The sequence below is a fragment of the Geotrypetes seraphini genome, chromosome 2, assembly GCF_902459505.1.
Source record: "Geotrypetes seraphini chromosome 2, aGeoSer1.1, whole genome shotgun sequence".
Lineage (NCBI taxonomy): Eukaryota > Metazoa > Chordata > Amphibia > Gymnophiona > Dermophiidae > Geotrypetes > Geotrypetes seraphini.
Window position 1 is genome coordinate 447,895,950 of NC_047085.1, and position 288,358 is coordinate 448,184,307.

The 288,358-nt window shown below is 43.7% G+C and overlaps 1 protein-coding gene across 6 annotated transcripts; it reads right to left on the reverse strand.

The window, feature by feature from the left end:
- Positions 1-1,893: 1,893 nt before the first annotated feature.
- Positions 1,894-242,831, reverse strand: ARHGAP12 (Rho GTPase activating protein 12). Of its 6 annotated transcripts, XM_033931485.1 has the most exons (19): positions 242,542-242,831; positions 241,180-241,930; positions 177,808-178,071; positions 145,640-145,780; positions 123,561-123,641; positions 118,170-118,292; positions 105,414-105,482; positions 97,493-97,551; positions 81,691-81,772; positions 70,724-70,846; positions 64,264-64,368; positions 53,682-53,780; positions 49,507-49,606; positions 41,078-41,197; positions 36,921-37,019; positions 34,979-35,056; positions 29,551-29,685; positions 16,293-16,395; positions 1,894-3,908 (listed from the first exon to the last, which is right to left on the reverse strand). In XM_033931485.1, exons 2-19 carry the CDS (start codon positions 241,846-241,848, stop codon positions 3,737-3,739), a joined length of 2,622 nt encoding a protein of 873 aa, XP_033787376.1. In that variant the 5' UTR covers positions 241,849-241,930; positions 242,542-242,831; the 3' UTR covers positions 1,894-3,736. The 6 variants fall into 6 exon arrangements, with proteins under 6 accessions (XP_033787376.1, XP_033787379.1, XP_033787378.1 ...); XM_033931488.1 differs by lacking the exon at positions 145,640-145,780 and having other exon boundaries at positions 242,542-242,830; XM_033931487.1 differs by lacking the exon at positions 70,724-70,846 and having other exon boundaries at positions 64,264-64,365; positions 242,542-242,830.
- Positions 242,832-288,358: the final 45,527 nt, after the last annotated feature.

Consider the following 288,358-nt stretch of genomic DNA (forward strand, 5'->3'; position numbering starts at 1 on the left):
GGGCACAGTTAATGTCCCGATGTTCAGGACCTAGGCACTGTATAAACCAGTTATGTGGATTAGAGCCTTTAACGGTCCTATTACATCGAGATCATTTTTTTGCTTAACCACCAACATTTTTTGCCCAAATGCAAAGCTAAGGTATTTTCTTTCTAAGGAAACTCTTTACTCTGTTTTTTCCAGCCTAGCAGGGAGCTCCATCTCTAAAGTTTTCTCCTTCAAAGTTTACAAGGAAATAAATCTTGTTCTCCAAACAGAATTTTAATTGACCTCATCTGACTTTACTAGAGTTACATTGCCCTGCAGGCTGCTGCTTCAGAGAGAAAATGTTATCCTTGTCCTGCATGCTCCTTTGACTACCAAATATTAAATATGTAAACTAGAAAAAAATGGCAGTCAACTCCTTTATCATTTCTATGTATTGTATAGTGGAAATGGTATCTGATATTTTTATGGTGCATTTTTATAATCCGAGTCTGCTTATTCCACATAGTATTTTATTATGCAGAGATGTAGTTTTTAATGTATATACTTTTCTAGCATAAAAACCAAACAAGAATTCAAATGGTTTATTAAATTTGACTATACAAGTTAGTAAATGAAAATCATTTCCATCTGTTACATGCTTTTCTATAATAATAAATCCAGTATGGAATTTAAATATAAATATGGCTGAGATATTTTTAACAGTAGTTTCCATGAACTGTGTATAGCATTTTAAGCATGAAGGCACCATACCTACAACATACCAGTCCCATGGAGGGTTTGAAAATACTTGTACTGTTGACAGCAGTAGCTAAAATTTTGGGTTAAATCAATCTTCCAACTACTTTTATGCTCATTGTGCCATCCACATTTTCATTTTGGAATTCTCTACCTTGAACAAAATTTTCTAATTCTTGATTTAAGAACATAAGAATAGCTTTACTTGGTCAGACCAATGGTCCATCAAGCCCAGTAGCCCATTCTCACGGTGGCTTATCCAGGTCCCTAATACCTGGCCAAAACCCAAGGAAAGCAACATTCCATGCTACCGATCCAGGACAAGCAGTAGCTTCCCCCATGTCTTTCTCAATAACAGACTATGGACTTTTCCTCCAGGAAATTGTCAAAACCTTTCTGAAAACCAACTATGCTATCTGTTCTTACCACAACCTCTGGCAACGCGTTCCAGAACTTAACTATTCTCTGAGTGAAAAAATATTTCCTCCTCCAAGACGCAGCAAGACCTGCAAACCTGCAACAAGCACAATGTCATCTGCGGAAACCCTGAGATCACAGCCTTTCAAGCAGTGACACGCTCTACCATACACCGCAGTTCACCTACTTGGCAATCTTGTTGCGTATAAAGTTTTTTCACCACCATCTTATGGACCCCTGATGATGTTTTGTTCGAAACACCTCTTTAAGGTGGTTTATTTGTGCACAACATTGCCTGCATCTTGTACTGTTTTCTGCAGTTTTTTCTGTTTTGGTTTCACTGTTCCTTTTCTGCAGACCTGTTTGATTTTATTTTTTTGTCCGATTAACAATGTATGTCCAGCTATCCCTGTTGTATAGTGGCTAATAAATCCACTAATCATTTCTATAGTGCTATTAGATGTACACAGCGCTGTACACATTATATGCAAATGCTTTTTCTGTCCCTAGTAGGTTCACAATCTTAGGCCCTCTTTTATCAAGATGTGTTAGGGTTTATTGCAAGTCGCTGTGGTAAAAGCTCCGATACTCATCTGGATTCTATGAGCATTACAGCTTGATAAAAGGGGGCTTAAGTTTTTCTACCTGGGACAATAGAGGAATAAAGTGAATTGCCCAGTGGGAATTGAACCCAGGTCCCCATCACAGTTCACTGCACTAACCATTAGGCTAAACATAGAACGAAGCAAACCCTGAATATCAGTTCTTTTTATTCAGATTAGACATGAAAAATGTGTCATAATACAGCAGTTAGTCAAGCAAAATACATTTACAAAAGTCTTCAACAAATAATGCTCCCTGTAACAAAATCTTCCAAAACTATTTTATTGTACAGTTTACATTATTAATGTAAAAAGAAATACTTAAATTCTGAATTGTTTTTCCTAGAAATTATCAGCCAGTTTATACAAGGTTTATCAATCACCAATACTGTAATTGTTAGAATTTGTTATGCAGCCTTGGTATCTATTTTACCTAATTTTTTAAAGAAACAGAAAGGCTCCTAATGTTGTACATAAAGCATTTTAAACACACACCTTTCAGTATTTTCTAGTACCACACTCCTCATCTGCAAATGAAAACTCTAAAAGTGCACACAGTTAGTTCTCCCAAATAAAAACCTGTTTATCTAGGAAATCCACTATCAATGAAAAGGCTGTCTGTAGCTGATCTGTCCATGATTAGAAATGTGTGACTATAAAGATACTAGACTATACAACTATTTATTAAACTATTTACAGTACATATGCAAAATGTTACCATCACAAGATCATACAAAAAAAATTATACAAAATTAGAGAAGGTCAGGACAGGATTCAGACTGTATTGACTATATTTTGGCTTAGCAAAGGCTGATAATTCAAGAAATTATCTGCATAACTGAGATGTATTGTTTGATAAATATTCCAGTATACCAAATATCTTAAGATACTCCTGTCAGTTCACTGTTAGAAAGAATACTTACATGCAGTTCTGATAAAGCAGCAGGTTCACATATTTAAAGATTTATCATCATCAGAGTAAATCATCATCTACTCTGGCTAAGTGATCCAGAAATTTTTTATATTCCCATGTTTCCCAGAATTAAAGAAATACTACAATTTTTTGGGCAATGCATTTACATACAAAAAACAGTGCACTTTTTCAATTATTCCAGTTTCCAGCCACACCTCTCTCCACCTTATGGAATGTTACTTCCTATTGGCTAAATAGCAAGAAAGAGGTGAACAGGTCTATGGCAATTACAAAGCTATTGGAAAGAAAACAGAATAGACAACATGACAGATTCAGACTTTTGCAGGACTGATAAAGTAATAAAAATAAAAATTTGAAAAAATAAAAAGATTCTTCTGGGGTGTTGAAGAAAAGGCATCCAACTTTAGATTCATCTCTAGAAGATACTGTTGCTTTAAGAAATAAAAGAAACCCAAAACAACAATGTGCAATAAAAATAAAACATTAATCCTCAACCGAGGAACTAGTTTTTGATTGCTGTAAACCAAACTGACCACTCTCGAAACTGTCACTACATGCAGAAACCCTGCACAATTTACATAAGATCAGACCTGTGTCAAGAAACAAGAACAGGACACAAAATCTTTAAATTTCACATAAAATGTCCCCAAACTAAGAATACTTGACGAAATCCATTCCCTCAAATAAGCAAATTTCAAGAGATAAAAGCTATTATTCACAGCATCAGATTATTAGTTAGCTTTATTTATTTTTTTACGCCAAGGAATCCAGTGTTTCTACTAGACTTGCAGTTCTGTGGCATAAGTTAGTCCAAACTGAATTTGAAATAATCAAAAATTGCAATAAAACAAAAATTGTGAAGAAACCATATCAATAATTGCTACTAAAGCAACAAGTTCAACACTTTCTCTTCCAAAAATCCCAAAAAGTGCAAAATTATCTTTGCTGATGCTTGGTCCACAAATGTCAGTTGCACATTTTCAGTTGTGTAGGGAAATAATTGCCTTCTTTAGGAATAAAGTGGCCAAATCCTTAACATAGGCATTTTCTTTCAAAAACTTTAAGATCCAAAAATGGCAGAAAATTCTAATAGAATTAATTCCACAATCTGATTCTGGTACACTGTGTGAACTATGTTACCAGTCTCTTTTTCTGGTCTCAACAGAGTGGGGCCAAAAACTATTGCTAAACTTTGAACATTCATTCTGTTCTTTTCTCCAATTTCCACAACCCTGGGGAGGAGAAAGAAAGGAATAATTAACTGTAAATAAAATTAACATATTTGCTTACATTACGGGCTCCTTTTACTAAGCTCCGCTAGTGGTTTTAGCGCATGCTGCATTGCCGCACGCGTTAAATGCTAATGCCACCATTGAGCTGGTGTTAGTTCTTGGTGCGTAGCGCGGGATAAGTGCGCGCTAAAAACGCTACCGCAGCTTAGTAAAAGGAGCCCCTTGTTTAGAAAACAGAATAAAAATGTTGTGTGAATTTTTATAATTATAAAACATGTTGAAATTGAACATCATGATTAGAAAGAAGAGATTACATGATCATAGTAAAACTCGGCTTGCTGCACAGCCAAGATCTAAACTAAACTAAACCTTAAGCTTATATACCGCATCCTCTCTATAAAGATAAAGTTCAGCATGGTTTACATGAACATTAAAATAAGGAAAAATACATAATAAGAATAAGTGAATATGAAGAGAGCAGCGAATTTACATTTTTGAGAATGGCCAAGTTTTCAGATGTTTTCGGAATAATTGGAAGGAGCCAGATTCCACAGATGGCTAGGAAGGTTATTCCAAAGCTCAGTGATTTTGAAGAAAAGAGATCTTTGTATCTATAATAATAAAATGCTATGTGCGCATGCGCACTCTTACCGCATGTTCCCTGATCTGTAGGTCAGTGGTCGGCAGGACTCCTCCTCCTGAGCCCCAGACACGCTAACCACCTTCAGTCCCGCAGGCCTTTCAAGCAGCGGCGGTGGTAGGGATAGCGGCTATGTTACCGAGGCGGCTGTCGGCGCCTGCAGGCCGTGACGGCTTGAGGCGGCTGTGGCGGAGGGCAGACGCGAACGGAGGTAAGGGGTGCTGCTGGACAGGGGAAGAGGTGCTGATGGACGGGGGGGAGAAGAAAAAGGAAGGGAGGCCTACTGCTGGATAGGGGGAGCAGGAAAGAGGTGCTGATGGACAGAGGGGAGAAGAAAAAGGAAGGGAGGCCTACTGTTGGATAGGGGGAGCAGGAAAGAGGTGCTGCTGGACGGGGGAGGGGAGGTAAAACAAAGGGAGAAGGGCTGCTGTTGGATAAGGGGAGCAGTGAAGGGGTGGTGGTGGACACAGGGGAGGTAAAAGGAAGGGAGAATGGACAGTGGGAGCAGGCAAGGGGTAGTGGTGGACAGCCGAGGAAAAAGAAAGAAAGACAGACAGAAATACAGAAAGGGCCTGATTCTCTAAGAGTGCGTCCCGATTTTAGGCAGCTGTAGGCGTCCTACAGCTGTCTAATCAGCCAATCGGGATGCACGTTTTAAAAAAAAAAATGCTCCCCAGGCAGGCCGCCTATATTGAAGGTGAGGCCCGCAAGACACTTAGGCCCTGATTCTGTATAGGACGCCCGGGAGAGGCGTCCTATTCAGAATCGGCCTAAACTAAACCCCGATTCTGTAACCGGCGTCCATGTTACAGACGCGGGTTAGAGAATCGGGTTAGATTAGACACGGCCCGCTACACTTATCGCGGCAAGGGATCTCTCTGCTGCTATAAGTATAGCGGGCCGTGGCCCCCTGACCGATCGCTGGCAGGAGGGTGCCCAAACCCTCCTGCCCGAAGATGCACCCCCCCTCCCCGACACTACCGACCGCCCCCCCCGACACTACCGACCGCCCCCCCCCCCGACATTACCAATCTCCCCCCCCCCCCGACAATATCGATCGCTGGCAGGAGGGTGCCCAATCCCTCCTGCCTGAAGACGCACCCTCCCGACACTACCGACCGCCCCACCCCCGACACTACCGACCGCCCCCCCCCCCCCGACATTACCGATCTCCCCCCCGACAATATCGGTCACTGGCAGGAGGGTGCCCAATCCCTCCTACCCGAAGACGCACCCCCCCCGGCGCTAACAACCCCCACTCCACCAAACCTGTTCTTACAGATGGGTCTTGCACGTCGAGCAAGCAGGCACGCCTCGTCGAAATGAGGCGGGCCCGCCCCTTCCTGGCCCATCCCGCCGAAGCCTAAGGCCTGATTGGCCCAGGCTCTAGAAGCCTGGACCAATCAGGCCTTAGGCATAGCGGGTCCGCCCATCCCTACTAAGTCTAAGGTCTGATTGGCCAATTCAGATACTTAGCTCTGGTGTAAATTCTTAACCCGGCCAGCTGAAGACAAAACAGAACGACAAAAGATCTCCGTTTCGCTCTCAATAATCATGGAAGAGCTTCATCAGGAACAGTGCAGAGCTCTTCCATGATTATTAAGAGTGAAACGGAGATCTTCCGTCATTCTGTTTTGTCTTCAGCTGGACGGGTTAAGAATCTACACCCGAGCTAAGTATCTGAATAACTATAAATACAATAGTAGTATAAATATTACAAATTGCACAATAAGATTAAAATAATTGAAATAAAATAACACAAGGAGTTAAAGGACCGATGATAGCTCACAAGTTAGTTATCTGCCTAGACTTGGTCAGTTGGCATATAACTGTGAGCACTTGAGATCCTAATAACCTTCTATTTCAACCTTTGGATGTTGTGTAGGACTCACTTTAAGCTTACACTAAGAAAATTAGAGTAAACTAAGCTTAAATGTTAAATGTCAATATTAAATGTTAAAAAGCCCATAGGTATAAAATGTGCATCTTAGCTAATTCTGTTAGTGCATACTAAGTTTTAGAACAAGGCCCCCATAGTTTTCATGTATTTCCTTGACCTGCTATATCAATTACATCTAAACTCACCTTGGATGTTTTTCGAAAAACTTCTAAAAATTGAATACAAAACATAACGATTCTTGAAAAAGAAAAATGTCCCATTTATTGGTTTAAAAAATGGCCATTTCCTAGATGTTTTTGGCTTCAGTATGTTTTTCTTTAGTTACCATTTTTGAACAAGAAATGTTCAAGGGAAAAACACACTAAAACAAGTCATTGGGGTGTCTGGGTGTCAGCAGTTTTAATGGACTGGCCACACAGACATCCCAGCAGAACAGCAAGCAGCCTAGAGGGCATTGCTGTGGACTTCACATCAAAAGTGCCAGGTTATTTTGTACTGTAAAGCATCTAGGATTACCCAAAACCCTACTGTACACCACTACAATAGCCCTCAAGCTTGCAGGTGTCTCCTACATATATACAAGGGCTGTTCAAAAAGTATCAGACCTTTATTCATAAAAAATACTCGTATTCAGATACAACAATCTTGTACTAATCTCCTTCAAAGTAGTCCCCTTGGGCTGCCACACACTTCTTCCAATGGTTCTGCCACTGTTGGAAGCAGCGCTGGAACGCCTCTTTTGAGATTGCTCGCAACTGGTCCATTGCATTCTGCATGATGTTTTTTCTTGACTGAAATCTGGTCCCTTTCAGGGGCATTTTCAGCTTGGGGAAAAGCCAGAAGTCACATGGAGCCATGGAGAGTAGGGAGCCTGAGGAACCACAGGTGTGCTGTGTTTGGCCAGGAAACTCCATATCAAATGGTTGTGCCGTGTGGTGCATACTCGTGATGAATCATGCCACTGGAGTCAAAGAAGACGGTCAGCATGACTGACTTTGCTGCAGACCTGCCTTGCTTTTTTTGGCCTCAGGGATGTTTAATGCTTCCATTGTGATGACATTAACTTGGTTTCTGGGTCGTACCCATAAACCCGTGACTCATCACCAGTGATCATTGTGCTGAGGAAGTTGGGATCACTGTTCACAGTCTCCAGCATATCCTGTGCAATATTCAAATGGAGTTCCTTCTGCTCGATTGTTAGCAGCTTTGGCATGAACTTTATTGAAATTCTCCTAAAGCCCAAATCCTCAGTTAAAATGGAATGAACAGAACCAACGCTGTTGTTTTCCTTGTCTGCACGTTCTCTGATCATGATTCGATAATCCTGCATCATCAGGGTCCTCACTTGGTCAACAACGATCTCATTTCTGGATGTTGAGGGCCTACCAGAACGTACTTCACTCTCCACTGATGTGTGGCCATCTCTGAAGCGGTTGTACCACTCCTTTATCTGTGTGGTGCCCATTGCTTCGTCCCCAAAGGTCTGTTGAATCTTGTGGATCGTTTCCACTTGGGAATCGCCAAGCTTTACACAAAATTTAATGCAGTAGCGTTGTTCAACTTTTTCTGTCATTTAGTCCCCCAAGAAAGCTAGGGTGAGCTTGCTGCGCAGGCTCTTAAGACCGAGGACCCAAAAGCAGAGTCCTGTCTGGCAGCAACATCCACTCTATAGAACTTGGCAAACGTGTAAAGAGACCACTTTTCCACCCTGCAAATCTCATCAGGAGAAACAGACCTAGCTTCCGCCCACGAAGAAGATACACTCCTGGCAAAATGCGCTTTAACAGAAATAGGGGACAGTTGCCCCGCAAGAATATAAGTGGACGAAATGGCTTTACGGAACTACCTTGAGATCGTAGCCTTAGAAACAGGAGAACCTCGTATAATAAAATGAGCCAGCACAAACAGGTGGTCAGAAAGCTAAACTTGTTAGAGACCTGCCAATAATGCAGGAGCACCCCGCACATGTCCAACTTCTTTAGCAGACGATCCTGATGACTGGAATCCGTCAGCTGAACAACCAGCAAACACAATTTTGGATGAACATGGAAAGCTGAAACCACCTTCGACAAAAAGGAAGGAACTGTCCAGAGGGAAACTCCAGTCTCCAGATCTTGGAGCAAAGGCTGTTGACATGATGTCTGCCAAATGGAAACCCTACAGACCCAAGTGAGGGCAACTAGAAAACCAGTCTGAAGCAGGGGTGGGCAACGAGGGCCAGAATCCAGTCGGGTTTTTAGGATTTCTCCAATGAATAGCAAGAGATCCATTTGCATACAATGGGAGGCAGTGCATGCAAATGCGAAAAGGGCAAATAGAATGCTGGGAATGATTAAGAAGGGGATCACGAACAAATCGGAGAGGGTGGTCATGCCACTGTACCGGGCCATGGTGTGTCCTCACCTGGAGTACTGCGTCCAGCACTGATCGCCGTACATGAAGAAGGACACGGTACTACTCGAAAGGGTCCAGAGAAGAGCGACTAAAATGGTAAAGGGGCTGGAAGAGTTGCCGTACAGTGAGAGATTAGAGAAACTGGGCCTCTTCTCCCTTGAAAAGAGGAGACAGAGGGGACATGATAGAAACATTCAAGATACTGAAGGGAATTGACTTAGTAGATAAAGACAGGTTGTTCACCCTCTCCAAGGTAGGGAGAACGAGAGGGCACTCTCTAAAGTTGAAAGGGGATAGATTGCATACAAACGTAAGGAAATTTTTCTTCACACAGAGTGGTGGAAAACTGGAATGCTCTTCCGGAGACTGTTATAGGGGAAAACACCCTCCAGGGATTTAAGACAAAGTTGGACGGGTTACTGTTGAACCAGAACGTAAGCAGGTAGGGCTGGTCTCAGGGCACTCTTTGACCTGGGGGCCACTGCGGGAGCGGACTGCTGGGCACGATGGACCACTGGTCTGACCCAGCAGCGGCAAATTCTTATGTTCATGCATATTCATTGGGAAAATCCTGAGAACCTAACTGGATTCTGGCCCTCGTTGCCCACTCCTGGTCTGGAGTGTTAAATCTAGGAGTGAAGCATCCCTCAGAGGTTCAAAAGGAGTGCTGGCAAAGCCAGACAGTGCCACATTAAGGTCCCAGGCTGGGAACGGATTCTTAATGGGTGGCCTGAAGATCTTTCTGTAAAAAACGAGCAACATCTGGATGCAACACCAAAGAGAACCAACAATCCTGGGATCTAAAACCGGATAGACCAGCCACCTGGATCCGCAGAGACGCCAACCGTGAGGCCTTTATCCAGACCTGCTTGGAGAAAAGCAAGGACCCGCGACACCAGAGTCAAGAAAGGGTCCACCTGTTCCTGGTCACAAAAGTGCTGGAAGGTCTTCTACACCTTAGCATAAACTGACACTGTGGACGACTTTGTAGACCTAAGAAGCGTAGCTATAACAAGCTCTGAATAGTCTTTATATTCTAAGGCTGCGCGCTCAAGAGCTAAGCCTTAAGAGCAAAATGACCCAGATCACCCTTCATGGCAACCGGGCCTGGGTGAGATGGTCAGGAAAGACGCTCAGGCTCAGATTGCATTCCACCCGCAGCTGCATCAAATCCGCACAGCACGGCCTTCAAGGCCAATTGGGCACCACCAGAATGATGCGGCTGGGGTGAGTCGCAATCCTCCGCAGCCAATCATCAGCCAAGGTGGAAAAACATAGAAGAACTCCCGGAAGCCACAGTTGCTCTAAAGCATCGAGTCTCTTGCTTCTGGGCCAGATCTGCAACTGATGAAGCATGGTGCCTTCTTGCTTCGCGATGTGGCCATGAGGTTGAGGCGGGGCTACCCCCAGCGCCTCACAATCACCCAAAATGCCTACTGCATTAGGGTCCACTTACCCGGATCTCTAGACTGACGGCTGAGGAAGTCTGCTTGAACATTAGCTACTCTGGCCACTTGCGCCGCTGTCAGCACCAGGAGATGATGTTCTGCCCAAAGGAAAAGAAATCGAGCCTCCTGAGCCAAGGGAGAGTTCTTGGGTCCTCTCTGATGTTTAACAGAGGCCACTGCCATCATTGATTCACCACTTCTTTGGTGACAGAGTCCAACAGTCCTGAAAAGGACGATAACCACAGTGAGCCCCTCCCAGCCACGAAGGCTGGCATCCGTGGTTACTACAATCCAGGAGGCAATGCTTAACAGAACGCTCTGGCAGAGTGATAGAGGATGAAGCCACCAGGTCATACACACTCTGGCCTCCAGAGTCCATGGCAGACTTAGTTCTAAGATATCTCGGTGGGGGCGGGGGGGCCAGCGAGAGAGGAAGGCATTCTGAAGAGGATGCATAACCACATCCAGCTTGGCAACCCTGGAACTCAGAACCTGTAGGAGGTCTCACACTGAAGGGGCCACCATCTTCAATATCTCCGAAATCTGTGCCCAAAGCTTCTGTTTCCGAGCTTCAGGGAGGTCTACATGTTCTAACGCCATATCGAAAAGAACTTCCAGGAAATTCCAGTGACTGTGTGGGTGTCAGATGGCTTTTTTTTTTTTTTTTAAGTTGACAATTCAGCCCAGGTCTTCCAGTACATAGAGCACTGTCACTACAGTAGTGTGGCCCTTTTCCGAGGGCGCTCTGAGCAACCAGGCATGCCAGATAAGGAACTCCATCTTCCTTTGGTGAAGGTCCGGGGTGCTGTCGCCAGCCCAAAGAGCAGGTAAACTGATAATGCTGATCCAGCACATGAAATCGCAGAAATTTGCAGTGATCTGGAAAAATGGGAATGTGCAAATTTGCCTAAGTAATATCCAGGGAGGTAAGAAACTCCTCCGGAGCCACTGCTAAGGACCAAACACATGGTCTTCATCCAGAACCGAAGAAGCTTAAGAGCCAGATGGAAGTGTTGCAAAATCAACATCGGTATCCAATCTTTTGATTCTCTCTGAGGAATGATAAAGGTGAACAGAGTATGTGCCTGAACCCGAATGTTTGCTTGGCACCGGCTCTACTTCTTGAATATCCAGCAAGTTCTGTGTCTGGGCTCCTGACAGGAGAAGACACGAACCAGTCTGACAGAGGCTAGGAAAATTACAGCTTGTAGCCTGACTGAATAAATTCTATGACCCACTGGACTGTCATAATGCACATACAGGTAGGCTGAAACTCCGAGAGCCGACCCCCCTATCTGCAGCGGGGCCCTCGGCTCCCTGGCATCATTGGGTAGTAAAGGCAGGTCAGGCAGGACAGGTGGCGGTAGGCAGAGCGCGCCTGTGGCCTGGAACCCTGAAAAATCTCTGATGAGGAAGGAGAATCTTGCTAGTAGTCACAAAAATTTCCTTTTTTTTAAATTTCTTTATTTAGATTTCAAGTTTATTTAGATTACAAGAATCCTCCTGATACAGCAATACAGAACATTATTCATGAAGGATACATATGACTTATTAACTTATAATAATAGTTGATAAATCACAACCAATATTGAAGAAAAATAGTGAAAAAAGATCCCAAGTCATATAACATTGACAAATTATTGAAAACTCTTCCTTGGACCCCATTTATCCTAGAAAGAAACAAGAAAGTAGATAAGGAGATCTTTATAATAACAAAATTAAAGAAAAAGGCTTAATGTGATTAATTACAGGCCTTTCATTTTTACAGCTCTATTCAAACTTGCAATAATCTTTTTGCGTCCAAAAATGTTCAAAGCTGCTCTGGCATAAAGAAAACATATTTTGTCCCAGCTTATTTTATCTGACATTTGCATGGATAACTTAGCAAGAAATTTGCATCCAATTTTACTGTTTCTTCCCACATAGCAAGAAATAATTTTCTACGATCCTGAGTTACTTTTGTAACATCCGGGAATATCCTAATTTTCTGTCCCAATAAACTTTGGGGAGATCGAAAAAAAGCCTTCATAACTGAGTTCAGGTCCTGCTCAAAGACCAATGAAACAGCCAAAGTTCTCTATATTCAATTTCCTCTTTAGAATGTTCTAGTAATTCGGTTAAGTTATTCAAGTCAATTCACTGTTCTATTTCTTGTTGGTTATCTTGTGAGTTATCTCTTTTCTTAGGCAAATAATAAATTCTATTTATTGGTGGAATCATTTCAGAGGTAAATTGCAAATTTTCCGTTAGATATTTTTTAAATGATTTTGTAGGAGTAGTTAATAATAGTTTAGGGAAACTAAGTAGCAATAGATTTAACCTCCTATTGTGATTCTCCAATTGCTTAATTTTTCTGTGCAAAAGACTCTATTTCTAGCCACAGTGGCAGATATATTTTGTAAGGATGATATTTCCTTAGTCATTTGGTCGAATTTGGAGCCTGTTTCAATTTTAATATTCTGTACTGAAAGAGAAAGTTCATCCAGTTTACTCACAACTTTAGAAGTTTGAATGGCTGATTGAGTTGCTGTTGCTTCTAGTTTTTGAAGTATTCTCCAAATGTTAGGTAAAGTTGCCTGTGAGGAGTTGGTCCTCTACTCGATGTTGTCTCAACTCCATGGGTTGCGTGGGCCCCCCCCTCAGGTTATCGTCGGGCATGTCGGGTTCTCTGCATAGTCACCCTCAGCATCTCCCTGAGCCGGATTAGGCAGTAAACAAGCATCTGGGGGGAGGGACAAGGATGTTTCCAGTCCTAGTGCTCCAATGGCTCCCTCCACCGAAGCAACCGCAGAGATTGAACCCCCTCTCTGTATAGCCGGTGAGCTTGTCAGAAACCAGTCCATCGAGAACTGCCCAGCTGTAGGAAGGTCTGGCCGGACAGTCCCCTTGCGTTTAGTATGGGGCATATTGCACTCTCCCAAAAGGGAAAAGAAAATCGCTGGCAAACAAACGCTCAGCCTGAGGAATAGCAAATTAAGATGAGCTCCTGCTCCTGACTGCTATCACGCCATCTCATTGCTTCTCTCAATTAAGTCAGTAACAAAATTTCATCAGAAGCCATGCAAAGGAGCGTGCACAGCATCTTTGGACAGTGCTTTATCCGGCAAGGTCTTCGGGTGATGGTCCATTACCGAATTCATGAGGTCAACCAGACCCTTGCCAAACAACAACTGCCCCTGAAAAGGTAGCCGCGCCAGAATTGCCTTGGAGGTGGAATCACCAGCCCACTGCCAAACCCAAAGCATTTGGCGGGCCGAAATAGAATACACTGACACCTTTGCCAGCACCTTCAAAAGGTCATAGAAGCCATCCACCATGTAGTCCATCCTAGCCAACAAAAGCCAAGGAAAAGGTATTCGTAGCTGAGCTAGACAGACGCGTGCCACAAAGGACATAGTCACTGTAGCTCCAATGCCTAAATTAGCTGGTTCAAAGCTTTCTGGATAACCATATCCACCCGGCTGTCTTGCACAGCTTTCAACACAACTGTCCCGTCACTAGGGAGAGAGGTGCACCGGGTCACCTGAGCCATCAAGGAATCTCCCTTGGGCTGCCACAAAAGCTGCCGACATTCCTGTGCCCTCAGATGCAAGCTGGACATAGCCCGAGCGTTCTGTAAAGGACCCTCCTGAGAGTCCAACTGCTCCAGAACCATGAACTCGTATCCAGATGCCAGGAAAAGTCGCAGATTGTGAACAAAAGCTGCACAGCCAGGGAGAAGAAGTTAAAGATATGAAAGGAGTGGGCTAAGTATCCATGCTCAACTCCTGTAAAGATGCAGCAATTAGATCCAGTAGTGCCTCAAACTTAAACAAATGCCTGACAGTCGAATCATCTCCAGGATCCGAAGCCCCAAAGGGATCTGAGGATCCAGCACCCAAATCTGAATTCCCAAATCCGGGAAGTGCAACACTGTCCAATTAAGGATCAGGGAGGTCCGGATCAGCCACTGGAACCCCTGAAATAGTCTGGGAGGAAGGAACAGACAGCACAGGCAGAGGTGCAGAGACCCCCCCAAGGACACTCATCCGCTGAGATGCTTAGCAGGGGGAACAGAAGAGCACCTAGCAGCCGGATCCCTGGATTAAAATTCAGACCATCAAAATCTCATGAATTCTGAGAAGGTAACTGGACCCTGGGGCATAGAATCACCCTTAGATGGCTCTGACTTGCGCTTGTTAGGCTGCGGAGGGTCCGTCTTGCATCGGATAGACGAAGCCACAGAACGAAGCCCCAAAAACAAATGTAGCCACCCCAATGGGCTAGCTGAGTGTGTAATCACCTGCTTCTGTGAAGGGGAGGCTGAACCAGTACTTACCGTCCTCACCGACTGCGCCACGTGGCACAAGAAAACTCTCTAAAGGCAGTAATTTTCCACAAATTTGGATTCCATTACAGCAGTTTTCCTGGAAAAATTTTGAATTTTAAAGAAGCAGGGAAATGTTGGAAAAAAGATTGTTAAAAATTAAAGATGGCCACCGGACCCAAATTTGCGCCAAAAACGCACTAACAAACACACTTCCTGAAATTAAAAAATTACAAAAATAGCATATTTCAGGTAGGGGATCACAGAGGAACACCCTATAAGACACCTTCAAAACCCCTTCAAATTCACTTTTAAAAATCGTCGTTGGAGCCTGTCAGCTCCTCTGTACTCATAGATACCAGAGACACAGTTGCTGTACCTGCTTCCAGCCTTTTCAATGGCCAGTTTAGAACTCACTGCCACACTACTGGAAATGCATCCTCCAAGCTGATCTTCGGGCTGCAAGATTCCACTGTCTGACTATGCCTCCACCCCTGTGGACCACCAGATGTGCACCTGGATGGGCGGAGGCACAAAAACACAGCCAGCACTGTTGAGCCCCCTAAGTGTGCTACACAGTCTGTGCTTGACCCATCGATTAACAGGTAGTGAGACTAGGTCACAGACAGCCCTGAGCTCCAAGGAAGACTAAGCAGAGCAGCTAACAGGTACCCCGAAGGGATCAGTCTGTGCGCTACAGATGAGAGTCTGTGAATTATCAAGCAGGCAGAGCTTCAAATCCATTTCAAATGCAAAAATGCCCACAAAAGGGACGAAACTAAGTTGAATTAAAACAATAAAATGGGGAGAGCAGAATCCACACAGTTGCAGTCATGATTGCAGAAGAAAAGACTGTTAGAGGGCACTAAACTAGCTTGTGAAGTATACAGGAGGCAGAATGAAAAACCTGGAATGGATTTCTTCTGCAGCTCCTGCAAGAAAGGGGAAATAGCCCTATGGTCTAGAACAGGGGTGTCTAACCTTTTGGCTTCACTGGGCTGAACTGGCCGAAAAAAATGTTTCTGGGGCCGCACAAATGTGCAAACGCTGCAAGACACAGGAGGGAGCCAGTGAGACGGTAAACACCCGGGGGCAGCAGAGGAAAACACTGCATCGCTCTCGACCAGGACCGCACAAAATACTTCACGGGGCCGCAGGTTGGACACCACTGGTCTAGAATGTCTCATTTATTGCACTGGAAAATAGGCTTATGTCTACATATATACAGTAAATATGTACCTTATACATATGAATTACATACAAAATATATTTGTGTTTGGTTGTACCTGACAATAAGCATTTTGCATTCCAAAAGTGTATATTAATTGGAATTTTTACTGTATCTGTTAACACTGCAAAACCAAACTGGTGGAGGATGAAAGGATTAGGTGTGAGCTAGAAGGATATGTGAAAGATGAGGGCTGTACATATTTTATGATGGGAAGTAGTAAGGTTAAAAGCCTTGTATAGAAATCTCAAAGTATGACACAGATTTGCGCCAATCAAAACAACAAACTTATGTTCAGCCAGCCAGCTCTGAGTTCTGTGCAAAATATTCTATTGTTCTGTTCAACCACAAAATCCAAGAAAACGAAACAAAGAAAACACTGCCTTCCTGTTAACTAGATTTCAATTTTAATAACTTTTGCTTCAGAAACCTAACATTATAACCACACTATCAAAACATGCTACTTACTTCTTGAGGTGTCTGAAAAGTATCTGCATGGTTTCCTGGTTTGGCTTTGGCAACTGTTTAATTAAATCTTTGACAGCCTGAACACGCTGCCTTGGTTCTTGCTCTGAAACAAAAAATAATATACCATGAAACCAATTAGAAATTACAGAACTGCAGAAATAGTTGTGTCAAAAGTAGTCATATTCTATTTGACAATAAACAGCACCATCCTGTGGCCGAATGAGCTTGCTGCAGAAAATTTATTCAAGCAGCTAAATGGCTAGATTCTTTAAAATATAAAGCTATTTCTTAATTTTGTTAATGCTTCTTTATTATAAATACTGTATTTTATTTTTTTAATTAAAAAAAAGATATAGCTATTTATTATGGGCATACCTTGTGTTAATTTTTTCTGATGCCAATTTATATAAGTTATATTCATGTGAAACTGGCATGCAGTTTATATAAAGATCAGCACACTAGTGCTTTCATTTACTCAGATTCATAATGGTGGAAGTAGTTAAGTAGGAGAAGATTTCAGAAACAAGTGTATTTATAATGTGTTATAATGTGTGTGTATATATATATATATATATATATATATATATATATACACACACACACATTATAGCACATATATATATATATATATATATATATATATATATATATATATATATATACACACACACACATTATAGCACATATATATATATATATATATATATATATATATATATATATATATATATATATACATACATACATACATAATACAAATATATGCACACACACTGTATGTATATATATATATATATATGTATATACATACACACACACAGTACTCTCCCGAAATTTTGAAAAACCCTGAATAAGGTTAAAATACAGCTGGGGCGCCGGAAGGTGCAAAATCATTCGCAGTATGCTCCGACCATCTCTTTCTGTTACTAAAGTCAAGATACACCAATTAGGAGCTGCTTTGACACGCAGCTCCTGATTGGTGTAGCCTGAATTTCATACAGGAAGAGGCAGTCGGAGAATACCGTGAATCAGTGCATCCGCAATTCGTGAACTCGTGGGGGAACACTGTGTATATACACCCCCCCTGTATACCACCTGCCCCCCTCCCAGGCTTGTTGCAGGCTTCCGCTGCCATGCCGTTAAGACCTGATGGGCCGGGAAGAAGGAATCCCTCACGTACCTTTTTGAATCTCTGGTGGTCCAGCAGTATACTGGGCAGGAGTGAGCTTTCTGTGCTCCTGCCCCACACTGAGCCTGTCTGAATAGCTGCTGCGTGTTCTTGTGGTCCAGCGGAGTACTGGGCAGGAGTGATCTTTTTGCACTCCTGCCCGGCACTGAGCTGCTTGCTGAATGGCTGCCACCAGTTCTCGTGGCACTCATGAGAACTGGTGGCAGCCATTCAGGGAGTGGCTCAGGACTGGACAGGCGCACAAAAAGCTCGCCCCTGCCCGGTATATTGCAGGGCCGCAAGAACTCGATACAGACATTCAGTGAGGGGCTCAGCGCAGAAAGCTCGATCTAGCCCGGTAAACTGCTGGACCACCAGGGATTCAAAAAGGTACATATGAGGAGGCAGGAAGAAGATAAAAAAATTGTCAGAGTCAGCTGGGCAAGAGACGAGAGGGATCCGCCCTGTTTCTGTCAACCACTGGACCACCACTAGGTCATATGACAGGATTGGTGGAGGCCTGCAGGACATCGGGAGAGAGAAGGGACAAGGTACAAGGCAGGTTATGAGAGAGACTGGGTGCAGAGCCTGGCAGGGCATATGAATATTAACTCCTCCCCCCCCGGCTCAACATTTTTTCCACCTTTTTGGGAGGAAAAAGGGTACCTCGACTTATATTCGGATCATCTTATATTCAAGTATATATGGTATAGTGTATTTATCTCATGCCTTTTCTAGCTCTAGCCATGTCACACAGATATAGCACATATTTTCCTAACTTTGTACCTGAGACAATAAAATGAAGATTTTATTTATTTAAAAGTTTTATATACCATTTTACTGATGACAATCATATGCTAGAGAAACAGGATTTGAACCCTTGCCTCCCTGATTCTTAGCATGTTGGTCTAAGCACTAACCTACTCCATAACAGAATAAAAAAATTGAAACAAGAGGAATTAATGTTTTAACTGCAAGCTGAATGGCAAAGAAAGATTAGGTTCTTACCTCAATAATCTTTCTTATAGATGTGTCTAGTGTCCCTGAACACTAGGGTTTTGCATCTGAACCTGCAAGTTGCTTGTAGAATGCTGACAATCATCTTTTGAACTCTGCCTCCTTCCCCCTCAGTTTGTATAAAAGCAATCAAGTAGCACTAATGACATAAACGGAAGGAGAGAAATGGGGAAAAATCCCCGACACTATAATTCTGTTCTGCTCTAACAAACATATCCATTAACATTCAAGTAACTAATCAAAACAGATACCAAAACTGTGTGCAACCAGCACTAATCTTACATAGAGCTCATAGCTACTCCCATGTCCTGCTATCAGAGACTTAAGCCAGGTTTTACGTTCTTGAGCGTTTTCCTTTTTCTTATCCTCTCAGTTCATATGAGAGACAGAGAATTCTCCAAATTTGGACTGATATTAAGGCGGGTGAAGCCCACTGCCAAGGTAAGGCTTTGTGATCACTAGACACACCTACAAGAAAGATTATCAAGGTAAGAGCTTAATCCTTCTTCTAGTGCAATGTGTCTGGTACATCCCTAGTGTTCAGGACCACTAAAGTAGCCCCCAAAGACTAGGGCGGGCTCACTGAGCCTGCCTTCAAAAGGAGGACCCAAGTGGCATCCTTCCTGGCTACTACCTTCACCCTATAGAACCTGGTAAAGGTATGAGGGGTAGACCAAGTAACTGTTCTACAGATTTCCTCTGCCGAAACCGCCTGAATCTCTGCCCAGGGGGTAGCGACTCCTCTCATGGAGAGCACTTTCAATGTGATTGGTGGCTGCTTACCGCAGCCCACATAAGCAGAGGAAATGTCCATTTTAATCCATCTGGAAATCAAGGCTTTAGACACCGGTATCCCTTTCTTGGCATGATTGGCCAGAGCAAAAAGGTAAAATGATATGCAAAATCATTGGTAACTTCGAGGTACTGGAGGGGCACTTGCTTGACATCCAGCAAATGCAACACTTTATCCTTTTTCTTAGACCCCAAAGGGTGAAAAGTGGGCAAACAGACTTCCTGATTGATGTGGAAGGCTAAGATTATTTTCAGTAAGAAGGACAAACTGTGCATAAGGAGATCCCTGCTTCTGTAAACTTAAGGAATGGTTCCCTGCAGGACAGATCTTGTAACTCAGAAGCTCGTCTCACCGCCATAATTGCCACTCTCTTGATTGTAAGATCCAGAAGGGAAGCTTCCCTTGAGGGCTTGTATTTCCTTAAGGACTTCCCTTAAGGGCTATTGAGACCTTGTAATATGGTTTTAAGATTCCAGAAAGGGAAAGGGAGACGCACTGGAGGGCGCAACTGAAGAGCCCCTTTAATGAACTGGGAGACAAAAACTCCTCCCGAGCTTGGAAACAGGACAGGCCTATCTGCACCCTCAGCAATCCAACAGAAAAAACTCTTCTGAAGTCCCTCTTGCAAAAAGTCTAGGACTACTGAAATCTGCGCTTCCAGGACTTCCAAGCTGCTACCATTGACATCTTCTTAGCTCCAAGCAGAGTTGAAATGATCACGTCTGAGTAACCCTTACTCATCAGGGCTGCCTGCTCAAGAACCATGCTGTAAGCTCTAAGTGTTCCAGATTCTTGATAGGGACCAGTTCCTGAGTGAGAAGATCCACTTGGACCTTCACCCCTCTGGAGGTAAACAAGTCACCACAAAGACAACCAACTCTGGATGACTCACCCTAGCATAGGCCACAGCGAAAACATGTACAAGAGCCCTTTCTCTGCCCACTCGCTTCACTGGCTCCCAGTCTGTCTCCGAGTATGATTCAAACTCCTCTTATTGACTTTCAAGTGTACTCCCTCTGAAGCTCCTCCTCAGTATCTCTCCTCTCATTACTCCCTATACTCCCCTCCGGGAGCTCCTCCTAATCAAACAAGTCCCTCTTCTCTGTACCCTTCTCCTCTACCACCAACTCCCGGAAGGTGTGGCTCACTGGTAGTGCTGTTGCCTCTGCACCCAGAGGTTGTGAGATCAAATCCCAGTGCTGCTCCTTGCGACCCTGGGCAAGTCACTTAATCCTCTAGCACCCATCACTATGAATGTCAGCTTTGAATGCCAAAGCCACAATAAGGTGGTATACAAGTCCCCGTTTCCTTTCCTTCTATCTTGCTGCACCATATGCTTTGAACAACCTGCCTTGCTTACTACATCAGGCTCCATCTCTGGGCTTTTAGTCTGGCTTTGAATACCACCACGTATTTGAAGCTGCGTTTAAACACTGACCCAACCAACATATCTGTCTGTCATGCCTCTTAATAGTCCCCTATCACCTTTTAGTCCCCTCTGTGTGTCTGTCATAATTAGATTGTAAGCTCTTCTGAGCAGGGACTGTGCTGCATGCGCCTGGTAGCTTTATAGAAATAATAAATTGTTGTTTATATCCATTTTATTTTTCTTTTTTAAATTCTTTATTCATTTCAAAACATACACAAAGTGCAATAAAATATACAACAGATGTTACAATAAACAGCACTTATAACTAACAAATAATAATAGAAATATCTTTCCCCCCCTCTTCTCCACCCATCCCAGATGTGTGTAAAAAAAAACCTCTACAAAAATGGAAGGCTTGTACTAGTGAATTGTTAAAGGGCTTCAAATCTCCTTAAATTTTTTACAATTACCCGTTATTTCCGAATTCATACATTCATATTGTTAGAATAAATACAGGGACTCCCACCAGAAGATGCGATTCAGTCTATTACAAGTCTTCCAATTTTTTGTGATCATCTGTATAGAAATCCCAGTCATAACAAGGAGTAATCTGTTCTTAGCTACAGAAATTGGAGATTTATGTTTTAATAAACGTGATGGAGCACTGGATGACAACCTTTAGGCTCAAACTTAATTCAGAAAAGACAACTTTCTTCGTTGATTCGCCACATCCGCTTGACACCAAATCACCACTATGTATCAATAATCTTAATTACCCTATCCAACCTACCATAAAGATACTAGGTGTAACTTTGGATCAGTGCTTAACCATGAGAGACCAGGTGGACTCCTTGATCAGAAAGGTATTTTTCACTCTCTGGAAACTCAGATCCATTAAAGCTTATTTCGATACAGCGGCACTCAGAACCCTAGTCCAATCCCTCGTACTGAGTCTACTTGACTACTGTAACATCGCCTATTTAGCAATTTCCCAAAAGAACATGCAGCGTTTACAATTGATGCAAAATGCAGCGGTCAAACTGATCTTTGGGCTGAGGAAGTTTGACCACGTGACACCCTACTACCGGCAGCTGCATTGGCTGCCAATGGAGACGCGCGTAAAGTTTAAATTTGCCTGCTTCAAAGCACTACACGGACTTGCCCCTAAATATATAACTGACCTTTTCGTCTTCTCAGCCAACAGACACAAGAGAAGCTCACATTCCAACTTTGTTTCCCCCCCAGTGAGAGGTTGTAAACTGAAAAAACACCATGAACATCTTCTCTCGCACCAAGCAGCATCATGGGGTAAAGACCTAGAACAATTTCTTTCGCCCACTACTTATGAGGAATTTAGGAAACGTCTGAAAACATACCTGTTCCTAAAGTATCTAGACAACTGATCCTCTCTTCTCTCTCCCCTCTATAGCGATTAACTTGTTCTATTGATCACTCTCTCCTCAAAAATGGATTTCCTGTCCTATTAACCCTCTTTCTTCCTCCCCTCTTAAAGTCAATCAATTTGTACCTTTGCTTAATCTTTGTAAACCGCATAGAACTTCACGGTATTGCGGTATATAAGCTGTTATTATTATTATTAATAATAAAGTTTCAAATAGAATATCATATGACATAATTGTAATCCATATCGATTTCCAAAATCTAAGAATTAAGGGGCAATAGTACAACAGGTGATCCAGTGTCCCTATTTCAAGATGACAATGCCAGCATCTATTAGACTTGGAACTATCTAATTTTTGCAAATGAACAGGGGTCCAAAAAACCCTAAATATCAGAAAAAAACAGGTTTGTCTCATAGATGCTGATGCTGTACATCTCATCCTCCAAGACCAAATCCATGGCCATTGAGCAGAAGAAATCTCCTGCTTTACCTCAATGCTACAAATATCCTTTAGGCTCATTTTTGGTTTCTTATTCAAATATTCCGAAATTAATTTATACCACTTGGCGGCCTGATGCCCTAGGAAATCAGTCAGGAAACAGGCTCAGTAAGATATGCTGATTATTTAATTTTTGCCAATCAGGGAACCCTTTCTGAATGGCCTGCTTCAACTGCAACCACTTATATGCTTGAGACTTTCTAATTCCGAATGAATGTTGCAGTTGTGAAAAATCAAGCATTTTCCCCATTTGATAACACATCATCTAACGTACGTATGCCTGCAGCCAATGTTTCCAGAGGATCTTAGACTCGCCAATTTGAATCTTGGAGTTCAACCATAAGGACTAACACGTGGGATGTTACACTGGTATAGGTATTAGATTGTTAATGAACCATAACGTTTTCCATGTGGTACAAAGAATGTTATCTTTATACACACTCAAGATCTTTATACATACTCAAGATGTGACTCAATTATACTGGTGAGATAAGCTTTCTTTCTATGATCAGCCAATCCGGAAGACGCTCCAAGACTTCAGGAAGGATCCAATACATCCCCTGACGTAGAATAAATGCTTGATGATATCTATAAAAATTTGGGAAATTTACCCCACCCACCACAATTGGTTTTTGCAAAGATACTAAAACTATTCTAGCAGTTTTACCCAGCTAAATAAATTTAGTGAGAATTCCATTCAATTTTTTGTAAAAGGACCCTTGAAAAAACCCCAGCAACATACTCATTTGGTAACAAACTATAGGCAAAATCATCATTTTTATAGTTTGGACTCTCCCCCACCAAGAAAGATGTAATGGGTTCCAATGCTCACACATTTCTTTGACTTTCAGCAATAAAGATTTTTCATTTACTGTCACTGTGTCTTCCAAAGTTTTTTGAATCATGATACCTAAGTATTTTATACCCTCTTCCTTCCAAAGGAATGGGAATGGATCAAATAGTCCTCTTACACAATGCACATTTAATGGAAGAACCTCCAATTTGCTCCAATTTATTTTGTACCCAGAACATTTTCCAAATCTATCAATCAATTCCAGTAAATGCGGAATGGTAGATTCAGGATTCTTCAAACAAAGCAAGAAATAATCTGCATAAGCAGAGATCTTATATTCCCAACCTGCATAAGGAATCCCCTGTATCTTCTTTGCCTGCTGTATAGTCAACAGCAAGGGTTCCAGAACAATATCAAAAAGCAATGGAGATAAGGACATCCTTGTCTAAGTCCTCTCCCCAGACAAAAACATTCAGAAAATGATTCATTAATATATAGCCTGGCAGAAGGGGAACTATACAAGGCTTGAATCATTTGAATAAATCCGGATCCTATACCAAACCAATTCATCGCTTGATCCATGAAAATTCATTCCACACGATCAAAGGCCATCTCTGCATCCAAAGAGACAGAGAAAGCTGGATCATTCATTTTTTTTTTTATAATAAACTTAGCATATGAAATGCCAATCTAGTATTATTTGAAGAATGTCTTTGAGCAACGAAACCAGTTTAGTACATACCGATCATATAAGGGACAGCCTTGGCTAATCTTAGAGCCAATAGCTTAGCCAGGAGTTTTCCATCCACGTTAATTAAAGAAATAGGCCTTTAATTTGAAACCAACGTGGGATCTCTATTTGGCTTCAGCAAAACAATAGTTAAAGATTCTGCCATAGTACCTGAAATACAACCTTTAGTTAGTTGAGATTGATATAAATTTAGAAGATGGGGTAAAAGTGTAATTTAAAATGATTTGAAAAACTCCACGGTGAATCCATCACTTCCCGGAGTGGATCCAGCTCTGAGGGATTTCAACGCTGCCTGGATTTCCTTCAGTGATATAGGCGCTTAAAGATTTCCTTTTATATGCTCAGGAATTTTTGGCCCTTGAATTAACTTTAAAAATTCTAATCCCTCAAATTCTTTATTTGAACAAAGCTCAGAAGAATACAAAGCTTTGTAATAATCTAAGGGCTCCTTTTACAAAGTTGTGTTAGGGTCTTAATGTGCGGAATAGCGTGCGCTAAAATGCCTTGCACGCTAGCTGCAGGCAGTAGTTTTTTGGCTAGCACGTGCTATAGCGCGCGTGTGCTAATCCGGTGCATGCGCTAAAAATGCTAGCACACCTTTGTAAAAGGAGCCCTAAGAATTGTTTTAAAATATTTCCAATTTGAGAATGTTTTACCTCTCTCATCTTTAATAGCCACAATCTTTACTTTTCTTTTTTTAGCTTTGAGATAATTAGCCAATAATCTTCCCGCTTTAATAGTTTCCATAATATAGAGCTTGTTGAGAAAACAAATCTTTCCTAGCCAATTGTGAGGAAAACTCATTATATTTAGGTTTCAAAAGAGCATGAGAGGTACATGGAGCAGATTTGCATGCATGCCACATCCATTATATGCAAATCTATGTCATGCATATTCATTAGGGCTAGCTTGAAAACCCGATTGGCCTGGTGGTCCCTCCAGGACTGGGTTAGGAACCACTTGTCTAGACCTAGTGATGTCAGTTGCTTACTAGGTTGTTTATCTAATAGAGGATCCATGACAGCATTGAAATCTCCGGCTACAATTAAATTAGATGTAGCCAATGACAGAATTATTTGTTGGAGTTTTTTAAAGAATTCGGCCTGATTTGAATTAGGAGCGTAAACATTAAAAAGTGTCAGGGCATCGTTACCTGAAGTCATATCCACATGAAGCCATCTCCCTATTGGATCAGCTTGTACATTACCAAATGCAGCAGAACATCTTTTATTGACCAGGATAGCCACGCCAGCTTTTTTTTGCCACCGCAGGAGCACAAAAACAGTATTTAACCCCCACCCCGACTAGCTTGGAGGCCTCAATGTGTGATAAGTGTGTTTCTTGTAAAAAAAACAAACATCTGCCTCCTGTTGCTTTAAAAAAATTGACAATTTTTTTTTCTTTTAATAGGATGGTTAAGCCCATTAACATTAAAGAATATAACTTTTAGGGCATTTTACTTGATTAAAACATATTGATAAATATACCTTTAAATTCCATTTAACTAGATACACATGTAATAATTTCATACACATCCATGACCCCAGTCTAAAAAAACCCATTTCTCACCCTTAAAATAATATGAAAACTTGGATGTAAGAATTGGATTAACAGCCTCCAAGTCCTCCCAAGTGTCCTAATACCCATTCCAACCCAACCTACATTTCATAATGATTACATCCCCTGACCTTCCCAAGTATAAATCATAGCATAAATAAGATTAACTAAATCAATTCTAGAGTATCATTTTATCTTAATTTTAGAACTTCCTGTTAATACATTAACTTAGTTCATTCCCATAATATCCCAGTAGAATAATAAAAGAACTATCATTTACCCATATTCCCCCACCCCAGCTATTAATACTCAATTAAGTTATAAATTCAATATATCATATATGCAATAAGTAAATTAAAGCTATGTAAATACCCCAAATCCGTTTTAAATTTATTTAAAACAAATAATGTATTCTAAGTAACCCTAAAAATATTAACCTTATTTCAATATTTGTGCAACATGAAACCCCCTTAAAATATAAATGAACACATGTCAAATCATTTAATTTATAAAATTCATTATAAATACTGCCTCCAGTTGATCACTTGAACAATCTAGAGTAATAAATAATAATTTTCTAATAACATCTTTATATCAATTATATCTATCTTTATGAATAAATAAAATCTAACATAGCGCAGTCATCAATAATATCTATCTTTATGAATAAATAAAATCTAACATAGCGCAGTCATCAATAATATCTATCTTTATGAATAAATAAAATCTAACATAGCGCAGTCATCAATAATATCTATCTTTATGAATAAATAAAATCTAACATAGCGCAGTCATCAATAATGTTTCCCCCTTGAAAATAGAATAAATAAACAGAAATCCTATCATTAAGTTAGAAAGTAAATTCAATAAACCTTTATCATTAAGCAACAATATATCTCCCAATGACCCACTTCCTTTAAAATATGAACACAATCATGTCAATTCATTCAACCCCTGAAAAACATAAAATAAAAAAATCAGTCAACTGCTTAGGCCCAGGAAAAAGTAGGGAACTTTCCAGGGGCTCCTTCCTTGACATAAGGACTGCCAGGGTCTCTTTCCATCTTAGGGAGATGGCATTTACGGGGGGCCCAAGCCACACTCTGAAGTACGTTGAGGGACTCGCAACGAGGTGCAAACAAGGACACACCTAGGCTCAGCTGCAGGTCTCTTGCACAACGAGACCCTATGTGCTTCTCCCCGGCACTAAAAGACTCTTAAGTGCACCAAAAGGACATGCAGATGTCCTGATTTCAGTGATGAATATCCGGGACCTCCATCCAGCTCCTGTTCTGCAGCTCGCATCACCCTTGCCTCCTGCGCTCTTCAAATACATTCTTTGACTAAAAGCAGAGCAGATTTTATAGGAGGATACGATTAAGTTTTCCATTTGTCCTCGTCGAGATCTGTCATCAGATCAGCGGTACGTACAGCCAATCCCAGCCCTCCACGTGTCTATTCTCATCACACCGTTTCATGCATGTGTAGCCGGTCAGGCCCCAGCCTGAAGAGAAGGAAGACCACCAAACCCCCCAAAACCCACTCCAGCCAAATGGAGAACCAGAGCTGATGAAAATCGCAACAGGGTCCTGGGAAGGCTCTAGCAATGACTTGGTAAGTTTGGGGTGTACTGGGTCAAGTGAGGTCATATATTCCAGACCAACTCTAGATGTTCCAAGCCTCATTCTGATGTTCTATTTCTTCACCCTTAACTATAAAGAATTTAATTCAAATCACATTCTAACGAAATATCCAAGGTTCCCCCCCCCCCTTTAAGGGCAAAAATTAAAACACAAAACTCAATGAATGTAAAAAACACAAATAGGAAATAGGAAACCACTCAACTTTTTCCTCAGATTCGAATTAATTCATTGTTCCTAAATGCTGATCAATATATTCCTGCAAAACTCCTGGCTCATCATAGTGTATGGTTTTGTTGTTATGGGTTACCCTCATAACAGCAGGATAAAATAATCCATATTTGGCTCCAAGTTATTTAAGTTGTTCTCTCTGTCCCAAAAAGTGCTTCCTCTTATTAGCAGTTACTTTTGAAAAATCGAGTAAAAATAAAAAAAGTTTTGATTGTTGCCATTTTATAGTTTTCATTTGCTTGGCCGCATTAAGGATTGCAAAAGCCTGTTAAAATCTGAGTAATTAAAAAATTACTGGTCTTGGCCCATCCTAAGCAGTCCCAGCTCTAGATGAAATATGGTCAGCTCTCTCTATTTCAAATGGCAACTGAAAGTTGAGGGAAAGCAACTTGGGTATATTTTCTTCCAGGAACTTAATTAAATTAGTGCCCGTTGTCTTTTCTGGCAATCCCAGTAGCTGAACATTGCACCTTCTGCTCCTATTATTCAAGTCTTCAATTTCTTTCTCCAATCTGTTAACAGTCTTGAGCATCACTTTACAGATCTTCAACTGCTCCTCAGATTCCAATACAGTACTTTCTTCTCCAACTGTTCAGATCGGGTGTTACAGATCTGCAACTGTAAGGACATATTAGTCATTTCCATCTTAACTGCCTTTAATTCAGTCCGATTTTCTTGTAACATATCCTTTATTAAACTAAGTTCTGCCATTAGCTGTTCAAAATGTTCACCGGCATCCTGAGGCAATGGAATCTTTGAAAGAGTAGTCGGATCATGTTTTGTTCTTTTTGCGGCAAATACCACTTCTAATTTTGTCTGTTTTCTAGAAGACATTCAATCAGCAAGAAATAAAAACGCGTTAACGAAAATTTGTTAGGTTTTAAATACTGAAAGTACACTATAAAGGGCACTTCATGTAGGAGCTCAGAGACTATCTTTTCCATTCTGTCCTGCAGCCACGCCACGCCCCCCTCATTGTTTATATCCATAATAATCATTGGATTTTAATAAAATTCCTGTTCTCAGGATTTCTATCTTTGATTTAAAACCTCATGCCACAAAGGGGGAGAGAGTCACGTAGCTGGACCACCTTTAATCCCGGCCAGGCCGGAAAGGAGCCAAACAATCTGCACTCAAACATAAATCAGGGATGTGAGCAGTTACGCAGGGTATGGCCCCTGAGCTCAAAAACACAAAAGCAGGCTGACTAGCTAGGTATCCCCAAGGGCTAATCCTGCCAGCAGCAGACTTCTGCAGTGCAAGTTTGCGTCTTCTCCCAAGCAGATATCTCAACAAGTGGGAATAGGGTGCAATGATTCTGTGATCAAACACACAGAAAAATATCCAAAAATAATAAAACCGCAGAGCAGAAATACTTCTGAGCAACTTGCTTGCAGAAAAAAAACTGAGGGCTCAGGAACAGCAACCTGGGAAGGAGATAGTGTTCAAAAGATGATTTGACAGCATTCTTCAAGTAACTTGTGGGTTCAGATGTAAAATCCTAGCATTTAAAATGTCTATACATAATCACAGTTTATGCACGTGTGTAAATCTGTTAGAAAATATTATAAACATAATTATACCTTGATTAAAAAGTATACAAATATAATAAACATTTTTGTACCATGAATTTATAGGTAAGTATAAAAATGTATTGTTTGGTAATTATCCAGTAAAAAGGTATCTTTAACAAACTTTCAAAAGTTATCATTTCTTCATCAGGTCAGTGGAGAAACAATGCAGTTACACTGTGTCTAATGTCACTGTTTCTCTAATGGCCTGATGGAGAGAACAACTCTCTAAAGCTTGCCAAAGATAACTTAATGTATCACCTATAACTAGGTTGTTGACCCTTATTTCCACATATCCAAGTGGACGAATATAGCGATTACAATTCTTTGGTTAATAAGGAATGAAAATTAGCCTCTAAATAAAAGTATATTATACAACAGCATCCTACCTTATTAAAAAAAAAAAATAGCATCCTATCTTATTTAAAAAACAAAACATCATTCATTGCAATGGCTCATTTACTCACTAATTGCATTGACAAAATCATTGAAGTGATTGTAAGTGAAGAGAGGCTCTGGCAGTTCTCTGAAGAACATCTTTAATGCCCCAGTAACTACATGTATATCTTCCCATTTACTATCATTCAAGTCCAGTTTTTCTTCTGAAATGAAAAGAAAACAATGGTGGCAAATAAAATATCATATTCCAGTAAATACTTCATTTTCATCTTACCTTTACTGCAGTACAAGAACACTAAAGGTCCTAGTCACATCCCTAAGTGTTAGGCTTTTAACAAGGAAAACTTGTGTTAATATAAATCCCATTTTTTTCTGAACAGGGAATAAAAATGAATATGCAATAAACTGGAGAGGGGGGTTAAAACTTCAATAACATCATTATGTGGTGGTCAAAAATCAAAATAATTTACACAGGTAAAACACAGGTTTACCCTTGAAAACTAAAAAAATTTAGACCAAAACTGCTTCATTGTATATAAACCATAATTTCAAGGTATTTTGGAAGACTACTCAGATTTAAATGGAAGTTCTTTTCTCTTTTTGAACAGTCACTCTGATTGCACAAATGCAGTGACTGAGAACCCTATCCTAAGATACATTGTTAGGAGTATTATCCAAAAGACCAAGTACAAAGCTTAGGAATATTCCTTGATGGCAACCTATCGCTTTCCAATCATATAACTCTGGGGGTATCCTCATCTTTCTACTACCTGTGACAACTCTGAAAAATAAGGATCTACTTCTCAGAATCTGACTTCACCCAGCTACTCTATGCCTTAGTACTCTCCTACATGGATTATTGCAATGCGCTACTCAACGGTCTAAAAGCAAATACGGTAATGTACATCGTCTCCAATGTGTACAAAACGCAGTAATCAAACTTCTAAAAAACCTCTGTGCCCTTGACTCTAAATTCGGCTTACTGGCTACCTATGGCCAAACACTATGTCTTCAAGTCCTGATGCTAGTGTTCGAATCCTTGCACATGGCACCGGACTACGTAACAGCCAAACTTTCTCCGTATATGCCAAACAGGTCCCTCTTCTCACAGGATGAAATTTGCTTTGAAATACCCCCTAGCCGTGTCCTACAACTGGAAACTGCCAAATAATGTGCCTACCCCCACTTCATACTGAGTCACTGGAATTGACTACTCCCGTAGATCAGATCCCTTGAAGGTCTCCTCAATTTTAGGAAAGCAATTAAAACATACCTTTTCACCTAATTCCACTGACCTAGGGATTACAAATAAATGTATATAGGTACTAGATCCCGGGTATGTGTCACATTAGGGTAAAAACTTGAATTGAAATTCTTTCATAGTAACTATGGAAACAACCTACAAACTATATATTATGAGGTACATAATCAAAATGAAAATAGGTCTAAAAACCTGCCTAAATTGGCACTTGGATGACCTAAAAGACAGGTCGTCCAAGTGCCGATAATCGCAACAGGTTTTAGACGTATCTAGAGGCATCTTAGGCATGCCAATGGTACATCAATGGTGCCAGTGATTGGTGTCGTGATATGCTCAGACTGGACCTGCACCAGAAGAGTCTGGGTCTACACCGGAAGAAGCTGTGTTGGAATCAACATTTGGAAATGCTCACCGAGCTCTTCCCTAAGCAAGGCATTAATTTCTTTGCTTAAGGGTTAGCACTGGTACGGGGGGTGTAGGTTTTTTCGCTGGTACCGAAGGCACGGTGCAGTGATGAGGAAGCAGATGTAGAGGTACTCACCGAGATCAGGACCGTGCACTTACAGGACTTCTTAAAGGTCGGCATGACTTGACTCAATGCAGCTTTGACCTGTGTCCCGGAAAGGGGAAGGCTTCTTAGCTGGTTTACCCAAAGAGATGGCATACTGCGATACCAGAGTCAACGTCGGTGGTTCTGCCAGTGTCAAAGTTTTCAGTGTCGTCTTAGTCAGTGCGGTTGGTGACGATGTTGGCTCCCCTTCCACGGCATCACTGAAAAGCTGTCACTGATTAAGACGATTTTTTCATGTTCTTTTCTGTAAAGAGCAGTGTGTGCAAGTTTCAGGATGGTGCTCGTGCCCCAATCACTGGAGACACCAACGGTGAGGGTCAGTCATAGAAATAGCCCGAGCACAGCAACGCCTCAGCCAAATTGAATGTGATGGCTGAGGTGGAGGAACAGGCCCTGCCCAACGGCGAAAAAAGGAAAACAAAGTTTTGTTTTTGTTTTTTACTATTTTTAATTAACTAAAAAAAAGAAAAGAAAAAAGCCAAAGTCATAAAACACGAGAGCGGGAAGGCAGAAAAAATTTCAACGACCGTTGAAACGTGACTTCTTAAGAACATAAGAAATGCCGCTGCTGGGTCAGACCAGTGGTCCATCATGCCCAGCAGTCCGCTCACATGGTGGCCCTTTTGGTCAAAGACCAGCGCCCTAACTGAAACTAGCCCTACCAGCATATGTCCTTGTTGAGTAGGAACTTGTCTAACTTTGTCTTGAATCCCTGGAGGATGTTTTCCCCTATGACTGCCTCCGGGAGAGCGTTCCAGTTTTCCACCATTCTCTGGGTGAAGAAGAACTTTAAAGAGTGCCCTCTCGTTCTCCCTACCTTGGAGAGGGTGAATAATCTGTCATTTTTTACTAAGTCTATCCCCTTCAGTATCTTGAATGTTTCGATCATGTCTCCTCTCAATCTCCTATGTTTGAGGGAGAAGAGGCCCAGTTTCTTTAATCTTTCGCTGTACGGCAGCTCCTCCAACCCCTTAGTCGCTCTTCTCTGGACCTTCTTCATGTACGGCGACCAGTACTGTACGCAGTACTCCAGGTGAGGGCACACCATGGCCTGGTACAACGGCATGATAACCTTCTCCGATCTGTTCATGATCCCCTTCTTTATCATTCCTAGCATTCTGTTCACCCTTATCGCCGCCGCTACACATTGCGTAGACGGCTTCATCGACTTGTTGATCTGAACTCCCAAGTCTCTTTCCTGGGAGGTCTCTCCAAGTACCGCCCCGGACATCCTGTACACGTGCTTGAGATTTTTGTTACCAACATGCATCACTTTAAACTTATCCACTTTGAACCTCATCTGCCATGTCGATGCCCATTCCACGAGCCTAATTATGTCACGTTGTAGATCTTCGCAATCCCCCTTCGTCTTCATTACTCTGAATAACTTTGTGTTGTCCGCAAATTTAATCACCTCGCTCATCGTACCTATGTCCAGATCGTTTATACAGATGTTGAAGAGTACGGGTCCAAGTACCGAGCCCTGCGGCACCCCACTGGCGATGCTCTTCCAGTCCAAGTATTGCCCATTTACCCCCACTCTGTTGCCTATGCTCCAGCCAGTTTTTAATCCACGTGAGTATTTCTCCCTCGATTCCATGGCTCGCAATTTTCCGAAGTAGTCGTTCATGTGGAACCTTGTCGAACGTCTTCTGAAAGTCCAGATATACAATGTCGACTGGGTCACCCTTGTCTATCTGCCTGTTTATTCCCTCGAAGAAGTGCAGCAAGTTTGTCAAACACGATCTGCCTTTGCTGAAACTGTGCTGGCTGGTCCTCATCAGACCGTGTCCGTCAAGGTGTTCAATGATGCAGTCCTTTATCAGTACCTCTACCATCTTTCCCGGTACCGAGGTCAGACTCACCGGTCTGTAGTTCCCCGGGGTCTCCCCTCGAACCTTTTTTGAAGATCGGTGTAACATTCGCCACCTTCCAGTCCTCCGGAATCTTTCCTGTTTTGATTGACAGATTGGCTATTAGTTGAAGCAGTTCAGCTATGGTCCCTTTCAGTTCCTTGATGACTCTTGGATGGATGCAATCCAGTCCCAGGGATTTATCGCTCTTAAGTCTATCGATCTGCCTGTATACCTCTTCTAGACCGACCGTAAACCCTGTCAGTTTCCCGTTTTTGCTTCTAGCATATAGCCTGATGGGTTCCGGTATGCTGTGTATATCCTCTTTGGTAAATACAGATGAAAAAAATGTGTTCAGTCTATTGGTGATTGCTTTGTCCTCCTTTAGCGCTCCCTTTATTCTTTGGCTATACAATGGTCCCACACTGCTTCCTTCGCGGGTCGTTTCCCTTTAATATAGCAAAAGAACAGCTTGAAGTTTTTTGCCTCCTTGGCTATTTTTTCCTCGTAGTCTCTTTTTGTCACTTTTACCACCTTATGGCACCTGCATTAATGTTGTTTGTGCTTATTACAGTTTTTATCCGTTTTTTATCTTTTCCATTCCTTAAACGAGGTTTTTTTTGTCTTTGATCGCTTCCTTAACCTCTACAGTGAGCCACACCGGTTCTTTATTCTTTTTCCTCTTTGATCCCTTGTTGATACATGGTATATATAGATTTTGCGCCTCAGTGACCGTATCCTTAAAAAGAGACCAAGCTTGCTCCAGCGTCTTTATAGTGTTTATCCTCCTCATAATTTTCTTACCCACCATGTGTCTCATCCCTTCGTAATTTTCTTTTCGAAAGTTTAGGGCTGTGGCCGTCGTTCTGGACCGAAGTTTCGTCCCTATTTCCAGGTTGAAGCGTATCATATTGTGATCGCTTTTTCCCAGCATCCCTTCTACTTCTACATCCTGTGCCAGTCCTCACAGCTCCGCAAAACTAAGAAACTGCACGCCTACATCGAGCGCGAAGGCACTCATGCATGCGCGGTGTGGGCTATTGTGAAGTTTCTCAAATCTTAAAGTGGCAATGCACTTTTAAAGTGTCCGTACCGGGGCTCTGTCAGTGATTGATGTCACCCATGTGTTAGCATATGCTGTCTGCTTGTCCTGGGATAAAGTACTGATTGAGGTTGAAACGGAATCAAGAGGGCAAAGAAGCTGGATATCATCTGTATAGATGAAGAAAGCGAAGTCAAGAGACTTAAGGAGAGCTAGCGGGACAAGAAAGACATTAAAAAGGATAGGACTGACCCTTGAGGTACCCCTAATATTAAAGGCTGTGGCAGTAAGACGTTGTCTGAGTGGTGGACAATGAAGAGTGAAACCAATGAAGTGTCAGGCTGGAAATGTTAAGGTCCTTTAGACGGAGGAGAGTGGTGTCAGATCACACCATGGCTGACATGTCAAGGAAGAATAGCATCACATCTCTACCTCCATGGATTTTCAAAAGCCATTAGACAAAGTACCTCATGAATTACTCCTGAGGAAATTATAAAGGCCTGAGATAAGAGACAGTATCCTATTGTGGATTAAGAACTGGTTAAAAAGATTTAAAAAAAAAAATAGAGTTAAATGGTCAATGCTGGGATCACTGTTTAAAAGATTTATAAATAAATGGTACCACTGATTACAAATCTTTCTTATGCATATTTATTATAGATATCCAGACAACCAGATTTGCTAAGGGATACTGCAGAACTGACAAAGAAAACTGGTTTAGACAAATATGCCAATCATGTGTATAAATATTTCTATTGAACATACATACCATGATTAACTGCAAATCTTAGCTTCTGTATCACTGCAAGGTTGCCACTTACTCTGTATAAACCATCAACTTCTAACCCTATAAAGAGATGGCAAACATTTCATATTTCAGGTTCAACTTTTTCCTCTCTTACAATTGATAATACTAAACTTTCTTCATATTGCTATTGCTAATTTTTAAATGGAGGGGCTAAAACAGACTTAAATGAATTATAAAGGCAATAAAAGCTTGCAACACATCATCCATTAAGAACACCTCCTTTGCTTTTACAAACTTCTGATTTATTTTAGCAACTGCCTTTGCAGTGTTTCAATGTCCTAGAGCAGGGGTGTCAAACTCAATCACATAAGGGGCTGAAATCTAACACATAGGCTAAGTTGCGGGCCAAATTTTTTATTAAGATACTTAGTCTTAGTAGAAGTATGGATCTTTCCTCACCCTGAGACACCATTCCAGCAATTCACCTGGTTATTTTCACCTCATAGACGTTACCATACTTAATCCCAACTTTATTCAAATAGTCATTCTAGGCATAGGCAGCGCAAAGCTTTTGTTTGGGGGAGCCCAAAAGCTCCGCCCAAGACCCTGCCCAAGCTATGCCCCAGAACCCGTCCCATAATAGTACTAATTTTTCCATTCATTTTTCATATACACACACACACACAATATAATCTTATTAAAAACATGTGGAGGGGCATAATCAAAAACAACATCTAAGTCCCCTTTTGGCCTAAGGCCCTAGGCACACAAAGTAAGCAGCAGGGTTAGGGTTTTTTTTTGAGAATGGCCTACCTCTACATTCAGCAGTTTAATCGCCCAGACCACCACTACGTGTATGCTTACAACACATTCCTGACCAAAAAATCGTCCAAGTCCCAAACACCCAAAACAAGACCTTTTAGGTGAAGGAGGGGCCAGTCCTTCAACTAAAAGCATGATTCTCTAACTGGCATCTGTCATAAACAACGCTGGTTAGAGAATCTTAGTACCTTCCCGTTCCCCCTTGCAATGATCGCAGCAGGAGAGATGCCCAGTCTCTCCTGCTGCTACCCGCTGCGACCCCCATGACACATCACGGCAGGAGATATGCCCGATCTCTCCTGCTGGAAACCCCCCATCATCGCACTCTTCACTGGCAGGAGGGATGCCCAGTCCCTCCTGCTGGACACTCCCCCACCTCCCTGCCGGACCCCCCAGCCTACCTCCTGGACCTGCAGTCAAAGCATTCGGCAGATATGCTAAAATTTTTCCTGCAGCTTATATTTCAAACAAATACTGTTTGCTACTTTTTGTACTATCTGTAGTTTTTATATGTTGTTACCTTCTGGTATTAGTATTGATTATAATTTACCAGTGTGCGCTGCACATAAAACTGCAAGGTATTGCAGAATATAAGAATGACTAATTTAATGTAACATAATAAGAATGTCAGCAAGTGATCAATTGTTTGATTAATGGAGACCAATTGAGAATCCATTTCTCTTACCAATGTACATTGTAACCTTGGATAAGTCACCATCTCTCAGCTGCCTTGTAAGGGATGTCATGCAGCCATTATATAGTCAACAGAAGAAAGATCTTGTGCAACTATGTCAAAAGGGAACACCCTGAACAGTGGGAAATAACCCCCCACCCTCCTGACCTTCCAGAGTTAACAGTCCAGTTTCAGGTATCCATTTAAACTGCAAGCTACCTGCAATAAGGACTCATTGAATTTGTTTGAAATTTGTTGTGCAATACCCTGGTACAGAGCGAGAAATGCCAAAATTGCCACCACCACAGAAACTGGGACTGCTCCTTGGTATTCCAAGCCAGCTCAAGGCTATTACCAAATTCATTTTCAACCAATGGCGAATTTCAGTGCCATCTACAGGTCCACCATGACTATTTCCATTCACGTTCATTCCAATCAGCACAGATTCATACAATTTGTTTTGCATACCATATTCTTCAACGTATTGAATACACAATTTAACAAATTTTGGCACAGATGTGTTCTCTCTTTGGCACAGGCTGGTTAAACTTGAACCAAACACTTGATCTGAAATAACAAAATAGTATTTGTTAGAGGACAATATTTGTATAAGGCATTCATCTTACATTAAGAGCTAAGCTATGTAAAAAATAAACTGTTAGGGCAATTGTAACTCGAGTCACAAATAAAAGTGGGATGGTAAATACATTTCCATGCAGTTTGCTGCATTGCAACTAACTATATCCATCTCTTTTACAGGCATATTGCATTCTTGAAAACAGTGCTTAAATTTAAACCTAAAAACCTAAAGTACATTTTCTAACAGCTATGATTTCATGTCCATAAAAAAATACTGCAATTCAAAGTATTTATACCTATTGCTGTTTACTGACTGGAGTAGAAGTACAGCATATAATGATGCAGTTTGCAGCAGAACAGTTCCTGGATATGTGACGTCAATAGTCTTGTCAGTCTTCATTAGCTGTGCATTCCAATTCACTCTTACCACTTTTGTTTTACACGTGCTGAGCCGATATAAACACCACTACAATTTTTTTCTACTGTATTGTCTAACATATGCAAAACACTTGCAAACCAAGTTACTTGCAATCCAAGGCTTTACTGTTTATTAATTCAGTGACTAGTCTTAGGCTTTGACTTTTTGAAGCATTTTGAGTTGTTTAGTATCAGTTGGGATGTTTAACTTGATATTGAGAATGGTGTTTGTTTCAATATCGCATTTTTAGTGACCCCTCCTGATGAAAAGTGTGAAACTCGAGTTAGCGTTTTGCACTTTAAGCATTAATACATGAGCACGAGCACTTTTGATGTGGCTGCCTTTCCAGCAGAGTTGTCCACCCCGGAACTTAAGATAAGTTGCTTTTACATCATTTTCTAAGCATTAAGTTCCAGAAGAAAGAGGCGGTAAGGGACAGTAAAGGCTATGATGGTCCCTAAGTCAACCACAGTTTGGTAACATACTGAACAGTAAGGTTGATGGGTCTGAGCACTATACCTTTATAGTATATTATCTATATAATCTGTGATTTATTTGGATATTCTGATATTTTTATCACAGAAGTTAATATTAACTCCCTAGAGCAGGGGTGTCAAACTCAAATTACATAAAGGGCCAAAATCTAAAACACAGGCTAAGTTGTGGGATGGATTTTTAATTAAGATACTTACCCCCTCCTTTGCTGACGCACAGCGTGGGCCCCAGCGCCGGTGGCAGCTCCGCCGCTCACAGGACTTCTGTGAGTTTTGGATCAATCGCCACCACCGGCACCGAAACTCACGCTGCGCGCCAGCAAAGGAGGGGGTTAGTCTTAGTAGAAATATAGGGATACAACCTCTCCAATCCCACGCTGGCTACAAAATAAATAAAAAAAGACTTTTCCTCTCTTTTAGGTCCTAGTTCACACTTGCTGTCTAACACCAGCTTTGGCAGGACACACATTTCAAATTTGACATATTGTAATCACAAAATAGAAAAGAAAATTATTTTTTCTACCTTTTGTTGTCTGGTCATTTTAAATCTCAGTTTCTCTTTCTGATTTTGTCTATCTTCTAATTCTCTTTCCAGTGTCTGCAGTCTATTTTTTTTCTCCTCTTCTCTCTTGCTCCAGTCCCTGTTTCCAACATATTGATTTTTCCCTTTCAACTTTTCTCCTTTTTTCTTGCTGCCTCTGTCAACTCAAATCTTGTCCTCTTTCTCATCCTTCTCAAATTTTCAGCTACCCATCAATTTTCTATCTTCTCTTATTCTGTAGCTCTTCCATTTCCCATCTCACTCCTTTCTCAGCCTCCTCTTTCCTTCTATCTCTCCTCTGAGAAGGGGAAGTTCGAGAGCATTGCCGCAGACCAGATAAAAAGTCCAGGCGGGCTGGATTCGGCCTGTGGGCTTTGTGTTTGACACACATGCCCTAGAGCAGTGGTCTCAAACTCAAACCCTTTGCAGGGCCACATTTTGAATTTGTAGGTACTTGGAGGGCCGCTGAAAAAAAATAGTTAAAGTCTTATTAAAGAAATGACAATTTTATATGACGTAAAACTCTTTAGTTTATAAATCTTCCCCCACCCCTACCCGAAGACCTGCATGTTCCCCCCTTCTTTGCAGCATCCTCCAACTTCCACCCTAGCCTCCCGATCTTAGTTTCAGCTAATTACCACAGCCTGCAGAGAGGATCGCCGGTGCTGTACTGTTCCTTGCAGGCTGCCATCAGCCACCGCAGCTTGTTCCCTCTGCCATAGTCCCGCCCCTCCTCTGACATCAGAGGTAGGATTGCGGCAGAGGGAACTTGCTGCAGAGGACGACGGCAGCCTGCAAGGAACGCTACAGCACCAGCGATCCTCTCTGCAGGCTGCGGTAATTATTTGAAGGTAAGAACGGGCGGCCAGGGGGAAGCCGGAGGACACTGCAAAGAGCGGGCAGCACTAGTACAGAATGCGGGCCGGAAAATAGTACCTGGCGGGCCGCAAGTTTGAGACCACTGCCCTAGAGTGTTATTTACTATTAATAGAAGAAAATGCATTGACATTTTCAGCCCTGTTTGCCAGTATGTTAGGGATTTTCTTTTCTAAAAAGAGATGGAGAACAAAAATGACAACGCTGTATAAGTCACCATCGTAATGCAGATTTGAGTACTCTAGGCAATTCTGGTCACCCTTTCTCAAAAAGGATATAATGGAATTAGAAAATGTGTAAAGAATGGGGACAAACTGATACAAAAGATAGAACACTTTGATTATGAAGAAAGGCTAGCAAGGTTAGGGCTCTTCAGCTTGGTCATAAAGACTAAAAAGGGATAGTTTACAAAATCTTGGCTGGGCTGGAAAGTTTAAATAGAAAATGGTTGTTTAACTTTTCAAAAAAAATAAAGACAAAAGGATACTCCATGAAATTGATGGCCAGCTGATTGAAAAGGCATGTAATTAATCTGTGGAATCTATTGATGGAGGATGAGGTCAAGATAAATAACACAGTAGGATTCAAAAGAGGTTTAGACAAGTTCATGGAAGAAAAGTTCCTAAAAGTTACTAGCCAGATAGACCTGGGAGAGCCACTGCTTAACCCTAGAAATGAGCTATGATAAATAGATCTACTTTATAGGATCCCATATTGGCCACTTTCAGAAGTAATATGTAGGGTATAATGGACCTTGGTCCGATTCAGTATGGCTTCTGTTATGTTCATATTTGTGGGACTGTCTCAGCTTGTCTATCCAAGCAGAAGGTGCTTCACAGTACTTCACTCTTCTGCCTAGGATAGAAGGTAGCCAAAATAAAACGGAAAAGGCTGAACACCTTTTTCCTGTAATTGTTACTATTCCCACTATCCAGGAAGAGAAAAAGCATAATTTTATATTAATGGTTTTTGACTCAAATGGTCACCACTACTAATAGGTAAACTCTATAATAGTAATGAGAATTCTATACAACTGAATTCCGTGAAGGTTTTCCATGGCCCTAGTTATCACTAATGTAAGTAATCCCTAGACTGATCTAACACTAATATAAGTAATCCCTAGACTGCAGTACAGTGAAAGATTGGAGAAACTGGGCCTCTTCTCCAGTGAAAAGAGGAGATAGAGGGGACATGATCGAAACATTCAAAATACTGAAGGGAATAGACTTAGCAGATAAAGACAGATTGTTCACCCTCTCCAAGGTAGGGAGAACGAGAGGGCACTCTCTAAAGTTGAAAGGGGATAGATTCCGTACAAACGTAAGGAAGTTCTTCTTCACCCAGAGTGGTAGAAAACTGGAACATTCTTCCGGGGTCTGTTATAGGGGAAAACACCCTCCAGGGATTCAAGACAAAGTTGGACAAGTTCCTGCTAAACTTGAACGTACGCAGGTGAGGCTGGACTCATTTAAAGCACTGGTCTTTGACCTGGGGGCCGCCGTGTGAGCAGACTGCTGGGCACGATGGACCACTGGTCTGACCCAGCAGCAGCAATTCTTATGTTCTTAACATGAGTGCCTTGGATAAGGAGCTTTCACTGAAGTGATCTCCTCTAAGCTAGCTATTTCTTAACTGTCTAACAAGGTCACATTTCTACCAACAGATATTTAAACGGCTTTTCAAAAAACTAGTTTATTTTGAAAGCTTTATCACTTACCCTTAATATAACCTTTTTCACGAACAGCTTGTAGCGTTGGGCGTCGAGTGAGGAACTTCTTCAACTTTGTTTTGGTTTTCTTTTGTTCTGAAGAATCTATACTATTGGAAATCTTAATTGCTTCAGAAAGAACAAAAAAGAAAGTATTCTGTATTAAAATTGTTGAGAAATTCCTCTATCTTTTTTGTTACATCAGACAAACACAGCTATCCATTTGCAAATTTTTTATTAAAATTGTTTTTTCTCTGCAACACAATCCTGTCCAATCTTGTTCTTATATATAGTGGTATGAGAATTTGGAAGCTTGCAGACTCTCTCATGCTTAATATTTTGTTTCCTAAACCAAACGAGTGTTACAAAAGTCACAAATCAGTTAACTATACAAGATGTTAAATACTAGAAATGAATTAATATACAAACAAATCTTTTTCAAAAGGGAAGCGGTGAATTGAAATTGTAAGACGGTAAACTTACAAGTAACATTAGGAAATACTGTTTCATAGAAAGGGTGGTGAAATCTTGGAATGCTCTTCTCAGTGTAAGCAGTAGGGACAAATAGTGAAAGAATTAAAAAACGTGTGGGATAAAATATGTATTGGAAGAGGATGCAACCCAAGCAAAATTTAGACAGTGTTGTTCAAAGTATTAGGTCAATGTACTTAAGTAAAAAGGAAAGATTAGATTACCCTTGCTAATCTTCTTTCTTGTAAATCCACACTCTATTCCTAGTCAAGTGGGTAGTCAACCCCATCTCACGAGATCTCTTTAGGAAGCCTCATTTACATATTTTTGATCGCCCCCCCCCCCTTACCTTAGGACTGGCCTCTAACTTCCATTGGTACAAAAGCAAACAGCCATACCTGTATAGGACACAGAAAGGGGAGGAGTATGGGGATACTACCCAAGAAACAAGTCTAATCTGCTCATAACATCAACGAACATCAGAACAGGCAATTAGAAATGTAAAATCATCGTAAACGAGCAAACAGTGAAAGTATAGAGACTCTGCCTGCACTAACAGTGTGGGGCGTTGTAATCAAGGACTCCCCAGAGCAAACTGCACAACAGTTTGCGGGTATTATGCTTGACAAAGGCTGGTCAAAGAATCAGTAGTCCAACTTACCAGTAACTTAAGGCAGACAACTGGTGAATCAGCAACTGTCAGGGCAGGTTCCAGGAATAGTGTGTGGATTTACAAGAAAGAACATTAGCAAAGGTAAGAACCTAATCTTTCCTTCTACAATCTCACTCTATTCCTGGATAAGTGGGACATAACAGAGCAGTTCCTCAAATTCATGGTGGGACCGATGAGCCTGCTGCCAGAACCAAGGTTCCAAATGCACAATCCCTCCGGCCACAACATCAATTCTGTAAAACTTCATAAAGGTATGCAAAGACAACCAAGCAGCTGCTCCACAAATATATGCTGAAGATTATGCCCACACCTCGCATGGAGAGCACCTTCACCAACACAGGAGAACACCTACAAGCACCAACGTAGGCTGATGAATTCGCCATCCGAATACATCTAGAAATGGAGGCCTTAGAAGCTTTGCTGCCCTTACGGGCTGCCCCAACCAGGCGATCCGACAAATGAACTTCGTTCACAACTTCCAAGTATTGCAATAAGATTCTGCGCATGTTCAACAATTTCAATACCCTGTCATGTGCTTTCAAACCCAAGGGCAAAATCGCTGGCAATCTCACTTCTTGGTTGATGTGAAAGTTAGATACCACTTTTGGTAAAAAGGAAGGAACCATATATAGGATAACACTAGAGTCTGTAATCTGAAGGAAAGGAATTCTGCAGGATAAAGCCTGAAGTTTGGAAACCCTATGGGCCGATGTGACGGCCACCAGAAAGACAGCCTTGATGGCAAGGTCCAAAGAATCCTGGTCCAACAGTTCATAGAGTGGGCAAGCCATCAACCTGAGAACCAAGTTCAGATTCCAAGTCAGAAATGGCTGGCGCAAAAGAGAGTGGAGCCACAACACACCCTTTAAGAACCTGACCCCATCCGTGTGAGCATCAAGAGAGCCTCCCAGGGGCTTAGATCCAAAGCAAGAAAGAACCAGCTATCTGAATTCTCCAAACCTTTCTGTAGGAAGGCAAGAACCAGTGGGATAGACACCGAGTTTGTGTCTATGCTCTTTTGAGCACACCAATTATAAAAACACTGCCAAGCCTTAGCATACACGGCAACAGTCGGATTCTTCTTGCTGTGTAAGATGGCAGATATCACTCCTGTTGAGTAGTCTCTGCACACTAAATCTGCGTGCTCAAGAGCCATGCTGTAAGACAAAAGTGTTCCGGGTCCTGCAGGACTATGGGACCCTACGTAAGATGACGAGAGTGGCAGGGAAGCTTGATACCCTGATCCAGCTGGAGACAAACCAGGTCTGCAGAGCAATCTGGTACCTTGAGAATCACTTGACCCCGGAGAGTCATGATTCTCCGCAGAGGACGGCCTATCATGGACTACGAAGGAGAGGCATAAAGAAGACCCTCCTGTGGCCATGGCAGCACCATAGCATCCAATTCTACGCTTCTGGATTCACGACAGGGGCTGAAGAAACGAGCCACCTTCTTGTTGGATACCAAGTTTTATTTAAAATTTGATTAATCGCTTAATCTTACTTCAAAGCGATGTACATTGTTAAAAACTTTACAACTTTCAGGGGGAACAAACACGCAAACAATACTCAACGAACATGATATATATTACACAAAGGGAAAAAAGGGTAAGAAATACAATAATTAATAGAAGAGAAACAAATAAGGGGTTAAACATCAGGTCAAACACTGGGCATCCCCATCTATCCACTATAGTTTGGAACGCTCTATGGGAGAGAAACCATTTCCCTGGATCCAGGGTTTGGCGGCTGAAATAATCCACTTGCATGTTGTCTATTCCTCCCCCTCCCCCCAGTGAAAGAGGAGTTGAACCTCCTGCCGCAGGGGTGTGCTTCTGATGCCCCCTTGATGACTGACATAGGCTACTACCCTGGCGTTGTCCGAGAAGACTCAAACTGCCCTGTTCTGGAATGCTCTCTTGAAATGCAGGAGAGCCAGCCAAATTGTCTGAAGCTGCAAGAGATTGATCAACTACTTCTCTGAGCGAGATCAATGTCCCTGGACTGTTCACACAAAGTGCCCCCCAGCTGTAAATACCGGAGTCTGTCATCAAGATCATCCAAGTGGAGATCCGGAGGGGAAACCCCTGGAGAGGGAGAGAAAATTCAATCACTAAGTTATGCTGTGCCGAGCTTCCACTGTCCAAAGGAGATTGAGATGCAGCGGATCCCTTTGTGGATGCCAACAGGAGATTGGCACATCCTGGAGCGGGTGCAAGTGAGCCCTTGCCCAGAGACTACATGAATGGTCACAGCCATCAACCCCAGAACCTGCAAATATTGCCCGACTGTTGGGGCGTGAGAGTCCAGAAAGATACATATCAACTGGCGAAGTTTCTGGCACAAGTCAGGAATAAACACCCTGTTCATTCTCATGACAAAATGGACTCCCATATATTCCAAGTCTTGGGTCGGCATGATTGACTCTTCTGAAAGTTGACCACCCAGGCTAGCCTCTTCAGCAACTGAATGACCTGGCGAACTGCTTGGTGACCTTTGGACTCCGACTGATCCCTGATGAGCCAATCATCCAGATATGGATGGACTTGGATCCCAAGTCTGCATAGATGAGCTGCCACAACTACCATCCACTTTGGTAAATGTCTGAGGCATTGTCACTAGCCAGAAAGACAAAGCTACAAAGTGGAAGTGCTGGTGCAAGTTGTGGAATCTCAAGTAGATGTCTGCAAGGGAACCGCGGGAATCCCATGGGGATCCCCCTAGGTCGGCGGGACTCCCATGGGGATCGCTCCCAGGCCCACGGGACTTCCACGATGACCCCTCCAAGGCTGACGGGACTCCCACGGGGATGGATCCGGGGTTCCTATCCCAAGGCCTACCCTAATTTTCAGTTCGGGTCCGGCACCCAGCTGATCTCCCGAGTCCTGATGAATCAGCAGCAACAGTCTCTGTCACTTAGGCAGTGATCTCAGCACATAGGCACACAGACTCTGTGTGCCTACGTGCTGAGCTCCATGCCTACATGAGAGACTGTTTCTGATTCATGGGGAGGTGTCACGTGCAGGCTAGAGCGGGCGGACAGAGTCCTCCTCCTCCCCCACCCCGGAACAAACCCAAATTGCGATAATTTCGCTGGTTAAGCGCAGTGTGCAGGGCCCGGTTCTGCTGCACGAGCCACGATCTGTGGCTCAGAGCTGAGCGGGGATCGGTGGATGCCGAGGGCTGCTGAGCCGAAGCTGCAAAAACCCAGCGAGGAGCTGCGACCTGGGATCTTGGACTGCAGCAAGCAAGGATGAAAACTGCTCTGCCGCTACCAAAATGATCCAGCTTTCTGAAGCCCCGTGAGCTTGGATGGTCTGCTCTGTCTACCAAAACTTGCCATTTCTTTCCCTCACTCTGGCTCTCTTATTTCACTTCTTATTTCCTAGTCTGTCACTAATTCTATCTTCTTTCTCTCCCATCATTCAACATTTCCCCCTCTCTCTCTCTCTTTCTGCTCCCCTATCCAGCATTTGTCCTTTCTCCTTCTTTTCTCTCTAGCATCTTCCCTCTCCTCCATTTCCATCCAGAATCTGCCCTATCTCTCTTTCTCCTTTCTATCCAGCATCAGCCCCTCTCTCCTGCTTCTGCCCAGCATCTGCTCCGTCTCCTCTCTTCCTCCTTTCTGTCCCAGTCACCCCATCCATCATCCACCCTTCTCTCTCCCCCTTCCATCCAGCATCTGCCTATCTTTCTCTCCCCCCCTTTCAGCCCAGCATCTGCTTCATTTCTCTTTCTCTCTCTTCTATTCAGTGTCTGCCCCATCTTTCTCTTTCCTCCCTTCCATCCACATCCTCCCCCTCTCCTCCGTTCCATTCAATGTCATCCCCCCTCTCCTTTTCTTTACATCCATCATCTGTCTTTTTCTCTCTCCAAAGGCATTCCAGCTTGTCTGTTATCTTTCCCCTTTCATCCAGTGTGTTTGATCCATCCCCCTTTCTATCTACAGTCTGTCTCCTCTCACCTCCTATATCCAGTATTTACCCCCCTCCCACCTGACACCTCAGTCGCCGCCAGACTGACACGAAGCCTTCCCTCCGACGTCAGCTCTGATATTGGGGGAAGACTTCCGGGTCAGCTACATATAATAATAATAACTTTATTTTTCTATACCGCCATAGTCAGGCGACTTCTAGGCGGTTTACATTGAAAGAAGGCTGGACATTCAGCGAATAACAAAAAGTCTTAATACAATACAATGAGTCTAAATATAATACAATACAATGAGTCTAAATACAATACAATAAGTCTAAATGGGAAACTTACGTACTAATTGGAATTCTATGGGTAAAGAATACCTGAATACATGAAAGGAGCTTCTTGAGAGAAAGAAAAGGCGTTTATAGAGGGCTGCCTCCAACCCCTGCTGTTATCTAGACTCGAATGAAGGGGTTGGAGGGAGTGCATTTTTGGACACAGAAGGCATGAACTTGGAAGAGAGGATGGAGGAAGGAAGGGAAAGAGATGCTGGCTATTCAGCAGGCAAGGAGATTCAGGGTATTCCTTATGCAGGTCGGGAATACAAAGTCTGTGCGTATGCAGATGACATTTTGCTTCATTTGAGGAATCCTGAAACTACCATTCCACATTTACTAGATCCGATTGATAGATTCGGGAAATTTTCAGGATATAAGATAAATTGGAGTAAATCAGAGGTTCTTCCGCTGAATATACATTGTCCAAAAGGATTGCTTGATTCATTTCCCTTTCTTTGGAAAGAAGAGGGGATAAAATATTTAGGTATCTGAATTCATAAAACATTGGCGGAAACTATGAAAGTAAATGAAAGATCTTTATTGCTGAAGGTTGGAGAAATGTGTGAGCAATGGAACCCATTTCATCTGTCTTGGAGGGGGAGAGTTCAAACGTTTAAGATGATGATTTTGCCTGTGGTTGCTACCAAATGGGTATGTTGCCAGTGTTTTTTCAGAGGTCTTTTTACAAAAAAATAAATAGTATACTTACCAAATTTATTTGGCTGGGTAAGCAGCTCGAATTGCTTTAGTATCTTTACAAAAATCAATTGCGGAGGGTGGGGTAAATTTCCCAAACTTTTATAGGAGAAAAGAGAGGCAAAAGTAGAATATAGGACCAGGTCTACAGCGGTCAAAATGGCAGTTAGGGAGGCAAAACTTCGAGTGGAAGAAATTCTGGCAAAAAACATTAAAAAGGGGGACAAATCCTTCTTCAGGTATATTAGTGACAGAAAAAGGAACACAGGCGGGATAGTATGCCTTAGAAGACCGGACGGAAGTTACGTGGAAGCAGATTCCGATAAAACCGAACTACTAAATGAATACTTCTGCTCAGTCTTCACCTGTGAGGCACCGGGACACGGTCCGCAGTTGAAGGCAACACAAAGCACAGAAGACCCGTTTCAGAATTTTGAGTTCACACCAGGTGAAGTTTACAGTGAACTGGCAAGACTCAAGGTGAACAAAGCCATGGGACCAGACAATTTGCACCCAAGAGTGCTCAGAGAATTGAGCGATGTCCTGGCGAAACCGTTGGCTGAGCTATTCAATCTCTCCCTAAGTAAAGGGAAAGTTCCCCTGGACTGGAAATTAGCTAATGTCGTTCCTCTGCATAAAAAGGGTTGCAGGGCAGAGGCTGCGAATTATAGACCAGTGAGTCTCACATCAATAGTGTGCAAACTCATGGAAACACTAATTAAAAGCAAATTGGACACGATCTTGAATGAAGGGAATCTTCGGGATCCCAGTCAGCATGGATTCACCAAGGGTAGGTCCTGCCAATCCAATCTCATCAGCTTCTTTGACTGGGTAACAAGAAAGTTGGACTTGGGAGAGTCTTTGGACGTCGTGTACCTGGACTTCAGTAAAGCTTTTGACAGTGTCCCACACCACAGGCTGTTAAGCAAGATGGAATCGTTCAAACTCAGGGGCGGAAAATTTCATGGCGACATCAGAAAGTATTTCTTCACAGAGAGAGTGGTTGATCATTGGAACAAGCTTCCAGTGCAGGTGATTGAGGCAGACAGCGTGCCAGACTTTAAGAATAAATGGGATACCCATGTGGGATCCCTACGAGGGTCAAGATAAGGAAATTGGGTCATTAGGGCATAGACAGGGGGTGGGTAAGCAGAGTGGGCAGACTTGATGGGCTGTAGCCCTTTTCTGCCGTCATCTTCTATGTTTCTATGTATCATCAAGACTATATAATGCGCCAGGGTATGTATTGGATCCTCCCTGAGCTAATGGAAAATCTTCCGGATTGGCTGTACTTAGAGTGGCAAATTATGTCCCCATTACGATTGTTTCCATGTGCTGCAGCTCAAATTCTCCAGCAAGGTCCTGGGCATCACCATTGACTCTTCATTGTCCTTCAATGACCACCGCAACTCCCTGGTAAAAAAATGCTTTTTCAGCCTACATATGCTGAGGAAAGTAAGATCCTGTTTCCAGCAAAAGCATTTTGCCGTTCTCGTCCAATCCATCATCCTCTCTAGACTGGATTATTGCAATTCTATCTTCATAAGCCTAACGAAGAAAAACCTTCACAGACTCCAACGGATTCAGAATGCCGCGGCTAAGCTTATCTTTGCAAAAAGCAAATTTGATCACGTCTCACCGCTCCTGTTCAAACTTCATTGGCTTCCAATAATTTCCAGAGTCCACTTCAAATGCATCTGCCTAACTTTCAAGATCCTCCACGGCATTCTTCCTCCATTTATTCCACTTTCTTGGAACTCCTCAAATCTTAATACCACCAGAACTACCCAAAAGTTGAAACTATCCTTCCCTTCATCAAAAGGCATTTCCCACCCAGGAAAGCTGGGGACTTCCCTCCCCTTCAGATTCACCGAGCTCTGGAACAACTTCGGAAACTGAGCTCTCTCCAACTTTTCCGCAAACATCTGAAAACCTGGCTTTTCTCAAAAACGTAACACTCCCCCCTCCTTTGATATCCTAGTCCTTTGATATCTTAGTCCTCCAAACCCTCTTCTTTCCTCCTATCCTCTTCCTTTCCTCGAAGTTCTTTTTTCATCTCAATTCCTGTAAACCGTGCCGAGCTCTATGACTGTGGAGATGGTGCGGTATATAAACCTAAGATTTAGTTTAGTTTAGTTTTGCGGGTGCTTTATTGTATTTTGATGTCTCTTGATCGCTATGTATTCACATTGGTTGTTGCTTCATTTTTGTACCGAGTTGAACCAGGGAAGGATAGTTGACTTAAATAAAGTTAAAAGAAAAACACTAAGAAAAAGAACAAATTTTAAAACATGAGCTAACCCTGATAGGATTAATGTAAGATTTGTTAAGAGATGTACTTACAACGAGATTTTTTTGAGTCCCTTTGATCCTTTTCTTTGTCATGCTTTTCAACTGGAGAATCTGGGACATCCTCCTCAACCGCTTCTTCTGGATCCCCAACCTATTGGTTGAAAACATGACAAAACACTAAACAATGCTATCCAAGTCAACTTTAAACACATAGGGATCGACATGTGATCAAGATAAATGAAAAACATGCAAAAAAACTTGTTCTCTCCATTTTAAAGCTGGATCATCTATTAGATTTCATTTTATTACATCTAGCAGGCACTACTACTGATACTAGTACAATTCTACAGTCAAAATGCTTTATTAAATCTTTTTTTTTCCTTCTTTTCTTTGCCTCTCGGTTGTTCATCCTGCTTCTTTTTTTCTCCCTCTCCTCTTTCCTTTTTATTCTCTTGAACACCCACCCTTCTGGTTTGTTCATTTAACCTCTCTTTTTATGATGTACAGTGCTCCTCCACAAATTTGCGGTCTGCGGTTTGTGGTCCCGGTCATTCGTGGTATTTTCCAACCGCGAAGGGGAGGCAAGAGAGAGCAGCCGGAGCGCTGATGAGTGAAGGAAATCGCTGTATGTTCCGACCACCTCTTCCTGTACTAAAGTCGGGCCTCACCAATCAGGAGCTGCTTTGACACGCAGCTCCTGATTGGTGAGGCCTGACTTTAGTACAGGAAGAAGCGGTCAGAGCATACGACGAGTGATTTCCTTCACTCGCTGGCGCTCCAGCTGCCCTCTCCTGCCACCCTCTCCTGTCTCCCCTGCCTAAAAACCATATTCGCGGTGGTTCTTGGAACGGACCCCCGCAAATATCGGGGGAGTACTGTATCAGGAATTCATATTTCCCTTTTGTAACAAGTATGTCCATTGTTTGTTTTTTTTAACAACCCTATTTGTCCCCATCCCCCCCTTTTTATTTATTTTTTTTATACAATTTGTATAGAACCGCTTAGGCTTCAATAAGAGGTTCACCAAATAAAATAAAACTTGAAACTTAAATTGGAAGTGGCTCTCTTACTAGACCACCATGTTATGGGTCTATGGGATCCTTATCATAAAGATCCTATCAAGGATCCAGACAAAGGTTTGGTAAATCCAGGAGAGCTCAAACATCTGGTTTGCACTCAGCAACCAATATGAAGTCGTCCCAATGTCATCAGGTTACCCTCCAAGCTCCCCCGCATAGGAGGGAGACTCTCAGAGTTCCGGGAGACCTGGGCATGCATTTCTTCAGACAAGTGGGACCTGGACACAATTCGAGAGAGCTACAAACTCAAATTCTTTCACCCCCCTCAGAGACCTTTTCCTGGATTCGGTCTGTATTTAACAATTGTCTCGAGTGTAGTTCCAGTGGCTTGACTCAAGGTAGCCAAAAGAGAAGATACAAAAAGTTATGTGGAAAGAGATTGAGTCCTACTGCTCACTGCACGCTACAGTTGTAGAGCTACACAAGTGTTTGTGTTGGTTGCACACAGGTAGGTAGTTTGTTGGTTCCACTTCTCAGTTTGTTCAATAAAACACATTGTTTGTATTGTTTATTTCTACTGGTTGCTATTCCTGTTTTACCTATTCCTATTGCAGAGTAGAGCAAAGCTAATGTTCTCGGCAATCCTCCAAACCCCTCCTTGTTATTATTTCCTCTCCTAGGGATTTTTGTTTGCTTTGGCATGGACTGAGAGGGCACTGCCCAGAAATACAAGGAGGCAGAGCTGAGGAAAATGATTAATGTCTTCCACAAATCAACTCGCGAGTTGGGGTTCATAACCCACTTGTAAAGAACCTAATCTTTCCTTATCTTACTGCTGGACTGCATTTTAATGCGAGTTGTTAGTTTAATGCTGAGTTGTTAGTTATTTAAAGTTGCTATGAGGGGTAGGAGTTGTTAAAGCAACTGCAAAATCCTTCCAATTTATCTGGTGTTTTATTGAGTTAGTCAATAATTACAAAGGGAATAGTATTAATCTACATATGTCAGACTTACTCCCTTAGCTAAATCCCTAATTAACTTATTTTCTTATTGGAGTACTTTACAAAGCAAAGAAAGTAGCTAGCTGGTGGGAGTTGAGGAAGGATTCACAAATTATAAAACCTATTAAGTAAACTAAGAGAAAGATCTCTAACAATCTCCCCTCCCCACATAGATCTGAAGTAAGATTTTCCCAAATATTCAGTTTATATTTATCCAGCATTCTTGGTCAAATCTACTCTATAACAACTTACAGTATCTACTGCTATAATAAAATATTTTGAGACACCTCTTTTATAATAAGAGAACTACAGGAAGCAAAACATTTTATTTTAAGTTTCTGCGAGTTCTAATAAAGCCCAGGTTGAACCGCAGACCAAGGTGCTTGGTTGGTGAATGCTCAAAACAAAACACATTTAAATTAGAACACACTTTTTACAGATTTATCTTGCACACAAAATACTAAGGCATAAATAATATCCTGAAGTTATAAATGCAACCCATCAAGACTGGTATTAGTTGTTTTAACTGAAGACTTTTTGGTTTCATTTGTCTGATTGCTATTGATACGCATCACATCATCTAATATAATAAAATGCTAGGCCGCGCATGCGCACTAAAAAAAACGTGTTCCCTGATCCGTCCTGAAAACACGAGTGCGCATGCGCGCGTTTTACGTCATCACCTACTCTCCACCTTGCGCCACCAATCACTGTCATCACCTGCTCTCTACCTCGCGCCACCGATCACTCCTCCTGCACTATGCCACGCCAGGCATGTCCGCAACCGGCCTCGAGCTCCTGGGGGCCGGCGGCGTGAGCCGCCCGGCGGTGCAGTGCTGAGGTCCCGCCTCCGCCAGACCCGGCCCTACACTGAGATCCGCGATCGGGTTGCCATGGAAACCCCGCCGCAGCCTCGCGGCTAGGTAGGGGGACAACAATCGCGCTTATGTTCAAGCCGCCGCCACGACTCCTCTCTCGAACCGCACCAGGATCGAGAGAGGAGCTGCGGCGGGGGCTTGAGCATAAGCGCCATTGTTGTCCCCCTACCTAGCAGGCGGCCTTCCTCACCCGGCCCCACCGTTCCTTCCCTTCAGTTCAGCTCCGCCTATGTTAAAAGGAGCTGCTTTGAAATTGGAGCCCTGCCGCCACCGTAACACTTTGCCGCGGTCCCATATGTCAGAGAAGGAGCGGGACCAAGGCAGAGGGGAAAGTGCTACGGCAGTGGCAGGCCTCCGATTTCGACGCGGCTCCTTTTAACATTGGTGGAGCTGCACTGCACTTGATGGAGGGAGGGAAGGAAAGGTGGTTGTGCGCTGTTGAGCCCCTCTTTGCCCTCAGACCCTCTCCTAACTGCTCCCTCCTGTCTCAGACCACTGGGGGGAGGTGCCTGTCTTCAGCTGCCGGGATGGAGGGAGGGAAGAAGAAAGAAGGGGCCCTGGCAAGCGAGTTATCAAAAGCCAACCATAGCCTGGGACCCCTACATGATATGAATAATGACCAGACAACAAAAGGTAAGAAAAATAATTTTATTTTCTGTTTTGTGATTACAATATGTCAGATTTGAAATGTGTCTTGAGGGAGGCTGCTGCCACGGCTTTGGACAGAGGGGTACCATTTTCGTGGGAGCCGGTCTTCGGAGAGGCTTGGGACGTGGGGACAGATGTGGGAGGGGCTGCCGCTGCGAAGGGCTTTGGTGGGGGAGCCAGCCAGACCGCAAGTGTGGGGACGTTGTAAGCGCGGATTGGTCAAGGAGCCGCCGCTGCTGAGGCTTTGAAATTGCTCTCCCACCGTCACTCCCTCCCACCCCGGCTCTGCCCCTGCCCCTGCCCAAGTTCAAAAGCAGGAGACATCTAGCACCCGTTAATCTAACGGGCTTAAACACTAGTATATAACTAATTACCTAACTTGGAGGACCAGCTAGCTAGTTTAAATTAAAAGGAACTGGGAGTTTGGCAGTACAGAAGTCTGATAAATATTATTTTGGGGTTTGTTTTGTTTTTGCTTTTTTTAATTATGTTCACATCTCTTCTTCTACTTCCAGCCATGTCCTCCAGAAGTTTATTTCAAAGCCTGACATGCTTATCTTTTGGTAGCAATGACAAGCATAGTCGTAAGTTGGCCAGTAGTAATAATAAATTCTGTCTGTTCTTCAACTGGCCTATATTTTCACAAAGGTGAAATCAAGAACTTCGGTTTTGTTACATACCTGATTGTTGATTGTGTAACAAAGTGCTTTATACCATTCGTTAATTAAACTGTCATTGTCAGACTGGATTAAAAGTTCCATTCCTTGACGCGTTTTCAGCTGGAAAACAAAGGATAACCATTAACATTTTTGTTTAGTATTTATTTAGCTAATTCATTAAATTCTACCATGGCTTATTATATATAATCTACCATAATCTTTATCTACATTTGACAGCAATGGAGAATAAATGAATTTCACATACCACGTGTGTGCTCCACACAGGTGAAGAAAGTACAATATACATTTATATTTAATTCAGGCATTTCTCTATTAGCTCAAGGTCAGGTTAAGTTCAGGCAAGACAATAATACAAGAAACAGATCAATCAAGATGAAGAGATTTATTAATACAGTATATCCATCTTATTTGTTGTTAGTCTCAACACACGTGTATGACTTTTTATAGAATACCCATTTTAACTTTTATGTACTCTGCTTAGAAGCTTGAATAAGAGAACAACAAATTTGAAATAAACTTGGAAACTACAGTAACCCGACATAGCCAAGTTTCGCCAAAAAGCGGCATCAGGAGCAAAACTATAGGAGATTCTTAAAATCCACAACACAGCATCTTTTCTACAGAGCAGAATGGTGGAAATACTGCTGCTCTGAGAAGGTGCCCACAAATCTTAAATTAAACCTTAAATGATTTTCTAGCGCCTCCAATTTAAATTAAACAATACCCCTGTTTTTATTTAACGTCACCTTCCAAAACTGCAAATCATACATTTGTTCAGTTTGTCCAAAACGAGCCCCCTTATGCCTCCAACTCATCCAAATACTTGGAAACTTGATTTCAAGCTCAAACATATCCAAATGATCTCAAAAGGGGTTTTCCCCCATTCTATTTAGGTCTAATATCACTTCAACAAAAGTTGATCCTCAACACCCAACCACAAACAGCTCTCTGAGCCCACTGTCCCTCTGGCACTTATATCTACAGACCTAGGTACTTCTTCACTCCTCTTCCCGTCACATGGAGGTAAAGATCCACCAAAACAAACCACAGGAGACTCAATTCCAAGTTTCAGCACAGCATTGCTAAGATTTAGACAGGAGGAGGAATCTGAGTGGCAGGGAGGAAGGCAGGCTTTGTGGAGTTGCGGCAACAGTGGCCGAGCGGCAGACCAGGGAGGAGGAATCGGTGCAGCAGGGAGGAAGGCAGGCAGGCTTCAGTGTGGGAGGAAGGACAAAGGCTGGAAGGCAGTGAGGGGGAGGGGGCAAGAACTCGGGACATAGGAAAGAAGAGAGGGAGGGAATAGAAAGAGAATTGTTGGGCCTGAGGAAGTAAGGAAGGAAATCACCAGACAACAAAGGTAGGATTTCAATTTAGTGATCAAAATCTGTTTGCTTCAGTATATTTGTCTATTTTTCTAGGGGGCTGGGTTCAGAGGAACAATTTGGTTCAGAATATTTTTTTCTTGGTTTTTCCTCCTCTAAATCTAGGGTGTGTCTTATGGAGCGAAAAATACGGTATTTCTATTCTGTGTTCACAGCTGAAGTACTGGGAGTAGGCCCACAGAAGACAAATGCATATAGAGATGGAGGAGTGGTAGACCCTGAACGATTTTCAGAGGACTTTGTTCATGAGGGAGCTACCTAAAAGTAGACAAAACAATAAGGCTAGCTGGTGTACATGTGAGGGTATTGAAGAAACTTAAGGCAGTTCTGGAGTCTTTGCTGGATGAGTTTTTCTATGCTTCTCTAGAGTCAGGAGTGGTACCAGAGGAATGGAGAAGGGTGGATGTGGTCCCTCTCCACAAAAGTGGAAGTAAGGACGACGAGGTAGGGATTTCTGTGGTAAGTTAATAGAAATGTTTTTAAAACAAAGAATAATGAAGTTTCTGGAATCCAATGGATTATAGGACCCACAGCAACAAATTCACTAGAAGCAGATCTCGTCAGACAATCATTGAATGGGTGACCAGAGAATTGGATAGAGGGAGAGTTCTTCTTCACTCAGAGGGTGGTGGACACCTGGAACGCGCTTCCAAGTGAGGTGATAGGACAGAGTACAATACTAGGGTTCAAAAAGGGACTGGATGACTTCCTGGAAGCGAAGGGGATTGCAGGGTACAGATAGAGGGTTACTTCACAGAACATTAAGCGAAAAGGGTAAGAGAGTTTTAGGTTATGAGCACTATCAGGTCATGGACCTGAGAGGCCACCGCGTGAGCGGACTGCCGGGCACGATGGACCTCTGGTCTGACCCGACAGGGGCAATACTTATGTTCTTATGTGTGCTAGATACTGCTGAAGGGCTTTCCAATATTGAATGGGTAAATGTATCATCAGTGTATACAAGGGAAATAAAATTCCTTGATTAAATCAAGGACTACTTTATGGAGCAGCTGGTTCAGGAACTGACAAGAGGCGAAATAATTCTAGACCTAGTTCTTAGTGGAGTGCATGAATAGGTATAGGAGGTAATGTGCTGGGACCACTTGATAACAGTGATCATAACATTATCAGATTTGATATAATCCCTGGAATAAGTTCACACAGGAAATCCAATACAACAGAATTTAACTTTAAAAATGGAGACTAACTACATGAGGAGAATGATAAAAAAAGAAAATTAGAACAGCAGTTGCAAAGATCAAAAATTTACATCAGGCGTGAATGTTATTCAAGAATACTACCCTGGAATCCCAGACTAGATATATTCCATGTATTAAAAAAAGGAGAAAGATTGACCAACAGCAGCCAGTGTAGTTAACAAGCAAGGTGAAGGAAGCTATTAGAGCTAAAAGAGAATCCTTCAGAAAGTGGAAGAAGGATCCGACTGAAAATAATTGTAAATAGTACAAGGGATGGCAAGTCAAATGCAAGGCACAAAGAGAGACCTTAAAAAGAAGATTGCACTGGAAGCAAAAACATATAGTAAAAAAATTTTTAGGTATATTAAAAGCAAGAAGCTAGGGAAGGCGTAACAGAGATTAAATGAATTCTTTGCTTTAGTCTTCACTGAGGAAGATGTGGGGGAGTTACCAGTGCCAGAAATGGTATTCAATGCTGATGAATCAGAGAAACAAACAAATCTCTATAATCCTGGAAGACGTAATGGTTCAATTGACTAACTAAACAGTAGCAAATTGCCTGGACTGGATGATATACGTCCCAGAGTGCTGATAGAATTGAAAAATGAACTCACAGAGCTATTGTTAGTAATATGTAATTAAAATCCAGTATAGTACTGGGTGGTCATCATGATGCTGATTTTTAACAAGGGTTCCAGAGGTGATCCGGGAAATTATAGACAAATGAGCATAACATCAGTATTAGACAAAATGGTAGAGACTATTATAAAGAACAAAATGATAAAACATACAGAATACATAAGCAAAGATTAATGAGAAAGCACAGTTACTTACTGTAACAGGTGTTATCCAAGGACAGCAGGCAGATATTCTCACATATGTGTGTGACGTCATCCACGGAGCCCCGGTATGGATAGTTTTAAAAGTGCATCGCCACTTTAAGAACTTGAGAAAGTTCACGAACTGCCCTTACCATGCATGTGTGAGTGCATTCCCGCCTGATGCTGCTCGCAGCTCCTCAGTTCAGTAAGCAAGCTAAGAAGCCAACCAGGGGAGGTGAGTGGGTTGTGAAAATATCTGCCTGCTGTCCCTGGATAACACCCGTTACTGTAAGTAACTGTGCTTTATCCCAGGACAAGCAGGCAGCATATTCTCACATGTGAGAGACTCCCTAGCTTACTATGATGGAATGGAGGGAGAGTTGGCCATTAGGAAAATAAATTTTGCAATACTGCTAGGCCGAAGTGACCATACTGTCTTGAGTAAGATTACAGACAGTAGTGTGATGTGAATGTATGAACTGAGGACCAAGTAGCAGCTTTACAGATTACATCAATAGGGGTCGAGTGAAGGAAAGCAACTGAAATTGCCATAGCTCTGACCTTGTGAGCTATGACACAACTCGCCAGTTGGAGCCCAGCCTGAGCATAACAGAAGGAGATACAAGAGGCAAACCATGTGGAAATCATCCTCTTGGACGCACCATCTCCTCCCTTTCTCCGCCCTTCCCCTTTCCTCCCCATCTTTCTTCCTACAGAGGTTAGGTATCTTCTTCCCCTTTCCTTCTCCCCCACCTTCTATAAGGTTCCAGCACTTTTTGTTTTCAGAGCTACAGTCCTGCAATCTTCAGGCCCTGGGCAGCATGAATGAAGTAAACATATTGCCTTCAGTAGCCCTAAAGCTTTCTCTCTGCTACAGCTTCTTACCATGGGGACAGGAAGCTGTAACAGAGGAAAGCTTCCAGGGCCGCCGAAGGCAGTGTGTTTATTTCATTCACGTTGTTCAGGCCCAAAGACTGCAAAACTGAAGCAATTGAAACAAAAAGTGTCAGATCCTGACAGGGGTATAATATTCTTCCAGCCACAGAGGTCTCAGTGTCCGCCATTGGCTTGCGGGCCTTGCAATGAAGACCACTGGTTTAGGGGATGAAGAACTTTTGTGCTCAAAAGAGGAGCAGGATTTTGGGTGTGATAGTATGTGATAATCTTAAGGTGGCCAAACAGTTTGAATAGTTGATGACAAAAGCTAGAATGCTTGGGTGCACATGGAGAGGAATGGACAGTAGGAAAAAGGAGGTATTGATGCCTCTGTATTAGACTCTAGTGAGACCTCATTTAGAATATTGTGTACAATTCTGGAGACTGCACTTTCAAAAAGATTATAAACAGGATAGAGTCGATCCAAAGGAAGGCTTCTAAAATGGTGGGTAGTCTTCATCATAAAGCATATGGGGACAGACTTAAAGATCTCAATCTGTATACTTTGGAGCAAAGGTAGGAGAGGGGAGATATGATAAGAGACGTTTAAATACCTATGGGGCATAAATGTGCATGAGTCGAGTCTCTTTCATTTGAAAGGAAGCTCTGGAATGAGAGGGCACAGGATGAAGTTAAGAGGTGATAGGCCCAGGAGTAATCTAAGGAAATACTTTTTTACAGAAAGGGTGGTAGATGAGCAGAAGTGTCTCCCGGAGGAAGTAGTGGAGACAGAGACTGTGTCTTAATTCAAGATAGGCACGTGAGATAGGCATCTGGGATCTCTTAGAAAGAGGAAGAGATAATGATTACTAGGGCTGGGCAGACAAGATGGGCTATTTGACCTTTATCTGCCATCCTATTTCTATGAATACTTGGAATGACCTCCAGGTGGAGGTGGTGGAGAAAAAAAAAGTGTGTTTGAATTCAAGAAAGCTCAGGACAAATATGTTGAATCTCTGTTTAGTAGATGGCATAGTTAGGCAGACAAGATAGGCCCATATTGTCTTTATCTGCCTTCATTTTTTCTATGAATTGCCTTGGAATGCACTATTCTTTATAAGTTTTCAAATCATCTAAGCAGTCAGAGCTGTAGTATCTTACACATCCCCTGTTGCCAATCTAAAGGCCTACTTTCAATTTTCTTTTTACACAACAGAGACACGTAAGAAGGTGTGAAAATTTACAGGGGTTAATTTAATTCATCAGGTAAAAAAGGGGCTTTATGAAATTACACTGGGGCTTACATGGGCATAAAGTTATCATGGAGAATTTTCAAGCCTATTTAATTGTGACCCAGTGTAGCCACGTTTGAGGAAGGAGTTTGGGTGTAACAGGCAACAGTGCAAACAATGTATGCTGTATTTTATAAAATATGATTATACATATACCTTGCATATGTAAATTTATGCCAAACAGTTGTTGATGTACATTGGTGCATTTACCCACAAGTATTGTAGGCAATCTGAGGTACCTACTTGAACTTTTTACCCATGTGTGAGTTGCTATTAAATTATCCTCATAAGGCACTGTAAGTGAAATTTGGTGTTCACATGCATGACACACTCAATTCTACAATTTGCAGCTGAAAGAAAAGTAGAAATTAGGTTCTTACCTGCTAATTTTCTTTCTTTTAGACTCTCCAGACCGGTACAGCCTCACTGATGGGTAATAGCTCACTTTGACCCAGCAGGTGGAGACTGAGCCCAAACTTTGGTTGTAGTATTAATAGCCATAGCTCCCTCTAGCAAGCCAGTCTGCCGAATAGCCAAGCAAAACTAAGAAGTGCTAATATTTAACAGTAACACCACTCCAAACAGGAGTAATAAACTAAACGTATAGGAATACTGTTGGAAAGTGCATAGAACAAGCCCCTGCAGTGAAAGGTCCCCATAGCTCGCCAGCTGACCCATAGCTACTGTTCTTTAGTCTTCCCGGCTCTAGAAAAATACTAGAACCCGCAGAAAAGACAAAATTTTCACACGAAAAAAACTTCAAGAACAGACAGACAGATAGGGTAGGATGCTGTACCAGTCTGGAGAGTCTAAAAGAAAGAAAATTAGCAAGTAATAACCTAATTTCTCCTTTATTACCTCTCCGGTACAGCCTCACTGATGGGATGCACCAAAGCAGTACCCATCACGGGTGGGATCACTGGTGGGACCCCTGGAGGGCTACCACCAGAACACACTCACCGAACACCGTGTCCCAATGTGCCTGAACATCCACACTGTAGTACCGCACAAAGGAAAGCACAAAAAACCAAACCGCGGCCTTACAGATATCCACTGGAGGCACCAGAAAAGACTCAGCCCAAGAAGCTGCCTGACCCCAAGTGGAATGAGCCTTGAGAAATCCCGGAACAGGCTTTGACTGAAGAAGATCGCAGAAGCGATAGTCTCCTTGACCCAGCGTGCAATGGTAGCCTAGGAAGCACCGTCCCCCTTATGTGGACCCGCCAAGACGACAAAAAGATGATCCTACTTCCGGTACTCCTAGATTCGCTGAACATAACAGCAAAGGACCTTAAGACATCCAACTTGCGCAACTGTCTCTGTTCTGAGGAACCCTCCTGACTACCCAAGACCAGAAGGACCACGGACTGGTTGACATGAAAAGGTGAGACCACCTTTGGCAGAAAGGAAGGAACAGGCCACAAACCCATTCCCTAGAAAAACTCCAGGAAGGGAGGCCTACAAGAGAAAGCCTGCAACTCAGAAACTCATCTCACAGAAGTAATGGCCACCAGGAACACTGCCTTGAGAGTAAGATCCTTTAACGAGAAACCCAGGGGCTCAAAAGGAGGGCGCCGCACAAGCATGGACAAGGCCAGATTGAGATCCCAGGCTGGAACCGAAGGCCGAATCAAATTGGTCGCCCCCAAAAAGCAAACTACGTCCAGGAAAGAAGTTAAATGCTTACCGTGCAGCAAACTGCGAAACGCAGACAAAGCCACCAGCTGAACCCGAAAGAAGACAAGGCCAGCCCCCTATCCAGGCCATCCTGCAAAAAACCCAAGATGTGATGCAAAGAAGCGCGAGAGGAAATCACCCACCCATGCACTACACCACTCTTCAAAAATATGCCAACATGCACATAAGGCCAAGAAATGGAAAGCCTCCAAGACCTGCAGTGGAAGAGGATCTACCACCAGAAGACGAACCAGATCTGTGTACCAAGGGAGCTACCACAATTACACGGCCGGGGTGCCGAGCAAAGCAAAGAACTCTGCCCACCATCGGCCACAGAGGAAATACATACAGGAAACCCGGCCATCCTGCATAAAATCAAAGATGTGAAGCAAAGAAGCGCAAAAGGAAATCATCCCCCGTGCATCACACCACTCTTCAAAAATACGCTAACATGCACATAAGTCTGAGAAATGGAAAGCCTCTGAGACCCCAAGAGACAGAAGATCGGGCAAGAGAGGCAGCGGAAGAGGATCTACTACCAGAAGACAAACCAAATCCGCATACCATGGGCTCCTGGACCAGTCCGGAGCCACCAGAACTACAGGGCGAAGAATAACTCTGTCCACCATTGGTCATGGAGGAAATACATACAGGAAACTTGCTCTTGGCCAGAGCTGCACATGAGCATCCAACCCCTCAGCCTGAACATCTCTGCACCAATTGAAGAAACGAGGCACTTTGGTGTTGACACTCGTGGCCATCAGGTCCTGGACTGGCTGATCCCAAGCCTATACAATTAACTCAAAGGCTGTGGGACCGAGACACCACTCTCCGGGATCTTGCACGTAATGACTGAGGAAGTTCACCTGGACATTTTGCAACCCTGCAATGTGGGAAACTGAGATATCCAGAAGATGAGACTCTGCTCACACCATGAGCAGAGCCGCCTCCTGCAAAAGACGGCTCCTGGTTCCCCGCTAATGACTGACATAAGCTACCGCCGTAGCATTGTCCGAGAGAACCCACACAGGCTTGCCTGTCAACAAAATCTGGCATGCTAGCATCACCAGCCAGATTGCCCTGGTCTCCAGAATATTTATCAACCAAGAAGCCTCCTCCTGAGACCAGCAGCCCTGAGCTGAGCGACCGAGTCACTGAGCTCCCCAACCAAGGAGACTGGTGTCCATGATAAGAACTGTCACTGGGGCTGATCCAGACTCGCCCCCTGCACCAGATTGGAAGACTGGAGCCAACAACGGAGACTTCGACAAACTAACCCATGAAGAGGAATGGGAGAGTCCAATTTGTGTACCTGGGGCAACCACCACTGAAGCAGAGCATGCCCACAGAACGACATCCAGGGAGGCCGCCATGGACCCCAAGACCTGGAAAAAACCCTGAGCCCAAGGACACGGGGATGCCATCAGAAAGCAAATCTGCGACTGGAACTTGACCATGCAGGCATCTGGCAGGAATAACTTCCCCAAGCTGGTGTCAGTGGCTAGGGGAATCCCTTTGTGGGCGAGGAAAGCCCGGACTTTACCGCTGTCAGCGTGCGAGGCACTCATGAAGAGGATCCCTGAACGCTGGAACCCGATGCCGACGAGGATTCCCCTTCGCGGTGGCCTGCACACCACATGCACAGGCTGGCTGCGGCTGCCTCACATCTGAAGCACAATGAGCACTTTTTCGCTTTAAAAAGTACTCATTGCGCAATACACGACCTAGCTGCAAGTTAACAAAGAAAAATCAATTATAAAGCACAGAAAGATCCCTTCGGACCAGCACTGCCTCAGGATTTTTTTTTTCTGTCACAACAGACTCCACTGGCTTTCTAAGGCAGGGGTGCCCAAATGGTCGATCACGATCGACCAGTATATTGTAAAGGCAACACGAGTTGATCGCGTTGCCTTTGCGATCTTTTTCTCCCTGCTGCTTCCCCAAGCCAGGCCTGGCGCGTACAAACGCCGGACGTACAAAACTTCACCTCCGACGTCAATTCTTATGTCGAAGAGGAAGTTCTGGGCCAGCCAATCACTGCCTGGCTGGCCCGGAATTTCCTCCCTGACATTAGAATTGACGTTAGAGGTGAAGTCTTATGGGCCTGACACTTGTACGTGCCAGGCCTGGCTTGGGGATGCAGCAGGGAGAAATCGCGTTGGTGGCTTGGGGTGGGGGTAGGGAAAGAATCGGGGAAGTGGAGAAATTGACACGATGGCTTGGGGGGCAGGGGGAGAGAGAAAGAAAGAGTGGGCAGGGATAGAGAGAAAGAAAGACAGAAATAAAGAGGGGGCAGGGGGAGAGAGAAAGAAAGGCAGAAATAAATAAATATTGGCTTTACAGAAGAAGTGCAACCATAGACTCATGAAATCACCAGACAAAAAGGTAGGAAAAATGATTTTATTTTCAATTTAGTGATCAAAATGTGTCCATTTTGAGAATTTATATCTGCTGCCTATATTTTGCACTATGGCCCCCTTTTACTAAACCGCAATAGCGTTTTTTAGCGCTGGGAGCCTATGAGCATCGGGAGCAGCTCAGGGCATTCAGCACAACTTCCTGCACTAAAAACTGCTATCGCGGTTTAGTAAAAGAGGAGGGGGTATATTTGTCTATTTTTGTATAGTTGTTACTGAGGTGACATTGCATATTTTAAAGTCATCTGCCTTGACCTCTGATAAAACCCCCAAATACAAATGATAATTAACATTTTCTCTGTGTACAGGGTGCTTTGTGTTTTTTTAAATTTTATTTTTGGTAGATCATTTTGACTTGGTCATTTTAAAAGTACCTCACAAGCCAAAAAAGTGTGGGCACCCCTGCTCTAAGCCGGTAATCGGTGGCAAGGCTTGCTACTGCTGATGCACCTCTACAAAAATATGGGAAGGTAGAGGGTGGGACTCAACTCATGACCCGAGTGTGACACCCTCAGGTCGGGCAGAACCCCAAACAGGGTCCCCCCCCCAAGCTCAGTTCGGCACAAGAATGAGGACAAGGAGTGCTAAACAAATTCCAACAGGCCTAATTAAGGGGAGACTAGCACAGCTCACCTTCACCTGCTGAGAGACTGAGCAAAGATTGGTTTGCTAGAGGGAGCTACTGCTATTAATACTACAAGCAAAGTTTGGTCTCAGTAAGCTATTATCCATCAGTGAGGCTGTATCAGCCTGGAGAGGTGATAAAGAAACCCCTATATATCCTTTCACTGCTGCTGACAGTGATGTTAAGAGAAATATTGATTCTTTATGTTCAACTTTCATCATTTAATAGGCCAAATTGCTATGCTAAAGAAACTTTAATAAGAAAACATAATATTCTTAAATGGATGACTTTACCTCAATGACATTCTTTTTGCTGGATTTGTCCTTTGAAGCCCATTCAATAACAGCTCCTTTGAGATCCACTGTAAACTCTGGTTTAGACTGATTGCTGCCAAACTTCTGAAAATAAGAGGTCAAAAAGATAGGGTTTTTTTGTTAACTTTTAGCTTTCTTTTGGAACTTCTTGGGAACTCACTGCTTTGCTAAATTCTACAGGTATGCACTCTGATCCTCTGATCATAGTAATTTGTTTTAAAAAGGATGACAAGGAAAGCTATTTTACAACAAAATCCTGTTTTTTTTACTGAGTAATAAGCAAAGCCGTGGAGTCTGACTACGAAACAATTTTGGGTAGAGTTGGGGTTGGTAAAAATGTACCGATTCCAATTTCAAAATAAACACTTACATTATAATGTATAACAAATTTGTTATTTTATATCTCTGACCTGGATCTAAAGTTATATTTACCAGTATAGATCCAGAACAAAAAAAATGTAAAGCCTAATCTCAATAGGAGTTGCAGCTGGAGTCGGAGATAGAAAATAGAGGTGTTCAGAATTGAAGGTTTGGTATACCTACTCCACAGCAATGGTCACAAGGTTAATGAAGTAGGAAGAAGGGTGCATGAATATGTTAAATCAGTGCAATAGATATCAATTACAAAACCATCTAATTCATCTTTCTGTGGCCATGACCTCATTCACAAGGCTACAATGTGTTTGATCCTCCCAGAGGCACAGTCCAATAAAGATTTTATGGATTGCCCACACAGGATGCAGTTTGGGATGCACTGAGCTAATCAAAACACTTATAAATGCTTAAAATGGGAAGCTACTAGGGATTAATAATTGAGTGTTTTCATAACATTTTAACACTGGCTGTTGAAACATCCATACTTAAAATATTTTTTTCCTCAAAAACATTTAAGTGTCAACATAAGAGTTCTGAATCTGTGGAAAGGTAAGCATGTTGATGTTCAAATTTGGTAACTTTACAATTCATTCTGTTATTAAGTTTTCACTACAGGCTGCTCTTATTTTCTTAATTCTCATGAGTTTAAATTAAGCTAATAGCACTAGTATGTTTAGTTCAGAATAGCAAAGAAAAAGGTTAATAGCATTCTAAAAATGACAGAAGGTTCAATGATTAGTTAAAACTTATGACGACGGATTAGAATTCCACTTTCTGTAAGAATCAATTCAGTTTCTCACCTAATCTGTCATTCTGGCACCCATACTGAGGGAACTAATTTTATTTGACACCTGTGTGGAACACTGTCAAAGGCTTTGCTAAAATCTACATATACCACATCTAGCGCTCTCCCTCTATCTAATTCTCTGGTCATCCAGTCAAAGAAATTGATCAGATTTGTCCAACAAGATCTGCCTCTAGTCTAGACCATCAGGGCCAGTGTTTACTAGGGGGTCCGGCTCATCCCAGCCCAGCCCAGGGTCCACCGGTTGGGTTGGTGGGCCTACTGGACCTCCAGGATATTTTCTTTGGAAGGGGTTTTTGGGAAGAGTTCATTGGACCACCAGAGATTATTTATAGGTTGGGGGATGGAGGCTCAGAATTGCTTCTGTATTGATTTTCTTGTCAGTAATAGAGATATTTTCAGTTGAAAGGACATCTCTCTTGCCTTTTGGTTTGTACTATTTCCACAGTAAGGCAAGATTTTTCTCTTCTTGTTTGTTTCGTGCCAACCAATGCTCAGGCACCTGACAGGAAATTTAACAAGCGACCCCATCAACGGCTTAGAGCTGTAGGCAGTTTTTAGCCATTAGGGTATGAGTTTTCCTTGCAACGTTTTTCTGAACACTGGAGGGAATTGCTAATGAGCTCATTCCAATACCAGCAAATTCATTAACATAGGACGTTTGGTCACTGCTTCCATGCCAAACGATTGTGTATATTACCTGCAAAATGGCATTTAGATAGCTAAAACCAGTCTAAATGAAATGTTGCAGGCCCAGTTTACTTTGAACACCCTCCCCTCAAAGAGGAAAGGGGCAAAGTAGCCAATGCTGCTGACAGAAGAACCAGCAATAGCAGAAGCCTAAACAAGTGCCAGTAGGCTGGCACGTTTGGTCCTTAGCCTGCAGCTGCTGCTGCCTGCTCTGCACCAGTGGTGAGAAAGGGGGCCTAGTCCCCTCCATCTTTGGCTCAGGTCCCCTCCCCAGTTGGAGCACCCTTTAACTGGCTGTCAGAACTGCCCCAAGTAGGGAAGACGTCAGCAGCCTCCCTTTCTTCCACCGAAATCAGTATTCCTCCTGCATGCTCAGTTTGCACAAGGAATAATGATGTCAGTGGAAGTATGGGAGTATGCTGACTTCTTCCCTGAGGCAGAGCTGGGTCAGTTCCAGCAGCAGATTTCATTGGCTTGCAGGCAATGAAAATCCCTGCCAGCAAAGGTAATGAATGTGGCGGGGAGGAGAGGAAATGTATTGCCCCCTCCCAATCTACCTGGGCCACCTAAAAATCCAATGTTGTCTATGCCCCTGCTCTGCACTAAAATAGTGCTGCAAATCCATCTGTCCTTCCCCTCCCTGTTTGTAACTGGAACAACTTGGACTTCTAGATAACTAGGTTAAGTATTTTCCGCTCCAATTTCTTTTTTTTCTTCTACCTTCCCTCCCCCCCCCCCCGGCCTTTCAAATCCTACATCTTCTGCCCCTCCTGTCTGGAGAAAAGTGGTGAATACCTTGCTGATTACTACAACAGCTGTTTTCCAGTGGGCCTCTGAGGAACCCAACCAGAGTCTGCTGTTAAGCCTGAAAGTTGTAAGTGATTTTTGATATAACTGATAAATGTTGGTGGACAAAGAAAGTGTATTCCATTTCAAAAACAGTCAGAAGTCCATGATAAACTAAAGAACTGGAACTGATACATATTGGTCAGTCAGCAAGGGAGACTGAATAATTCTGGGAGATCTCTGGTATTTCCCTCTCTTCCTATAGGGTACATGTGCTGATGACTGATAATTTGGATATATGAGTCTAGATGCACTGACATGGAATTTAAAGTTCAAGAAATATTGTATTTTCGAAATAACTGTCTTCTGTAAAGTGTACTGCAGGAGTTCCTGAGAGATCTGGGGTACCCAGTGTAGGACCTTGAAGGGAAGAGCCTGAAGAATTTTAGAGCAGTGCTTCCCAAACTTATTTCCATTTTGACCCGATGGTAAAACAAACCCAATTACTCAAATAAGCAGCACATTCATTGTGCTTCTTAAAGATTCAGTAATATATAAATATGTCAAACTATTTGTTAAAATTAAGTAATTATCTGATGTACAAACTTCTTCCAGAAACACGGAGACAGTAGAACTACAGGACATGAATGAAGATTTCAGGGTGGTAGACTTGGGGGGTAAATTCAGAAAATACTTTTTCACAGAGGGTTGTGGATGCCTGGAATGTCCTTCCAGGAGAGGTGGTGGAGTCAAAAACAGTGAAGTAATTCAAAAATAAGTGGGATAAGCACAACGGTTGCCTAAATAGGAGGGCTAAGACAAAACATGGCTGTTGAAGTATTCTGTTGGACAAATAGTTGGGAACCAAGGCCAATGCCATATGGACTTCTACAGTCTGTGTCCCACAAATGGCAAAAAACAAATGAAGATCAAATATATCATTTTATCATATGCTACCAGCAAGGGTGCTGTGCATGTTGAGATTAACAAGTTAAATACTGTTAGCGATACTTTTGGTTGTAAAATAATTGTCCCAAAACTGCATCTTATGCATCTGTTGATATAAGGTTGGCATGATGGCAAAATTGCCAACTAGTGTTTAAGCATGAATGACTACAACCTACGCAGAGTGGAAAGTGCAGTCTTGTCTTTTGGGGCAGAATGGATGAAACTTGAACCTTGCAGTCAAGTGTGTTTAAACTAAAGCATGAGATCTGTTTAACTGCGGAAAGAGAATTGTTCAACTCTTAGCTTTCTGTACATAAACTTCATTTGAACTCTCTGTGCCATGTATAAATAATAAAATGTAATGTATTGGGAGGTATTAATTTCATTGCAGTTTTCTTTCCACTAAGCCAGACTATTAAAAAATCATGCTCAACTACTGCATGGGTGGCATCCTGACATTCCTAATGCATTTGTTTTCAAACAGACAAGAACATTATATGATAGAAAGACAAGATAACCTCTGAAGAGTCAAAAGCTTATTTACTAGCTGTTACCAAGTGAAATTTACCAAAGGATCCAGACTCCCCTTTTCCTGCAGATGACACCTTCCCAGCCCAACCTCACCACCTATGTGCCAGGCATGTTACCCCCTCCTCAAGAATAAAGACAGTATAATTTCTCTATCCTACCTGGTATGCCCTCCACAAACAATAGCTCTCTGTGCCTTGCATCATGTTGTTTCAAGTCCTCTTAGTCTCACAGTAGGTTAGCCCTGCATACTACCTCATATGTATATATCCTTTAGGTTCCCAACAGGTATCACAAATTGCCCTGTTAGCTATAGACAGATATAGATTACTAGCAGTTGTCTACCAGCAGACTATATGAAAATTAAATCATGGTGTTTCATACGAAAATATAACATTTTACTATAGCATCTGCAATCAAATCATAGTGAAAGTAATCTTATTTTTCTGTAGACAAAAATAGCCCCTTCAATGTAACAGCACTATATATATTGCTGAAAATATCACCTTGCCTGGTTCTTGGCTATTGTTTCATTAGTCTTTATATCTAATTTCCAAATTAATCCAAACATATCCAAACATTTCTTATATTTTCATTTAGAATATATTTACAACTTGTCTAAACTTTTTCCCAACTCTCCGTCTTAAAAACATTATAACCTTCTGTTTGTGATTTTTATTTTGATACAGCTTCACTAGATATGGATATTTTTCTCTATTCTTACAGAAAGTGTTTTATTTCTCATTACTCTCTAGCTTTCTTTAGGTTAAAAAAATTAAGCTATCACTTGGCTATATTGGTTTAATTAAAATGATTCCATAAGCAGTGGTTAAAATTTTCTTGGCAGTTAAGTGATGTCATTAGCCGTGTATATAAAAATTAAAGAATTAATAGACTATGGGGCACATTTTCATAAAAGAAAATCCAAAAAGTAGCATAAAGGGATAGATGGACTTTTTTCTCGCCAAACCTTCCCAATTCACTATTTTTGAAACCTACTGTATGTTCTAGACCGGTCCTCGAGAGCCAAAGGCAGGTCAGGTTTTCAGGATATTCATGACCTGCCTTTGGCTCTCGAGGACCGGAATTGCCCACCCCTGGTCTAGAACATACAGTTCATCTGCAGTTTGTCTAAATCTCAAAGGGGCAAGTTAGAAGCATGGTGTTGACAGGACTAGGATGGGCTTATGACTAGGATGTTTCTCTGCCATAATCAAACATTTAAGAATATGTTCCGAGCATAATTTGGACTTCTGAGGCTATACCTGTTTAACAAGTAGTAAGTGCCAAAAGGTGCTCAATCTGATCACTGGAGGGATGGATGACACCCTCCCCCCAAAAATCCCTTCAGTGGTCACCTGATCCCCCTCCCCCCCCCACCCCAAAGATGTGAATGAAACAGTATATACCTGCCTGTATGACAGCTTCAGATATTATGGCCAGTCCTAGTAGAACAGAAAGCAGGTTCCTGGAGAAGCCTAGTTGACAGTGCATTGGACCATAGAGATGGGGTCTCAGGCCCATACTCCACTCTAACCACTACACTTATGGTAGAATTTGTGAGCCTTCAAAATGCCATCCTAATCTCACTGTTCCCACATACGAGTTATAGGTAACACCTGCAGGAATAAGGGCTATTAGTGTGATGTACTTTTGGGTACAGTGGGTTTTGGAGGGCTCACCATACACTATAAAGAGGTTATGGTGAGATGTATACCTGAAACTTTTTATGTGAAGTTCACTGCAGTGCCCCGCTGCTCTGCTGGGATGACTGTGTGGTCAGTCTACTAAAAATGCTGGCCCCTCTTAAATCCCAATGGTTTGTTTTGTGCACATTTTTCTACATGCTTTTTCCCCAAAAATGATTCAGAAAGATAGATGCACAGAGCACATTCATTTTCGAAAAAACAAGATAGACGTCTTGAAATTTTGAAAATGGGCCTCCTTTAGTACTGGATTTTTGTGCATGTTCCACAAAATGTCTAAACTCAGATTTAGTTGTCCTACTGAAAATGCCCCTCTATATTTTAGTATAAAAAGCAAGAAAAAATGTATAAAACATCACATGAAAGAAGCAGCAATACAAATAAGGCTCATTTTGGACATGTAAAAAAATGTTAAATGCCCAAGTCAAATATATTTATTCATGGACTAAAGGTCAAATATTCTTACATGGTTTTCTCATTTTGCCTTTATGGAAAAAATACTCAAAGTCAATCAACCAAAAACTGCTATAAGAATAATAAACAAAAAGGTTATGGTAGTAAAAATAATATGGTGGCAACCAGCATGCAAGTGTACACATACAGTGATAGCAGAAACACGATTGTAGTTTACATAGCAGATGGCAGGCCGATGGCTAACAGAATTTTTCCAGGTGGCTAACAGCGAGAAGAGCAGCTCAGGGATCGAGCACCATGTGCAAAAAGACTTGATGAAAAAAGGGAAGAAAAATGAAGGTCACAAATCAATTCACACAGCAAGAAGATGTACAAGTGAAACTAGCAAATCAAGCAACATACAAAAGTAATATACTGGAACAGAAGCAGCAAACACTACAGAGAAAAATCACAATTTGGACATTTGGATTTTCAATGCATAGATTTCAATTAATCTACCCCACACATTGAAGTATTTATGGCATTTGCACAGATAACTTGTTTTTCTAAATTCAGCCGAACATTTAGAATATAAATTTATAGTTATAATGGTTAATAACAGTTCCCTTAGGGGGTATGCGGGCCAATTGTGGCCTGGCCACTGCGGAGGATATTCCCTGCTCATCAGTAGAAGCTACTGCCACCGGGATCCCTGCCTGCCCACCTGTTCCCCCGCTGAAGCTGCTGCCAGGCATCACCCCCCCCCCCAAAGCCGATTCAGTTACTCGATAGAACCACACTCACTCCCTCCGCCCCCAGCGAACTCTGTGTAGAGACGCGACTCAGATGCTACACGTAAGCAGCTGACCCGGAAACCTCCTCTCCGATGTCAAAAGTTGACATCAGAGGGAAGGTTTGTGGGCCAGCCACGTGCAGCATGTGAATTACTGCTTGCACTGTCCATGCACAGAGTTCGCTGGGGGAGGAGGGAGTAAGTGCGGTTCCAACAATTAGCTTGATTGGCTACTATTGGAAACAGAATGCTGGGTTAGAAGGACCTTTGGTCTGACCAAGTATGGTTACTCTTAAGCTTTTGATTTTTGTATTTTCCTTTTTTACTATATTTTATTAGGATTGCAATCTCTTATTCTTTTTTTAAACTGCCTAGACACCAGTTATGACAGTATTTAAATAAACTTTTATTTATTTTGTTCTAGGATGAGCTGGTATCTACAGTTCTTTTAGGACAAGATGCTTCTCAGACTTTGCTAGTGAAGGATTTATTAAATCTGGGGGTTTCTCCTCACACATGGAAGAGTTTATAAGAATTCCCCCCAACAAGTATATGAGAAGATAAGAACTAAAAAGATTGCTTCTCAAGTAATTTGAACTGCTATTACTAAACTGCAAGTTGCTGTTATACTTAAAGTAGAGAAAAACCAAGTTACTTACCTATAGCAGCTGTTCTCCATAGGTCAGCAGGATGCAAGTTCTCAATGTAGGTGATGTCCTACAGAACCCACACCGGAAAACAATGCCCTCAAATAATATTTTAGAAGCATTTTGCAACACTTTGAGCATCACTTCCTGTACATCACCACCACGAAAAGCTTCATCAGTTATCAAATAGCTTATTTTAGAAAAAAGCATCCTGGCTTTCTCAGAGGACAAACAGCATGTGGAGTCTTCACAATTGGGACTTCCTAGCTACAGTAAACATTAACCAAAAAAGGAACGGGGAACAAAGATACTGCCAAAATGTTTGTTTGTTTTTTTCGTTTGTTACAATAAGTCTTTTTCATCTGCATTCATTTAGGTTTGTTTGTTAATGTACTTATTTTGCTCAAAGAATAGAAGTCAGTAAAATGGGCCCTGGAGGTGGATGGAGTTAGATTCCAAACCTCAAAGACTATGCAGAATAGTCTAAACAAGCCTACTGTCCTGTTTAGAATTTGTTCCCAATAATATTGATATGAAATATATGAATCAAAATCCATGTTGTAGCTTTGCACATCTTCTTCATAGAGGCTGACCTTCATGTGTGCTACTGATGAAGCTATGGCTCTGACATTAAGAGCCTTGACATGCTCCACTAGATGTGGCCTGCTCAAACGTATGTGAAGGAGATGCAATTGACCAGTTAACTGGATAAGTTGTGTTTGGCAGTGGCAGTCATAGGTGTTTTAGTTTCAAAATAACAAACAGCTTTCTAAAAAGACTTAGTCTAATACAGGTAGAAGACTTAGTCTCTTTTGCAATTCAAAGCATATCAAGTATATTCAATATTGTTGGTACCATGATTGACTGGATTAAGGTGGAAAGCTGACAGTAAGTTAGGAAGAAACTTTAGGGTAGTTTTGAACACCCATCTATTGCTGATCAACTTAAAAATATCAAAGATCAACCTGACCATTTCTGCAAATTTATTCTGAAGGAGAAAATCTGTAAGCTCTTCAATCTTATGCAAAAAGTCTTTGAGTATACTGGCTCCAGAAGAGCTGGTAACGAAATATATGGAAAGGGCATAGCATTCTGAAAAATCCAAGGTATGAGCATCTCTCCTTGGGAGATAATTTGTGGGCCTTAGTATTCCTGGCTGCCTCGTGAATTTGGAAGCCCTTTCAACTCTAGACATACATAGTAACATAGAGGGGCATAATCATAAAAATGTCTAAGTCCCCTTTTGGCCTAAGGCCTTAAACGTTGAAAGTAGAAGCAGGGAAAATGTCCATTATCAAAAAATACGTCCAAAAGGAGATTTTTTTTTATACTGGCCTGCCTCTACGTTCAGCTGTTTAAACACCCAGAACACCACTACATCTAAACTTATACTATATAATCTAAAAAAAGCCTAAGCCCCAAACGTCCAAAACAAGGGCTTTTAGGCGGAGGAGCCAGGAGAATCCACACCCCCCCCCACGACATCGGGGCAAGAGGAAGCAAAAGCCATCTTGCCCCGCGGCACCCCTGATTACATTTGGGGCAGGAGGGAGCCCAAGCCCTCCTGCCCCGCGATCCCCAAACCCTTCCCCCGCCAAGTCCAATCCGGCCAGGAGGGAGCCCAAGCCCACCTGGCCACTCAACCCCCACCCCCTACAAGATTGGGCAGGAGGGAGCCCAACCCCTCCTGCCCAGGTGGACCCCCTACCCTCCACCCCCACTAAAATAGGGGCAGAAGGGGTCCCAGGCCCTCCTGCCCTCGAGTCAACCCCCCACGACCACCCCCGAACCCCTGATCGGCACCCCCCCACTGACCCATGAGCCCCCCCCCACCCGCCGACCCCACGACCACCAATCCCCCCCCGTACCTGGACATCGTTGGCCAGACGGACGGGGGCCAAGCCCGCCTGTCCGGCAGACCAGCCAGCACAGGAATGGGGCCGGATTGGCCCAGGCGGCTCAAACCTCGCCCACAGGTAGGGCCTGAGGCGCCTGGGCTAACCAGAATAGGCCCAGGAGCCTTAGGCTCCTCCTGGGGGCGGGGCCTTAAGCACATGGGCCAGGTTGGGTCCATGTGCCTAAGGCCTCACCCACAGGAGGGGCCAAGGCTCCCGGGCCTAATCTGGTTGGCCCAGGCACCTCAGGCCCCACCTATGGGCGGGGTTTGAGCTGCCTGGGCCAATCCAGACCCATTCTTGCGCTGGCTGGCCTGCCGGACGGGTGGGCTTGGAACCCGTCTGTACAGCCAACGATGTCCAGGTACGGGGGGGTGGGATTGGGGGTGGGGGGCTCGTAGGATTGCGTGTCAGTGGGGGGCCGATCAGGGGTTCGGAGGGGCAGTCTTGGGGGGGTTGAGTTGAGGACAGGAAGGCCTGGGATCCCTCCTGCCCCTATTTTAGTGGGGGTAGGGGGTCCGCCTGGACAGGAGGGGTTGGGCTCCCTCCTGTCCGATCTTGTAGGAGGTGGGGGTTGAGTGGCCAGGAGGACTTGGGTTGTCGGGGGTGTGGGGGGGGTGATGTATCATGGCAGAAGAGATTGGCTTTCTCCCCTGCTGCGATGCGATCACGCCTCTACAGGAACTGCCACAACCCGCGGCAGGAGAGATTGGGCATTTCTCCTGCCGCGGGTCGCAGCAGTTTGGGTAGAGGGGTGATCGCATTGCGATAGGGGAGATGAGGCATCTCTCCTGCCGCGATGGTTGCGGTGGGGGTGGGTAGGTTGCCGGGCCGCTGAACTGATTGCGCCAGCCGCCATCAGCTCAGCAGCCCCTTTTTTGGCACTTATACTTGTTTTGACTTGGTCTAAGTCAAACGTATACGTGCCAACTATGCAACCTGTCAAATGTATTGGTTATACGTGTTGTAAGCCTAGGTATAGGTTGGCCCACTTCCCGCCCACCACCCGCCCTTTCCCCGCCTCTAAAAATGCCTCTTTTCTCTCCGTGCGTTTAGAGGCAGGGGAAAGGCCTAAGCTGGTTTTAGATATGTCTAAAACCAGCTTTGATTACTTGGACGATCAGGCTTTTTGATCGTCCAAGTAACCATTTAGGCCACTTTTTAGACTTTTTTTTTTATTATGAGTCCCATAGTAAATAGCAGTAGATAAAAACCAGTGTGGTCTAACTAGTCTGCCCAATAAGGCAGCTAGAGTTGTACCTTCCACATCAAGCAGGTTACACCCCTCTATGCCCTTTTTGAAATGAGAAAGTCATTTATATTTGGCTTTAAATCCATCCTCATGCTACATAGGGAACCTCTGTTTATCCTATGCCTTTTGGAATCCATTAGTTTTATCCCACCACTGAAAGGGTGTTCTAGGCATCCACCACCCTTTCTGCAAGAAAGTATTTCTTGATGTTGCTCTTAAGATTACCTACTTGTAACTTCAGTTCTATAGTTTGCCATTCTTTGAAAAAGATTTTCTTGCTCATTAATGTCTTATAATACAAATGTTTAAATAGTTGAATCTCCCCATCCCTTTTCTAAAGCATAAATATTCAAGCTTCTGCTCATATGTTTTCTGACACAAAAACTCCCCTCAACAGAACTTATGAAGCCAATGTGGGCCAACGGAAGAGGAAGCAGCACGAAGATAATATTGAGATTCTTGGACATATACCGCTCCCTGGGCTAGTTAACATGAGGAAGAGTGCAGCAATATTTCAGACTACATCATCCTTTACTGCTGGTTGGAATTAGAGGTCTGCACGGGAACGGGGATCATGGGAATCCCGCTGGTCCTGCGGGAATCCCCCTAATCCACGGGACTCCCACTGGGATCCCCCTCTAGCCAACAGGACTCCCACGGGGATGGAAGGCTTTGGAAGCAGGGTTCGTCCATATAATATAATGGACACGTCAGCCTTAGTAAAAGAGGGGGTTTATAAGTTAATTACCTGAACAGAAAACAAAAAAAGGATTCCACCAAAAAGATTCCACAAGGAAAACAGTAGCGCAAACACAAAAGAAACTGTAGAATTGATGATCCTGTCAGAAGTAATTGCTGCTTTTTATGGGGACGGGCGGGGATGGAGGTAATTCCTTGCGGGGATGGGTGGGGACGGAGAGGATCCTGACAGGGACGAGTGGGATGTCTGACCCCCGCAACTCTCTACTTGGAATCCTGGGAGTTTGAACCATGTGGAAAACCAGAGATCTTCCTTAGAAACATAGAAACATAGAAAGATGATGGCAGAAAAGGGCTATAGCCCATCAAGTCTGCCCACTCTACTGACCCACCCCAATAAGTCTGAATGCTAATGACCCAGTTCCTTAACTCGACTTCGTAGGGATCCCACGTAGATGTCCCATTTATTCTTGAAGTCAAGCACGCTGGTGGCCTCGACCACCTGCACCGGAAGCCTGTTCCAGTGATCCACCACTCTTTCCGTGAAGAAATACTTTCTGGTGTCACTACTAAATTTCCCCCCTCTAAGTTTAAGCGGATGCCCTCTTGTGGCCGAGGGTCCTTTGAGAAAAAGGATGTCATCTTCCACCTCGACACGTCCTGTGATGTATTTAAATGTCTCAATCATGTCCCCCCTCTCCCTGCGTTCCTCTAGAGTGTAGAGCCGCAATCTGTTCAGTCTCTCTTCGTACGAGAGACCCTTGAGCCCCTAGATCATCCTAGTGGCCATCCGCTGAACCGACTCGACTCTAAGCACGTCTTTACGGTAATGTGGCCTCCAGAATTGTACACAGTACTTCAGATGAGGTCTCACCATGGTCCTGTACAGTGGCATTATGACTTCTGGTTTCCGACTGACGAAACTTCTATTGATACATCCCATCATTTGTCTTGCCTTGGATGAGGCCTTTTCAACTTGTTTGGCCGCCTTCATGTCTGCACTGATGATTACTCCCAAATCTTGTTCTGCTGAGGTCTTAGCCAATGTTTCTCCATTTAAGGTGTAAGTTCTGAATGGATTTCCGCTACCGAGGTGCATGACCTTACATTTCTTAGCATTGAATCCCAGCTGCCATGTTGAGGACCAGTTTTACAACGCAAGAAGGTCCTGTGTCATATTATCCTGCAAACAGCCTTCACTTACTATGTTGCATAGTTTGGCGTCATCGGCGAATAATGTTACCTTACCCTGCAGCCCTTGTGTCAAGTCCCTTATGAATATGTTAAAAAGGAGTGGACCCAGGACTGAGCCCTGCGGCACTCCGCTGGTCACTCTCGATGTTTCAGAGAGGGTACCGTTGACCACCACCCTCTGATGTCTATCACTAAGCCAATCGTTGACCCATGCAGTTATTGTTTCGCCCAACCCCATCGATTTCATCTTGTTTAGAAGCCTGCGGTGTGGGACGCTGTCAAAAGCCTTGCTGAAATCCAAGTACACGAGCGGAGTTCCGCAGGGGTCGGTGCTGGGACCGCTCCTGTTTAATATATTTATTAATGACCTGGAGGCGGGAACAAATTGCGAAGTTATTAAATTTGCGGATGACACCAAACTCTACCGCAGGGTTGAAACCATGGAAGACTGCGAAGATCTGCAAAGGGACCTAACGACGCTAGAAGAATGGGCCAAAAAATGGCAAATGAACTTTAACGTAGGGAAATGCAAGGTCATGCATATAGGGAAAAAGAACACGATGTTCAGCTACAAAATGGGAGGATCACTGCTAGGGGTAAGTAACCTTGAAAGAGACCTGGGAGTGATGGTGGACACGTCTTTGAAGGCGTCGGCACAGTGCGCCACAGCCTCAAGAAAAGCAAACAAGATGTTGGGTATCATTAAGAAGGGTATCACGACCAGGACAAAGGAGGTCATCCTGCCACTGTATCGTGCAATGGTGCGACCGCATCTGGAGTACTGTGTCCAGCATTGGTCACCGTACCTCAAAAAGGACATGGCGGTACTTGAGGGAGTCCAGAGAAGAGCAACTAAACTGATAAGAGGTATGGAAAACCTCTCATATACTGACAGACTAAAAAAGCTGGGGCTGTTCTCCCTGGAAAAGCGGAGACTTAGAGGAGACATGATAGAAACCTTCAAGATCCTGAAGGGTATAGAAAAAGTAGACAGGGACAGATTTTTCAGATTATGGGGAACCACAAGTACAAGGGGGCACTCGGAAAAATTGAAAGGAGACAGGTTTAAAACAAATGCTAGAAAGTTCTTTTTCACCCAGAGGGTGGTGGACACATGGAACGCGCTTCCGGAGGCTGTGATAGGCCGGAGCATGTTACAAGGCTTCAAAGAAGGTTTGGATAGGTTCCTAGAGGATAAAGGAATTGAGGGGTACAGATAAGAGTAGCGGTAGGTTATAGGGATAGTCTGAGACCATTGCTCAGGCAATGGGCCTGATGGGCCACCGCGGGAGCGGACCGCTGGGCGAGATGGACCTCTGGTCTGCCTCAGCGGAGGCAACTTCTTATGTTCTTACACTATGTCCAGAGACTCTCCCGAGTCTAGCTTTCCTGTTACCCAATCAAAGAAGCTGATGAGATTGGATTGGCATGACCTACCCTCAGTGAATCCATGCTGATTAGGATCCCTTAGATTCCCTTCATCCAAGATCGTGTCTAATTTACGTTTAATTAGTGTTTCCATGATTTTACACACTATCGATGTGAGACTCATTGGTCTGTAGTTCGCAGCCTCTGCTCTGCAACCCTTTTTGTGCAGAGGGGCTTAATCGAAAGGGACATCTAAGTATGTTTTTGTCTAAGTCGCAAGTCGTCCAAAGTAAAAAACAGCCTAGGACACATTTTCAAAAAATACATCCAAAATTTTTTTTGTTTCGAAAATCGTCTAAGTATACGTCTTGCCGATCCGATCGTCCAAGTCGCTATACCACATTTTCGTCCAAGTCAAAAACACCTAGAACAAGCCCTGTTGGACGTGGGAGGGGTCTGCAAAGTGATGGACTGAACACCCAGACATGCCACCTAAATAGTGGAGTACCTTACAGGGCACTGCTGTGAACTTCATATAAAGGGTGCCATGTCTTCTCCTCACTACAGCTCCCTTATAATAATAATAATAATAACTTTATTTTTATATACAGCCAACAATCTTGCGACTTCTTGAGCCCCCCAAACCATCTCCAGAATCCCCTAGACCCACTTATCTACCACTCTAATAGCCCTTATGGCTGCAGGAGTCACTTATATGCCAGTAAAAAAGGGTTTTGGGGGTGTATAGGGGAGTGCACATATTTAAGTACCAATGCAGTGATTACAGGGGCTTATGGGCATGGGTCTTCCTCTCCATGAGTTCCTAACCCACCCTCAAGACGGCTTAAGCCGCCTCTGTGATGGACGACTAGGCTTTCCTATGTTAGGCTGCCAGGTGATGATGGTCTGGAGGCTGAATTTTAAAGGTGTGATTAATATTTTTAAGGGGGTGGGGGGGGGGGGTCGGTGATCACTGGGGTAGTATGTGGGGGTCTGTTTTATGTGTTTGAAGTGCTTATCTGGTGACTTTAGGTGGGTTTTTGTGACTTAGACCATGTTTTACATGGTCTAAGTCACAATGTCCAAGTTCCGTCGATCCTGGGCTGTATAACTTTTGGTTATACATGCTGTATGACTAAGTCTAATCTAGCTCACGTCCCACCCAACTCCCACCCTCGACACTCCTCCTGAAACGCCCCGTTTAGCTTTGGTCATTCAGCGGCACTATGAAGGCCTAGGTCGTTTAGAAATACGTTTAAAACCCATTTTTATTATCAGTACTTGGATGTATTTGAACAATGTTCGTCCAAATGCCAACTTAGGCCAGTTTTTGTACGTATTTCTCTTTCGATTATGAGCCTTTTAGTGTCTAAACTGCACAAGACACCAAAGATCTCTGGTCTTCTAAAAGCTCTATTGCTACTTCCAAGATACCTCTAGTATGTCAAGTATCTGATAAAATGAATCAAGGTATTCTCTGCTTTCCATCAGTTTCAGGCTTAAGAGTAAAATGACTTTTAGAAAGTTCATTCTGTTTCTATTGTGCTAAAACTTGGAAGTCGCTTCCTTCTGGTATCCAGCCAATACCTGAATCAGTAGCATAGAACGTTGCTACTCTTTGGGTTTTGACCAGGTACTAGTGACCTGGATTGGCCACTGTGAGAACAGGCTACTAGGCTTGATGGACCTTTGGTCTGACCCAGTAAGGCTATTCTTATGTAAAATTGAAGTATTTTTATAAATACTTAAAAAAAAAAAATATGGTATTACAATTTTTGAATTAATAATATTCCTAGTGCTATTCACTAGACTCCTCAATTGTGACTTTGCTTTGGACCTTATAGGGAAAAGGTGAGTTATAAATTTATGACATAACTAGGGCTGTATGTTAATCAATCACCTAAAATTTGGTATAGTTTGCCACTTCAATTAAGACAATTAGATTCATATTATGATTTTTGAAAAGCATTGAACACTTCTTTGATAATGCCTTTTAAATATACATACATAATAAGTAAGGGGTAATTATTCTGTGATCCACATTGACTCTTTGCTGAACTTGCAGGTCAGCAGGAAAGGCCCAGTGCAGGCTGCTTGAAGCAGACACACTAAGGCTGCCGCTGGCGTAGAAGGGAAGAAGAGTTGCCTGAATTTGAAAAAGTACACTGGGTGTGGGTATGGGATGTAGTGACCTGATTGAGAACTCTGGCTAGGTCCAGAGAGAGAGGCAACTGAGAGAGAACCATGAGCAGGGCAAGATGCTGGACTGTACACAGGGGAAAATAGGGAGCAATGGAGAGCTATGTTATACTTAGGGGGGGAAAGAGAGAGAGAGAGAGAGGAAAACAAAGAGATAAAAAGGATAATAAATCTGGGGGTAGAGGGGATGAAGGGAAAGAGCTGGACCTGAGGACAAGAGAAAGGAAGACATTTGGCCTTAAATCAGTGGCATAGCTGGGGGATGACTTTGCAGACCTGGGCCCCGGCCCCCTCCAAAGCTGCAGAACCTATTCAATGGCTATGAAGTAGCTGAAGCCCCACCAGCCAAAATAAATCTGCTGAGTCATCCCCCTTCCTCTTTGTATTGGAGCAAGGAAGTCAGCAGCATGCCTTCAGCCACTGATGTACTCCCCAAGGATGTTCAGTTCATGCATGAACTAAGCATGATTAGGGAGTGCTGGCAATAGTGGCTGGAGGCATCCTGCTGATTTCCTTGCAACTGAGGAAGTACAAAGAGGAAGGAGGCAGCATTAGCAGTGGATTTCTTTGACTGGAAGGGTTCTGGCATCCCCACCAGCAAAGGGTATGATACCTAACATGAGGTGGGGGAAGGAGGGAACGGAAATGTACGGCCTCCCAGACTACCCCTGTGCCGAACAGACTGCTGGCTATGCCCCACAATTAAAAATGTTCATTGAAATGCAGCCCTAAACATACCACAACAGGAAAGGAGAGGAAGATTAAGATAGGAGGGTAAAATATGCTAAAGCATGGCAAAGAAGTTCTGCTGGGGATAGGCATGTGTGTGAATACCATGAATATGAGGGGAGCAAGAGAGGAGAGGAGAAGAAATGGGATGGTGATGCAAGGGGACATGACTAGAGTAAGGGAAATCCCTGCTCTCTACCCCCTAATTTCATGCTCTTCTGTAGGGACCAAACAATTCCACAAGGGCCTCCTTATTGCTGGATCACAGGAAATCAAAGATTCTGCACATAACATGACACAAAAGGTCTGATGACATCTATATTGCCATCATTTTCTTGGCTTTTGTTTGTTTGTTTGTTATTGGGATTTTTTTAACAAGAAATAGATCTAGATCCTTACCCAACTTGCTCCACTTCCTTGGATTTTAGGAAAAAATAAAGATGAGCCTTGCAGTACTGCCCAAGCAGAGGTCCAGTTCTTCCTGTAATTACATTAAAACATACTTAATGAAAGTCAATAATAAACGTTGGTCATCTAATATAATAAAACGGTAAGCCGCGCATGCGCACTTCCTATGCGTGGGTCCGTTTTCTGTGAGCTGTAGCACTCATAGGAAGTGCGCATGTGCGGCTTACGGTCTGGCCTCACGCGAGGCAAGACAAGTGGCATGCGCGCTCTTCCCTGCTCTCCACCGCTGCCGGCCGCTAGCACCCCCTGCCCTCTCCAAGCCGGGACCGCAGCCAGCCAACGATCGCCTCCACAGCGCGCGAGAGGAGAAGGGAGAGGGCTCAGGGCTATCCCGCTGGCAGCATGGCCCCGATCCCCTTGCGCCGCAGCAGCGTCGACGACTCCCCCCTCCCGCACCAACCGCTGCCGCTCCTGTTTTAAGCGGCCTGATGAGGTTCACGGCCGGCTGTAGCGAACCTCGCAGGCACTCTCCACATGAAGCACGTTCCCTCTGACGCGATCGCGTCAGAAGGAACATGCTATCATATGGAGAGCGGCCTGCGAGGTTCAATACAGCCGCCCATGAACCTAAGCAGGCCGCTTTGAACAGGAACAGGAGCGGCAGCGGCGGCAGGAAACATGGATGCATGGAGGAAGGTAAGAACGGGAGGGGAAGCCAAAAAATAAGCGCCCTGGAGCAGCCAGAAAAGGGAGCTGTTTTGGTGGGAGGGTTGTGCTGAGTGCACGAAGCAGGCAGGCAGCCATTGCACAACAGGGGGAGAGGCAAAGGGGGCTGCTTTGGGGGGATGGTTGTGCTGGGGGCCGACAGCAATCATGGGGGGAACAGAAGAGGGCCACGGAGCAGGCAGGCATGGCACAACAGGGGGCCAGAGGGAGAGCGAAAGGGGGCTGCCCCGGTTTCGGGTTAGGGGTGTGCTGGGGGCAGACAGCAATCAGGGAGGGGGGAGGAATAGAAGGGGGGCCACGAAGCAGGCATGCATTGCACAACAGGGGGAGAGGCAAAGGGGGCTGCTTTGGGGGGATGGTTGTTCTGGGGGCAGAAAGCAATCATGGGGGGGGGAACAGAAGGGGGCCAAGAAGCAGGCAGGCATTGCACAAGAGGGGGAGAGGGAAAGGAGGCTGCTTTGGCAAGCAGGGGGGCCAGGGAGACAGACAGAAAGAAAGACGCACAGGCAGGGGACCAGGGAGAGACACAGACACAAAGAATGACAGACAGACAGCGTCCAGGGAGAGAGAGAGAGAGAGAGAGACAAATAAAACAAAAAAACAGACATACAGACATCTACTCTAGCACCCGTTATTGTAACGGGCTTAAACACTAGTCTTGATATATATATTTTAAGATTGTGAAAGGCACATTAGAGACAGAACAGCTCCCCCAGTGATCAGAATGAAAGATGTGAGCTTGTATAACCCTTATCTCATGCAAAGGTCTCCTCAAGTTCTTCAATTAGTTCTATAGGTCAAGAACAAGTATGACTCTTCAGGAGATGGGGAGGGTTATGTGCCTGAATAATCTTTCTGTATATGGTGAACATCCACCATAAGTAAACTGTGCTTCCTCTGTTGGCAAGTAAAATTGAATCTGGCACACATGTGGGTGACTCCCAAACTCTGGGTTCCTCCAGTTAACAGATAAGTTTCGCAGCGTTAAGGTGCAACCTAGTCAGATTGTGATCCATTCAACTCCAGCATTACAAAGACAGTCCAAAGTACGAGGTATGTTCAAAAAGTTCCAGGACAGTTTGAATTTGCGCAAATGGGAAATTCTTTTGAGAAGCACTAGGCAGCGTTGAGTTGCTTGAAACCTCATGAGTAACCTCCTTTTATCAATTTGTTGATATCTGTTTTCAATTCCGAGCTACAGCAGTTTTTGTGAAAGTGTGTTTTCGTGATCGGCTATTTTTCATCATGTGTGACCTCAATGTGCAGTGCTACAGTGTGACGTTCTGTTTTAAACTGGGTAAGACCACTACAGAAACTTATGAAATGTTAATAGTAGCTTATGCGGAACATGTCACAGAAGGTGTTTTGAATATGTCAAAATTTGTGAATTTTGTACAAAAACGTGATAACACTTCTTCCCCAGCCACCTTACTCTCCTGACTTGGCTCCTGCTGATGACTTCTTGTTTCCTAAACTTAAATCCACACTGAAAGGAAAGTGATTCGACACCATTGAGGACATAAAGCAAAATTCAAAGCAGCAACTTTGGCAATTCCTGAAGATGCTTTTAAGGACTGTTTACAGAAGTGGAAAGTGGGGAAAGTGTACAAGTAGGCAGAGGAGTACTTTGAAGGGAACCCAATGGAATAAGTTGTAAGGTTGTTTAATAAATTTTTATAAAATCAGTCTTGGAACGTTTTGAACAGACCTCATATGAAGAGTCTTCACGTGCTAATGCTTGTGAGCTTCGGGTTAAAAAGGAGGCAGTATTATCTTCAAGCTCTACAATGTTGTCTTGATGCTTCTAATACGCAGCCTACTTCCCACTGCCTACAGCTTAATCCTACCAAAACGGTAATGTTATGGGTTATAAGTCGCTTTCTATCTTTTTCACTTACCCCAACTTTTTGTCAGTCTCCCATAACACTGGTTGACTCCTTCAGGTATCTGGGTGTAGTTTGGGTTCACACCTGACTTTCAAAATCCTACATTACATCAGCAGTAAAATCATGTTTCTACTGTTGTCATATCCATCATATGAAACTTATGCTTTGGTAGCATCAAACTTGGACTATTGCAATATAGTCTATGTGGGTCTTCCTTTATCACTGTTGCAAAGACTTCAGTCAGTAGAGAATATAGCTATTTGACTTCTTAGATATATCTCACTATCACTGTTATACTCCTCTCTTAGCAAAGTATTATTGGCTTCCTACCTTCTTTCAAATCAAGCATAAGATTCTAACCTTATTATGTAAAATTGTTCTGGCTCCCCTTCTTATTTGTCTTTCCTGTTTACCCTTTTAGGTGCCCAGCTGCTTACTGAGCTCTCCTACTGGCCAATGCCAATTCATGGCTCATGTCTGGATTCTACCTATCACTCAGCTTTCTGTACTGCTTCATCCTATAAAATTCTCTTCCTTCGGCTCTAAGAGAAGGAACATTCTTATGTTAGATTTAGGCCTAGCTTAAAAGCTCATCTTTTTACTTTAGGATTCCCTGATGCTATGGGGGTGGGGGTGGGGAGGGGGGTAGGTATACTTGGAAGTGGTAGACTAAAGTCACAATTCATGGCAGCCATTCAGTTAGTGGGTCTTCTCCGAGCAGGAGCACAAGTAGAACGCTTCTGCTCGGTTCAGTACTGGACTACCAGGGAATTGAAAGGTATGCAGGGGAGGCAGGGACAGGAGGGATCCCTCCTGTCCCAGTCCACTGTGAGACCGCCAGGGAATTCAAAAGGTATGCGGGGGAGGCGGGAAGGAAGTAAAAGTTTTTAGAGTCGGTGGGGATAGGTGGGAGGGATCCCTCCTGTCCCAGTAGAGCCTGGCACAGAAGGAAGGTAAGGTGGAGTGGGGTGGGGGGCCGGGTGCAGAGCCTGGCAACACAGGGTACTTGAATATTAACCTCCCGGCTTATATTCAAGTCAGACTTTTTCCTCCTTTTTGGGGACATAAAGGGCTACCTCAGCTTATATTTGAGTATATACGGTATTTAATTTTTGCAAGAATAAGTGGAACTTCAGTAAGGGCAAAGGTAAAATTTCTTCTGCCACTGTCAACAGAATCAGAGTGGAAAACAATTGTTTGTCTACCAAAGACTCAATTTTTAAATGTCCAGTGGAATGATAGTGCACCGAGTCAGAAGGAAGAATATAGATCTCTGCACTACACTGCTTAACAGAATGGGGATGAAATGGAAGCATAGAGGTCGAGATTCTCTAAACAGCACCATTTCTTTTAAGTCCTCTTTTAAATGGTGCTTTGGATTTAACTTAGGCACTGGTAGAGCACGTACTGGTGCCTAAGTTAAGGTGCCATTCAAAAAAAATATACCCCCATACCCCCCAATGCTGTTAACTACTTCCCTACACCCAAAATTGAAGGAAAAAAAAAAAAAGCAAAAGGGATTACCACTCCCTCCTACCTCAGCCCCCTGGCCCTCCCCTCATCCCCACCCCCTCCATACCTCTTATCTGAAGACAGCAGGAGGGATGCCCAAGATCCTCCTGCCCAGTCTGCATCTCCAAAATGGAGGGCTTTACCTTCCCGGTGCATCCTGGGATGAATGGGGAGGGACCCAAGGTCCTGATTGGCTTAAATGCCCAAGGCCCCTCCCAGAGGAGGGGCTTCAGGTGTCTGAATTAATCGGGGCCATAGGCTCCTCCCTGTGTATTGCAGGATGCACTGGACAGGGTGCCTAAGGCTTTGATTGGCTCAAACACCCCCTGGGAGGAACCTTAAGCGTCTTAGCCAATCAGGGCTCTCTAAATCCACCAGGCTTCTGTAGTGGGTGGGGGGAAGCTTGCTGCTGGTAGGTACTGGGGAGGTCGAAGGGGGAACAGCCCACTAGACCACCAGGCTTGGTTGGTGGGGGGCTGTGAGGAAATAGAGCAGGGAATGGAGGTGTACTAGCAATTTTTCTTCTGAGCACAGCTCCTCCTCTCCCTTTACTGGCGATTTTCCGCACACATAGCATGTGTATAATTTGCATGCTATTGTGCTGAGAATTACCAGTAAAACAAAAAATTGCTCATACCTCGGTATTTTTTTATTTTTTTTAAACCTTGGTGTCTGAGCTTAGAGGGATAACATTCAATGTATCTGACCACATATAAAGACAAGTAGATAATTTATCTGCTTTTCTAAGTTGAATATTCCAAGTCTTCTCCATTTATGCTAGGGCTGCAATTTCTGCAGTCATCTGAATAGTGCTAAAACAGGAGCACCACCTGTGTAATGTCTTCTCCCTCTCCCCTACCTAAACACATACCCCCTTTTTTTTCCCCAAAGCCGTACTAGCAGTTGTCATGTGGCAAAAGCCCCAAAGTTTTTTAAAACCCTATGGGCTTCGGGGCAATTACTACAGCGATAGTTGCTAGCACGGCTTTGTAAAATGGGGATGATGATTTGCTAGACATCAGAAAGTGTGACCAAACATTAAGCACAACTGCCTCAGAATTTAAAAATAAGGATTTATACTGTGAATTGGAAGATTAGGTTTATACCTTTGATAATCTTCTGTTAGTCCCTGCAGAAGTCCACAACTTTTCTGAGCACATACTCCACTCCCTTAACTGGATATGTTTACTAGCTCTCAGACTAAGTCCCAAAGCCAAGCAACATACCTGAACAAATCCATGGCAAAGGGGTACAGGAGAGGATCCCCAGCAATGTAAGTAATTCATGAACTGGTTTGCTCTGCAAACTATTAACAAGTGATAAACCGGCACAAAGGCAACTCAAAAAAACATTGAGGAACAATGTAGAACTAATCTGCTGTGTGCAACGAACACCACAAGAAAAACTTTCAGTAGTGCAAATACTTACAGAAACTCCCCACAGGATCTGAACACTGGCTGGAAAATCTTCAAGCCTGTAAGGAGAGTAACCGAGTCAGAAAGAAAAAGGCTATTCTAAACAACTGAGTGTATGGAATCCTTCAAGGACTAACAGAAAGAAGATTATCGAAGATATAAACCTAATCTTCTATTCTGTTACGTCCCTTCCAGATTCCATATGCTAGGTGACATACCAAACAATAGTAGCTAAGGAGGGACAGAAGAGCCTGCACTCAAAACCGAGGTCCTGAAAACGGCATCAGAACACACCTCCACATCCACTCAGTAAAACCATGTAAAAGTATGAAGAGACGATCAAGTAGCTGCCCAGCAAATTTCATCAGGATGAAATCGAGCAAGATTCCACCCATAGCACATACGCACTTTCGTCGAGTGTGCTTTTATCGAAATTGGAGGCTGCTTGCCACGGGCAATGTAAGTTGTGGAAATGGCCATTTGAATCTATTTAGCGATCTGGGACTTGGATGCCGGCTTACCACAGCAAGACGCAGCAGTCAGAACAAAAAGGTGAACAGTCAGCCTGAACTCATTAGTCCTCTCCAAATAGTAGAGCAAGACTCCCTGGACATCCAATTTAAGATCTGATCTTTGTGCTCTGAACCTGTTGGATGAAATGCAGGCAACCTCCTGATTGACATGAAAGGCAGAGACCACTTTTGGCAAGAAGGAAGGTACAGTATGTAGGGTGCCCTGCACGAAAGAGTCTGAAGCTTCGAAATAAGCCGTGTTGAGACAATGGCGACCAGAAAGACAGTTTTGATCGTAAGATCTAGAAGAGAAGCATCCTTCACCGGTTTGAACAGGGCCTCTCCATGCAGAAATGAGGAATCCGCAAGAAGCAGTTGACCAACTTGAGATCCAGAATGGGTCTCCAGTCTTCCGAGTCTTTCTTTGGCAGGATGAAGTATCTGCCTAAGGATAAAGAGTATCTGCCTAAGCCCGATTCATGATCTGGAATGGGTTCTATCACTTTGAGGTCTAAGAGATGTTGCACGGTAGCATGGACTCTGACTCCTTTTCCGGCCGACCCGCTGGAGAGTCCAGAAACAGATTCAGAGGCAGACAAAAGAAATGTACCTCTCCCAAATGATGTCCAGCACCCATTGATCTGAGGAAACACGAGTCCACTCCTGATAAAATGGAGAAAGGTGACCTCCGATGCAAGGAAGCTCCGCCCGACTCCTGGCATCATTGGGACTTTTTAGGAGCAGCCGCTGCTCGGGAACCTGAGGCCACCTGGAATTGGAACTGTTGTAATGAGGGCAGTAGCCCAGGGAATATCTCTGAGAGGAAGATCCCACAGAGCCCTAATGAAACCTGCGGGAGGAACAAAAATTACCACAATCTCCACCTGCTGATTGACAAGACCTGTTCACAGGGAAAGACTTAGGGCGGCATTCAGCAACACTGGTCATGAGATCATCCAGGCCTTTACTAAAGAGAAGCTGACCCATGAAAGGAAGTCGACTTAGAGTGGCCTTAGAGGAGGCTCCCCAGCCTAATGATGGATTCAAAGAGTCCGGTGCGCAAACACTGCATAAGCAGAAACTTTGCTAAGAACTCAAATGAGATCATAAAGGGTGTCTGCTACATAATCCACACAATCCAGTATCAGCGGAGGACAGAGAGGAATGTCCGCAGAAGACGCACTGCGCAATCTGGAATAACAGGCTCAGGCTGTACAGGAAGCAGCCGCAGCCGCTTTTTCAACATAATGTTCACTCTTTGACCCTGAGAATCCTTAAGAATTACACCCCTCTCACTAGGGAGGGCTGTGTGCCTGATAACCTGCGCCACAGGCTGTCAAACACCTCCTGGAAATCAAGCGCCAGTGGATAAAGCCTCAACATAGCTTTAGATGGCCGAAAAGATCTCTCCAGAGAGTCCCACTATGGCTGAACCAGCCCAAGAAGTTGTGGATGGGATGGGAATAAGGAAGACAGCACATTAGAGTGATCCATGACAGAAGCCTGAATGGAAGGAGGAGGATCCAATTTAAGCTCTTTCAGAACATCAACAATGAGAAGAAACAGAATCATGCTTAAAAAGCCTGCACACCGTAGGGTCATCCTCCAAATCCAGACTCACAGGGTGGCCAAGGTGACTTGTCCTGGCAAGGGTATCAGCTGGATCCAAAAAGCACAGGTGCTATCCAGGGACAGCAGGCAGATATTTTCACTGATGGGTGATGTCACCAATGAATCCCAGGTAAGGACCACTTTAAAAGTGCATCGCCACTTTAAGACTCTAGAAAGTTAATGATAGCCCGAACCGCGCATGCATGAGTGCCTTCCCGCCCGACGTAGGGCGCACAGTCCCTCAGTTAAGATAAGCCAACTCAGGGAGATGGGTGGGTTGTGAGAATATCTGCCTGCTGTCCCTGGATAACACCTGCTATGGTAAGTAACTGTGCTTTATCCCAGGACATGCAGGCAGCATATCTCACTGATGGGTGACCTCCAAGCTAACAGAAATGGGATGGTGGGAGAGTTGGCCTTTAAGAAAGTAAATTTTGTAATACAGACTGGCCAAAGTGCCCATCTTGTCTGGAGAATGACTCCAGACAGTAGTGAAAAGTGAAGGTATGAACTGAGGACCAGGTGGCAGTTTTACAGATTTCTTCAATGGTAGTAGATCTGATAAAAGCCATAGAAGCTGCCATAGCTCTAATTTTATGGGCTGTGACACGACTGTCAGTGCCAGTCCAGTCTGAGCATAGCAGAAAGAGATGCAGGCGGCCAGCCAGTTGGAAATCATTCTCTTAGAAACAGGATGCTCCAACTTTTTTGGATCAAAAGAGATGAACAGTTGGGGGAGATGCTCGATGAGGCTTTGTCCGGTCAATATAATAGGCCAAAGCCCTTTTACAGTCCAAAGTATGTAAAGCCGTTTCTCCAGCATAAGAACGAGACTTGGGGAAAACACTGGCAGAACAATCGACTGAGATAAAATTCAGTGACAACTTTTGGAATAAACTTTGGATGTCTATGAAGAACCACCTTGTCATGATGAAAAACTGTGAAGGGTGGATCTGCTACTAATGCTTGTAACTCACTGACCCTCCTGGCAGAGGTGAGAGCAATAAGGAAGACCACTTTCCAGATAAGAAACTCGAGATGAACTGTGGCCATTGGTTCAAATGGAGGCTTCATCAAACTGGAAAGAACTACATTAAGGTCCCAGATGACAGGTGGAAGCTTGAGAGGTGATTTCACATTGAAAAGCCCCTTCATGAATATGGAGACCAAAGGATGAGCAGTCAGAGGTTTTCCCTCGACTGGCATATGAAAAGCAGTAATAGCACTGATATGGACTCTGATATATGTAGATTTTAGACCAGAGTCAGAGAGATGAAGAAGGTAATCCAACACCAACAAGAAAACTGAGTCCACTTTTGTTGATAACATTGCTGAGTGGCAGGTTTCCTGAATGCATCAAGAATTTGACAAACAGGCTGAGAAAGATGTAATAGAGATGAATTCAGCCTGAGAGAAACCAAGCTGTCAGGTGTAGCAATTGCAGGTTGGGATGAAGCAGTGATTCCTGATTCTGAGTGAGCAGAGTAGGAAATACTGGAAGAGGTATGGGCTCCCTGGAGCTGATATGAAGTAGAAGGGAGAACCAATGTTGCTTGGGCCACCGTGGAGCAATGGGAATCATGGTGGCTGCTTCTCTCTTGAGCTTGAAAAGAGTTTGCAACATGAGAGGAAGTGGAGGGAATGCATATAGAAACAGGCCTGTCTAATCCAGGCGAAAGGCATCTGCTACCAGATGGAGAGGAAAGTAAGTCTGGAGCAAAACTGGGGCATCTGGTGTTTGTGAGAAGTCGCAAACAAGTCCACTTGAGGAGTGCCCTATTGAGCAAAGATGGACTGGAGAGTTGCAGAGTTGAGGGTCCATTCGTGCGGCTGAACAATTCTGCTAAGATTGTCTGCTAGGGAATTCTTCTCCCCTTGAATGTAGACAGCCTTCAAGAATAGATTGCGAGCAGTCGCCCAAGTCCAGATTCTTTTGGGCCTCTTGACACAACAGAAGAGAGCCCGTGTCTCCTTGCTTGTTTATGTAGTACATTGCTACGAGGACTTGGGGGCAGAGAAGATGATGAAAAGCCTTGAGGGCATAAAACATGGCTCTGAGTTCCAGGAAATTGATGTGAAATTTCCGCTCCCTGGCAGACCAAAGACCCTGAGTTTGAAGATAGTCCATATGAGCCCCCTAGGCGTAAGGGGATGTATCCGTTGTGATGACCTTGTGATAAGGGAGCAAGTGAAAAAGAAGACCTCTGGAGAGATTGGAAGAGGTCATCCACCACTGAAGCGACTGCAGAAGAGATGAGGTCACAGATATATGTTGTGATAGATGATCTGTTGCTTGAGACCATTGGGAAGTAAGGGTCCACTGAGGAGTGCAAAGATGGAGCCAGAAGTGTGACATGGACAGTGGAAGCCATGTGGCCGAGAAGAACCATCATGTGCCTGGCAGAGATAGATTGAAGATGAAGCAGTTTCTGACAGAGACAGATGAGAGCTTGAAGGCGATCTGGAGGAAGAAATGCTCTCATGAGAGTGGTATCTAGAATTGCCCCGATGAACTGTAGACGTTAAGTCGGAATGAGATGCAATTTGGGGAAGTTAACTTCGAATCCTAGAGCATGAAGAAAAGAAATGGTCTGAGATGTTGCTTGGACCACTTCCTGAGAGGATACAGCCTTGATCAACCAGTCGTACAGGTAAGGAGAGACTTGAAGGTCATGTGAACAGAGAGATGCGGTCACTATAATCAGGCACTTCATGAATAATCTGGGAGAAGATGCCAGGCCGAAGGGAAGTACCTTGTATTGGTAATGACAATGATTGATCTGGAAATGAAGATACTATCTGGAAGCCAGATGGATTGGGATATGTGTATAGGCTTCCTTGAGATCCAGGGAGCATAGCCAGTCGTTCCAATTGAGGAGAGGATAAAGCAGGGCAAGGGATAGCATCCCGAATTTCTCCTTAACTAGAAATTTGTTGAGAACTCCGAGATCCAAAATGTGTCTCAATCCGTCGATCTTCTTGGGTACCAAGAAGGAAAGGGAGGAGAATCCCTGATTCCGTTGATTGAGGGAAACTTCCTAGATGGCATTCAGGAGGAGAAGGGATTGAACCTCCTGAAGAAGAAGGGAGGACTGTTCAGGCTCCAAAACAGACTCTCTTGGAAGGTGATCTGAAGGCAGGATGTGAAAATTGAGTGTGTAACCATGCTGTTTGATGGTGAGAAACCAGAGATCTGAGGTGATGAGCTCCCAGTGATCTATGAAGAACTGAAGACGGCCTCCGATGGGTTGAGGCATAAACTGTAGAATGAGGATGGTGGCTATGCTCTGAAGAAACATATCAAAAGGCTGTGTTGATTTTTGTGGAGCAGCCTGTTGTCTTTGGTGTTGATGACGTGGTTGCTGTTGTGGCCTTTGTCTCCTGGGTTGAGACTGGGTCGGAGGCAAAGGGTTTGCAGCAAAGCTTCGTTGTTAAGAAGATTGTGGTAAAGGGATCTTTTTAGGTATGACCAGAGTGTCCCACCTGGTCTCGTGGATAGACAACTAGTAAGTAGCTGTGTCCATGGAAGCGCCAAGAGTTCGTCCCCTAAACAAGGGGCATTTGCTAGCCTGCCTTGGTGATTAATGTCGATCTCAAGACAATGTAAGCCAGGCAAGGCAGTGCATAACAACTGACATTGCTGCTGCACGAGAGGTCAATTAAAGGGTGTCATATGCTGATTTGACCATGTACTTGTGGAGATGAAGCAAGTCTAATATGAAATGTTTGAAAGCCGGGAGCTTACGTTCCAGAAGATATGTTTGGAGCGTGGCCAGTTGTTTCACCAAATGCTTAAGGTAGAAGGAAAAATGTAATTATGAGACCGGTTAGCCAACATAGCATTCTGATTTAGATGTTGACTAAACTGATGTATAGCCTTGCCCTCTCTGCCAGGGAGTACAAAGGCATAGACACTGGCTCCGAAGAAGAAATTCAAGAAGGAACTGTGGTTTTATCAAAATGTGGAAAGGGAACCACCCTGTATAGTGAGTCCAAATTGTGGGGAGCCACCGGCACTGTAAGTGCTTGGGTGGCTAATCATAATCTAAGGTAGTTAAAAATTGTTTGAATGATTTAGAAAAAGGAAAAAAAGAGTAAAATTACCTCCTGAGGAATCCTTGGCGTCGGAGAACAGAGGTTCTTGTACAGACACCCCCTAGAGATCGGAATCTCTAGCAGTGCGGGGTGGGGTGGTACTGAAGGCTCCAAATGCTTTGACTTGCAAAAAGCCGTCTCTGATGACATGTGTGAAGAAGACTATCGGTGTCAGGAGGTCGATGTCTGTTCCCATACCAGAATCGGTGCCACTACTGGAGACTTCTGGGTAGGTACAACCGGAGTCGAAGGCTCAGACTAAAACGGCACCAAGCGAATCGATGTTGACATGGGAGTCGGCATAAGCAGCCAAAAATTCCTCCCATAAGTCCTCTTGCAGCAATTCTATGATTCGCTGCATTTAAAGACAGCACCAGTACCGTTAGCCTAACAGCCGGTACCTTCGGCACTGCTCAAACGCTCTAGAGATGAGAATGCTGGTATCGAGGCACTCATTGATACCGAAGCAGAGCTATAGTTGGGGCTGCTAGAGGTTGGCAGGACTTGACTCACTGCTACTATGACCAGAAGCCCAGAGGGAACAGGGAAAAGTTTGGCAGCCGGCTTACCCACTATGAGGTGCGACACCGCAGACAGCATGGGAAGATCCAGTCTTGGTGCCCATCATGGTCGGTGCGGGCTTGAGTAGTACGGCCGGTGTCGGAAATGCGGTGGGGCCGGATTCCTGATGGCGCAGAACAGGAGCTGCTGCTGAAGTGGAGTGGAAATGTGCTGCTAAAGAAAAAAGCAGAGGAAGCAAAAATCAGCAAGGTTGAGGGCCAGACACTTGAAGAAGAAGCAGTGGATGGCGGTGACCACAAGTGCCCGAGCACAGCAACTGCCCGTGTTGAGAATTATCAGCGGGAGGGACAGTAACGGTAAGATATCCATAGGAAAAAAAACGAACGCTATGGTGATCCATAAGGGCCCGCCAAACCCAAGTCTACGACAAATTCAAAATTAGATATCTTTTTGGGGTTTGTTTTTTAGTAAAACAGAAAAAGAAAAGAGAACTGACTGAAAAGTCAGAAGCTGCGAGAGTGGGAAGGCAGCAAAACAAAAAAATAGCCGTTGAAAACGCGATTTCTTAGCTCCGCAGAAACTAAGAAATTGAGGGACCACGCACCCTACTTCAGGTGGGAACGCACGCGCATATGCGCGGTTCGGGCTATCACGAACTTTCTAGAGTCTTAAAGTGGTGATGCACTTTTAAAGTGGTCCGTACTGGGGCTTCGTCGGTGATGTCATCCATCAGTGAGAATATGCTGCCTGCTTGCCTGGGATAATAGAAGCATTGTCAGGAGACAGCATGGGCATAATTTATTTATTCAATTTTCTATACCGTTCTCCCAAAGGAGCTGAGAATGGTTTACATGAATTTATTCAGGTAGGCATAATATCTGAATGGCAACTGATACAATCGAGGTCTGCCACTGTAGGATGAGAGGGCTACCGAACAAGAAGCTCCACCGCTGGTTCAACAGAATGAGACAGCTCCAACGCACCCACTGGCCCCGACGAATGAGCAGGGTCCGCAGAATATGCTTTCCAGAGAAGCCGACTAAAGTCTGGTGAGAAGCCACACCTTGCAACCATGGCAGGGAGCTGTTGAGACATACACGCTCCACCACAAGAGTCCCCAGACTCTTAACGCAGGCGTTTTGCACTAGATGCCACTGGAACCACTGGGCGATATCTTTGACCAAAGTCATGGAGCCAGGTGAGCCCTTGAGTATGCAGAGACAGCCAAATCTTAAGTTACCCCCCCCCCCCCTTCCCCTGCGTGCTATGGCACACAGTATACAGTCACTGATCTGGCACCAATCTGGTGCAATCACTACACAATATCCAGCAGATTCGGAGCTGGGAGTCCATTCCAAATGATTTTTAAGCAAATCGAGGGTTAAAGCTGAAATAAAACTTTGAAAAAAAAAATTGATAAAAATCCAAGATGGCCACCGCCAGCAAATTCACGCAAAAAACAGCAAAAATAACCAACACCCGAAAATTTAAAAAATAATGATTTAGGGTCTGGGGAGGTGGGAGACCTAAACTACTGAATGACACGAGGACACATTTTTTCCCATCCCCGCAGGAACTCAATTTCCCCGATCTGTCCCCATGGGTTTTTTCCCTGCCCTTGCCCCAGTCTTGCAAGCTCTGCCTTAATCGCACAAGTTTCAAACATTTATGATTTTAAAGTGTTCAAAGCTTGTATAGATGAGGACAGAGCTTGCAGAATGGGGCAAGGACAGGGACAGAACTCAAGGGGTGCCATTCTCTAAACTGTGAAAAATGCAATTTAAAACTCTTCACAAGCAACCCCCGGAGTTCTCATAGGAAACAGTGTCTGTGTCTATGAGACAAACTTGTTTTTTTCTGTTGCAAAGAGCTTTTTGGACCCCAGTTCGTTTACAGAAATTAGATAGCTCTAAATATAATAGATGCTGGCACTATCATCATGAAGCTGGAACTTTAGATCATTTACTATTCTATTGGCCATTGATTCTTCCTTTTTGGAAGTTAATTTGGGGGCAAATAAATAATTTGCTGGAAAATCCGGTTGCATTAACTTATGATACTGTGTTATTTGGCACATCAATGAGGGCCAAGAGCCAATTATCTTCAAATAACAAGCTATTACTCATCATGACAGGGGTTGCCATACAACAGATCATGAGAAATTGGAAAAATTGGGATCGATTAAACTATAGCTTTTGGTGGCACCCCCTATGTCATATATTTAAAATGGAAAGAGTAATTGCCATGCAGCAGGGGAATTTTAGGAAATTTCAGGATATTTGGGAACCATTAACAAAATATTGTAATGAATGAATATAATTTATTCCCCTTAAATATGCACATCCAGGGAGGGGGGGAGAAGGGTGGGGGGTATTTTGGTTTTCTTATGAGTGCAAATAATGTGGAGGGGGTTATTATATGTCATCTTATGTTTGATGAAAATAATTGTATATGGGGAGGGAGGGTTATGGGATCTGAATTAGATTTTAATAGGATATTAAGTGATGTATTTAAATATAAATTGATGTTATATGCTGTTGCACTTATTGTAAGTTTTAAAAATGAATAAAGAATACTTAAAAAAAAGGAAATAATGGAGGGTACTCAGTTCTACAGTGCCTTTGTCCATCAGTAATTTTAAAAGCAACTGAGTGGTGAAAAAGGGCTTTATGCCTCCGAAACAGCACTAAATACTCAGAGTTGAAGATAACATAAAATTTTATTTATAAACCACAATACACCATGAAGTTCAATGCAGTTAACATCAGTTAAGAAGATCTTCAGACTGCCAACCGGCAAACACTGACTACAACCTCCACCCCCACGGATCCTCTGCAATGCAGTTGGGGGTAGGAAAGGCAGCCTGCGCCTTGAAACCCGGGTGGGTTTTACTCCAGACACAAACAGCCTGTGTTTGAAACCTGTGACAAGATCAGCAGCAAGCAGACTCCCAAGAGAAGGGACCCCAAGTATTCTAAGAAGGGTGGCACACAGCAGGCTGGTTCCACCAGAGTTTCTCTGTGAAGCTGCAGTCTGGCACCTCAGGACTATGTCCTTTTCTCAGACAGGGAACCACCGGGAAAGGGCCTCAAGACACTGAAGCCACCGAGAAACAAATAAGCGAAAAAAACAAGAAAACGAAGGAGAGCAACTGCCAGAGACTTCTGTACAGATTGCTTGCAGAAATTGTAACTGGATATGTTTACTAGCTCTCAGGCTAAGGGTGTGGAGCATGTGCTCAGAAAAGTTGTGGATTTCTGCAACACTCGGATTGCAGTTTGGAATTGAACACCTAGTGCATGGAATCCGGAAGTGACGTAACAGAATCTGCAGTTAGTTTCAGAAACCCTTTTGAATACTGAACCACTCCTGATTTCTTAATACAAAGCTGCAATCATCTCAAATGAAAAATCAGCATAAATATACACCAATATTACACACTGTACAAAAACAATTTATACACTCTATAGATATGCAGGAACACTAATCCAACTATAACTGAACACCTACTCACCGAACCTTTTTCCCATTTTCTGTAATTTTTGTGACATTTAGTACACCATATTTTTCTTCCTACAATAAAGAAAAAGACGTCACCTGTCCTATACCACATATCAACTTATCAAAAAGGCCATGAATTTGTATCAAATCACAGAGCATTATAATAAAGAAAATAAATGCTGAAATAGGTGTGTATATAGGAGCAATAAAGGTTCTTTACAAATATCAAATGAATAGTACGAGCAATTTATGGAATATACATTGAAATAAAAAAGAAACATTCTTAATAGGAATTCATGAGGATAGCTTTGCATAAAATAGTAGTCTTCATTAATTTTTAAGCCTATATTTTACGTCAAGGTATGTATTGGATCCTCCCAGAACTCTTTAAGAATGCACCAGATTGGCTCTATTTAGAATGGCGTCTCTTGTTTCCCTTAAATTTGGTTCATATGCCCAGCATTAGAATACCTAAAAGATATAAGGAGAACAGAATTTTATCAGATACATGGAAAAAAAACATTGAGATATATTAGCAATTTAACACCTATTCCAATAAGTAAATCTACAAATCAATCTTTATGGATTAATTCCAAGATTCAAATTGGCGGATCTAAAATCTTATGGAAAACCTGGATCATTGCAGGCATTCGAACTCTAAATGACATTATTTCAGATGGTAAACTGCTTGAATTTTCACAGCTGCAACATAGATTCGGTCTTAATAAATCACAAAATTTTAAATGATTGCAGCTGAAGCAGGCTATTCAGGTAGGGGTTCCCTGAATGGAAAAATCTGAATAATCAATATAGTCTGGAGTTCCTTTGTTTTCAAGTGGATTTCTTGGGACATCAAGCTGCTTTGTGGTATAAATTATTATCTGGATATATGAATAAAAAACCAAAAAATGGTCTTAGAGACATTTGGAGTATTGAGATAAGGCAGCAAATTTCTGCATCTCAATGGCCATGAATTTGGTCTTGGAGAATGAGATGTACAATGTCAGCATCTATGAGGCAAACTTGGTTCTTTTTGTTGCATAGAGTTTTTTGGACCCCAGTTCGTTTGCAAAAGTTAGATAGATCTAAGTCTAATAAATGCTGGCATTGTAATCTGGAAGTAGGGACATTGGCATATTTTGGAGTTACATCCATGTTTTAATGGTAAGAAGCCTCTGATTGCACTTTCTCGTAATACCAACTTAAGAGATCAACTTGTGCCATCCGCACTTCCTGTAGAGAATACGATCCAGCATGTTCACACGGGACATCAACCATGTATGAAATGTTCAGTTTGTAAGCATTCTATGCAGGTTACTATTTTCAAACATCCACGGACTGGAAAATCATATAAGTTAAACTTCAGCAGTAACTGTAACACTGAATGTGTCATTTACATCATTAGATGTCCTTGCAATTTATTATATGTGGGCAAGACCAAGAGGAAGATTAAAACAAGGATTATAGAACATAGAAGTTGTATTTTAAGAGAAATATTAACAGCACCCTTGGCTCAACATTGGAAAGACTTTTCACACACTATTGATGAGTTACGCTTTTTGATATTCAAAACTTATAAAAAGAACTGGAGAGGTGGTGATATTGATAACGTCCTGTTACGGACAGAACAAAGGACGATTTTTGAACTTAATACAATTATACCTGCAGGTCTTAATGCAGAAATAGACTACCGTCCTTTTCTTTAATCTTCATGACTATTTGTTTTTCATACATCATTTTATTTATTTTTTTCAATAAAATAACTGTCATATGCTTTTATTGTATTCATATTTGTGATTTAAAGAACTATTTATATATATATATATATATATATATATATATATATATATATATATATAATTTTATATAATATATATGTTATTCAAAAAACCTAAAATTTAATAATTATTGCTATATGTTTTTAATTTTACTTATTTTATCCTATATAATAAAAGGCTAACTCGCGCATGCGCACTCCTATTTGCGTGTTCCGTGCGCTGTAGGTCTGTGGTCGCAGGAGTGCACATGCGTGAGTCCCCAGCCTTCTTCCCAGCACCTACCTTGGCTGTTAGCAGCGGCGCCTCATGTCCTGTGGGGACCTCATGTGTGCTGTGTCCGTCCATGGCCGCGGCTTGAGGCGTATGTGCCAGTTAGGTGCATCGGGCGACAGGAGCGGCGCTGGCGGCGGATGGCGGGAGGAGGGCTCATGGTCCTGCCGCCGCTGCCGCTCCTATTCACAGCGGCCTGCACGTCGCCGACTCCCCCCCCTTCCCGCAACAACCGCTACCGCTCCTGTTCAAAGCGGCCTGCTGAGGTTCGCGGCCGGCTGTAACGAACCTCGCAGGCCGCTCTCCACATGGTAGCACGTTCCCTCTGACGCGATCGCGTCAGAGGGAACATGCTACCGAGTTGGAGAGCGGCCTGCGAGGTTCGTTACAGCCGGCCGCGAACCTCAGCAGGCCGCTTTGAACAGGAGGATCAGCCGCCACGGGGATCGTGAGAAGAGCCGCCGAAAAAAAACCTTCAGCCGCAGCAGAGAACCTTCAGCACGCAAGGGAAGGGGAGGGGCCGAACGGAGCAGGGCAGCTCACGGTAAGAGAAGGGAATGGGGGTGGGGGAAAATGCTTCTATTGCTTCAGCAGGGACCTGGAGGGGAAGGGAAATATCACTGCTGCTTCTGCAAAGGAAAGTGGTGGGGGGAAGAGAAGGGAATGGGGGTGGGGGGGAAATGCTGCTACTATTTCACAGGGATCTGGAGGGGAAGGGAAATATCACTGCTGCTTCTGCAAAGGAAAGTGGGGGGGGGGAGGGGAGAGAAGGGAATGGGGGGTGGGAGAGACAGAAAGAAAGACAGACAGACAGACAAAGGGTGCCAGGGAGAGAGAGAGAAAAATTGCAGGAGGGAGAGAGACAGAAAGAAAGGAAGAAAGAGACAGGAGCAGGGAGAGAGACATAAATAAAGACAGACAGCCATAAATTCTAGCACCCGTTAATGTAACGGGCTTAAACACTAGTATTATATATTTCATGACTTTATTGTTTTATTAAGTTGTTTAGATATCATCTATAAAAAATATATATTGTTTAGTTTTTCCTTTTCTTTTTCTTATTTTATTATTTATTAAATAAAATGTTGTCTTTATATGATTATTTCTTCTATATTTTCCATAATATCCACTTTCCATATTTTTCTATTCCTTCATCTTTTATCGTTCTATAAAACAATAATTAATCCATAAATTTCTTAACTTCCTAATCATCTAGACATCTGACATAATCGCTGCTTCATACATTCTTTTAATCTGAGTCCCTTTCCTATCCCTTATGTCTTACAAACTTGTGGATTGACACGCCTACAATCAAGATGATTGGCTAGTTCCACTCTGCCTATTTACCCTTTATTATTTACATTACTTACAATCCTCTACACACACAGACATAATTTTTACAATCATACCGTTTCCCTGTTTCAGTATGTTTGTTTTTTTAGTTTTAAGTATGTTTTATTTCTTCACGATCGATCCGGCGTTTTACTTCAATTTTTCGGCAATTTTGCGATCGCACTTTACGGCCTCTTTCCGTTTATAGCTTTACTGGAACCACACTTAAATACTTCACTTGGGCGGTTTTTTCAGTGTGTTACCCATCGGTAAGTCTCTCCATTTTTATCTCTACTTTATCTTGCGACTCTTACTTCTCTTCTTTCCTTTGTATATGCCTGCTCTTTTCAAAAGTTCTGCTGTTCATTTTTTTCAAACGTTCTGCTGTCAATTTTGCTTCAATTTTCTGCTGTTCATTTTTTTCAAACGTTCTGCTGTCAATTTTGCTTCACATTTATTATTTTGCAGTATCTGTTTTTAAAGCACACAATCTGTGATATCTGTTCTGAATTCTTCTTTCCCTCTTTAGCCAAAAAAGTATTCTCATATGGTGTTTCTCTTGTTACAACTTAAAGTAATATGATATAATATTCGTTTGGGGTGCCTCTGTAAATGAGTAAATATATAGTGTTTAACGGTTGTTTTGGTATATACACATATATATTTCTTTATTGATTTCATAATCACTGCAGGTTTAAGTAGGTTTTTTATATAAAAAATGATGATTATCTGGGTTGTCTCTTTTTATATTCAATAGCATATGCTCAGTAACAACCTAATGGTTGTATTGTCTCTACTTGCTTCCAACTGTTGTTAATTGCCTTTCTTTTATATTCAATAGCATATGATCAGTAACTACCTAATGGTTATATTGTCTCTAATTGCTTTCAAATGTTGTTTATTGCCTTAATTTGTATTATTATTGTTGTTTCATTGTTGTATATCATAGTGATTTATGACATTTATTTGCCTACTGTTATACTTTATTCCATATTATATTATTTATCTCATTTAATTTTAATTTTGACTAAGATATATGTCTATGATTATTTCTATTGTTATGTTGATATGCCTTTCTCTATGTCTCTTGATAGCTATTTACCCAAGGCTTTTTTCTTTTGATAATTTTCTCCTTTATCCAAATTGGTATGTATTATATATTTACATTATTTAATATATATTTTTATTTTCTTGGTTCCTCTTTCCTTTCTCCTTTTTTGATTCCCTTTGTATATTTTAAGAGTTTCTCATCAGATATATATAGTTTAATCAAAAACAAAATTATCTATTATATCATCTATTTATTTTATAAAGTATTTTTCCTTCTTTCTTTTCTTTCTATTTTCTTAAAAAATCTTTCTTTAAAAGAATCTATCTTTTAAAATTCTTTTAAAATTCTTTTTAATGGAATAAATTAGACCATTATTGTAATTAATATATTGATATATATTTTTAAAAAATTTTTTTTTTAATATTTAATATATTGTATTTTTAAATATGTTTGTTTTAAATATTGTATTTGTACTTATTAGGACCCCTGACGAAGGTTAGTCCGAAACACGGACCGTGTTGGGTCCCTTACCTGGTAAAAGGTTTTTTAATCAAAGATTTACTTGTCATAATAAAGCCAGCCTGCATCGTGTACAAGGTCTGCAGTTTTTTGTTTTGTTTGAGTAGGGACATTGGATCATTTACTTTTTTACTGTCCCTGTATTAAATTATTTTGGAATTCAATTTGGACGCAGGTTAACCGTTTACTTGAAAATCATGTTGCTTTGTCTTTTTTTTTTTGTTTTGTTTATTATTTTAACAATTTAAACAAGAAAATAAACTTCTTGTACAGAAAATGAATAAGATATGGATTCCAATATCACAACAAAAAATTTTTTTTAAGTAAAATTATCAACTTAATCAATCTTTAAAGTCCCATAATAAAGCGATCCAAAATTCAAATGAGTGAATCAATATAAAAAGAAAGGTTGCTTTGTCTTATGATACTATTCTGTTTGGCATAGCTATGAGGAAAAAAAGTCAAATTTCATCTTATAATAATAAACTTCTATTAATAATGACAGGGGTGGCAATTCAGCACATTACGGCTAATTGGAAAAATTATACAAATCTTAATTATTCTTTTTGGTGGAATTCACTTTGTCACATTTTTAAAATGGAAAGAGCAATTGCTGTACAGAAAGGTAATTATAACAACTTTATAAAGATCTGGGGGCCATTAGAGAATTACTGTAATGAATGAACATCGTTTTCCTTTCTGATGGATATATGTATTTTATTGGGGGGAGGGGGGAAATTGGATGATTAATATTTTTATTTAATAATTGGATTTCTGTTGAAGAATTGTTGGGTGGGGGGAAAGGGTTATAATTTCTACTTTAATGGATTATATGTATAAGAATGTCCAATATAATGTAATGTTTTAATATTAATCACTTGTTTGTCAGTTTTAAAATGAATAAAGAATTTAAAAAATAAAAATTTTTTAAGTTGGCGTCCCTTTGGATTCTAATGAGCCAAAGGAGAGCCACCAAATATCTTCTCACGTGGGGCCAACTACACTGCTGACCAATGTGTGTCAATGACATCTATCCCCACTAGTGCTGCCTGATTTAGGAGAAAAATGTTTGATTTGATTTGGCCCATCGAGTTGATTTTTCGATTTGAATCAATTTTACCACCCAATTGGGCATTTTTTTTCAAAAGTCTTGGTGGATTTATTTTGTAACCTCTTCACCCACCCCACCCCTTTGCCCTCTCCAATCCCACGCTGACGCTGTGGTGTAAACAAAATAAACAAAGACTTTTCCTCTCTCTGTTAGGTCCTTGCTCACGCTTGCTGTCTAACACCAGCTTTGGCAGGATACACATTTCAAATCTGACATATTGTAATCACAAAATAAAAAATACAATTATTTTTTCTGCCTTCTGTTGTCTGTTCATTTTATTATTCAGATCGTTGGTCCCAAGCTCTTGTTTCTGTTTGTCTTCTGTTAACTTATTCACCAGGGTCTCCTGCCCATTTGACATTTTCTTCTCTCTCTGTGCTCACCATCCATCTTCCATCTCTGTACTGTCCCTTCCACTGTCATATCCAACATTTCGGGGGGGAGAGGGGGTTCCACTGTCTACCATCTCTCCCTCTCTCTTCCTGCCTTGTGCCATGGGTCAATCCTCTCTATTCCCCTCCATGCAGCATCTCTCCCTTCCTCCTCCTCCATTATCATGTGCAACATTTCTTTCTCTCTCCCCCATGCACTATCTCTCCCTCCCCTCCACACTATGGTCCAACATTTCTCCCTATTTCTTCTCCATGTAAGTCTCCCTCCCCTCCACTACATGCAGAATTCCCCCCTCTCACCCCTTTTTACCTCTTTTGCATCTCTCCCTTCCTCTCCTCTACCCCATGTCCAACAATTATTCTCCTCTCCTCTCTTTCTCCCCATGTGCAGCAGCTTTCATCCCTCCTATCCCCCTGTGTAGCTTTTCATCCATCCCTCCATTCCACCTGTGCAGCAGCTTTCCTCCCTCCTATAGCCCTGTGCAGCACCAACCAACCAACTATCCGACCCCCCACTCTGGGCCTCCCAAAGCAGCAGCAGTGGTGACTGTGGCTGACGGGAAAAGGCAGCGCTCCAAACCAGCAGTTTCTGGTCTGCTCCACTAGGGTTTCCCTCTGCCACATCATCAGTGACACGGAAGAGGGAAGCCCTAGAGGGGCAGACCAGAAGCTGCCTGTCTAAAATTTTCAGAGTGATTTTGTTCCCCAACAGACAGGACAGATATTCACATCTCCTTATATTTAATTTCTTCCCAAAGTCTGTTGGTTTGGAAAGTAGAAAAAAAAAAGTTTAGGGTTAAGTTCTGGTAGGAAATGTCCATAATTATATAGTATAAGTACAATTGGGAAAGGCATGGCTTATCGCTAGTTGTAAGCAACAAGAAATAGATCTACTTTTTGGATCCTATTGGATATTTGTGATCTGTTCAAGTTTCAAATTTATTATTTTTCTTAATTAATCGCTTAATCAAATTCAAAGCGATGTACATATTAAAAAGATAGTCAATAAGAAACAAACAGTACAAACTATAAATAATTACGTTGGGTAATACATATTTCCATTACATAGGGAAAGAAGGGTTTTGAAATACATTTATTTAGTAAAAGCAAAACAAAGGAAAAACACAGTAGGGAAGACATTTAAGCACTAAGGTATAAACTATTAAAATTACTGACTTTAAGAAATTCCTTGTAAGAAATTCCTTGTAATCTTCTGGAAATGACCAGAATCTCTTCCTTTTGTAATCTGCCTAGAACTGCAAGGTATTGGCGGAATAAAATAAACTAATTTAATGTAATGATCAACCACCTAAGAACACTTAATGTATAATTTTGTTTCTTTTAGAACAGTTTTTTTTCAAATATCTTTCACTAATGCACAGTACATGGAATTAAGATTTTTAATTAAGACAAAAGAACTGAAAATTCATTTTCAGACTCAGTTTATGAAATGTATGCAAAGAAGCAAGTTTTATACTAACTGTGTTTTGATTCTTAGGTGAGGAGGGAGAAGACTCAGAGAAGTAGGGCTTTGAAGCATTCGAAGAATCCTGTAAAACATATAAAGCAAAAACTATAAGTTCAATCTTATGTCAGCTTAATTTCATCTCAAATTACATAAAATATAATACTACAATTAGCTAAGAAGAATGCCAAGTCTCATACACACAAACACACACAATGCTCACAGAAAAATTCCAAAATTTATTTTATAAACCATGGCAGGTTCTCAGTTCCCAGTGCAGGTATCTTCCGAGTAAACTTATGCTTTTTTCTCACAGTTACACAGTAAATGACAGCAAATAAAGAACCGCATGATTCATCCAGTCTGCCAAACAAGGTAGCCAGAACTGTGCTCGCAACTCTATGCAAGCCCCAGCCACCCATGTTTAAACACTGGTTATCAAGTCTCCATCATGCCAACCAAACATAAGGCAAGTCTTGGTTTTATATACTGTATATACACACACATACATAGAAGTCCTAGGCCTACTGTCCGGGAACAACTTTGGAAGGTGGTCCTGGATGCTAGCCATGAGGTCATCCAACCCCTGGCCAAGAAGCATGTTGCCCCTGAAAGGAAGCCTGCTGAGTGTAGCTTTGGATGTGGAATCCCCAGCCCAATTTCTGGTCCACAAGATTCTGCGAGCAGACAGAATAAGCGAGAGCTTTTTCACTATGCTCAGCAGATCATAGAAGGCATCAGTTGCAGAGTCCACTCCCACCAGCAATAGCTGGGAAGGAGGATCAGAAGGTGCACTGAGTGGGGTCATAATCTAGAGTGGTATGCTCAAGCCACAAAGGAAGCTGCTGCTGCAGCAGCTCTCATCGCCAGAGACAAGGCCTCAAACTGCCTCTTGAGCAACATGTCAGCTTGCGATCCTATTAATCCTTAAGCACAACGCCCCCCCCTCACTGGGAAGGGATGTGCGCTTGGTCACCTAAACCACCACTTTAGGCATAGCAAAGATTTGTTGGAACTCCTGATCCACAGGATATAGCTTGTACATTGCTTTTGCCACCTTAAGAGAGCCCTCCAAATTTCTCCCAGTACTCAGAAATCAGGTCTTTCATATCCAGGTGCCACGGAAAGGCAGTAGGCTGAAAGCGAACTCCGCTCAACAGGAAACAGTGGGAAGTAGACTGAGGAGGATCAATTTTGAGCTCCTTCAGAGACTTAATGAGCAGATCTGTCAGAGCAGTAGACCTAACCACCTGTGAACTTAGGGGTCCTTGCCCTGATCCGCAGCAGCACTCAGACCCTGATCCACTTCGCCCAGTGTCGCATCATCTCTGATCAAGGCATCTCCTGGGAGAGAGAATACGCATTCAGATCATCCTCCTCAGGAGCCCCTTCTGACCAGCTGTCGGTGTCCGGGGGAGACACAGGCCTCTGTGGAGAAGCAGATGCTGGAATACGGGAAGGCTGCGCAGGTGGTCAATCTCTAGCTGACCTAGAAGGCGCCGCCGACATAGGCTTGCCAGAGCAAATTCACAAAGAAAGGCATAAAGGACAGAGAAGTTAGAGAACCCCCTTCAAGAGGAGAGTTATAGGGCTTTCTTTTTGTTTTGGGGCCTTCAGAACCTTTATCAAGCACTGGCGCCATATCACGGGAAAATGGCCATTTTCCCGCGGAAGATTTTTTGAAGCAGTTGCTCTCTTTCTAAAGATATTCCCCTGACGCAGCCCTTGGCGAAACAGGGCCTGTCGGGAATACTGAGTTCATTCTTTGAAAAGTGTGTCTGGTTCCGTATTGGAGCAACAGATATTTATTTCCACTGCTTGTGGGAGATGAATGGAAGATAAGTGCAAGTTTTTACAGTTTTTTGCTGTTTTTTTGCAGTTTAACTTGTGTATTTTAAACTGTATCTTTATGAATCTTTTCCATGGAGTTTTTTGACCTGGGATGTGTTTTGTATGGCAGTTTATAACTGAACATATAGTTTCTTGGTTGTTTCCTTGAAACACTGAGGTCTTTTTCTCCATGTTAGTTACTTGCCTTTCAGCCTGTTTCCTTCCACTATTAGCAGCTTTATTCTGAATATTTGTTGGTTATTTTTTTGATTTTTTTGGATATTCAGCTTGTATACTTTTTGATAAAGTATTAATAGGTGCCCATCCAGCACAAACTTGGCATGAATTCATGTTATTGGAGCACAAGGAGTCCAATCCTCGTGATTAGAAGCAAAAACGAGGGTTTTTGATGAAGTCTGAAAACTTAGAATTTAAATTGGAAAAAATCCAAGATGGCCATCACCAGGATTTCCCACTGAAAAAGAGCTGCAATTCCACCAGAAAACCTCAAAAATCAGTGATTTTAGGATTTCTGGGGTGGTGGAACAAGGCTACAACAAGATATAAGCTCAAAAACCACAATTTCAGACATTTCCTCCCCCACCCCAACTGCCCTATGGGCTATGATAGCCCTACTCACAGACCAGACACTGGAAAGATGTGCTACAGCCTGCCATAGCTCCTCTCAGGGAAACTGGAATAAGGAGAGGACCTCTACTACCAAGAGCTAACAGTCATGCCACAGCCGGACATCCTCACCCCTAGGATGCTGCAAAGAAGGGGAGGAAAGTGCAGCCGACACCATATGCACTCCAAAGAAACGCAATTGGTGTCCATACTGCCTGTGCTGATCAAGTCAAGGATTGAGCAAACAGCAGGGGAAATCCTTGAGGTCCACAGTTCCAGCAGGTTAGTGGAGCAGGTCCCTGCAGGATCTACCTGTTATATGCAGACCAAAGTCTGCTCCTTTCACACAGGCTAGACAGTCACTGAAGCTGAACAGAAACAAAGTCCCATAAAAACACGCAAAAAATACATAAACAAAAAAGGCCGAGCAGACCAAAGTTGCTCCTGCAGGTTCGCTTGCATAAGAAATAACTGACTTGAGGCAGCAGAGAGCAGGGAGGAGGAGGTACTGAAAACAGTGATCAGTATCTCTTGAAAATCAGACTTGCAGGAGAAGATGCAAGACCCTTGATACAGCATACCACTCCTATTGCATGGAAATGGAAGCTAGGTTGATCATTTGCAAGGACCATATGGAGAGCTTGCACTCCTCTTATGAGTCGCAGGGCACTGATTTTAAAGCTCTATGGGACAGAGTGGAAGATATTGAAAATTGATCTAGGAGATGCAATATTAGAATCCGTGGGGTCCCAGAGGATTCTTTATATAAAGACTGTTTCTGTAGTACAGGATATAGCCCAATATTTGCTTTTTGAAGTGGAGCAGCCGACAAGCTCAGTGAGAGATATTAAGATTGACAGGGCACACCATTCACTGTAAACACAGAGAGCTAACCAATCTAGAGATATAATTGCGTGCTTTCACGACTATGCTTTGAAAGAGCAGGTTCTTGCAGCTGCTAGAGCCCTAAACCCATTACAATGGAAAACAATAAAATTGGAGATCTTTCAGGATTTGATGGCACAGACTCTTCAATGTCAACAAGAATTCAAAGGGATAAGTTAAATAGCATTGGATTCCTGCTGCACACAACCATTTACTCTCCTCCTTTGAGAAAAATGGCTATTTAACCCTACCCTCTGTTTTTGGTCCGTTAACCAATTCCTAATCTACAACTGCCATCTTTCTTATGACTCTAAAATTTCCTCAGGAGCCTCTCATGAGGAACTGTCAAAAGCTTTCTGAAAATCTAGAAACACTATTATCAACCGCCTCACCTTTATCCACAACCTTATTCACACTTTCATAGAAGTCAAACAAACTTGTGAGGCAAGATCTCCCTCAGCTGAACATGCTGACTCAGTCTCATTAAATCATGTTTGTCTTCATGTTCCACAATTTTATTTTTCTTTATAATTGTTTCCACTATTTTGCTCGGCTTACTGGTTTAATTTCTCAGATCTTCCCTGGAATCCTTTTTAAAAATCAGCATAACATTGGCCACCCTCCAATCTTCAGGTACTACAGATAATTTTAGCAACAGGCTACAACAGATCACTAAAAGCAGGTCAGCAATTTCATGTTTGAGTTCTTTTAGTACCCTGGGGATGTATACCATCCACTCCAGGTGATTTATCACTTTTTAACTTGTCAATTTGGCTTAGTACATCTTCCAGATTTACTGCTCATATTTCATTTATGGAGGAGTTTTCTTTCCTATATGAGACCTACAGTAGCTGGATTTCTAGATTAGCGCTATTAGAGGTTCTATTTGATAATCCTGTTGATTTTCCTAGGGTGGGAATTCAATATTGGACTAATAAGAGCATTTTTGACTTAGATAAATTCTCATGGCATACTCAAAACTTCTCATATGCAGGAGGAATTTAATCTACCCTCTATGGAGCCAACAGTCTGAGTGCTGCCTTTAAGAGGGTTCAGAATTTTTAGTACTCACAATTGGAGGAACTTTGGTTGAAAGCTATGGAATCTAAGGGGTTGCTATCTTTGCTATATAAAATTATTACTGGTTTTCACTTTAAAAATTACAATATATGCAGCAATGGGAAACTGATTTGAATCTGACTTTCGATGATACTACTAGATGGGGAGACATCATTTGACTAGGTATAATATATAAGCACGATGAAGAGAATGTAACTTTAAAGTGTTATCCTGATGATATTTGACTCTGGCGCATTTGGTCAAATTTAAAAAGGCCAAATCTGATCAATGGTGGAGGGGTGAGTGCAGAGCAGGACACCTGTCTCCATATGTGGTGGGCCTTAAAGTATATACAACATTTTGGACCTTGGTGCTCACTATCATCAATTCTATGATACCTGTTTCGGTGGGAGCCACTACAGAACTGTTTAATCTCTGTTGGTTTACTTGGTAGTATTTTGGATCATCACAGAATTGTTGCCAATTGTCTGATGGCAGCTCGAGGTGTAATTTCACGATTGTGGAAATCCACTGAACCTTCTACATTGGACATGTGGCATAAGCACCTGAGATATGCACTTTTAATGGATAAGTTAACTACCCTTAAACACTGTACAGAAGATAAGTTTTTTTGATCTTGGGACGCTCTTCGGTGTTACCTGGCTATGCTCTAAGACTGCTGACATCCCGCTTAGTTGCTAGTGAACTTTTGGGCTGGGGTTGGGGACGATTCTTACTGCAACATATTGAAAATGATGAACATAAGAATAGCCTTACTGGGTCAGACCAATGGTCCATCAAGCCCAGTAGTTCGTTCTCACAGTGGCCAATCCAGGTCACTGGTATCTGGCCAAAACCCAGGGAGTAGCAATATTCCATACTACCAATCCAGGGCAAGAAGTGGCTTCCCCCATGTCTTTCTCAACAACAAACTATGGACTTTTCCTCCAGGAACTTGTCCAAACCTTTCTTAAAACCAGCTACGCTATCCGCTCTTACCACATCCTCTGGCAACGCGTTCCAGAGCTTACCTATTCTCTCAGTAAAAAAAAATTTCCTCACAACTTCATCGAATGTCCCCTAGTCTTTGTAATTTTTGACAGAGTGAAAAATCGATCCACTTGTACAAGTTCTACTCCACTCAGTATTTTGTAGAATTCAATTATATCTCCTCTTAGCCGTCTCTTTTCCAAGTTGAAGAGCCTTAACTGTTTTAGTCTTTCCTCATATGAGAAGAGTTCCATCCCCTTTACCATCTTGTTTTCTCTTCTTTGAACCTTTTCTAGCACTACTATATCTTTCTTGAGATAAGGAGACCAGAACTGAATGCAATACTCCAGATGAGGTCGCACCATGGAACAATACAGGGGCAGACTAACATTCTTAGTCTTGTTAACCATCCCTTTTTAAATAATTCTTAGCATCCTGTTTGATTTTTTGGCCGCCGCTACACATTGAGCAGAATGTTTCATTGTATTGTCTACGATAATGCCCAGATCCTTTTTTTGGGCACTAATCCCCAAGGTGGACCCTAGCATCCGGTAACTGTGATCCAGATTATTCTTCCCAATGTGTAACACTTTGTATTTGTCTACATTAAATGTCATCTGCCATTTGAACGCCCAGTCTTCCAATTTCCTAAGATCCACCTGCAATTTTTCACAATCTGCATGCGTTTTAACAACTTTGAACAGTTTAGTATCATCTGCAAATTTAATCACCTAACTCATCATTCCAATTTCCAGATCATTTATAAATAAGTTAAATAGCACTGGTCCTAGTACAGACCCCTGTGGCACTACATTGTTTACTCTCCTCCATTGAGAAAAATGACCATCTAACCCTACCCTCTGTTTTCTATCCGATAACCAATTCCTAATCCACAACTGAACTTTGCCACCTATCCAATGACACTAATTTTCTCAGGTTTTTCAGGATCTGGGAGTCCATTATACCATTTATGCAGGCGACATTCTCTTTTTCTTTCCTATTGATGGTGATATCGAGATAAGATTGAATGACTGTATGATCAAAGTTTGTGAATTGATGTCACAACAAGGCTTGAAGTTAAATGTGAACAAAACTGAACTTATGATAGTAGAGAGGATGGATGAAGCCAATGGGAGAGAGTGTTCATATTTTAGGAGAAGAGATAAAAGGTGAAAAATCACATTACAGTTTTGGGTGTTTGCTTAGTCTCTGCTTTGACTATGGGGAAGCAAATTGGGTGTATTATTCAGAAAGGCTATGCTCAACTTCATATGTTTTATAGGCTAAAACCATTTCTGAATAAATATGACTTTTGAACTGTGGCCCAATCTTTGCTTTTGACATGATTGGACAACTGTAATTCCTCGTTCTTGGGTCTGCCAAAAACAAAACTGAAGGTTTTGTAGGTGTATATGAATTCTGTAACTAGGGTCATCAGTAGGGTAAAGAGGATAGCCCATATAACCCCAATATTGAAAAATCTGCACTGGCTACCGATTGAGCAAAGAATCCAATTTAAAGTGTTATTACTGGTACAACAAATAGTATATCATACTGTACCCACTTTGGTTTCAATCTCTTTGGGAGATTTATAAACCTCCGAGGGCATTGCGCTCTGAGGGGAAAATGAAATTGGTAGCACTAACAGCTGATAATGTAAGATATGTGGCAACTCAACTTCAAATGTTTTCCATTGCTGGAATGTCGTATTGAAACAAGCTTACCGGGCAATTACCAGGATATTACCGCTAGCCTTGACAATATTCTAAAACCTAACGATCATTTTCCCATGTTTCTCATCCATGTAGGCACAAACGACACTGCTAGGAACGACACAGAGAACATCCCCAGAGATTTTGGAGCGCTGGGAAAGAAGCTGAAGCAGATAGGAGCGCAGGTGGTCTTCTCGTCAATCCTTCCAGTGAGAAACAGAGGCAGAGCTAGAGATGAGCGTATTCAACGGACTAACGAATGGCTCCGCGAATGGTGCATAGAAATGAACTTCGGATTCCTGAACCACGGCGAGACGCTCCAGGGACTGCAGGGACCAGACGGACTCCACCTGACCAGAAGAGGTAGAAACGTATTTGGACATCGATTAGCCCGCCTACTCCATAGGGCTTTAAACTAGGTAAGTTGGGGGAGGGTACATACTTATATCCCAGAGCAGTAAGGAACCACCCTGAGGAGGCAAGTGGCAATCACACTACAAAGTCTAAGGTAAGTACCAAGGATACCCACAACATTTCAGGGAGAAAGATAACTGATAATTTAGGAGCCACACTAACTCACAAGGGAATCTCTTCACAGATATGGAGGGCTATGTATGTTAATGCACACAGCTTGGGAAATAAAATTCTAGAATTAGAGACTGAGATAACAAATGCCGATCTTGACGTGATAGCAATATCCGAAACCTGGTTCACGGAATCGCATGGGTGGGATATGGTTATACCAGGGTACAACCTACTTCGTTGCGACCGAGTGAGTAAATTGGGAGGAGGAGTAGCGCTATACACTAAGGAAAGCATCAAAACCACCAGAATCACAGATATTAGATACACCGGGGAAGCCCTCTGGGTGAACCTGGCCAGAGGGAAAGAAAAATGCCTATACCTTGGTGTGATATATAGACCTCCCAGGCAACAGGAGGACAAAGACATGGAATTAATTGAGGACATAGAGAACATCACGCTGCGCGGGGACTTAGTAATACTAGGAGACTTCAACATGCCAGATGCAGATTGGAACACACTCTCCGCGACTACGGGTAGCAGCAAAAGAATATTAAACTCCATAAAGGGGGCACGTCTCAAGCAAATGGTGTTGGAGCCCACCAGGGATCAGGCAATACTAGACCTGGTCCTCACCAACGGAGATAGCGTCACGGAAGTCTCAGTAGGAGACACACTGGCCTCCAGCGACCATAATATGGTATGGCTCAACCTTAAGAAAGGTTTCCCTAAGACAAACACAGCAACAAGGGTTCTCAACTTTAGAGGTACAGACTTCAGCAGCATGGGAGATTTTGTCCATCGGGAGCTATATAAACAAGCAAAATCTGACAATGTGGAGGGTATGTGGTCGTCTCTGAAATCCATACTACACGAAGCAACAGACCGATACATAAAGACAGTAAGTAAACGCAGGAGAAACAAAAAACCCCAATGGTTCAGTAAAGAAATTTCAGACCTAGTTAAACAGAAAAAAGACGCATTTATCACCTACAAACATCTAGGCAGAGAGGGGGCAAAAGAGTACTATCTAGACAGATCTAAAGCTGTCAAAACGGCAGTCAGAGAGTCCAAACTCCAAATGGAGGAAGAGTTAGCACGGAAAATTAAGAAAGGGGATAAATCTTTCTTCAGCTATATTAGTGACAGGAAAAGAAACAAAGATGGGATAGTACGCCTGAAGCAATCGGACGGTAACTTTGCGGAATCAGATTCTGAGAAGGCAGAACTACTAAACCAATACTTCTGTTCAGTATTCACCCGAGAAGCGCCGGGAGTTGGTCCACAGCTGCAGACGGGAGATAACCAGAAAGACCCGTTTCAAGATTTTGAATTTACGCCCAGTAGCGTCTACGACGAACTATCAAGACTCAAAGTAAAAAAAGCCATGGGACCAGATAACCTACATCCCAGAATGCTAAGGGAGTTAAGGGAAGTCCTGGCAGAACCATTATCTGTTCTTTTCAATCTTTCCCTAAGCACAGGAAGGGTCCCCTTGGACTGGAAAACCGCCAACGTAATCCCACTCCACAAAAAGGGCTGCAGGACAGAGACAGCAAACTACAGACCAGTGAGTCTCACGTCTATAGTGTGTAAACTCATGGAAACACTGATCAAGCAGAAAATTGACACAATCCTAGACGAAGAAAAACTACGTGATCCACACCAACACGGGTTCACCCGGGGTAGATCCTGCCAATCTAATCTGATTAGCTTTTTTGACTGGGTTACTAGACAACTGGATGCTGGAGAGTCACTGGACGTAGTGTATTTGGACTTCAGTAAAGCATTTGATAGCGTCCCTCATCGAAGATTACTGAACAAGCTAAAATCGATAGGATTAGGAGACACTCTAACTACATGGGTTGGGGATTGGCTGAGCGGCAGACATCAAAGGGTAGTGGTGAACGGTACCACATCTGAAGCATCGGACGTGATAAGTGGAGTGCCGCAGGGCTCGGTCCTGGGTCCGATTCTATTCAACTTATTCATAAGAGATATGACGCAAGGACTTAGGGGAAAGGTATCGCTGTTCGCAGACGACGCCAAACTTTGCAACATAGTAGGCAAAAGCTTATTACCTGATAATATGACACACGATCTACTGCTGCTGGAACAATGGTCAACTACTTGGCAGCTTGGCTTCAATGCTAAAAAATGCAAGGTAATGCACCTGGGAAAGAGAAACCCGCGTAGAACTTATGTACTAAATGGTGAAACCTTGGTTAGGACCACAGCGGAACGCGATCTAGGAGTGATCATTAGCGAGGACATGAAGGTTGCCAATCAAGTGGAGAAGGCTTCCTCCAGAGCAAGACAAATGATGGGGTGTATCCGCAGAGGTTTCGTCAGCAGGAGACCTGAAGTTATGATGCCGTTGTACAGAGCCATGGTGAGGCCTCACTTAGAGTACTGCGTTCAGTTTTGGAGACCTCACTACCGAAAGGACGTGCTGAGAGTCGAGTCGGTGCAGCGAACAGCCACCAGGATGGTCTTGGGGCTCAAGGATCTCACGTATGAAGAAAGACTAGAGAAATTGCGGATGTACTCACTTGAGGAAAGAAGGGAACGGGGAGATATGATTGAAACGTATAAATATATCACGGGGCACATCGAGTCAGAAGATGATATCTTCCGGCTCATGGGACCCTCGACCACCAGAGGGCATCCGCTAAAAATCAAGGGAGGGAAGTTTCATGGCGACTTCAGGAAGTATTTCTTCACCGAGAGAGTTGTGGATCATTGGAACAGACTCCCACTCCAGGTGATAAAAGCCAGCAGCGTGACGGATTTTAAGAGAAAATGGGATACTCACGTGGGATCTTTAAGGGAGTAAACTCAGGGGGGGAGGATACTTGGAATGGGCAGACTTGGTGGGCTATAGCCCTTTTCTGCCGCTTTTTTCTATGTTTCTATGTTTCTATGTTTCTACAGCTTTAAGAAATTGTTGAAAACCAAGTTATTTGTAGACGCATATTTTTGATCCGTCTTTCCTAACTTTGTTTGGACATTTTTGTAACATTTTAATACGTTATTGAAGAATTTGTAGGTTTTGTTTTCATTATGTGTTGATATTATTTTGAAGAATGATTTGTATTGTTTTTGATCTATGTATGTTTATTTGGAAACCGCTGTGACTCCAGGTGGTATATTAAGTTTTTAAATAAATCTAAGTTCAAACACCCTAACACCAGCTCTGAGCTGATTAGGTTTTCGGCAGTAAGGGCAAAAACTGGATTGTGTATTGTTTGAGTATTAGGAAGGAATATCTACTGTAAGGCCTCGTTTGTATTGCATCTGCATGCTATTTGCACTGATCCAGTACTGTTCCCTGTGAACAGCCCTTTGAACATCCCAATAACACTAATGTCAGCACCAATCAACTCTAGCACCAATGTTAGGTTCTGAGCATCGGCCTGTCAGAGGCAGATGGAAGCAGAATCTTAGCCTGGGAACAAGATTATTAGTAAAATAGTCAACAGACCACAAAAAAGTAAGAAAAATAGTATTTACAGTTTAGAGATTAGAATGTGTCAGAAGGAAATGCATTTAACTTTTTCTGGTGTTGCATTACATGCAGATTCAGAACATTAGGCAATAACACTGCTTTAAAAGTTTTGCAGTAGCTGTAAAATAACAGCAGTTATACCGGGTCAATCTTAGCCCAGTATTCTGTTTCCACAGTGACCAATCCAGGTCACAAGTATCTGGCAGAAACATACCATGCTTGGAATCTTTTCAAGTGGCTTCTGAAAACCTATGTCTAGCAAGTGTGTTACAAGTATGTAGACTATATTAGTTTTTTAGCCCATTACATTAACGGGTGCTAGAATACATGTGCAGATTTAGGAATGTCTTTCTTTCTCTTTCTTTCGGTATGTCTGTCTTTCTGTCTCTCTCCCTGGCCCCTGTCTGTCTTTCTTTCTTTCTATCTCTTCCTCCTGTCCAACAGCACCCCTTCCCTGCTCCCCCTGCCCAGCAGTAGCCCTTCTCCCTTCCTTTTACACCCCTGTCTAGCAGCACCTCTTTCCTGCTCCCCCTGTCCAGCAGTAGTCTTTCTCCCTTCCTTTGACCTCCCCCCTGTCCAGCAGCACCCCTTCTCTGCTCCCTGTCCAGCAGCAGCCCTTCTCCTTTCCTTTTACCTCCCCCCTGTCCAGCAGCACCCCTTCCCTGCTCCCCCTGTCCAGCAGTAGCCCTTCTCCCTTCCTTTGACCTACCCCCTGTCCAGCACCACCCCTTCCCTGCTCCCCCTGTCCAGCAGTAGTCTCTCCCTTCCTTTGACCTACCCCCTGTCCAGCAACCCTGCTTCCCCTGTCCAGCATCCGCTAGCCCAGTCAGCCTTGGGGCTTTTGCTAGGTCGGCCCACTTCGCATTATTGAAGTGGGCTGGCCTAGCAAATGCCCCATGGCTGCTTGATGAAACTGCAACTGCTACCGCTACTGGTCCGGGGATGAGTAGACGAGGCATCCCGGCAGCAGAAGCGTAGTCAGAAGGCAGGAAGTCAGCCAGTGTCAGAGATCGGGGCAGAAGGCAGGAAATCAGATGAGGCAGGCACTGCACATGCACGGCACGGCACCATGGATCACAGAGGCACGGAGATTGAAGTGCGCATGCGCTGTGTTTATTACAGCGGATATATATATATATTTAGCAGTATTTACTGTGATAACAGAGCTACCACTATATAGTTTTAACACATATCCTTTACATCTGAAGTCGGCCACCTTGTGTTTAACAGAATGATATACACACAAAAAGTATTGATTGCCATTTGAGCACTATGCAGCTTTTTTAGACACATTTATAGTAAGGTATATATTACACTCTAATCATTAAAATCACATGAGAACAGGAAAAAAAGTTTTATTCCTTGTACTCTGAAGAAGTTTAGCTTGCCAAAACTAATGGATCCATAGCAATGTAAATGTTTTCTGTAAATTTATCTATCAGCTCTAATAAATCTATTTAAGTAAATTTCATGCAAGTACTGACTTACTTCAAAGACTGCAGACAGGTCTTAACATATTTCAGCAAGACTAACATTCCAATGAAGCTAATATGTTATGAAGAGAGGTGCTTTTGCTTAATCAAATGAACTACAAAGAAAACACAATTCCTCACTATACAAATTATTCCACACATCCTACCTTGTCATTTATGTCCAACATACATGTACTGTGCCTCCATTTTGTCAGAACTATTGGGTCTTGCCTTCTGTCCAGACTTCTACTTTTAATAATTTCTTTTTGAGGCTGTAATGAGACTTTATACTAAAAACAAGAAAAGCAAATAAGTTGACATATCTAATAAAATCAAGATATATTACTTTTCATATATATATATATATATATATATATCTAACAGAAATACTCAGTCTATCATAGTAGTCAAAATGATGTTTAGAACACAATTTTAAACCCACAATGATGTTAGAACACAATTTTAAACCCACCGTACTGAAATTTTATTAACTTTTTTTTTTTTTTTTTTTTTTTTGGAAAGTCCTTAAAAATAAAGTACATTCATACAGCTAAAAGACATTTTATAAAAATGAAACAAAGTTTCTTGCACGTTAGTGATCAGCAATTACTGAAAATCTTTTTTTTTTTTTTTTTTTAACTTACATTCATTGTTCACAAGAAAAGATGATTATTTTTAATGTTATACTTAGTTCTTTCTGAATATTGGAAATCTAAGGAGACTTCTGGGGAAAAAATAAGTGCAAGTACTCTGACAATAAAAAATTGTCTCATATTAGTTTTGGCCCCAAAAAACGCACTAGGTCTTTTTTGGGGTAAATCTTATTTTTTTCATGTACAATGATCATCTCTCCCTTCCTCTCCTCCATCCCAATTCTTCCAATTTCATTTTTCTCCCCCACATGTGCAGCATCTTTCCTCCCCTCTAACCTATTCCCTTGTGCAGTATCTTTTAATCTATCCCTCCCATCCCTTGTGCAGCAGAACTCTTGTAGCTTCTATCCCTCTCTTCCTCCCCCCCAACCCTTCCATCTCTCCCTCCCGCAAGACTGATATACTTTGTTCCAAACAGCAGCAATCTAGACAGGCTGCTTCGCGGCCATCTCCCGCCAGGGCGTTCTGTTTGCCGCATTGCTGATGTGGCAGAAAAATGTCATAAGAACATAAGAATTGCCGCTGCTGGGTCAGACCAAAGGTCCATCGTGCCCAGAAGTCCGCTCCCACGGCGACCCTTAAGTCAAAGACCAGTGCCCTAACTGAGTCTAGCCTTACCTGCGTACGTTCTGATTCAACAGGAACTTGTCTAACTTTTTCTTGAATCCCTGGAGGGTGTTTTCCCCTATAACAGCCTCCGGAAGAGCGTTCCAGTTTTCCACCACTCTCTGGGTGAAAAACTTCCTTACATTTGTACGGAATCTATCCCCTTTCAACTTTAGAGAGTGCCCTCTCATTCTCCCTACCTTGGAAAGGGTGAACAACCTGTTTTTATCTACTAAGTCTATCCCCTTCATTATCTTGAATGTTTCGATCATGTCCCCTCTGTCTCCTCTTTTCAAGGGAGAAGAGGCCCAGTTTCTCTAACCTCTCACTGTACGGCAACTCCTCCAACCCTTTAACCATTTTAGTCGCTCTTCTCTGGACCCTTTCGAGTAGAACCTTGTCCTTCTTCAAATACGGTGACCAGTGCTGGAACAGTATTCCAAGTGGGGCCATACTATGGCCTGGTACAGCAGCGTGACAACCTTCTCCGTTCTGTTTGTGATCCCTTTCTTAATCATTCCTAGCATTCTGTTCGCCCTTTTTGCTGCCGCTGCACATTGCACGGACAGCTTCATTGACTTGTTGACCAGTACTCCCAAGTCTCTTTCCTGGGGGGTCTCTCCGAGTACTGCACAGGACATCCTGTATTCGTGTATAAGATTTTTGCTACCGACATGCATCACCTTACACTTATCCAAGTTGAACCTCATTTGACATGTTGCGGCCCATTTCTCGAGCGTGTTTATATCACATTGCAGGTCTTCGCAATCCTTCTGCATCTTCACTGCTCTGAATAACTTCGTATCATCCGCAAATTTTATCACCTCACTTGTCGCATCAATTTCCAGGTCGTTTATAAATATGTTGAAGAGCACGGGTCCAAGCACCGAACCCTGCGGCACTCCATTCGTGATGCTTTTCCAATCTGAGTATTGTCCATTTACCCCCACTCTCTGTTTCCTATCTACCAACCAGTTTTTAATCCACGAGTATTTCACCTTCGATTCCATGACTCGCAATTTTTTGAAGTAGTCATTCATGCGGGACCTTGTCGAATGCCTTCTGAAAATCCTGATATACAATGTCTTTCTGCTTGTTTACTCCCTTGAAGAAATGCAGCAAGTTCGTTAAGAAAGATTTTCCCTTGCTGAAGCCGTGTTCCAGGAGAGAAGGCCACGAAGCAGTCTGGTGCCATAGCAAAGTTTCAAGTTTATTCGAAATTTGATGAATTGCTTATACATAAAATACTAAGCGAATTACATTAAAATCCAAATTTGAACATACATTAAAATACAAAATAATAATAACAAATAAAATATTAAGCGAATTACAATAAAATCCAAATTTGAACATACATTAAGACACAAGGTAATAAAAATAATAACAAATCAAAGAAAAAGGGGGTTGGACTTACAGACCAACAGAATCAACTGGATGGAAAGGGAAGAGGGAATCAGGTTACAATATTAATCATTATAAAAAGAGAGAAACACGAAAGGAGAAAAACATTAGGAAGGGTTTTTTTTGTTGTTTTTTTTTTTTTTTTATAAAAAACTGCTGTACTGTGATTATTCCAGATAGGAGGTAAACGCATCTTTAAACAGAAGGATTTTTAAATTAATTTTGAAATGGCTAATATCTTTTTCGTCTCTAATATATTGGGGAGAGAATTCCAGGTTTGAGGGGCCACTACTGAAAATATATCGTATCGTCTTGTGCCGATCACTTTCAAAGAAAGGACTACCAAAAGACCTTGGGTTGATGAGCGAAGGGAGCGAGAAGAGTTGTATGGAATAAGTACCCTGTTTATGAATTGCGGTTCGTTTGTGGATAAAGTTTTAAATATCAAAAGTAGAATTTTGAAGATGATGCGATGATTGATGGGAAGCCAATGTGAAGCAACCAGAAAGGGGGATACATGGTCATATTTTTTCCCGTTGTGAATTAATTTAACGGCAAGATTTTGAATAATCTGTAGCCGTTTCTTTTCTTTTTGAGTAATGTTTAGTAGTAATGAGTTACAATAGTCTAACTTAGAGATAAGTGTTCTCTCCCATTTCGTTTTTAAAGGATAAGAAATGACAAGTCTATTATCCATTAATGATCGGAGTCCGAGATGGAGAATAAGGAATAATCAGATTTGCCAAATAATCTGGAACACCTGAATGCAATGTCTTGTAAGTCAGAGTAAGAATTTTAAATTGTATACGAAAAGTACACTGGTAGCCAATGTAATTGTTTCAACAAAGGCATTACATGATCGAATTTTCTTGCATTTCTTAAAATTCTAACTGCAGTATTTTGGAAGTGTCTGAAGATGTTTTAATTGCAATTTTGGCAAACCTGTAATCTAATTTTGAATTTATAAAAGCAAAAAAGGAGGAGTTTAAGATTCTTTAGTAACAAGATTTCGAACTGATCTAAGGCCCTCTTTTACTAAGGTGCGCTAATCGATTTAGCGCGCGCTAAACACTAACGCATGCATGTTAGTCTATGGATGCGTTAGCGCACACTAATCGGTTAGCGCACCTTAAAGAGGGGGTAAGTTTTCAAAGGCGTAAAAACCTGATTTTATTACAGCGGAAATCTTTTTAGTAAAAGTTAGTGCTGAATCAATAATTACTCCCAAATAACGAAACAAATCAACTGTCTGAATTTGTTTATTAAAGAGATTAATTAGGAATCAAGAGAAGGAATGGAATTCGTACCCATTATCCAACAACTAATAGTTTTATCTGAATTAACCATATAGTGTTCTTACAACCAAAGTGATATCTTAGATAAACAAGCCTGCAATGAAGCAAGATCTGGTCTTATCTTTTTAGCATCTACCATTCTGCAAACAGCACTGATGGGCCCATGCTCAAAAGATTTGTGGTAGAGTTTCCTTTTGAGCATGGTAACTGTAAGGTCATGTTGGGCAACAATTACAGCACAGTACTCGGCAGGGCCTAACTATTAATAAGGGCACAGCCTGAATCGTGCAATCTGTGTGCAGAAAACAATGACTGATTATTTCAGTAGAATGTTGGTTTAAAAAAAGGTTTGCAGCATATTACATTAGATGGAACAGGTTTCTATAACTGAACCGTGTTAAATTGTATTCGGTGTCTTTTTTTGCTGAATAAAAGTTTTATTGCATTTAACTACAGCTTAGTGTGATTTTTCATGACTATAAATTGGTACTCCGATTAAGCGCACACTCCATTTAAGCGAACATCGCGGTCCGGTCCAGAGGCCTTGCACTTAAGCAGTCGACTGTACTAACAAAAGAATACTTTAAATAGCTCAATTACTATAAACTTGAAGAACTGTTAGTTTTATTACAAATCATTTTCCTTATACAATAGAGGTGTTAAATTCCACTCAGGAGATCTAAACCAGTCAATGTTTCAGAATATCCTTAATGAACATGAATAACTATGTGCATACTTTTCTTAAATGTATGAAAATCTCTTTCAAGACCCTACTTCAAACCCTAATTCAACTGTTAGTTTGACATCAGCTTTCGTACTTTAAGCTCTTAATTTCAGCAGTGTCAAATCTGGAATGTATGAGGGTGTAGAACATACCATGAGCATTACAAGGGTAATTTTAAAGTAATTTTTATGCATTTGCCTCCTCTTATATAATACTAACAGTGTATGTACTTTGACATGATAATGTGTACTTTGTCAGCAGGCATATAGAGCAGCATGCATGTAAATTTATACATGTACTTAAAAATTATAGGTGTGAACATTTATATCTGCTCCAGAGCAGGTGTAAACATCTGCAATGCAATTTCTTCCACTTAGTATTCTGTAAACAGATAAAGGTATCTACTTGTCTTTATAAAATTGAACTATTAGGAAACACTTCTACACTAGGCACTCCTGTATACAAAATTACCTTCTATGTGTACTAAGGCAGTGGTTCCCAACCCTGTCCTGGAGGACCAGCAGGCCAATCGGGTTTTCAGGATAGTCCTAATAAATATGCACGAGAGAGATTTGCATATAATGGAAGCAACAGGCATGCATACCTGCTCCATGCATATTCATTAGGGCTATCCTGAAAGGTTCACTCAGTAGAAGACACTCCACTGTATGTCTTAACTTTGCTAGTCCCCTGTTGAGCAGGCTAGGGAGTAATATACTGTTGGATGCCATTTTTCAGATAAAATATTAAACCAAGCTTCCCTACTCTAGCAGAGCTATAGAGATAAGTAGTATTGTATTCTTCTCTGCATTTCTGATCACAAAACTGCCTCAAGATCTTTATTTTCAGTGTTTAATGACAAGTTCTCTTATTTCTCACCTTTGGCAATTCCCATTCTGATCGTGATCCATCTGAATTATAGTAATATTGTCTACCTTGATCATCTACATGTTTTATCCACTGTGAAAATATAAAATAAGATTTAATGGTTAATAGACAGTTAAAATTCAGTACTGTATATACCTTTAGAAAAAAGTGAACTTTTGTGTAAAAAACCAAAATATCACACTGTACAATCAGACTCTCAAAATGCAGTAATGTATTCAAGAAAAATAAAAAGGAGAATACATATTTTGGTGTGACTTTAAACAGTATCTAAGCATTTTATTCTGCTGTGTCAAAAGCATAGGAAGTTATTAAGATTGTTGTTTGATAGAATAATGTATTCTAATTAAGAAAATATCGCTAGAATGCACAGCAAGGAAGGCCCACCTCTTTACCATTAAAACTTTTCCAGCAGGTCTGGAGCTGTCGGTGACTTCGCTGGTAGAACAGTTTAGTTTGGTAGGAACAGTTTACTTTGAGGACTTAGCATGTCTGATGTGCATGTGGGTGTCCCATGCCTAACAGCTGCATCTAAAACTGACTTGTAACTCAAAAAGTAAAAAAAGAGATGGTTCAGCTGCAGCTGAAGGGTTTTTATTTTTTGCCATTATTGCTGCTTACCAGAGCTCCACAATCACAGCCCTATACTTGGGCCTTCGCACAAGTGCTGTACCTAATGTTCAGCTCTTGTGCACGGGCACCATGCACAATTCTTCCCCCATTCACTACTGTACTCAGTGTAAATAGTATGCATATAATTTGCGATGCTTTTTGTGCTGAGCATCGCCCAGAAAATGGAGCTCGCTCCCAACCTGGTGTTTTCCACCGAGTTGTCATTCAGCCCTTAATCCTCTATATTTTTGTTGTTTTTTTAAATTCTTTATTTATATTTTGAAAATTTATACAAACACTTACAACTTGTTCAAGAAAAACAGAGAGCATTACTATTACTAATCAGGAATAAATCTCTAAGAGAAAAAAAAAAAAGAGAAAAAGAAAATCTTTACTTTTCCATAGAACACCATAAAAAGAAAAGTTAAGGGGCAAAGGACAGAAAACAAGAAGAACAAAAAGGGGAAACAAATAAGGAAAAGGCATTAAACTGATATTTATCCACCTATCATTCACAAGTCATATTTTTTTGTTGGATCAAGACCACTGGAGATTTTCTTAATATCAACGAAGGTTCTCAAATGCTCCAGATCAAAGAAAACATATTTTACATCCAGGTATTATACATTTACATGAATACGCCAACAAATATGATGCTCTTAAAGCCCGAGTTTCTTCCCTCAGCGCCGGAAACTTCTTCTATCTTGTTTAATTTTTGTCACATCGGGGTAAACCCAAATTTTTTGACCACAAAATGGAACATGAGAATTATGAAAAAATAGTCTCATCGCCGCATTAAGGTCTTGCTCAAAAACAAAAGATAACAGAAGCGTTGCTTGAATTACTTCTGATGAATCTTCCAAAATAAATGGTAAATCCTGAAAACAGCATCTCTCCTGGGTCTCTTCGACCTGGGGTTCCTCCACAGATCTGGAAAAAACTGGCACGAAGTATATCTTATTTAAAAGCTGAATTGCTGTAGAAGAAAATTTCAACACTTCTATAAGATATTCTTTAAAAAGATCCAAAGGAGATACTCCCACAGGTTTAGGGAAGTTCAGAACCTGAAGATTAAGTCTTCTATTAAAGTTCTCAATTTTTTCCATTTTCTGGTGCAAAATTATATTTTCTTAATAGACACCACATTACCCTCAAGTTCTTTAGTTTCCTTTTTTCTTAGATCAATATCTGAAGCATAGTCCTGTTTTCAAGTCTCCAGTGACTGAGAAAGATCAACTTTACTCACAAAGATGTTTCCTGGGCAGATTTTACCAACGTCTCATTTAGCTTCTGAATGGCCTTCCAGATACTATCCAGGTTCACCACCTCAGGGCTAGAGAAATCCAATATGGTTCCTTTAGCTCCTTGTTCGGCGTTCGAGTCATCAGGTCTCACTCCACTGCCTGGAGTTTCCTCCTCCATGATAAGACGCCGTCAGGAAACTACCTGCTCCACCCAAGTTAACGCAGGTAGAGGTACAACACTTGGAGGAGATAACAAGATGTTTTGCCTCAGAAACGATCCCACTCCTTCGGCATCATTCAATGTAGGGCTCTGCTTTCTGGGATCTTGAGGTGAAGCTCTAACAGCTAATCGGTCCATGGTCTGTTGCATCGGGGAGGAAGCTCAGGCGGGCAGCACCTGCGCCTTCACACTCCCCTTATGCTTTGTATGGGGCATATCTCCAAGTAAGAAAACCTCTGCAGCACTTCTCGGCAAAGGAAACACCATCAGATATTCAGTCTGCCATCTTGCCATGCCCCCTATCATTACTACTAGGTCTAGAATAATCAGCAGATCATCAGGCCCATGATAAATCGAAGGATCAGCAGGCATACATAAATTGAAAAATGAAGGAAAGTTGCATCTTTAAGGACTTGTGCCTATGGAAATATAGGCAAAACCTTAGATAGGATTTTAGATTTAAAATTACTTGCTTTTTGCACAAATCCAAGTTCAAGGAAAGTTTCAAGCAAGAGCACAAGTTATTTCTCTAAGTGGGCTTACAATGCTGAACTCTATATGACACAGATAATTTGAATTGCCCAAGGTCACAGGAGCATCAGTGGGAGAAACAGTCCCTTCTAAGCTTGCTGCTCTAACCACTATGCAATTCCTCCACTCTGATTAGCTGACAGGTAAAACCACACCACACCACACCTTAGAAGAGAATTCAGGATATAAGCAAAACACCTCCCTGTGATAAAGTCTGGCTTACGATGGATAATTCATTAGGGGTCGATGCATCATATAGAGAATCTGCAGACTGAAGTGACTACTTTCAACAAAATGATCTTTTAGTTTAGAAACCTAAGTTCAAAGAAAGTCTATAGGTTCAAAAGAATTATCATCAGCTAATCATTTTAGCAGGCTTAATAGGCTTCAACTGAAGCAATTCTTGAACAAATCTGACAATGAAATCCAACAGTTGTTTTTTTAAACAAGACAATGAAAGATGCAGAAGGAATTCTAACAGCTTTGCGTAGCTTTAAAGTAATAAGAATTCTAATGAATTCTTACTTTAAAAAAATGATTTGAGTATATTTTGGAACAAAAGCCCTCCAGAGCAGTTATATTATATTTCCTTCAACATTCCATTGAAGGCCAGAAACTGAACATTAGGATGGAGCAATGCTCCTTGATCTGTCAAAGTTTTAGACAAAGCCTAGAATAAGTAAGCTCTGAAAGTGTTGCTTTTAAAAAAGTGTTGCTTTTGAACATGTTAAAATTTTTACTCGCTTTAATAATTTTAACATATTAATCACGTTAAACTTTCACTCATGACTCAACCCCCTCACGTCACAGGACTGGCATCTGTATGCTCACTTTCCTTCCCTCAAACCCCCCCCCCCTTCACGGCGCTATAATCTTTAACTTCCCAGGAGCAATTCCTACAGGTCTACTCAGGGGACTTCCCTCTGCCTATGTCATTAAATGTGCATGTGCATATACACCATCTCCAGAGGATTGAACACAAGTCGTTCTTTCCAACTTTTGAGTTTTCAGAAAACTTCACTAACTGCACAAGCATCCATTGTGACACTACCTACCGGCTAGCTGGAGAGATAGGGTGAGTGCTCCTAGGGTAACAGAATGACTACTTCAGAAAATTGCAAACCATGGAATCGAGGGTGAAATACTCACGTGGATTAAAAACTAACTGGAGCATAGGAAACAGAGAGTGGGGATAAATGGACAATATTCGGACTGGAACAGTGTCACCAGTGGGGTGTCGCAGGGCTCGGTGCTTGGACCCGTGCTCTTCAACATCTTTATAAACGACCTGAACATTGGTACAATGAGTGAGGTGATTAAATTTGAAGACGATACAGTTATTCAGAGTAGTGAGAACGCGAGGAGATTGCAAAGATCTGCAATGTGACATAACCAAGCTCGAGAAATGGGCATCAACATGGCAAAAGAGGTTCAACATGGATAAGTGTAAAGTGATGCATGTCGGTAACAAATATCTCATGCACAAATATAGGATGTCTGGGGCAGTACCTGGAGAGACCTCCAAGTTAAGAGACTTGGGAGTTCTGATCAACAAGTCGATTAAGCTGTCCGTGCAATGTGCGGTGGCGGCGAAAAGGGCGAACAGAATGCTAGGAATGATACAGAAGGGGATCACGAACAGATCAGAGAAGGTTATCATGCCGAGCTATGGTGTGCCCTCACCTGGAGTACAGCGTCCAGCACTGGTTGCCGTACTTAAAGGAGGACACGGTACTACTCGAACAGGTGCAGAGAAGAGCGACTAAAATGGTTAAGGGGCTGGAGGAGTTGCCGTACAGCGAGAGATTGGAGAAACTGGGCCTCTTCTCCCTTGAAAAGAGGAGACAGAGGGGACATGATCGAAACGTTCAAGATACTGAAGGGAATAGACTTAGTAGATAAAGATAGATTGTTCACCCTCTCCAAGGCAGGGAAAATGAGAGGGCATTCTCTAAAGCTGAAAGGGGATAGATTCAGTACAAACGTGAGGAAGTTCTTCTTCACCCAAAGAGTGATAGACAACTGGAACGCTCTTCCAGAGTCTGTTATAAGGGGAAACACCCTCCAGGGATTCAAGACAAAGTTGGACAAGTTCCTGCTATTTTGGAACATACACAGGTGAGCTGGACTCATTTAGAAAACTGATCTTTGACCTGAGGGCCGCCACATGAGCGGACTGCTGGGCAGGATGGACCTCTGGTCTAACCCAGCAGCAGCAATTCTTATGTTCTTAAAGGAGGTGACATGGGGCAGTACTCATAACTGTTGCTAGGATAACCAAGTAAGATTGTGGTCAACAAATGAGGGAGGTAAAGAGCGCACAACTATATCTGACAAGTTTCTAATGCTGCAGAAAACAGACACGAGCAGTGAGGCTCAGCACAGCAGAGGCACTGCTGGGGGAAAAGGTAACAAGATATTCCCAATGCTCTTACAAACCATCATCTTCTTGCCAGTGATTCAGCAAAGATCTCTTTGCAACTCCAAGTTCCTTCTTCTGAGTGTTCCTTCCATGCATCAACAGAGGGAGCCTGGCTAAATCACTGCTGGGAAGACTACCTGTCTGTAAGAGCATCAGGAGGGACAGAGGTAGGCAGGTAGGGATACCAGATTCACAAAGTGGGGAGGGAAAGGAAGATGGAAAAGACAAAGAAAAATCAGCCTGAACCAAGTATGAGTAAAGGGGCAGTAGGGCTGCTTATTGTAGGATGCAGATGAAAAGGGGAGAGAGAGAGGAGAGAACCTGGGAATGGGGGAGGAGGTGACAGCTGAGGGATATAGGTGAAAAGAAGGAAAGAAAGAGAACAACCTGGACATGGGCAGTGAGAGAGACACAGCAAACAGACAGGAATATAGAGCAGTGATGTTGGATGCAAGGGAAACAAAGAGAGAAGAGAGGGGGGAAGAGGTATACATGGATGGAGGGGGGAAGAGAGAAGAAAGGGAGGAGATGTTGTTAATGAATAGATTGGAAATGTAGGTAGATTTGAGATGGAAGCAGAAAAATGGAAGAAAGATGAATATGAAAAAAAAATCTGTGCCAAAGATAGATGACGGCAAAAAGTGAAGGAGAGAAAACAAACAGCAAATAGGAAACAAAATTAAGAGCACAGAGGGAAGTGCAACCAGAGACTGGGAACAAGATGATGAGAAAAATAAAATCACCAGACAAAGTTAGGAAATTAGATATTTTCAATTTGGCAATTAAAATATGTTAGTTTAGAGAATTTATCTCTGTTGTCTTTATATTTTACTGCTTTAATTAGTCACCCATGCCAAATCTGTAAATCTCTTTATATATAAAATGACCACACAGTATAATACATGCTTAATAGTGAACGCTCAGACCCACAACTATATCCCAGTGAAATATTACGGAGAAGCTGTGTAAAGAGACCATCATTGCTTATTCACAGTCTCTCCCACCATTACATATAACATTAGATCTTAACTGCATCCACATCTCCTGAACTAGGAACAAAAACTACTTATCTTAGTAAGGTGGTACTGTGGCCTTTACAGCTACTCCGGGTACATCCTTAATCACCACAACTGCTTCTCTATTACAGTGTATGATTCAGTGCGTTTGGTGAACTTTGCTTGGTTTGGTGAGATGAGTGAGTGATAGGGTGTAATTTTGTTTTGTAGTACCCCTCCTGATGAAGCCAACTGGTGAAACCTGGGTTTGGGTGGGGGGATCGGCAGTTGTGGTGATTTTCCCCAATTCTCCCTTATGCCTAGTTATCTTAGACTGTACGCAACACAGAACAGGGAATCTTACTGTATCTATATCTGTACAGTGTTTCATAAAAACCTGTAGTGCTAAGTGTTTAATAGCAGCAGTAGTCTTTCATGAGGTCCAGTATTACTTTTTTGCCTTCTCTCAAAAGCATTTCCACAAGCACAAAGCACATCTGAGCATTTTCTGCATGTCATCACAAAAGCCTGAGGTCCATAGCCATAGGAGTCTGCGAATGTCAATAGCCACGGTAGAGGCTCTCAAGACTATTTCAACAACATTGCAGGTCATGCAGACTAGATGCTTTTCAGACTTACTTCTTTTTATTTGGATAGAGTTCTAGAGCACCTTCTAGGCCTGTAGGCAAGTATTTTTGTATTTTCCTGCAGATCTGGCAAGCTATATTTTTATTGAAAATTTCTGTACCACTTATAAAGACTAAATATTCAATTCAAAGTGGTTTACAATACACATCCATACAATTTCACATGAAATACTTTTCAAAAACGTAAGATTTCTCCTCCCCCCCAAAAAAAAAAACCAACCACAGCACAAAGGACTAGCGGCATAAAATCAGCAACAGAGTAATCTGTGAAGAACAGTGTCTTCAATTTTCTTTTAAAATTTACAAACATCCATTTCTGCTCTTAATTCCTTAGGTAAGGCATTCCACCACATTGGAGCCATCACCGAGAACATTCTCACCTTAATATGCTCATATTTTATGTCTTTGAAAGAAAGGATTTCCAGCACAAGTTGCTGTCCAGAACGTAGGGCCCATGGAAGTACATATTTGAGAAATCTGGTAACAGGTACTGTGGTTCAGTAAAATGCCAAGACCTTAAATGTTAGTAATGAAGTCTTAATTTCACCCTGCTCTCAACTGGTAGCCAATGCAACTTTTTTAAACAAAGGAGTGGCACTCGTCTGTCGTGGTTTTCCCAGCAGAAATTTTGCTGCTACATTTTGCACTGTTTGGCAATCCCAAAAGGACAGCATCACAATAATCAAACACAGAGAGAACAAATGAAACAACTAAATTGGTCATTGCCTGAAAAGAAATATACGGTTTCAGACATAAATGGCATTAGAGCACAGCACTATGATGTATGGAATCTCAGATTTTATGTACAATGGATACCAAGGAATGGGTTCAACTAACACATTCTAGAATGACATCAACTTTGTCCAATTCCTCAGCTGCCTGAACATGATACTTTATGTCAACCTTCTAATCAATAAGAAGTATGGTGTGTAGGGTTTTCTATCTATCCTGGATATTGATATGGATAGGCAATGTCAACTCTTTAAAGGTACCCAGATACTGGAGGTGGCAGACAAGAGATGCCCTGGGCTCATTCTCAAACCCATTTCACATGGGGTACAGTTCATAGTCAGTCGTGCACGAGACACCAGCGCGCCGACAATGGAGGGCAGACAATTCAGCGCAAGACACCAAAACTTAGTTTTAAAGAGCTCCGAAATGGGGTGTGAGTGGGGAACCCCCCATCCACTTTACTGCATAGTGCTCGTGCTGCTGTTGGGGAGGGTTTGGGGGTTAGAACCCTCCATTATAGAGAAAACGGAACTTTTTCCGATTTTGGGGGGGGGGAAGTTCCATTTTCTCTATAATGTGGGGGGCCCACATCTCCCCCCCCCCCCCAACGGCAGCGCGAACAGTATGCAGTGAAATAGGGAGGGTTCCCCCCCTCACACTCCCCGGAGCTCTTTAAAACTAAGTTTTCCCGCGGTGCACTTGTGTCTTGCGCCGAATTGTCAGCGCGCTGGTGTCTGGCGCGCGATTGTCCCATCACCTGGGGTACAGTCTTAGCTATCCTTTAGACAAAATCTGAGAAGAAAACATTTTCACAGAGACATTCACAATCCATGACAGTAAAAGTCCTGACAAGTAGTTGTGTCCTGAACAGTCTCTGATAAACCAATAGGGAGGGAACCAAGATCATGTAGACAGATTCCAACGGAGTGGAAGAGTAGCCTAGTTTTTAATGCAATGGCCCGAGAACCTGGGGAACTGGGTTTGATTCCCTCTGTAGCTCCTTGTGACCCTGGCTAAGTCACTTAATCCTCCATTGCCCCAGGTACAAAATAAGTGCTTGTATATAATATGTAAAGAACTTTGATTGTAACTGCGGAAAGGCAGTATATCAAGTTCCATCCTTGTCCTTTTAAAAAAATAAGGCAGCCAAATGACATGTTAACCCTGCCTGGTAGCTGGTTGTAACCCACAAAAAAAAAAAACAACCAAAAACCCCAACTTGGACCTCGTGCTACTGAGAACCAGCTGCCTGTTTGTTTCCACCTACTCTTTTATATAAGTGAGGACTACACCCTCTTTTGTCTACAAAGACTGCATTCATAAAGGTTTGGAGAAAGTTATTCTAAGTAGCAGCAAAGGAAAGACAGATAAGTTACAATTGACATTACCTGGGTGAATTTCTAGTTAAGAGAGTTTAGTACTGTCTTTAAAACTATGAAACGTTAAATACCTGTATTTTGAACCCTAATCAATTGTGCTAACAAAACTCACCCTTTACTATCCCTAGACAAATTAAAGAAATGCAATCTTCTATGAAAACAAATCCAAAATTAACTAAGAAAGTGTGACATGTAGTTTAATCCCTCCTTAAGTTAACAAGATAAAATAGGCACGCAAATGAGTGACATAATCCCACGACAACAAGAGGCACAAAACTCAGGGGTTGATGCAGAAAGCTGTGCAGTATAGTTGCGCATTAATGCCTGAGTGCACAGCTTGTACTGTGAAATTAGTGAGAAAATATTCTGTAGGGATGCAGTAAGCTAATGAGATACAAATTCAAATTGTGCACAATTTGCACACTAATCAGGGGCAGCCTGTTGGACACATGAGGACAAAAGTTCTGCATTAAGGACAGCTTCACTTTATGCATGTACAAAGAAAACAAAAGTGTCAGCACACATCTGCACGTGAACCAGAATTTTGTTCTGCACATCTAACCCTTATTCTGCCACACTTCAGAATTTCTTTTATTGTGCATGGGTTAACATTCCCTATTTACTTCTGTGATTTGAAGAATAAGTAATTGACTCATTACAATATAATGTGTGCCCAAGTATACCAAGAGTTAACGGACATGGTGAATCTTTCTCTGCATTGGGAAACCAGTAACATGTGCAGAACATTCATAACTGAATGGTTCGACCTGCAGTAGCTTTCTGCATCGGCCCCTCAAAGTACAGAAAAACTTCAGTCCCATTTCAGTTTCATAGAAAAGCTTAGTTAAGGCTTCACATTTCAGGAACATGAATGAGAATGTGTGGCCGATTTATCCTGCCATCTTTGGAAAGTCTCAATGGATGTAAGTAGCATTGCTTTTCCTTCCCAACAAGCAGGATGATATCAATCACAGAAATTATTCCCTTCCCAGCTCAGGGTTTGAGGGAAAGGGGAGAGACAGGAATGAGAAAGTAGAGAGAGATTGATGCTGGAAAGGGGGTCAGCAGAGAAATGAGAGAGGGATAAAGATGCTAGATCTGGTGTAGGAGAGATAAAAATGAAGAAAGCAGTGAAGCTGGAATGAATGATGTAAAAAGGAGAGAGGAAGCACAGGCTGGATGGAAAGGGGAGAGGGGCATAGAAAGAAGTCAGATACATATGGAAGGGGGAGAGGCCAGACAGTGGATGGAACGGGCAGATGCTGGAAGGAAGAGTGGAAAGAAGATGAAAGCAGAGACCACAAAAGGTAGAAAAAAATCATTTTATTTCTATTTTGTCATTACAATATGTCAGATTTGAAATATATATCCTGCTAGAGACATAACTGGGGACTGCAAAGCCTAATACTATTCCTGTCATGTGTTGACTGCAGTATTCTGTTAGCATGATATTTCTGTGTAGCATTCTGTAATAATTTGGCTTGTTCAGTTTTCTTGATAGTAGAGGGGATATATGTGAAGGGGAGGGGAGACAGGGGTTTTGTTGGTCCTTGCTCTGAATATTTATATTTATAAAATGACAATTGTACAGAATATTGTTTCTTTTTATACTTTAATAAAATACGTTCAATATAAAATCATAACTGAGGCTTGTGCAGATGGGATCAGATGGTTTGTGGGGACCGAGCTTGCGGAGACTGGGTGAAAATGTGTTTTTATTTCGGTCTTAGTAGTTTGCCGGTCCACAAAATAATTATTTTATTTATGCCGGTCCACGGGTGTAAAAAGGTTGAAGAACACTGGACTAGAGTATGTCCCCATGAACCTACAAATCTTAAATTCAGTTCCATAACTGGCCTGAACTTAAGCTGGCCTGATGCCTTGACAACATATTTATTTGGCTCATAACTTGCTGGCGCCCGATATTTTTAGCTCACAGTGAAAAAAGTTTGCTCACAACACCCGCCCGCTTAGAGGGAACACGCCAGGGTATTGAAACTCTGCAAGCACTTTGAAGAGACTAAAAGAATCAAAAACAAGGCTGGAAGAGGCTGAAAAAGGTTACACTACCTCAGACTGATAGAAGGATAGTGAGAATGGCTCTATAGAATTAGAAATTAACTGCCGCTAACTTCAATAAGTCACTGACTGAAATATGGGTGTTGGTCTCAGGCCGGACAATTCATCAGAGACTGGTGAAAGCAGGCTTGTAAGCAAGATTTCCCAGGAAAAAGACCTTCCTCAACACAGTTCAATGTTGTAAACATTTGAACTGGACCACAGAGCAGTGGAAGAAGGTGTTGTGGAGCGATGAGACCTGAATCTCCATATTTAGCAAGTGAAGGTATTCGATATGTTCATCGACGACTGGGTGAGAACAGCTTACCAGAGTCTACTACTGCTATTATGAAGCATCCTCTGAGTGAGATATTGTGGGGCTGCACGTCCAGAGATGTTGTGGGTTGATTGCAGGTGCTTGATGGAGCGATAACATTACCCTCATACCCAAAGACCAAATATGCAGCCTAGGCATCATTCTAGATGCCAACATCTCATTTTCAGCACAAATCTCCAAGGTAGTATCATCATTTTTCTACCACCTACGCCAACTAAAGCAGACTTTTCTCAATTGCTATACGCCTTCGTGCTTTCACGCTTGGACTACTGTAACATCTTATTCGTCAGCCTCCCTACGAAAGAAGAACATTGATTAAAGAGTCCAGAATGCCACAATTCGGCTACTGAAAAACCTTGGTTCCTTCGATCGCACTAACCGAAGCACACTGGCTACCCATAGGGAAACAGATCATCCTCAAACATTAACTATCGCCTTCAAGTGCTTCTACAACAAGACCCCCCAATATATAACCGAAAAACTCCCCATCTACCATCTGACCAGACCACTCAGATCATACCATAAACATAGACTGTGCATTCCACAAGCTCTACATGGAAACCGCCCAGAAACTTTCCTTTTCCCACACCTTGGCAAAACTATGGAACCAGCTCCCCCACAGACATCTGAAAAGCAGTAAAACCATCTTGTTCCCAAACCACGGCACTCCTGCACGGAAACCTTAAGGAATAAACCCTAACAGTATTCTAACCTAACAACACACTACCAGTAACAAGGTGCTTATCGCTACGAATGCCTTCTATCCACCTCACGTCAGCAGTCCAATTACAGACATTCCCTCTCCCTCTATAACCATTGACCTAAACTCATGGACCTGGCCTCGATGCTATTGACCAAGTACATGACATGCTTCAAACCTAATGCCACCAGCCAAGAGTGTGTGCTCATTCCAACCCTCCCCCCACAACATTTGATGTATACACCCGATGCTTTACCCTTATACTGTAAATGCCCTCTATCGTGTATATGCACGATAAACCATGTACCTCTAAAACATTATGATTATATTGTTTCTATCCTACAATATAGAATGTACCACTACTCCTGTACCCCAAACACTGTGACTCGTTCTGAGCTCCTGAGTAGGACAGGATATAAAACTGAAATAAATAAATAAAATAAATGCTGACAAATACATAAAGGAGATCCTTCAGCCCAAGATGCTGTCCTCAGCCACACTCACAGATCTTAGATGTAAACAAGGACAAAATCACCAAAATAACAAAATTCCAGTGAACTATGGATACATCCCATCACAGGGGTCTCTTATCACTCTAGAGCAGGGGTCTGCAACCTTTAAGACATAAAGAGCCACTTGGACCCGTTTTCGAAAAGAAAAAAAAAACTTGGAGCCGCAAAACCATTATAAAACAAATCTAACACTGCATATATTGTTTCTTATCTTAATGCTATATACAGGATCACTAAATTGAAAATAAAATCATTTTTCCTACCTTTGCTATTTGGTGATTTCATGAGTCTCTGGTTGCACTTTCTTCTTCTGACTGTGCATCCAATCTTTCTTCCTTTCTTCCAGCCTCCTGTATGTTTCCTCTCCTCCAGACCTCATTCTCTCCCCCAACTTTTTCTTTGTCTCCCTGTTCCCCCTTCTTTCTGTCTCCGTGCCGTCCCCCAAGCCACTCGGTTTGCTGCCACCGCAATCGGGGAACAGCCCCCAAGCCACCCCCGTCCCAAGCTTTCCCTGCAGAAGTGTTGCGCTGACCAGCATTCCGCTCCCTGACGTCAATTCTGACGTAGGAGAGGAAGTTCCGGGCCAACAAGGCATTTCTCCTCATTCCATCCAGCCTGAGCCCCATCTCTCCTTGATCCAGCATTTCCCTTCTGTGTCTGTCAGAATTACCATTCCACCTATTTTCCAGCATCACCCTTCTTTGTGTCCATCTCACCTATATCCCTATCTCATCATTTTTTCAGAATCTTCATTTGTCTCTGTCCTTGTCTTTACCCCATGTTCACCATTTGCCCTTTCAATGTCTTTATCTCCCCCCCCCCCCACTTTTTCAGCATTACTTCTATGTCTCTATTTCACCTCCTCTTCATGTCCCCTCTGTATCTCTATCCTTATTCAGTAGGTCCTGCTTACTCTTTCTCTTCTTTGTGTCACTATCTCCATTTTCAGCTTTCCCCCCTTTTCCTTTGTTACTGCACCCTGTAGCCAGAATCTTTCCACCCTCCCTCCACTCCGGCCCAGCCCAGTATGAAATATTTCATTTTGTTTCCTCCCCTCTCTCTTTCTCTCTCTCTTCTCCTCCCTCACCCACGAGTCCTGCATCTGGCCCTCTCCCTTCTACCTGCACCTGGCAACACCCCCCTGCTCCGCGGCTCTCTTCAGCAACTCGTCAGCAGCGGTGATCAAGACAAGCTGCTGACATCGAGGCCTTCCCTCTACGAGTCCCGCCTTTGTGGAAAAAGGAAGTTGAAACAAGCGGGACTCGCAGAGGGTAGGCCCCGACGTCAGAAGCTGCTGCTGAGTTGCCGAAGAGAGCCGCGGAGCAGGGGATGTGGCCGGAAGCAGGTAGAAGGGAGAGGGAGATAGGAAGGCTGTAGATCTCCGGAGCATGACACCGACCCCGGCCAGGATGATTTCTTTTTCAGGCGTCGCGGCGGGAAATAGCCATGCTGAGCAGTGAGCTCAGCACTACACAGATGAAAGCCTTGCTTGCTGATTGGTCCGGCGGCCCCGCCCCGCCCCGCCGTGCCGCCGGACCAATCAGCAAGCAAGGCTTTCATTTGTGTAGTGCTGAGCTCACTGCTCAGCATGGCTATTTCCAGCCGCGACGCTGGACTTGTAACTGCATGCATGCGTGACACACTACCGGAGCCGCAGCAAAGGTGGAAAAGAGCCGCATGCGGCTCTGGAGCCGCAGGTTGCCGACCCCCGCTCTAGAGCTTTAACAAATTGTAATTCTAGCCAGGTCATTTACTGCATTCAATGTCCATGCCCAAAACTTTATATTGGTCGTACTTTAAGATCTATAAAAGTAAGATTGACAGAACACAAATCCTGGGTTCATACCCGAAATGAAACTTCTCCATTGGTACGACATTGGAAATTGTGTGGCCATACTTTAAAAGATCTTAAGTGGAGAGTGCTGGATAGTATTACAGTAGGGTGGGAGGGAGGTAACGTTGAAAAAAATCTTAACTTAAAAGAACTTCGTTGGATGTTCATGTTGAACTCCATGGCCCCGGAGGGGTTAAATGAAACAGCTGATTGGCTAGCCCAAGTTGATCTTAGTTACTGACCTGCGGATATGACGTCAGGGGTAGTGACTATTTCAGTGAGTGGAAAAACGCCATGGCCATCTTTCAGATGCCGCTGGACTTAAGTTAGGTGCATTTAATGATACAGGTATGTGCTTGTTGATAACGTTTTTCAATATAGTAATTGAACAGTAATTTTCAAGTTTTAATGGTAGGTTTTAACAGTATGCTTTGTGCGTTTTCCCTAGAGCCCCATGCCTTGATAAAGATCGGCGAAACGCGTTGGCAGGGGAGCGTTCTATTTTGAACGCTGGAGAAAGCATATCTAAAACAACATGACCTAAATAACTAATTGAAAGAAGCTAAGTTATTTTTTACTATATAACTTATTTTGAATAGTTGAAAAAGCACAGTTACTTACCGTAACAGGTGTTATCCAGGGACAGCAGGCAGATATTCTTGACTGATGGGTGACGGCACCGACGGAGCCCCGGTACGGACACTTTTAGAGTGATTGCACTCTAAGAACTTGGAAAGTTCTGGATACCGCACCGCGCATGCGCGAGTGCCTTCCCGCCCGACCCCGGCGCGCGGTCCCTCAGTTAGTATAAGCCAGCTAAGAAGCCAACCCGGGGAGGTGGGTGGGACGCAAGAATATCTGCCTGCTGTCCCTGGATAACACCTGTTACGGTAAGTAACTGTGCTTTATCCCAGGACAAGCAGGCAGCTATTCTTGACTGATGGGTGACCTCCAAGCTAACAAAAAAGAGGGATGGTGGGAAGGTTGGCCATTAGGAAAACAAATTTTGCAAAACAGATTGGCCGAAGTGACCATCCCGTCTGGAGAATGTATCCAGACAATAATGTGATGTAAAAGTGTGAACTGAGGACCAAGTAGCAGATTTCCTCAATAGGCGTGGAACGGAGGAAAGCTACAGATGCTGCCATAGCTCTAACTCTATGGGCCGTGACAGAACCTTCCAGTGCCAGTCCGGATTGAGAATAGCAGAATGAAATGCACGCTGCGAGCCAATTAGACAGCGTACGTTTAGAAACAGGGCGTCCCAACTTATTAGGATCAAAAGATAAGAAAAGTTGGGGCGAAGATCTGTGGGGTTTAGTACGGTCTAAATAGTAAGCTAAAGCTCTCTTACAGTCCAAAGTATGAAGAGCCTGTTCACCAGAGTGAGTGTGAGGTCTCGGAAAGAAAACAGGCAGTACAATAGATTGGTTGAGATGGAATTCAGAGACAACCTTTGGGAGAAACTTTGGATGTGTACGCAGAACCACCTTATCGTGATGAAAGACTGTAAAAGGTGGGTCAGAAACCAGTGCATGGAGCTCACTGACCCTCCTGGCAGAGGTGATAGCAATGAGGAAAAGTACCTTCCAAGTGAGAAACTTGAAAGCGGCAGTAGCTAAGGGTTCAAAAGGAGGCTTCATCAAAGCAGAGAGAACCACATTAAGATCCCAGACCACAGGAGGTGCTTTAAGAGGTGGTTTTACATTAAAAAGACCTCGCATGAATCTAGAGACCAGGGGATGAGCTGAAAGGAGTTTTCCATGGATGGGCTCATGAAATGCAGCAATAGCACTGAGATGGACTCTGATGGAGGTAGTTTTGAGACCAGAGTTAGACAGAGAAAGCAGATAGTCCAATAGGGTCTCTACTGCAAGGGACGTGGGATCATGATGATGAAGAAGACACCAGGAAGAAAACCGTGTCCACTTCTGATGGTAACATTGCAGAGTGGCTGGTTTCCTGGAAGCATCCAGAATAGAACGAACGGGCTGAGACAGAAGAGAATCCTGTGAAGTCAGCCCGAGAGATACCAAGCTGTCAGGTGCAGAGACTGGAGGTTGGGATGTAGAAGGGTCTCCTGTTGTTGCGTAAGCAGAGAAGGAAACAGTGGAAGCAGAAAAGGTTCCCTGGAACTGAGTTGAAGTAGAAGGGAGAACCAATGCTGCCTGGGCCACCGTGGGGCAATCAGAATCATGGTGGCTCCTTCCCTCTTGAGCTTGAACAATGTTCGTAACATGAGAGGCAGAGGAGGAAAGGCGTACAGGAACAGATTGGACCAATCGAGGAGAAATGCATCCGCTGCCAGACGGTGAGGAGTGTATAGTCTGGAGCAGAAGAGAGGCAGCTGGTAATTTTGAGGAGCTGCGAAAAGGTCGATCTGAGGAGTGCCCCACTGAGCAAAGATGGACTGTAGAGTTAAGGGATCGAGTGTCCACTCGTGAGGCTGGAGAATTCTGCTCAGCTTGTCCGCTAAGTAATTCTGCTCTCCCTGAATGTAAATCGCTTTCAGAAAGAGATGGTGATCTATGGCCCAAGTCCAAATCTTCTGGGCTTCCTGGCACAAGAGGCGAGAGCCTGTCCCACCCTGTTTGTTGATGTAGTACATGGCCACTTGATTGTCTGTGCACAACAGAAGGACCTGAGGATAGAGAAGATGTTGGAAAGCCTTGAGGGCATAAAACATCGCTCTGAGTTCTAGGAAATTGATGTGATGTCTCATTTCCTGCACTGTCCAAAGACCTTGAGTTTGGAATTCGTTCAAATGAGCTCCCCAGGCATAAGGGGAGGCATCTGTGGTGATGATCAGTTGATGAGGAGGTAGATGGAATAGAAGACCTCTGGAGAGATTTGAGGATATCAACCACCATTGTAGAGACTGACGAAGAGATGATGTCACAGATATGTGCCGTGAGCAAGGATCCGTCGCTTGTGACCACTGGGTAGCAAGGGTCCACTGAGGAATGCGCAGGTGAAGACGTGCGAGGGGGGTGACATGGACTGTGGATGCCATGTGACCCAAGAGTATCATCATTTGTTTGGCAGAGATGGAACGTTGTGGAAGCACCTGCTGACACAGAGATTGGAGAGTTTGAAGGCGGTTGGACGGTAGGAATGCTCTCATGAGGACTGTGTCCAGCACCGCTCCAATGAATTGAAGTCGTTGAGTGGGGAGGAGATGAGATTTGGGAAAATTGATCTCGAACCCCAGAAGCTGTAAGAACAAGATGGTTTGATTGGTGGCCAGGAGAACTGTTTGAGATGAATTGGCCTTTATCAACCAATCGTCCAGGTAAGGAAACACCTGAAGGTGATGGGAGCGTAGGTAAGCAGCTACCACAATTAGACACTTGGTGAATACTCGTGGAGATGAGGCAAGACCGAAGGGGAGAACTTTGTACTGGTAATGACAGTTGTTGATCATGAAGCGGAGGTATTGCCTGGAGGCTAGATGGATTGGAATATGAGTGTATGCCTCTTTGAGGTCGAGGGAACATAGCCAGTCGTCTTGATTGAGAAGAGGGTAAAGAGTGGCCAGAGAAAGCATCTTGAATTTTTCCTTGACCAAACATTTGTTGAGATCTCGAAGATCTAAGATGGGTCTGAGATCTCCTGTCTTCTTTGGAACCAGAAAATAACGGGAGTAAAACCCCTGCCCCTTCTGGTCCAGAGGAACCTCTTCGATAGCGTTTAGAAGAAGAAGAGATTGAACCTCTTGAATAAGGAGAGAAGCCTGAGGAGTGTTCAAAGCAGACTCTCTTGGCAGACTTTGAGATGGAAGTGTTTGGAAGTTGAGAGAGTAGCCGTGGCGGATGATGTTGAGAACCCATTGATCGGATGTTATGTTCTCCCAACGGCTGAGATAATAAGTGAGACGGCCTCCAATGGGTAGGGGAAGTTGAACTGATGGTGGCATAATGGCTATGTTCTGGAGAAACACGTCAAAAGGGTTGAGTAGACTTTTGAGGTGGAGGAGGTTTCACCTGTTGTTGCTGATTTTGCCTAGGTGGTTGACGTTGTTGTTGTTGTCGCTGACGCCTAGGTTGTTGGGAATGCTGAGGTAAAGGCCGAGCAGCATATCGGCGTTGGTATGCCGATTGTTGGCGAAACGGTCTAGCAGGGGGAGTCTTCTTTTTGTTCTTTAAAAGAGTATCCCATCTGGTTTCATGAGCAGACAGTTTTTGTGTTGTTGAATCCATGGATTCTCCAAACAGCTCATCCCCCAGACAAGGAGCATTTGCTAGACGGTCTTGGTGGTTCACCTCTAGCTCTGAGACCCTGAGCCATGCCAACCTGCGCATAGCCACTGACATAGCCGTGGCTCTAGAAGTCAATTCGAAGGTGTCATAAATTGATCTGACTAGAAATTTCCTCAACTGAAGGAGAGAGGAAGCACAGGAATGAAAAGAAGGTTTTTTACGATCAGGAAGGAATTTTTCAAATGAAGACAACTGTTGGACCAAATGCTTTAAATAAAAAGAAAAATGAAAAGCATAGTTTCCTGATCTATTGGCCAACATGGCATTTTGATAAAGCCGTTTGCCAAATTTGTCCATAGATTTCCCTTCTCTGCCAGGAGGGACTGAAGCATAAACATTAGCCCCCGCTGATTTCTTTAATGTAGACTCTACCAAAAGAGATTCATGAGGGAGCTGGGGCTTGTCAAACCCAGGAATGGGGATTACCCTGTATAGAGAGTCCAGCTTACGAGGAGCTCCTGGTACAGTCAGGGGAGTTTCAAGGTTTTTATAAAACGTCTCTCGTAAAATATCATGGAGAGGAAGTTTAAGGAATTCCCTTGGAGGCTGGTCAAAATCCAGAGCATCAAGGAATGCTTTGGACTTCTTGGATTCAGCCTCCAAGGGAATTGACAGGGATTCACACATCTCCTTCAAAAAGGAGGTAAAAGAGGTGGAATCCTGTTTAGAAGAGGGGTCTGTCACCAGGTGTTCCTCCTCATCGGAAGAGCATTCTCCTTCAGATAGGAAGGGCTCTTCTGAATCTCCCCACAAATCAGGGTCTCTAACCTGAGAGCCATGGTGTCGAGACTCAGGTGTGGAGGGCTCTACGTGCCGGGTTTTATGTGTAGATTTGCCCGATCTCATAGAAACGGTACCAGGCGATGCAACCTGATGTATCGGTACCGAGGTCTGTACCGCCTGGTGCTGAGACCTAGGTTCAGGAGCCAGAACCGGCATCGATGACGATGTGGTAAGGGCCGGCACCGATAAAGTGGATGCCGATAAGAGAGGGCGTTCCTCTATCGGTACCGGAGGCTCCGACCGAACTGGAACTGGAAGGTTCGGGGTCAAGAGAGCAGGAAACAGCTTTTGAAGTTGATCCTTAAGCTGCACCTGCAGAACGGCGGCGATGCGCTCGTCCAAGGATGGCACCGGCACCGCTTTTTTCTTCTGCGGTGCCTTGGGTGCCGCTCGACACTCCGAAGAAGAGCCCGATGTCGAGGGACTAACTTCGATCGGAGCGGAGCGCTTCCGTGGGCGCCTCGAGGTCGGCAGGATTGGGCTCACTGCTGTAGAGACCGGAGGACGCTCCAACGGGGAAGGCTTCTTAGCCGGCTTACCTGTGGGATGCGATACCGGCGTCGAATCACGCGGCGTCGACGAAGTCGGAGCCGACTGGGATGGAACAGATGTCGGTGCCGGAGTTGCGGAGTCGGACATCTCGGCACCGAAAAGGATCCGCTGCTGGATTTGGCGGTTTTTGAGGGTCCTCTTTTTTAAAGTTGCACAGCGGGAGCAAGTAGATGCTCGATGGTCAGGACCAAGACACTGCAGACACCAGTTATGGGGGTCTGTCAGCGAAATTGGTCTAGCGCACCGCTGGCACTTTTTAAAACCGGGCTGAGGGGGCATGAACGGGAAAACAGCCTCTGCCAAATCGAAAGCCGAGGCTTCGATCGTGGCAACAGGCCCCGCCGGGCCGAATCGAAAAAGAGGAGAAAAAATTCTTTTTTTTTTTTTTTTTTTTTAAAGAGAATAAGAAAAGAAATAAAGAAAACTTTATTCTAAAAGGGGTTTACGCGAGCGGGAAGGCGTGAAAAAAATCTCTTCAACGGCCGTTGAAGTGAACGCGTCTTCTTAGCTCCGCGGAAACTAAGAAACTGAGGGACCGCGCGCCGGGGTCGGGCGGGAAGGCACTCGCGCATGCGCGGTGCGGTATCCAGAACTTTCCAAGTTCTTAGAGTGCAATCACTCTAAAAGTGTCCGTACCGGGGCTCCGTCGGTGCCGTCACCCATCAGTCAAGAATATCTGCCTGCTTGTCCTGGGATAAGTGCATTTAAGTATAAAAGTATATATATAAAAAAATGAACGCAAAAAAATATAAAAAATATGACTATGATAAAGATATAGGGGACGAATGAAGATTTGATAGACCTTTGAGGTGTTTTTCACTTCAAGTGGTCAATCTGACACCCCATATTCAGCATATTCCATATCACTGGAATTTTGTTATTTTGGTCCTCAGCCACAGCCATCTTTGGTGCCAGTCGACCATTCATTTTTCAGCAGGATGGTACCCCATGCCACACAGCCAAGAAATTCCTCACCTGGTTCAAAGAGAAGGTTGAGTTGCTGGACTGGCCAGGAAACAGCCCAAATCTCAATCCCATTGAGAACCTCTGGGCCAGATTAAAGAGTGTAGTAGAGGCAAAGCAACTGTCCAACAAGCAAAAGATGATAGCAATAATCAACTCCTTGTTATACATAACACCTATTGATCTTATAAGAACATAAGAACAGCATTACCTGGTCAGACCAATGGTCCATCAAGCCCAGTAGCCCGTTCTCACAGTGGCCAATCCAGGTCACTAGTACCTGGCCAAAATCCAAGGAGTAGCAATATTCCATGCTACCGATACAGGGCAAGCAGTGGCTTTCCCCATGTCTTTCTCAATAACAAACTATGGACTATCTCCAGGAACTTGTCCAAACCTTTCTTAAAACCAGTTACGCTATCCGCTCTTACCACATCCTCAGGCAACGCGAAACAAAGCTTAACTATTCTGAGTGAAAAAAAATTTCCTCCTATTGGTTTTAAAAGTATTTCCCTATAACTTCATAGAGTGACCCCCTAGTCTTTGTAATTTTTGACAGAGTGAAAAACATTGATCCACTTGTACCCATTCTACTCCACACAGGATTTTGTAGACTTCAATCATATCTTCCCTCAGCCATCTCTTTTCCAAACTGAAGAGCCCTAACCATTTTAGTCTTTCCTCATATGAGAGGAGTTCCATCCACTTTATCATCTTGGTTGCCATGATGATGTGAGGCAGTAATCTAGGCTAAGGGATATCAAACGCGCTATTACTGAGACTGATGAAGTCATCAGATAACTGGACAAAATTAACATTATCAGCTTGGGTAGTTTATGAACAGCATTCTTTTTGTGAAATGTGCCAAATATCAAGCTTGTCTTGTTAAGTGATTACAGAGTTTCTGTTATTAGTCAAAAAGTTATGCTTTAAATACAATTATGATGTTATAGCCATGTTTTTTTTAAAAAGCATAATGCCTAAAATACTAGGTGTTTCCACAATTTTAGCCACTAGTGTAGATGCACATGAAAGCTCACAGTACCAGAGACAAAAAAAGGCTATTTCCAACTGAACTGCAGACCCAAACAGGAGAAAACTGCTAAATCAAAAATATGTAGACCTATATCACTTCAAACAAAACTAGTACTAATGAACTAAATTGGGGGGGGGGGGGGGGGAAACCAACTAATTAATGTGTCTTTTTTGCACCATTTAACATACTTTACAAGCAAATTACAGAAAAAGGATTTATCAAATCAAAACAAATACTAAGGAGGAAGTAGAATGTACCTTTTCATTAGTATGTTCACTGATATATAAGGTATGCCCATGTTCATCCAACTCTTCTGACCAACCCTTTGGAGGACAGTCACACTGCCTATCTGACTGGCTGTACCAAGAGTCATGGCAGATTTCTTCTGATGAAAAATGCTATAAGTAGTCAGAAACATAGTATTGTATGAGCTTTAAAGTAGATATCACTTTTGTGGCAGGAAAAAATAATATTCAGATCTATGGCAGTGAACCAGAAAGATTAAATTTCAAAAATTTATGTACATTGGATTTGTAAAACGGTGTCACTTCAAAGTTTTTCTCGAAAACAAAAATATTTTAAAAAGCTAACATAGCTCAATTCTAATATGCTTCAAACCCATCACTGAGCATCATCGATACACAGACTGACAATGTTGGAGTGTCAGTTCTCTCTATACTGTTTTCCTGTTTCAACCAGGTTTCTGGATCTTGACCATTTCTGAAAGTGATCGCCCTAGACTGCTCTCTGATTTTGCCTCTATTTTCTCATCCCCAACTATAAGGACTAAACCAAAGTAGTATACAGTGGTTAAAACTGAATACAAAGACATATGTATGCTTGACTAGTTGCAAAATATAATATATAATGAACAAAAAACATGACTGCTTTCAAGACCTGCAAAACAATCCAAACCAGAAGTGCCATTATGCATAAAAATCAGAACCCAAAGCTCTTAATGCAAAGGAAAAATTAAGTTCTTACCTGATAATTTTCTTTCCTTTAGCCACAGCAGATAAATCCAGAGACAAGTGGGGTTGTGACCATCTACCAACAGGCAGAGATAAGGAACACCAAAGCTGAGCTCTCACATATATAAGATGGTAGGTTCACTGGTCGCGTAATGTAACTCATTTTGAATAACATTTTTCTTAAGATCAATAAAATCAATCCACTTATCAAAAATGGTCTCCATATCCGATGTATCCACTTCCGGTTCAGGAATCTCTTGTAGAAGCCTATGTAGGCAGTCTTCTGTGTAACTGAGCACATTGTCCCAAGGGGCAAGAGACATGGTAACCCCCAAACAAAAGGCAAAGAACGAAACAGGGGAAACAAAACCACAAAAAAACCACAAAATCGAAAACAAAGACAGAGCAGAATTGTCCCAATCAGAATAATGCGCACAAAGAAAGTGTCCTTCAACTGATCTGATGAATTCAAAAATATATATATATAGTACAGCCAAGAAAAAAATATATAATAAACACGAGCATACATATGGACTAACACTTGAAATTACCACATAAGTATAAACAAGATTATTTTTTAAAAACATTTAGCTACCAACCATTAATTATATAAAGACAATGATGTCAATTAATATTTAATTAATATTTAATGAATACATTAAAAATATATATTAATAAAACTTTTAAAATCACAGCAATATACATTTAAAAAGGAGTAAGATATTGCACTATATGCTGCTCAAAAGAGAACAAAATCCTATATTTGAAATATAAACGACTAAGGAGGACACTATTGTAAAAATGGGTATTCATGTAAAAACAATCGTAAAACACCTGGCATCACTTATAAGAATCATTTTTTTAAAATGTGCATACCTTATGAGTCTTCAACAGGTGTATCCAAAACCATATAACCATAAATGTAAAGATGCACAACCCACTAAACGCGGCTGCATTTCTCCTACTGTAAACCGCGTCGAGCTCTACGAACGTGGAGATGATGCGGTATACAAACCTAAGGATTAGATTAGATTAGATTAAAGATAAAACAGAAAAGTAAAGGAAAAGAAAACGATCACTGAATAATGACGTTCAAATAAGGGAGGAAACACATACTGGTAAACGTTTAAAAAGAAATGATATGAACTCCTGCTATAAAGTCATTAAATAACCAGAAGCACTTAAGAATGCAAAAGAAAACCTTGAAAAGCAAATAAATACTACAGTTCAAATGTTCATTGGGATAGACACATCCGTACGGTGAAAAAATAACTGCATTACAACCGAGAGGAACAAAATTAATATTTATAAAAAGGAGAGAATGGCTGTCCAAACTTGTTTGAACTTCATTATTCAGTGATCGTTTTCTTTTCCTTTACTTTTCTGTTTTATTTTTTATATACTGTTTGTCATCATATATTTATATATGTTTTTTAGCTTGTGATCCGATGCACTTTGTATGTTTTTAACTTATTTATATCCATGTATGTATTTGTAGGCTCCTGAGGCAGGCCAGTTAGGCCGAAACATGTACATGTCAGGTTATGAAACTTTGGATGAATAAAGGCATTTGAATTCATCAGATCAGCTGAAGGCCACTTTCTTTGTGCGTATTATTCTGATTGGGACAATTCCGCTCTATCTTTAGGTTCACTGGTCAGCCAGTATTCTTTTTAACAAAGCAGCAGGATCAACATGAAAAGGGCAGTCGGCACAAAACTCCCTCCTCACAGTCGTCATATCTAGGCTGCCCACATGACCATAATGGAATATAAAGGGCAGGACCCTGGATTCATTCATTGTGACAAAAGGAAAGAAAATGATCAGGCAAGAATATAATTTTTCCTTCCTTGTTATCAGCAGCAGAGGAATCCAGAGACAAGTGGGATGTATCAAAGCAACCTCAAAGTAAGGTGGGATATTGCTGCAAATCTAGAAAAAGGAAGATATGAACCCAAAAGTTCCAGCATTCCCCCAAGGAAGCAAAGGAAGGATCAAAGTAGAATCGAAGGAGCTCTACTCAAACAGCCTATTTGCCTTCCAAAAATCAGTAACTGTGCACCGGTCTGCCAAAGGAGGAGAGATCTGCTCTGCTCAATGGAAAGAGGTTAACTACGAGGCCAAGCCTGCCAGCGTTAAAGGGCCAGACTGGAACTCAATGTGCTTAAGCACCTGAGGAGACTTTGTAATTGAAAGGATGAATAATGCTCAAAGCCTAGGCATCCATCAGAAAAGGAAAATGCACATGCTCCCCCCCCCCCAAGGAATGGAACTGTGCCAAGGATACACAACAGCCAAAGAAAGCATCTCACTTGCTAGCTAATGAAGAATGCGCCCCCGAGAGACCACCCCTAGACCTGTGCTCAGCTGCCCAAAAAGCCAGCAATGGGTTGGCAAGCAACCCAAAGCAAAGGAGCAGCTTTAGGGCAAGTAGTAGTGACCCACTGTCAAATGGAACTGTGATGCACCACCGGCACTGGAATGACAACCTCCCAAGATGGAGCAGTGCCACAAAGGAGCTGGAATTTGGTCTACATCCAAAGATGGAGAAGTGGAAAATAGTGATTAATAGAGCTGTGGCACAGACACAGTCGGAGTTGCATGCTACATCTAGTGATGGAGTTATGGTCCATATGCAGCCATAGCTACACTCTACTTCCAGCAAGTAAGCCGCTGCATCGATGCAACTGAAGCTGTGCTCTACATCCAGTGGAGCTGAGACGAACAGACTGAAGGTGCCCTACATCCAGAGATGGAGATGCCCCAAACAGGAAGTAGGTGATATGATCAAATTCAAGAGATGGAGCTTAACCATGGAATGAGCCGGGAAAAAACATCTAAAAGCACCCCACTCTACAACCAGAAATGGATAGAGCCATTGACAGAGCCATGCTGAAATGGCAGGAAGTTCCCCCTCTAGATTCTGAGGTGGAGTGGATCCTGCGATGGTGCTCTGGCTAACATGGCAGAGAATAGTGTCCCAGGGAAGCCAGGTCTTGGCATATAAAGAAAGGCCTAGGCTAATGGGGATCATTTTACATACAGTTACATGCATGTCCACTACTTTCCATGTATATTAAATAGAAAAGTGCCCAACAGGATAGTTAGGAAAAACACCTGAATGAAGCTAAGTGGCTTATGCAAAAACTGTCCTGGGGCAATAGTAAAGAAACTTTAAGAAGGATATTATTAACAAAGGACCAGGAAGACTATAGAGAGAGAGAAAAGAATATATAATTGTGCGATTTGCTGGTTAAGCGAGATTTAGGAAAGACTAAATGCATTAAAAAATTTGCTTTGTAGAGGTAAAATTTTTAAAAACTTTTTCTTTCTTCTCTGGCTATGTGGGCTGCTTTTCCCTACCCTTTTTTTCCTGTCTTAGTACTGAACAGAAATTTTCCTGCTTTTAGCTTTCTCTTTGTTGTTCCTGCTCTAAGTTAGAGTTAAATGTGTATAATTATAATATAAAAATCTGGAGAGCATTAAGTGAAAATGGACTTGGGGTCCCAAAGGTGAATGTATAGTGTGTGTATATCGGTGATATTCTAATAAGATAATGTTCCAAAAATTACAGATACTCTTCTGGGTTTAAACTTTAGAAAATCAAGATGAACTGGAAAAACTAGGCAGTCTGGCCAATGATACTTTTGATCCTGGACCTCTCGAACTGCATTCCAATAAAACAGTGAAATGTATTGCAAGAAGCCCCTCTGAGGTTAGATTTTACTTAATATATATCAGATCCCTATATATGTAAACTGTTGAGATACAAGTCAATATTAAAGAGTAAATACTTAAGAGTAAAACGTATTTGCCCCAAGTTGTATTATGTGATTTACACAAAAAGTTGAGACTGCAGACTGCTAGAAACAAATAGTCTGACTTTTTCAAGATATTGTGATCAGAAGGGACCAGGATGAACAAGGAGGAGCTTCGCTCTACATCCCGAAATGGGACCGATACATGGAAGAAGCTAAGCCCAAACAAGTAGGAGGCTCCTCACTCTCCCTCCAAAAGGAGAGCTGGCCAACAGATTCAACTTATCCAGAGGAAAAACTGAGCCGAGCAGGTATAGGTCATGATGCACTTCAAATCAAGAGGAAGAGCTTGCAAGGCTGCCAAAAACCAAACCTAGAAATGTGCATGCCAACAGCCAGTGCACCAGAGAAGTAGGCGTGTTAGGCAGTGCTGCCTAGTAAGATGCCATAGTCAGAAAGAGCACCCAGAAATTATAAAAATAAAGTTCTATGCGGTTTACAAAAAATTACAATTAAGAGAAGAAATAATACCGCAGCCGAAGGAACCGTTCACCGTTATTAATAATAATAACAACTTTATTTTTTCTATACCGCCATAATCTTGCAACTTCTAGGCGGTTTACAGTGAAAGAAGAGCTGTACAGTCAGCGAATTACAAGGTGAGAACAGGTAGGAAGTCACTGAGTAATCAATGTTTACAGGTTACAGTATAATCTTAAACATTTTACATTAAAGGGGCTGGATGGTCAGCGAATTACAGAATACAGATGGTGAGGAAGACACTGAATAGTCAAGAGAAGAACAGAATACATTTGTGAAGAAGCACAGTATCAGCATAAAGAGAAAAGTTTTAGGATTGGGGGTGTTGTCTGGCTGGGAAATAAATATTGAATAGAGCGGTCTTGATTTATTTCCGAAAGGCGCCATAGGTCTGCCTGGCTTTGTCAATGAAGTTGCCTAGCCAGGTTTGCTGTCTGCCAGCTTGAAACTTGAAAGTTCTATCCATAAAGGTCCTGTATTTGCAACCTATGACCTTCGGGTAGGCAAAGAGGTTGCGATTTCTGGTTGTCCTTATGGGGGTGTAAAGTTCGAAGTGAGGTAATAGATAAATTGGGGCCATTCCCCACACCAGTTTATAGCAAAAGCAGGAAAACTTAAATAAAATCCGTGCCTCAATTGGCAATGGTGCCTCTGCAGGTGATTGTTTTCTGTCTGGCATGGCTTATGTGTTTTGTGAATGAGTGTTTCTTTTGCCAGCTTAACTCAAAATTGCAAATATAATGGTCTGACCATATGCATTTCTCCCAAGCTCCTATGCTGTGTGAAAAGGTGACTATATCCAATTGGTGTCCCTTTTTATGTGTTTCCTCTTTGTTTGGTATGAAGAAGCCAAGGGTAGTTAGGAACGTATCAATTTCAATTACTTCCGGTTTTCCCTCTTGTTCCAGGTGAATGTTTATGTCGCCCAGCAACATATTGTACGGTCCTCTTATGGTATTAGCCGAAAGGAATTCGAAAAATTCTTCTTTGGCACTTGGCCATTTTTTTGGGGGGATGTAGAATAGTGTTACAGTTAGTGGTTCTTCCAGTTCGGTGTAAGCGATCTTACAAGTTAGGATTTCCAATTCTTCTGTAGTTTTAAAATCTATTCTACTAAGTTTGAAGAATGTTTTAGCGATTATTGCTAGACCTCCTCCTTTTTTCCAGCTTCTGGTTAGTGGAACGATTTTGTAGTCCTGCGGTAGCATTTCCTTTATTATGACGTCTGTATCCGAGACAATCCATGTTTCAGTTAGAAATAGGAGGTCTGGATTCTTTTGTTCTATCCAGTCATGTATAACTTGTGCCTTATTTCTCATGGACCAGGTGTTCAGGTAGTATCCTTTCAGGTTTCTATATTGTGTTGATATAGAAGTTTCGATAAAAGAATAGGCTGTGGCAATTTGTGTCATACATGCAACTAGCATAGCAGATGTGAACTAGTTAAGCTATAGTCAAGACCTTCCAGTAGATCCAACCACTTAAATATGACTTTGGCCTGTGCATATACAGGAAAGCAGGCAGTCCCATGATAGAGTAGCATTGGGGATCCAAACTGCTCTCTGCTGCATGAGTGCGCTATGAGTAGCCACTGGATCTGCATTGTCCTAACCACCTAGAAGGTAATAAAGAAGTGACCCTGGAGTTGGAGAGCCAACCGAAAGGTAACAGAAAAACTTGCCAAACACCAGAAATTCCTCTAGATAGTTATGCAAAAAACCTGCCATAGGCAAGCAAACCCTAGAGTGGGGCATAGCCACATCACTGAAGAGGCAGAGTCCTCTGAATGATGATAGCAGTACAGTGGAAAGTATGAGGTTGGACCAATATCAAAAATAGGAGGCTGAATCCAAGTGCCAGAGACCCTCTTTGTGTTGCCCTGGTGGTACTCTGGAGCTGAAGATTTGCACTAGAAGGTTGTGGCCAATGACAAAAGAAAGGATACCCAGGCTAAACAGGGGTCTAGCCTTGCTTTGGCTAGAAATACTACCCGAAGGCTGCAAACCCCATAGCAGAGACCAGACTAAGACTAGCCATAAAGAGAAGGGATGGCAAGAATCACCCGAGAGATCAGCACTTCCCCTGAACACAGGAACCTCGGAGGCACCATCATATAGCCTAAGGCCATCCAGCTGACTGGAATAGCAACTGAGCTCTGGCACAGAATCAGGGAAATTGGAAACAGTTGTGCTGGGAGGCAGCAAAACTCCTGGACATCAACCTTGTCTGCCTCACTACAGCAGATAGGCAATAACCACTGAGCCCAAGACCAGCTCACTAAAGGACTGAATAATGGCCCCCAGAAAGCCAGACACTAAAGGGAGATGCTGCTCAGGAAATGAGACAGAACCCAAGAAAGAGCCACCAGTAAAGAGGCACCCAACAGAAAGGCTTGTAAAGAGTTTCTCAGACATGACTTACAATTCACAAAATCCCATACAATCAAGAGAATGGTAGAGCTGGATAATTTGAAAACCCTGAGACCAAACCAGAAAGGGCAAGAGCACACAAATATCCTGTGTCAATTTCAATATAATAATAATAATAATAATAATAGCTTTATTTATATTCCATCATACCTTTTCAGTTCAAGATGGTATACAGTAAAGTACAGAGTGGATACCGCAGGTATCGATACAAGTGTGTGGAGGTTACAGCATTGAGATTACTTGGGAGGGTGTAGATAGGCGGTGTTCGCATTGGGATTGTAGGGGAGGATGGAAGAGGTTTCGAAGGATCAGATAAACTTGTCAAATAGGTGGGTTTTCAGAGATTTTCTGAAGGTATGATGGAGAATTCAGGAGAAGGGCACTTAGGGTGTTGTTCCAGATGCCTGCATGAAAGGATAGTGTCCTATCAAGGAATTTTTTTGTATCGACATCCCTTGGGAGTGGGGAATGAGAAAAGAAGAGTTTTGCGGGAGAGACGGGGATTGTCCTGAAGAACGAGGTGGCTCATGAGGTAGGTGGGCGAAGTGCTGAATAATGTCTTGTAGAAGAGGCAGCTGAATTTGAAGATAATTCTGGCTTCGATTGGTAGCCAGTGTAATTTTTTGAAGTATGGGGAGATGTGGTCGGATTTTTTCAGGCCGAAGATCATTCTTACCGCCGTGTTTTGGATCGCTCTAAGTCTTTTGGGGGTTTTTTTGTGTGGGACCCTAGGTAAATTATATTGCAGTAGTCCATTGAGCTTAGAATTAGAGATTGAACTAGCAGTCTGAACGCAGCAAAATCAAAGTAAGGTTTTAGAGTGTGTAATTTCCATAATAGGCAGAAGCATTTGTTGATTAAGATGTCAGTGTGAGCGTCAAGGGTGAATTGGTCGCTGGTGACACCTAGGATTTTTATGGTGGGTTGATTGGGAAGTTGCTTCCATTTAGATTGATTGAAGAGAGTCGAGGGTTTTGTTTGATGGGGTTGCCATGAAGAATTTGATCTTGTCCAGGTTTAGTTAAAGTTTGAAGTTTTTGGCCATTGCGAGACCTGGATGATCACTGAAGAGATGAAGGTCTTGGTTTTGGTCGATAGGGTGGAGATGGGAATGATGATTGTGATGTTGTCAGCATATATGTAGGATTTGATGTTCAGCTTTGATAGGGTTTGACCTAGAGAGGACATGTATATGTTAAAGAGGGTGGGAGAGAGGGGGAAGCCTTGTGGGACACCACAGGGGTTGACCCAAGATTGTGAGTAGGATTGTTCACTGATCACTTGGTAGGATTGGTTTTTCAGGAAGCCCTCAAACCAATTAAACACTTTTCCCATGATGCCAATGGAAATGCCATCCAAGAACACAAATAACCGCCGAAGAATGCTGGATATTAGCAGCATTTTAACACTGGAATCCACGCAGGCATGCTCCTCTGATACGATCCAGTCCTCTCACGGTGTGCTTCCTATGGAGGTGTGGCTCCAAATAAACATGTGTTCCAGGTACCCAACTATAGTGTTAGCACCGCCATAAATCTATCTACTCCCCTTTTTTTATTTAATAAAAGAATTGGGCACTGCCAAGAAATTGCATCAGGAAGGTGCATAATCACCAAGATACGAGGCTGGAGCCTTGACCAGGAAGGAGACCAGAAACTGCAATACACCATCCCCCACCCCAAGAGAGCTCAGATAGAAAACAGGGCATGAATGAAGGCTACAAAAATACAAGGCAGTCTTGCTAAAGCTCCCATCCGCCAAGTATCAGCACCTGAGTGCAATACCCGCAACAAGGCCCTGATATCGAATAATGGACACTGTAATCTTTTCATGCCCTAAAACTTTAGCTGCCATTCCAACTCACTCAGCCTCCTAGGGATCCCTTACAGTGGAAGTTGCTGCTGCTCTCCCAACAGCACAATGAGGCACCAACGTGCAGAATGCAGCTCCATTTTAGGTTTCTTTTGCGGGGGGAGGGGGAACAGGAGTCAGGATGCTGGTGCACCCTTCACCACCCCCAAACATGAGACACAGCATGGGAAGCAACTCTGCATCAAAACGGTAGTCAAAAGAAAGAACACACTCACTGAGGTGGTCCAAAACACATACACAGCTGGTTGCTTTTTTGTTTGTAACTGCCTCCAGTCCACTGTACTCTATGTTTAATAACCTGGGGTTTTTTGTTTGTTTGTTTTTTAAACATGAGTAGTAGGAGCACAGGGTAATTATCATATGGGGCAACACGAGATGGGTAGGGAACTGCCACCACCAACTATACCCTAAAATAGGCACCCAAGAAGCCTTGCTCAACTGAGATAGCATAGCTAAAACAGGAGTTTAGCTGAGCCAGATATAGCCAACACTCACAGGCCACACTGCATAGCAGATGAAACCAGGAGCAGGAGAGAAACTATCCATCCACCTGCTGGAGTTAGAGAAGACTAGCTATCTAGCTATATATGATGGTAGGCTCACTGGATAGCTAGTCTTCTCTAACTCCAGCAGGTGGATGGATAGTTTCTCTCCTGCTCCTGATTTCATCTGCTATGCAGTGTGGCCTGTGAGTGTTGGCTAGATCTGGCTCAGCTAAACTCCTGTTTTAGCTATGCTACCTCAGTTGAGAAAGGCTTCTTGGGTGCCTATTTTAGGGTACAGCTGGTGGTGGCAGTTCCCTATCCATCTCATGTTAACCCATATGATAATTACCCTGTGCTCCTACTACTCATGTTTAAAAAAACATGCTGGTGGATAGTCACAACACACTCATCTCTGGATTCATTTGCTGCTGATGACAAGGAAGAGATAAAAATCAGATTGCTTTACAGCTAAATTACATTACAGCGTTACTTCAAGATACAGGAAACTTGAAAACTGTTCTGTGCAAGAGTCAGAACATGTGTAGCATATTCTTTATTATCCCCTGATATGGATCTAGGCTGCAGTAGAAGTTCATGATTGTTAAACATGGCATTTTTTTTATTTATAGACTAACTTAATGCTTGTCATAATAGCATGGATTTTAATCTTACTTATAGTTTTTCAGAAATTTCTTAGAATGTTACTACTCAATTGAAAAATAATGCATTTTACAGAAAGTCAAACCATTTTTTCAGTTTTTATCCAGCTCCATTAAAAAACAAACAGTCTGCCAATCTCTCAATTTCTAAGTTTACAAAGGATCTGTTTGGCAAATAAGGATTTTAAACATCAGTCATTGGATTTGAGAGATTATCCTGAAATGGTGGTCCTAGGAGCCTACAAAAGAGCTTATTTTAACAATCGTGAACTTCTGCTGCAACCTAGATCCATATCAGGGAATAATGAAGACTATGCTACACGTGTTCTGACTTTTTCACAGAACAGTTTTCAGTGTATCTTAAAGAAACATTGGCATATTCTAGAAGTGGATGGCGTTTTTTCAAGATAAAGTTTTACGGACTGCATATCAGAGAAATAAAAATGTTAAAGAATTACTGAGTCCATCGGTTTTACCAAGACTGAATTTGCCATCACCAGTATAACCAAAAGGTCATACAGCTTACGGTTCTTGCTAGATGTGTAGTGCTTTGTAATCCTATGAATATGGGTATATGAATTAAGATATGCTACAAACTGTAAAACTGACTGTGTGACTTATGGGATCACATGCCCATGCAACAAGGTCAAACTTCACATAAACTTAATGCGAGGCTGAATGAGCTTAAGAGCAATATTGGTAGAAAATGTCTGGGGGCCCTATTGTCAAACACTAGCCCATTTTCAACATAATTTTTTTTGCTTTAAGAGGGATTGTTCTCTCCTCCCCTGGGGTACTCAGTCCAGGAAGAAATTTTCAAAGATACCTTGCAAAGAGGGAGCAACGCTGGCTTTTCAAATTGCAGACCTTGGCACCATTGGGGTTAAATTCTAACATTGAATGGCAGCACTTTTACTAATTGCACAACTACTGATAATCACAAGAAGCCTGTTCACTGGCTAGATTCCTGGGATTAGCGTTCATTAAGTCTGCAGTCACCATTTTGTATGAGAATGTCAGTGGTGGATGGTTGTAAGCTTTAAGGACCCTTTTTATGAAGCCGCATTAGGCTTTTTTTTTTTTTTTTTAAATCACCGGCCACGGAGGTATTAGCTCTGACGCTCATAGAATTCCTATAAGCATCGGAGCTAATACCACCACGGACAGTGATTAAAAAAAAAAAGCCTACGGCAGCTTCTTAAAGGGAGGGGGGTAAGTGAGCAAGACTGTATGTCTGGTTTTTCTATTTCTTGAAGGGATCTTCTAAATAATATTTTGCCTTAGAGTTTATGGAGCTGTTGAATTGAAATCCCTGATGCAGCAGTAAACCTCTGCCGTGAAATGCTGGCCATGTCAGATAGTGCAGAAGCAGGTATGAAGTTGTGAAGAAATGAACTGGTGAAGCTAAATGCACTATTATGAAGAATTAAAATTTTTTCTACCAAGATTAAGTACATTTTTTAAAGAATGTCTTGCACTGCTGGTTTTCTGATTTGATTGACTGTGTGAATTTAAAGGAGTTTATATATTTATTTTGAAAATATAGATGAGTAATGCATATAAAGTATTATTAAGTCTTACTCTTTTTGAGGATATATCTTACTATAAACTGGACCTAAAATATATCTTATGAAGATTTTCATTTTTGGTGGGGGAGGTTTCACAATGATTATTTTATTTATTTATAACCCATTTAAAAAGTCTAAGCAGCTCCCAATAAAACATATAAATTAAAAAACCCAAAAAAATCATGGTAAACAGAATTAGTAAAATTATCTTACTCAGATAGCTCTAAACCAGTGGTCTCAAACGCAAACCCTTTGCAGGACCACAATTTTGATTTGTAGGTGCTTGGAGGGACTCAGAAAAAAATAGTTAATGTCTTATTAAAGAAATGACAATTTTGCATGAGGTAAACTTTATAATTTATAAATCTTTCCTTTTGGCTAAGTCTTAATAATAATATTGTAATTTATAGCTAAAGAGACATATGATCAAGAAACTGTTTTATTTTACTTTTGTGATTATGATAAACATACCACAGAGGGCCTCAAAATAGTACCTGGCGGGCCGCAAATTGAGACCACTGCTCTAAACCTATTCTCAAAAGGTCTAATTTTGTCATGGTCTAACTGTCCCAATTTTTACTTAAGGAGCTCACTTGATGTTCACCTGAAAGATGATTTGCTCCCATTCTGAGGCTTTCCCTATTCCCAAATAAGGATTTAGGTCACTGTTTTGTTTCTGGGTTGTTGGGTTTTTTGTTGTTTTTTTGGGGGGGGGTTAGGGGGGTTGCAGAATTTGGATGGTTTTTGGACCACTATATATTTTTGATTCTTTAGTCTAGAAATATAACCACATAAAAGAAAAACTAAACAAGTATAAAAAGAGGCTTTGGAACCTCTAAAAAGCAGAAGATAATGCCATTTATAAAAATGAAACAAAACTATCTTTCCATTTGGCTGTTGCCCTCTATTTTCAAGCCTAAGAAAGCTTAAATAGCTATAGAGCTCTCCCTCCGGATTCACTGTTTCCCTACTCGCAAATTCAGTTATTCGCAAATTTTTTTTCTTCTTTTTGCAGGCTGCCCGAACCTCCCAGGCTTTACCTGGTGGTCTAGCGGTGATGCTCCTGCCCTGTGCAAAGCCATCATCAAAATGGCTGCTATGAGTTCCCATTGTAGTCTCGAGCCATAAGTCCCCAAGTACAAACTATTAAAAATAACAGGCCAACAAAAATCAAAATTCTCCTGGTGTCTTGGGGTTATTTGGGATGCTGATTCAGAAAATTGCACTGGATAAACCACATCAACTCTAGTTTCTTAGATATGGTTTAATTTATTATTTTTTTTACTGCTATTTAAAAGATCTCTTCTGCAGAATCAGGATGTCAAACTTTTCATGGGAAAATTTATGTATTTAATATTACCCATTTTTTTGTGTATAATGTCCTTTGTTTCACAACTATAAAGCTAGGCCTTAAATAAAGAAGGTTCGTGCATTGAATACATAACACATATGTTACCTAGACTTACCATGGAAAAACTAAGGCAGGCATTTTTGATGGTCCACAGATCAGACAACTTATAAATGACCCACATTTCATTTGATCTTGTTATGAAAAACTTTCTTGGCAACAAGAAGGCAGACAGCTACACACAATTAGTGAAGCATATGCTCTTTCATTTCAAGTAACTTCTGAAAAGAGAATTACGAAGGGATGAGACTCATGGTGGGGAAGAAGATTAAGAAGAGGATAAGCACTGTAAAAACGCTAGAGCAAGCATGGTCCCTTTTTAAGGACAAAGTCACCAAAGCGCAAAATCTATATATACCGCGTATCAACAAGGGATCCAAGAGGAAAAAGAACAAGGAACCGGCGTGGCTCACTGTAGTGGTGAAAGAAGCGATCAGATACAAGAAGATTTTGTTTAAGGAATGGAAAAGGTCAAAAACGGATGAAAACTGGAAAAAAAACAACATCAAAGCAGGTGCCATTAGGCAGTAAGAGAGGCCAAAAGAGACTACAAGAAAAATATAGCCAAGGAAGCGAAAAACTTCAAGCCGTTCTTTTGATATATTAAAGGGAAACGACCTGCGAAGGAAGTGGTGGGGGCTGTTGGATGACCATGGAATACAGGGAGTACCAAAGGAGGACAAAGCCATCGCCGACAAACTGAACACATTTTTTGCATCTGTATTTACCAGAGGATCTACCCAACATACCAGAAGCCGACAGGCTATATGCAGGAAACGAAGATGGGAAACTAACAGGGTTGACAGTCAGTCTAGAAGAGTGATAGGCTTAAAAACGATAAGTCCCGGGACCAGACGGAATCAAGGAACTGAAAGGGGTTATAGCTGAACTGCTCCAACTAATAGCCAATCTGTTGATCAAATCAGGAAGGATTCTGGAAGGCTGGAAAGTGGCGAATGTTACGCCGATCTTCAAGAAAGGTTCAAGGGGAGAACCGGGAAACTACAGACCGGTGAGTCTGACCTCGGTACCAGGAGAGATGGTAGAAGCGCTGATAAAGGACCGCATCATTAATCACCTTGATGGGCACAATCTGATGAGGACCAGCCAGCACGGCTTCAGCAAAGGAAAATCTTGCTTGACGAACTTACTGCACTTCTTCAAGGGAGTAAACAAGCAGATAGACAAGGGCATCCCGGTTGACAATGTATATCTGCATATTCAGAAGGCTTTCAAACAAGGTCCCACATGAACAACTACTTCGAAAAATTGCGAGCCATGGGATGGAGGGTGAAATACTCACGTGGATTAAAAACAGGTTGGCGGATAGGAAACAGAGTGGGGGTAAATGGACAATACTTGGACTGGAAAAGCGTCACGAGTAGAGTGCCGCAGGGTTTGGTGCTTGGACCCGTACTCTTCAACATATTTATTAACGACCTGGAAATTGGTACGATGAGCAAAGTGATTCAATTTTCAGACGATACAAAGTTATTCAGAGTAGTGAAGACACAAAGATTGCGAAGACCTGCATCGTGATATAAACACGCTCGAGAAATGGGCCACAACATGGCAATGAGGTTTAACATAGATAAGTATAAGGTGATGCATGTCAGTAACAAAAATCTTATACACGAATACAGGATGTCCAGTGCAGTACTCGGAGATCCCCCCAGGAACGAGACTTGGGAGTACTGGTTGACAAGTCAATGAAGCCATCTGCGAAATGTGCGGCGGCAGCAAAAAGACAAACAGAATGCTAGGAATGATTAAGAAGGGAATCACAAACAGATCGGAGAAGGTTATCATGCCGCTGTACGCCCTCACCTGGAATACTGCTTCCAGCACTGGTCGCCCTACATGAAGGACATAGTACTACTCAAAAGGGTCCAGAGAAGAGCAACTAAAATGGTTAAGGGGCTGGAGGAGTTGCCATACAGTGAGAGATTACAGAAACTGGGCCTCTTCTCCATTGAAAAGAGGAAACAGAGGGGACATGATCGAAACATTCAAGATAATGAAGGGAATAGACTTAGCAGATAAAGACAGGTTGTTCACCTTCTCCAAGGTAGAGAGAACGAGAGGGCACTCTCCAAAGTTAAATGGGGATAGATTCCGTACAAATGTAAGGAAGTTCTTTTTCACCCTAGAACGCTCTTCCGGAGGCTGTTATAGGGGAAAACATCCTCCAGGGATTCAAGACAAAATTAAGACAACTTCCTGCAGAACTTACACAGGTAAGGCTAAACTCAGTTAGGGCTCTGGTCTTTGACCTAAGGGACACCGCGAGAGTAGACTACTGGGCACGATGGACCACTGGTCTGACCCAGCAGCGGCAATTCTTATGTTAACGTCCATTATCTGCACAGTCACTTAGAAACATAGAAACATGACAGCAGATAAAGGCCAGATGGCCCATCTAGTCTGCTCATCCGCAACCACCATTATCTCTATCTCTCTCCGAGAAATCCCAAGTGCCTATTCCAGGCCCTCTTGAATTCAGACACAGCCTCTGTTTCCACCACCTCTTCTGGGAGACTGTTCCACGCATCTACCACCCTTTCTGTTTAAAAAAAAAGTATTTCCTCAGATTACACCAGAGCCTATCACCTCTTAACTTCATCCTATGTCCTCGCATTGCAGTTTCCTTTAAAATGAAAAACTCGACTCATGCCCATTTATATTATGTATTTATATATTTAAACGTCTATCATATCTCCCCTCTCCTGCCTTTCCTCCAAAGTATACAGATTGGATCTTTAAGTCTGTCCTCATACGCCTTATCACGAAGACCACACACCATTTTAGTAGCCTTCCTCTGGACCAACTCCATCCTTTCTATATCTTTTTGAAGGTGCAGCCTCCAGAATTGTACACAATATTCTAAATGAGATCTCACCAGAGTCTTATACAGAGGCATCAATACCTCCTTTTTCCTACTGGCCATACCTCTCCCTATGCACTCTAGCATCCTTCCAGCTTTCGCTGTCACCTTTTCAACCTGTTTGCCACCTTAAAATCATCACATACAATCACACCCAAGTCCCGCTTTTCCCTTGTGTACATAAGTTCTTCATCCCTTAAACTGTACCGTTCCCTTAGGTTTTTGCAGACCAAATGCATGACCTTCATTTCTTAGCATTAAATTTTATCTGCCAAATTTCAGACCATTCTTCAAGCTTCGCTAGATCTTTCTTCATGTTATTCACACCATCCTATTTCACAAAGACATAAAAACAATGGAAGCCAGATACCAAGGAAGATGGAATGCACACACAATGGCAGACTATTGTTAGAATCTTAAGTGGGCTGGTTCTGGCAGATCCCACTCTCAGAAGTCTTACAAACTTGTGCTTTTGGTTTGAAATACGTAGATTTTCATATTGTATACTTCTTTTAAATTTTTTAAAAAATTTTAAAAATTTGTTACTTTTCCTTCGTGCTTAAAATATATTAATATAAGTACTACATTAAAATATCCAGATTTTTTAATGGGCGAGCAGATTGAAGAGTGGTATATGGCACATGTTCTATATCTCAAAAACTAGAGCTGATGGGAGAAAACTGGTACCATTTTTGGAATCAGCAGGTCAAATATACCCAGAAACAGGTCTAACATTTGAGGCAACAAAATGATTGTTGGCTAGTGTAATCAATACATAGCGATATCCACAAACACAAGAGAATTAAACAGCCTTTGTATAAAGGTAAACAAAGATGGTGTCAAGACAGAATGGAGAAAAAGGCATGTTTACCACAAAAAGAAACTTCTTTATCCATCTTCAAAGAGTCAACTCAGGATTTGAATGATATCAGATAGGGGCAACTATAAACTTTGTTTTCTTTTCCTTTTTATTTAATCCACAACCAAGAAACAGACAACATTCAGTACATAGTTTAACATACATAGTTTCAACATACATCTTTTTATATAAACTGTCATAACATAAGTTTATTTATATACCGCAGGACCGTGAAGTTCTATGCAGTTTACAATGATTAAAAAATGTTACAAATTGAGTAGAACTAGAACTAACAAAGTTAGAGATTGGTGATTAACAGTTAGAGATCAATTGTTGTGGGAGATTGTATGGTTCAGCTATCAAAGTACCGTATTTTCACGCATATAACGCGCGCGTTATACACGATTTTACAAACTGTGTATAACCATGCGCGTTATATTCATGAGCGCGTTATCCCCTTTTTTTTTTTACATAGTTCCCCCCCCCCCCGCAGGACCGCTCACACTCCACCCCGAAGGACCGCTCGCGCTCGAACCCGCACCCCCACCCCGAAGGATCGCTCGCACCCCCACAGCCTCCCCACCCTCCCCCCATCATGTAGAAGCTGCCTACCGTCGTCCTGCTACTTCCTCTGCCGGTGGTCCTGCCCCTTCTCTTAGCCCTGCGTCTATGCTGCTTCCTCTTCCAGCGTTCCCGCCCTTTCTCTGACTAGAGTTGATGTGGTTTATCCAGTGCAATTTTCTGAATCAGCATCCCAAATAACCCCAAGACACCAGGAGAATTTTGATTTTTGTTGGCCTGTTATTTTTAATAGTTTGTACTTGGGGACTTATGGCTCGAGACTACAATGGGAACTCATGGCAGCCATTTTGATGATGGCTTTGCACAGGGCAGGAGCAGAGGAAGCAGCAGGACGACGGTAGGAAACTTCTTCATGATGGGGGGGGAAAGCTGTGGGGGTGCGAGCGGTCCTTCGGGGTGGGGGTGCGAGTGGTCCTGCGGGGGGTGAATCGGACGTCGGGGGGGCATCAGGCTTTCAGGGTGGGGACAGGACTTCAAGGGGGAGAGGAGAGTCGGGGCGGGCTAAAGGAGAGTCGGGCAGGCGTGCGCGGTATATAAAAATTTATTTACATAAATTGCAGTTCCCCACGCGCTATTCCTGTGTGTGCGTTTTACACGGGTGCGCGGTATACGAGTGAAAATACGGTACTTCCGGAACAGATATGTTTTAGGTGTTTCCTAAATTCCCCATAGTTATTAGCATGCATAAGTAATTGTTTCAGATCTTTTCCCCATAATGCAGCTTGATAAGAGAAAAGATGTTGATGATGTTTTTTAAATTTACATCCTCTAACTGGTGGTTAAAAAAACTTCAGGTGTGAGCTTCTCTTATGTCTATTGGTTGAGAAAGAGAAAAAGTCAATTATATATTTGGGTGCTAGACTGAATAGTACCTTGAAGCAAAAACAGCCAAATTTGAACTTGGCATGTGTTTCCATCGGCAACCAATACAGGAGTCGGTAGGAAGGGGTTATGCGATTGGATTTTTTCAACTCAAAAATCAGCCCAACCGCCACATTTTGCACCAGTTGTAATCTCTGCATATTCTTCTGGGAAATTGCCATATGGGCGATATTACAGTAATCAAGATGGCTCAGTATAAGGGATTGTATCAGAATACTGAATGATGAAGCTTCGAAGTATGCTCTAATGCAGTGTTTTTCAACCGCTGTTCCGCGGCACACTAGTGTGCCGCGAGATGTTGCCTGGTGTGCCGCAGGGCCGCCGGGCCCGGAGCTTACAGGGGGCCCGAGGCAGGGGCGCCAGTAGCTCGCCAAGGCAAAGTGAGTCGATCACCCAGGACTCACTTTGTCTTGGCGATCTAATCCACAGTTCTTCAACCGCCGGTCCGCAGGAAATTTTTGCCGGTCCGCGCAGGACCGGCAAGATTGACTCATTTGAACTTCCTGCCGGTCCGCGCAGGACCGGCAAGATCAGCATCGGAAGCGTGCGCTGGGCCGGAGAGATCTTGGGGAGCCTCCGACAGTGGCTTTCTCCCCTCTCTGCAGCTCTCCTTTACTTCCCAGCGCAGCGATTCACGAAGGCAGCCTCGGGGCTTTTGCTGAGTCGCGGCTGCCTCTGATGATGCAACTTCCTCTTTCCTCAGAGGCGGCGCGACCCAATAAAGGACCCGAGGCTGCCTTCGTGAATCGCTGCGCTGGGAAGTAAGAAGAGCTGCTGGGAGGGGAGAAAACCACTATCAGTCTGGGAAGCTGCTGGGCAGGGGAAAAAAGGGACAGCTGCTACTGGAGAGGGAGAAGGAGAAAGAGAGATGCATCTGGGAGGGGAGGAGGGAAAGGAATCTGGGAAGCTGCTGGGCCAGGAAAAAAAAGGACAGCTGCTACTGGAGAGGGAGAAGAAGGAGAGATGCTTCTGGGAGGGGAGGAGGGAAAGGAATCTGGGAAGCTGCTGGGCCAGGAAAAAAAAGGGACAGCTGCTACTGGAGAGGGAGAAGGAGAAGGAGAGATGCATCTGGGAGGGGAGGAGGGAAAGGAATCTGGGAAGCTGCTGGGCCAGGAAAAAAAAGGACAGCTGCTACTGGAGAGGGAGACGGAGAGATGCTGCTGGGAGGGGAGGAAGGGAAGAGAGTTACTGCTGGACAGGAGGCTGGGAGAAAGAAAGAAAGGGGGCAGGCAGGGAAACAGAAGGAAAGAAGAGAAACAGAAAAAAAGAAAGAAAGGTCAGGGAGAGAGGAAGAAAAAGTTGGGGGAGGGAATGAGGTGTGGAGGAGAGAAAGCATACAGGCTGATAGAAGGGAAGAAAGATTGGATGCACAGTCAGAAGAAGAAAGTGCAACCAGAAATCACCAGACAAGGTAGGAAAAATGATTTTATTTTAAATTTAGCAAAGTGGAGGCAGTATTACCACAGTTTTCAAAGGAATTTGCCCAAATAACTTAATAGTTAACTGGGTAAATTCCCAGAGATGAAAACTTCCCTTCACTTACTATGCACAGTTCTGAATTTATATCTGCTGTCTATATTTTACAATATGGTCACCTTTTACTAAACCGCAATAGTGGTTTTTAGCGCAGGGAGCCTATGAGCGTCAAGAGCAGTGCTGGGCATTCAGCGCAGCTCCCTGCGCTAAAAACTGCTATTGTGGTTTAATAAAAAGGATGGAGGGTATATTTGTCTATTTTTGTATGCTATAAAAACCAAATACAGAGAGAGACTGAGAGCTGTTGACGAAGAGGTACGTGTGTGTCTTTCTTCCATTCCAGCCAGAATATCAGCTTTGTGTTCAGCCAAACAGGCCCAGGTTTCGCACTGAATAAAGTATTTTATAATTTTTATAATTTTTATTTCATAATAAAGTAATTATAAAATACTTTCTTTGTGTTTATTTGATTCCTATTCAAGAGAATTACTTTATATATAGTCAATATAGGCAGAGAGTTAAATTTTTTAACATTTTCTAATGGTGGTGTGCCTCGTGATTTTTTTCATGAAACAAGTGTGCCTTTGCCCAAAAAAGGTTGAAAAACACTGCTCTAATGGACCGAAGCTTCCAAAGAGTAAAAAAAAACCTTTCTGACCAAGGAGTCAACTTGGTCTTTCATGATTAGGCCCTGGTCCAGTATTACCCCTAGAACCTTCATTGTAGGTTGAATAGGGTAACTAAGTTTATTGATACTTAGTGATGCTTTAGTGTCAAGTTGGTGTGGCGAGGCTACAAAGAATTTTGTTTTTTCTGAGTTAAGCTTCAATCTAAATTCAGTTGTCCATTGTTCCATCAAGTTTAGTACTTCTGTTGCCATAGAGGTAGCTTCAGAGAGAGAAGTAGCGAATGGAATAATAATCGTAAAGTCATCTGCGTAACTAAATAATTTTATCCCCCGCTGGGTCAATTGTGCACCTAGTGATGACATGTAAACATTGAAAAGCAAAGGAGGATAATGGTGACCCCTGCGAAACGCCAGATGGATTGCTCCAGGTATTAGAGAAGTTGTAATTGAAACGTACTTGATAGGTGTGGGACATAAGGAAATCTCGGAACCAATCCAACACCTCTCCTCTGATACCAATAGCGTCTAAGCATTGTAGCAGTTTATCATGATCCACCAAGTCAAAGGCAGAACTCATGTCAAATTGCATGATCAGGCATTAAGGCCCCTGCTAAATAAGGAGTGTAAATTATCCAAGATGGCCACAATAACTGTCTCGGAGCTAAACAAAGGTCTAAAACCAGATTGAGTTTCATGTAGGAGAGACTCAAGGTACTCCATCAATTGAGTATGTACCAATCCTTCCATGATTTTTACAAAAATTGGAATAGATGCCACTGGTCTATAGTTAGTTACTGACGTTAAGGATTCTTTACGATTTTTTGGAAATGGGGTTATTATAATATGACCATTATTAGTTAGGAATTTTCCATTTTTTAAGTTGTCGGTCAAATAATTCAACAAAGTTAGTTTAAAGTTTGATGGAGATGCTTTCATAATAACTGGGGAACAGGAGTCCAGAATGCAGTATGATTTAGTGCACTGTTCTTCAACCGCCGGTCTGCAGAAAATTTCTGCTGGTCCACGCAGGGCCGGCGAGATCGAGTCGGCAGTTCAAGTTACTGCCGACTGTTGTTCCTGCCGACTGCTGTTCCTGCCAGCCTCGGGCGATCAAGACAGGCTGCCGACGTCAGGGCCTTCCCTCTGTGAGTCTCGCCTGTTCTGAAACAGAAGTTGAAACAAAATAGGCGGGACTCAGAGAGTAAAAGTCCCAATGTCGGCAGCCTGTCTTGATCGCCTGAGGCTGGGAGGAACCGAAGTGCCCTCAAACTATCCCATTACTGTCCCATCATCCCTAAAACTTCCCAAGCCCCCCAAACTATTCTCACCCCAAACTACTTCTTTGCAACTACCCCCTCCTACTACACCCAAAGAGCTCCACCCCTAAAACTACCAATGCAACTGCTCCACCACTCCCCAAAACTGTTCAACCCACCAAATTACTCATCCTGCACCTATCCCACTACCCCAAATTGTTCAACCTACAAAACATCCCCATCAATTTCCCCTCACTCCTATAACTAGCCCTCTAACAGCTCAAACCTCTACCCCACACCACCATCACCCCAAACTCTATCACCTCACAAATCTACTCTTTGCATTTGCTCTACCATCTGCCCCACCCCTAAACTACCCCCCCTGCAACTAAACCTAGCTCCCCAAAACACAGACACGCACACACACACATTGACAAATAGGATTTATAAATAATTCCATGTGGGATACTTTTAAATTCATTCTACAAGGGGTGCTGAAAAGTTCTCACCCCAACCAAGAAGGGAATTACAGGAATATGGTTCAATCAATGATTTGCAGGGAGAGAGCTGCAGGTACAAGAGAGATGGTCAGCGTGTGCGGGAGCAAGATCCTGGGGAGCCTTCGACGGTAGCTGTCTCCCCTCCCAGCAGCTTTCCTACTTGCCAGGGCAGTGATTCACCGGCAACCTCCTCTTTCCTCAGAGGCGGCAACGGACCCAAGGCTGCCTAAATAAATCACTGCTGCAGGCAAGTACTGAGAACTGTTGGAAGGGGAGGAAGCCACTGTAGGAGGCTGGGAAGCTGCTGGATAAAGGGAGAGCTGCTACTGGACCTGGAGGGAGGTAGAAGGAAAGGTGCTGCTCGGAGGGGAGGAGGGAAAGGGATGGGAAGAGAATTAATGTTGGATAAAGGAAGGAGGGAAGGGAGAAGGAAAAAAGGAAGTAAACAGCTGGCAGGGAGATTACAGGAGGGGAAGGGGGTCAGGGTGGAATGGAAAGATCAAATGAGGGAAAGGGGAGAGAGAGGAATGAGAAAGAGATATTGAGGCTGGAAAGGGGGTCAGCAGAGAAATGAGAGAGGGATAAAGATGCTAGATCTAGTGTAGGAGAGATAAAATGAAGAAAGCAGTGAAGCTGGAATGAATGATGTAAAAAGGAGAGAGGAGGCACAGGCTGGATGGACAGCGGACAGGGGCATAGAAAGAAGTCAGATACATATGGAAGGGGGAGCGGGCAGAGAGTGGATGGAACAGGCAGACGCTGGATTAAAGAGACAGGGCAGACGCTGGAAGGAAAAGAGTGAAAAGAAGATGAAAGCAGAAACCAGAGACAACAAAAAGTAGAAAAAAATAATTTTATTTCTATTTTGTTATTAGAATATATCAGATTTGAAATATATATCCTGCTAGAGACATAACTGGGGACTGCAGTATTCTGTTAGCATGATATTTCTGTGTAGCATTCTATAATAACTTGGCTTGTTCAGTTTTCTTGATAGTAGAGGGGATATATGTGAAAGGGAGGGGAGACAGGGGTTTTGTTGGTCCGTGCTCTGTATATTTGTATTTATAAAATCACAATTGTTCAGAATACTGTTTCTTTTTATACTTTAATAAAATATGTTCAATATAAAATCATAACTGCGGCTTATGCAGATGGGATCAGATGGTTTGCGGGGACCGAGCTCGCTGAGACGGGGCGGAAATGGATTTTTTAAATTTCAGTCTTAATAGTTTGCCGGTCCACAAAATAATTTTTTTATTTCTGCCGATCTCCCTCCTTTGCTACCGAAGGTGAAGTTTCTGTGGGGGCAGTTCTCGATAGCAGTGGAGCTGTCCTGAAGAGGTTCCTATGGCAAGATCTTATCCAGAGAAAATCCTAGTACTGTTTACTTCCATTGCATTCACTCACCACCACACAAATCTAGTGCAATGGTTAAAATGGTTAAAAAACGACTCAGGAAAAGGACAGCCGAAATCAAAACAGTCGATCAAGCATGGTCCCTACTAAAAAATACCGTCACCGAAGCGCAGAATCTTTACATTCCGCGGATATCCAAAGGAAGGAAAAATAAGTGCAAAGGAGAACCAGCTTGGTTAACTAAAGGTGTGAAGGATGCAGTAAGGGATAAGAGGAATTCGTTCAAAAAATGGAAACGTGAACAAACAGCGGACGCCTGGAACAGTCACAAGGTCGACCAAAAGAATTGTCACAAGGCGGTAAGAGACGCCAAAAAGGTCTATGAGAAAAAGTTAGCGCAAGAAGCCAATAACTTCAAACCCTTTTTTAGAAACATAAAAGGGAAAAAACCAGCTAAGGAGGCAGTGGGCCCTCTAGATGACCAAGGAAGAAGAGGGTGCATTAAGGACGATAAACAGATTGCTGATAGGCTAAATTCATTCTTCGTGTCTGTCTTTACCAAGGAGGACACTGCATTACTGCCCAAAGCAGAGAAAGTATTCAAGGGAAAAGATGAGGATAGCCTCACCACAGTGAATGTGGACTTGGATATGATATGCAATCAGATCGACAAATTAAAAAGTGACAAGTCCCCTGGACCAGATGGAATTCACCCGAGAGTCCTAAAAGAACTTAAGGTAGAAATAGGAGAGTTATTACAATCCCTTGCTAATTTGTCAATCAGAACAGGTCAAATCCCAGACGACTGGAAGATAGCAAATGTCATCCCAATCTTCAAAAAGGGATCAAAAGGTGAACCAGGCAACTATAGACCTGTGAGTCTTACGTCGGTTCCTGGGAAGATGGTAGAAGCACTAATCAAGGATAGTATAGTGCAACATTTGGATAATCATGATCTGATGAGAGCCAGTCAACACGGCTTCAGGAAGGGGAAGTCATGTCTGACGAACTTGCTACAATTTTTTGAGAAGGTGAACAAACACATCGATAGTGGAGACCCGGTGGACATAATATACTTGGACTTTCAGAAAGCATTCGACAAGGTCCCACACGTAAGGCTTATGAGAAAACTGGAATGCCATGGAATAGAGGGGGACATCCTAAGATGGATAGGTAGATGGCTGGAGAAAAGATTGCAGAGGGTAAGCATAAATGGGAAGTTCTCGGACTGGGAAAAGGTGACAAGCGGTGTGCCCCAGGGCTCGGTTCTTGGGCCCATTTTGTTCAACATCTTCATAAATGACCTGGAAGAGAAAACAACAAGTAATATAATCAAGTTTGCAGATGACACAAAACTATGCCGGACAGTTGGGTCACAAATGGACATTGAAGAACTCCAAAGAGATTTGAACCAGCTAGAGAAATGGGCGGAAAAGTGGCAGATGAAGTTTAATATAGAGAAATGCAAAGTGATGCACCTGGGAAGGAAAAACAAGGAACATGAATATAAAATGTTAGGTGTGACATTGGGCAAGAGCGAACAAGAAAGGGATCTGGGGATACTGATTGACAGGACCCTGAAGCCGTCGGCGCAGTGCACATCGGCGGCAAAGGCGGCAAACAGGATGTTGGGCATGATAAAGAAGGGAATCACGAGTAGATCGGCGGACGTCATAATGCCGCTTTACAGAGCAATGGTCAGACCACACCTGGAGTACTGTGTCCAGCACTGGTCTCCCTACCTAAAAAAGGATGTGACCCTGCTGGAGAGGGTGCAGAGGCGAGCTACGAAGCTAGTAGAAGGTATGGAAAATTTGAGCTACAAAGAACGCCTCAGAAAACTGGGCTTATTCACCCTTGAGAAGAGAAAACTGCGAGGGGATATGATAGAGATTTATAAAGTAATAAAAGGATTCGACAAAATAGAGCGAGAAGCATCGTTATTCAAGTTGTCAAATGTGAATCAGACAAGAGGCCATGGACTGAAGTTGAGAGGCGACAGGCTCAGGACAAATACCAGGAAGTTCTGTTTCACGCAGCATGTGGTGGACACTTGGAATGCTCTCCCGGAGGAGGTTGTGACAGAAACAACCATTCTGGGTTTCAAGGGCAAGTTGGATGCACACCTTCTTGCAAATCACATTGATGGATACGGATAAACAGGTCTTCATCGGGGAACACCTGGCTTGGCCTCCGCGTGTGCGGGTCACCGGACTGGATGGATCAATAGTCTGATTCGGTGAAGGCGTTTCTTATGTTCTTATGTAACACTCATCACATAACCGCTACCCCAATCACAACCTCCCCCCACACTCACACACGTATAATGTTACCTACTCAGGAGATTATTATTCATCAATGGCAAGTCTTTAAATTTCTACTACATATATTTGTCTAAATTTAGACCTTGACTATTTATATCGCAACATGGTTAGCTTTATCTTAGGTGTTTGTGTCGCATTTCAAATGAATGTAAAGTACATTCACCCTTCCATATGCTTGGGGGTTGGGGCAAAGCCAGCCCATGAATCAGAAAAATTTGCAAATAACTTTAGGGTTGACTCTGACCAAACCCCACTTCCCTACCACCTCCCAGAACCCTCCACATCTTATTTTGGGCAGATTCTGACCTACCTTTGCATGCCTCCCTCTCCACAACTTACTTTTTAAAGCCTGGTGGTTTAGCAGTGAAGTAGGGCAGGAGCAATCTTCCTATACTCCTGCCCTGAATAGAGCCACAAACAAAAATGGCTGTCGTGAGTTCCTGCTGCAGTTTCGCGAGACCATGGGAACTCACAGCAGCAAGGATCCAAAATTCAAGCAACTGTGGGCATTCTAAAAAGGAATGTATCCATGTTCCTCTCCCCCCTTTGCATTCTAAACATGTATCTCTTCCTATAAGTTCATTTGGGTCCCTCTTATTCTAGTTATGTAGCTCTGCAAATTGTTAACTTTCCTCATCTTTGCACACCCTATCAAATCCCCATCAGTAAACTCATGCAAGACTTCCCATCCATTGCCGGACTGGCTGTGCCACATTTATGTGTATCTTCCTTTCTTAATTACCCATCCCCCACAGCATGGACAATTTGTTAACTCTCTGCAAGAGAATTCAAAGCCTTCACCTCAATGAAATTTGTCCTATTCCTTCCCATCTTTCAACTGCAAGGCATTACAATAATGCCATACAGTTCTTGAAAATAATAAAACAAGTATCTACTGGCAAGTTCCACTTCTGTTTCACCTGCTTAAGTGATGGAAAAGTCCCTTGTCTCAATGTTAACAAATCCCCCTAAACATTTATATTGCTTAGTGGCCCAGTACTAATAAACAAAATGACTCAAAATCTGGGATCCCCTACCAAAACTAAGGGTTCCTTTTACGTAAGGCATACTAACAGATTTTATGTACGCCAAATGCCATGCTGCTCATTATATTGGTATGGGCTGCATTGCATTTAACGCACACTAAATCTGTTTGTGCGCCTTAGTAAAAGGACTACTTGAATACAATACAATATTTTTTCACATATTTTCTAGAATACCAACCGGTTCTTCATGGATCACAATAAACAGAGGGGCCTTAAATAATTTATCTACCTCAGCAGGAAAGAAAAGTGTTTTCAAAAAAATTTTATTTTTCAATATCTTCCCCCGATAGCTCCATACACTTCATCCACTTTTCCTGCAGTGACTTTAAACACCTTTGAAAAGGATTCTTGGCTGACCTTTGAACCAGGACGTCACAGCTTCCTTGACATCTTCATCACTTGGAAAATTGTTGTCCACTGAGAGATTTCTTCAAAACTCAGAAAAGGAAATAATCCGAGGGAGCCAGGTCAGGCCTACAGGGTGGATGGTTTGGCTGCTGAAATCCACATTCTTGGATGGCAGCTTGTGATTGTCGTGATATGTGCACCAGCGCATTGCTGTGAAGAAGCAGCACGCCTGTTGAGAGTTTTCCTCATCTTTTTTACTTGACTGACTTCCGAAAAGAAGAGCAAAGAATAACAAAAACAACCACCACATCTGAGGAATAACTGAGGGGGGTGCTGTGCTCCACTGCAGAAGGGGAGGAGTCCTCAAATTCTTAAACAGATATCCTTCTGCAGTTCGCAGGAAGGGGGAATCAACAGCTTAAATATAGACTCCAGTGTATCCAACTGCCTGATATAGAAAAAGACTTCTTATAATTTTACTCCAACAAAAGATAGAAAATAAATCAAATGGGCAGAGAATGAGGAAACAAGAACAAAGAGAATGAATAATCAGGACTAATACCTGCAAACATATAAACCCAACATGACAATTAAAAAATAATGTGCCTTGATTGGCAAACAATGAAGTCTAATAAGAGTTGGGGCATGAAAGGAACTTTTTTATTTTGAATTGTTATCTAGAAGCAAGAAGATAATACAAACCATTAAAGTAGTCTAGTTTAGAAAGTATAAGGGTCTTACTAAAATAGCAAAATATTTTCAAAGAAATACTGAAATCTAAGACAATGTAATTTATAAAAGATGATTTAACCACAAAATTTATTATGAGAATTTAAAGAAAGATACTTGATGTCTGTCTAGACACTAAGTTATCTTAGCAACTATCTACTTTCAATAAATGGCCATCAGGCAATGATAATTCCTTAGGAATATTCTGACCAGCTCTATTAAGCCAAAGGAGCTTAGTTTTATCTTTGTTCAATTGAAAATATGTACTGCACTTAGCAAATCTGTTCTTTTTAAACAGCATGAAATCTGTTGTATGACAGTTGGAATGTATCCTGGATAGTAATAAAAACATTATCAACATATGAAAAACATTTGGCTCTTAAAGCTGCAAAATTATCACAGAAAAATGACATTTATACGTTAAATAAGATTGAGGACAATGGGGAACTTGTGGGTGAAATATTTCCACAAAGAGTACAACTTGCTGAAATTTGGTTTCCCATTTTAACTTTGAAATAACATCATGCAATAAATTATTTTATCCTAAGTCAAAACATTACCTGAAATTCCAATTGAACAAAGCTTGTACAATAATACAAGGGTAAATCAAAAAGTAAAGACAAAATACGTTTAACGGCTTTAATAAAAGTAACTGTGAGCAATTGAACATATTACTTTTCCACATAGTCCCCATGCAAGACGACGCATTTGTTGTATCGTTCAACTAACTTTTGCATGCCTACAGAGAAGTTTTTCGGTTGCTCCTGAAACCAGGTGAGCACCGCTTCATTTACTTAATCATGCTTTTGCTCTCTGGGTCGTAGTGAAGCACCCATGTCTCATCGCTGGTGACAATTAGGCAGTGTAGAAATTTTTAAAATAAAATAAAATTAAAATAAAATAATTCTCACCAAAATACTCGGATCGTCTTCATACCGTCTCAGAAACTGGGTCGCAACCTCCACATGCTGTTGCTTGTACAGATCAGTAAGCTGTTTGGGAACCCATCATGCACAAACTTTCCTGCATCCCAAGTCATCATGCAAATACAGATCCTTAGCTCACATCCTAATTTGCAGCCAATTGAGACACTGTTTTCCATTGGTCTTCTCTAACCAAGGCATCCGCCCTGTCAATCTGCTCATATGCGTGATGTTGATGGGTAACTAGAACAACCTTCGTCGGTTACACCTGTTCTTCCCGCTTTAAACCTTTTTATCCACTCTACTACTACTATTCATCATCACTTATATAGCGTTGAAAGGCGTACACAGTGCCATTTTGAGATTTATAGACAGTCCCTACTTGGAAGAGCTTACAATCTAACTGAGACAGACACAACATATAGGGTTCGGGATTGAGAACCCAAGGTGAAAGGAGTTAGGAGTTGAAAGTACTTTCATTGATTCATGGTGCTATGTCCATATTGAATCAATATCCAAAAGTGAATTTCCACAGGTTTCACTCCCTCTGCCCAAAGAAAGCGTACTACTGCACGTTCTTCAATGGTGCAATCTTGTAATAGAATGCCCATGTTCCTGACCTCTTGGCTGCCACAAGACTAAAGGCTGAGCACTGCACTGTACATGGAAGAACTATGCAACAGGCAACATACAAGTACATATGTTGCATTTCACTAGCTCTGTTCTGGTTATCGCCTTTCATTTTTTTATTCGCCCTCGTATAAATTGAGTAATGAGCCAATTAGCACTAATAATTGGCCATACTAACAAGTATTGGTGCTATCTGGCAAGAATTTGAAATTACACACTATTCTATAAAGATGAATGCATGGTCATGGGAGAGGACTGAGCAGGTCAGGGGTGCTAACATAAGATTATGCAGTGTTACAGAACAGGGGAGATATGTACCTAATTTAGGCAGGAGAATTTACACCAGGATTCAAGTGGTGTAAATCCTTACCCCCAAAATCAGATGCCGATCTATAAAACGGCGCCCAACTTGGAGCATCGTTTCTGGAATAGCACTCGGCACTCAATTTTTGGCACCCAAATTTGAGCGCCATATACAGAATCCAACCTTGTGTGTATAGCACCACTTACATTGCCCCAGGTACAGAACTTAGATAGTGGGACCACTAGAGAAAAAGTGCTTGTTTATGTAAAACGCTTTGATTGCACCCACAAAGGCGGTATATCAAATCCCATTACCCTTTACTGCCTCCCTTTACATATTTAAAATACAGCATTTTGCAAATTAATAACCGGCATTTCAAAATAATTTTTTTGCATTCTCAAGTGGCTTTGAATACCAGAAAAAGAATAATTCCCTTTTCATTCACTCTCCAAACTCCAAGGCCAAATGAGCAGTTATATGTGATAATGCCAGACACAGGAGAGGCATAAATACCAATGGTGAATTTTTAATATACATAGTGTCATAAAAAATACTGAATACACATATGCTTAAGGTCCTCCAAAACCAGCCCCTTAAAATCTGTGTGTGCGCCATACAAAACACATACAAGTAGTGCCTTTTCTACAACAGTGGCTTACATATGTATGCCAATTTACAAATACTTTGCACTAAACCCTTCTAAAATCATCTTCCAATCTTAATAGCACAAAATTTATTCCACAATGTCTATGTAGACAGACAAAATTTTTTCAAGATGCTGACTCTTCAAGGCTTTAGAGGTTAAAGAGCCACCTAGGTATAAGCAGCAGGAATGCACATAAATGATGGCATTCTAGTCATTTAACTGATGTATTAAAATAGCCCAATGCTGTTTATGACGTTGTCTATGTAATATATACCATCAAGCCACACAGTAAACTTCAAAGTGCCTAATTTCTAAGCAATCTTCTTTTCAGATAATGCATTTCTAAGTACCTCTATGGTCTTCAGTTCTAGCCAACCACCAGCCAAATTATTTGAAGACTTGTTTCTCTTTCTGGCTTTTATTCATCATCAGACCTTAGTTTTTTTTAAAGTGCTTGTGCTCTATACTCTATATTTTGTGCAAATCATAAACTTTTCTTTTAAAGACTCTGGTGTCATGATATTCTACAGAATAGCTGGCATTTATGTACAAAACTCAAAAAGCCAGACACTGCTGTAAAAAAAAATAAAATAAAATACAACTTCACAAAAAAAACAAAAAAACCAGATTTAATTCTAAAGATGTGTCATGAAGAAAAATTTGTTTTGGTAAGCTCACAAAATCATGGCACGATATTTAGCAATACAGTACTACTGATGTTTATTGTTGTTTTTTCGGGGAGGGGGAGATTTTTTATTTTTTTATTAATAATGAAAACTTGTTTATTTTATTAGAATCAGTTACCTACTCTAATGGTCTTCAAGTCTGTGGGGAAGTAACGATTTTGAAGGGTTGTTTTGGGGTTCTACTGTATATTTTGTGTTATGTTGATCGTTTTGTTATTTAACTATGTTTCTATATGGGTTGGTAAGATAGTGTAAAGAATTTTAAATGAATGGCAATTGCTAAGAGCATCTTAAATGTTCATATTTTGCTCCGAGTATTGATATTTTTTTATTTTTCCTAATTATTAATACCAGCAGATAATTATGTCCTGATGACACTTATAAGCATAAATGGCAATGATAGCAAGAGGGGCTCAGCAGCATATTGACACTGCCACAGCACAATCTATCAGTGCTTCTATTGAAATAGCAAATGTTATGAGAATCTCATTTGGATCCTTTGCAATGTAGACAGTATGCGTGCAGAAGAAATGGAATATATGCTATGCTAATGGTTCCTCTACACTCATCTAACAAGTTTTTTCTTGCAGATTATATTTTTAGCATGTTTCTAGTTTATTTGTATGTCTCGGGACTCTCAAAAATCACTTCTTTCCTTATTTAAGTACAGTACCTCATTATCAGCATGGTTTGGTGGATCCCCTTTACTTCCACTTGTATCTCGAGTACAGCGTGGTGGTTTCCAGGTTCTTTCCTGTGTTGCTCTGTTGTAATAGTATGAACGCCCCGTGCTATCTGTATGCGTTTCCCATTCTCCGTTAACTTGGACCGGAGAACTATTTGGAAAAGGTGGAAGCACAGATTGAGATATTTTCAGTTCTTGAAGGTTGGCATACACTGGCGACTCAGACCTTGCTAAGGCAGGTGGAGTAGTTGGCTAGTAGGATTAAAAAAAAAAAAAAAAGTTAATAAAAACCTAAAAGCACAAATGAATTAAAATTGGCATTGGCATATCTATTTCAATATAATCAGTAATTTGAAAACATGCAAATAGTGCATGACAAACTCGTTTCCACAAATGCATGTATAAATAAACTTAAACACTATGTACAGTGGAACCTTGGTTTATGAGCATGATTCGTTCCAGAAGCATGCTCATAAACCAAAATACTCGTCTATCAAAGCGAGTTTCCCCATAGGAAATAATGGAAACTTGCTTTGATATGTCCCGTCCCCCCCCGTAAAGGCCCCCCCGTGTGAACTGGCACCCCCCCTCCGCCCGAACAACTTGAACTTACCCCGCCGTCTGGCACCGGATGTGCCGGTGCCGCTAGAAGATCTTCCTGCCTCTGCCGGGCCTTGAGCATGCATCTGCACATGCTCAAGGCCTTCTAATTCTCCCTCTCACCGAGATTCTCGGAGATGCATGCTCAAAGCTGGCAGAGGCAGGAAGATCTTCTAGCGGCACCGGTACATCCTGTGGGCTGCGTGCCGGTGCCAGACGGGGGGGAGGGGGGGTAAGTTCAAGTTGTTCAGGTGGGGGGTGCCAGTTTGAGCGGGGGGGGGGTGCTCGCAAATCGAATCAACACTCGGTTTGCGAGACAAGTTTTGCGAGAATGTTTTGCTCATCTTGCAAAACACTCGCAAACCCACAAACCAAGGTTTGACTGTACTTTATTCATTCATTCATTTTTCTATACCGTTCTCTCACGAGAGCTCAGAACGGTTTGCATGAATTTATTCAGGTATTCAAGCATTTTCCCCTGTTTGTCCCAGTGGGCTCACAATCTATCTAATATACCTGGGGCATTGGGGGACCAAGTGACCTGTCTAGGGCCACAAGGAGCAGTGGGTGTCAGATCCCACAACCTCAGGGTGCCGAAGCTGCAGTTCCAACCCCTGTGCCACACTCTCAGACATAGCATAGTAGGAGATAGCATGGCAGGGATGGTAAAACAGTTAAAGCATTGTAAAAAAAAAAAAATATGACAAACATGGTACGGTGAGCATATTACAAAGCATGGGTAACATAGTAAGACACGATTTGGCAAACTTGGAAAGACAAGCGTGTGTTATGAAAGATAGCATAGAAGATATGAAACAGCAAACTGTGTGGGAGACATGGCATGAGAGACTGAAGCATGGTAGACAGTGTGATAAACAATGTAGTAAATATGGCAGATATTATAGTAGGACAAAGATGGTGAACAGAATGATAGTGTGTGGAAGAACACTGTATGAGAAACATGGCATGGTCAGACATAGGACAAAGTACATGGAGCAGCATAATAAAAAAAAAGGTCTAAGTCCATTTTTGGCCTACGTTGCTAGTCGCCCAAAGTCGGAAACGTCCAAAAAATACGTCCAAAATATTTTTTGAGAATCATCTACTTGTACATACAGCCCTTTAATCGTCCAGACCGCTAAGTTGTCTATCTTTATATCCCATTCTCATCCAAAAAATCATCCAAGTCACAACACACCTAGAACAAGACCTTTTGGACTTGAGAGGGACCAGCAAAGTGATGGACTGGACACCCAGATATGGCAACACAGTAGTGGGGCACCTTAGAACTTCACAAAAAGGGTGCCACACAAAACATCTCACAACTCCCTTGCAGATCATGGTGAGACCCCAAAACCTACTATACCCACCTATCTACCACCCCAATAGCCCTTATGGCTGCAGGTGGCACCTATATGGTAGTACAATAGGGTTTTGGTGGGTGCATGTTTCACCATGAATGCAGTGGCTTATGGGCCTGGGTCCTCTTCTCTATGGTTCACTAGCCCACCCACCAGACTACTTAAGAACTACTTAAAAACATAATAGCAGCCTTACTGGGTCAGACCAATGGTCCATCAAGCGTAGTAGCCCATTCCCACGGTGGCCAATCCTAGTCTTGAACTTTCGATTATCGCTGCAGGACGACCAAGTGTAGATCAGCCCATATCCTGCCTACCTCCCACCTTAACCACTCCTTCAAAAATGCCCCTTTTCAATCTGGGCATAAAGCAGCACTGAAAAGGCCTACGCTGTTTTTAGATACGTCTAAAACCCGTTTCAATTATCGGCACTTGGACAACCTGTCTTTTTGATTGTCCCAAGAGACGATTTAGGCGGGATTTTAAACATACTTTCATTTCAATTATGTACCTCATAGCATTTTAGATTCAAGACAATGGAGGGTCGGGCACTTTGTCAGAAGGTTTGGAGAATTTGATTGGCACTCTCTCATAGAGGGTAAGGGGAAGAGGAGTTTTTATTGCCTTCCTGAAGTTCAGTAGGCTTTCTAATGATATTATGCGGGTAGGTAGTTTGTTCCAGAGGCATGGTAGGTAGTGGAAGTAAGATCTTTTTCAAATGTTCTCAAGGCAGATGTCTCATCCTGAGAGCATACATAATTGCTTTTCATCTTGTGAGCGGAACAGTCAATTTGGAGCATATAGCAGAAGTTTAGAGGCCATATAAGCCGGCACCATGTTGTGGAAGAGTTTGTAAGCCATTACTAGGCCTCTGAATATAAATCGTTTGTCGATAGGCAGCCAGTGGGTAGCACGCAATGCCGGGGTGATCAGGTCTTGTATATGGAGACTCTTCATAAGTCGGATGGTGGCATTTTGTACTTGAAGTCAATGGATGTTTGCAGTGAGGCCGTTTAGGAGCACATTGCAGTAGTCCATACAGGAGAGGATAAAAGCGTAGAGAAGCTGAGAGAAGTCCGGTTCCAAGAAGTACCGTCTGATTTTCCATAGGTGCCAGAGGTAGTAGAATGGGGCAGATACTACTTGAAAGATGTGGTCAGAGAGTGAAAGGTTGCTGTCAAGGATCACCCCTAGGCTGTGTACTTTGTCTTTGGCCATCAGGGTGGTCGATTACCAAGAGAGCAACGGGCAGGCAAGTTCAGGGTCACCTCTCCATATCCAGAGGAACTCAGTTTTCACTGAATTTAGTTCTAGCTTTTTTTTTTTTTTTTGGGACATCCAAGTTTTTATTTCTGAGAGACAGTTGTATAGTTTGGAGATTTGGGCATCTCAGTTTGCACCTAGCGGTAGATAGTTGTATGTTATCGCAAACAATTATGTGCTGTTTTAAGGCAATGCCTATAACCAGTCTGATATAGAGGTTGAAGAACAGAGGGGACAGGAGAGTGTCCTGTGGTACTCTATATTTTATCGGTTTGGGTCGCAACAGAGTAAATCTTAGTAGGACGCATTGTGACTTCACCATTTAGCAAATTACATTCCTTTTACATACAGCTGCATCATTAACCATAAGCACAACCAATCAAGGACATTAGTCAGGCAGGAAAAATAAAGAATGTGCTACAAAAAACAGTTCCAAACTAAGTCATGCTCAGGATACACTGCAAAGTATTTTCAGCTAATGTGAACCACTGAATTCAGAGCTTCTTGTATTTTTTTTTGTTATTACTACAATCTTATTTCTTATGGTAACCTTCACGATTCATTCAACCCAGACAGCTATTTGCCATGGGTACTTTGCATAAAACTCCTTTCTACCGGACAAATAAGGTTTATCCCTCCTTCAAGCAGCTGGAAACAAAGCAAAACTAACTGGTTTACATGTGCAAGATTAAATTAGATTAGATAGGATGTGGTCCCTCTCCATAATGGAAGCAAGGAGAAGATTAGGAACTAAAGACCAGTTAGTCTGACCTCTGAGTAAATTAATGAAAAGGTTTCAAAAACAGAGGCGAATATATAGTTTCTGGAATCCAACAGATTGCAGATTTGAGGCAGAATGTTTGGGGGGTTTTGGGTTTTTTAAAAGATAGGTCCTCCTACACAAACCAGCTTAATTTCTTTGACTGAGTGACTAGAGAATTTAATTGAGAGATCACTACATGTGGTGTACTTAGATTTTAGCAAAGCCTTTGATGTGTTCCCACAGAGGCAACTGATAAACCAAGTGTCCTTGATACGGGAATAGAAAACAACAGAGGTTAGTGGTAAGGAAAAATGATGTTCTTACCTGTTAATTTTCTTTCCTTTAGATCAGTGGTCTCAAACTCAAACCCTTTGTGAGGCCACATTTTTGATTTGTAGGTACTTGGAGGGTCGCAGAAAAAATAGTTAATGTCTTATTAAAGAAATGACAATTTTGCATGAGGTAAAACTCTTTATAGTTTATAAATCTTTCCTTTAACAGTTAAAGGAAAGATTTATAAACTATAAAAAGTTTTACCTTATGCAAAATTGTCATTTCTTTAATAAGAACATAAGAAATGCCTCTGCAGCCCTCACATTTAAAGTTTAATATCTTTCCTTTCTCAAAACTGACACATTTCAATCACTATATTGAAAATAAAATCATTTTCCCTGCCTTTGTTGGCTGGTGACTATTTTTCTGTGCTTTTAACTATGTTTCCAGGGCCTTCTTGTCCTTTGACTGTTTTTCTCTCCGTCTTCACTTTCTGCCTTGCATCCATCTTTGGCATTAACTTAATATTCAATTTTTCTGCTTTCTTTTCAAAATCTACGTTTCCATGTCTTACCTTCCCTTCCTATCTCTCTCTTCACCCAGAGAGACTTCCGACGCAGGTGTGGATGGCACGAGGAGCCCGCCACCCGCGGCTTTGAACAGAACGATCAACTGAGCAAGGGAGCCGGCCAGACATGCTACTACTCCACAAAGAAGGGAAGGGGAAGAGAAATGCTGGTGTGAATGGTGCGAGGAGCCGCCACCAGCCGCAACTTTGACCGAACAATCGACTGCAGCAAGGGAGCAGTTGATCATCGAGTCCAGACCGCAGGCCACAAAATAGCACCTGGAGGGCCGCATGCTTTATAGATGCAGCAGATTAATTCAGAGACTAGTGGGATAGCACACATCTACCAGCAGGTGAAGATAAAGAACTGATTAACAGGTGTCATCTTGGATAGAACGTCTCCTGCAGCTTCAGTATTGCTCCTTGCCCAAGCACCAAGAACCAGGAAATTCTCAGAATGCAAAAAACTTCTTTCCCATAACAAAATTCAAAGGTAATAATACAGAATACAATCCAGCCAGATGATTAACCATTCCCTTAACTATATCCATGACATCTTATTTGTCTGTCTTGCCTATTTAGATTATAAGTTATTTCAAGCAGAGACTGTTTTCTTACTCTTTGTGACTCTGTACAGCGCTGATTACATCTGGTAGCGCTATAAAAATAATTAATAGTAAAGTACAACTATAACAAAACTTCTGAAACATGTGAAAGATAAACTGTCAGTCAATATTGAGAAAGGGCGGGGCTCTGGATTCAATCAGCTGTGTATAAAGGAAAGAAAATTAACAAGTAAGAACATAATTTTTTCTTCCTTAGCAACAGCAGCAGATGAATCCAGAGACTAGTGGGATGTAGCAAAGCAATCCTCAATTTGGGTGGGAAGCGAACGCCATCTCCGCAATAACCAAAGCACCAAAAGCAGTCTCCACACGCACTGCCACATCCAACCGGTAACGCTTAGAAAAAATATTCCTAGAAGACCAAGTAGCTGCACGACAAATTTCCTCCAAGGAAAAACCTCTGGACAACCCAGGAAGTAGCCATCACTCTGACTGAATGCACATGATGCTCTTCCGGCAACTGCTTGCCTGCCATCAAGTAAGCAGAAGCAATGGCCTCCTTGACTCATCGAGCAATGGAAGCTTTGAATGCTGCAATACCTTTGTTGCGTCCCGCAAATAATACAAAGAGATGATCTGAACATCGAAAGTCGTTAGTAACCTGCAGATAGTGTAGAAGCATCCTATGCACATCGAGGAAACGCAGGGAAGAGAAGAGAAGCACGCCCCCCTCAATCTTCTTCCCATAAAGCAGGAAGGAAGAGACTGGTTGATATGAGAGGTTGATACCACCCTTAGGAAGAAATGATGGTACAGTCTGAACTGACACCCCAGAATCTGTAAACCGTAAAAAAGGATCCCTGCAGAACAATGCAACTCAGAAACCCGCCAGACTGAAGCCACTGCCACCAGAAACACCATTTTCAACATCACATCCTTTAGAGTCGCTTTAGACAAAGGCTCAAACAGGGCCTTCTGTAACCCCCCCAAGGATTACCTTAAGTCTCCACTCTCAACAGGGCTTCTTAACAGGTGGACGAATATGCTGTACACCTTTCAAAAATCGAACTACATCAGGCTGAGAAGTAATAGAAGAGCGAGACATGTAGCTCCTGTAACAAGCAATGGCCCCCACTTGAACTTTAAGGGAATTATACGCCAACCCCTTGGCTACGCTGTCCTGTAGAAAAAAAAGAATGTTAGAGAAGCCTGGAAGGGCGAAATACCCTGAGCAACACACTAAGAATCTAAAACCCTCCAGACTCTAGTATACGATGCAGACATAGATCTCTTTCGCCTGGAGAAGAGTCGAAATAACATGTTCCGAGTATCCCTTACGCCTCAGCCAGGACCTTTCAAGAGCCAGGTCGTAAGACCAAAGTGGGATGGATTTTCCATGTTGATTGGACGCTGGTGGAACAAATCCAGTGTCACCGGAAACTGTAATGATTCACCCATCGAAAGGCCCATCAGATCTGCATACCAGTATCACCGAGCCCTGAAAGCGAGCTACACGATGGAGCACACGACCTATCATCAGCCAAGGGGGAAACACATATAGAACTGTGACCGTGAGGCCAAGACAGAGCCAACGCATCTACCCCCTCTGACTCCTGCTCCCTGTGTCTGCTGAAGAACCGAGGAAGCTTTGTATTTTGAAACAAGGCCATGAGGTCTATTTCTGGGAGGCCCCCACCTCTGCACCAGCAGCTGGAATGCCTGAGTGGACAGTTCTCATTTTCCAGGATCTAGAAAATTTCTGTTGAGGAAGTCTGCCTGAACATTTGCTTGTCCCGCAATATGAGCCGCCAAGAGAAGAGAAAGATGAATTTCTGCCCATTGAAGCAGAACCATTGCTTCGCTGGCAAATTGAGGACTTAGTTTACCTCCCTGCCTGTTGATATATGCCACCGCCGTGACACTGTCCAAAAAGACCCTTGTTGGTCTTGAATCATGGGGTGAAACGCCTGAAGCGCTAGCCTGATCGCTTTCAACTCTAGAAGATTGATTGACCACTGCTAAGCCTCCTCCGAAGACCATTCTCCCTGCACTGAGGACTAAAAGCACTGAGCCCCCCCCATCCCAGCATATTGGCATCTGTGGTAACTATGATCCAGTCTGGTGTTTCAAGAGGCACTCCTTTGAACAGATTGATCTTGCTGAACCACCAATTCATGCTGAGCGATGCGTGAGGAGTCCACTGTAGACAATGATTGTAATCCTGAGACACTGGGGATCATCGGGAGAGAAGAGACTGCTGCAACGGTCTCATATGGAAGCAAACCCAGGGCACCACTTCCAGAGCCGTCACCATTGATCCTAGAACTTGCACATAATCTCACACTCTCGGTCTGGGTGACTGGAGAAGTAGGCGAACTTGAGACTGCAACTTCTCTCCCTGGTCTCTAGAAACACCTTCCCCACCTTCGTGTTGAACTTTACTCCCAGATGCTCCAATGATTGGGATGGGGTAAGAGAGCTCTTTGAAAAGTCAATGACCCACCCTAAAGATTGAAGAAGGGAGATCACCCTTTGGGTTACTGACAAACTCTCCTGTCTGGAAGACGTGCAGATCAACTAGTTGTCCAAGTATGTACTCGAATCCCCTCTTTGCAAAGAAATGCCACCACTACTACCATGACCTTTGAAAGTGTCCGTGGAGCTGTGGCTAGACCAAATGGCATCACTCAAAACTGATCATGCTGGCCTAGGACCACAAATCGAAGATACCACTGATGCATTGTCATATTGTAATATGACAAGTAAGCCTCTGAGATCGAGAGATGTAAGGAACTCCCCTGGTTGAACCGCTGCAATGACCAATCGCACAGTTTCCATACGGAAATGTCTGATATTGAGAAATTGGATGACATGTTTGATATCCAGAACTGGTCTGACCGACCCCCCACCTTCTTGGGCACTATGAAGTAAATGGAATATCTCCCTTGGCCCCTTTCTTCCAGAGGAAGTGGAATTACAACCCCGAGAGCCAGAAGAACTTGAAAGGTGACCTGCACTGATTCTCTTTTGGCTGCCCCTGCGCAAGGGGATATCAAGAAAGAATCTGCGATGGGAGAGGAAAATTCTAATTTGTAATCTTCTTGAATAATATCCAATACCCACTGTTCGGATGTTATCTTGGCCCACTCTGCTAGAAAGGAAGACAGCCAACCTCCTAAGGTTATGATGAAGGGAGCCAACATCCTGTCATTGGGAATTACATAAGGCTGGAGTACGAGCTGGCTGAGCGGCTGAGGGTATTGTAGGACGAAAGGAATTCTTTTGTGAAAACCTAGGCCTAGAATTATAGAAAGAACTGTAAGAAGGTAGAAAGGATGGCTTTCCAGGTCTATATCTCTTAACATCCTGGAAGCGAGGTCTGGTAGACAAGGTCTTCAAAGGTGCTTTAAGTGTATCTTCCAGCAACCTCTGTGTTTTGATATCAACAAAATCTTTTACCAACTTGTCTAAATCTTCACCACATAACAGATGACCCTTAAAAGGGCACATCACTAGCTTAAGCTTGGAAGCCGCATCTGCTGCCCAGTTATGGAGCCACAATGATCTGCGAGAAACTACCGAAAGAGAGATTTGTTTTGCAGAAGAACAAATAATATCCTACAAGGCATCCACCAAATACGCTAAACCTGTTTCCATATCTGCAAAGTCAGATGGAACAGAAACCCCTGTCTCCATCATTTTATCTGCCATTCACTGAGCCCATTGCAGACATGTCCATGAAGCATAGGAACTGCATACAACTGCCTGCAATGTAACTGCCACTACTTCAAAGGACATCTTAAGTGAAGATTCAGTCTTCCTATCCTGGGTGTTTTTCAGTGCTATACCTCCCTCAATCGGCAATGCAGTCTTTTTGGTAACCGCGGCCACCAAAGCATCCACCCTCGGGAGCTTAAACTTGTCCAGCTCGTCCTAAGCTAGTGGGTACAACTGCTGCATAGCTTTTGTTACCCGGAGACCTGCTTCTGGCATGTCCCATTGAGCTGTAATTAGTTCCTGCATGGCCTCATGAACCGGAAAAGTCCTAGGTAGTTTTCTCGTTCCTGCCATAAGAGGGTTAGGTGACCCTGTTACCTGCGGATCCTCCTGAGAGATGTTTAATGCTTTAGAAATCAGAGATAATTCTTCTCTATGAAAAAGATGGAGCACTGTAGGATCATCTACTTCCCTACCTAGCGCCTCCTCCAACTCCAAGTCTGGCACTTCTCCCTCTTCTAGAGACTTAGGAAGAGCAAGGGATAAGTGGGAGTCCAATGCAGGGTCCCCTTCATCCGTGGGAGTCAGTCTACAACATTTAGCCATCTGAGACTCCACCGGAGTTGTAGTAGCCAGGAGTAAAGAAAAATTTTCCAAATTTAAATCCTTCTTATGCACAGGCTGAGAGTTCTGCAATAAAAAGGCTTTGTGCATTAACATAATAAACTCCGGTGAAAAAGTGCCCTGAATGAACCCTGCTGGCACTGCCTGAATATTTTCCTGCATTGAAACTGCATCTGAAATAATAACAGAAGAATCGCTGACAGCCGCTGAAATTTCCCCAGCTGCCAATGTGCAATGAAGTGAGGCAGGTTCAACCGCGAGCAAAGGGGAGCACGACCACACTTCAACAGTGCAGGAAACAACAGATTCGCTAGCCAGTAAAAGAACTACTCCCATTGGGTCTGCACACCCGGCGGTATAGTGTTCTGCACTTCCCACAGTGCTAACACCTCTTAACCGCCTCTGCCGCCCATTTTTTAATGTAAAAAAACACCACATACTGCACTGCAAAGTACGACAGAAACAAAATATAGTTAAACTGCCTGCAAATCCCGTCAGCACTAGAAACCCGACAGAAAGAAATATTCCTACTCACCAAAAATATTCCTACCCGACCTCGACAAGAAATAAGTTATAGCTGGCAGCTGTAAGCTGACAGGAAAGAACAGCACAGCTAGCTCAATGTGGGACTCTGGTTTGTTTGGTTTTTTAAAGAAATGAAGAAAATTTAGAGCCCAAACAAAATCCCTCAATCTACTGGAGGGGAGGGTGGAGCAGGGACCAGGGGTGGCCCAGGTGTAAACTCCCAAAGCTGGCACCGCTCAGCCAGTCACCCCTGTCTACCTGAAGAGAAAAATTCAACAGAAGAAAATTAATTTTTTCCAGTCACAGCCAGAATTCAGGAGCTAGTTGAATAGCACACTGAAGATACAGGAGGAGTGCCAGCCAATAGGACCACCTGCTAATCAGTTTCTCTATCTCCACCTGCTGGTAGATGTGTGCTATCCCACTAGTCTCTGGATTCATCTGCTGCTGTTGCTAAGGAAACAAGCAATTCACATCTACCCTTTCCACTCCACTCAGTATTTTATAGAGTTCTATCATATCATATCCCTGAGTCGTCTTTTCTCCAAGCCAAAGAGCCCTAGCCACTTTAGCCTTTCCTCATAGGGACCCAGGTTTGGGAATATTTTTAATGAAGTTCCTCTAGCTGTGGGTAAGGCAACCATGCATGCAAAATGCAAACACTGCAACAAAGAAATGCAAGGACTGGTGGCTGGAATGAAATATGAAAAAAGGAACATGTTTGAACAGGCAGGATCTTCATGTTGGTATGTGTTTTGATTTCATGTTTTCTTAAAACCTGCTTTGAGGAACTGTCATACTTGAGCAAAAATATATTTGTTATTACTGCATATTACCGTCATTTTGATTCAGTTATGAATAAGAGTCGAAACAAGCAAATATTTCTGTTTTGGGCAGTTTTGAGTAGCAGTGAATACAATGAGAAAACCATGCTTTAAATCAAGTCTTTCTGACCAGTGATTTAAATCAAATCCACCCTGATTTTAAGTGGGCACAACCAGCAGGGAAGATGTCCTATGATTCAGGTCTCAGGCCCCTCCCCCCATCAAGGACCTCTAGCCAAAGCGGGATGACCTTCCTCCTTAGTGGAGGATATTTGGAAGCAAATTTGTTCTCCCAAAATGGGTTCCCCTCTGATAGCACACTTTGTTTCACCAATAGTTGTTATCCTTCCTCAGGCTAGGAAACAGCAATCCTTATGATTTTCTCAACAATAATGGAGATCATCTCAGAATGGGACTATACTGGATGGTCTGAAGGAGCCTTCCAAAGGTTTTCCCCCTGCAGAAGGCTCTGTCTAGATACTGGCAGAATGAGAGGCACTGAACTTTGTTCTCAAGGAAATGAGATCGACGAAGCAGCTTTATCCCCATTCCTCAGGATGACCTGTCCTAGAGAGATTGTTCAAAGTCCCTACAGTGGATGATCTGGTAATGGTGGTTACCAAAATGGCCACCATTCCTGTGGAGGGTGGTACAGCCCTTAAGAAATCCCACAAATATAAGATCACATTGTTCTTAAGCACTTCATCACTTCCTTGGTGCTGGGAATACGGACAGCAGGCTGTGGTGGTTACATGGCCCATGAGTTTCTACAAAGGATTCAATAGCTTCCCCCATCCAAGGGTACTGGAAGAACTTCCCTAAATTCTGGCGACTCTGCTGGCTGACCTTTTCATTGCTTCTCTAGAATCAAGAGTGGTACTGGAGAACTGGAACAGGGTAAATGTGGTCCCTCTCTACAAAAGTGGAAAGTAAGGAACTACAGACTGGTAAGTCTGACTTCTGTGGTAAATAAATGGAAACACTTTAAAGACAGATAGTGACGATTCTGGAATCCAGTAGATTATAGGACCCAAGGCAACATGGATTCACTACACGCAAATCTTGTCAGACAAATCAGATTAACTTCTTCGACTAGGAACCAGAGAATTGTATAGAGGGAGTACACTAGATGTAGTATATTTAAATTTTAGCAAAGCCTTTGATAGTGTTCCACACAGATATCTAATAAACTAAATGCACTCTGTATGGGTCCCAAAGTGATGGACTGAATCAGGAACTGGTTGAGTGGAAGGAAACAGTAGTGGTCAATAGAGATCTCTCTGTGGATGATGGTGGTAGGATGTTACCAGTCTCGTGCCTCAAGGTTCAGTCATTGGGCCTGTTCTTTTTAACATTTTTCTAAGCAATATTGCTGAAGGGCTGTCTGGTAAGATTTGCCTCTTTGCAGATGATACCAAAATCTGTAATAGAGTAGATACCCCTGATGGTGTGAACATGAGGACGAACCTAGCGAAGATTGAAGAATGGTCTGAAATTTGGCAGCTAAGAGTTAATGCTAAGCAATACAAAGTTATGTGTTTGGGCTGCAAAAACCCAAGGAAATAGTTCAATTTAGGGGTGAAGAACCTGTGCACAAAAAAGCGCAAGACTTGGATGTGAAATAGTATGTGATAATCTTAAGGTGACCAAACAGGTTGAAAAGGCAACGGCAAAAACTAGAAGGATGTTGTGTACATAGGGAGAGATATGGCCAGTAGGAAAAATGAGGTACTCATGCCCTTGTATAAGATTTTGACGAGCTCTCATTTAGAATACTGTGGACAACTTTGGAGACCGCACCTTCAAAAAGATATAAACAGGATGGAGTCAGTACAGAGGAGAGCTACTAAAATGGTTGATAGTCTTCATCATAAGGCATATGGGGACAAAGATCTCAATATGTTTTGGACAAGTTCCTGGAGGAAAAGTTCATAGTCTGCTGTTGAGACAGACATGGGTTGATAGCATGGAATGCTGCTACTATTGGGGTTTTTGCCAGGTACTTGTGACTTGGATTGGCCTCTGTGAAGACAGGATACTGGGCTAGATGGACCATTGGTCTGTCCCAGTGAGGCTATTCTTATGTGCTTAAGGTAGAAGAGGAGAGATACAATAGAGATGTTTAAATACCTACTCGTACATGGCATTCATTTATTTCATTCATTCAATTTTCTATATCGTTCTCCCACGGGAGCTCAGAACGGTTTACATGAATTTATTCAGGTACTCAAGCATTTTTCCCTGTCTGTCCCGGCAGGCTCACAGTTTATCTAAAGTACCTGGTAGTAAGTGACTTGCCCAGGGTCACAAGGAGCAGTGTGGGTGCTGAGGCTGTAGCTTTAACCACTGCACCACACACTCCCCACTTGCACATGAGGCAAATCTTTCATTTGAAAGGAAGCTTTGGAATGAGAGGGCATAGGATGACATTTTACTAAGAGGCTCAGGAGTAATCTAAGGAAATACTTTTTTTTTTTTTACAGAAAGGGTGGTAGATACATGGAATAGTCGCCCGGTAGATATGGTAGAGACAAATACCGTGCCAGATTCAAGAAAGGATGCTATAGATGGGCATATTAGATGGACCATTTGGCCTTTATCTGCCATCATGTTTCTATGTGACCCTTTTGGAGTCACAGTGGCCCTTTGTGTTAAAAATATTGTAGAACCTTGCTTGCATCTGTTCACACTCATTGACCTGTGTAGTAACTTGCAGAAATTTGTGACTTAGAAATTGGTCAGCTGATGTCACCTTTATGGTGTGCCTTATCAAGTTCCCCTTCTGTGCTCCAGAGCCAACTGTTAGGGTCCTGGGCAAAGTCGGGCTTCAGTATCTACTGGAAGAAAGGGAGAAGACGCTCCCTTGCATCTGTGGAAACAATTTGGCCAACAGACTGCAATCATCCTTGTTTCAGTAAAAAAAAATTCCTTTTGTGCCTTAATCTGCAGGAAGGTCAGCTCTTTCAGGGGAGAGGTGCAAAGCAGCTGGAGAGATCAGGCTCCTTTCCATTTAATCAACCATGCCAGAGAGACCAAAAACTCTCAATAAGATTCAGTGTTTTCTCCTTCACAGCAGAACTGATGGGAGACAAGCAAGTGTTGCCTATTTAACTAGGAGTGCCCCCCCCCCCCCATGAGTCTTGGAGGTGGTTCAGCTGGCCTATGCACCAGAGTTTGCAATAATTCATTTCAGACACCAGGGTCCAAGCAATTTGGGTAAGAGACATTCTGCACTGCCTATTTGCTCTAAGAGCCACTGAGCCAGTTCTTCTACAAAAGTGTGAATAAGGTCATTATTCAATTCATTTAAAATGAGGGGACTTTCTGGATCTCGGGGGAGGAAAGAAATCAATGCTTCCTTGAGGGTCCCTTATGTCTAGAAGGTAACTCTTCATTCAGTGATCTTGGCAGTTTGCCCCAGGGGAGATTCTCAAACGTTTGAGGTAAAATCTGACGGGTAGCTGTTGCGGACGCTACTGTAACAATTTCAAAAAGGTGAGTCATTCTTAAAATATTGCACATGCAAATAGGGTTCCCAGAGGGATACTACATTTACATGTGCCAATCACTGGTGATAGCAATCAGCACTGGCGCAGAATAAACACACACACACACACCCCCAAAATAAAAAGACCCCAAATCGAAGATCGGTAGGAGGGATGTATGCCCACTCCCTCCCGCCACAGTTGTAAAGTAACCCCCCCCTACTTCCACCCCAGCAGTGGGAGAGATGACCAGTCCTTCCCTCCAACATGCAACAACCCCCGATACTCCCTTCCCTCCCCCCCAGCAGCAGGAGAGATTCCCACTGCCCTGTGGGGAGGGGAAGGGTTTCATAGCAGCAAGAGGGAATGAGCAAGATGCCCACTGCCTCCTGCCGCCAAGCAATCCCCCAAGCACCCCTCCCCCCCCAGCAGCAGGAGAGATGCTCACTCCCTCTTGCTGCCGCCATCATACTCTCAGCTGGGTAGGCATCCCTCCGGCCAAACTTTATAAACAAGGTTAAGGGGGGGGAGGTCATCATGGGCACTGTTGTGGTGGTGGGGGTGGCCTTCCCTCCCACTGCTGAGGGGGGTGGCAGGGTTGTTGCATGGTGGCAGGATGGAGTAGGAGCCCTGTCAGGAGGGGGAGGGTTGCTTGGCATTGGCAAAATATTCTGGTAGATTTGAGCTGTCAAGCCTTACTTTCCTGTCAATGCCTGAGCAAATCAGGGCTCAGGAACTGCCCAAAAGAAAGGCTACAACAGCTCAGAGCTGCTGGAAAATTTTGTTTGCAAATGTAGGGCAGCGAGATTAGGGAATCACAATGCGATAGAGAATTCCCAGCATGCTCCTTTAAATATTAATGACCTCATTGTAATACATTTACATGGCAGAGTCAGACTGCTAGGAAGCTCTGAAAAGACCACGATAAGCCGTTTTGAAAATCTGCTGCCAAAATATATGAATGCTAACCCGGTTGGAACCGGTTTAGCAACCATGTTAAAGTTTTGAGAACCTTCCCCTCAGTCTTTCAGAGGCGTGTTTTCACATTGCTATTCAGGACACTCACAAGCACTTTCTCTGACTGTGTGTCTTGGGGAAGACTTTTCAGTTCACCGAGTGCTGGTTTGGCCTGGCTATACCTCTCAGATTTTTACCAAGGTAACAGTTGTGGCTGTGGTAATATTTCAAAAGGAAAGGATAGGAGTGCTTGTGGTAGCAAACTTCATTTCATTTTTTTGTACTTTTCAAGTTTGCATAGTGTTATTCCTGTTCTCTTGAAGACTCCTTAATAAAAATGATATTCAAAAGGAAAGGATAGGAGTGCACATCTACTTTGAGGACTAGCTGATTCAAAACAATTCAGAGCAGGAAGTCCAAATGATGAAACTAGTTCAGGTCCTCCAGTATGAAAGTACAATCCAATACTCATTTCGAGACAGTCTTCTGCAAATCTGAGCAAGCTTCAGCTCCAGGTCCAAAATTTATGCACTCCCACTTCCAAGAATGGGATTACCTGTAATTGTTTGGTTCCATGGCAGCATCCCTGGAGCTTTGTATATGGAAAAGAATTAATAATCACATTTTGACTCTGCCCAAAGCTCAAAGAGAAACAGAGAAAAAACCTAAACGAAGACTAGTGATCTTTCATATATTTACAGAGTTGATTTTTTGGTATATATTTCTCAATTAGGAGAAAACATCAATATATCAGATTACAGTGGCATGCTTAAAAGTGTATTCAAGAAACCTGAGCTATTAAATCTGACATTGCTAATTAAAACAAATAACCATCCAGCAGGATACAAATGAAAGCAGTGTGTTCGTGGGGGCAGACCTTAAGAATGTCAAACTTCATCACTACATGAAGTATTCAATTACTTGAAATTATTAAAGCATTCCATATAGTGTTTTACTTTTAAATTTGAAAGCAAAGGAAACTCATTAGAAGAGCATTATAGCTGAAACTGCAAACATCTGCTTTTATGCCAATTCTGCAATAAACTACTGCAATGTCATTCAGTAACACAAGCATCCCACACCTGGGATTATCCATCTATGAATAGTATGTCTTCTCAGAATATACTCTGGATTATAAATTTCTAAGGACAACCATAATGGGATCTAGTGTAATGTGGGTGGGCAGAAGGGCATGAAACAAATCTATACAAAATGTGATTATATTTGATGTATTTACTGAAAGCTTACTACATCCTTTACATTACAAAAATATTAATTACGCTGCTTTTGTTGAAAGATTTTAAAACAGATCGGTTTTCGATCCATCGGGGCACAAGACAGGGCTGCCCACTGTTGCCATTGTTATTTGTGCTTACCTGGACCCACTTATACGGGGCATTTATGCCATGTCCACTATATAGGGGATTTGTATAGGTAATACTACATTCAAGCTGTCGGCTTTTGCTGATGATATCTTGGTACATTTGGCAGACCCTCGACCCTCCTTGTCTGCTTTATTGGAATTAAAGAATATGGAGATTTCGCTGGGTTTCATTTAAACTTGGAGAAGTCTGAAGCGTTGGCCTCCTCTGTGGAGGTTAGAGCCCTCTGGGGGACTTGGTTTCCACTCACCTGGGCGCCAGGGAAGTTCAGTTATCTGGGGGTTCCGATGTCCATGGTGGTTTCCAATCTCTATAACCTTAATGTAGATTTATTATACCAGCACATGGAGCTTTTGTTGCTTTGCCTCACTCCCTGTTGGGTCGTGTTGGTCTGGTTAGGATGCTTATTTTTCCAAAGTGGCTATATGTGCTGCAAACCCTCCCGTTGCGTTTGACGGGGAAGAATTTGCAAAGATTAAACAGAGGTATCACTCGATTTTATTGGGCAGCTAAGAAACCTAAGATAATGCTGCCTCTGCTCTTGGGGAATTGGTCGATTAGGGGGGGGGGTAGGTTTGCCGGATGTCCAGGTTTATAATTATGCGTGTTTGCTCCGACATTTGGGGAATTGGATAAATCAGTCTAGTAGTTATACTCCTCTTTCGATGGAAAGGGAGTTTTTTGCTCCCTTTGATATGTTTGCATTGCTCCATAGTCCCAGAAGTGTGCTCCCAGTGAATGTCAGAGCGAGTGTTATTTAATTCTCTGCAAGAAGCTTGGCAATGGATATTTAAATGCTTGGTGCTTGGGGGGGGGGAGGGACCCGAGGGTCACTGATCTCTTGCTGTTACGGGGCAATCTTGCTTTTCTGCCGGGTCGGGAGTCCCGGGTTTATTTGTCCTGGGAAGCGAAAGGTGTTTCCCGGTCGGAGCATCTCTTGGGGGAGGAAGGGGAGATGTTAGCCCGTGCAGACTTGCAGGCATCGGTGGGTGATCAATGGAGTGCACAGTTTGCGTGTCATCAAGTGGAACATTATGTGGGATCCCTCAACAGAGGGCAATTGGGGAAACACATGGGGGCTAGTTTGCGGAGATATTTCTCAAAGAAGGAAGAGACCTCCCTATCGGTATCGAGCATACATACCAGTTGCAAGTTTTGCAGCCCAATAAAGACTATCATCTGTTAAGGGTCGCTGGGAAAAGGAGTTACAGGTTAATTTGGGACATTGGGATGTTGCTCGCACTCTCCGGGCGACACCAGGGACGACCCCGTGTGCTTGGTTGCAGGAAACATATTAAAGGGTGATCTTGCGAGCTTACTTTACTCGTACACAGTTATATTATAGTGGAGGTCTCCCTACACCAATGTGTCATAAGTGTGGACGGGAGAGCACACCTTGGGACATGCATTCTGGTCCTGCCCCGTTATACAGCACTTTTGGAGCCATATAGTCTCTTACATGTCCGATTTGATTGGGAGAGTCCTGAGGAGCACACCGGCCCAGTTGGTTCTGGATTTGCCTGAGGATTATGACCATCTACCCCGGGGCCACTTGACTTTATGTAGGAAGATGAGCCTGTTAGCCCGTAAACGTATCCTTCAATATTGGACGGTTCAGGACCCTCCGGCGTTCTGGCATTGGCGGAATCAGTTGCATCAGTTGGCTACCTAGGAGGCATGGGATACCAGGGGGGGGGTCACAGAAGAGGAAGCTTTTGTTCCTAAACACCTTGGAACACTATTTGCAGTCCTTGTATCCCAAGGGTCGCAGTGCCATTTAAGGTGGTTGTCCTAATCTAGGCAATTTACAATTGATGGGGGAGGGGGATGGAGAGGTTTTTTTTGGGGGGGTGGAGAGTACCTGGGGAGTAGGTTCTGGGGGGTTTGGGTCTTCTTGGCAGTTGCATTTGGGCTTTTGGGTGGGGAAGGGGGTTATCCAGTTTTGTACATTTCTTCTACGATTACAGTGGGGGGTGGGTGATGGATGGATTGCTCCAGGGCTCATCAAAGACTAGGGCCCTGGTTAGTATTGTTGTGTTTCTTGGAACTAGGCATGTAGGAGGATATGTTAGGTAGGCGACATGTATTATGTACCTACAAAAAGAAATAACACCGATGTTGATGACTGTTCTTATGTTGTGGACGTTACTCCAGAGTTCTATTCTTGATTTAGATATCATCTGTCTGTTCCTGCTGTTTTGCAGATTTCATCAATAAAAATTGTTTGAACATAAGGTTAATTTTGGGAGCTCTAGACTAGAGGAATCTTATACCATAGTAGATTAATTTTCTTTTCTTGAGTTCTGTCAGATCAGTCCAGAACTATAGGTTATTCCCTTCCCACCAGCAATTGTGGACAGATTAAACTAGTTACTCTCCCATAAAATCCACCTACTGCATTGAACTAACCAGTAGCTTTTTTCTTTTTTTTTTTTTATTCTGCAATGGCAAATTTGAGTACCCATTCTTGGGCACCAGTGACCTACCACCTTGTCTGTGCTGATTCACTTGTGAGATTATCCTACAGTCACCAAAAACTTCCATGGGCAGGTCTCCTAGACTGATCAGGCAGGACTCCAGAAAATGAAATTATCAGGTATACCATATATACACTGACCTGGAAATTTCCCTCCCTCCCTCCCCCCCCCTCCCAAACCCAGCAGAAGGACCTCCAGGCCTACTGTGCTTCCCTGGTGGTCTAGTAGGGCATTAGGGTAGAAGAGAATTTCACTTGCTCCTGCCCTTGGTCCCTTGACACTGAAAAAGGCTGCCAAGACTTCCAGTGGTAGTCTCGCACAATTAACCGCAGTCACTCAGATTTATCAGAGAAAGTTGAGTACAGTATTAAGTAATAAAAGCAGAAATATAGAATTTCCTTATTCTCTCTGTCTTGTAAAATTCTTCAGAGTCACACACCAGCGCTCCAGTCAAATAACCAAATTCAAAACTACAATTAATCTATAAACTACAGATGACAAAACCACAGATTGTTTCCACCTTTCACCTCAGGCGGATATCAAAAATGGGATTTACCCACAGCAATCCCCTGAAGCACAGAAACACCGTTGTCACTCAAAATATTACAGCACAACATGGATCTTCAGCAATAAAAGGATAGGAATCTTCTTCAAAACTAGGACGTTACATCAAAACTTTATATACAAATCTAACAGTAGCTAAAACCAGCTTTCAAACTTTATTCAGTAACCAACTTCACAGAACTTCAAATCATCAATACTAGAACTTAGACATCCAATAACCAACTTTACAGAAATAAAAAAACAAAAAAAAAACAAAAACCAACCTCAGAAATCAATAACTTACTTCAAAATTACTTTTCAATAAGGAACAGCTCTCACGCTCAGCCAGGAACTCATCTAAACTGTCAAAAATGACAGTTTAGAACAGTGTTCTTCAACCTTTTTACACCCGTGGACCGGCAGAAATAAAATAATTATTTTGTGGACCGGCAAACTACTAGGACTAAAATTTAAAACCCCCGTTTACGCCCCATCTCTGTGAGCTTGGTCCCCGCAAACCATCTGATCCCATCTGCACAAGCCGCAATTATGATTTTATATTGAACGTATTTTATTAAAGTATAAAAAGAAACAATATACTGAACAATTATGATTTTATAAATACAAATATACAGAGCACGGACCAACAAAACCCCTGTCTCCCCTCCCCTTCACATATATCCCCTCTACTATCAAGAAAACTGAACAAGCCAAGTTCATAGAAATATCATGCTAACAGAATACTGCAGTCCCCAGTTATGTCTCTAGCAGGATATATATTTCAAATCTGATATATTCTAATCACAAAATAGAAATAAAATTATTTGTTTCTACCTTTTGTTGTCTCTGGTTTCTGCTTTCATCTTCTTTTCACTCTCTTCTTTCCAGCGTTTGCCCTCTCTGTCTCTTCAATCCAGCATCTGCCCCTTCCATCTACTGTCTGACCTCTCCCCCTTCCATATGGTATTTGTCTTCTTTCTATGCCCCTCTCCCCTTTCCATCCAGCCTATGCCCCTCTCTCCTTTTTACACAATTCACTCCAGCTTCACTGCTCTCTTCATTTTTATCTCTCCTACACCAGATCTAGCATCTTTGTCCCTCTCAATTTCTCTGCTGACCCCCCTTCCCATCTCATTCCTGTCTCTCCCCTCCCCCTCCTCTAATCTCCCTGCAAGCTGTTTCCTTCCTTTTTTCTTCTCCCTTCCCTCCTCCCCCTGTCCAGCAGTAACTCTCTTCCCTTTCCTTTCCCTCCTCCCCTCCCAGCAGCATCTCTCCTTCTCCCTCTCCAGGTCCAGTATCAGCTGTCCCTTTTTCCCCCTTACACAGCAGCTTCCCAGACTCCTTTCCCTACCCCCCCCCCTCCCAGCAGCATCTCTCCTTCTCCCTATCCAGGTCCAGTAGCAGCTGTCCCTTTTTTTTTCACCATGCCCAGCAGCCTTCTCCCCTCCCAGCAACTCTTCTTACTTGCCGCGCTGCGATTCAGTAAGGCAGCCTCGGGTCCTTTGTTGGGTCGCGCCGCCTCTGAGGAAAGCGGAAGTTGCATCATCAGAGGCGGCCCGACTCAGCAAAAGCACCAAGGCTTCCTTTTTGAATCGCTGCGTTTGTAAGGAGAGCCGCTGGGAGGGGAGAAAGCACAGTGTGAGGCTCCCTATTATCTCTACGGCCCTGCGCGAACGACAGCTCCTCGATCTTGCCGGTCCTGCGCGGACCGGCAGGAAATTGAAGAAGTTGATCTCGCCGGTCCTGCGCGGACTGGCAGGAATTTTCTGCGGACCGACACCGGTCCGCGGACCGGTGGTTGAAGAACTGTGGTTTAGAATGTTCACAAATTTCATGCAGAAATCAGCTGCAAGAAACAAAACTACATTTAACAACCAGACTTCCAAAAAGAAATAAATCACCAAGTCTCTTATCTTAAAGAAAACTTTCTTATTCTTTAAAATTTCTTAAATCCTCTATTTTCTGCCTGATGCTGCTCTCACGAGCCCGATATGAGCATTGCCACATTGACAGCCAACGCTCTTGCCTACGTGCACACCTAAAATTGAGTTAAAATAAAACACCATGTGCAAAACTTGCATGCACGAAATCTTCAGGGGAGGCTCTCCGGAGCCTCTCCCCACATGTCTAGTGCCTTCTTTTGAATTTTCAGCAGACCAAAATGCCACTAAAACTTAAATTAATAAAAAGATTAATGTGGCCGGTAAAACCCAGGTCTGCAACAATACCGCGCATGCACCTTGCCAGTGATGTCATCCCCACGCCTGCGGGAAGACATCATTCACATGCACAGTGGCCCCTCAATCTGGCACCTTGCTGCCGACAGCACCTCGAGCCTTTCCAGGGGGAAAAACTCTTCCGGCAGTCCGACAGGCCATAAAATAGGACCTTCAGAACCCAATTTCTAGCTAGAGGTCTTCTCCTCCTCTGTTCGAGCCACTGCGCATGCATGATCACTCCAACAGGTGGTGACACCGTACACACGAGTCTTCAGCACGTCAGAACTCCCTACCTTGGCTCACCTCTCCAGACCATCATGCGTCAATGAAGAAAAAATAATTAGCATAGTTCGCACAAAACACTTGGCCTAACCACAGCCCAAAACAACCGGATGCTAACAGGCCTGCCACATGCTGCCCAAACTAGCTGCAGTGTCTCTCAGATCCGGCGAGAATGCCGGATCCACATCCCAGATGCATCACTGGACCTGGGACAATCCGGACCCCAAGTACGGTATTTTTCGCTCCATAAAATGCACCATAGATTTAGAGGAGGAAAAGAAGAAAAAATAAATAAATTCTGAACCAAATTCTCTCTGCCAGGCTTTGCACCCAACCCCACCTCCCTGCCAGGCTCTGTCCCCTGTCCTCCACCCCCCTCTAGTGGTAGGCTGGGACAGGGCACAGATGTCAAGGCAGATGACTTTTTAAAATATGCAATGTCACCTCAGTAACAACTATAGAAAAATAGACAAATATAGTGCAAAATATAGACAGCAGATATAAATTCTCAAAACTGACACATTTTGATCACTAAATTGAAAATAAAATCATTTTTCTTATCTTTATTGTCTGGTGATTTTTTTCTCTCTTTCCTTCCACAAGCCCAACAATTGTCCCTTCTTCCCTCCCTCCTTCCTATGTCCCCCTGAATGCCTTCCAGCCTCTGTCCTCTTCATCCCCCCGTTGTCTGGTGATTGCTCTCTCTCTTTCTTTCCTTAGGCCCAACAATTGTCCCTTCCTCCCTCCCTCCTATGTTCCCCTCACTGCCTTCCAAGCCTTTGTCCTCTTCCCCTCCCCCAACTCAGGCCCAACAATTGTCCCTTCCTCCCTCCCTCCTTCCTTCCTATGTTCCCCTCACTGCCTTCCAGCCTCTGTCCTCTTCCACCCCGTCCCCATACTGGTTTAAATTACCTCCCGCTGCTTCCGCTGTAAGGACACATCGACAAAGCAGCAGCAGCGGTGGGGGGGGGGGGACGGGGACTCCTGGCTCAGCAGCGAGTTGAACTCATCAGCGCAGCACTGCAAGCCATGGCTTTGCTGCGGCCCAAGAGAAAGGAACTAACGGAACAAATTGATGGGAAGGGCCAGGGGGGTGCAGCGATTGCATGCCATCGGCCCAGAAGTCTTACCCCCAACGTCAATTGTGACATCAGAGAGAAGGTCCAGGCTATAATTGACGTCGGGGTAAGGCTTCTGGGCCTGAGGCGTTCAATCGCTGTACCTACCTGGCCTTTCCCTTTCTCTACTTGTGGCAGCGGCGGCAGCAAGTGACCAGTAGCAGAAGCAGCGGTGGTGGGCAGCGGTCTAAATAAGGTAACGGGGGGGGGGGGTATTCGCTCAATAGAACGCACCCTTTTCTCCACCCACTTTTTTTTGGGGGGGGGGATGCGTCTTATAGAGTGAAAAATACAGAAATATGGTATTTAAATCTAAAACTACAGTGGTAACCTTGGTTTACAAGGATAATTTGTTCCAGAAGCATGCTTGTAAAGCACAGTTACTTACCGTAACAGGTGTTATCCAGGGACAGCAGGCATATATTCTCACATGTGGGTGACGTCATCTACGGAGCCCCGGCGCGGACAGCTTTTCAAGCAAACTTGATTGAAGTTTCAAGTTTGCACACTGCACCACGCATGTGCATGCCTTCTCGCCCACTAGAGGGCGCATCCCACCTCGTGGTCCTCAGTTCCATAACTAGCAAGGAAGCCATCCCCGGGGAGGCGGGCGGGTTGTGAGAATATATGCCTGCTGTCCCTGGATAACACCTGTTACGGTAAGTAACTGTGCTTTATCCCAGGACAAGCAGGCATGATATTCTCACATGTGGGTGACCTCCAAGCTAACGAAAACAGGGTAGGTGGGAGGATGGCAATTTAGGAAAACAGATTTTGCAAAACTGACTGGCCAAACCGGCCGTCACTCCTGGACAGAGTGTCCAGACAGTAATGAGAGGTGAATGTATGAACCGAAGACCAAGTGGCAGCCTTACATATGTCCTCCATCGGAGTGGATCGGAGAAAGGCTATCGAAGCTGCCATTGCTCGGACCTTGTGCCCCGTGACTCGACCCGGGGGAGGAAGGCCAGCCTGAGCGTAGCAAAAGGAAATGCAAGCGGCCAACCAGTTAGACAGAGTGCGCTTGGAAACTGGGTGCCCTAATCGATTGGGATCGAAGGACAAAAACAATTGGGGAACCTTCCGATGAGACCTGGTGCGTTGAAGATAATATGCCAACGCCCTCTTACAGTCAAGCGTGTGAAGCGCCGTCTCGCCAGGATGGGAGTGGGGCTTCGGGAAGAACACAGGAAGGACAATGGACTGATTGAGGTGGAAGTCAGAAACAACTTTAGGTAAAAACTTAGGGTGGGTGCGGAGAACCACCTTGTCGTGATGAAAGACTGTGAAAGGAGGGTCCGCAACCAAGGCTTGCAACTCCCCAATCCGCCTGGCGGAGGTGAGGGCGATCAGAAACACCACCTTCCAAGTCAGAAATTTCAAGAGGGACTTGTTGAGTGGCTCAAAAGGGGGTTTCATCAGTTGAGCCAGGACCACATTCAAATTCCACACGACAGACGGAGGCTTAAGAGGGGGACAAACCCTGAGTAACCCTTTCATGAAGCGTGTCACCAAGGGATGGAGAGACAGAGGGCGTCCATCCAGAGGTTGGTGGAAGGCAGAAATCGCACTGAGATGAACCCGCACCGAAGTGGTTTTCAAGCCAGAGCGCGACAGATGGAATAAATAGTCCAACACCGAGGATACCGGAACTGATACCGGATCCAGGTGAAAAGACGAACACCAGGTGGAAAACCTGGTCCATTTCTGCGCATAGCAAAGCCTCGTCGAGATCTTGCGGGAGGCTTCCAACACCTCCCTCACCGATTGAGACAGGTCCGGAGGAGTCAGGGAACAAGAAACCAAGCTGTCAGGTGCAATGACTGCAGATTGGGATGTAACATGGATCCTTGACTCTGAGACAGCAGAGAAGGAGAGACAGGCAGGGGGAGAGGCTCCCTTGCACTGAGCTGGAGTAGCAGGGAGAACCAGTGCTGACGCGGCCACCGAGGTGCTATGAGAATCATCGTGGCCGTGGACGATTTTAGGTGTACCAACGTTCGCATGATCAGAGGGAACGGGGGGAATGCATACAGGAACCTCCCTTGCCAGTCGAGTAGGAAGGCATCCGCTTCCAGACGGTCCCGCGAGTACATTCGAGAACAATATAGTGGTAGTTTGTGTGTCTCCGGAGAGGCAAACAGATCCACCTGTGGCGTTCCCCAGCGAGCGAAAACCTCGCGCAGAACTGCTGAGTGTAGGGTCCACTCGTGCGGTTGCAGAAGTCGACTGAGTTTGTCCGCCAGGCAATTCTGTTCTCCTTGGATGTAGACCGCCCGGAGGAAGATGTTCCGGGAGGCCGCCCACTCCCAAAGGCGAAGAGCCTCGGAACAGAGGGGCCAAGACCCCGTTCCCCCCTGCTTGTTCACATAGTACATTGCCACCTGATTGTCCGTGCGGACGAGGACCACCTGGTCCTGCAATATGTGAACGAAGGCTCGAAGTGCTAGGAAGATGGCCCGCAGTTCTAGCACGTTGATATGACACCGACGGTCTTCTGCCGACCACAGGCCCTGCGTGCGGAGACCGTCGAGATGGGCTCCCCACGCGTACTCCGAGGAGTCCGTGGTCAGGACCTTGCGAAAAGGCGGAGTGCGGAACAGTAGCCCCATGGACAGATTTGAAGAGTCTGTCCACCAACGCAGCGATTTCCGCAAAGGCGGAGTCACCGAAATGAGGCGAGACACCGGGTCGCACTCCTGACGCCACTGGGACGCGAGGGTCCACTGAGGGATCCTCAGATGTAGCCTCGCAAACGGCGTGACATGTACCGTCGAGGCCATATGGCCCAGCAGCATCATCATGTGCTTGGCCGACACCCTCGATAGTTGAGAGACCTGGCGGCTCATCCGTACCAAGGCTTCCAACCGCTGGGTCGGCAGGTAGGAGCGCAGGCGCACCGTGTCCAGCACCGCACCTATGAATTGAAGAGACTGAGTCGGCCTCAACTGAGACTTTGGAAAGTTTATCTCGAACCCGAGGGTTTGCAGGAAGGCAATAGACTGTCGGGTCGCTGAGATAACCCCCTCCCTGGTCGGGGCTTTGATGAGCCAATCGTCCAGGTAAGGGAACACATGGAGTCCACGTGACCTCAGGGCTGCCGCAACCACCACCATGCACTTCGTGAATACTCGTGGGGACGCGGCCAGACCGAAGGGCAGTACCCTGTACTGGAGGTGGAGGTCCCCCACCTGGAATCGTAAGAATCTTCGGCAGGCGGGGTGCACCGGAACATGGGTGTATGCTTCCTTCAGGTCGAGGGAGCACATCCAGTCCCCTTCCTCCAAGAGAGGATACAAAACCGGGAGAGATAGCATTCGAAACTTCTCCCGGGCCAGGAATTTGTTGAGCTTCCTGAGGTCCAGTATGGGGCGCAGGTCCCCGGTCTTTTTTGGAACTAAAAAGTAGCGGGAGTAAAACCCCGTACCCCACTGGTCCTTGGGGACCGGCTCGACCGCCCGAAGCTTCAAGAGGGCTTTGGCTTCGGTTATAAGGGTCGGTAGCTGCGAACGGTTGCAGGGGACTAAACTTGGGGGACTGTCCGGTGGCGAGGACACAAAGTTGAGCGAGTAGCCCTCGGAGACGATCCGGAGCACCCAAGCGTCTGAGGTAATCCCGGTCCATGCCTCCCGGAAGGACCGAAGACGGCCCCCGATAGGAAGGGGTTCCTGTGAAAGTGCGGAGGGGAACCCGCCCCGTCCGCTCAGCCCGTCAAAAGGAAGGCGCGGGCTTAGAAGGGCCCTGCGCCGGGGCTTGGGTTTGTCCCCCTCTGCCTCGCTGAGACGGACGTCTCGGAGGCGGTCTCGAGAAAGCCGGGGTCGATTTCTGAGGGTATCGACGCGGCGGAGGCCGAAAGGGTTTCTGCGGCGGGGGCCTAGGTTTGGGGCGGACCAGGGATGCTAGAGAGCGCTCCTGCTCCGACAAGCGCTTGGTCGCCGCATCCAATGACTCGTCAAATAACTCGGACCCCACACAAGGCAAGTCCGCAAGGCGTTCCTGCAGGTTTGGGTCCATGTCGAGGGTGCGAAGCCAGGCCAAGCGGCGCATGGCCACTGCGAAGGCCGACACCCTCGAAACCAGCTCAAAGGCGTCGTACACTGCATGGAATAGGTACAACCGCAATTGAGACAGGTTGGACATAAACTTATCGAATCCTGCTCTTTGGGAGTCCGGTAACGAGTTTCGATATTGAGGAAGGTCCTTCACCATGCCACGCAAATAGGAGGAAAAGGTGAAGGCGTAATTTAGAACCCTGGTGGCCATCAGGGAGTTTGAATAGAGGCGACGGCCAAACTTGTCCAGGGTCCGCCCCTCCCTGCCTGGTGGAACCGCCGCAGAAACCCGTGAGGGCTGTGATTTTTTTAGAGCAGACTCCACCAGAAGAGACTGGTGTGAGAGCTGCGCCTTATCGAACCCTTTAGGGGGAATCGTCCTATACTTCGATTCCATTTTTGAAGGTACAGACGTGACTGTAAGAGGGTTTGACAAGTTCTTCAGCCAGGTTTGCAGAAGGACACTGTTGAGAGGGAGTCTAGGCACCTCTCTAGGAGGAGTGGGGAGGTCCTGTTCCTCTAAAAATTCTTTGGAATACCGAGAACCTACCATCAGGTCAATCCCCAGGGCTTGGGCCATGTCCTGAATGAAGGATGAAAATGAGGACGGCCTAGCCTGGGGAGACGGGGTTCTCGACCGCCCCACCGAGGAGAGGGGGGAGGCCTCATGGGAGTAATGAGGATCCCTAACAGATCCCGAATCCCAGGATCCCCTCTCGAGGGCCCTCGAGGGGGAAGGGGAAGTTATCCTCCTCGCAGAACCCTTGGGTGAGGACCCCGGGGTTCGTGGGACACTCTCCCGTTTCCTCGGCGAGGCGGCCCGGGAAGACTTCCCACGAGGTGAGCGGAGGAGCCTCGGGTTGTCGAGGCGCAACTCCGACACCTGCAGCGCCTCGCCCCCGAACGACGAGGAACGGTCGCGCCGAGGCGAGCCTCGGGGCCGCTTAGACTTCCTCGATCGACGCCCCGTCCGAGGTCGCGTCGAGGGCGAGGCGTGCCTGGAAGACCCGGAGGAAGAGGAGGAAAGACGGCGCACTCTGCGCAACTTTTCTTTGGGCCTTACACTCCGCTCAGGGGGTTCCCCCGAGGTCGAGGTCCGGGGCGGGGCCGAGACCGAGGTGAACGGGGCCACAGTACCCGAGACCGAGGTCGCCGAGGCCGGGGCTCCCGTGGTCGAGGGAGCCGAGGCCGGGGCCTCCGAGACCGAAGGCGCCCCGGCCGAGGTCGAGGCCGCCGGAACCGCAGCACGTTGCAACACTTCCAGGGCTCCCGACAGCTCTGATGAGATCAGAGCTCGGAGGAGATCCTGGAAGGCCGGAATCCCCACGAAGGTGGGGAGTTCCGGGTCCGGGGCACACTCCCTGGAGGGCGACTTCGGTCTCGAGTATTCCCTCGGGGTGTGCGGAGTCGAGGTCCGATGCGGGGCCGGGGTCGACCCACCCGCCTTGGCCTGACTCGAGGATGGCTTCTTTGCTGAAGGGGATGGAACAGAGGACTTACCCGAAGCTTGCTTCACTGACGACGCCTTCGAGGAAGAGGGCCGAGGCGAGGCCGAGGCCCCCGAGGACGCCGAGGCCGAGGTCAAGGCCGGGGCCGAAGCCGAGGCCGACGTCGAGGCCTTAGGCGGCGCGTCGACGGCGAACAATTCCGCCATTCTGGCCTTACGGCGACGGAGGGCCCTGTTTTGGAAGGTAGCACAGCGATCACACGACTCTGTCGGATGTTCGGGCCCAAGACAGACAATGCACCACCGGTGAGGGTCAGTGATGGAAAGCAACCTCTCACACCGGCTGCACTTTTTGAATCCCGTAACAGGACGGGACATCCACGAAGAAAAAGACGAAGGCCGGGAACGTACCGACGTCCCGCGGCCACGGCTTCCGGGAGCCCCCGGAGCCCGACGAAAAACGAAAGACTTTTTTTTTTTTTTTTGAAAAGAACCGAAAAGAAAAGCAGCACCGCGAACTAATTCGATGGGGAAAACAAACTAAACGCGGCAGCTAGAAGGCAAAAACACTGGAGCTCAGATCCACAGGGCTTTCTTGCTCCGCGGAAAAAATTGAACTGAGGACCACGAGGTGGGATGCGCCCTCTAGTGGGCGAGAAGGCATGCACATGCGTGGTGCAGTGTGCAAACTTGAAACTTCAATCAAGTTTGCTTGAAAAGCTGTCCGCGCCGGGGCTCCGTAGATGACGTCACCCACATGTGAGAATATCATGCCTGCTTGTCCTGGGATAATCCAAAGTACTCGTATATCAAAGCAACTATCCCCATAGGCCATAATGGCAATGCTGGCAATTTGTTCCACAACCCAAAAGATGCCAAGGAACTGGGAGGAAGTGGCGAGGGGTGGCCCAGGGGTGTGTACCTGTCGGGTGCTGGAGTTTGTAGGTGGCTAGTCACACGCAACCATCGGGGTCCTTGTACATCTGCAGGCAGCGCCGCCTCAAGGAGATGCCTCCTCCGTCCACCAGCCAGCCCTCCGCACCACGCTGGAGAGCCCCTGAGCCCACGCAGCCAAGCACCGTCCCAAATGCGTGCCACGTATAAACACGCACATCGATGATGGACGTTGTGCATGATCATATGCAACGTGCAGGTACGACAGCATTCGTCTGCATGGGCTCAGAGGCTCTCCAACATAGTGCATGTCAAAGCAGCTCCTGATTGGTAAGGCCCGACTTTAGTGCATGAAGAGGCGGTCAGAGCATACAGCGAGTGATTTCCTTCACTCGCCGGTGCTCCGGCTGCTCTCTCCTGCCTCTCCCATTGTCCTCTTCTGGTCGGCGGTCACAGTCAGAAAATACCGTAAATGACTGAGACCGCAAACCGTCGACCGTGAATGACCTGGGGAACACTGTATATTTTAACTTTGGTTACACAAGGTAATGTTGTGGTGCGGTGAGAAATATTAGCAACATTTTACATCAACTTCTTTCAGGACACAACTTAGTAAATTTTATAAGAATCAGCCGAATTCTGAGGAAGATACAAACATTTTGGTGTGGGTTTTCTTTTTGTCAGTTTACAGTATGAGCCATCTCAACCTATATCTTGTCTTACTAAATAAAATCAAGCTATCATTTAACAGTAATAGATCACTATGTTAAAAAAAAAACAAAAAAACGAATATATCCAACAATAACATATTTCACTTATATATTCCAATACTGTCATTTTGCTATTTCTGACCTGAAGGTTCTGCCTTTGAAAGCTAGTAAAAAAAAAAAAAAAAAGTATTGTTAGCATAACAAAAAATACTTCTCTCTCATTACTATGTTGAATGTCAAAATCAAAAATAAAGTTTATGAACAGGTTTTGTTTTATTTTTTTATTTCCATATGACTAGATGTTGAAATTAATTACAATACAATCACCTTCTGAGCTGTATTATGTTGATAAATTTGCAGAATTTTAAAAGCCATCCACAGAATCTTGATTATTTTTTTCAGCAGAATTCCCCCAGGGGTTATGCTATTCATATTACACACACATTTTTTTTTTTTTTTTTAGAACTAGAGAACAGTATGGGCAGAGATGACTTAGAAACATTTTGTAACATTTCTTTATTAAAATATATTTTCTTTTCTCTGGGAAGGTACATTGTGAACATCTCCTTTGTTAATCTTTTCATGCTGGCAAAATACAATCCAATTCTGTGCTAATAGTTTCATTTTTGCTAACATGTTCACTTATCTGATTTTAAAAAGTGCATACTCTGTTTATAGATCAGCTTTAAAATGCCTATGGCCCCCTTTTATTAAACCGTGACAGCAGTTTTTAGCATTGGAAGCAGCGTGGGGCATTCAGCGCAGCTCCCTGTGCTAAAAACCACTATTGCGGTTTGTCTATTTTTGTATAATTGTATTTTATATAGTTGTTACTGAGGTGACATTGCATATTCATCTGCCTTGACCTCTGGGGGAAAAATAAAAGAATATACAGTAAATAATTAACATTTTCTCTGCGTACAGTGTGCTTTGTGTTGTTTTTTTAAAATTTTATTGGTGGTAGATCATTTTGACTTGGTCATTTTAAAAGTAGCTCGCAAGCCAAAAAAGTGTGGACAACTCTGCCCTAGAGGAAAGAAGAGACAGGGGAGATATGATTCAACGTTCAAATACTTCAAAGATATTAATGTAGAACAAAAATCTATTCCATAGTAACATAGTAGATGACAGAAGATAAAGACCCGAATGGTCCATCCAGTCTGCCCAACCTGATTCAATTTAAATTTTTTAAATTTTTTCTTGTTAGCTATTCCTGGGCAAGAAATCAAAGCTCTACCCAGTACTGTGCTTGGGTTCCAACTGCCGAAATCTCCGTCAAAACCTACTCCAGCCCATCTACATCCTCCCAGCCATTGAAGCCCTCTCTAGCCCATCCTCCCCCAAATGGCCATACACAGATTCAGACCATGCAAGTCTGCCCAGTACTGGCCTTAGTTCAATATTTAATATTATTTTCTGATTCTAGATCCTCTGTGTTCATCCCACGCTTCTTTGAACTCAGTTACCGTTTTCCTCTCCACCACTTCTCTCAGGAGTGCATTCCAGGCATCCACCACCCTCTCAGTAAAGTAGAATTTCCTAACATTAAACTAAAACATTAAACTAAAACTAAACTAAACTAAGTTTGTATACCGCATCATCTACACAGAAGTAGAGCTCAGCACGGTTTACAGGAGTTGGTATAGAAAGGAACTACAATGAAAAGTAGAAGGACTTAGAAAGAGAAGTTTAGAGGGACTTAGTATATTGATGAGGGAGGGGTCATTGCATTTTAGAGAAAAGCCAAGTTTTCAAATGTTTTCGGAAGAGTTGGAGGGAGGTCAGGCTCCAAAGAGGGGTAGTAAAGCTGTTCCAGAGTTCGGTGATCCTGAAGAAGAGGGAAGTCCCTAATTTTCCTGCATGGGATATGCCTTTTAAAGAGGGGGAAGGATAGTTTGAATTTTTGACTGGATCTGGTGGTGTTGGGATTAGAGGAGTTCCAAGATAATGGAAAAAGGGGAGGCAGGATACCATGTAGAGACTTGAAGGTTAGGCAGGCGCATTTGTAGTGAACCCTAAGGATTACTGGGAGCCAGTGAAGCTTAGACAGAAGCGGGGAGACGTGGTCAAATTTGCTTTTTGCGAAAATTAGTTTAGCCGCAGTGTTCTGGATCTGCTGGAGTCTATGAAGGCTTTTCTTTGTCAGGCTTAAGTAGATGGAGTTACAGTAATCCAGTCTAGAAAGAATGATGGATTGTACGAGGACAGCAAAGTGATGATGATGGAAGCAGGATCTCACTTTCCTTAACATGTGAAGATTGAAAAAGCATTTTTTTTTTTTTTTACTAAGGAATTAAGGTGGTCATTGAAGGACAGTGTGGAATCAATGATGATGCCCAGAACTTTGCATGAGTGTTCAAGCTGCAATGTGGTGCCAGAAAACAGTGGGATGAGGGTAAGTAGCTGATCTAATTTTGGGCCAAAGTAGTTTTGTTTTGGTCTCATTTAATTTCATTTATACGGTGAGGGCCCAGGATTGGAGGTTCGATATACATGAGGAGATGTTCTCAGAGAGATTGGTGAGGTTAGAGTCGGTCTCGAGGAGGACAAGGATGTCATCGGCGTAACTGTAAAGTGTTTTCAAGGGGGACAGTTGGAGGAGTTTCAGGGAGGACATTGCTCTTGAATCTACCACCCCTCAACCTCAAATTATGTCCTCTGGTTTTACCATTTTCCTTTCTCTGGAAAAGGTTTTGTTCTATGTTAATACCCTTCAAGTATTTGAACATCTGAATCATATCTCCGCTGTCCCTCCTTTCCTCTAGGGTATACATATTCAGGGCTTCCAGTCTCTCCTCATACATCTTCTGGCGCAAGCCTCCTATCATTTTTGTCACCCTCCTCTGGACCGCTTCAAGTCTTCTTATGTCCTTCGCCAGATACGGTCTCCAAAACTGAACATCATACCCCAAGTGGAGCCTCACCAATGACCTGCACATGGGCATCAACACCTTCTTCCTTCTACTGGCTACGCCTCTCTTTATACAGCCCAGCATCTTTCTGGCAACAGCCACCGCCTTATTACACTGTTTTTTCGCCTTTAGATCTTCGGACACTATCACCCCAAGGTCCCTCTCCCTGTCCATGCATATCTGCTTCTCAACTCCCAGCATATACGGTTCCTTCCAATTATTAATCCCCAAATGCATTACTCTGCATTTCTTTGCATTGCATTTTAGTTACCAGGCATTAGACCATTCCTCTAACTTTTGCAGATCCTTTTTCATATTACAAATCTTGGTATCAGCTGCAAAAAGGCACCCTTTTCCTTCTAACCCTTCAGCAATGTCACTCACAAACATATTGAATAGGATCAGCCCCAGCACCGAACCCTGAGGGACTCCACTACTCCCCTTTCCTTCCTCCGAGCAACTTCCATTAACCACCACCCTCTGGCATCTGTCCGATAGCCAATTTCTAACCCAGTTCATCACTTTGGATCCTAACTTCAGCCCTTCCAGAGAAAGGAAAATGGTAAAACAAGAGGGCATAATTTGAGATTGAGGTGTAGAGTCAAGAGTAATGTTAGGAAATTCTTCTTTACTGAAGGTTGGTGGATGCATGGAATGCGCTCCCAAGGGAGGTGGTGGAGAAGAAAACGGCGACAGAGTTCAAACAAGCGTGGGATGAACACAGAGAATCTCCAATCAGAAAATAATAGGTATACATTGAAGGAACTAAGGCCAGTACTGGGCAGGCTTGCACGGCCTGTGTGCCATATATGGACATTCAGTTGAGGACAAGCTGGGGAGGGTTTCAATGGCCGGGATGGTTAAGATGGGCTGGAGTGAGCTTTGATGGAGACTCCAGTAGATGGAACCTAAGCACACTACTGGGCAGGGCTCTGGGTTTCTGGCCCAGAAATATCTAAGAAAAAGGACCATTTAAACTAAATTAATTTATGGAGCATGTATGGTTGAGCAGACTGGATGGACCACTCGGGTCTTTATTTGCCGTCATTTACTATGTTACTATAGTGCTTGGAACAGCATCCACCTGATAACCTATACCCTAATATCCCAGGTATCAAAAAAGTGGAAGTACAAACCCAAGCCCTTCAAGAATTCCAGATATTAAGGTATTATTTTACCCAACAAAAAGAGGCTTTGTAAAGATTGAGTGATACCCTTCATCTATGCCAGGGGTGTCAAAATCCCTCCTCGAGGGCTGCAATCCAGTCAGGTTTTCAGGATTTCCCCAATGAATGCACTGCTTTCATTATATGCTAATAGATCTCATGCATATTCATTGGGGAAATCCTGAAAACCCGACTGGATTGCACCCCCTGATCTATACTCATGCAAGTTAATGAGGCTAGCAAGTGAGGTCCTCATAGAATAGCTTGTCAAAACATTGAACTCCTTTCTCTAAAGGCTGCTGCCAACAGTGCTAAAAAGAGCCATCATGCATTATCTATGAAAATGACCTTTTGGTAGATTAGGCTGGAAAACTACCACCAAGTAATGAACATCCCATTTTCAGGCAAACTCAGAGCAGATGGTACATTTGCAACTCAATCCATGACTAGCTTGATCCATATCAAATGTTAATTCAGATCTGAATACAGAACAGTTGGTCCTCAATTCCCTGCTGGATGACTGCCAAACAAACTGAGATAGATCAGACTTCAATAATTGTGCTGTTGGATTTCTCAGCAGCATTTGACACTCTGGATCACACTATTATGCTATCAGATTTGGCAGAGGCTGGTACAGAATGGCAGAATTAGTAACCTGGTTAATTCTTGTAAAAAGCAAAGATACTTACCTGTAGCAGGTATATATTCTCACATAAGGGTGATATCCATAGAACCCAGAATGGAAACTACCAAGTGCACCATCAATTTTTTGGCAGTGCTCATAATCATACCTTTCCATCCAATGTTGAAGAAACCAACTAGGGAAGTTGGGTGGGTTGCAAGAATATATGCCTGCTGTCCCCGGGGAACACCTGCTACAGGTAAGTATCTTTGCTTTTTCAGAGGACAAACAGGCATTATGTTCTTATATGTGAGACTCTCAAGCTGCCATAAATAAAGTTTATGAAAATGAACCAAAGAAGTTGGGTAAAATACTGGATCATGATGAAAACAATAAACTATGAGGAAAATAATTAAAAATAAGTATGGGAAGGCATAAAATAAGGGTTAACATTCGACGTGCTGGAAAGAATTGAAGATACAGCTTCTCAGCTCTTCGGAAAATGAAGAACTGATCCCATAAGCTGGAGTCGGACAGGAAAGCTCTAGCAAAAAATTTAAAGCAACAGTGTGCTTGGTAGTCTGTATCGGATTCTATGAATGATATTACCGTATTTTCACGCAAATAACACGCACCCGTATAAAACGCGCACACGTGTATAGCGCGCAGAAATCACGATGATAAGCACAAAAACTTTGGTATAACGCGCTCACGATTATACCGCGCATGCTGCCCGACTCTCCGTTCACCCCCCTGACTTCCGTGCACTGCCCCGCCTCTCCGTGCGCTGTCCCGACTCTCCGTTCACCCCCCCCTGACTTCCGTGCACTGCCCCGCCTCTCCGTGCGCTGTCCCGACTCTCCGTTCACCCCCCCTGACTTCCGTGCACTGCCCCGCCTCTCCGTGCGCTGTCCCGACTCTCCGTTCACCCCCCCTGACTTCCGTGCACTGCCCTGACTTTCCGTGCGCTGTCCCGACTCTCCGTTCACCCCCCCTGACTTCCGTGCACTGCCCCGCCTCTCCGTGCGCTGTCCCGACTCTCCGTTCACCCCCCCCTGACTTCCGTGCACTGCCCCGCCTCTCCGTGCGCTGTCCCGACTCTCCGTTCACCCCCCCTTTCTTCCATGCACTGCCCTGACTTTCCGTGCGCTGTCCCGACTCTCCCTTCACCCCCCCTGACTTCCGTGCACTGCCCTGACTTTCCGTGCGCTGTCCCGACTCTCCGTTCACCCCCCTGACTTCCGTGCACTGCCCCGCCTCTCCGTGCGCTGTCCCGACTCTCCGTTCCCCCCCCCCCCCCGACGTCCGATTCATCTCCCCCCCCCCCCGGCAGGACCATTCGCACCCCCACCCCGAAGGACCGCCGACTCCCCGACAATATCGGGCCAGGAGGGAGCCCAAACCCTCCTGGCCAGGGCGACCCCCTACCCCCACCCCGCACTACATTACGGGCAGGAGGGATCCCAGGCCCTCCTGCCCTCGACGCAAACCCCCCTCCCCCCCAACGACGGCCCCCCCAAGAACCTCCGCCCGCCCCCCCCGCCGACCCGCGACCCCCCTGGCGACCCCCACGCCGCCCCCACCCCCCTTCCCCGTACCTTTGGTAGTTGGGCCAGAAGGGAGCCCAAACCCTCCTGGCCACGGCGACCCCCTAACCCCACCCCGCACTACATTACGGGCAGGAGGGATCCCAGGCCCTCCTGCCCTCGACGCAAACCCCCCTCCCCCCCAACGACCGCCCCCCCCAAGAACCTCCGACCGCCCCCCCAGCCGACCCGTGACCCCCCTGGCGACCCCCACGACCCCCCCACCCCCCTTCCCCGTACCTTTGGTAGTTGGCCGGACAGACGGGAGCCAAACCCGCCTGTCCGGCAGGCAGCCAACGAAGGAATGAGGCCGGATTGGCCCATCCGTCCTAAAGCTCCGCCTACTGGTGGGGCCTAAGGCGCGTGGGCCAATCAGAATAGGCCCTGGAGCCTTAGGTCCCACCTGGGGGCGCGGCCTGAGGCACATGGGCCCAACCCGACCATGTGCCTCAGGCCGCGCCCCCAGGTGGGACCTAAGGCTCCAGGGCCTATTCTGATTGGCCCACGCGCCTTAGGCCCCACCAGTAGGCGGAGCTTTAGGACGGATGGGCCAATCCGGCCTCATTCCTTCGTTGGCTGCCTGCCGGACAGGCGGGTTTGGCTCCCGTCTGTCCGGCCAACTTCCAAAGGTATGGGGAAGGGGGGTGGGGGGGTCGTGGGGGTCGGCCAGGGGGGTCGCGGGTCGGCTGGGGGGGCGGTCGGAGGTTCTTGGGGGGGGGACGGTCGTTGGGGGGGAGGGGGGTTTGCGTCGAGGGCAGGAGGGCCTGGGATCCCTCCTGCCCGTAATGTAGTGCGGGGTGGGGTTAGGGGGTCGCCGTGGCCAGGAGGGTTTGGGCTCCCTTCTGGCCCGATATTGTCGGGAAGTCGGCGGTCCTTCGGGGTGGGGGTGCGAGTGGTCCTGCCGGGGGGGGGGGATGTATCGGACGTCGGGGAGTCGGCCGGGCAAGAGGGCTTGGGCTCCCTCTTGCTCCGATCGTGGATGCGGGTGCGGGTGGGAGCGCGTGCGAGTGGTCGTTCGGGGTGGGGGTGCGAGTGGTCCTGCTGGGGGGGTGAATCGGGCGGGTGGGAACTATGTTTTAAAACTTTCGTATACCGCGCTCACGCATATAACGCGCGAGGGGTATGCGCGGTAGGTAAAAACGCGTATAACACGCGCGTTATATGCGTGAAAATACGGTACTCACGTGTGAGAATAACACGCCTGCTTGTCCTCAAAGAACAGACAGTATCAGTAAATTACATGGTTGCTCTTTATTACCTGGAACTCCAAGTGGGGTTACACAGGGATCTAGTCAAAATTCTATTTCAAACCACTTATTCAGTTTACTCAGTCATTTAAATTATTCCATACTTAAACACAGAGCTTAAAGTATTAAGCTAATCTTTAAAAAAATGTAACATACTTTCACTGCAGACTTATAATCCTGACTTTCTCAAAACATAACTACAAGCCCAGTAGAGAGAAGACATACTCTATACAGTGGTACCTTGGATTACGAGCATATTTCGTTCCAGGAGCATGCTCGTAATCCAAAATGCTCGTATATCAAAGCAAGTTTCCCCATAGGAAGTAAGGGAAACTTGCTTTGATATGTTCCCCCCCCCCACCTCCCCCCCCCGAGGCCAGCAGCGCTGCTCCCCCCCCCCCCCCCGAGAACCGGCATTGCTCCCCCTGAAGGCCCCCCTCGCGAACCGGTACCCTCCCCCCCACGATCCGGCACCCCCCTGCTGCCACCTGAGATCCCCCAACCCACCCAAACCCTCTTCTTACTTCCAGTGTAGCCTCCGCATCGGCACCGGCACCAGCATGTCCTGTGCCCGAAAATCTACTTCCTGTGCCGGGCCTTGAGCATGCGCAGCTCAAGGCCCAGCACAGGAAGCAGATTTTCGGGCACAGGACATGCTGGTGCCGGTGCCGATGCGGAGGCTACACTGGAAGTAAGAAGAGGGTTTGGGTGGGTTGGGGGATCTCAGGTTGCGGCGGGGGGGGGGGTGCGCTCGTACAGTGAGGCAAGCTCGGTTTACGAGGCACCAAGTTTGCGAATGTTTTGCTCGTCTTGCAAAACACTCGCAAACCGGTGCACTCGTAAACCGAGGTACCACTGTATTATATAATTTCATAAAGAGAACACCGTATTAATTTGGATTCATTCAATTTTCCAAATTCAGGTTCAGCCAAGTTACATTCACGTGCAACATGTATTTCTCTGCCCAAGACAGCTCGCAATCTAGTCAGTAATTAAGGCAATGGAGGCTGAAGGGTCTTGTCCAAAATTAGTAAGAGAATGAGATTTTGATCCTGGTGCCCCAAATTCTCAGCCTACTACTCTAACCCTGCACTGTAATAAGAGTAATACTTAATAAAAAAATAAAAAAAAGGACTAGAACAGAATGGAATAAAAGAACTGGACCTTTCATCAAATGAAAATGTACGTGTGCAAGCCTGAAACTAGTATTCTGATGACAGACTACAGGGCAATAAAACCAGCTTGCTAAACCATTCATTTCTGCACAGCTGCTAAACAATGAGCATTATTGAAAGCATTATAAAATACATGGGAGCTGTTCCAATGGGGAAGGCTGGCACTTGTAGTACAGTATCTGAATCATTAACAATGCTAGTGACATCAATCATGGTCGCCACTACTTAACCCTTAACACCTACTCAAATGTCAAATATTTCAATTACCTTCAGTGCATCTAATTATACAAGATGATATCATATTGCAGTAAAGAATCCTGCCATTTTCAAAGCAGAAATCTCCTGTTGGAAGCATGACAGCTGGCATGTGAATGCCCAAGTTATTGGCTTCAAGTTGTCCAAAAAAGTGAAAACTTCAAATTAACCAGACTTTACTTCTGTTTCTACAATACATAAGCCAACTTTTCAATCAGCTAAGTTTAATCTAATCAGTCAGTTGCCTTGTTGACCTGTTAATTTAGTGTAGCGCAGTTGCAGTCATTTGATACCATCAAGGAGAATTTTTAACAAATGCTCATCTGCCCCCATTTGTGAAGAAACCTGTTAGCTGTGATTTGGGTGCTTTTATTCTTGCACTGAGCATTATATGAGGGTCATTTCACAAATAATTCACACTATTTTTTAAAATTTATATGTTTTATTTTTTTTCCAAGTATTTTTTACAATCCTTCAATATAGTCTCCCTGCTTTGCAATGACCGAGTCCCAACGTCTGGGAAGTTTCATGATTCTATCAAGACACCGTTTTTGTTCAATTGCTGAATGGCTTGGGTAACGGCAGAAGAAAGCTCTTTCAGAAATGCAAAACAATGTCCATGCATAGGTTGTTTCACCTTTGGAAAAAGGTCGAAGTCTGGTGGACTCATGTCTGGACTGTAGGGAGCATGGAGGTAACACCTCCAAGCCGTATTTGCGTAGTTTTTCAGTGATGATATTCCTTATGTGCGGCCGAGCGTTGTCGTGAAGAATGAGTGGCCCAGCCAAGAGCAACTAAGGTCGGGTTTTGTGCATTTTTCTGCACATTTCTTGCAAAAAAAATCATAATACACTGCTGTGACACTTCTTCCACATGGAACTTTGTCTGTGATGATGTCTTCATGATCATTAGCAAAAATCATCATTTGTTTGACTTTTGATCATGGCGAAAATGGAGCTCTCCACTCGTTGGACTATGATTTCAGCTCCAGCCCAAAGTCTCTGACCCATGTTTCATCAATTGTAATAATACAATTCAAGAATGCCTAACCTTCAATGTCGAACCTTTGTTTCAGCACGGTTGCATTGTCCATCCAGGTGTCTCTGCTAGTGCTGCCCGATTCAGGAAAAAAAATTTTGAGTCGATTCAGCCTACTGAATTGGTTTTTAGATTCGATTCGATTTTCCTGCCCAATTGAGTGTTTTTTTCAAACATCCTGGTGGGTTTATGTTATAGCCTCTTCACCCCCTTTGTCTTCTCCTAACCACATTGGCGCTGTGGTGTAAACAAAATAAACAAACAAAAAAGACTTTTCCTCTCTCTCTTAAATCCTAGCCCACGTTTGCTGTCTAACACCAGCTCTGGCAGGTTACACGTTTCAAATCTGACATATTGTAATTACAAAATGGAAAATAAAATTAGTTTTTCTACCTTTTGTTGTCTGGTCATTATTCAAATCTTGTTGGTCCCAGGTTCTGGTTATCTTCTGATAACTTGCTTGCCAGGGTCTCCTTCTTTCTCCGTTCTAACCATCCATCTGCCATTTCTGTCCTCCCCTTCCGTTTCCCTTCCCTCCTCCGGAGGTCTGGCATCTTTCTTTTTTTCGTCTCCATCCACAGATCCACCTTTTCTCAACTACCCTTTCATCCAGCATCTCTTCCTCCTTCCCCACCACCCCAGGGTCTACCATCTCTCCCTCTCTTTTCCCAACTACCCTCCTATCCAGTATCTCTATCCCCCCTCCACACCATCCCTTGTGTTCAACTTCTCTCCCTTTCTGTTCCTTCCCTCCCTAAATCCCATTGTCCAGCATCTCTCTCCCTCTCCTCTATTTTTAGACCCATTATTTCTTCCCCCCCAAAGTCTGCCATATGCACATCTCTTTGAACCCCCTTCCCTCCCTCCATGTACTTCTACCCTAGGGCCCTCCTCCCCTGAAGGTCTGTCCCCCCCTGAAGGCCTGCAGCCCTGCACCTCCCCCCGTAGGCCTGCCCCCCCATCCCTGAAGGCCTATGCCACCATCACTGGCCTGTCCCCTCTTTGAAGGCCTGCACCCCCCGAAGGCCTGCCTGTCCCCCCTGAAGGCCTATGCCACCATCCCTGGCCTGTACCCCCTTTGAAGGTCTGTCCCCCCTGAACGACTGCCCCCCCCTAAAGACTGCACCCCCCCGGGAAGGCCTCCATGTTCCCCCTGGCCTCCCTGAACCGTTTACCTTACAGCTTCAGCCGAAGATCGCAGTTACAGGGTCTTTGCACTGTAGTGCTTTGAGCTGTTTCCTCTGCTGCGGTCCCGCCCCTCCTCTGAGAATCACTCCCCCCAGTCCTCCTCTCGGAAAGCTGGAAGGAAGAAAGACTGGTTAACATGAAAGGTTGATACCACTTTAGGAAGAAACGATGTTACAGTCCTAACAGACACACCTGAATCTGAAATTCACAAAAAAGGATCTCTAGAGGATAATGCCTGCAACTCAGACACCCACCGGGCTGAAGGCATTGCTACAAGAAAGACCGCTTTCAACATCACATCCTTCAGAGTTGCCTTTGACAAAGGCTCAAATGGAGCCTTTTGTAATCCCCCAAGGACTACCTTAAGACTCCACTCCGGTCAGGGATTTTTAATAGGTGGACGAATAAGTTGCACATCTTTGAGAAATCGAACTACATCAGATTGTGACGCAAGGGAAGAACGAGCCACGCGACCCCTATAACAAGCAATAGCGGCCACTTGAATTTAAGGGAATTATATGCCAACTCCTTGGTTACTTCGTCCTGAAGAAAAGAAAGAAAGTTAGAGAGAGAATCCTGGAAGGGCGAAAAACTCTGAGCAGTACACCAAGAATTGAAAATCCTCCAGACTCTAGCATACGAGGCAGAGGTAGATCTCTTTTTTGCTTGAAGAAGAGTGGAAATAACCTGCTCTGAATATCCCCTACATCTCAGCCACGACCTTTCAAGAGCCAAGCCATAAGACCAACGTGGGATGGATTTTCCATGTTGATCAGACCCTGGGTTAGTAAGTCCAGAGTCACCGGAAATGTCAACCGTTCGCCAGTCGACAGACTTCAGATTTATCAGGTCTGCATACCATGGACGACATGGCCAATTCAGAGCTACCAGGATCACCATGCCCTGAAAGTAACACATGACCTATCATTGAACAAGGAGGAAACACATAAAGGAGACAACTCAGAGGCCATGCAAGAGCCAACGCATCAAACCCCTCTGACTCCCATTCCCTGCATCTGCTGAAGAAGCAAGGAAGCTTTGCATTTTGAGATGAGGCCATGAGATCTATTTCTGGGAAACCCTACCTTTGCACAATGAGGTCGAATGCCTGATAGGAGAGTTCCTATTATCCAGGATCTAGAAGATTTCTGCCGAGGAAGTCTGCCAGAATATTTGCTTGACCCGCAATGTGAGCTGCCAAAATTTCTGTCCATTGAAGCAGAAGCATTGCTTCTTTTGCCAACTGATGACTTCGGGTAACTCCCTGCCTGTCGATATATGCCCCTGCTGCGACACTGTCTGGAAAAAAAACAAACAAACCCTCATCGGTCGGCCTGAAACGCCTGAAGCGCTAGCCTGGTCGCTCTCAATTCTATAAGATTGATGGACCACTGAGCCTCCTCCGGAGACCAGACTCCCACTGCTGAGGACTAAAGGCACTGAGCCCCCCATCCCAACAGACTGGCATCTGTAGTAACTATAATCCAGTCCGGTGTTGCCAGTAGCATGCCTTTGAACAGAATGAGATTGCTGAGCCACCAATTCATGCTGAGCGATGCTTGAGGAGTCCATTGTAGATGACGATTGTAATCCTGAGACACCGGGAGAGAAGAGACTGCTGCAACAGCCTTATGTGAAAGAGCACCCAAGGCACCACTTCCAGCACTGCCATCATTGATCCCAAAACTTGCACATAATCCTACATTCTCGGTCTGGGCGACTGTAGAAGTAGGCGAACTTGAGACTAACTTCTCTCCCTAGTCTCTGGGTAGAAACACCTTCCCCACCTTCATGTCGAACAGCACCCCAAATGTTCTAATGATTGGGATGGTGCAAGAGAGCTCTTTGGAAAGTTGATTGAAGAAGGGAGATCACCCTTTGGGTTACTGACAAACTTTCCTGTCTGGAAGATGCCCATATCAACCAGTCATCCAAGTAAGGATGTACTTGAATCCTTTCCTCGCGAAGAAACACCGCCACTACTACCATGACTTTTAAGAATGTCCGTGGAGCTGTGGCTCGGCCAAATGGCATGACTCGAAACCGATAGTGCTGGCCGAGTATGGCAAAGCAAGGATATCTCTGATGTGGTGACCATATGGGAATGTGTAGATATGCTTTCTTTAGGTCAAGCGCCATAAAGAATTCCCTCGGTTGAACACCGCTATGACCAACCTCACTGTTTCCATACGGAAATGCCTGACATTTAGAAATTGATTGACTCTTGAGATTCAGAACTGGTCTGACCGAACCCCCCTTTTTGGGCACTATGAAGTAAATGGAATATCTTCCCTGGCCCCTTTCTTCCGGAGGCACAGGAATACAGTCCCAAGCTCCAAAAGAACTTGAAGGGTGATCTGCACTGATTCTCTCTTGGCTGCCCCTGTGCAAGAGGTAACCAAGAAAGAATCTGCGACAGGAGAGGAAAATTCTAAATTTTTAACCTTCTCGAATAATATCCAATACCTACTGATCGGACGTTATCTTGTCCCACTCCGCCAGAAATGAAGACAGCCGACCCCCCCCCCCCATGGTCACAACGGAGGGAGCTGACCTCCCGTCATTGGGAATTGCGTAATGCTGGGGTACGGGCTGGTTGAGCAGTTTGAGGTTTTGTAGGACGAAAGGAATTCTTTTGTGGAAACCTAGGCCTAGAATTATAGGAAGAACCATAAGAGGTAGAGAATGACACGGTGAAAAAATCTGTCCCCGTCACTGCCCCATCCCTAACCCACTGGTCCCTTCACTGCCCCATCACCGCCATCCCATTCACCGCCCTGTCCCCACAGCATCCATACAAGCCTCAGTACTGCAATATTTAGCTTATTCCTTCCTTATAAATCAAAGTTCTGGCTGCTGAACTGGAGAAATAGATGTTCAACTGGCAGGGCTTTGTTTATAAATTTTTATCAACACAACCAATATACTATTTTATCCTAAAGCAAAAAAAAAAAAAAAAAGAAAAAGAAAATAAATAGATTTTTTTTTTTCTACCTTTGTTGTCTGGTTTCTGCTTTCCTCATCTTCTCATTCAATTCCTTCCATCCACTGTGTGTCTTCTCTCTGGGTCTTCCATTTGCTCTGTTACTGTGCCTCTCCCTTCACCCCCCCCACCCCCAATTGGTCTGGCACCCATTTTCTTCTCTCCGCTCCCCCATAGTCCGGCATCCGTCTTCTTCCCACTCTGTCTTCCACATTTCCCTTCAGTGTCTGTTCCTCTCCACCCTCCTTCAACGTCTGTTCCTCTCCACCCTCCTTCAACGTCTGTTCTATTCCTTTCCACCACCACCACCCTTCCCTCCCTCTTTCACCATGTTTCTTTCTATCACCCTTCAGCTCCCCTTGCGCGGCCCGACTAACTATCTATCTCCCTCCCTCTTACCTTCGTGGCACATTACAATGTAATTTGTGCAAGCCGCTGGAGCCTGCGAGCTAGGTTCCCATCCCATCTCCACAAACCATCTCGCTTCTGTGTTCCTATTTTCCCCATTTCTAATATATCCCCTATGTATCTGGCATTGCCCCCCCCGTGTCCACATACCATCCCCATGTATGTCCCCTTTATGTCACTGTCCCTATGCCCCCATGTACATAATTTCCCCTCTATTTCTGTTGCCTTCCTGTGTCCAGATTTCCCCTCTCTTCCTCTTCCACACCAATGTATCTCTTCTCTGCAACCCCATCTAGCTTCTTTCCCTCTTTCTTCCCCTGCTTCCAGCATCTGGATCACCTGCCTGTCCTCCCCTTTCTTTCCTGCTGTGGGTTTGTTTCTCTCCCTCTTCATCCCCTTGGCCCAGAATCTCTTTCCCTTTCACTCCCTCTTTCCTCGTGCGAGCCGGGAACACGCACAATTGCGCGGTCCAGCAGCCCCCTCCCACCCAATCGCAGCGTTCTGCCATCTCCCTCCCTTCACCTCGCCTAAGATGCCAAATTTAATTCTTTTTCTCCCAGCCGCACGTGTGGCTGCTCGAGTTGTTCAATCTTCTCCTCTGACGCAACTGGAAACAGGAAGTTGCAGCAGAGGAGAAGCTTGAAAAACAGAGGAGAAGCTTGAAAAACTCGAACAGCCACGCATGTGCGGCTTTTTGAAAGCGTGCAGCTGGGAGAAAAAGAATTAAAGTCTGCAAACTCGGAGTCAGCATCTAAGGTGAGGTGGAGGGAGGGAGATGGCAGAATGCTTCGATCGGGAGGGGGACCGCACAATCGCCTCACTGCGGAAACAAGACCATTCACCGCTCCACGGGATGGTGAATGGCCTTGTCCCCTTCCCGCAGTGACCACTATTTTTTCTCTCCCTGTTTCGGCGGATTACCCGCGGTTACTCGAGGCTAGCCGCGGGTAACAGCCACCGTGTTATTCTCTAATAAGAGGGTGTAAAGGATGCTTTCCAGGCCTATACCTTTTAACATCCCTGAAGCGAGGTCTGGAAGACAAAGCCTTCAAAGGTGCTTTAGGCTTATCTTCTGGTAACCTCTGTGTTTTGGTATCACCAAAATCTTTTACCAATTTTTCTAAATCTTCTCCAAATAACAAACAACCTTTAAGAGGAAGCCTCACTAGTCTAAGCTTGGAAGCCGCATCTGCCGCCCAGTTAGGGAGCCACAATGATCTTCGAGAAACAACCGAAAGACATTTGTTTTGCTGAAGCGCAATATTATCTTAGAGGGCATCCACCAAATAAGCTAGACCCGTTTCCATATCTGGAAAGTCGGATGGAACAGAATCCCCCGTCTCCATCATTTTATCTGCCATACGTTGAGCCCATTGCATACATACCCATGCAGCATAGAAACTGCACACAGCTGCTTGCAAGGTAACTGCCACTGCTTCAAAGGACAGCTTAAGTGAAGATTCAATCTTCCTATCCTGGATGTCTTTCAGCGCTATACCTCCCTCAACCGGCAATGTAGTCTTTTTGATAACCGCAGCAACCAAAGCGTCCACCCTTGGGTTCTTAAATTTATCTAGCTCGTCCTGAGCTACTGGATACAACTGCCACATGGCCTTTGCTACTCGGAGATCTGCCTCTGGCGTGTTCCATTGAGCTGAAATAAGTTCTTACATTGCTTCGTGGACCGGAAACGTTTTAGGAGGTTTTTTCATGCCCGCCATAAGAGGATTAGCTGATCCTGTTGCATAGAAACATAGAAAATGACGGCAGAAAAGGGCCACGGCCCATCTAGTCTGCCCACACTAATGACCCACCCCCTAACTTCCTCCGTGAATAGATCCCACATGCCAATCCCATTTTTTCTTAAAATCTGGCACGCTGCTGGCCTCAATTACCTGTAGTGGAAGATTATTCCAGCGATCAACCACCCTTTCGGTGAAGAAATATTTTCTTGTGTCGCCATGAAATTTCCCACCCCTGATTTTCAACGGATGCCCTCTTGTTACCATGGGTCTTTTAAGAAAAAAAGATTTCTTCTTCTACCTCGATACGGCCTGTGACATATTTGAACGTCTCGATCATGTCTCCCCTCTCTCTGCGTTCCTCGAGTGAGTATAGCTGCAAATTATCCAGCCGTTCCTCATACGGGAGATCCTTGAGTCCTGAGACCATCTTGGTGGCCATTTGTTGAACCGACTCAACTCTCAGCACATCTTTTTGGTAATGTGGCCTCCAGAATTGTACACAGTATTCCAGATGGGGTCTCACCATGGATCTGTACAACGGCATTATGACCTCGGGCTTACGGCTGACCAAACTTCTATGGATACAACCTATGATTTGTCTAGGCTGAATGAGAGAAAGAAGCTTTCTCCACTTGATTGGCAGTCTTCATGTCTTCACTAATGATCACCCCCAAGTCTCGTTCTGCTACAGTCCTTGCTAGGGTCTCACCATCATTTAGGGTGTAAGTCCTGCATGGATTTTTGCTGCCAAAGTGCATGACCTTGCATTTTTTGGCATTGAAACTTAGTTGCCAAGTCTTTGACCAATGCTCCAGTAGGATTAGGTCATGCGTCATACTGTTGGGCATTGAGCTTTTGTCGGGCACTGTGCTTTTATCTATTGTGCTCTTGCCTACTATGTTGCATAGTTTGGCGTCATCGGCGAATAACGTAATTTTACCTCGAAGCCCCTTAGCCAAGTCTCTTACAAGGATGTTGAATAGGATCGGGCCCAAGACCGAGCCCTGCGGCTCTCCGCTGATCACCTCCGTTGTTTCGTAGGGGGTGCCGTTTACCACCACCCTCTGAAGTCTACCTCCAAGCCAGTCCTTAACCCATGCAGTTAATGTTTCACCTAATTCCATTGAACTCATCTTGCTCAATAACCTGCGGTGTGGGACGTTATCAAACGCTTTGCTGAAGTCCAAGTACACGACGTCCAGGGACTCCCCTATGTCCAGCTTTCTTGTTACCCAGTCAAAGAAGCTGATCAGATTGGATTGGCAGGACCTTCGCTTTGTAAATCCATGTTGATGGGGGATCTCGTAGATTCTCCTCGTTCAGGATCGTATCTAATTGGCGTTTGATTAGAGTTTCCATAAGTTTACTCACTATCAATGTGAGACTCATCGGTCTGTAGTTCGCAGCCTCCGTCCTGCATCCTTTTTTGTGGAGTGGAATGATGTTAGCTGTTATCCAGTCCAACGGGACTTTTCCTGTACTTAGGGAAAGACTGAAGAGCGCGGATAACAGTTCCACCAAGACGTCTCTCAACTCCCTGAGCACCCTGGGGTATAGTTTGTCTGGTCCCATAGCTTTGTTCACTTTGAGTCTTGATAGCTCATAGTAGACACTGCTGGGCGTAAACTCGAAATTTCGAAACAGGTCTTCTGAGCTTTCCCTTGTCTGCAGCTGAGGGCCGGATCCCGACACCTCGCAAGTGAAGACTGAGCAGAAGTATTCATTTAAGAGTTTGGCTTTATCGGAGTCCGATTCTACATAGTTCCCATCAGGTTTCCTAAGGCGTACTATCCCATCTGTGTTTCTTTTTCTGTCACTAATATATCTGAAGAAGGATTTATCGCCCTTCTTGATGTTCTTCGCTAGATTCTCCTCTATTCGGAATTTGGCCTCTCTGACTGCTGTTTTGACTGCTTTTGACTTGTTCAGATCGTCCTCCCTAGATTCTTGCTTCCCTGATTGTTTGTAGGAGATGAATGCTCTTTTCTTCTTTTTTATGAGGTCTGAGATCTCCACAGAGAACCACTGTGGTTTATTGTTTCTTCGCCGTTTATTTACTAATTTTATATAGTGGTTGGTTGCTTCGTGTATGGTTGTTTTCAGAGTTGACCACATTACCTCTACATTATCTGTTTCAGTTTGGTTTTGCAGTGCCTGATGGATGAAATCTCCCATGCTTTCGAAGTTTGTGCCCTTAAAGTTGAGGACCTTGGTTAATGTGCTTGATTTAGTGAAACATTTCCTGAGGTTGAACCATATCATGTTGTGGTCACTGGAGGCCAACGTATCGCCTACCGAGACCTCTGTGACACTTTCTCCGTTGGTGAGTATCAGGTCCAGTATCTCCTGATCCCTAGTGGGCTCTAATACCATTTGTCTAAGTCTTGATCCCTTTATAGAGGTTAATAGCTTTCTGCTGCTGCTGGTCATGGAGGAAAGTTTGTTCCAATCCACAATAGGCATATTGAAGTCACCTAACAATACTGTGTCTCTACGCAAAGTGATATTCTCTATGTCTTCAACTAATTCTATATCCAGGTCATCCTGTTGTCTTGGAGGTCTGTATACTACGCCAAGATACAGGCATTTGTCCTTCCCCCTGGCCAAATTCACCCAGAGTGATTCCCCGGTGTACTTGACATCTGCAATTTTGGTAACTTTGATGTCCTCTTTAGTGTATAGTGCTACCCCTCCTCCCATTTTGCCCTCTCAGTCTTGACGAAGTAAGTTGTAACCCGGTATAGCCATATCCCACCCATGGGAGTCCGTGAACCAGGTTTCGGATCAAGTTGAGAGATAGCACTATAGGATCATCCACCTCCCTAGCCAGCACATCCTCTAACTCCAAATCTGCCACTTCACCCTCCTCCAGAGATTCTGGAAGAAATAAGGTGGAGTCTGATGGAGGGTCACCTCCGTTCATGGGAGCCACTCTGCCCCTTTTTGCTGCCTAAAACTCCAGAGGAGGTCTACTAGCCTGAAGCAACGAAAACTTGTCCAAATTACACTCCCCTTGCTGTGCAGGCTGAGAGCTCTGCATTAAAAATGCTTTATGCATTAACATAACGAACTCTGGGGAAAATGCCACCATATTAGTTTTTGCCTGCACTGGATGTATCTTCTCCTGCCCAGAAACCGCCGCTAAAAAGGAAGAAGAAAAACAGCTGACTGCCGGCGAAAGTGGAACAGAAGCAGCCGCGAGTGCAGGAGAAGCAGGGCGAAGTCAAACTGCGCAGCAAACAGATACCTCAGGTGTGATTAATTTCTTCCCGTGCGGTGTCCATGCAACCCGCCGAATAAAGGCCCGATGGTGTTCACCACTTCCCACAGCGGAAACACCTTTTAACCGCCTCTGCCGCCATTCTTCTCAGTATAGGTCACTGAGCAACCCAAAGCCGGCAGTAAAAATAACAAAACCACATCTAAGCAACTAACAGTCAATTCGCACTGACCAAATGGCTGACAGATTAACCAATTAGAAAGTTAGAATAGAAATGAAATTTCTTTCACCCAAGCTCACTGTTGTTAAGGCTGATAGTTGTACTGACAGGAAAGTCCAGTCCAGCTACAATTTAGTTCTCTCTTTGGTTTTTTTGTTTGTTTTAAGGGAAAGAAGAAAATTGAGCAAGAATATCCCTCAATCCAACAGAGGGAAGGGTGAAGCAGGGACCTGGGGTGGCCAAGGTGTGACTTCCAAAGCTGGCACCGTTCAGCCAGTAACCCCTGTCTACTTGAAGAGAATTCTCAACAGAAGAAATTGAATTTTCCAGTCACAGCCAGAATTCAGGAGCTAGTTGAATAGTGACCATCATCTGCTGGGAGATAGAGAATACTGAAGATACAGGGAGCATGCTAACCACTAGGATCACCTGTTAATCAGTTTCTCTATCTCCACCTGCTGGTAGATGTGTGCTATCCTACTAGTCTCTAGATTCATCTGCTGTTGTTGCTAAGAAAAAAGGATGCCTCTGTATAAGACTCTGATGAGACCTCATTTAGAATATTGTGTACAATTCTGGAGGCCACACTTTCAAAAGATATAAAAAGGATGGAGTCGGTCCAGAGGAAGGCTACTAAAATGGTGTGTAGTCTTCGTGATAAGGTGTATGGGGATAGACTTAAAGATCTTAATCTGTATACTTTGGAGGAAAGGCGGGAGAGGGGAGATATGATAGAGTTGTTTAAATACCTACATAATATAAATGTGCATGAGTTGAGTCTCTTTTATTTGAAAGGAAACTCTGCAATGAGAGGGCATAGGATGAAGTTTAAGAGACGAGGAAATAATTTTTTACGGAAAGGGTGGTAGATGCTTGGAACAGTCTCCCAGAAGCGGTGGTGGAAACAGAGACTGTCAGATTTCAAGAGGGCCTGGGATAGGCACGTGGGATCTCTCAGAGAGAGTAAAATATAATGGTTACTGTGGATGGGCAGACTAGATGGGCCATTTGGCCTTTATCTGCTGTCATGTTTCTATGAGATAAGGAGACCATAAATGAACGCAATACACTAGGTGAGGTTGCACCATGGAGCAATACAGGGGCATTATAACATTCTTAGTCTTGTTAACTATCCTTTTTTTTTTTTTTTTTTTTAAATAATTCCTAGCATCCTGTTTGCTTTTTTGGTCACTGCCACACATTGGACGGAATGTTTAATCATATTCTCTACAATGACACCCAGATCCTTTTCTTGGACACTAACACCCAAGGTGGACCCTTGCATCCAGTAACTGTGGGTTATTCTTCCCAATACGCATCACTTTGCATTTGTCCACATTAAATTTCATCTGCTACTTGGACGCCCAGTCTTCCAATTTCCTAAGGTCTGCCTGCAATTTTTCACAATCCGCATGCGTTTTAGCAACTTTGAACAGTTTAGTGTCATCTGAAAATTTAATCACCTCGCTCATCGTTCCAATTTCCAAATCATTTATAAATAAATTAAATACTACCGGCCCCAGTACAGATAATAATAACTTTATTTTTCTATACCACCATAATCTTGCGACTTCTAGGTGGTTCACAGTGAAGATAAGCTGTACAGTCAGCAAATTATAGTGTACAAATAAAGAAGAGATTGCAGCAAATTACAGTGTATAGATAAAGGAGAGATCATTGGGTGGTCAGTGATTACATGGTGCAAATTGGCAAGAGGAAAGATACACATAGGTTACTATATAATTTTTGACAAGTTACATTGAAATGGTGGAAGAAAAACCAGCGAAAAGATCCCTGCAGCACTCCACTGTTTTACTCTCTTCCATTGAGAAAAATGACTATTTAACCCTACGGCAGCCATTCATGGAGCAGCGCAGGACAAGGCAGGCACACGTAAAGCGTGCACCTGTCTTTTGCGCCACTCTGACAGGAATCAGCTGGAGGGAATAAGTGCTGCTTTTGCGTCGCTCTGATGGGAGTGAGCTGGAAGGAAGGTCAGGACCACCGGAGGACCTAAAATAAGGTGCAAGGGGGGGAGTTCGGAGTGGGTAAAGGAAGGCCCTGCCTGCCTGCTTGCTTCAGGGTGGGGGGCCCAGCCGGCCTGCCCTGTCCTGGCCTACCACTAAACCAACAGAGGGGGGACACGGTTAAGAGCCTGGCAGGGAAGGGGAACAGGGTGCAGAGCCTGGCAAAGAGAATTTGGTTCAAAATGGGTTTTTTCTTGTTTTCCTCCTCTAAATCTAGGGCGCGTCTTTATGGAATAAAAAATATGGTACATCAAAATTAAATGCCAAATTTAAAAAGAGAGTTTTCAGCATAGACAAATTTTGGAAATGCAGTTCACTGTAAATAACGTGGCATATCATTCCATAATGATGGAGATAAAAAGAAGAATGCAGAATTACGATTCATAATGAGCCATTTTTGGAGAAGGAAGTACCAGTCTCGAGAACCATCTGACCATAATGCGAGTGTTGTGTATCTGGAATAATTACAACAGCCAAGTATGATGGAGCTGCATAACGTAGCGCTTTAAAAGTCAAACGATGATGGCAACCGTTCCAAGATGACGGCAGGCTGGATGCGCTGAGGCGATTGTGCTGGAGATCTTCTCGCAAAAAATTTGAACTTCTTTCAAAGCAACCATCCACTTACAGATGATGCCAAAGCGAAGAGGCCGGAGTGCCACTGGTGCTTTGCGGTGCTCAGAGGTTCCCACATTCGGCGATATTGGGGAGCTTCTCAGGAGAATCCAGGGAATCTCGATGTCTGCCTTCTCTCTCCCTTCCATCTCTCCCTCCACCACCCCCTAATTGGTCTGGCACCCATCTTCTTCCTTCCGCTCCCCCATAGTCTAGCATCTCTCTCTTCCTCATTTCCCTTCAGCATCTTCAGCCCACTCTCTCTTCCCCATTTCCTTCAGCGTCTGTTCCTCTCCCCTTCCCCCACTTCCCTTCAGTGCGCGCGGTCCAGCAGCCCCGCCCCAATCACCGGAGATCCGTCCTCCCTCCCTCCTGATTTCCGAAGTCATCTCCGAATCATCCGAGGGCATCTCCCTCTCACCTTACCAAGGCAATTTTTTTTTTTTTTTTGGGGGGGGGGGGGGTTCATCTCTCAGCTGCCCGAGCCAGCTTTCATTAAGTCGCATGTGGCTGCCAAAACGTCTCCTCTGACAACGACTTTTTCTCCCACTGTTTCAGTGGGTAACAGCCACCGTGTCATTCTCTGCTTCAAATTCCTCTGTGCAGAAACTTGAACAGGAAATAAAAACTTCTAAACAGCTACAAGAAACTTTAGTGAGTGATAATTCTAACCTCAGGAGAAAAATGGAAGTGCTTGAGAATAATTCTCATTATAAACAATTTACGATTGATTAATTTCCCTAGGCTTATAACAGTAATGCCTAGGGAAATGCTTAATTGATATATGTTGGAAATTTCAGTAGATACAATTCCATCACTTTCTCGAGTTTATTATCTTCCAGATAAAAATCAATCTCAACAGAAAAGAGCTCTAAACCACGAGCCAATGAATGTTTCAGAAATGTTAGAAACTTCAGATTGTGAGGCAGCAGTGCCATCTACTTTGATTTTAACCTTAGCTCTTTTAATTGATAAAGTTTGGTTGATGAAACTTTTCTTTAAAAATCGACAGAAAAAATTTATTGTTTTTAAAGTTCAAATGTTCCCTGATGATTCACGAGAGACGCAAAAGCATCGTTGTGAATTTCTTTTGATGAGACCTGGGGTTAAATCTCTGGGTGCTACTTTTTCCTGCGACACCCTTGCAAGTGCATTGTGTATTACCATTCTGTTAAATATGTACTGTATTTTTTGAACCTAGTCAGTTGACAGCACTACAGCCTATATTATTCTTAAATAGCATATATTCAGTGGTTCCCAACCCTGTCCTGGAGGACCATCAGGCCAATCGAGTTTTCAAGCTAGCCCTAATGAATATGCATGAGAGAGATTTGCATATAATGGAAGTGACAGGTATGCAAATCTGCTCCAGGCATATTCATTAAGGCTATCCTGAAAACCCAATTGGCCTGGAGGGCCACCAGGACAGGGTTGGGAACCACTGGTATATTTTATATATTTTCTTCTCTCTCGCTAAAATTCATTATCTTGGATCTTTTTGATGACTTGAGCATTATTAGCTAAAGTTACTTTATTTTCTTTCTGTTAGGAGCATTTAATCTTATACTTTTGATGGAATATGTAATGGCTAATGTGCTTTCTGTACAAGTGTTTACTTGATGTTTATCTTTCAAAAATTAATAAAAATAAATAAATAAAACTCAAACAAAGAATTTTAAATTTAGGTCTAAGTGCTTTGAAAATGAGCCACTGTGGGCTCCTTTTACTAAGCTGCGATAGTATCTTTAGTGCACGCAGAATTGCAGCGTGAACTAAACCCACGCTACGCAGCTAGAACTAACGCCAGCTCAATGCTGGTGTTAGCGTTTAGCGCACACGCTAAAACCGCTATCGCAGTACCAGTATCTTATTTCAGATACTGGTATTGTGAGTTTAAACATGCCCTGTACACAGACCAGGCCCCAGACTCTCAAAGGCTGAAAGCAAACAGAAGCCTAAAACTGCAAGCACAAGTTCAACTATCAGATTGAGAACGAAACTTTTTTTTAAAAAAGAAGAATATTGTCAACAAGAAATAGAAGCAAAAAGATTTCTCTCTGAATAAAGCCTGACTCAATAATTATACTGTATCATGCTAATATGACTAATCTAGAACATAATGTGTTTATTTTAAAGTCTTCAAAGCTCTGCTGAATACAAGCCAAAGTCAGAAAAAAGTCTTTAATTCTTTAAAAAAAAAAAAAAACCCCAACAACAAAAAACAAACAAACCTCTAGCCGAGGGGATGTCAGAAGACAAGCTTAACGCCTTATTCTTTAAAATATTTTTCCAAAGGTACAAGTGGGAAATAAATGCGACATTAAAAACAAACAAAAAAAAAAAAGAACTTTAATATTTCTAACCCAAAGATAAACCCCCTCTTTTACAAAGCCCCCTCTTTTCTATCAAGCTTTGTAAAAGAGGGGGGAAACTAGCTAACATTAACTACATAATGTTTTGATGCTGTCCCTCTCTATGACCCTCTTTTACCAAGCCATGGTAGAAGTTTCTACTGCAGTCCAGAGCACTAAATGCTCTGACGCTCATAGGAATTTATGAGCATCAGAACATCTAGCACTCCGGGCTGTGGTAGAAACATCTACGCAGCTTAGGAAAAAAAGGGGGTATATATTTTAGATTGAGATGCTAGTAGTATTTCATTTAGATACTCATAAAGGTAAAGAGAGCTAATATTGCCATTAGGGGAAGTAATTTTCTGCAAGTGAACACTCAAACTATTCAAGCCATGCAATAAACACAGAGAGGGACATTTTCAATAGGAAGTCTAAGTCTAAGACAGCCAGAAATCCAGTAGAGAAAATATTTTCAAAACTGCAAGACCTTTTTTTTTAAATGACTTATATAGATGTTTTGGCCCTTGGTACATCTATCTTTTTTGGCCATTCTTGAATATAAAGATGTCCACATGAAAAACTCACAAAAGAAAGCTTTTCAGACATTCAAGCAGCCAGCATTCTTAGCAAATTGTTCACAGAGAGCTGAGCACAGCAGAGGGGCATTCTAAGAGGGACTGTAGTGAATGTCACATAAAAAGTCCCAGGTACACGTCACTATAACCTTATATTGTACTAGTATTTTAGCCCGTTACATTAACGGGTGCTAGAATATATGTCTGTCTGTCTTTATTTCTGCCTCTCTCTCCCTCCTGCTATCTTTCTTTCTGTCTCTCTCTCTCTCCCTGGCCCCCTTTGTCTGTCTGTCTTTCTGTGTCTCTCCCTGCCCCTGTCTTTCTTCTTTTCTTTCTGTCTCCCTTCCTCCCACTGTCTGTCTTTCTTTCTATCTATCTGTCTGTCTCTCTCCCTGCCTCCTATGCAGCAGCATTTATCTCCCCCCACTTCCCTGTGCAGCAGCAACAGCAGCATTCCCCCCCCTCCATTTCCCTCCCCCCACACTACTTTCCTGTGCAGCAACAGCATTTCCCCTACCCCCCTTTCCCTTCCCACGGTCTGGCCGGCTCCCTTAGTCCCTTTCCGCCTCCCTCTTCCCTTCCCGCGGTCCCGACAAACCTGTGACTCCTGCAGCGTCTGCAGCACTCTACACACGCTGCTTCGGGGCCTTTTACTGCCATGATTTGCTCTGCCGCGTCTCTGATGATGTCAGCGTGTGAAGAATGCTGCAGGCTGCTGGAGTCGGCAGACTTGGAGTTGGGACCGCGGAAAGAGAAGGGGGGGGCGGGAAGGGACTAAGCGAGCCGGTCAGATCATGGGAAGGGAAGGGGCAGCAAGGGATTAAGTGAGCCTGAAGCCGAGCCGCGAGTGTGGGGCTGTTTCTGCAGTGGCGCAAGAGTGCAGGGAGGCTTGTCTGGCGCACATGCGCACTCCTACCACCACAGCCCAACAGAACAGGGAAGCACACGGTAAGAGTGCGCATGCGTGCTTAGCATTTTATTATTATAGATTGTGAGCCCTCCAAAACCCACCCAAAACTTATTGTACCTACATGTACATCAAGCAATAGACCTCATGCCTGCAGATGTTATCTTTATATGGGTACAGTAGAACATAAGAACCTAAGAATATGGGGAAAAGGGAGGGAACTAACCAGCCGATTCCTCCGATAACTGGGTGCAAACAACGCTGAATGGAGGGTTCTCTATCCAGCTGAAGGAGAAGCCACCGACTGGCAGGAACGCCAGGTTTGGCAAACCTTAGTGACGATCAGGTCTCCCTAAGCCCGATTCAGGGGCTAAGTCCTGTCCAACCAGGAAGAAGCCCTGCAGAGAGAATGGCTGAACAGCTTACCCTGGAAGGTGGATTGCTGTCTAGCCCCAGAGGAGAAGTGGGAGGAGAAGCAATGGAGGAAGAAATACCCACTGGAACCCAGGCATTGGCACTCAAAGCAGAGGCAGGAAAAACTATTGTAACAACATTCAATTTGGACAATTGAATAAGCCAGCAGTAGTGAATTTAGAGGAACTGTGGAGGGATATAGAAATCATGGACTCTAACCTCCAGAAGGCGATAATTAAGGTACAGGCGGATTGTGTTTGTCAGCCATCAGGTTGGGGTCCATGAGAGAAAGTTAAAAGAACAAGAAGATGAAATTAAAAAACATGAAGAACAGATTACTCAAATAAAAAAGGTAGAAATGGAGATTAAAGAAAGATCTTTTATTTTTTAAAAACTTGAATACATGGAAAATAAAGAGGAGAAACAATTTAAGACACTTTAATTTTCCTAAATCTCAAGTATTATCTCCATTTGAGATGGTGCAGAAATATTTGAAAAAAACTTTAATAATTCCGCAAGACAATTTGCCACTTATTACCGCGGCTCAATATATATCTAGAGGGAAGAAACAGGATAGTTCCACTCCTGTTGAAATGGGAGAAACTGAGAATGGAGGAATGAATTTAACAGATTTTTGGGAGAATTCCCTTGAAGTAGTCATGGAAAGGATTACTCTTTTGGTAATGTTTGCCTTGGAGCATGACAGACTTTGTATTTAAACTTTACTTCAGACACATGAATGATAAGTTCTTTGGTTCGGCAATCTGGATTTTTCCAAATATTGCTCAGGTGACACAGAAGAGGCGAAAATAATTTCTCCTTTATAAACCCAGAACTTTGGCTCTGGATGCATCCTTCTTTTTGAAATTTCCAGCAAAATGCTGTGTTTCACTACAAGGAAAACATTTTTTATTTTTCGAACCAAAGCAATTGTTGGAATTTATATTGGCCAAGGAAGGGGGGGGGGAGAGAGTGGTGATTGGTCCAATAGCTTTTCCAGCAGTTGAAGTCCAGGATATTAGGGGGTTTCCTTCGTCTGAGTTGTTCTTGTAATTAATATGTATAGTGTCAAACCTTGGTTTGCGAATAATGCAGTTTGCGAGTGTTTTGCAAGATGAGCAAAACATTCTCACAAATCTTGTCTCACAAACCGATCATTGACTCGATTTGCAAGCACCCCTCCCCCAAGAACCGTCATCGCCCCCCCCCCCCCCGCGAACACCCCCCACAAACAGCATTCAGCCTTACCCTCCCCCATCTGGCACCAGCACGCAGCCCACAGGACATGCCAGTGCAAGACATTCCTGCCTCTTGCCTGGCCTTCAGCATCTGTGCATGCTCAAGGCCTTCTGGTTCTTGCTCTCTCCAAGAGCCCGTTCTCATGGTGACCAATCCAGATCCCTAGTAGGTTTTAGAGGGCTCACCATACAATATAAGCAAGTTAAATTGACTTCTAACCTGGGACTTTTAATGTGTTCAGTGTTCTCCCCAGAAAATATTTCCAGCTGGGTGGCATGAAAAAGTAGCCGGGCGGGACGGGGAGATTTGGTGGTTGGGAAAATGAAATGTATACTATTTTTATTAGTTAATTATTATTATTTATTTTCCAATGCTCAGGTATCAGGTATTGTTGGCTGTTTTCTTTTAACCTCTTGATCACAATTTAGGGGAAGCGTAAAAAGGTGGTCACAGCACAAGTAGTGAATTATGTGCTGACAAAGCAGCATTATCAACATCAGATGTTGATAATGTTGCTTTGTTCAGCACGTTATTCAGTGTGGAGAGGTCCGGGAAGCAGGCGGGGGTGGGTCAGTCGGCCCTAAAATTTGCAATTTTTTCCCATATTGGCAGGCAGGCTCTGCCCCTAACTCCAGCAAATATTGAGGGAGAAGTGTACTAGCTTGTCCACTTTAGCCTGTCAAATTGCCTCCAGGCTTTCAGAGATTTGTTTCAGTTCCTATGACTCATCACTTAATGCAACAGTCTGAAAAGCTTTACCCTGGGAGATAGGAGATTCTTTTTTCCAACTCTCCACTCCACTTTTACCTTCTTTGCACATCCACCTCAAATGCCCTCTTTTTTCCCACAGCACTCTTCTAAACACCCTCCTTAGACATAACCCATCTACCAACTCACATCCTGCTGCATACCTGTACACACTAGCATCTTTTTTGTCCCTAACACATAGCTAGCCCATCTCAAAAAAACTCCACTATACTGCTGCAACAGAAACCTAATGGATAAATAAGAACAGCCATATTAGGTCAAACCAATGGCCCATCTAGCCCAGTATACTTTTTCCAACAGTGGCCAATCCAGGTCACAAGTAGCTGGTAGAAACCCAAATAGAAGCAACATTCTATGTTACCGATCCCAAAGCAAGCAGTTGCTTCCCCCAGGTCTGTCTCTATAGCACACTATGGATCTTTCCTCCAGGAACTTGTCCAAACCTTTTCTAAACCCATCTACGTTAACTGCTGTTAACACATCCTCTGACAATGAACTCCAGAGCTTTAATTATTCTTTGAGTGAAAAACATATTTCCTCTTATTTGTTTTAAAAGTATTTCCATCCATGTCCCCTCCTCTCCCTGTAGGCCTAGTATACACGGCCCCTCCCCTCCCTGTGGGCCTAGCATCCATGTTCCTTCCTCTTCCCCCCACCTGCGGTCTATCATCCATATCCCCACCACTCCTTCATGCAGTTCTAGCCTCTCTCCTATTGACCCCCCTCCCCCCATGACAGCTGACATACCTGCGGGCTTCCCAAGGCATCAGTAACAGTAGTGGCCAGCCAGCAGAGGCAGTGCTGTGAAGTGGCTGCTTGTGGATGCCGGGCCTTCCTTCTGCCACTTCACCCATCTACAAGAAGTGACGCAGCAGAGGGAAGCCCTGGTGGGGCTGGTTGCAAACAGCTTGGTCATAGCGCTGCCTCTGCCAGCTGACCACCACCACTGCTGCTTCTTTAGGAGGCTCGCAGGTATGTCGGCTCTCGGAGGGGGGAGGGGGATTCAGTCGTTACGTCAGAGGGAACGCTTCCGAATCAGCTGTGAATCGTGTGCAAGGAGCCGACACCGCCCGCAGACGACTGCAGCAAGGGAACTGGCCAGAAAACTATCCGCTGGAGGAAGGGAAAAGCTGGGCCACCTAAGCTGGGCCGCGGATTGGACACCCCTGGAGTAGGGGCAGGAAAGAGGATTGGTGCACGGCTTCGATGTTGGTGGTGCGATGAGCGGGGCTGTTTGTAGATCTGCAGATGCAAGATGACAGCCGGGCACTCACCTAAATTAGCCAGGCGGAGCGCCCAGCTAAAACACGCTAGGGAGAACACTGGTGTTTATCACTGCAGTAACCCTTAGATTGGCTCTCTACACTGCTGTGGAGATGTATATAAACCATAAGGCAGGCTGGAAAGTACTGACTTTTTTTATTTTATGTTTTACATATTTGGGTGGTGGGAGGGGGGGTCCATAATCACTGGGGGAGTTAGGGTGGAGTCATGCCTTAATCCCTCCACCCTTATTCCATCTGGTCAGTTAAGGCACCTTTTTGATTCTTATTAGTTTTTAAAATAGGTCTAGCCCCAACATCTAAATGGTACCCTGGACATTTTGTTACAAGTTTGATAATCCCTGAAGAACATCCAAGTCCTAAGCCCACCCCAAAACATGCCTCTAATGCACTCCCTTAAGATTTAGATACACTGGACAGAAAGTGACCACAAAGACATCTAGAAAGTCTTTTGAGAATCCCCAATTGGACGTTTTGACTAGCAAAACATCAAAGTGCTGGTTTGTGCTGTCTTTTAGACGTCTACCTTTTCTGAAAATAAGCCCCCCCCCCTCCCCCGAGTATATGACTTCAGATCATTCAGAATATGATATAACTGTTAGCCTTTAAAACGTCATGAACTGTTTCTGTCTATATGATTACACTGTGCCACTTGTACCCTTTAGAATCAGTTGTGGCAATAATTGCTTTCCATTTCAGAATCTTTAAATTTGAACACAAAATAGACTAGCATTTTATTAAGTCTTGGCAAAGTAAATTTTCTGAAAAATGGAAAAAGTATGAGCCAATAATCTGGGCGACTATGACCAATCAAGAACAGAGAGCATATAATATATATCCAGATGACCCAAAACAGTTACATGTATATTAAATTACTTCCTTGCTTATACTGTGGCGCCTGATTTTTTAACTATATTTCAGACCTCAGACCAATAAAACCTGATCCCAGACCACAATCCAAGTTGAAAGATATATTTGATTCAAAAATCAGCATCTAAAATGAAAGATTACTCGCTGAAAAGTAAACAGAATATTTCTCATTCCGCTGTACGATTCTTTTTTTCTTTAATGGAATAGTTTTCTTATGTGGCGTGTTTTTTTTTATACTTTTAGCTCATCAGAAACAGAGCTGGGAATCTAGTACCTGAGGCCATGCATCAATGCTCCTTGTAGAATCTTTCAATTATGAGATCTGAATTAGAGAATGACACGGTAGATGTTACTCGCGGGTAGCCGCAGGTAACCTGCCGAAACTGTGGAGGAGGGGGGGGGAAGTACTCACTGCGGGTACGGGGACAAGGCGTGAAGGTAAGGGGGAGGGAGAAAGATAGATTCAGGGAACGCGCGCGGCCCCCTCCCTCCCTCCCTGAATCTATCTTTCTCCCTCCCCCTTACCTTCACAGTGAATTTTAAGTTTAGAGTAACTTATTGAAAACCGCCAGAGTCTGCCTACGTGCAGTCGCACAAATCTGTGGGCAGAAGCTTCTTCTCTGATGCAACTTCCGGTTGCGTCAGAGGAGAAGCTTCTACCCACAGACGCACACAACTGCATGTAGGCAGACTCTGGCAGCTTTCAACAAGTTACTCTAAACTTAAAATATGCCACGAAGGTGAGGGAGGGAGATGCTCGGACCGCGTGAGAGGTGCCGAAGGGCAGTGAGATGGCGAGAGAGAAGGGTGGAGGTGGAAAGGAAAGGAACAGACGTTGACGGGGAGGTGGAGGGGAGAAGACGCTGGAAGGGAAGAAGACAGATGCCAGTCTATGGGGGGAGCGGAGGGAAGAAGATGGGTGCCAGACCAATGGGGGAGGGGTGAAGGGAGAGGCACAGTAACACAGCAAACGGAAGACAGAGAGAGAAGAGTGGATGGAAGGAACTGAATGAGAAGATGAGGAAAGCAGAATCTAGATAACAAAAGGTAGAAAAAAAAATTCTATTTCTTTTCTCTTTAGGATAAAGTAGTATATTAGTTGTGTAGATAAAAATTTATAAACAAAGCCCTGCCAGCTGAAAATCTCTCTCTCTAGTTCAGCAGACAGAACTTTGATTTATAAGGAAGGAATAAGGTAAATATTGCAGTACTGAGGCTTGTATGGATGCTGCGGGGACAGTGATCATGGGGACGGGGCAGGGACAGTGGTTGCGGGGAAGGGGCGGCAACAGGGACAAATTTTTTCCCCATGTCATTCTCTAATCTGAATCAACCAAGCATTGCTCTCTTGTGTGATGACCCAAGAGAGCAGAAAACATGATTTAAAACTTTATATATGGTAAAACTACCAAGCCAGCCTTCACTGTATGAATTCTGTATGATGAGACATATTGAATATTTTGATTTATAGTACTCAAAATGTTAATAGCGACATCAAAGCAACCATGGATTTTCTGTACCTTTATCATTGCTTGAAATGTGCAGTTGGTAAAAAGAAGTTACTGTATTTGGAAAAAAATTCAAGGGAGGGGAGGACCATAAACCAACACACTTTTTCAACATGTCACAACTAATCCTAACAACCCACTATTGCCGACAGGACTACAGAGAAAGAAGTTCCATCTCAAGTGCAAGCTAAAATGGACATTTAAAAAATCATCTTAGTAGGATTCATAACAGGTTATGTCAACTTTTAAGGTTACTAGCCAAGTAGTAACTACATTCTGGAAAACTCTACAAATACACATTCAATAACAAAATTACCAAAAAATTGTGAGATCATGAAATGTGAATAGTGTTGAACATTTCTGTGTAATGCTGTTCTACACTCACCTGCATGTGTTCTGTGGAACTGCTGCTCAGTTCATCTCCAGATTCGGAATCCTGATGAAGTCTTTCAGAGCCATCTCCAGCTGAGTCGCAAGACTGTTCATTAGAAAAGCTTGTCTTCTCCGTTTCCACTAATTCTGGAAGGGGAAAATTGAGCACCGAGGGGCTCCTACTTTGACTAGAAGTTTTAGGAGAAGGCAAACCACCACCCAGCTTCTCATTATTTTGGGCAAGATCCAGAGTCAGGCCTTTTATTTGATTTGGACTAGTATTAGGTCCAATATTCTGATTGACATCCCGAACTAAACCGGCTATTTGACCTGAAGAGGATTTCCCAAAACTGGAAAGTTCTGGTGACTTATTTATATTTTCTGTTGACCTTTGTAGTCCTTGTATAAGTTTCAAAGAGCTGGTTGACAACAGGCCAGGTGGTTTAACTGGAGGCATTAGTGCTTTCCGTGCTACTTCTTTAACATACTGTGCTGGTACATAAAAGGGTTTTGAATTTTCATCTTTTCTGACTTGCCACCAGTCTTCATTGGTCTTTTTCAGAAGGATGTATTTCTCACCCTGCTTTATTACAATCTTTTTTTCTTTTGCTTCATACTCATAATCATATTCCACTTCAATGTACACTGGCACTGGAACAGTCCTCCCACCTCTGTCAGCCATTTTTCATTCAAAATCTTTATTCACCTCTTCAGAGAGAAGAACAGTAGCATTGTGACTCCGTTTTCTGTTCAGTGCTACTGAACTACAAAAAAGGGGGGAAAAGTGAGTTACATTGTTCTTAAATCTCTATGTTCTATAGTAATCAAAAGCCACCATTCATAGCTTCTATACTAGAATTGCAAAGTTCCATTCACATTAGAAACGTGATTTTTAGGTAAGACTGAGATTGAGTAGTTCAACGAGTTAAATTCATGAGTCACCTCTCTGTAGTTTAATAGACACCAAGTTATTAAAGCAAGACAATACGTCCTAAACTTTGTCAACACTAGCTTACTCTTAAAATATCTGCAATTTCTTATGCACAAATCAAATACCATTAACAAAGTTGAAGCTCGTCACTTGTGACCTACTGTAGAATCCCACAAGTAACAATAAACATGTCAATTTAACGCCACTAAGTAGCGCCCGAGCGCACTCATTATAAGATACAAAACGACCCTTCCTAACCGGATTCAAATTGCTCCACATATCTGGAAGTTCCCTAGCACCCTACGCACGGGGAGGCGATCGGAACAAGCAAAGATACTAAGCCACACGCATTCGGCTGCCTTCACACGCCGAGCATTCGGGGGACTGGCTTTCGCTCCCTTCCAGCACCTGCCCCTCAAACCCTTCCCCACCACTCCATCCTACCTTCAAACTCTGTCCTGAGGTCGCCCACCAACAAGCCGCAGCTTTCCTTCTCCTTCCCCTCCGACACAACTTGTCTCCCACTGAGGCGTCCCGCCTTGCCGGAAACAGGAAGTACGGTCAGAGGAGGGGGCGGGACGCCGGAGAACGGGAGCTGCGGGAATGCAAGTGGCGCCTGCGCGCGGGGTTCCAGCTACCAGCCTGGGGTCCTCCAAGACGTCCGCTTTCTCGTCATTTTAATCATTCAACACACAGCTCTAGCTCCCACCGACACATATACTGGCCCAGCATGAGCTATTGGGGGGGGTCACCTGATCTAGTGGCGCATGCGTATGGCGACCTTCACGTGCTGTCAAGTCGCTGCACATGGTGGTCGCCGCACCCACCTGCCGATCAGGTGATGACTTTTGATGTCGCCGGCTCCTGAATGTGTCAGCGTCACCCTTGTTGCGTCAACCCGAGCAGAGAGCAAGAACAAATGCAGCTGCGCTGAATTATTGAAACGAGGACTCGGAGGAGTCGATGCACTGTGCTGTTTAACCGTAGTTTTCACCAGAGCGGTAGGCGCTAATTAATGCACCTGGCGTTATTTTCTTTTTTTAATTCGCGCAGATTCTACAAATATTTTTATGTATAAAAGAGGCGTAGTTACGAGCAGACTGGTGGCCTGCATAGCTTAGGTGTAAAGGATGAATTTAAGCTGCTCTGAATATAACAACCCAGATAAATAAAAGGTCTACTACTCTATTTTATATGTATGATGGTGGCAAAGTTACAGCTTAAGTGAATTGTTATCTCAACACAAAAATATAACTTCATTCTTTTTTTATTTTAATTCATGTTTCATTCTTTAAAATAGACTAACCGGCAATCACACCACTTTCTCCATGTATAAGGAGTGTAGTAGCAATTTAAATGAATGGAACCAGTGAATATGAGCATAAAGATAAGAGCTAGTGGTTCAGAAAGAAATAACGTATTAAATAGTAACAGTAACAGTAAAATTAATGTATAAACGCAGACTGCCCAAGAGAATCATTTATGCGGCTTTGTAAAAGGAGCCCTAAATCATTTTACATTGCTGTGGCTGGTTAAAATTGCCAAGCACCGCCAGCCGAGGATCTCCTCCAAAGGTGGCCAAAACTCCCTTTTATCAAGCTTGGCTGGCAGCAGCAGTTTTCCTAAACTGGCAGCTCAAGGATGCTACCAGCGACTACCACACTTGGTAGAAGGGAGTTCTGGCCACCTTTGGAGGAGGTACTCAGCTGGCATTGCTTGGGGATCTCCAACTACAGCAGTGGTCAGACATGCTGGTGCCTAGAGGTCTCCCTTTCCTAGGGTTACCAGATGTCTGGATTTACCCAGACGTGCCCTCTTTTTAGAAGACATATGTGGATGGATTTTGAAAACCCAGCAGTTTGTCCCAGCAGCTCTGCCAGAGCTTGGAGCCTCATCTGGAAGGCCTCCAAGCATGTATGTGATGTCATCACATGCATCTGCGCATGCTCGTAGGCTCTCCAGACATGGTCCCGAGCTCAGGGAAGGAGAAGAGACAAGGTTTATGTTGGGGGCGGGTCGAGTCGGAACAGGGCTTTTATACTAAACCAAATATGGTAGTCCTACTCTTTCCTCCAAGTTCCCAAAACTTGCCATTACTAAATACAAAACAAGGAATCACAAATTAGAGACAAAAATTGAACTGGGAGCCCCCAAAAAGTTAAATTCAGCAAATACTTCAACGCTAGAGAAATAAAAACAGAAATGCATTTCTTTTTTCTATTGAACACAATACAAAGACATCTACTATATACATTTCCCAAAGCTAACATATATCAGTCAATAAATTCAAAATAAAATGCTTTTTTTTTTTACCTTTGTTGTCTGGAGATTTTTTTTTTCTATCAGGTTGATTCCATTTCCCTTAGCAACAACAGCAGATGAATCCAGAGACCAATGGGATAGCACACATCTACCAGCAGGTGGAGTTAGAGAAACTGATTAACAGGTGGTCCTATTGGCTGGCACACCTCCTGCATCTTCAGTATGCTCTATCTCCCAGCAGGTGATGGTCGCTATTCAACTAGCTCATGAATTCTGGCTGTGACTGGAAAATTATTTTCTCCTGTTGAGGTTTCTCTTTAGTGAGACTGCCATTCTATTTCTCCTGTTGAGGTTTCTCTTCAGTGAGATGGCAATTTTATTTCTCCTGTAGAGGTTTCTCTTCAGTGAGACAGGGGTGTCTGGCTGAACGGTGCCGGCTTTAGGGGTTTCATCTGGGCCCCCCCCAGGTCCCTGCCTCACCCTCCCTCCAATGATAGAGGATCTGACTGGGTCTCGATTTTTCTTCTTTCCCTTCACTGTAAAAAAAAAAAAAAAGAGACCACAGTGATTATTCTGCCCTCATAGTGCTGAGCAACCGGCATCTCCCGGCACTATCAACAAAGTTATGAGTATGTTTTATTTGCACTTCTTTTCTGGTTTCTGGTTGTGGTGAAACTGCGGATCAGTGTGAGTCTACAGAAGGAATATAGTTTTTATCAAACGCTATATTTTGTAGAGTTGTAGAAAGGGCTTAGCATTCAATTCCCTTCAGCTTCAAGTGGCAATCTTAGCTTGTTACAAGGGCTAGGTATCTCGCTCTTCGCTTACTTCTCAGCTTCAAGTAGTTCAGTTCCTAAAAGGAGTACAGTATATTCATACACCTTTTAAGAAGCCCTGTCCGGAGTACAGTTTTAAGGTACTTCTTCGCAGTTTACAGAAGGCTTCGTTTCAACCTTGTATTTTGAGACTCTAAAAGGCTGTGACGTTGAACATAGTGTTTCTTGTGGCCATGGCTTCAGCTCAACGGTTTTCTGAGTTGCAGGCCTTGTACAGCGGGGATTCTTATTTCTGATTTACAAATTCTGGGGTGTCAGTTTGGACAGTACCACAATTTCTTTCTAAGTTGGTGTCATCCTTTCTTTTATGCCACTCTCACTTTTCCTTCCTTCTTCCTGGGAGGAGGAATGGGGAGGCGAGCTTTTCATCACTGCATTTTTTAAAAGTGCGTAGCATTCTCCGCAATCTGTAGGTTTCTAATGACTTTTAGTCATTTAGATCACCTCTTTTTCAAGGTATGCGACAAACATATGGCAGCGTCCAAAGCCTCCATCACTCGAAGGGTCCAGGAGGACATTCTTTACGCTTACTTGGCGGAAGAACTTCATGACCATTCAGCCAGAGCAATGGCAGCTACTTGGACGTAGTCCACAGTTTTTTTCCTTGGAGGAGTTTTGTCATGCGGCTACTTGGTCTTCCAAGAATACTTTATCTCAGCATTACCGGTTGGATATGGGGGCGCATGCGGAGGCAGCGTTTAGTGCTTCGGTTGTTGTGGAGGCGGCGTTTGCTTCCCACCCAGATTGAGGATTGCTTTCCCATTGGTCTCTGGATTCATCTGCTGCTGTTGCTAAGGAAGGAAAAATTATGATCTCACCTGTTAATTTTCTTTCCTTTAGACGCAGCAGATGAATCCAGAGCCCTACCCTTTCTGGATATTGACTATCATTTTTTTTCTTTTGCAACTTTCAAAGTCTGTTATTATTGATAGTTGTATTCTATATTATTACCTTTTGAAATTTGTTATGGGAAAGAAGTTTTTTACATGCTAAGCATTTTGATGGTTACGGATGCTTGGGCAAGGAGCAATACTGAAGATGCAGGAGGTGTGCCAGCCAATAGGATCACCTGTTAATCAGTTTCTCTATCTCTACCTGCTGGTAGATGTGTGCAATCCCATTGGTCTCTGGATTCATCTGCTGCATCTAAAGGAAAGAAAATTAACAGATGAGAACATAATTTTTCATTCTTTTTTTGCTATCCTGTTTTCTGCAAATTCTTCTTCAAGCAAGCTGTCCATTGGTCTTTTCTTCTTTCCTCTGTCTTGTTCTTTTCCCTCACTACAACTGCCTCTGATAAGTTAACCTTTCCATTTAGATCGTTCCTCCTTTTCTCTCTATTTTTCTTTTCTACCTAAGTCCACTCAAATTTCACAGTCTTGCTCACTTCTCTTCAATTTTTAGCTATCAAGTATCCATCTTCTCTCACCCACTCTTCCGTTCCCTTCCATCTTCAGTCTATTTACCATTAAACTATTTTTACCCACTGTAATCACTATCCTCTGCTCATCCATTTTTCTGCCAACTCCACCTCCCCCCCTACCTCTCCCACATGGTGCCACCTTCCCAGCTTCTCCCTCCCTGCCCAACATCTGCTCCCTTTTTCTCCCCTCCCCACCTTTGAAGCCTGAAATCTCCCTGTCCCTTCCGCTCTCCCTACTAGCATCTTCCTGTCTCTTCTTTCTTTTGTATCTGTTCCTCCCTTCCTACCACAACATCCAGTATTTCTCCCTTTCTCATCTCTTCCTCCCTCCTCTCCACCACCATGTCCAACAATTCTCCCTCTTTCTTCCTTTCCTGCACACACCCATATCCAACCATTCTTTCTCTTCCCTCCCCCACTGGCTGCATATCTTTTTCCCTCCCTTACCACCTCCCCTATGTCTCCTGTGTAATATTTCTTCTCTTCCACAGGCTGCTGGCAGCATTTCCTATGCACTGTTGGCGGCTGATCCAGAAGCATTCCCTCTGACATGCGTCACAGGGAAGCAGGTCAGCCACCAGAAGTATTTAGGATTGCTCCCGGCAGCCTGTGGAAGAGAGTAAGTATGGCTGAGTCAGGCAGGTATGCTCCCGCAGAGGAACTACTTCCATCCCTGTGGGAACCCCATGAAGCCTGGAGGGGATTCCTACAGGATCTCCTTGGGCTCCACAGGGTGTCTATCAATCCCATTCTTGTGCAGCTCTCTAGTTCAAAATACATTAGAAGCTCGGGCAGAAACCCATTTACAAAGCTTGTATTCTTCCAAATTAATAAAGTGCCTTTGCTTATTTGAAAATATCAGTTGGATAGAATACATTGTAAATAGGTTTCTGCCACGGTTGTAAATGCATTTCCATAACATAATTAAATGAAATTGTCCAGGGTGGATTTGATTTATATTGGATTTAAATCATGGCTTTCTACAGAAAGGCTAATTCTTGCTGGTATAATCTTAATATTTACAACCAGATGAAGATTTCATTTTTTGAAGGAAAAAAAAACACTTTTCAGATTAGTTTTACAGGTATATAAAAAAAATTACTGATTTGGGTATACTATTGGAAATACATAGATAAATCTAGTCCCTCTATTCTAGTGGCTTAAGCAAAGGCCTGGCAGTAGAGAATGACACAGGGATGCAACTGTGGTAAGATTGTGGGAACAGAAAAAATTGTGGCTGGTTTACGACAGGAAAAAGATCTTCTACCACCCCACAGTAGCAGTAAACAGCCTTATTCTTACGGCAAAAAAAAAATTGCACCAGGGGCAGCGATAACGGCAGCACCCCCTTTCCACCACAGGTCAGCATCTCCTCCCAGCTCCCCTCGCGCCTACCTTACCTGAATGAGCCAGCCAAGCCATGCTAAAATATCTTCAGAGGCCTGTTCTGAGGCCTTCCTTTTGCCAATGAGCCCTTCCTTGATATAACTTTGGTTTCACAAAACCGGAAGTTACATCAAGGAGGGACTTCAAACAATACAAAACACAGCTCTAAGACTCATCTATTCGCTGAAAAAATATGACCACATCACAGAGACATACCACGACTCACACTGGCTCCCAATACAAGCAAGAGTACACTTTAAATTCAACTGCCTACTATTTAAAGCTATAAACGGAGACAGCCCAACCTACTGGAACAATCGACTAATTCAATCTACCTCAAACAGACACAGGAGAACCCACACAATATTCATACACCCGTCAAACAAAGAAAACTGTATGACAATCTACTGGCCACCAGAGCAGTGAAACTGGACAGACAACTCGCCAATCTGCTTATTTCAACTACAGACTACAAAACCTTCAAAAAAGAAACAAAAACCCTACTCTTCAAAAAATATATAAAACCAATATAACACCACCAGACATATCCCAAACTCCTCCTGCAATATTATCTACTTCTTAGCAAATTAGAAAATGTTCAAACTATTCCTTAAGTTCTTATTATTATCTTAACAATATGTAATTCTTAATATCATAACAATTCTTATGTAATTCGCCTTGAACCTCAAGGTAAAGGCGGAATAGACATCACTAATGTAATGTAATGTAACTTGTTAGCAGAAGGAAGGCCTCAGAGCAAGCCTCTGAAGATTTTTCAGCATTGTGGTGGTTTTACTGCACCGATGATGAAAAATCTTCAGAGGTCTTCCTTAAGTGACTTGCCCAGGGTCACAAGGAGTAATACTGGGATTTGATCTCACAACCTCTAGATGTAGAGGCAGCAGCTCAACCAGTGAGCTATAGCTCTTCCCAAAGGTGGTGTTAGATTTCCACATCAACCAGGAGGTTCGTCTGCGTGCTTTTCAATCCACAGGGTTTGACAAACAGGATAGATTGTAGAAGAAACTGGACGTCCGCAGGGTTTTGCTCTAGTGTTTGGAAAGGATGAATGATTTTTGCCTTTCTGACCATCTGTTCGTGCTTACCCACCACTCCCAGCGTGGCAAGCCGGTGTCTAAAGCTTCTGTTGCTAGATGGATTTGCATGGCTATTTCTTTGGCATACAATGCCTATGAAAAGCTGCTACCAGTCTTTCTCAAGGCACACTCGACCAGGAGCATCACCTCTTCCTAGGCGGAGTCTCGAGCAGTGCCTCCCATAGAGATTTGTCAAGCAGCTACTAAATTTTACAGAGTGGATGTGGCGGCTTGGGAGGACATCACTTTTGGGTCCTCAGTATTGTGGGTAAGCTCTTCTGTCCCACTCTAGAAGTCAGCAACTGCTTTGGTACATCACCACACGTACAGAATCTGGAGTAGATGTAACAGAACCTGCAGCAGTGGCGTACCAAGGAGGGGGCGGGGGGCGGTCCGCCCCGGGTGCAAGCCCTGAGGGGGTGCTCCTGGTCTGGTTCCCCCCCTGCGTCCGGTTCAGCCCTCGACGTCCGGGTGTTGCATCTGGATTCCCTCTGACGTCAGAGGAGGGGGGGTCCACGGCGGAGGAAACAGCCAAAGTAGGCAAAGATCGCTGGCATCGCGATCTTGCTGCAGGCTGTTTCCCCAGGTAAATGGTGCAGAGAGGCCGGAGGGGATGAGCAGTCCTTCGAGGTGGTGGGGGGGCGAGTGGTCCTTCAGGGGGGGGCAGCAGGCCTTTAGGGTGGGGCGGGCAGACAGGCAGGCCTTGTGGGGGGAGACAGGCCTTCAGGGGGACATGCCTTAAGGGGGGGGCAGGCCTTCAAGGGGAACAGGCAGGCAGGCCTTCAAGGGGGGGGGACAGGCCTTCGGGGGGGACAGGCCTTCAAGAGGGACAGGCAGGCAGGCCTTCAAGAGGGGACAGGCCTTCAAGGGGAACAGGCAGGCAGACCTTCAAGGGGGGGACAGGCCTTCAGGGGTGGAGACAGGCCTTCAAGGGGGACAGGCTGGCAGGCCTTCAAGGGGGGGACAGGCCTTCAAGGGGAACAGGCAGGCAGGCCTTCAGGGGGGGTGCAGGCCTTCAAAGGGAACAGGCAGGTAGGCCTTCAAGGGGGGGACAGGCCTTCAAAGGGAACAGGCAGGCAGGCCTTCGGGGGGGGGGTGTAGGCCTTCAAGGGGGTGACAGGCCTTCAGGGGTGGGATGCAGACCTTTAAGGGGGAACAGGCCTTCAGGGGAGGAGGGGCCCTGGTGTAGAAGTACACGGAGGGAAGGGGGAGGGGTTCAAAGAGACGTGCATATGCCGGACTTTGGGTGGGAAGAAATAATGGGTCTGAAAATAGAGGAGAGGGAGAGAGATGATGGACCATGGGTTTTAGGGAGAAAAGGAACAGAAAGGGAGAGAAGTTGGACACAAGGGATGGTGTGGAGAGGCGGGATAAAGATACTGGTTAGGAGGGTAGTTGGGAAAAGAAAGGGAGAGATGGTGGACCCTGGGGTGGTGGGGAAGGAGGGAGAGATGCTGGATGAAAGGGTAGTTAAGAAAAGGTGGATCTGTGGTGGGAGACGATAAAAAGGAAAGATGCCAGACATCCGGGGGAGGGAAGGGAAACGGAAGGGGAAGACAGAGATGACAGATGGATGGTTAGCACGGAGAAAGAAGAAAGAAGGAGACCCTGGCAAGCAAGTTATCAGAAGACAACCAGAGCCTTGGACCAACAAGATTTGAAAAATAACCAGACAACAAAAGGTAGAAAAACTAATTTTATTTTCTGTTTTGTGATTACAATATGTCAGATTTGAAATGTGTATCCTGCCAGAGCTGGTGTTAGACCGCAAACATGAGCTAGGATTTAACAGAGAGAGAAAAAGTCCTTTTTGTTTCTTTATTTTATTTACACCACAGCGCCAGTGTGATTAGGAGAAGCCAAAGGGGGGTGAAAAAGCTATAAAATAAACCCACCAGGATGTTTGAAAAAAACACCCAATTGGGCAGGAAAATCGAATCGATAAACCAATTCAATAGGCTGAATCGAATCGAAATTTTTTTTTTTCCTGAATCTGGCAGCACTAGTTTGCGCTACTATCTTAGACTTTAGGACCTGGGATTGGGAAGAGATAGCATCCTCATTACTTTATAATGCAAGTGAAATGAGGATTTGGATAGACTTTTGAAGGGTCTGCAGAAGAAAAATATTGTATAGGCCGGGGACATGAGACAGCAGGAAATGGGAACTTTTCTTCCTTCTATTTTTGTGAATAGAAAGGCTGAGGATGTCAGAGAGTTCAGTTAAAATATGTGCTTTATAAGAAAATATAATAATGTGTTTTATAAAGTTTATAAGCATTGCTGTCCTACCTGGTGAGGTGTTCCTAGTGGTGGTGGTGGTGGTGCAGCGTGTCAATGTGTTGAGAGGAAGATGTGGTCTGGGAAATTCTGCTGAGCAAACTCTGGGCCCATTTCCACCCCCCAGTTAGTCCACTCCACTCAACTGGTTCACACACTAAGTGGATCTTTGGGTGTTGTTCCTGGGTAGTTGTTTTGGGATCTCTTCCAGTGGTTTGTCAGTATCTCCTTCTGGTCCAAGGAAGGAAACAGAATATGTTTGTAACAGCGCTGCTTGTGTGGCATTAGGCTACATAGTGATTGAAAGAAAAAACCAGCAGATGCAAGGAGTTGCTGCAAGTTCCCGCGATGACTGCATCTGCCGGTCCAACCCCTCCGACGTCACTTACTTCTTCCCTGAGCAGAGCTGGCAGACGCAGTTATCACGGGACCTTGCAGCAACTCCTTGCATCTGCCGGTCCACCCCTTCCAACGTCACTTAATCTAGTTGGTTGATGTCGATGCCGGGGGGAAGGGTGGTGTTGTCGATTTCCTGGGGGGGGCCAGCGCTGCTGATCTTTCCGGGGGAGGCCCAGCACTGCTGATCTTTCCCGGGGGGCCCGCGTTGCCAAGGAAAAAAAAAACACCTGAGTTCTCTTTTATCGGGCCCCTCTGACAACTTCAGGCCCTAGGCACGTGCCTACTGGGCCTATTCTTTAATCCGGCCCTGTGTTCAACCAATAATAAAACATTTTCAAATCCCTTCTTTTCAGGAGAAATCATCTGTGTAGCATTTCCATAAAATAATATTTTTCTTAAATTGGTGTTTGGTAAGAAACTTCTCTTCAAAACATGCCACCTGAAAGTTGACCACTGAGGGTGCCACTATGGCACCTTTGATCTGCTGATAAAAAATAAAACAAACATTCTGATAGGCACAACAAATTCGGTGGCAACTCTTAGGTGGAAATTTTTTTGTCTGTGTTTTTCTGATCATTTCTATGGCTTCTTTTTGGGGAATGTTTGTATAAAGAGACTCTACATCAAAAGTCAGTTTAAAAAAAAATAAAATTGTTGGAATAATTGGATGAGAAATTGTTAAGAATTTAATTTATATGTGAGAAAATCTGCTATTGTGGCAGTATCGACAAGGGAGGTTTTTTTCTTTCGAATCATTGGAGTAAGATTATTTTTGAGCTTCTTTGTAACATAGTATCATTTAACTATCTGATCACACTGAAATATAATCACATTTATTAATCAATTGTGCCTCCCTTTCCTGCAGGTTTGATGATAATCAAATCATCTTTCTTAAGGGATTCTTTAGCTTGCTTCTTTTATTTCATGACATTATTTTTTTTTTTTAAAGGCCTCCTACTCTTTTCTTCCAAATTGAGTGATATCGTTCATAATCGGTTTCATAGGTCTGGATGAATGGATTGACATTGCCATTTACTAGATGCTTTGCAATTAGTGGTCAATATTACTGACTGTTTTAGTAGAGAAAAAAAAATCAATCATTTTTAATTTCCTTGTGAACTTAAAAGGTTCTACTCTTGTTTTGAAGGCATTATAACTTGCTCATGATCTGATTTTGATATATTTTTATATATGTTGATAATTTTGTAAATTATCTGTGTCTGTAAGTGTTTCAGTATCGCCACTGGGGATTGTAGTTTGTTCTGGGGTTGCCTAATGTCTCAGTGGGATTGTCTATAGATATGTCTAGGGTTGACACGGTCATTTATGCTGGGGTCTGTCCTTGATATTGTGTTCCCCTGCGCAACCTCTGTACAATAATGCTTGATCCAAAGGTGGTGCTATCTCATTCCCAGGGCTGTGTCCTGGTCTTCCTCACACCCTAAAAGCTATAAAGATTTGGTACTTTCCACTCATCTGGACTGGTCTAGCAGGATGATAAGAAAGGTGCAATTTGTTCTAACCTGCTAATTTCCTTTCCTCAAATACTGCTAGGCCAGTCCAGGACCCATTCAGGAAGACATCATAGTAAGGGTTCCTCTTGCATTTGACAGGTCTCTAAAACAACCTCCCTCACTTCTCTTGATAGGAATTCATAGGAATACTGAGATGATCTTGTTGTGGACCCTTGCAGCTGTGTTCAAAGGGTATGTGTTTTGTGGTTGCATACTGGAATATGCAGACTCCGGTGTGTTATCCTGTGGAAGAATATGTTGCATGTGTCATGCAGAAGCATAACGTGAACAAGTTGAGAGGGCTACGGTGTGTGGCTTGGTGTGGATACATTTACTGATTATGCTATATAGATGCATGGTTGGGTCATTTCAAGGCCTCTGGATGTGCAAGATATACATAGGGTAGCTGTAGACCAGTGGTCTCAAACTCAAACCCTTAGTGGGGCCACATTTTGGATTTGTAGGTACTTGGAGGGCCGCAGAAAAAATAGTTAATGTCTTAATAAAGAAATGACAACTTTGCATGAGTTAAACTCTTTATAGTTTATAAATCTTTCCTTTAACAGTTAAAGGAAAGATTTATAAACTATAAAGAGTTTTACCTTATGCAAAATTGTCACTAACTATTTTTTCTGCAGCCCTCCAAGTACCCTATTTTTTCTGCAGCCCTCACATTTAAAGTTTAATATCTTTCCTTTCTCAAAACTGACACATTTCAATCACTATATTGAAAATAAAATCATTTTCCCTACCTTTGTTGGCTGGTGACTTTATTTTTCTGTACTTTTAACTGTTTCCAGGACCTTCTTGTCCTTTGACTGTTTTTCTCTCTGTCTTCACTTTCTACCTTGCATCCATCTTTGGCATTAACTTAATATTCAATTTTTCTGCTTTCTTTTCAAAATCTACGTTTCCATGTCTTCCCTTCCCTTCTATCTCTCTCTTCTACCGTCCCTATTTCCATGGTCTGACATCTCTTTCTTTCCTTTCTCTCTCTCCCTCCTTCCTTCCTTTCCCCTGGTCTGGCATCTGTCTCCTTCCATCCCCCAACTTTTTATAGTCAAATGTATTTTATTGAGCAATCAAGAAAACAACAGAAGGGCACAACAAGGTCAAAAAGCAGCTCAAACGAGTTTGAAATATCCCCCCAAATAACCACCCACCCCCACCCCAAAACACCCCCCTCCCCCCAATCCCACCCCTGGGTCCTCCTTCCAATTACCATAAAGAAACAATGAGCAAGTCATACAGAAAATGAAACAAAAGGGTAAGCGCAACAAAAAGCATCAATTAAGAATCCGGCTACGAGCCAGAGGGGTCAAAGTAGTCCAGAAAGGTTCCCAAGTAGACTGGAAAAGGCGGCCCTGGCGAGAGGACAAATCTGGCACATCCCGTCGCTCCCACATCAAGAGAGCTATCATGCGGCTCCTCCAAAGGGAGTAGTCAGGAGCCTCAACTTCAAGCCATTTCAGTAAGATGCATTTCAAAGCAATCAGGATAGTCCACTTGAGGAAAGCTGCTACTCCTTTGGAACGTGGAAAGTAGTGAGGAAGAGTCCCAAACAAAAGCAAAGGAGAGCTGTGGATGGTAACATGCCAAAGATTCTCAACAAAAGCAAAAATAGCAGTCCAAAAAAGCTGTACCTGAGGACAAGTCCAAAACATGTGTCCCAAACTTGCCTCTGGGGCCTGACAATGAAGGCAGGCTGCATTTAAATGAAAATGAGCTAAATAAGCCCTTTTAGGAGAGATGTATAAACGAAAAATCAATTTAAAATGTTGTTCCCAAAAGGTGGTATATTTACGAAATGCAGGCAAACGGCGGACAGACTGAAGAAGTATGTCCGAAGGCAAGTCTACACCAAGATCACAAGACCAAGCATCTCGCAACCGAGAATGGTCAAACAAAGGGCATTCATCTTTCAAGTGGCGATGATGGAACTTGAGCGGGACCGATTCTTGTGAACCAATGGTAAAAGCCGTGGACAACGACTCTTGGCAGGAGGCCTGCAATGAGCTAGAAGGTAAGGAAGAAATGTAATGGTGAATTTGCATATAAGCAAAAAAGTCAGAAGGGGGAAGATCGAATTCCGTTTGCAATTGAGCAAAAGATTTAGGGGTACCAGCATCATCAGCCAAGTGAAACAAATAATGAATGCCCTTTGTTCCCCACCGAACAAAACTCGGCCCATCAGTCCCAGGCAGGAATGAACCATTAAAGCGAAGAGGTAGAAAGGGAGAAACAGAGGAAGAAAGATTGTGAAATTTGCAGACCCAACGCCAAACCTTCCTCAAGGGTCTATGCAATATTTTCATAGAAAGAGACTCAGGTACAATAGAAAGGACAGAATGGAGATAGGCACTAAAGTGAGTAGAATGAAAACAAGTAAGTTCCAGAGGAGTGTTAGTGAACGCTGAAGTACCCCTAAAGAGATCATTGATATGCCTCATGCCACAACTAACTGTTAAGTATCTGAGATTCAATAAACCTAAACCCCCTCTATACCAGGGAGTCGCCGCCCGCTTATAAGACAAACGAGGTCATTTACCAGCCCAAAGAAACTTCTGGACCAGCCGCTCCAGTCTCCGCTCGTCTCGAGAAGTCAAATAAAGGGGAAGGACCTGAAAAACATAAAGCCAACAGGGAACCAACAGCATGTTATACAAGTGTACGCGACCCAGAAGCGAGAAAGGAAGAGATTCCCAAAGGTGCAACTTATTTTGTAAAGCCTGAAACAGCGGTGTCACATTCAACTGGTACAGACCAGATAAATCTAGCGGGATGGTAACCCCCAGGTACCGCAAAGCGGAATCAGCCCAACGAAGAGGAAAAGCGCCCCTCCAGGAAGTCCGTAAATCAGGTGGAAAAGGTAAGGCCAAGGATTTATCCAAATTAAGGGACAGCCCCGAATAAAACCCAAATTCAGAAATAAGATCCAGAGCTGCCAGGAGAGAGTCCTCAGGGCGGGTAAGAATTAGGAACAAATCATCTGCATACGCCAGAGTCTTAAGTTCGAAGCCGCCAACCGAGAGACCTCTAACCTCCGCAAACCCCCGAAGCGTGCATAACAAGGGTTCCAAAGAAAGAAGGAACAGAAGAGGGGAAAGAAGGCAACCCTGCCGGGTACCACGAAGAATAGGGAAAGAGTCTGAGCGTGTCCCATTGACAAGCAGAGAGGCATGCGGATTAGAGTAGAGGGAACTCACGGCATCCAAAAAGAACCCTCCGAGCCCCACATACTCCAAAGTGCGAAACAAAAAGGACCAAGAAATGCTATCAAACGCCTTGGATGCATCCAGGCTAACAAATAGCGTCGGAATGTGGTGAGATTGGCACTGAGCAAGAGCAAGAAGTACCTTGCGGACATTATGTACCGACTGGCGGCCCCGAACAAAGCCAACCTGATCCTCATGTATAAGCTGTGGTAAATGAGGAGCAAGACGATCAGCCAGCATGCGTGCGAAGAGCTTGAGGTCAACATTTATTAGAGAAATGGGGTGATAAGACCCCGGCAAGTCCGCATCCTTACCCGGCTTCAAGAGCAAAGTAATAAGGGCCTCGTTCGCAAAGCGCGGAAAAGAGCCACGCGCAGTGGCAGCATTAAAATACTCCAGCAAAGGTCCAAAAAGAGAAGGGGAAAGGAGCCTATAAAAGTCGCCCGAGAACCCATCTGGGCCCAGTGCCCGATTGGAGCGGAGCGATTTAATGGCAGACTCCAATTCAACGGCCCGGAATGGACTGTTAAGAGAGGAAATTGCAGCCTCCGACAAACGAGGAAGCCCAGAAGAGTGAAGATAATCTGTCATCATCTCCAAAGAAGCATCATCCGGAGCTTCATATAACCGACGAAAAAAGTCAAACAAAACCCCGGAGATCTCAGAAGTTTGAGACACCACCCCACCGCCCCGGGTCCGCAAAGATAAAATCGGCTTCTTACCAGTCGTAGCTTTAGTCAAACGAGCCATAAGGCGTCCAGGTTTCTTTCCATAACGATGGAAACAATGCTGATAAAAGGCTTTACATTTTTGGAAACGAGAATGAATAAGTGAATTCAAGGCCACCTGAGTAGATAGATAACTGTCTCGAGTCTCAGAAGAAAGGTGAAGAGAAAAGGACCGCTTCGCCAAACGTAAGGCCCGTTCTAGAGTAACAATCCCTTGGTTAATACGCTTGTTACGAGCACACAGAAATGAAATGATCTGACCTCGAATCCCAGCCTCCCAAAACAAAATGGGATCATCCACGTGGGAAGCATTATTCGCTGAATAGTCATCCCATTGGGCCTGCAAAAAGGCACGAAATTCCGTATCCTGTGCCAGATAGAAGGGAAACCGCCAGGATGACGCTCGGAGGTACGAAGAATCCAAGAAAACATCTACCCAAATCGGAGCGTGATCGGAAATAGACAGAGGTCCAATCTCAGCCGATTGAACAGAAGAAAACATAGAGGAAGACAAGAAGATATAATCCAAGCGAGACCAAGTGCCATGGGCACGAGAAAGATGAGTGTAGTCACGAACTTCAGGATGCAGGAGGCGCCAAGGGTCCACAACTGAAAGAGATTCACAAAAATCCGAAAGAAGGTGACCCTTAGAGCCCAGAGAAGAAACAGGAGATCCAGATTTATCCTGATCAGGAGTCATGACCAAGTTAAAATCTCCCAAGAGAAATAGAGGATCACTAGGAAATCGAGAACAAATTTGAAGCAGCCGCTGCAAGAAGGCCGATTCCCCAGAATTAGGGCCATAAACCACTAACAAAAGATAGGAACGCCCTCCCAAGGTAAGTCGTAAAAGCAGAGAGCGACCATCCGGCTCCTTGTCCAGAACCTGAACACCTATGGGAGAAGACTTGCGGACCAACACAGCAATGCCCCCATGACGGCCCGAAGAGGAAGCAAAATACACCTCCCCCACCCAAGAACGACGCAACTTAAGATGTTCTGCATCAGTCAATCTAGTTTCTTGTAAACATGCAATATCTGACCGATAGCGTTGTAGAGCAGCAATTATTTTGGATCTCTTGACAGGCGATGTAATCCCCCCTACATTCCAAGATGTGATTGTAAAAGGGGTACTCACAGCTGAAAGTCAGAAAAGATGCGAGAGAAGAAAAGGAATCCAAAAGAAAACTACCCCAAGGGCCCAGCCCCCCCCCCCCCAGAGTAGCAGTATCCGCTTAAAGAAAACAATGCAGCAAATGTGAAACAGTAAATCACAGCAAAAATAAGGCAAACAGAGCGAAGGAGGACCCCCCACCCCCCATACCAACCCCACCCACGCCCGAACCTCCCCCAACCCAAACCTCCCTCCCACCCACCCTCCCTAGACCCCCCAAAATCCCCAGAAAATCCCACTACAAACATATACCCCAGTCAACGGACGTGGAGTGAGAGAGAGTCACACAAAGATGGCAACAGGGCCCCCAATCCCCCCACCCCCCAAAGCAGTGTAGAGCAAAATCCCCACACACACACTAAGAACAACCCAACAGTACCACAACACACCAGTCCTCCTCCACAGGAGCAGAAGGAAGAGAAAGGGAAGGCCCAGGGCAAAAGGCCCAAACAGTCCTAAAAGGGGAACCAAACAAAAGAATACCCTAAAACCCCCCCTTCCCCCCCAGCAATCACTCACACACTCAAGCCCAGGCAAACCATAAGAAAAAGACAGAAAACCCCTTGCCCACAAGAGACAAGGATCCCAGAAAGAAAGATGCCCTATGAAAGCCCCAAACCCCAAACAAACCCCCCTTACACATCTCAAACATCCAAAACAAGCAACTGTCCCCTCCAGACATCAGAGCTCCCCACCAGAACCTCAAAAACTCCCATACCCTGTACATTCATGAGAGAAAACGATGGGGAACCAAAATGGGTGCCAATAACAAGTAAAAGCAAAGCGCTGTAGGGGCGGGTAAAATGGCTAGGGCACATCAGAAACCTTCCCAACAGTAACAGTCCCCACAACAGACCATAAACCCCTGTAAGGGAGTCCACATAAGGCACGCAAGGTATAGGGGGCACACAAAATCCAACAGTAAGCCCAGACAAAGCTAGAACTGTTTGCCCGGCTCAGCATCCGGGGTGGCCCAAAACACAGAGTCAGCACCCCAGTGCTCCAGGGAAAAAAGGTCACCACTTAGGAATGTCAGAGGCCAAATCCCCGGCCGGATCGTAGAAGGGCCGAAAACTGTCTGCCCGGCTCCGCAGCCAGGGCGGCCCAAAGCACAGGCACACCGCCCCAGAACCCCTGGGAAGGAGAACACGGTACAAGAGTGTAAGGGGCCAAACCGCAGGCAGGACTCCAGGTGAGACTAGAACCGCCTGTCTTGCACAACCTCCAGGACGATCCAATACACAGGCTCACTCCGCAGCACCCTAGGAAAGGGGGACACAGTACAGGAACAGGAGATGGGAAGCCACAGACAGGATTGTAACAAAGATCCCATGCAAGAAACAAACTCCAAGTAACCACAAAAAGAATCAATGCAAACAGAAACCATCACCAGGACTCCCAAAACCTCAAGGGGCTGATGACGGGCCAGATTCCCCGGGTAGGGCATCCAGATAGGCCTGTGCTTCCTCTGCTGTGGCATAATTCTTCCAGCCGTCGGTCGTCCAAATCTTCAGTAGGGCAGGATAGGAAAGCTGGAACCGGTCGACGTTCATAGAGGGCCGAGCAGACCCTGGAAAACTTACGACGCCGGTCCTGCAGTACAGGGGAATAGTCCTGGAATAAGTGGACTGTGGCCCCTTCAAAAGCAAGCGTGTTTCTTTTCTTTCTATAGTGTTGCATCAATTCAGTCTTATGTGCTGAATTCAGCACTTTAAAGATGGTTACCCGCGCCCGGGTATGGTCATCGGACCGCTGCCCCAGGCGATGCGCGCGCTCCAATCTGAGGGGCCCCATCCCAGCAGGGAGCGGCAACTCCGATTGCAGCCAGGCCTCCAAGGTGGTAAGTAAACCGGCATCCGAGACCGTCTCTGGCAGCCCAATGAGATGCAAATTATCCCTTCTAGAGCGGTTTTCTAAATCCTCCAGCTTTTCTTCTTGGCGCCGAAGCAAAGTTTTTAAAGAGGAGAGTTCCGCTGCCGAGGCATCGTGGGCGTCTTCCACGTGGGCCACGCGGTGCTCCAGCTCCCCAGTGCGTCTGGTAGTATCAGCGATGGTAGATTCTAGGGAGGCTAGCTGAGAGGAAAGTTGATCAAATCGGACATCTAACGCCCACACCACGGAAGCCGACAGTGCTTCAATATGCGCCGCAGAAAGCGGGAGCGCGGAACCTGACTCAGCTCCCGCCGCCATCTTAGTGTCCGCGCGCGAGGCTCTCACCTCCCGATCTTTGTTAGCACTTCTAGATTTCCCGCTCATAGTAGGGCTGCCCGACAGAAGAAAACGGTCCATACACCACAGAATCACGAGCCACTGCCAAAAATATGGAAGTCCAGTAAGAAACGGGTGTAGGGGGATCTAGGGCCCCGGAGCTCGAGCAAAGCACGTCTTGCTCGGCTCAGCACATCACGTGACTCCCCCCCAACTTTTTATTTCTTTCACCCTGCCCCCTTCTTTCTTTCTCTCTCTCTCCATGCCCCCTTTCTTTCTATATGTCTGTTTTTCTCTCTCTCTCTCCGTGCCCCCTTTCTTTCTTTTTTTCTTTCTCCATGCCCGCCCTTTCTTTCTGTCTTTCTCTCTCCATGCCCCTTTTTGTCTGTGTCCCGTCTCCCTTCTTTCTTTCTTTCTGTCTCCCTGTCCTCCCCCCTTTCTTTCTTTCTCCCTGCCCTCCCCCAAGCCACCACCATTGGGGAACAGGCCGCCACCGCCGCAATCGGGGAACAGGCCAGCGCTGAGGTCTTAGCTCTCCCTGCTTATCTTCCCCAGCGTAGGGCCGACCAATTTTCACCACCCAACATCAATTCTAACGTCGGAGAGGAAGTTCCGGGCCAGCTAGGCAGCGATTGGCTGGCCCGGAACTTCTTCCCTGACTTTAGAATTGACATCGGGGGGTGAGAATTAGTTGGGTCCGAGCTGGGGCAGATAAGCAGGGAGAGCTAAGACCTTGGCACTGGCCTGTTCCCCGATTGTGGTGGCTTGAGGGAGGGCAGTGAGAAGGGAAGGGAAGCAGATTGGGAACCCCTGCTTTAGGCGAGCCGCAGTCACGGTCTGTAAGCGATTGTCCTCTCCACAATCGGAAAACTTGTGAAGTGGAGAGGACAGATCGCGGGCCGCAAAATAGTCCCTGGGGAGGCTGCTGTAGAGGAAACTACTACTACTTATCATTTCTATAGCAGTGCTAGGATGTATTCGTGTCAAGTCCATGTGGCTGTTCTGTAAAGTAATTACACTCTGTCAATAGTATACTGACAGGGTTCAGTACTACCCCAATCATTACACTGGTAATGTCACTGAAATGTCTGCGTCCATATGCTGGTAGGAGGACATAACTCACTTGGCTGGAATGGTATAGCAAGACTCAAGGAAATGAAATTAGCAGATAATTATAGATTTCACCATTTTATTTTTTTTAACTATAGTGTTCCTCACATAGTTTTTGTACTTACAAAGATTTTTTTATAACTGTGTGGATTTTTCAAGTAATATGTTCATATATACCAGGGGTGTCCAATGTCGGTCCTCGAGGGCTGCAATCCAGTCGGGTTTTCAGGATTTCCCCAATGAATATGCATGAGATCTATTAGCATACAATGAAAGCAGTGCATGCAAATAGACCTCATGTATATTCATTGGGGAAATCCTGAAAATCCGACTGGACTGCGGCCCTCGAGGACCGACATTGGACACCCCTGATATATACAAATCTTTCTAGTGTCTAGTTGTCTGCACTGTAACTGGACTTTGAATGTATACTAGAATATGAAATTACAAAAGTAAAATTGAGTTCTTTTTTTTCTGGATTGTCAAACTTATGTGTACTTTTAGATTTTGAGTCTGAGACATGAAAAGCCAGCTGCAATTAAAATGTGGAAAAAGATAGAGTTTAGGAGAACTGAAGAATAAATATAAGTTATTATAAGTAAGCAGTGTAGATTTTAAAATGGAATCCCATGCTGAGAAGGAGCTCTGTAGTACATGGAACACATTATGCTTTCTTCTGTGCCATTTTCATCCCACATACTTCCTGAGGTTTTAATACGTGCTGTTATAATTCTTCTCTTGGACACCATGGAAATTCTGCGGAGTTCAAGCTACAAACAAAATGTAGGAAATGATTTTTTAAAAGACTGAATGCAAAAGAAAAGACTCATGAGGAGAGGGAGCAGAATGATCATTTGAGATGTACGTTTTACTTTTTTACTTATTTATACTAGATGAATTCATTGACTTCTCTACAGTTTTCCTTTTGTCACTGAACTTATAAAAGGAACTTGGGCAGAACAAAAAACATGATTTTTTAAAATTGAATTTTATTGTTTATAAGAATTTAGATAAGTTGGTGTTAAATTGAAGTAAATTAGATAGCCTACCTTCTCTTCCCAATATGGCTTCTATCCATAATGAAATTACATTCTAGATCACAGAAACAATAACAAAAATTATTAGAAAATTAGTGCATAAAGTGCTCGTACCATATCCATGTGCTCAATAGGTTAAAGCAAAGGTTGTAAGTCCTGTACTGCCAGGAAAATAAATAAACGCCAAAGAAAGTTTAGTACTTATCTTAGTGTAGTAAAAACTGAAACTTTGTAGCATCCAGCGGTCTCAGTCCTGATTACTGCTACTCTTTGACGAACCCATGTGATATAAATAGTACTAACAAACATAAACTTGCTTCCTAATAGCGTTGACCCCTCGACCCGGGTTTCGCTATGCTTCGTCAGGAGGGGGAAAAACTAAAATATAACGAAACACAAAAAAACCCCATATAAAACCTCATCAGAACTTATTTTATGCTCTTAATAATATATTCTTACATAGAAAGTATCCTTACAGAATTTAATACTACAACTAATACCTGTTGGTGGCTACAAGGTTAGGGAAGAACTGCAAAGCAGACGCCCACAGAGGAATGCTCCCACCTGCCATCAGTAATATAAATTTATAAGCAAAAAGGACGTCACTGGCTCTTCTGAACAGGGACAGGACAAAGAGGAAAAATCCCCTGACACAGCTGAAAAATCCATAATTGATTACATACTGAACCATTCAATTTCGGAGTTCAACCGAGCCAGCCACAAAAAATGAATGCTATTGCACAGCTTAATTAGCCGATCATATTGACCCACAAACGCTGCTGGACTTGAGATTTCAATAATTATTTAACTAAAGTGTGCTTCAAGGGATATATTACTAGTACTGTTTATTGATTGATTGATTTAACTCACTATAAAAAAACACACACACACATTGGTAGTCCTATGGGCATTCCGAAGTACATAATCAGGCAGATTCAAATGGTACAAAATGCAGCAGCAAGATTTCTGCTGGGAAAATCAAGGCAGACAAGTGCCCCCCTGTTTCTGAAAGAGTTACACTAGCTCCCGATTGAAAGCAAGGTGAAATTCAAGATCTTGTTGCTGACCCACAAAATCATTCATCTCTCGGAACCTCAATATCTAGCAGCCAGACTACACTACCATATGCCAGCACACACCCTGCGCTCGAGCCAAGAATACCTGTTGGAAATATTCTCAGAGACATCAAATACAAAAGTGTTAGGACAAGAATGTTCTCAGTGATGGCCCCAAGTTTGTGGAACTCCCTAGAAACTAGAAAAGGACAGCAGAAAGTTAAAGAAAGGGATAAAGACCATCCTCTTCACAGACTACTTTAACTAATAAAGCAACATAGGGGAAATAGCTGGCTAATCCTCATTAGGAACACAACATATGACATGATACAGGCATGATATATGTGCATATAAGTAGGATTTAGTATGAACATAATACACAATACTAGTAGTATATGTGTATATACGTAGGATGATTGACTATGGTATAACTGTGTCTATTGAAAACCATCTCAGAAAACGCTATCTCTGTATTGTAACACCATTACAGAAGCTCATGTAAACCACTCTGACTCCCCAGTCATTAGTAGCAGTATAGAAGCTTTCAATAAACAATATGACAAATGCATTTCATCAGTAGCATGTAAGTCTGTAAAAAAATTTTTGAATCCTTGGCTATAGGTAATAATTTTTAGTCTCCTACAGATAATTTTTATATGATTCTTTCTTTTCCTACAAATACATTTAGTCCACCCTTAAATTTCATCTGTTGGAATGAATAGATCTCTGGGCTTTGAATCTGCAGCAGAGGTGTGTGGGTGCTTGTGGAAAAAATCCAAGTTTAAAAACACAGGAATATGAACTCATCCTATAATTAATGGGGCGGCATTAAAAACTACAGAGTACAAAAATAAAATCTTTTCCAAACTGTTTTTAGCTCTCATAGGTATTTTGAAAGTTTCTACTACTTTATTTCATTCTTTTCCTTTATTAAAAGTGCAATTCCAGTAATGGCACATGTGTGAAATATAACTAGTGGTGTAGCAAAGTATGCATGACATATAAATACAAATAAATATAAAATGTATACAAATGTCACTTATTAAAGTTTGTTCTACTTCTTGTTTGTAGTTTATTCTGATTTTAAATTGTATATAGCAAAAAAAATAACCAACCCCAAAACAATTAAGCACCCAAAAGAGAAACACTGGCTTCTGACAAAGAAGGTACCAAACAACTAGGGCTTATGAATCTAGGGGGTTATAAATTGTAAATTGATCAGGTTAATATGCAGCAGGTATTTATCTGGATAAATCCCACCACTATCTCTATCTGGATAGTGCCACCAAATATCAAAACAGTCTACCATAGTTTGACAGTACCAACATGGACCTGAGACAGAGCTTACTCAGAGCTGAGGTTATCTGGTCATATTCAGTCCTCTAGCTCAGTGGTGTCCAATGTCGGTCCTCGAGGGCCGCAATCCAGTCGGGTTTTCAGGATTTCCCCAATGAATATGCATTGAAAGTAGTGCATACAAATAGATCTCATGCATATTCATTGGGGAAATCCTGAAAACCCGACTGGATTGCGACCCTCGAGGACCGACATTGGACACCCCTGCTCTAACTGAATAGCTAACCATATACATTTAGGGCAGTAAAAAAAAACCTGTCAGACTGTAGCAGTGATATTTTGTCTATTGACTGGTTAATTGGATAGTGTCAGTACTCACTACTGTGCCTCGATATTTTGACCAAGCCATCATCAGCAACTAGAAAACTTGGGCATGGAGGTTGGAGATTGGTCTGTTTGCCCCCCCCCCCCCCCACTAAATATATTTTCTGCTGCCTTTGTTGGGGGAAGAGCTATGGAATAAGGAAGGAATAAGATGGGAGAATTAGAAGCTATGGTACAAAAAGATAACCTTGACATCATCGGCATCACGGAAACATGGTGGAACGAGGAAAACATCTGGGACACTGTGCTACCAGGATACAAGCTATACCCCAGAGACAGAGTAGGTCAAAAAGGTGGGGGTATTGCCCTATACGTCAAAAAGGGAATTGAGTCTACCAGAGAGAACACGCCGGAAACGAAAAATAAGATAGAGTCTCTATGGGTCAAAATTCTGGGAACAATTGGAACGGAAACAAAGATCGGCATCTACTACCGACCCCCAGGGCAGTCTGAAGAAATTGATGGAGAAATGATGGATGAGATTAATCGCAACTGCAAGGGAGGCAATGCAGTTATCATGGGTGACTTCAACTATCTGGGGATAGACTAGAACCTAGGCACCTCCGGCTGCGGTTGGGATACCAAGTTTCTAGATGCTGTAAGCGATTGCTTCCTGGAACTTGTCAAGGAAAATATGAGAGGAAATGCAATTCTGGACTTAATTCTAAATGGATACGAGGACCGGCGCAAGGTGTAGAAGTAGAAGGGATGCTGGGAAGCAGTGACCACAATATAATCTGCTTCAATCTAGACACGGGGGCAAAACATCGATCCAGAACGATGGCCATGGCACTGAACTTCTGAAAAGGGAATTATGAAGGGATGAGACTCATGGGGAAGAAGATTAAGAAGAGGATAAGCACTGTAAAAACACTTGAGCAAGCATGGTCCCTTTTTAAGGACACAGTCACTGAGACACAAAATCTATATCAACAAGGGATCCAAGAAGAAAAAGAACAAGGAACTGGTATGGCTCACTGTAGCGATGAAGGAAGTGATCAGAGACAAGAAGACTTCATTTAAGGAATGGAAAAGGACAAAACCAGACGAAAACTAGAAAAAGCACAAACAACATCAAAGCAGGTGCCATAAGGCAGTAAGTGGGGCCAAAAGAGACTACGAGGAAAAAATAGCCAAGGAGGCAAAAACTTCAAGCCGTTCTTTCGATATATTAAGGGGAAATGACCCACGAAGGAAGCGGTGGAATAAAGGGATTGCTAAAGCAGGACAAAGCCATCGCTGACAAACTAAACAAATTTGTTGCGTCTGTATTTACCGAAGAGGATATACACAACATACCGGAAGCTGACAGGCTATATGCAAGAAACGAAGACGGAAAACTGACAGGGTTGACACTCGGTCTAGAAGAGGTATGCAGGCAGAAAGGTAGGCTTAAAAACCCTGGGACCGGATGACATCCATCCGAGTGTAATCAAGGAACTGAAAGGGGCTATAGCTGAACTGCTTCAACTAATAGCCAATCTGTTGATCAAATCAGGAAGGATTCTGGAAGACTGGAAAGTGGCAAATGTTATGCTAATCTTCAAGAAAGGTTTGAGGGGAGATCTGGGAAACTACAGACTGGTGAGTCTGACCTTGATACTGGGAAAGATGGTAGAGGTGCTGATAAAGGACCACATCATTGATCACCTTGATGGACACAATCTGATGAGGACCACAGTTTCAGCAAAGGAAGATCTTGCTTGATGAACTTGCTTCACTTCTTTGAGGGAGTAAACAGGCAGATAGACAAGGGTGCCCGGTCGACATCGTATATCTGGATTTTCAAAAGGCATTTGACAAAGTTCTGCATGAATGACTACTTTGAAAAATGGCAAGCCATGGAATCGAGGGTGAAATACGTGGATTAAAAACTGGCTGGCTGATAGAAAACAGAGTGGGGATAAATGGACAATACTCAGACTGGAAAAGCGTCACGAGTGGAGTACTACAGGGTTTGGTGCTTGGATCCGTTCTCTTCAACATATTTATAAACAACCTGGAAATTGGTATGACGAGTAAAGTGATTAAATTTGCAGATGATATGAAGTTATTCAGAGTAGTGAAGATGCAGGAGGATTGCGAAGACCTGCAATGAGACATAAACACGCTCGAGAAATGGACTGCAAGATGGTAAATGAGGTTTAATGTGGATAAGTGCAAGGTGATGCATGTCGGTAACAAAAATCTCATACACGAATACAGGATGTCTGGTGCAGTACTTGGAGAGTCCCCCCAGGAAAGAGACTTGGGAGTACTGGTCGACAAGTCAATAAAGTCGTCCGTGCAATGTGCAGCAGCGAAAAAGGCAAACAGAATGCTTGGAATGATTAAGAAGGGGATCACAAACAGATCGGAGAAGGTTATCATGCCGCTGTACCATGCCATGATACGCCCTCACTTGGAATACTGCGTCCAGTACTGGTCGACATACATGAAGAAGGACACAGTACTACTCGAAAGGGCAGTGGCGTACCTAGGGTATGTGGCACCCGGGGCCCATCATTTTTTGACACCCCCCCCCCCCCCCCCATGTAAAAATTTTTTTTTTTTTTTTTTGCAATAACCATGAAATGGAATAAATGGTCAGAATAGAAACAGGCAGTGAAAATTTTCTTTTATTGAACCTCATATATGTAACCATTATTCCAAACATAACAAAACATAAATTATGTCTAAATTGTCATGACATTAGAAGTACATATGGAGTAGTTGCAGGCAGTGGCGTACTTAGGGTATGTGGCACCCAGGGCCCATCATTTTTTGACACCCCCCCATCTATATGAAAAATATGATTTTTAGTACCAATCTACATATCGCACCACAAGAGTGTACCTAGGAAAAGGCTGCATCTTAAACACTGCAGTGAGCACTAGAACACCAACACATACATTGTAAAACTAAACAAGCCAGATCCCGCACAGTCAATTGGTCCTGTAGTCAATGCCAACTGAAAACTATGTCTTTTTCATACACACAGAACAGAGATACACCCTCGCCCAAAATGGAATAATCACAAACTAAAAATAGAAATATGTAGACAAAAGTTAAACTGATCCGCCAAGAAACCAGACCTTGGATACAATGCAACACCACAAAAAACAGTAACACATGTCCTCTAATACAGTGCAAAATATAAAGACAGTAGATGTAAATTTGAAAAAACTGATACATAACAATCACCACTTTATAAATTAACAAATAAAAATAAAACAAATAATGAGATATAAAAAAATACAATTTTATTGGACTAATCCCCGTAAGCTCGGTCCCCATCCCCGCAAACCACCTGATTCCATCCACACAAGCCTTGAATTGTTTATATTAAAGTATAAAAAGAAACAATATTCTGTACAATTGTCAATTTATAAATCAGCGTCTTCTCCCCACTCTCTTCCCCATTTCCCTTCAGCATCCTCAGCCCACTCTCTCTCCACTTTCCTTCAGCGCACGCACATAAAAACAAGCAAGTAATTTTATATCATTTTCATTCTATTCATTCATAGAAATTAAAGTCTAGATAATGCCAGTCACATAACAAAACATGATTTTACAAAAATAATTCCCTGCAGTCAAGCCTGCAAGGATTATTAGATGTCTTTCAGCAGTTCCCCTCCCTCCCTCCCCCTTACCTTTGTGGCCAAGTCAAAATGATCTACCAACAATAAAATTTTAAAAACACAAAGCACGCTGTACGCAGAGAAAATGTTAATTATCATTTATATTCCGCGGGTTTTCAAAGAGGTCAAGGCAGATGACTTTATGCAATGTCACCTCAGTAACAACTATACAAAAATAGACAAATATTCCCCCTCCCTTTTTACTAAACTGCGATAGCGGTTTTTAGCGTAGGGAGCTGCGCTGAATGCCCCACGCTGCTCTCGACGCTCATAGGCTCCCTGCGCTAAAAAACTCTATTGCGGTTTAGTAAAAGGGGGCCATAGTGCAAAATATAGACAGCAGATATAAATTTTCAAAACGGACACATTTTGATCACTAAGTTGAAAATAAAATCATTTTTCCTACTTTTTTGTCTGGTGATTTCATGAGTCTCTGGTCCTTCTTCTGATCCTTCTTCTTTCTCTCTCCCCCTGGCTCCCCTCTTTATTTCTGCCTTTCTTTCTCTCTCCTCCTGGCCCCCCTCTTTCTTTCTGCCTTTCTTTCTCTCCCCCTTGACCCCCCTCTTTATTTCTGCCTTTCTTTCTCTCCCCTTGGTCCCCCTCTTTCTTTCTGCCTTTCTTTCTCTCTCCCCCCTGGCCCTCCTCTTTCTTTCTGCCTTTCTTTCTCTCCCCCTTGACCCCCTCTTTATTTCTGCCTTTCTTTCTCTCCCCTTGGTCCCCCTCTTTATTTCTGCCTTTCTTTCTCTCCCCTTGGTCCCCCTCTTTCTTTCTGCCTTTCTTTCTCTCTCCCCCTGGCCCCCCCTCTTTATTTTTTCCTTTCTTTCTCTCTCCCCCTAGCCTGCACAAAGCAATCGTGCCGATTTCTCCACTTCCACGATTCTTTCCCTACCCTCACCCCCAAGCCAGCAGCCGATTTCTCCCTGCTCCTTCCCCGATGTCCTGAACTTCATCGGGCAGCAGCAGCATTCACAATTCACTGATGTTGCCCGCTTCAGGCCTTCCTCTCTGTCGGGTCCTGTCTTCATGAAAACTGGAAGTAGGCAGGACCCGGCAGAGAACAAGGCCTGAAGCCGGCAACAGCAGCGAATTGTAAACGCTGCTGCTGCCCGAAGAAGGTAATGGAGCACCGAGGCAGTCCGCTTCTCCCCCCTCCCAGCCGAACCCCCGCTGACCCTCCTATCTCCCCCCCCCCGTGAACCTTTCCGACCTTCCCAGCGAGAGCAGCAAACCTCCTTCGCGGCTTTCTCCTTCCTCTGCCGCGTTACTGATGACGTCATCAGTGATGCGGCAGAGGGAGGATAAAGCCGACGCTACTGGAGGGTGGTTTGCTGCTTTCACTGGGAGGGTCAGAAAGGTTCACTTGGGGGGGGGGGAGAGAGATAGGATGGTCAGCGGGGTTTCGGCTGGGAGGGGGGAGAAGCGGTCTGCCTTGGTGCTCCAAGGCCTGGCGCCATTACCTTTTTCGATAATGGCGCCGATGCTGCTTTCGCTGGGAGGGTAGGAGCGCGATAGGGACCGGGCCAGCTGTGCACCCCCCCCTAAGGCGGCACCCGGGATGGACCTCCCCCTCGCCCCCCTTGGTACGCTACTGCCCTGGGGAAACAGCCTGCAACAAGATCGCGCGATGCCAGAGATTTTTGCCTGCTTCGGCTGTTTCCTCCGTCGCGGTCCCGCCCCTCCTCTGACATCAGAGGAGGGGCAGGACCGTGGCGGAGGAAACAGTCGAAGCAGGCAAAGATCTCTGGCATCGCGATCTTGCTGCAGGCTGTTTCCAGACGCGACACCCGGCGCAGGAGGGGGTAACTGGACCGGACCGGGAGCACCCCCTCAGGGCTTGGTACCCGGGGCGGACCGCCCCCCCCCTTGGTACGCCACTGCGAAAGGGTCCAGAGAAGAGCAACTAAAATGTTTAAGAGGCTGGAGGAGTTGTCGTATAGTGAGAGATTAGAGCAGTGATGGCTAACCTTTTTGAGCCCGAGTGCCCAAACTGCCGCACAAAACCAAAGAATTTCCTCAAAGTGCCAGCACGTCAATTAAACCTTAATAACAAGATTTTAGTATCTAAAAACTCTTTATAAAGTTGCCTGAACTATGTAACATCATTTTTAAAGGTTGGAATCTTTGTATTGTCAGAGAATCAATTTGATTCACAATCCTTTGGTTTTCATTTCAATTTATTGGCAATTTATAATGTTTTAATGATTTCATTCATGGGCCGAATACACACATACTTTTCTCTGTCGCCGCACTCTTTGACCAAAAGATTTGTAAGCCTGCAACCACGTCAAGTTAGACTCTTTCAGCAGCTCCCCTCCCTCCCCCTTACCTTTGTGGCCAAGTCAAAATGATCTACCAACTATAAAATTTTAAAAACACAAAGCACGCTGTACGCAGAGAAAATGTTAATTATCATTTATATTCCGCGGGTTTTCAAAGAGGTCAAGGCAGATGACTTTATGCAATGTCACCTCAGTAACAACTATACAAAAATAGACAAATATTCCCCCTCCCTTTTTACTAAACCGCGATAGCGGTTTTTAGCGCAGGGACCTGCGCTGAATGCCCCACGCTGCTCTTGAAGCTCATAGGCTCCCTGCGCTAAAAAACGCTATTGCGGTTTAGTAAAAGGGGGCCATAGTGCAAAATATAGACAGCATATATAAATTCTCAAAACGGACACATTTTGATCACTAAATTGAAAATAAAATCATTTTCCTACCTTTGGTAATTTCATCAGTCTCTGGTTGCACTTTATTCTTCTGACTGTGCATCCAATATTTCTTCCCTTTTTTCAGCCTCCTGTATGCTTTCTCTCCTCCAGACCTCATTCCCTCCCCAAACTTTTTCTTTGTTTCATCCTGCCCCCTTCTTTCTTTTTCTCTCTCTCCATACCCCCTTTCATTCTGTATGTCTGTCTTTCTCTCTCTCTCCGTGCCCCATTTTTCTTTGTTTCACCCAGCCCTCTTTCTTTTTTTTTTTTTGGCTCCCTGTCCCCCCCTTTCTTTCTTTCTCCTTGCCCTCCCCTATGCCACCACCATTGGGAAAATGCTGCCACCGCCACTGGGGAATAGGCTGCCACTGCCGCTATCGGGAACTGGCCGGCGCCGAGTTCGCCCTGCTTCTCTTCCCCACGGGGCCGACCAACTCTCGCCACTCGACGTCAATTCTAACATCGGAGAGGACGTTCTGGGCCAGCCAGGCAGCGATTGGCTGGCCCAGAACGTCCTCTCCAACATCAGAATTGACGTGGGTGGCGAGAGTTGGTCGGCCCCACAGGGAAAAGCAGGGAGAACTTGGCACCGGCCTGTTCCCAATGGCGGCGGTGGCACTCAAGTGGCTAAAGAGACGCAGTTTGCCAGCCTAGGGAGAACACTGGAGGGTGGCCAGCTGTGCACCCCCTTGGGGCATAAAACCGGGGCAGACCGCACCCACCCCCACCTTGGTATGCCACTGTCTGTACCTCACTCCCTCCCTATGACCAAAAATTCTCCTTTCTTCTATTCCCTGTGTACACAACCATCTCTTTCCCTCCCTTCCTCTCTCCCAAGTCCTTGCCTTCTGTGTGCAAAAACACATTCCCTCCCCCACCTCAGCATCTCTTTCCCTCCCTTCCTCTCTCCCAAGTCCATGCCTTCTGTGTCCAAAAACACATTCCCTCCCCCACCTCAGCATCTATTTCCCTCCCTTCCTCTCTCCCAAGTCCATGCCTTGTGTCCAAAAACCCATTCCCTCCCCCACCTCAGCATCTCTTTCCCTCCCTTCCTCTCTCCCAAGTTCATGCCTTGTGTCCAAAAACCCATTCCCTCCCCCACCTCAGCATCTATTTCCCTCCCTTCCTCTCTCCCAAGTCCATGCCTTCTGTGTGCAAAAACCCATTCCCTCCCCCACCTCAGCATCTCTTTCCCTCCCTTCCTCTCTCCCAAGTCCATGCCTTCTGTGTGCAAAAACCCATTCCATCCCCCACCTCAGCATCTATTTCCCTCCCTTCCTCTCTCCCAAGTTCATGCCTTCTGTGTCCAAAAACCCATTCCCTCCCCCACCTCAGCATCTCTTTCCCTCCCTTCCTCTCTCCCAAGTCTATGCCTTCTGTGTGCAAAAACCCATTCCCTCCCCCACCTCAGCATCTCTTTCCCTCCTTTCCTCTCTCCCAAGTTCATGCTTTCTGTGTCCAAAAACCCATTCCTTCCCCCACCTCAACATCTCTTTCCCTCCCTTCCTCTCTCCCAAGTTCATGCCTTCTGTGTCCAAAAACCCATTCCCTCCCCCACCTCAGCATCTCTTTCCCTCCCTTCCTCTCTCCCAAGTCCATGCCTTCTGTGTGCAAAAACACATTCCCTCCCCCACCTCAGCATCTCTTTCCCTCCCTTCCTTTCTCCCAAGTTCATGCCTTGTGTCCAAAATGCACTCCCTCCCCCTTTTGCGTTCCCCGTTTGTCTCCCAGCCCATCTTAGCAACTTTCTCAGCAAAATGTAGCTCGAGACGTGTAGGCTTGTCTTCTATTTCCTGCCTGTCCCACCGCGCACACATAGCCGACCAGAAATCTTCCCCGACGTCAGCGCTGACGTCGGAGGGCGGGCTTTGCTTAAGCCCTCCCTCCGATGTCAGCGCTGACGTCGGGGAAGATTTCTGATCGGCTGTGTGAGAGGGCACTCTCTAAAGTTAAAAGGGGATAGATTCCGTACAAATGTAAGGAAGTTCTTCTTCACCCAGAGAGTATTAGAGAACTGGCATGCTCTTCCGGAGTCTGTTATAGGGGAAATCACCCTTCAGGGATTCAAGACAAAGTTAGACAAGTTCCTGCTGAACCAGAACGTACGCAGGTAAGGCTAGTCTCAGTTAGGGCACTGATCTTTGACCCAAGGGCTGCCGTTTGAGCGGACTGCTGGGCACGATGGACCACTGGTCTGACCCAGCAGCAGCAATTCTTATGTTCTTAATGAAAAACGCGGATCAGAGAAAGAGTAAATATGACTTTGATAGGAAAAGTGCTATAAATTCTATCCAATCATCCCCAGATGTACAAGGGATCCTACTTATAGCTATTTCCATATGTTCTGAGGTTAATTCCCCCTGTTTTAGAGGCTTGCTTAGGGGATCCTAATTTGAACTTCTGTCACTGGAGTAAGGAACTGATAAGAGAAGTAAATTTAGGTCCATAGTGGGGGCCTTCAGTTATATGTTTGCCTGGAAACCAATAGGGTGTTAATCCAGCCCCAAAGCCTTTTTATTAAGTCTTTGAGAAAAAAATATCTTCTTATCAATAAACAAAACTTTGTATCTTTTATGAGCATATGAGGTATTGGTAACTAAGTTAAAAGAGAAATGGAATTCTGGCATTCAAATACAGTAGGAAAAGGATTAGGTGTCATTGTTGAGGATATGTTGAAGCCCTCAGCTCAATGTGTGGCAGTGGCTAAGAAAGCAAATAGAATGTTAGGAATTATCATGAAAGGAATGGAAAACAAAGATGAAAATGTTATTATGCCTTTGTATTGTTCTTTGGTGCTGTCACACCTTGAATACTGTGGGCAGTTCTGGTCGCCGCATCTCAAAAAAAGATATAGAGGAATTAGAAAAGATACAGAGAAGGGCATCAAAAATGATAAAATGGATGGGATGAATTCCCTATGAGGAAAGGCTACAGCAGCTAGGGGTCTTCTACATGGAGAAGAGACATCTAAGGAGATATATGACAAAGGTTAATAAAATATTGAGTAGAGTAGAACATGTAGATTTGAATCGCTTGTTTACTCTTTCTGAAAATATTAGGGGGCATATGATCGAAACATTTAAGTACCTCATGGGACGTGTCGAAGTGGAAGATGATATTTTCTTTCTCAAGGGACCCTCGGCCACAAGAGGGCACCCGCTCAAACTCAGGGGTGGAAAATTTCATGGCGACACCAGAAAGTATTTCTTCACAGAGAGAGTGGTTGATCATTGGAACAAGCTTCCAGTGCAGGTGATCGAGGCAGACAGCGTGCCAGACTTTAAGAATAAATGGGATACCCATGTGGGATCCCTACGAGGGTCAAGATAAGGAAATTGGGTGATTAGGGCATAGACAGGGGGTGGGTAAGCAGAGTGGGCAGACTTGATGGGCTGTAGCCCTTTTCTGCCATCATCTTCTATGTTTCTATAATGAGCATAGAGTGGCAATTATAACCAACAGCAGTGGTATGGCTACATTAAGCTTTTAAGGCAGTACCAAGGTAACCTGCTGTGACAGGGTAGAGTTCCTGTCACTGACCAGCAGAGAAAGACTGAGCAGCAGAAAGAAGGAAATATTTCGCATAATATCCTGCAAAGACTGCTGGGAACTGTCCACTTACCCTGGTGCTGTAAAGGACAGGTCCAGAGCACAAAGCTAGGAAAATCAGAAGTGCTTTCAGGAGCCAGGTGACTCTCAAGGGGGAGGAGTGCTTGTCTCTGACATAACCTTTAGTAAGTTTGTTAGACCAGCCTGACCAGTAGATCTTGGGGGTAACCAAGAGGATACCCTAGGGTTGACAATGGGTAGAAGGTCTGGTGGTAGTGTGAGAGACTAGGGGAATGAATGACAGGAAAGTTCTCACAGAGAGGAGCTGGAAGGAAGTCCTCAGGGAGAGATCTCAGAGAGAAACTGGCTGGGAAGGAGTTCTTAGTGCATGCATCTGGGAGAAGACAACTGAGGGACTGGAAGAGTCCTCAGTGCATCCAGGATAAGATGACTGAGCATCTGTGAGAGGGCCTGGAAGAAAGAGTAGCTAGAGGGCCCAGTAGAGCCTGGAGTCTAGGGAGGGGCTCAGGCTTGACAACTGGTGATGGGACTGGTGAAGTGTCCAGGACCAGTGGGGACCCAAGAGGCCAGGGAGCATAGAGACTGGTGATGACTGCACAAGGAAAGCCAGCTGAGTAGAGGTCTTCTACCTTTGTTGTGTGGATGTTTCATTATACTAATCAGCTTGATTCCAGCATCTCTTTTCGATTTTTCTTGTGTTGTTGTCCTCTAAGTTCTTTTCTAGGATCTCATTTTTATTTATTGTTTCTTCTTCTGTTTTCCTTTCCTCTATACATCTGTCTCTGGCATTGATTGTTCTCCTTAATTATCTTTCTCTATTTCTCTCTTCTGTGCATCTCCACTCAGCAGCTAGATTTTACCCCATTCTCCCCTTCTCTTTCCCTCTTTTCATATCTCACCTACCTATGAGCTTTTCGACGTCCACTCTCACCTCTCCCCATCCCTCTTTTCTCTTCCTCTTAAGTTTCATTCCCTCACGAACCCCATCAGAACTCCAGCCCCCTTCTTTCTCTTACCTGCTACCCAGTTTCCTCATTCCCTTCTCAGCTCTGTCCCTTTCATCTGTTCCTTTCCAGAGCCTCTGAACTCTTTCCACCAGACAATATCCTTTACCGCTTTCCTTTTTTTTTCACTCTTTCCTGTTCTCCAGTCTTCCCTTTCTCATCCCCCTCCTTACATACTTTTCCTTTCTTAGCTCCTCTTTCTCTTTTCTCTTCTCAGTGCCAGCCATAAGTGGTGTATATGAGCAGCTTCTGCAGCCAACAACCTCTAGTAGTAAAGATGTTTAAGATGTTTGAAGGTAGATGGGAGGTGGGAATTGAGAGAAAGGGAGAAATGCCAGATTCCATGTAGTTGGGGGGGGGAGGGGAGTGGATGGCGAGCTGCCAAACCTTTGGGCAGATGGGTGGGAGAAAGAGATACCCCATCTTGAATGCTTGTCAAAAGAGGTGACATATTTTTTTCTGTCTTCAGTCTAACAGCAGGTGGCTTCTATCAATAGGCAGCCCTGGGCTTTTAGCTGGGCTCACTCAGTGGTAGCTATGTTCCCGTATCTCTCCAAAAGCTTAAATTCAATGCTAGGGTGCCACTTTCTCAGAAGAGACTAACCCCTATTCAGATTTGATTGGCACCTCTCTAGAACAAGGGTCAGAATGATCTTCTGCAACTGGAAAGGAAAGCACACAGTTTGGCAGCCTACTTTATTTCATTTGTGTGGGGGGGGGGGGGTATAATCTCTACATACTTTTATGTTGTATGAAAATCTAGCAGATCATTGTTACTTATTTGTATGACATTTCCTTTGTACCGATGTTATCCTGTGCTTATAATTATCTTTTTGTTAAATTTGTTACTTTATAACCTTTTGTATTTCCTTGTTGCTTGTAAACTGTCTCTTTTGTGAACCGCTTATGTTGCGGTATATAAAAATAAAGTTATTATTATTGTTGTTGGATTTCACCGTATTCAGTTTTTACCATTCCATTACTGATCCTCTTATATTCTTATATTAAAGTTTTCTTATTTCATTTATTTGAGCTTAATTTATTTTCTAACTTACAGGCTGAAAGCAATGTAGAATGACAGCAAGTTAAACAATGAAACACCCATACAATAAAGGTCGACTTATCACAGGAAGTAGATTGTCATGGCAACTAGATAGTTTTTACTGGCACCCAGGATATTTGTGCTGGTTTTTTTGTGTTATTTATTTAATTTTCTACACTGTTCTCCCAGGAGAGCTCAGAATGGTTTACATGAATTTACTCAGGTACTCAAGCATTTTTCCATGTCTGTCCTGGTGGGCTCACAATCTATCTGATGTACCTGGGGCAATGGGGAGATTAGGTGACTTGCCCAGGGTCACAAGGAGTAGTGTGGGTTTGAACCCACAACCCCAGGGTGCTGAGTCTGTAGCTTTAACCACTGCCCCACATTCTCCCAGCCACCACCTCTGCCACAAAAATAGGAGCTTTCTTTTCTCTGCATTACATGGCTCTGTGCGAGTTTGAGCTGCATGGTGTTGGAGCTTCTGTGCCAGTATGGTGGTCTCTCACAAGACCAGCATGGGAGTTTCTGCACCACATGGCTCAAACTCCATTCCTCACAACAGTCTGCACAAGTGTCTGGCTAACTAATGGAGCAATGGCTGTGAGGCACCACTAGGTAGGTAGTGAGGGCTAGATAGGAGTAGGTAATTGGGGGTGGGCAGGGAAACTGGTGGAGAAGAGAGAGATTTGATGGCAATAGGGCTGGAGACTGACAAAGAGAAAAAGAGAGAGGGAGGCAGCAGAATGTCGAAATAAGAGACTGGATGATGGCAGGGTGGGGAAATGGGGGAGAGAAGACTCAGTGCTGACAGGCTGAGGGAATGAGAAAAAGAGGAGGCTGGGAGGCAGCAGGGTGGGAAAATGAAAGAGAGGGGGCTGGATGATGACAGGGTGGAGGAATGAGAGAGAAAAAGGGACTGGATGAAATGAAGGGGAAGGAAAGAGAGTGGGGAAGCTGCTCGCTGTATATTTCTGCCAGTGGCCTACAGCAATGCATTAAAGGTCCAATTTACTAAGCTTTCTTTTCCCTTATGTAGCACCCCCTTCAGGGCGGCTCTGGGTCTGGGGCCCAACCTTGTTGGAGTCCCCAAAGGCAGTCTCCATTGGTCACTCACTTGGTTAGTGCTCAGTGCCTCTTCTTGGGGATAAGAAGCGCGCCGAGACAACTGAGCGCAAGGCGGAAACTTAATTTTTTCCCTGTTTTTTAGGGAAAAAGTGAAGTTTTCAGTATAATGTGGGGGGTTACAACCCCCCAAACCCCCCACAACGCCGGTGCGATCTGTATTCAGTAAAGTGGGGGGGTTCCCCCCCACCCCCCGTCGGAGCCCCTTAAAACACTGTTTTTCTTCGGCGCAGGCTTCCGCCTTGCGCTCAGTTGTCTCGGCGCGCGCTTTTGACCTGTCACCGGGTTCACCTTTTTCTCCACCCAAGTAAAAGTCCAATAAAAAGCTTCTGTGAACAAGGTTGGCTAATAAATTAAACTGATTTATTTGAACTATGTACATAGGCCAAATCATAAAACAAATTGTTAGGAATAGCTTTCAACAATCCCAATACTTCCACACTTAAACAAATACTAGTGCAGTTAATTCAACAGCATTTATATACTATTCAGATATTTAAACCCTGTTTGTAATCTCTTGAACCTTTTACTCTCAGTTCAAATCCAGCATTTCTAAATACTTTTTGAGCCCCTTTCAAGTTCTGTCAACACTGTGGTTGTAAGCTCCTCTCAAGCTTCTTAGCTTAGTCACTAGGAGGGCATAGCTGTGTACCTAGATCCTTCTTCTCTTTCCAATCCACCCTTGCCCAGTCCCCAAGTTCTCACCCAATCCATTGAAACTCTGTGGATAAGAAGGTGCTGTCCTTCCCGTCTTTTGGGCCTGCCCCTGTGGCATCCTCCTGGTGATTATTTCTTAGCTCTGATGGCCTCTGCCCTCTCAAGAGTGCTCCATCTCCACCACTAGTTTCCAGGAAACCTTCATCCTTGTTAGCCGCTGGTGCCATTGGGCTACTAGTACCAATCAGCACTCCAATAGCCTTCCCCTCCTTCAAGAGGAGCATCTGGAGTAACTCCCTGCTGGTGTCCAAGTTACCAGCCCTTAACAGGGGTCAGTGACCACCAGTAACAGGGCTCCCTCTAGAGGGCTGCCTCTGCTCTTCTCAGCCCTCAAGCTCCGATACTGCCTCCATATGCCCTTTTCTTCTGCCCTGAACTGTTCCCAAGGGCTGCTGGTCTTCTACCCTGACCTCTCTGCTCCCAAGAGATGCCAATCTATTTCCTCAAGTGTAGATTTAAAATTTGTCATACTTAGGTCAGATCAAAGATCCATCATGCCCTGCATTCTGTTTCCAACATTGAGCAATCCAGTTCATAAGTACCTGGCAAGATCTCAGAAAGTAGCATGATATCATCCTTCATATCCCCAGGGAGATGCAGTGGCTTAATAATGTTTTATGAACCTTTTCCAGAAATGTATCCAAATTTATACTAACTATGTTTACCACTTACTCTGGCAATGAGTTCAAGAGCTTTACTATACATTGAGTGAAAATTATTTTCTCCAATTTGTTTTAAATGTACCATGTCACTTACAGTACTTTATGTACTTTTCGAAAGAGTGAACAATTGATTTGTGTTTAACAATGTTCTCTCTAAGGACCAAATTGATGTGAGCAAAAACAGCTCTTTATGAACAAAGGACTAAGGGGAAGATTCTCAAAACTTAACGTGCTTTTAACGTGGTCGCTAAACCTGCTTGCCCTGTATTGGTAGCATGGAATTTTGCTACTCCTTGGGTTTTGGCCAGGTACTAGTGACCTAGATTGGGCTTTATGGACCATTGGTCTGATCCAGTAAGGCTATTTTTATGTTCTTGTGCTCCAGCCGGTGTAGCGAGGCAGTATTTCACTGGCCAATATTATCAGAACAGCTCACCGTGATCTTTTCCAAGCTTCCTAGCTGTTTCCGACTCTGCCTTGCAAATGTAGTACAACAAGGTCATTAATATTAAAATGTTAGTAAAATGTGCACTCTGGGCGATTCTCTAACCTCGTGACAGCCCCACTTCCTCCCACTGCAGTCACACATCTGCCCAACACCCCCCTCAGCAGTGGGAAGGATGCCCACCCCTTCCCACCATCGCCCAACCTCTGACAACCCCCCCATGCCCCCAACGATCCCCCCACCCCCTACCTTCCTTCACGAAGGCTGGCTGGAGGGATGCCTATTTCCTCCAGCCAGCAGGCCCGGCTCTTCAAAATGGCAGACCTTCCCCTTCCCAGTGCATTCTGGGATGCGCCAGGGAAGGGCCTAAGGTTCTAATTGGCCCAGGCGCTTAAGGCCCCTCCCCTGGTTTCGCAACGATCGTTAGATAATCAGAGACTTTAGTGCATCTAGCCCTGGGTATGGTATTTCTTTGTCTTTCTATGTCCATTAGTCTGTCTTTGTCTGTCTGGGTGTGGTGTGAATTCTGCCCTGGCACTTTTCCAGCTGTTGCTATATCAATGAGGAGAGAAGGAAAAGAACCACCCCCTATATTCACCCCACTCCTGCATCTTCAAAGGGGGGGAAGCCACTTTCCCCACTCCCATTTCAGAGGAAGATGACCCCCTGCTGCTATGGAGGAAGGCACAAGAATTTGAACTTATGCCATTGAAACAATAAATAAAAACAAGTTAAATGTATGTCCTGAAAATAGTTTGGAGCAGTGTAGTCTGACACTTCAAATGTCTTTCTTAAATACTGGGACCAATTTTCAAATAACCCATATGTTTAGGTACTTTTACGAGGCACACATGAAAATTAGCCAATGTATTTTACATCAGTTTTAGGAAGGGTGTATCCCATGACCTAAATATCCCTTATCTTACCCGTGGGGTATATGTCTTTATAACCCAGATAATAGTGCATGTACTATGGAAGCTCACATGTTCCTCTAGTTGGGAAGAGTAGGACTATTTTGTTACAGTCCAATTTACTTGGGTAATTTGGAAAATCACATTTTTTTAAAAGCTTTTCAGATCTTGCAAAAAAAATACACATGAAGGGTGTTCAATAATTTATCTACCTCAGTAGGAAAGAAGAGTTTTCAAAAAGTTTGTGTTTTATTTTTCAATATAGTCCCCTGATAGCTCCATACATTTCATCCACCTTTCCTGCAATAAACTTAACCCCTTTGAAAAGAATTGTTCTGTTTGACCTTCAAACCAGGACGTCAAAGCTTCCTTGACGTCTTCATCACTTGAAAACTGCTGTCCATGGAGAGATTTCTTCAAAACTCAGAACAGGAAATAATCTGAGGGAGCCAGGTCAGCTGCTGAAACCCACATTCTTGGATGGCAGCCTGTGATTGTCGTGACATGTGCACCGGTGCATTGTCATGAAGAAGCAGCACGCCTGCTGTGAGTTTTCCTCATAAGTTCTTCCATCATCCCAGAAGACAGTTGCCATGACTTTGCCTGCAGATTTTTCTGACTTGAACTTTTAGGGGCTGGGAGATGACTTGTGCTTCCACTCCATTGCCTCCATTTTGGACTCAGGATCTCTGTAATAGACCCAAGTCTCATCTCCAGTCATCAAACGCTCACGGAGCATCTCCAAGTTCTCCTGACAGTACTGGAGCCTCATGACTTTCTGACATGGCATCAGCATTCTTGGAATCCATCATGCACTAACCTTGGACATGCCCAACTTTTCATGAATTATTTTCCAAACTGTACCTTCTGAGATGCCCATTTCTTCAGCTTTTCAGGAAACATTAATTCATCTGTCTGACAAAATTAAATCTTCAACTTTCTTGCACATTTCTGTGGAAGTTGCTTCCAAAGGCCGTCCATAAGAGCAAAAGAATAGCCTTATTGGGTCAGACCAAAGGCCAATCAAGCCCAGTAGCCCATTCTCACAGAGGCCAATCCAGGTCACTAGTACCTGGCCTAAACCCGAAGAGTAGCAACATTCCTTACTACTGATCCAAGGCAAACAGTGGCTTCCCCATGTCCAGTGTGAGGATCATCTTCCATGGACTCTCTGCCCCAATTAAACTGGTAGCTCCAAAATGTTACTTTGTAGGATGATGAGGGAAGACTCACCATAAACTGCAGTCATGTGTTCATGGATCTCCTTTGTTTTTATCCCTTCTTTTGTGAGAACAGTGCTCCAAATCTAGCAGTTTCTTACTTGATTCTCATGAGGACTCTCCTAACATCCTGTCTTTTGGAATATTAGACTCGTACTAAGCCACAGCTGTGCATGAGTAACCTTGAGACTTGTCACAATATGCACGGACTTGTGTCATCATGCTTGCTGCTTTCGTTCATACTCAGGTAGATAAATTATTGAATGCCCCTCATAGCAGTACTTATTAGCATGATAGAGCCCTGGTAGTTGCTGTCTTTTACACTAAAGCTTAACTTTATATACCGGGTTATCAACCTAAGGAAGCTCGACTCGGTTTACAACAATTAGATAAAAACTAAAGAAAGTTTACAATGATTAAATAAAAACTAAAGAAAGTAATAGCAAAGGATAATACAATTTAAAGAAAACTAAATAGAAGCTGAAAATTTTTTAAAATCATAGGATTTCTTAAACCTCCTCTTAGGGCTCCTTTAACAAAGCTGCGATAGCATTTTTAGTGTGCGCTGAATTGCCCCTCGCGCTAGACGCTAACGCCAGCATTGAGCTGGAGTTAGTTCTAGCCGCGTAGCATGGGTTTAGCATGCGCTAAAATGCTGCATGTGCTAAAAACACTATTGCAGCTTAGTAAAAGGAGCCCGTAGTGCAGAGATGATGCAAGTAGTGGGGACAAAAATGGTGACAGAATTCAAAAATGCATGGCACCTAACACAAATGCTTCCTATATGGAAAAAGGGTGGAATAAAAACAAAAACAAAAAAACCCCAACATCTTGATGCGTTGCCAGCAAATTCCAATTATAGGGAAGTAAGGGCAGTCTGTGTGTCCCAAATAATGGCAAAAACAGGGCAGTCTTTTACAGTCTGTGTCCTGATTATGAATAGGCAGGGGTAGAGTTTGACCATAAGTCCAACGATTGGGAAATAGGACCAGTGCCAGGCCATGAAATTCTATAGAGAACATCTGGAAAGAAAGGATAATTAGTGCTTGCTCACAATTCAGGCTTCCAAGCTGTAACAGCTGCAAGGATCCAGCTTTTTGAGATCAGTAAATCTCTGATCCTCACTTAGACAGAAATGTACTTTTGTACAGGAATTGCTTTCTCTTAACCTAGCTTTCCTTTAGAGGAGGTTTGACAAAACATGACTTTAATGACTTCTGAAAGATTTTTTTAATTGCCAAAAATTTAGTTAAAGAACTAAGGGGCCCTTTTATTAAGCTGCTTGCTTGCCGCAGGTTAAAAAGCACTATCACAAAGCGTGCTCAGGCATTCAGAGGAAGGCTACCAAAATGGTCAGTGGTCTTCGTCATAAGGGGTATAGGACAGACTTAAAGATTTCAACATGTATACTTTGGAGGAAAGACGGGAAAGGGGAGATATGATAGAGGCATTTACATAAGAGCATAAGAATTGCCGCTGCTGGGTCAGACCAGTGGTCGCTCACGCGGCGGTCCCCAGGTTAAAGACCAGCCGTACCTGCTTACGTACTGGTTCAACAGGAACCCGTCCAACTGTGTCTTAAATCCCTGGAGGGTGTTTTCCCCTATAACAGCCTCCAGAAGAGTGTTCTAGTTTTCCACCACTCTCTGGGTAAAGAACTTCCTTACGTTTGTACGGAATCTATCCCCTTTCAACTTTAGAGAGTGCCCTCTCGTTCTCCCTACCTTGGAGAGGATGAACAACCTGTCTTTATTTACTAAGTCTATTCCCTTCATTATCGTGAATGTTTCGATCATGTCTCCTCTTTTCAAGGGAGAAGAGGCCCAGCTTCCCTAATCTCTCACTGTAGGGCAACTCCTCCAAACCCTTTAAATACTTATGTGGCATAAATGCACATGAGGTGAGTCTCTTTCATTTGAAAGTAAGCTCCGGAATGAGGGAGCATAGGATGAAGTAAAAAGGTTCAGAAAGGGTGATAGATGCGTGGAATAGGCTCTCGCTAGAGGTGGGAGGGGGAGTTATTTCGTTAAGTGCCAATTTGCAGAAACGAGAATCTATGTTTTTGACATCGTTTCTGATCACTGATTGAACCCTATTCATGTCATTCTCTTCTTGGTTGGGCTGAGAACTTTTCAGCACACCCTCGTAAATATTGCTTAATTTTGTAAATATTTCTTCATTTTCTACAACGTTTAAAAACATTTCATATATTTCACTCTTTTGGTGTTGTTACACATTTGTCGTCTTTCAATAATTGTGTTGTTTTATTGCTCTTATGTCAATTATATTGGGGGTTGCCAATACAACTACTTTTGGATAGTCGGCCTACACAGGCATAGGCTAATTTACACTTCTTTGCAGGTGCTCTCTATACAACTCCAGGGCCAGGCAGACTTCTACGGTCTGTGACCTGAGGAAAGCAGGGACAAATCAAGAACAAGTGTGCATTTTTTTTTTTTTGTAACATTCACCTAAAGGTTAATAGCAAATAAAATATAAATTTGTAACCTTGCTAGATTATTAGTTTATTCAAGTCTGGACAATAAGCAAGTAGCGTTAGGGCTTAGCATGCCTTGAATGCATGTTAAAGGAATTAGAGCCTGTTAAATTCTACAGCCCATTTTATACCTATGGGCTTTATGGCCCAGATTCTACAAATTGTGCTCGTATCACTTGTCAATCATGCAATGGCATCGTTTGTGGGATCGCAGCTACCTCAGACATAGGTGCCAGAAATGTAGGCCAGGGTTTTTGAGGTCTACATTTCATGCGCATATGTTTGATGTGAATCACATCCACAGCGGTGCCCAAGGATACCTAAGGTCATTGCCAGAGTTAACCACGCCCACTTTGACCTTAGGCACCACTGTAAACACAATCTAGGCGCCCACATTTTATGTTTTTAAACAATTTTAAATGACTTTGACACTTAAGTTAGGCCTACAGGGGAGAATGTGGTGCAGTGGTTAAAGCTCTAGCTTCAGCACACTGAGGTTGTGGGTTTAAACCCACACTGCTTCTTGTGACCCTGGACAAGTCACTTAATCCCTCCACTGCTCCAGATACATTAGATAGATTGTGAGCCCAGTAAGACAGACAGGGAAAATTGCTTGAGTATCTCAATAAACTCATGTAAACCATTCTGAGCTCCCGTGGGAGAATGGTGTAGAAAATTGAATGAATAAATAAGTAAATACTGGTGCCATTTATAGAATATAGGCCTTAGTGTTTAGTGTGTGCTAATTCTCTTAACTTGTGTTAAAGTGCTTTCAACTAACTCTGCTTGATGAATTCTCCCCTAAATGTGACTATCCAAACTGATAAAACTACTCTAGTGTGGCTGCCTTTTTGTGATGCCAATATCTGATCATGAAGGAATATAACCTGTACAGGGCGACAGGTGCAGCTCTGGCTGCCCCATTGGGCAGACTAGAAGGACCATGCTGGTCTTTTTGTGACATCATATACTATGTTACTATGTCATACCAAATAAATACTACAAATATTGGTGTTTTATTGCTCTAGGTCAGGGGTAGGGAACTCCAGTCCTCGAGAGCCGTATTCCAGTCAGGTTTTCAGGATTTCCCCAATGAATGTGCATGAGATCTATTTGCATGAACTGCTTTCAAAGCATATTCATTGAGGAAATCCTGAAAACCCGACTGGAATACGGCTCTTGAGGACCATAACCATGGGGTACCACTCCAAACCATGGAGTACCACTCCAAACCATGGGGTACCACACCAAACGAAGATCAGACTTGCCAACGCTTGAGTCCTAGCGACTTGATGAATTGCAGATCTAAATCAGTTTTGTGCTAGTCCGGAAAGGTCCTCCAGCATCATCCCCATGGTTGTTTTCAACGTGTCCAGCCATCTGATTGCAGATTGCCCTCTTTGCCTGGTTCCTTTGATCTTCCCAAATATGATGTCCTTCTCCAGTGATAATTTTATCATTTGGGCTTCGAGTGACATAGCCAGTTTGATCTCTTCCAGAACTGATTTGTTAGTTCTTCTGGCGGTCCACGGGACACATAAAATCCTTCTCCAGAACCAAAGCTCAAATAAATCAATCTTCTTTCTGTAGTGTCCAGCTTTTGCATTGGTAACTGACCACTGAGAAAATGAGAGCGTGGACAAGTCTGATCTTCGTTTGGAGTGGTACCTCCTTGACTTTGAATACTTTGAGAGCTCTAGGTATTCTACAGATTTCACAAACACTTTCTTGCCATTCAGCAGTACATATTTATTCATTATACAGTAGAAAAGTGTGGATCCAAGATGGCTGCTACTGGTATCTGACTGCTGTGAGGACGCCGTTGATAGTCAATTTAGCTTAAGTTTTGTCGGCCAAAATGCCGAAAAGAAGGGGCAGAAGTGTCGGTGGAGCCTCCTGATGTTCGGTAGCCCCGTTACCTACGGTCAACGACATTTTTCGGCGACTTTTGAGCGAGCAGGAAACGTCGGGGAATCGCCCTGTGAGTGTCCCGGCAGAGAGTAGTGCCGCGGGGTCTCCTCAAGGGCTTGACATCACGCTGAGCCCCGACGTAAGGATGCCTCCGCTTCAGCCACAAGCGCTGGGAGCCAGCTCACCGCGAGGAGAGAGCACACCCGAAGAGGAAGTGTTCTCCCCCCGAGAGGCCAGTTCATTGGAGGGCTCGCTACAGGGAACAACCCAGAGTGATTTTCTCCTCTGGAAGGAACCAGCGACTGGGACAACGTTGGCTGAAGAAACTCAGGACACCAGAGAGGTAAAACACTCGAATGAACAATATTTAAAGACACAAGTTACGTTTACTCCTCCTGATAAGCCCTCTGAAGTCACTTTAGATTCTCTATGGGATTTAGTATCTAAATTAGGGAATTCCCTTAATCCGCAAATAAAACATTTGGACCAAGAGATAAAAAACCAGAAAGAAGAAATCAATTTATTAAAGCAAGATATGGTATTGTTGAAGTCCGAAATACAAGAAGAAAACAAGGAACTTAAAACAATTAAAAGTAATCAAGATCTACTTGTTAAAGATAATTTAATTATGAAAACAAAATTGGAAGATCTTGAAAATAAGACTCGGGCTAATAATTTGCGCTTAATTAACTTTCCAAAAATTTCATCAATTTCTCCACGAGAAATGATAAAGCGCTACTTTCTGGAGATATTAACAATACCTGAGGATTCTTTACCACCCCTTACAAGAGTATATTATTTGCCTACAAAAAACCAGGATCCTCAAAAGAAAGAAGATGAAGGAATATCGCAGGAAGCACCCTTGGACGTTTCCACTTTATTGGAACAATCAGATAGAGAATTGGCTATTCCAGCCACTCTCTTACTGACTGTAGTTTTGGCTCCAGATAAAGATTTTCTTTAAAAATAGGTCTAAGGACTTCCTGGGTCTCCATATTCAAATATTTCCTGATGTCTCTAGGGAGACTCAGAAGAGAAGAAGGGAATTCCTAATGTTGAAGCCAGGTGTGACCCAGATTGGAGCTTTTTTCTTTCTTAGATATCATGTAAATGTGTCATCAGATATCGTTCTTTTAAATATGTTTTCGTAGAGCCAGCTCATTTGATTGCTTTTCTTTCTATGAAACGTCTTGAGTGTGGAATACCAACTGTACCTAAGTGATAATTAGCTCTGCATCAGCACAGATTCAGTAATTTTCTTTGTAAAATTATTCTTCAATCTAATTACTCTTTTCGTTAACCTTGGATCCAAAATTGAGGACTAGTGTGTGATTAAGATAAGAAATGTTTCCTTTTTTTTCTTTATACTTTGATCCATTATTAGGATTGGAAGTTAGCCTAAATGTTATATTTTCTTGATTATA

Excerpts from the sequence above, each read along its gene's own strand:
- ARHGAP12 (XM_033931485.1), bottom strand. The coding sequence starts at position 241,848 with ATGGCTGACAGAGGTGGGAGGACTGTTCCAGTGCCAGTGTACATTGAA. Across the intron at positions 70,847-81,690 it reads AAGGAAGTGGAGCAAGTTGG|TCTTTTTGCACATGGTGCTC; the intron begins GTAAGGATCTAG and ends TTTTTCATCAAG. Across the intron at positions 37,020-41,077 it reads TGAAAAAGGTTATATTAAGG|ATCAAGTGTTTGGTTCAAGT; the intron begins GTAAGTGATAAA and ends TTGTTATTTCAG.